This window comes from Lycorma delicatula, chromosome 5 (genome assembly GCF_047948215.1).
Source record: "Lycorma delicatula isolate Av1 chromosome 5, ASM4794821v1, whole genome shotgun sequence".
NCBI classification, from domain to species: domain Eukaryota; kingdom Metazoa; phylum Arthropoda; class Insecta; order Hemiptera; family Fulgoridae; genus Lycorma; species Lycorma delicatula.
In genome coordinates this window covers 17,328,420-17,601,851 of record NC_134459.1, presented here as the reverse complement: position 1 = coordinate 17,601,851, position 273,432 = coordinate 17,328,420, and the positions used below count along the sequence as shown (strand labels likewise).

Sequence of the window (273,432 nt, the reverse complement as noted above, 5' to 3'; positions counted from 1 at the left end):
CTTGTACTTGTTATTCTCCTCCAAATCCACATTTCCATTTGTAAAACTTACAAAGTTGCCGAATATATAGCACTTCACTGCCTACTGCATGTTTTCGTCTTCTTTTGACGATTCTGATGAGCTCTCACTACCCAAATTTATAGCACATTCAATTTATTGTTCTAGAGGTCCTTGCAGCTTGCGATACTCATCTTCGTTTTTTAAAAATATGTTCGCAACATTTTATCCAGTCCTTGACTGAGAGTTCTGGGAACTTTTTATGACAAATTTCCATCGTTGCAGTTGTAAATTGTACATTTTCGGCTGCAATCCGGTTCTTCATCCGCGCCCATATCATCTCAGGATGATATGGGGGTAGGCGTAAAACAGGGAACCTGCCTTCCGCCAATATCTCATATGTTTTCAGATGATCTTTATTTTTTTTAATTGTCTCATACAACTGAACTTTCGTCAAATTTTTATGGAATAATAAGCTTCAGTCCGCAGCCAGTCAATCATTGATATTTTTGTTGATGCTGAATTCGGTGGTCTGCTTTCTTCAGCATTGTAATAAGAAGCATTATCTATATTAACGATTCTGTTTACTGGCAAGTTAGGCATTAATTTTTCTCTTATTCACTTTAAAAACATGTTCCAGTTTATCTGAATTTGATAATCACCTGAGGAAGATTTGGCTTTCCATACTGTCAAGCAGTTGGGAACGAATTTTCTTGAGAGCCTATGCTTTGCAGTCGACGAGTTGATTTCTAAATCTTTGCTTAACATAATCTTTAAATCTTAAATCTTTGCTTAATATAATCTATCTGATACCTAGCAATATCGCCCATCTTTTTTTCATGTGTATATTCTTCTATTATGTTTTCTAAACTGGGTGCTGGCAACTACTTAATTGTTAGTTAATTAATAGTTCATGCAAAATTTAATAAGTCAATCCCCTCTTTCTTTTGCTCAGCCCATATTCACCCACAATATTTTCTTCCTTGCCTTTTCCGATGCTTGCATTCCATTCTCCAACTACGAGAGTTATTTTTTTTCAAGGTCCGATCGGTCGCGAAATAAAAACCCGCGCAAAAATCGGATGAACCTTTTCGCATATCTGTTGCGCAGCGTCTTTAGTATGGCCTTCAATCACGCCGTGTCACTTCGTTTAGTTCTGAACACGCAGCTAGCACGTAAACATGTCTACAACAATAGCATCTCCCGCCAAGTGTGAAGTGGGTGCGGTAATTCGATTTCTTCTGGCTGAGGGGTGTAATGCAGCTGAAATTCATCGACGAATAAGTAATGTGTACGGTGAAACCTTAATTAGTGACAGCAAAGTGCCACAATGGTGCAGGAACTTTAAAGCAGGACGTACAGATGTTCATGATACAGACGGTCAGGGAAGGAAGCGAGTGGTAAACGATGATCTCGTTGAGAGAGTGGATGAGGCGATTCGAGAAAATCGTCGGTTCACAATTTCTGTATTCTGTGACTCGTTTCCTGAAATTTCAAGGACAGCTCTCTACACCATCGTTTCAGTACCGCAAACTGTGTGCGAGATGGGTTCCCAAAATGCTGTCCGACCATCACAAAACAATGAGAATGGACGCCTCCCTAACGTTTCTCCAGCGCTACCACAATGAAGGAGAAGATTTTTTGAACAAAATTGTCACAGGGGACGAGAAATGGGTCCATTTTGAAACTGAAGAAACAAAAGAACAATCCAAACAGTGGATGCATTCTCATTTTCCCAGTAAACCAAAGGAGTTCAAGCGAGTCTTCTCCAACAGAAAGTTTATGGCTACTGTGTTCTGGGACCGGAATGGAATTCTCTTGGTGGAATTCATGGAACGTGGCACGACCATCACTGCAGCCTCATACTGAGTGACTCTTCAACGTCTACGAAGGACAATTCAGAATAAGCGGAGAGGAATGTTGTCAGGCATTGTATTTCTTCATAATAGTGCTCGGCCGCACACTGCAGCTGTAACAAAAAAGCTCCCGCAGAGTTTTCGTTGGGAAGTGTTTGATCACCCACCACTCAGCCTGGACTTTGCTCCATCCGATTTTAACCTCTTTGCTCACATGAAACGCTGGCTAGAGGGACAACATTTTGGGACAAACATCGAGCTGCAGACCAGCGTAGAAACATGACTGAAAACACACAGGCGGCTCCGTTCTATGACGAGGGTATTGGAAAGTTGGTACCACGCTACGACAAATGTCTAAATTGGAGTGGCGATTATGTAGAGAAATAGTGTAACTATGTAAGTACTTGTTACAAATAAAAATTATTTCATTTTCACTGTGGTTTTAATTTCGTGACCGATCGGACCTTGAAAAAAATAACCCTCGTATTATTAAATTTTAATCCCCTTTTATGCATTTAATTTCTTCGTCAATCTCTTTGTATACACATTCTACCTTTTAATCATCATTGTAAGCATATAGATTTAACAATCATCAGCTTTGGTTTTGATTTTATTCTGTTTACAATGATTCTATCGCTAAGCTTTTTGAAATACTCTACTCTCTTCCCTATCTTCTTGTTCATTACGAAACCTACTTCTGCCTGTCCTTTATTTGACGCCGAGTTAATTATTCTAAAATTACCTGACCAAACGTCATTTTCCTCTTCCCACCTAACCTTGCTAATTCCTACTACATCTACATTTCCCTTTTTAAGTTTCACTATCCAGTTTCCTATTTAAATTTTCTAACTCAGCTCCATCGCAGAGTCCCGCGTGACATTCACCACAATAAACTATCGTCGAGTTGCCGCTACACCTCACGGCTGCATGGTGTCCCATGCCATTCGGCAGTGCAGCCGCATCCTACTGACAGTGTCGTTTGCTCGTTCTAAAATGCCCTCGTCAAAAACGCCGCTACACCTCACGGCTGCATGGCATCCCATGCCCATGGGCAGTGCAGTCGCCATTCCGCCGACAGCTTAACAATTGACACCTCTTATCTGACTAACCGTGATTCGCTGCCAAAGCGCCTACCTTCGGCCAATCAACTGCCCAGGCGGACCCTAGCCACCCAGATTCCTACTCTACTATCTATTAGATCCCTTCGGCCGTCCTGCGCAGGGCGAGGAAGCGAACGAAGCCAGCAACAATTACCCAGTCTCTACGAGTCCGGTTGACCCACAGATCAAAGGAGTTAACTCTCTCAAGTTCCCTTACAACTCTGGTACGCTCAGCTTCGTACCGGGGACAGAAATACAGGACATGGTCCACCGTATCATCGACCCTACAGTCCGGACACAAGCCAGAGTCAACCAACCTAAACCTAGCCAAACTATCCCTAAAAGCACCATGTCCCGAAAGAAATTGAGTAATGTGCTGATTGGGGGAAACCCAGCTAATCGCTCGAAACTGTCTAACATTAGGAAAAATACCATATGTGTATTGACCAGTAGAAGAATCATTCCACCTTGCTTGCCAAAAATCAAAACCTTGGTCCTCAATTTCCCACAAACGCTCTGACGTAAGAAGGCCTTCCTTCTTAGAAATATACCGCTGGCTACGTTCGTAGCCGAAATGTCCAGGGTTTTATGCCAACGATCACAGTTACTGCCTCTCGCGAGATAGTTCTGTAGCCACCGACAACAGCTAGCAATAGAAGACGTTGGACTCGCAAAAGAATGTCCATTTTACATTGGAATTGTAAACGATGAGCCCAGATGGGTGCAGTGTACAGCATTATGGCCTCACAGACACCTTTGTAAAGAATACGTATGGTACGATAGTTCAACCCTAAATCGGGATGAATGATTCTCTACGGATACCGAAGAAGGCATCGATGGACTTCTTCGCTACAAACTGGAGATGCTCCTTGAAGAGAAGTCTCTCATCAAGGATAACAACCAGATACTTCTGAACAGTCGAATCGAAGGCCATCCATCACAGCCCGCGAATGATGGGTTGCAGCTAGACGACCCTTCAAGAACATCATAGTGGTTTTCTCCGTACTGAAAACCATCTTATGCTGAAGACTCCACAACCTTAGTACCTACATGCCTGAATGCAAATAACTCAACAGATAACCTGACATGACAAAAAGACATGATTTATTCCCAAAAAACACTGAGCCAATCTTAAGAAAAACTCAACATCATGAGTAAGACTGAGAAAAATATGTATTTTAATTATTTTTCTGTTGCCTTTCCCACAAAACTTATTGCATACCGGCACGTGAAGCTGACAAAAGTATAGCCGATATACTTCGCACCTCCACTTATATCTCGCTTGACTTATATACCACAGATCAGGAATTTATAATCTAATCAGATGTTTGACTACTTCTTCATTCTGTTTACTGCTGGTAAAGAAGCACCTGATGAATGGCATGATGTTATCGCTGTTTTCTCAACTTTGAGATGTGTTTTGTAATTCATTTTGTGTGAGTACACATACAGAGAAACTAAAATCTTTAGATGATAATCTCATGTTTATATTAGTATTATGAGTGACATAGTCATGATGCTAGAAAATCAGAGAGAAGCGACAAGATATGAGATACAAGTCTCGCAAAACGGCATTGACATTCTCAAGAAAAAAGCATTTCACACCAGGGTTAGTAAGGAAACTGAGGTCTGAAGTGATTACAAATTGTCTTCTACACAGAGTAGGCCAAGCCCACGAAAAATCCAGGAAATCTTTCAGCTCTACAACACCTTCACTCTGTTCACCACTGAGACTGGTCCCGTATGAAAATCATTACTCTTAATGAAAAGAAAGTAACTGTACCGCTTACCTCTGTTGTGCTTTATATACATCACAGCAATAATGAAAATTGTGACAGATTATGTAATTCAACAACTTAAGATACAACTTCTGCTAGGTCACAGAAAATGAATCGCAAAACATATCTCACAGTTGGGAACAGTAACATCATATGTTTCATCGATTACTCTTTTACCAGCATTAAATCGAATGAAATGAATGAACATGTGATTACATTATAGATAGCCGATTGGTAACAGTGCATTAAATACTTTGCTTCTAATTACTGAAAATGTTGTTAAAATGTAATTAATTCTTCTAATCTAATATCATTGCAGATGTAAAATAGTTAATTAAAATTATTTGTTTTAAATAAACATACAAATAATCAAATGTTTTATTAAATGTAAATAAAACATTGTTTGTTTAAATTTAAACATATTGTCAAATGTTGAAATAACATTGTCAAGAAAAAATTTGTATCTAACATGTTACACAACTTTCCTCGCTGTAATTTGGGTTCTGATCTCAAATATGCTATTAAAATTGTGTTACTATGTAAAGGTTTTACATACATCGTAAAACTGCAATTTTTTTTTTTTTTATAATAAACTCATTTTGATCGCTTACTAGTTTCAATTAAGAATAGTTCTGTATTTTTACTTTTAAACAATACAAACATGCTTAATAAAGAAAAAATAAATAAATCATATATACACTGTATCATGAGAAGTAGACACATATGATATACAGACATCTGTTGTTGCCTACAACACAGCTTAAAATCTTATTCAGTTTACTTTCAATTGTCTACACTGCGTGTTGTGTTAACACAGCAGCTTAATAGCTGTGTGAACACAAAACTCATTTTCATAAATTCTTTGTATACAGAAGAGATTTTTATTTGCTATATGGCCTCTGCAAAATTTTGTGGATGCTCACGAAATCTGGCTTTATATTTGGATTAACAGAAAAATTATATCTGGATAACAGAAAGCTGAACATCTAGGATCTAGACTGCAACAGTGGAATGTTTTAGCGGAAAAAAACAAAAGTTACTATGTTTAGAACACAAAAAAACTATTTCAACTTATTTTACTATGAAAAATTTGTTGTGCATTTGTATTGATGTTGATGGCCTGATGAAAGAGGTTGGAATTCAGCATATTACTGAAGAATGGCATCTTTTTATTGACTCTTTTAAAATTAATATGAAAGTTTTATTGGATAATAGTAAACAGCCATCCATTCGCATGCAGTCTACATGAAAGAAATATATGAAACTGTGTCATCTATATTAAAGCAATAAAATACAAAGAACATGTGTGGCAATTTTGCAGCGATTTAAAAGTTTTGTTACTTCTTGGTTTACAAGGTCACAGATCAGGAATTTATAATGTAATCACTTGTTCAAACACTTTTTCATTCTGTTTAGTGCTGGTAAAGGAGCAATTGATGAAAGACATGATATCGCTGTTTCCAACTTGTAATTCATTTTTTGTGAGCAAGCATACAGTGAAACTAAAATCTGTAGATGATAATATCATGTTTATACTGATATTATGAGCGACATAGTCATGAGAAAATTAGATAGAAGCAAACCATCCAGATTCAGATGATATTATTGAACTGAAAATTGATTGTCACAACATTTTGGGAACAAAAGAATCTACTAGCAGAATTGATGGAGCTTGGGACTGCAGCCGTATCAGAGTCTTATTATGAATTGAAGGATGTTAGACAAATCAAACTGTGCAGGCTGCTCTCGATGGCTGTTATTTTTCTGAATGAAAATGCATAACCTTAAGCTATAAGCCACTCAAAGGCTTTAGTTGTCGGTTGAAGTTGAAGATTTTTATTGTTTGGATACTGCTTGAATACCTTCTCTTTATTAAGATAAAGATTTGTCTGTTAATCGGTATAATGAAACTAACAAGGGGCTCAGAAATGGATTGGTGGTGGATTTTTAAAATCATTTCTACAAAAGTCGGTGTTGTGGTGTAACAAGTGCCCAAGAGTGGAAATCGACTAGAGGAAACTCTAGTGCAGATATGTTTATAAGATATAGTGATCCAAATAACAAAATATTTAGACACTGTTTTTTTCTTACCAGATTTCATGTAAATGCCATATTTGTCTATACATTGTGGAGAATGGACTTTTCACGATAGCTTTAGATTTTTACTAAAGTAAAACTTGCCAGTTTTTATCCATTTGTCCTAACATTGCATAAGATCTAAACAATTTTTTGTAATTAAGAATTACATTAAACCTGATTGAAGTTTAGATATTTATTTTAAAACATGATAGAGGCACCACAGCCGTTATGGTAATTTTTTTTAAATTTATTTCTACTTACTTAGGAAGAAATTGTAGTTTAAAAAAAGTCAATAAAATAATTACAGACATTTATATATGTCATTTGCCATAAACAAAGTATTGAATGTGATAAGATATGAGATACAAGTCTCACAAAACGGCATTGCCATTGTCAAGAAAAAAGCATTTCACGCCAGGCTTAATAAGGAAAGCGATCTTCTACCCAGAGTAGGCCAAGCCCACTAAAAGACAAGAAATCTTTCACCTGTACAAGCGACACCTTCACTCTGTTCAACACTGGGACTGATCGCGTATGTAAATCGATATTCTTAATGAAAGTGACAGATCGACAGATCTCTTGCATCTGTTGTGCTTTATATGCATCACCGCATTGTGATTGTGATAGATTATGTAACAATTATTTAACAATAAGTTTTCCTAAATCGAGTGATGAATAAATATTTTTGAGGATAAACTTAGCAAATGTGAGCTGCATGGAAGTTCTTCAAAGACATTGTTGGTGATTTCTTAGGCAACAGAAAATATGAAAACTATGTTTTTTTGTTAATAAGCTATTAAAAAACTACAAACATTTAGCATGTAGGATGTCATTAAAAATTCATTTTCTACATTTCCACTTAGACTTTTATCCTGAAAATTTGGGCTCTGTCACTGATGAGCAGGGAGAGTGTTTCTGTCAGGATATTCTGACCATGAAGCATCAGTACCAAGGAAGATGGGATCTAGAATGATTGACGACTATTGTTGGTTTTTATTTAGAGATACTGATCAAACATCGCACGAGTGAAAAAATTTGTCAACATATTTTAAAAATTCAATTCCAATGATTTAAATGTTTAAAAACTGTATTGAATATTTGTATTTGAATAAACAAATATTTAGGCGATTTAAATAAATTATAAATGAATACACATAAAATAACTTTTTTGGAATATTGTTATCCTACTGATTATGCATTTATTGATAAATAAAACGTATGTATCTAAAAATGCAATGTATTACACAAAATTTTATAAGTTTTGAATTCAGCACCCAAAATTTGTTAAAATCACCATGTACAATTCTAGATATACATATTTTTTTCATGTTTTACTGCGTTTTAAAAATTCTATTAGACATTTACAGTACTTACTTTTTATTCAATCCAGATTTGAAACTACGGTTGATAGTCACTTTAATTAAAATTTTCCTTATCTTCCATAATTATTCTCCACTTTCAATATTACATTTGAGAATCCGTAACCATTTTTTTGTCGCAGCTTCCATGAATTTAAAAGTACTCCTGGTACAGCACCTACAACTCAAAATCACTTGGCAAAAAGATTAGTAATGCACTTAATATGAACTGTTAATTTTTTTTTTTTTTTTTTTTTTTTTGCGTAGGAGGAGGAAAAAGCTCTTCCAGCCACCGTCTGCGCCCGCAACAGACGGTAGTGTCGGGCTCTCACCGACTAAAAAACCTCCCCCTTAGGGAGGAGGACCCTATTAGGGATTGGGATCGCGGACACTACTTAACTAACTAATAATAAAATAATATCTACGTTGTACCTGAAAAAAAATACACAGCATATACAAAATTTAAATATATTTTCATAAAACTTAATTTACACTGCTTATCTAAGTAATTTTAATGTAAAATTTATGTCAAACCTGAAATAGAAACATACACAAAAATACACATAAAAAATTCCTACAGATAAGTTCCTATCAGGGAACCCTACTGGGACTTGGGACCTACCGCGATTTTATCAGAATATTATACTATCAACTTAAAACTACACAACTTATTTTTAACATGCAAATTTATAATATTAAACAATAATAACAAAAATAAAATTTATGTTGAACCTGAAATAGAAACATACACAAAAATACAGATAAAAAATTCCTACAGATAAGTTCCTATCAGGGAACCCTACTGGGACTTGGGACCTACCGCGATTTTATCAGAATATTATACTATCAACTTAAAAACTACACAACTTATTTTTAACATGCAAATTTATAATATTAAACAATAATAACAAAAGTAAGTACCTTTAGTAGAAAATTATCCTACAGTAAAAGGAAGTACCGCAATGTAAGGAGGGCCACTTACGTTGCAGCTCTCCCTTAGAATATTAAATGAACCGTTGAGTTACCTGAAACAAAAGAAAATAAGACAAATTCAATTAGCGGTTGTGAAATTAGTTTTGTTTTAGTTATTAAATTCATTACATTTATGATAGCATTGACCCTTTTCAAACAAAAATATTTATTAGGAATGATTAGGTGGTCCATTTTTACTCCTTAAATATTTAGCCTGAGGTAGAACTATTTATATAGACTTTTTTTTACAGAAATAGAATCGCTAGCTAGTTAGGTACATAAGAAAAGCTATACCCTCCTCCAGACTAGATAGATACAAAGAAAACTGAATTTTTACATCCCACATCGTTAGATATCCAGTGAGAAATCATTGAAAAACACCATTTTAATATCAAGGTGGAAGAAAATAAAGGAAAAAAGTGGAGGTTAGAAAGGAGTAATCCACAGAAGGATTGCTAAACAAGACAACTCGCTCAAAGAAATTCTAAGCCCCCTTTAAGGCAGCAGGGATTCCTCTCGTACAAGATCAGAGCACTTTTACAAAGAATAGAAGCAAAAAAATTATTCTGAATTTAGGTTCACTGATATAGATGGTAACAGATCTATCCAGGAATGTGTGTTATATAAACCTATTTGACCAAGCTAAAATTTTCAGCTAAGAATAATGTTGAATGGTAACAAAAATCGATACAGGACACCACCTGATCCTTTTACTAATTTTTATATTATTATTTTTTTAAATCATGCTTAATATTTTTATAGAATGAAATGCATCATTTATTTTCTTATTATTTCTACAATTATATATAGGTTTCCACTTGCTTTGATTGCTCTGGTATTTAAAATTCATGAAATATTTATGTACCATCTACTTTTATTCTACAACAAGTTTTGACAAAGAGGTGCGAGCATGGTTTCATTAAATTTTCAAACCGCTGTCAGGCAAGAGATTCATCGCCAAAGCAAGCAAAACAATAAAGGACTAAACAGAATTTCCATGTCAAAAAAGAAAAAAACTTGTGAAACTACTTCTAAATTTTCACACAGTATATCTTCTATTAAAATAATACGTTAAATGAAGATATCGCTTTGTTTCATCAATCAAAACCCGTTCTCTATCTGTAAACGTAGATAAAATTCATTTTTATTATAATTAAATGTTTGGGGGTATCTAAGGAAAAGTTGACTGTCACGACAATAATTTTATTCTTATTTCATTTATTTTACACAATGAAATGTCTCAAAATCAATTGCTTTTCATGGCTATTCTTTACATTATAAACAAATAATTGCTGTGTACAATAAGAATAATTTAGTTAAATTATATATTGCATTTCAATTTTATAACAATGATGAAAAAAATCAAGTGATGTACTGTTAACGGACAAATACTCAAAATATTATTAGAAAGGTTTAAAATATGAATAACAGTCTTCTTGAAATATATGCCAACCAATGTATTAGATAATCTTATGAAGTTTCATTGCAGTAACTAACAAAACTCATAAAAATTTGTATATATATATATATATAATTTAACATTATATGAAATTATAACTTATATTCTTCTTAATTGATTTGTATTTTTTTTTGTTTATAAATATTTTCACAACTACATTTATGTTCATAATATCATTTAAAATTTCACAATGATAACATTATAATTTATGTTAAAAAAGAGAAATCATTAAAAAGAATAAGTTTTAATGTAATAAAAATAGAATTTAATACAGACTGAAGATAAAATATATAGCAGAAACAGATAAGGCACTGACCAGATACTGGCATATCTTGATATGTAATGTTACTAAGTTTCTTCTCTTTATTATACTGATGTTTCATTTGTTGCATTTATATTGTAATTTGCCACACAAAATATCTGTGTTTCGCATGACATTTAATGCCAGATCTACATAAAATTATTAAAAAAGTTAGAAATAAAAGTAACTGCAGTATCAAAAGAGAAAGTTACCTATCGATGATGTAACCTGGGGCTAAAACATTGCCCTGACCCTCTCTTTTTCTGTTTAGCCTCTGGAACCACCATAAGGTATTACTTCAGAAGATGATATGTGTGAATGCAAATTACGTGTAGTTTTGTTCAGTCTCGCATCGACTATTCCTGAAATGTGTGGTTAATTGAAACCCTACCATGAAGAACACTGATATCTACAATCTAGTATTCAAATCCATTTAAAAGTCTTTACTAGGATTTGAACCTTAACTCTCGACTTTGAAATCATTTAACTTGCAATGATGAGTTATCCACTAGACTAGACCGGGTGAGGTAAAGCCCTGACCCTAGCCCCTGGTACAAGGTAAGTGATAGTGGCTGGTTGAAGCCACAGAATGAGTAGCTCCATTACTTGGTTGCTCTAGCTGAAGCTAAACATTACATAAATGGATGGAGTCTTTTAATAAATACTAGTATTATTGTGAAATATATATGATGTAGTAAAGAATTAGCAGTACCTTAATATTTTACCATTTGGCTGCACAGCTTTACATTCATCACCACAGCTAATCCAAGGATCAAATCCATCAAGCAGCTGAAAGAGTCGATTGATCTGGTACTCTGAAGATATAGGATGCAGGAGGAAGTGAAAAGTTGATGAGATGTTGAATATAACCTGGTAATTTGCATTATTTCAAGTCTCATTTTTATTTATAGTTTGTAAATTTTTGTAGTGAGGAAGATAACGTTAATTTCACACTTTGATTTTGATTGCACTTCAAATTCACACTTTATTTACACCAATCACTTATTTCCCCAACAATTTCAAAATATGTAAAATAAAATGATTATACACTAAAAACCAGAATCAGTTCATGCCTTTTAATATGCAAGGCAAATATATTACATATAAAAATGACTAAATTTTGAAGTAATTTGGATTACTGTGTTATGCGAGATGGATTTTTTTTCAAATAATCATTCTATGTAGGATTTACCAAAAAAAATTGGTAAATTTTCCAAGTTAATTTTTTTAATAAAAAAATTAGCGAATAAAATGAAATAATTTATTACGGCACCTCTAAAATCAACTGACCCTGGTTTGAAAAAATTAAACTAACATGCAAGCATGCATCTTCTTTGAAGCAGATGGCTGACGCTGATTGGGGAAAGCAAAGGGGTATTAAAATTTAAAATATTTAAAATAAAAGAGAAAAAAATTTTAAAACTGTAATTAGATATAAATATGCTCTAACCTTCAACTTGATTTAACCAAAAAAATTTTAAGAAAAATCTTATGTAATATAATAAATATAAAAAAAATATATATTTATATATATAAAAATAAATATGAATTATATCCTATGTGAACCAGATTTTAAAGCTACAGTTAATTAAGAAATTGCCTCTATATCTTTACTTATTTTTTAAATTTCTTTTACTTATTTAAATGATTAATTTTGTGAATGAAATGAATAAAATTTAAATAATTTGTAAAAAAGGTAATTTTAAAAACCTACTCATTAATATTTCAAATAAAATTTTATAAAGCAATTTAAACTACAAAAGGAATTTTTACATGATGTAATACTAAAAAAAAAAAATGTAAATTGATTTATAAGGAGGACTTCAGCCACTGGTAGTGAAGTGATGAGCTGAAAAGGCAAAGAAACATAGAATAACTATAAATATTATGAATAAACTATTTCTAACATAACATATTTATATATCACCACCCCCCAATATATAGACACATTTATATACACAGCACCCCCCAACCGAAACCCGATGAACGATATCGGGATGATGAAATACGGTCGCGACGCGGTTCGAATGCTTTATGAACCCGTTCACTCGCGAGAACTATTCAATGCATACAACATAGATATTTACAATGTCAATATATAATCAAGAGTATTAATTAAAAGTAATTGTGTATCATATTACGTAACTGATAAGCTAAGATGCGAATAATACACCTGCAACTGTGCAAGAGCATATCAGACTTGCTAAGTTGATAAAAAATTTATAACAATACACTCTGAAATGTGTTAGAGCATATCAGACGTGCTACGTTGATAAAACATTTATAACAATACACCCTGAAGTGTTTCAGAGCATATCAGACTTGCTAAGTTTATAAAACATTTATAACAATACATCCTGAACTGTTTCAGAGCATATCAGACTTGCTAAGTTGATAAAAAAATTATAACAATACACCCTGAAGTGTTTCAGAGCATATCAGACTTGCTAAGTTTATAAAACATTTATAACAATACACCCTGAAGTGTTTCAGAGCATATCAGACTTGCTAAGTTTATAAAACATTTATAACAATACACCCTGAACTGTTTCAGAGCATATCAGACTTGCTAAGTTGATAAAAAGTTTATAACAATACACCCTGAACTGTTTCAGAGCATATCAGACTTGCTAAGTTGATAAAAAAATTATAACAATACACCCTGAAGTGTTTCAGAGCATATCAGACTTGCTAAGTTTATAAAACATTTATAACAATACACCCTGAAGTGTTTCAGAGCATATCAGACTTGCTAAGTTTATAAAACATTTATAACAATACACCCTGAACTGTTTCAGAGCATATCAGACTTGCTAAGATGATAAAAAGTTTATAACAATACACCCTGAACTGTTTCAGAGCATATCAGACTTGCTAAGTTGATAAAAAGTTTATAACAATACACCCTGAACTGTTTCAGAGCATATCAGACTTGCTAAGTTGATAAAAAAATTATAACAATACACCCTGAACTGTTTCAGAGCATATCAGACTTGCTAAGTTGATAAAAAGTTTCTAACAATACACCCTGAACTGTTTCAGAGCATATCAGACTTGCTAAGTTGATAAAAAAATTATAACAATACACCCTGAACTGTTTCAGAGCACATCAGACTTGCTAAGTTTATAAAACATTTATAACAATACACCCTGAACTGTTTCAGAGCATATCAGACTTGCTAGGTTGATAAAAAGTTTATAACAATACACCCTGAACTGTTTCAGAGCATATCAGACTTGCTTAGTTGATAAAAAGTTTATAACAATACACCCTGAAGTGTTTCAGAGCATATCAGACTTGCTAAGTTTATAAAACATTTATAACAATACACCCTGAAGTGTTTCAGAGCATATCAGACTTGCTAAGTTTATAAAACATTTATAACAATACACCCTGAACTGTTTCAGAGCATATCAGACTTGCTAAGTTGATAAAAAGTTTATAACAATACACCCTGAACTGTTTCAGAGCATATCAGATTTACTAAGTTGATCAAAAATTTAAAACAATACACCCTGAACTATATGAGAGCATATAAAATTTTACTGTCTGTATATACACTCTAATCTGTGTGTTGTTACAGTTACATAATTTGAAACTGTATTTCTAAAAATGAAACCGAATTAAAATACTGAACTAGGGAAATATTAACCAGAAGATTTTTGTTTTATAATCTCAACAGAAATATGTTATCGATTTGAAGAAATATAACTTAAGGGATTTTTCTAATATTTTCAATATTAAAAATAGAAGATTTTTCAAAGAAATCAATTACTCAGAGAGTCTTTAATCATAATGAATTTACTTGTATTTTCCATATTTCTTTTTTTCCCTTTTGCACTTGTGCAGATCTATGCATTACCATCCAGACCTCTTAATTACCCCGTTTAAGATTCTCTTAAGAATGCATTTTCACAGCATAATATGGCCAATCCCAATTGGAATTAAAAACAACAAAGTCTAATTTGTTTTTTTTTCTATAATTTAAATTATAGAAAAAAAAAAGTAAAGTTACTAATGAATAGCAAATGGAATCAATTTGTGATTGATGACAATCCAAGTGAAAAAAAGGGGTATTAAAAAATGCAAATACTAAATGTAATATTGAGGTTACCTTTATCTATGGGATTATAGAAAAAAATTAAATCTTATTATTCAGTAATCCATAAGGAGGGTCTTTTTTCATCAACAATGTGAAATATAATTACAGTTTAATTCTATATGTGAACACTGGGAGGTGCAAAATGATTAACAGCAGGTTACAGGTACGAATTAAATCACAAATTCTGATCTCGTATAAGAAAAGAGAATGTGCTACATTTCAGTTTTACATGGTTTTGGAGAATGGTTTATAAAAAACATACATTTATAGAAAAATAAACTAATAATTTCAGTGGATAACCACCAGGCAAGATATGGCATATACTCTAGAAGACTAAAACCAGGGGGTTTATATATTTAGTTTGCTCATACAAAAGGTTTAATGTAGTGTATTTTTAGGTTTAATATTCCTGTAAAAGTTATCAAAGGTGTAATAGTTATGGGCCTTTTAAATAGAACTAAAATGATTCCTGACCGACATACTGTAATAGTTCCTTGATGTTTCTGGGCAGAAGACCAGTATATGTTCAAATACTGCATGACTGTGTCAAAAATAGATTTATGTAATGTTAGATGCTTTTATAATACTTAGGACAAGGATGAAGATGTTTTTAAATGAAAGCTAAAAAAATCTGATGATGTGTTGTATTCTTAAATTTGTTTATATATAGATAATAAAAGGGACATTTTCGATTTAATTTTGTTGTTAAATATGATTATTTATTTAAGAAATTATTTCAAATAATTCCTCCTCTACGAATCAGCAAGGTCTCATCCTTGCCGTTGGTGAGGGGGCTTGAGTGCTCAGGGATACAGAGTAGCTGGACCGAAGGTGCAACCATATCGGAGAGGTATCTGTTGAGAGCCAGACTAAGGAATGATTCCTGAAAGAGGGCAGCAGCTCTTTCAGTAGTTGTTAGGGGCGTGAGTCACAATGACTTAAACGGCCATATCAACATCACTCAGTCCTCTGAGTACTGCGCAGCTGAAAGCAATGGAAAACTACAGCTGTTTTTTTTTTCCAAGAAAATGTGGCTCTGCATTTTCACATAATAATAATGGAGGCGCCTTCCTTGGTAAAATATTCCGGAGGTATGTAAAACAAATTGTTAGGGATGTAGGATGTAGAGGGTATACTGAAATGAAACAACTGGCACTAGATAGGGAATCTTGGAGAGCTGCATCAAACCAGTCAAATGACTGAAGACAAAAAAAAAATTTCATATAATTATAAAAATAAAGGCGAATTAGACTGTTTTACATAAACAGATCTAATACGATTGAGAAAAGCCAATACTATGAATTAACAAATCACAAATTTCTATTTATTTTAAAAAAATGGTAAAGTTGTATAAACAGTCTTAAGTGGTTTATCTTCCTTAAAATCAATTATATTATAATTTAACCTCTTTGAAGACACAGTTCTAATTTAATACTTGAAAATCAAATTATATTACATTTAAATTTAAATATTCGACTCAAATACAGCAGTATGAATGATATACATAAAATACCCATCAACTAAACTTAAATTAGTGTAATTAATGTTAGTCGATGTTAGTAAAACAATTTTTTATGATAAAACAGTTATATTTCTAAGCTACATAAAAAGAACATGCAATTACAAACAACATGAAATTACTAGCTACATAACAAGTACATGCAATTACAAGCTACCTAATTATTTTATGTATATTATTCAAATTACTGTATATGAGCCAACAAATCCGTGTAAACATAATTTGTATATGAAATATACATAGTAAAAAGATTTATCTCTCTCCAAAGAGGTTAAATTTAAATATTTAATTAAAAGGTTAGGAAACTAATGCTTATTAATATTTTTGAGAAATTGTATTATTTGCATTACATTTAGCTGAAAGTAAAAAGGATTTAGAAGAAACAATGAACGGCATAGATGAAGTCCTACGCAAGAACTATCGCATGAAAATAAACAAGAACAAAACAAAAATAATGAAATGTAGTAGAAATAACAAAGATGGACCACTGAATGTGAAAATAGGAGGAGAAAAGATTACGGAGGTAGAAGAATTTTGTTATTTGGGAAGTAGAATTACTAAAGATTGACGAAGCAGGAGCGATATAAAATGCCGAATAGCATAAGCTAAACGAGCCTTCAGTAAGAAATATAATTTGTTTACATCAATTTAAATGTCAGGAAAAGATTTTTGAAAGTGTATGTTTGGAGTGTCGCTTTATATGGAAGTGAAACTTGGACGATCGGAGTATCTGAGAAGAAGAGGTTAGAAGCTTTTGAAATGTGGTGCTATAGGAGAATATTAAAAATCAGACGGGTGGATAAAGTGACAAATGAAGAGGTATTGCGACAAATAGATGAAGAAAGAAGCGTTTGGAAAAATATAGTTAAAAGAAGAGACAGACTTATAGGCCACATACTAAGGCATCCTGGAATAGTCGCTTTAGTATTGGAAGGACAGGTAGAAGGAAAAAATTGTGTGGGCAGGCCACGTTTGGAATATGTAAAACAAATTGTTAGGGATGTAGGAAGTAGAGGGTATACTGAAATGAAACGACTAGCACTAGATAGGGAATCTTGGAGAGCTGCATCAAACCAGTCAAATGACTGAAGACAAAAAAAAAAAAGCATTACATTAAAAAACAGAGAATTCACATAAAGAACAAAATTACAGTGTACTACTTGTTATTATGAAAATAAATGGAACCTTTACAGTATATGGTCATTTGACTATTTTCTTAAACGTAGGAATATAAACTGGGATTGTATTTTTCTTCCTGTATGAAGTTTTACAAATGGCTATACATAAATTCAGTAAAATAATTGTAACTGAAAGAAAAAGCAGAGTAAAAAATTGTAAATGATTTCAATGAAGAAATTAAGATTGTATTACAGTATTCAGAAATTTGAGTAATTCACTACAAATGGTAATGGATCAAATGAAAATGGATTAGAACAAGTATTAATTGGATTTGAACATTCTGTTTTTATTTATTAGTGAGCTGAAAAAAATTAAAATAAATTTAGGTAAAACAGGAATGGTTGATTACACAATAAAACAGCTTTACAAAAGATTTCTTTTTCAGGTTACAATCGAGAGACCCAGAAATGAATGCAGTTAACTACAACTGACGTCCAGAAAAAATTTAGAAATATGGGAAACAAAAATAAATTTTTAATTATCTTTAATTAAGATAAAAGATAATTTCTTATTATTATAACCTCTTGAGATATAAATGAAGAATACCTATGCGATAATAGAAAATATTTGTACAAGTGATTATTGGGGCTTTTATTTCTAGAATTTTCTAGAGAATTACAGAAAAAAGAAATTAAACAGAATAGATGTGAAAATGTGTGAATGTCCAATAAGGTTTGGTTCAATGATTTTGTTTGAAAGAAGATTCTGATTGTTCTAGTGGGGAGATAACACCATTATGATCTGAAAAAACTAAAAAGGAATAAGTATATTTTAAATATGATATAAAACTGCACATTGTTTTTTTCCTAATTCAAAATACAAACTACTCTCTTAATACAGTTTCTAAAAAATATTTCCTGTTTCAGCAATAATAACTAAAGCATTCAATACAGTTCCTGGGATATATTCATTGTACTAAGGTATTTGTACTTAAAGTAGACAAAGGTAGCAAAGCGCAAGATAAATCATGTCTATTCAGTACAGATAAATTACATTTACTATTTATACAAATAATGTATCCAGATGCAATATAAAAATTAGGCAATTCCTATAAAATTATTGAAAATATTAATACATTTTATAGCATTTTGTTGAATAAAATTCATTTTAATTCCTACATAAAATTTATCAGTAATTAATATTATACAAATTTTGCCATGTTGATGTATCTATTTCAAAAAAAGATTACATCGCCTGTTTTTTTTTTTGTTGAATAAAACAAATTTTGTAAAATGTAACATTATTATTTATCTATAATAGATATTAAATTTTAAAACATCATTAAACAAAATTACATGTAAAAACATTCAACAAATAAATTGTAACAACGTGCTTTAAAAAACCACGTTAAATTTTCATTTTCATTAAATTGTAAATTAAGAAAGAATTGTTTAATTTAAAACCGATATATTAAAAAATAAAAAATAAATATCTATGTTGCATACAATAAAATAAATGTCCCTCACTTAAAATAATGTCCTAAATTGTGTGGTTTTCTTTTCTAGTAGATTGTTCAGAGTTCCACACGCACACAGCAACGGATACGACGCAACTAAAAGGTACGACTGGCTTTTACTGCGTATGACGTTCAAAACAAGTTAATTACTGTTCTGTGCTTCTGATTGGTCAATCATATCGGAGTTGTGTAGTCTGTAGAGACTCGAGCGCTCCCTCATGACGTATCTAAATCCGTACACAGTTAAAACTATAGACAAACAACTATCTATACACAATAGAGAAAATAATTGAAAAACAAGTTAATTACTTTTCAGTGTTTCTGATTGGTCAATGCTATTACAGTTGTTTATCGTTCTAATGAATCCCTCCTGACATAACTTCTTAGTAGTTTTCTATTAATAATCACTTTAAATTATAAATCCAAATTTAAAATAAAAAGAAGGAATTAATTTAAAAACAATTTTTTTTTTGCCTTTACCTGTATTAAAATATTATTTTATAAAAACAAATTACGTCATCAGAATTGCCGATGTAGTCCAAAATTAACAGAAGTTTTTTTTTTAATAGTAATTTACAAAACTGAACTTTTGTTTTTTTCACCGATATTTATTTTTTTTCAGTTAACAAAAAATATTTGGTAATATTATGTTCTCTAAGACAGAATAAGGTATTAATTTGTTAATTAATATCAGTGAAAATGGCTAAATATAAAATGAATTTTGTTATAAATTAATTTCTAGACATAATAATTTTTTATTAAACGGGATATATTAGGTCCGGTTTTTGGTTTCAGACAAAAATTCTCCCTATATATAACTTCAATTAGACGATGTACTCAAATCATTTTTGATTGTGTCTTTAAACGCCGAAAATACTATCCTCGTGCTAACAAAACAAGTGTTGACTGCAACGACAGTTTTGTCCTACAATTCAATTTACTTAAAGTAGTCTTGATTTACTTAAAAATCAAGAAACACATTTACAAAGTTAGTAAGCCTCAATAAAAACAGGGTATGTTTTTAATTTTCTCAATCCCCCTCGACGCAACCCCATCCGCTCCCAGTGGTTCCCGACAGATGATAATATTTTCAAGCGCTCCCGGGGCGCCGTTCGTAAATTGGGGAGGGGGTGCGATGGGGTGCCACCGTAATATCTCGGCAACCGCTCGTCCGATTTTTACGATTCAAACGGCGTAAGTATCGGTAGGTCGAGCGCTAACTGTTTAACGAATCTGGTACACGCTTGGTCGACCGGATCTTGGTTATCCGGAAATTAATTCGTCTAGCCCTATGTTTTGATTGCGCTCACCCGACGTAAAACGTACCGATCCGATCTTTCGCTAAATACGCTCAAACCTGTGCGCTAGCGAAGCTGTAAACTATAAACTTATCGAGACTGAAAAGTGGAAAATAAAAAATATTTTAAAACACCACTGTTAAATTAAACGCTCTAACATATAAAAAATAATTTTAGGACGGCATCTCAGAATGGATTTGTCAAGCTTTGACGGTGATATGTAACATTATGTGAAAGTCATAGCTTCAAATTCAGAATGTGATGTTTTTGACAATTTTTTCTTATGCGTGATGAATCGCCTAAAGACGGGTTCAAACATGCATACGAAAAAACTGGCAAAAACATCAAATATTTAATTTGATGCTATGACTTTCACATAATGTTAAATATCACCGTCAAAGCTTGTCAAATCCATTCTGAGATACCGTCCTAAAATTATTTTTTTATTATTTTAGTGCGTTTAATTTAAGAGTGGTGTTTTATACATTTTTTTTTACATATTTTTTATTTATTTATGCGATTGTTTTTGTTCTATATCCAAAAAGTAGGCACCGGAATGTACCGATCACTGGCGGAAAATCCCGATTCGTTAGTATCAATTTCTAGAATTAAATTTCTTATTTAACTTTCATTATATAAATATTTATCATTAAAAAAAAATATATTTTTACACAAGAAGTAATCAATTTTGGACACCTAATAATCCAATTTCAAGACGCCACCCGCCAGGGCAAACCATTTGGAAGGTATAGATGCGGAGGTCGTGTCATAGCCATGCCTCTGCAGCTAGTATATTCGCTAAATTGGGGCGAAGGAAGCGAAGAAGAAATATAATCACAGAATTCTTCTTAAAAAAATGTGTAAATTTATTATACTTCGAAAAAAAGCGTGTGCGCGCGCACGCACACATTTTCAGATCAATATTACAGTTCCTGTACAAGATTGAAAAAGCATTTGAAATGCAGTTATAAGTGTTATATACAGAGTGATATTTAAGTACGGAAACAGTTTTATACTGCGTATCTGAGAGGTCTTTGGAGGGAGAAAGAAATGGGGTTCACCCCGGTTAAAAAAATCTGCATTATGATGGGTTTTTAATTTTTACAGCTTTTACCGATATTACAGCTTTGATATTGCCTGCATTATGAATGGAAAATGCAATAAAATTGATCATGCATTGCGTTTTATTATTAAAACGATTTTTCCATCGTTCCAAATTTGAATGCTTAAAACTCGATAACGAAGGCGTTAACAGAAAAACGGCGTTCACTACTTTTTTCTTGTAAAATTTTAAACCGAAATCATGTATCGTACGTCAACCTTCCTATTTAAAAAATTAAGTTTGATTCAATACGGCGTTAAAAATTAAAAACCCATCATAATGCAGATTTTTTTAACCGGGGTGAACCCCATTTCTTTCTCCCTCCAAAGACCTCTCAGATACGCAGTATAAAACTGTTTCCGTACTTAAATATCACTCTGTATATAACACTTATAACTGCATTTCAAATGCTTTTTCAATCTTGTACAGGAACTGTAATATTGATCTGAAAATGTGTGCGTGCGCGCGCACACGCTTTTTTTCGAAGTATAATAAATTTACACATTTTTTTAAGAAGAATTCTGTGATTATATTTCTTCTTCGCTTCCTTCGCCCCAATTTAGCGAATATATCGGTAATAATTAACAATGAAACGACAAATTATATCAACTGATATTATTTTCAAAATTAAAATTAACTTCCTCTGCTAATATCAGCTGATATTTGTAAAATGAAACAAATCAGTTGGAAATACTTAATTAAAAAATTTGATGTGGATACTACATCACTTCCTTATACGCCTATTAAATTACAAATATACATCACATTTTAATTTATTAATAATTTTATTGAATTATTATTTGTTGAATAGATTATTAATAAATCAATATATTTAAATTGAAAAAAAAAATAAAATGAAGTTTGATTCGAACCTAGGTGCCTTCCCCTTGTAAGATCCAAATATTTCATTAATTAAAATTTTATTTGGCTATAACTCTGGAACCAATAAAAATAAGTATTTGACTTTTTCTTAATTGCAGTAAGGCCTCACTGAGAGCTTTACTTTCATCGGTTCCAGAGTTACAGCTCAATAAAATTTTAATTAATGAAATATCTGAACTTACAAGGGGAAGGCACATCGGTTTGAATCAGACTTCATCTCCTTTTTTTTTAATTTAAATATATTGATTTATTAATAATAATTATCCTCGATAGTAAAAAAACTACAGTAAATAATAATTGAATAGTAACAAATAAAAAAACTATGAAAAAAAATGTTTTGTACTTTAAAAAAAAAAGTTATCTGGTAGGAATCGAACCGTGCCATGACGGGACGCGACTGACTGACGCTTAGATTGGCTATAACAACTCCTTGAGAAACCTGATACAAAATGTATATAAGTTACGCCAGAGAAAAATGAAATATATATTATTATATTTCGACCATCTTGTGACGTTTTACAAATATATGTATGTGATTGTGTGTGTGAATTAAATTTTTTTGTTGGGCGCCCTGAGAAGCTGTTGCTTGCCAGCGGGTGACTAGCGAAAGATAGAAGCCGCAATTCAGGTAAGATTATTCTTCGACCACAGCGTATCACCAATCCAACGCCGAACCACGGCTTTTTATCTTTCGCCGGCTACCCAGTGGCAACCAACAGCTTGTCAATAACTGGTAATATGCTAACTAATAGCAGCTTTAAATATAAATTGAACCTGAAACAGATAATTATTTACTTACTTATTAATCATCAATAAATGTGTATAAACAGTTACATTTATGAGTAATTTAAGTATCATAAAATATGTAACAGTTAATTATTGTTAGGAGTAACTAAAATCCAAATCAAACTAACTTGAGAAAGTAAAGGATGAAGTGATTTCCCAATGTTTCGTTGAATGGAATATGCTGTTTGCTATCAGTATCCCAAACCACTGAAATGTAGGTGATATTTAGTTTTACAAATGACACCTTGATTCTTTTCATTAGGACTGGTGCTTCTTGTACTCAGGTGATTTACAGCATCAGAACACTGGGACAGCTCATATAAAGCAAAAGGTTAATATACCCCATCCTTTATAAAAAAAAAAATATTGTATACATTGCTTTATCTGTATAGTTGTTACAGAGTGATCAACTCAAGATGGCCAAAGAAGGGATCTCAGAAACTGTAAGTTTTGTGAGAAACTTTAAATGGGAAACCTCCCCAGATTTTTCCCTTTATTAAAAATACAATATTACCATTTTTGAAATCATTGTCCTTTTTCCAGTATGGTGGTAAACTTCATTATTTCTAATGTAAACCCCATGTTTTTTTGCATTTTTGGATGAAAATATTATTTTAAAACATTTTTATTCTTTGGAATTTTTCTCTAAATGCAGCCGTTACAGAGCTATGGACTGACAATTATAAACTAAAAAATACAATTTTATTGGTAAATAATTATCAGGTTTTTTTGCACTGTTGAAAAGATTTCTCAAATTTAACAGTACAATCATTGATGGTTAATGTGTTGCCCTTATTCATTGGTTGTTTGAATTGCCAAGAAATTAATAAATACTTTATTGGTATAAAGTATTGTACATCATTATATGTCAAAAGAAAATGCATTAATTGTCAGAGAAGGACACAACAAAGTGAGACTTTCCATAAACTGCTAGTGCGCCATCATCAATAATCAAATTTTGGCCTTGGTTTTCTACGAAGGAGCTCGAGAGCATCAATTGTTGGAAAATGTTCTACTGCCACCTATTAATGACTTGTCTTTAGATTGTTGAATGTAAATGTATTTCCAACAAGATGAGGCTCCAGCACACAACTATGGTGAGGTTAAGAGATTTTAAAAGTTTATTTCCAAAATATTTGCTTGGCCAGCGATAAGTCCAGACCTTTCTTCATTAGATTACATTCTTTGGGTATATGTGAAAGACCAATTGTACACATCTCTGTATACTTCAGTGGAAGAAATAACAGCTTATTTATTACAACACTTTTTTAAAGCTGTTAATGACATTTTCAGGAGGGCAACTGCCTGCATTTTTACCGATGGTGGCAATTTTGAAAATTTGCTATAACTGACGCTACAATTCTGTTGTAATTCTTCCTTTATAATAGATAAAACTAAAACCACACTGGTTCAAGGTAAAATTCTTTTAATCTTATTTTACTTTATTTTCAACTTTACTTAATTTATGAACTTTGAGAATAATGTTTAATAACCAGGTACCAATGCATTTGGTTTTCAATTAAAATAATATAGGTAGATGGCCACCATATTTAATTTTACAATTGTCAGCCCATAGCTCCATAACAGCTGTGTTCAGAGAAAATATCCAAGAATTAAAATGTCTTGAAGTAATATTTTCTAGGCAGACATACAATAAAATACGGGGTAAAATTGATAAAATGAGATTGGCAGCCATATTGCAAATTAATTTAAAAAAATGATAATACTGTATTTTTAATTTAAGGAAAAATCTAGGGTAGATTCCCCTTTTAAAGTTTCTCATAAAAAATTTATACTTACTGAAACCCCAATGGTGGCCGTGTTGAGTTGATAATTCTGTAAATGATAGAAAGCATATGAACCTTTTTATAAAAATATAAGTATAAAAATAAATTTGAGCTAATTAAAAAGCAATGAGAATTTCAGAATTATATATTTAAACTGTGAGAACTGATTCAATACTATAGATAAAACTGAACATTCTTCATCCAGCCATGGTAAGCAAGAGTTTTCAAAATTTGCCTTTATTTTGCACAGCTAATATGAAACATTTTTGTATATTTTAAATTAATGATTTATGTGCACTAATAATGTAGATAAATTCCATGTAAATTTTATTTAGATAACAAAGTTTTATTTTTTTCTAACCATAGCACAATCAATAAGATACCATAATTTTCAAGTACAGTACGCATGTTTTTCTGTAATCAGAGAATTAAAAACAATAAAAATGTTAAAATTGATAATTTTAATTTGTATCATCAAACTGAAACTGATGGAAATTATTATTTTAGATAAATTATTATTAAATTAATTATCAACTTCTGTTTGTTAGTCAATTTTCCTTTATAATGAAAACATATGTTTACTGATATGAAAACATATTTTCATTTTCTGCAAGAATGTATTTATATACATATTATATTTACACCTATTTATTGGATTTCACCCCAGATTTCTCAAAAACTACATTCTACACACAGCAATGATGCACTAATCAAGTCCTGTTATCCTGAAAGTAAAAAAGCTAGTAGGATTAGAAATGCATTTGCAGAATTGATAATAAAAACTAATAACCTTGGATGGAAGATGAGAAAAACAATCTGTTTTGATGAGTAGTTCAGGGTAGTTTACTATCTTATCAGTATCTCAAAGAGCCAGCTTATGCTTGTTAGCAGTTTGTATTTATTGTTTTTCAACATCATTTTATTATTTTCATCAAAATGTAATTTTTCCTTTTTGTTATATTGAGAGTGGTTTTATTTTCTTATAGACAGCATGCTGATTTGAAGTCAGTCTGTTTCTGTTTATTAAGTTTATAACAATATTTAACATAAGAGAAATATTGAAAGTGAGAAATAAGTCGTTTTAAATCTTTATGATATCAACATGACAAGTTGAAATTAGTATTAAATAAATTTTGTTTGTTTTAATTCTCTTCTGTGTAGGGGATCTGCTTAGACTTATCAGTGTTTCTTAAACTGTGTTCCATGGAACCCTGGGGTCCCGTGAAACGTATGTCCTTTTTTTCTTAACATTCAAAACAAAACTATAAAAATTAACCCCCCCCCCCCGAAATTAAAAAATAAAATCCCAAATAACCATCGCTTCCACTACCTTACGCAGTATGATTTTATTTGTAACATCACACCAAAATCCTGTCTTCACATCAGGTGTTTAGGTGTGCATGGTTGCCTGCCTACATTATTGTGGACATTATTTAAATATGGTAATTTACACAGTAATCTTTAAAATCAATAGGTGTATCCATAAATATATTAACGTGTTCACGCAAGTATGTATACATTAACTTACCCATCTGTAATTTTAATATGCAATCATTAGCATGGTTGTGAAAATAAATGAATAAAACCATAAGCACTGCAAAAACAATCACAATATTGTCTTTGCGTTTGACACAATCAATGAAATGATTTCATTTTCTGTCAATAAATAGTTTTCACCCATGATAATTAAGAATTTAATTAATGCCATCTGTCATAAGTCCAGTCAAATTCAATTGCATTTATAACGAAATAAATGAAATAGTCACTTGTCGATGTGTCATATTTTTTTTATTTTAAATATTTACTTATTGATAAACTTTATTGGTTTTGTCTTTGAAGTTTTAAAACCCATAAATTGTATTAATAATGTGTTTGTGTTTTATATTCCGTAGTTAATCATATAATCAATGTTAGTAACCATATAAACTTTATTCTGATTTAAAAGCTACCTGCCACACAATTTTTTGCTTTAAAATCATTTTCAACATTTTGTTACAGGATGGAAAGGAGGTCACTAAAGCGTTTTACTGTAGAACTTGACTCTTCTACTTCGGACTCAACAACTAAGTCTTTTGTTAAAGATAACGTTGGTTATAATGAGAGTGCTATAAATAAAATGACCTCAAAAGAAGTTACGCCAGTTATTGCTTCTACAAGTAATCAATCCAGGCAGTTACTAAAAAGCTCAGGAAGTATGATGTAAGTTATGTCTTTAGGATTTGTGGCAATCCTCATTGTGTATATATGCAGCAAGTTCTCCCAAATAGTTCCAGCTAAAATGCGTCGGCATTTGAAATCTGTTCATAGCGAATTAAAAGAAAAAGATGTTGAATTCTTCATTAAAAAAAGTGAAGAACTTTTAAAATTAAAAAGTTTTATGGAATTACAAAAACGGTAAATGAAAAAGCAACTGAGGCTTCTTAGTCAGCTATCGGATAGCTCAACACGGTGAAGCTTTCTCAATTGCGGAAAATCTTATTAAGCCTTCTGGCTTAATAAGATTTGGAGATAGTAAAATGTATGTCAGATGTTAAATCAACAAAAGAAATTGCTAAGATCCCAATTTTGAATGACAGTAGCTCGGCACATCAGAGATTTAGCAGCTATTTTAAAGAATGAACTTACTTTTCATCTGAAATCTTGCAAATTTTCATTACAAATGGATGAATCTACCGACATAGCTGGATTTGCAGTTTTAATTGTAATCGTTAGATATGAGCACGAAAATGCATTATTGGGGGATCTTCTGTTCTGTAAATCTCTACCACACATACTACTGGAGTCAAAATATTTGATCTCCTCAAATTCTTTTCTTGAAGAGAATCAAATACCATGGGACAACTGTATTGATATCTGTACCTATGGAGTAAAAGGCATATAAACTAAATAAATAAATGGTTTGATTATAAACAGTGGCATCATTAATGGGACTGTACAGCTTATTAAAAATATCCCCAGAACTGTTCTAGTAGCCACTGCATGATTATATGTAAAAATATTCCACACTTGTTGCGAAAGAGCGCAATTGTAAAAAAATTGTCTCCCAGTCATAGAATTGCTTTTGATGAGGTCAAAATGATTAATTTCATAAAATCTTGGCTACTAAATAATGGTTTATTCAAAATACTATGCGAGGATATGGGAAGGGTACATTCATCTCTTCTTTTACAACTAAAAGATGGTTATCTCGAGAAAAGATACTAACCCGTATTTTTGAGCTAAAGGTGCTTGCCTTTTTTTAGACCACAATTTTGAATTGAAAAATGAATTATTTGATAGAAATTGGCTGTTTAAATTGCCTATTTAAGTGATATTTTTACAAAAATTGATGAACTTAATTTAATCGTTCAGGGAAAACAAGTAAATGAATTTACTACCCACGAAAAGATTCTTGCTTTTAAAAAAAGATTGAATTTTGGACAATTTATGTGAGCTCCAACAATTTTTATTGCTTCCCAACAATAAAAAGTTTTTCAGAAGAAGGTGTTCAAACAGAAGAAACATATATTGAAGAAATTATTCAGAACCTGAAAGGTTTGAGTGAAGCTTTAAAAAGTATTTTTCAAATAAACAACAGATTAAATATCAAAATTCATTGTGGTTTATTGTCAATGCAAAACCTCCAACAACTATGTCAGCAGAAGAGTACAAAACTTTTACTGAAATGACCTCTGAGTCAATATTGCAAGAAAAATTTAAATTAATGATATTAATAGAATTCTGGTGCAGTTGATACTCAAAGATAAATATCCTCATTTGTCAAAAAAGGCCATGTTGCCACTTTTACCATTTGCAATTATATATATGAGCAAAACGAGGTTCTCAGCTTGTGTCGACAAAAAATAAATATCGCCACAGAATGAATGCCAAACCTGACATGAGAATTCAACTTTCATTTATAAAACCTAATATTAAGTATATCTGCGATAATAAAATGCAGTACCACTCATTTCATTAAAATTCAAATTCTGTTTAAATAACTTATTTTTTAGATATTTTAAGAATTTTTGCATTAATGTTAAAATTATTATTTGAAGCAAATAAATATTGTTCAAAATAATTTTTTCATTGTTATTGCAAATAATCCATTTATAAAAAATTGCATTAAAACCATACTATTGAAGCAAACCAGGGGGTTCCACAAAAAAAGGTGGGCATTAAACAGGGTTCCACTTATAAAAAAGTTAAACAAACACTGATATATAGATAATAAAAATGAATTTCTGCAGAACACATGTTTACCAAAAATTATTTGTCTTCCAGTACAATTTGACTGAAGTTCTTTGTATTGCATATCTGGGGGCAGGTTGTTTACTGAATTTTCTTTGTGTAAGGGCAAAGAACTTGAAGACGTTCAACGTTGCTACAAGTGCTCCCAGTTTCGACACACAGTTGAACGGTGGAAAATCCGGTGGTAGTGTGCTTCCATTTTGATGATGAGAAACATAAACGAGAACAGTATTCAATGTAGTCGGTGGGCCCGACAAGTGTTTACTGCAGACGTCTTCGGAAGTACCGTAAGCACTCTGTAAATAGTAAGTATTGTGCGTGTTTTAAGGGGGCTATCGTAATGTATTACAATTGAATACCCTTAGATAGTTAAAATTCAGAAATTAAATGGGTAGGGTGCTTACATTGCTCAGGTTGAACTTGGTAAAATCGCCGTGAGTAGGGGGTTGGATGTTTTCTTGTTACAGCATCCTATGTTGTTTAAGGATCATCAACAAAAGAAGTCGTTTATCTCAGAGAAGACCATTCTGATGCTTCCCCAAGGATGTTTGGGGGCGAGTCGGCGTATCGATACTCGAACACGAAAAATATTCAGTCTTCACAAAGACAATTATAAGGGGACCACTTTTTCTAAATTTCCTGACTTCCTGTTTGTCCCAGACCAATACCGATCCGGGCCTTCGCTGTCTCCTGATACTAAATCCAAAAAACCCTCCCCCCAAAAAAAAATCTTCGTCAGGCCAAATTTTATTAATAACATAGTTCATGCTTTCATTAAGAGGCTTGATGTCTGGATTACTTGTCTTCAAAGTAACAATTTTGATTATACTGAGAATAATTATTATTCACCACAGTTTGAATAGCATGAAGATGCATTTGCCTGAGCTAAAAATTCAGTGGGCGAGTGTTTCCCGGAAGATAAAAATTTTTTCTGGAAGAGATTGATACTGAATTTATTTATTAGCTGCAACTGCTAAGTTACCATTTGGAGATTCACGACCAGTTCATGGAAATGTCTACCGATAAAACACTGGAACTCTTGACTTCCTAATCTGCTGATTTTGGAAGACGTTTTCACCACTAAACCAACCCGGTAGGTTATCCCAGAACACCTAGGTTCTTCAAACCTAGCACTGCAGTTGTCAATATATCTGACTGAAATTTTTTTTTTACAATTTTGAAATTTTAGGTAAATAAAAAAATCAGTATGTGTTCCTTTGTAATTCAATGGTGGTGTTGACGCTTCAAACCATCTGGGCTTGATCTTCAATTCCCTCCTTGATCACATGGACTGGACTCAAGAAGTGTAAATTCTGTACTACTATCCAGAACGATCTCTCGTCTTTTCTGGTAAAAGCATGTCCTATAAGATTGTGTTCTCTAAGGGATTGAATAATCCTTTTATAAGCATTATTCTCAGTTGTTTTTTATCAATCACTCGCATACTGTACTCGGATTTGGTCACGATTGTTTTTAACAATTCATAATGTTTTCATGCGTCAGTGACACCATACAATACAATTGGTGAAGGTTTAACCTTCTCCTACTGATTAGTTTGCTCACTGGCCTCTTCCACAGGAAGATGATTAAACTGATTACAAAGTGTTCTTAGATCATTATTAAAAACCAAAAACACCAAGGGTTTGCAAACTATTTTCTGGTGTGCACAAATTGGTAGAGTTTGCCATGGTATATTCTCCGTTAGGAAACGCACATTATCAGATTCACTTTCATTTCCTGAGATATCACTATTACTATCAACAATATCGTCTCTAATCAATCTGTGGACATGATGATTCTGGGGTCATTATCCCCCAGAATAATTATTATGGACATTAGTTTGTAATAATTATAATTACAGACTAATAATGCTTAAAGTCATTATTATTAGTCTTCATTCGTGTTGTCCAAACTTTTGGGTAGCACCTTGTAATACCACACAAATTCCTAAAGTTTTAGGCAATGCGAGCATGTCTGTTCAGCTGCTATTGTATGAATTTTTGCACGCAAGTACTGCGTATGAAGTGTGCGAACAAATAAATAATTACTGGATCGAATCCTCTATAATGTACCGACAGTAATGGTGGAAACTATGGGTATTTTGATGACACGGTACAACTTCATACTTATGGAGGTTTATGGGAGTTGACTATGTCCTTACCACTTTAGTTCTTTATTAATTCTTACAACAGAATATTTATTTAGTAGTAAATTAAATGGTTATTGAAATAAATCTGAATATAGAAAACGTTAAAAAAATAAGTCTTTTAAAGAAACATAAGATTTTTTAAATTCTACCGTAATTTAAAGATGGATATTTTAGTGGGTAAATTGGTCGATTTACCTTTGGCTTTAATAATACTTTAATCTTATCAAATTGTTTATAGCATCTGACTTTATTCTGGGAATGTTTTTTACTACAGATTTTATTGACAATCCATATTATTTGCAGTGGCGCAGATAATATGGATTTTGAACACTTCCCTGCAAACTACATTAGTGGTTTTACATTCAGGTGCAAAAATGACCACAGACATTTTTTCAAACATGCCTCCTAGAACTGTCCATGAGCGTTAAAATAGTTCACTAAAATAATATATAAGACACAATAATTTATTGTTAAGAAACTTTGCGTAAAGTTCATCTTAGGATAAACTTCAAAAATTAATGCAAAAATCTATCCAGACTACAGTTGGATAATAATAAAACAACAAATGGCATTAAAAATAAAACAATAATAAATAATAAAAGATTACTTAATTACTTAATAAAACAATAATTATAAGAATAATTAATAATATATTATTTATATATAAGTTATATACAAAAATAAAAGCTAGTTATTTATAAAGCTATTTAAGAAAATAATTTTTTATGATTTATTCCTTTAATTATATAATACTATAGAAAATTATATTTATAATTTTTATATTAAAGAAAATCACCTTAATCTATGAATCAATCTTTTAACTTTGTTTGAGTGATGTAACACTTAAATTAAACACTTAAACATAAAAAGATTTTTTATGTTTTATAGCATAACATTAAAGGTTTGTGGTATTCGAACTGGTGTGAAACAATCATTCATAAAAATAGCATAATTATACACAACAATAACTAGCATCTGATGATAGGTTTATTTCAAATAAGAAATGAATTAGCTTCCTGATGCCTTGATTAAAGTTAATTACACTTATACTTATGATGATGCCAAACCCAATGTAGGTAATTTTCAGTTCTAAAAGTGAAATCCACATTATATTCACCATTAAATATTGAATCCATTCAATTGTTTGTTTATAATAGGGAATGACAGTACAATATACATCATTCTTACAAAAAGTATTTTACGACTAGTGCACCATTTATATCAGATAATTTGTATGTATCACAGTCATAAGAAGAGAATTGAATAAACAGCAGAAAGGGACAAATTAATTAATTCCTTTCTGTGGGAATACATCTCTTCACTAAGCAGGGAAATCGATGTTTACAGGAGTTACAAACATCAATTTCCCTGCTTAGTGAAGAGATGGTGGAATACCAATTACAATCTTTCAGTCTTGTTAAGTTTATCATAAAATATAAATTACTATGATAATTTTACACATATCTCGCAATCATGTCGATGTTTTTGTACAGTGTATGTTGTTAAAAGTTGAATGATACTTTGAAATGATTTCTGTCTCAATATCCTGTCCTTCTTCACTTAACGACTGATGATTGTACGATACAATATATTTATCGAAAAGAGATTTTGTCTTGAACTTCTGAAGCTATGAATTTGAAATTCTTTTATTACAACCGTTTTTATCCACTTCTACATTAATGTATTTATAGTTCTTGGTGGAATCTGTGCAGTTATAAGTAAGAATTAATATTCCTATGGCACAAGCTTTCTAGTTATATGGTGAATTAATTATCAAAATAAAAAAAAACAAAAAGGTATTTAGTCGGGGCTTTTTAATCACCTGTATAAAAACTGATCGCAAACTTTTGATAAATGTATATAAAATCAGCTGTCTTATTTATTTATAAACAAGTATTTTTATAATTTACAAAAAATTTAATATAAGTGAACAACAATTTTAACCTGATAACAGGATTACACAACTCAGATTGCTTCATTATATCAATAAACAAAGTTGCAAGACTGATCCAAAAAAAAAGGTGTAAATTTATTCCATTAAAATTAAAATAAACAAAAAATCCAATCTGAAGAAAAAATCCACAAATTGAATAACTTGAATACAATAATACAAATACAATAATAATAATAATAATAATAATATAATAATAATAATAATAATACAATAATATAATTGAATAACTAATACAATACAAAATTTATGTATTAAATATTTTTAAATACAATAATAATCATTTTGTTTATATTTCATTTGTATATTTATAAAACTTCCATGTTCCAAATTAAATTGAACACAATGCAAAGATTAATTTGAAAAATTGTCGTTAATAGTAGATACTGGTAACAGCTATGCCTTACTGCAAAGTAATCACTCAACAAGAGATTCATACCAACTGCTCTGATGTCTGTTAGTAATTTTGTTAACTCCTAATTAAAATGTAGGATCTTCATACAAGAATAGTGGGGTTTTGAACATGGATTAAATGAAAACAAAAATACCTACAGTTGATGTTTATTTATCAAATTTCTCATCTCATATAGTTTTCTTACATAACTAAAAATTTGAATTGGGCACCATTAGTTGCTCGGCAAATCATAAAAGAAAGTTGGACTTTCTCTAATTCAGATGCTGATTTCTGTGGTGTGAATGGTAGCATCTCGACCTTTCATCCGGAGGTTCTGGGTTTGAATTCCTGTCAGGCAAAGCATTTTCACATGCTATAAAAATTTCATTCATTTCATCCTCTGAAGCAATACCTAACAGTAGTCCCAGAGGTTAAAAAAAGGATCAAAGCAGAAGGGAAATTTTGAAAAGTTATTTTGGTAGCCCTGATAGTCTCCAACCTAAACGTTTGTGTAACAGCAGTTCAAACCACCGCAGTAGATTTGTATTATTGCGGAAGTGTTCATTATTATTGAAGGTTCATTATTATGTTCACTGTTCAAAAAAAAGCTATGTGTGTTTTGTGGCGGGCAGAATTAAAGTCTGTAATTTTAGTTCAGCATGCCTTTTGACGTTAAAATGAAAAATAGCCACCACATAAAAATAACGTATGATTGGTTCAAATAATTCGAAGAAACTGGTTCTTTCTCAAGGAAACATCAACTGGCAGACCACGAGTATCAGATGAAACTGTTGAACAAATTATCAGTTTATAATTAACTGTTGAACAATTAACTGTTAACAGTTAACAATAAACTGTTGATTCAATTAACTGTTGAACAATCTGCAATCAGGAGTCTAACAAATCTATCTCTCGTCAAAGCCTTGACTTAGATATTTCGAAAATAACAATTCACAAAGTTTTATAAAAAAAATTGAAAAATACATGACATATGCCACTTAAAGGAAAGAATTAAAGAAGCAGTTGTAACCATAACAGAAGATATGTTAATTCAGGAATGGGCAGAAAACTGAGTATCAATTGGAGATTTACTGAGTGACTAATGGCACATATTGAAATTTATTAATTATGTAAGAAAAACTGTTTGAGATGACAAATTTGATAAGTAAACAACATCAACTGAAAGCATTTTTGTTTTCATTTAATACATGTTTAAAACCACCATTCTTTAATGAAGATTCTGAATATCAGTTTGATATCCAGGAAGATTTTGACTCAAACTAAACTTCCTTTCAAGGAAATTTCTTAAATTAAATAATAATGTATATTAAATACAAATACTAAACAAGATAAATTTTTTAACTTGTAAAAAATTTTGCTGTAAGAAGATTATATTATGTGAATCCAAAAATAATTTAATACAATGTACATTTTTTTATATAGTTATACAGTTTTATTAGGTAACATAACCATAATGATTGCAAGCAATTTGGCTTAAGTCACAATTTACTTAAGAAAAAGTTCTTCTCAAACATAAAAACATCCCTTGCAAGGTTTAACAAGGTAATGGCTCATCATTTCCCTACAGCAATAGGTAAATTACTTTGTGGTATTCAATTGCCTTCTTCAATGAGCCTGATATAGAAATGAACAATAGCATTTTAGGACCACCAAAATGCAATTGATATTCACCAAAATATATGAAAATTTGAACATGGAAGAATTCTATGCAATTATTCATACTATGTTTCTTTGTAAGCATTAACACACACAGATATATTTACATAAATATAATAAAAAATAAATAATAATTATTTAATAAATGTTGAATATATTGCTTGATAATAAAATATCTACAATACTTTATGTTAATTTGTAATCGTTGAATGTTTATAGCGTTTATTGATATTCATACTGATTCTAAACTTTTATTACAAAAGTAAAACTTTTTAAAATAGAATCAAACGTAAAATTGTTTTGCTAAAAATGAATTTGTATTTGGTAGAAAAAATTTATACAACTCAAAAAAGTTTTATTTTTACAACTACTTACAACCTTTGTTTTATATTTCTAAATATCTCCTTTGCAACTAAGGCATTTATTTTAATTAGGAGATGTGCTTTAAGATCTCCATATCACAGAACTCAAACACCAATCCATTTAAAATAATATATAAAAGTAATGAACAAAAGAGTTTCTAGTAATCTAAAATCAATCATATATTCCAGTGGACCATCCTAGGACACTGTTGTTAATTGAACCCTATGAAAAAAATATACCAGTAACTAAGTATTCTAGTACAATTTTAAGCTACTTTTCCTTTAATTAAATTTTAACCATAGTCCTGCAGCCTGAGAAAATTTTTTATATAAATAAAAATGGTGAATTATTTTTAAAATATCTAATTATATACAGTGGCACACAAAATGATCTAACTTTGTTTTGTCAATAATTGTTTATGTTAATTATTAATGTGTTTTATGTTGGCAGAAGTGACAGCAGTTCATGTATATTAGTCTCTTCTCTTTCCGAGTGTGCTGTTTGTGTATCGTTCCAAGATGGCTGACAAACGAAGACTAATTGTTGAATAGTGCATAAAGACTGTTGTTTTTTAATGAAGCGAAAAGTGTAGTACTTACACAGACGTTTCGTGCACAGTTTCAAACTCTGTGATCACCCTTATTTAAAACAATATGTAGACTTTATGAAAAAATTAATAATGATGGTTCAGTGTTTGAGAGTAAGTGCAAACGGTCTGCCAATGTTCATTCTCCACAGAATGTTGAAGATGTCAGAGCAGCGTTGCCAAGGGGCCCGGGCAAATCAAGAAGAAAAGCAGCAGCACAACTTGGGATTTCTAGGTGATCTGTACAGCGAATTTTAAAAACTGATTGCATTTGTATCCAAACAAAATATCAGTGTTGCCTAAATTAATGGTTGACAATATACATCAATGAATGGCATTCATTGAATGGGCTGTGAACCGAGATGTATTGTTGAACAATGTTTGGTTTTCAGATGAGACACATTTTTACCTACACAGGGTTGTTAACAAACAAAATGTGCATTTTTGGATTTCCAAAAATCCACATGTGTTTCATGAAAAGATGCATCATGCTTCAAGAATTACAGTATGGGCCGCTATCTCAAGTCATCTGGTAACAGGACCATTCTTTTTTGAACAGACAATAAACAGTGAACGTTATCTAAACATGCTGCATAAAAATTTTGTTACTCAGTTCTTGCAAAAGAGTTCAATTAGAAAATGAGTGGCGCACGCAGAAAGGAACCACAACACACACAGCTAATGTTGTTTTAAACTATATACATGAAACTTTTAGTGTAAATGTCATTTCAAACTGATTTTCTAATTGTTTTGGGTGTGGACAGAATAATCCTGATTTGAATTCGTGTGATTATTTTCTTTGGGGATTTCTAAAGGAAAAGATTTTCCCTAAATATCCTCATAAGTGATGGAACTGTGAGTGTTGATCATTGAGGTGTGCTATGGGATAACCAAAGATATGTGTCGTTGGGTTATTAACATAGGAGTTCATGTTGAAGAAGTAAAAGTAAGTGATGGTGGTTGTATTAAACATGTGATAAGCAGAACATAATCTCCAGGTATATAGTAAACACATGTATTTTGCTTTTCTGTATTGCGATTCAAATAAATATTTTTTAACAAAAAAATTGTTGGATCATTTTGTACGCCACCATGTAGTAAATGGAGAGATGACCTTTTAATTGTATCTTGAGTTGCTGGTGTCCTATAGACAATATGTCTTTGAAAAGTGTATCCATACATAAAAATTCTGCTACTTTTCCTTGTCCTTAGCCCTAAAAAATATTTAAGAAAGATTGGTATTACAAAAAAGAAATATTTTATATGCTTTTGTTTATGTTATTTCCAATGAATTAAATAAGATCTGTCCAAAAAGTAGAATTAGTTTTGCTTAGTACAATTCTTTACTATTAACACTAGGAAAAAGACGGGCCCGTTGTGAAAATGTTATTTAGTTTGTTTCATTACACATGAACATGATTTTGCCAATTGTAACTAAATAATGTTCATGAATTTAGCATACTAACAACAACAAAAATTTTTCAATGGAAAGCTACAAAATCCTAGACATTTTTAGTTATTTCTTGAGTTGTGATTTTTTAAACACAGCTCTAACCCCCAACGTTTCCTTTTTTATCCCCAACACAAATATAATTTTAGATAAATTATTTAAACAAATGAATTGTTTGTGCGCTGTGTGCAGCTGCCCGGTGCTGCTCTGGGTAGCTAAAGTAAAAATGTGAGCATACACAACAAATAAACCCACGCACTATTTTTTTTTTATAGGAAAGCATACAATAATTTATTAAATTAATTTACGTTTCCTAGTTAATAAAAATGAGCAGTTTGAATAATTTTTGGCAGGTAAAAAGAATTAAGAGAAAAACTAAGAAACTATATGTTTTATACAGTTTTTTCCAGAATAGAAGACTTTCAAAAAATGTCATAATATATTTTATGTAGAGAATGAATGAGCTATACAGAGTACTACATAATAATGTGGGATTACTATGACATATATAAAGAAAGTTCTTTAAATATAATAAAATGATAATGTTATTTTAATCGGAAAAGCGTGATGATTCAACAAGTTACCATTGGAGAAAATGATAGTACTTTAAGGTAGTTGATTTCTAATTCAATAGATAGCAGTTTGGATTACAAATACATCGTTTAAGGTTTATCTTAATGTATTTTTTTATAACTACTTTTATATACTGATTTTCATTAAGGGGAATTTTGTTCACATGTGTATGACCTTATTAACAACTAATATTACTTCCAACTTATTTACTGCACCCTTAATTTTTTTAAACACTTGTTCAGTGTTTATAACATCAATGGGGGAAAATGCTATGTATTTGATACTAGTAGGAGATAAAAAAAATACACTGATATAAAACAGTATTATATCTCAAGGCAAAAATAAGGAATAATAAAAATACATATTACATGTTTTAGATTGGATAATAATAAAGATGGCTGGCTGTATTTGTTAAAATTAAAGCCAAATAATTATAAACAAATTTGTTATGCAAATGAGTTGAGTTCATCATATAAAATTAATAATGATGTTTATTTTAAAAAATAACACATTTGAGGGAGATAATGAGAATAAAAGAGTTATGAAGAATATAAAAAATATAATATGAATGCTATACTTTGACAATGCACTCATTTATTTACAATATCTTACGCTTATTATAATTTTTAGAAGAATTAGAAGGTTTGGCTTCACCCAACTGGCACTTCAGCTATTATTAGACTTATTATGCAGTCACCAATGAAACAAGAGTCCTGGATTGTTGTATTCAAGATTGCTACTTGTCATCATATCATTAGGATGGACATAATAGGGTCACACATACACTCACAGTAACAAAATGGAGAAATTAAGGATAAGGAAAAGGAGCGGGCGCTCAAGAAGGAATGATCTACCTTTCTAGAAACTCCAGTACACAACAAAAAACTCCACACTTGATGTAACTTCAAGGTTCTTTCCAGAAGATCTAACCTGCAAACAATTTCTTGGGAGATTGAAATTTCTCCCTAAACAGAAGCATATATTTTTTGTCATGATTTTGTGTTGAATTCCTCTAATATAAGAAACAACCAACAGTGTTTTAACTCTAGAAATAAAAGAATCATTGGAGAATACGTACAAAATTCCTTAATTAAGAAAAACAATTATTTTTCTCTAAAATTGTGTAGAACGTAACTTAACTGTAAACTATATATAAACCAAACCCATTACTAGATTAGTCTCTTATGTCACTTTTGTATGAAAAAAAGAAAAATAAATGTTCAGAATAAATGATTGTTAGAACAATTTAGTTTTCAAAATTTTTTTTTATATGGATGAAATCTACCCTGATTGATCATTATTTTCAACTAATTAAAAAATAGTCAACTTTTTTTTAGATAGTCCGTTTTTATTACAGTGAATAAAATAAAGTGTATGTAATATCTGAAGGCTAGTCCGTAGTATGCTATGGCATCCCCTCCATTGCTCTTAACATCACAAAGCCATTTCTCCTCACATCAGCAACCAAAGTAGTGTACTCCAAAAGTCACATCAATTAATTTGCAATGACTTGCACCATATCTAATTATGACAATCACTATAATAGTAACAAAATATGTTCTGGTAATTTGTTATTATAAATAAAATTAATTATCCCTAACATTTTATTCAAGATATATATGAAGTAATTTATTTATTAATTTCTTGAACGTATATGTTTTTATTTCCAAGTATGTTAAACTGTTGTTGTTAAGCTCTCGAGATGACTGAATTTTCACTCGGTGAAATAGTACTTGTTTTTCTGTTTATGGTTTTTGTTTTCATTATTAAGTTTTATTTTTTTGCATTTTCTCCATCGTTCTGTTGTATTTTTGTTGTGTCTTTAGAGTTTATTTGAGTTTGTTTTGTTTCCTGTTTGTTGTTTTGCACATTTTTTGCACTTGTATGAGTGTTTTTACTCAGTTCCATGGTGTTAATTGCTGTATTCATTGTTAATTTGTTGTTTGTTATTTGTTTTAAATCGTTTTTGGTGTTTTATACTTATAAAAATGCTTCTTAGCCTATGGTTATCAGGGCTTGATGACTGGAAAGCAGCTGTGTTTATTTCATTTCCATCTCTGTTTACATTCGGCTTACAGAGTTTATTATGTCGACTTTTATAATCTTATTTAAATTATTTTTTATATTAGCGGTTCAGAGTACAAAAATTTTGAATAATTTTTTTCCCTCCATCAGGGTTGTTGTTTACATCTGCACTTAGAATAATTTTTGTACTGGATTTTTCGGGTGCTGTGTTTTGTAAGTTTAATAATTTATTTTTACGGTTATTATTTCTTGATTCAGTTATTTATTTTGTTTTTGTTTTATATAAACTTGTAACTGATATATGGCTGATTCAGGTGGACCTGAGGACAAGGTCCCGATCTGATATGAAACAAGAGTGTTTTGCACAAAACATGAGGCTTCTCTTTCATAGTCTGAGAGAGCTGAATTTACTGATTCAACAGCACTCGAATATTAAACTTGAAATTAAAGGGTGCTCTGAGGATATGGACAGAAGTGTTTGTATGTTGGAGTCTTTTGAAGAAATTCTGGGCCGACCAGAAGATGGATCTCAACGGCAAAAAACGATTTGAGCAAATACAGAACAAGGCTACTCAGATGTGCTATGTCATCTCTGTCACAGCATCTCAGACTCCAGATGGGGGATTGGGACGGATCACAACTTGGTCGCTGGAGGAGCTTTGACAGGTGGTCGAAGATGGAGTTGCTGATGTTGACCTTGAGCAGCTGGTCCTTAGGGACTCTCCAAAGACATCTTTCAATCCTCCACTCTTGTGGAGGACACTGACGGATTGGATGAAGTTGGATCCACCTGGGTTGCTGACATGGCAGCTGGAATTGAGCATTCCCAGCATATGACGGTACACTGGAAAGCTCCATGGCTTAAGGACTTGGTTGCTACTGGTAAATTAAACCTGGCCAGATTTTCCTTTTGCAGTCAACTACTCGGGACCTTTCCGAGGAGGGTAGCAGCAGCATGGTTGCACTCGGTCGGACCGATTATGCTCTGGTCTTTGTTTCATCAGCAGGGGATTGTGGGATGTCCTCTATCTGCAATCCATCCTGCGGGTGTTGGAGGATAACAGGATCGAAAAGTGTGCTTTTGTGATCTGCAAGGGCGGATCGGGCAAATTTTACTACGGTCTGTGGAGGATGTGGGCAGAAGAGCAAGGAAGCAACTTCTTGTCCATTTGATACGGGCGTCGCCACCATCGATGCCTACAGGCAAGAAGCGACCTGCGGGTCCACCGTTGTGGTTAAGGTGAAGGGGCGGACCTTCGCAGATCTTCTCAAATCGGTGAAGGGGGCGGTTCCACCGGTGCAAACTGAGGTTCCTTCCTTCCGGCAAAGCAAAGGGGAGAATCTTTACCATTCTGGCGGACAAACTATTATCTGATGGGCGCATCCGCATTGGATGGGTGGCCTGTCTAGGTCACCCTAGAAGTTTGTTCCGGGTGCCTCCGATGAAGTTTGTTTCAGATGTTGGAATTCATGCCACAGGGCCAAGTTTTGCTCTGGTGTAAATGGGAGTGGCCACATTTTACATGCAGTAAAAACGGCCATTTATGTAAGGATTGCAAGCAGGAACTTAGATGCTCGTTACACATCAAACTAAGATTAATGAAGAATTTTGTCAAGGACATGGACAATACTCGTGGTTTCATGTACTTAAAACAGAAGTTTCCTAAAATTAGTGATATAAAAATTAAAGGAGGAATATTTGTGGGTCCACAAATATGACCACTAATGCATGATGAAAAGTTTGAGGAAATATTGAATCCACCAGAGAAAACAGATTGGCAAACATTCAAAAATGTTACTCAAGAGTTTTTTGGGAAATCGAAAGGAGGAAAATTACCGTGATACTGTCAATGATCTTTTAAAAATTTGGGTTATAATATGTTCGTAAAGGCACACTTCCTGCACTTACACCTAGATTTCTTCCCAGAAAATCTTGGCACAGTGAGCAATGAGAATGAGGTACACTTTCATCAGATTTCAGCTATGGAAAATATGTATCAAGGAAAATGGAATCCTAATATGCTGGCCGATTATTGTTGGACCATCAAGAGGAATGCTGCACAATCAAAATATAGCAGAAAATCATCATTTCTTACTTTCTAGATGAGTCAAATATTTGAATATTGTGTAATTAAGAATGCAAAAAGTATTAAAATGTTTGAAATTATAGATGCCTGTCTCTCAGAAACCTTGTGTAATGGGAAAAAACCGATATCAGATTTAAATTCAATAGAAAAAATACTATTAGAAATACATATTTTTCTTCCTAGGGACAAAAAAAAATTACTTTTTATTCCCCAATGTTATTACTTAAATATGAAGAGTTAGGAAATCTAAAATTTTTGACATGAGTTGAGTAAAAAGAGTAACAAAGGAGGATAAGTGAGAATAACTAAAAAAAAAAGAGATTCTAACATAATTTTTCATACGAATTTAGATTATAAAAGAGCTCAGTCACCACAGATTTATTTTTATTAGATAATCCGTTGAAAGAACAACAAATTTTTCATTGTTTTTCTTGAAGGAGATAAATTTTAAACAGTTGATAACTTTAAATATGGTAGTTCCAAACAAAACAATTTTAATGGCAAACCAAGACAAATTTAAACTGAATGGACACTTTCATCATAACACTTTCAGAAACTCTTCTGACCTTCCAAGGACATCAAGAAGTTGACAAATATAATAAATTGATTTAGCACACATAACAAAATGAATTTATCAAATTATTGTAACAAATACACAGATCACTTCCTCATGTCCCTGTGCATGTGTAAATTGTATGGCCACAGCAAATAAAAATCACCTTGCACGCCTTATCTAACATAAGTAAAATATTCAAAAATAACAAACTTAAAACAACAGAAAATTTGACTTTTCTCTCCATGTAAAGAAAAGTGTTACTAAAACACAAAATTAATGGATGTTTTTTTCTCTTTAAAAACACAATTATGTTCCTCTACAATGAATGACAGAATAAATATGATTTTATAAAAATTAGCAATAAAAACACTTTAGAAAGAAACTTATTCAACAATCACACAAATAAATCTTTGCAAATAAAAATTGTCATGTATACAAAGTTACATATTTTTATGGTTTCTCTTGAACCCTTATGATGACAGTAGAAATTTCAGAAACAATTTTTTACTCATTTAATGGTGGTTTTGAAAAGTTGTAATGACAAATTTGAATCTTTTCTATTAACAGGCAGCATTTTTAAAATTATATAAATAATGTAAGCATACCTTTTTACACACCTATGCTTCAATCAGAAATGTTTATTATGTACATCAGAATATGCAGTTAATTAAATAATACTGTGAATATTAGTCTAATTAAACGCATTATGTAAACAATAAAACATTAAAACCAAAATGAGAAAGGTGATTGAAATAAATTTGTTATTTTGATTTTAAAAAATAAAAAAGAGATAATGAAATCAAAAGTAAAGTAAAAACAGTAAACAATATTTCATGCTAACAAATGCATTCCTGAACTTGTACTAATATATTCTAAGAAATCCAACAAAAAGGTAATCTAACACTTACATTTACAGAAAATACTGCCAATTAATGGAAACGGTTCTCAAGTTTTTTTTAAATACCTAATTTCATTAATTTACTCTTTTTTATATATTTCATTCTATTATTTAAATGTAGACAAACCTAACAATAGACTGGTTATATTATTCAGTTAACTTCACCCTTTTAGAAAATCTTGAACATTAACTAATTTTTATAACTGTTAAAAAATTCACTTAATATAGTAGAACCAATACCTTCTTCAAATGGTGTATAACAACCGATTCGGTATGTTCGTTCAGCAAGTGAAGTAATATGGTTTTCTGTGAGAGACCGAGATGGATTGGTTATAGTACATGTCACTTTACAATCTTCTACTTTTCCAATTGCACCAGAATCCACCAGACACCTGTAACAGAAGAACTTAATAATGTATTATACATAAAAAATTAACTATTTTATTTCATTTGATTATATTATTTTAGACTAGAACCTAAATGTACCTCCTACAGTAAAATAGAATTTTTTCTGTAACTGCAAATTCTGATAATAAAAATTATCAGAGATCATACTACCTTCAGGTGTTTTTCACTTCTTGGAATAATTATGACTTTCTCATAGTTTACCTCACCGATTATAATAATTAAATTTTATTACATTTATATATCCTCAGTTCAATTATTAAGTTATTAAACTTAATAAAGCGACACTCCAAACTTACACTTTCAAAAATCTTTTCCTGACATTTAAATTAATTTTTGATGTAAACAAATTATATTTCTTACTGAAGGCTCGTTTAGCTTGTGCTATTTGGCATTTTATGTCGCTCCTGCTTCGTCCATCTTTAGTAATTCTACTTCCCAAATAACAAAATTCTTCTACCTCCATAATATTTTTTCCTCCTATTTTCACATTCAGTGGTCCATCTTTGTTATTTCTACTACATTTCATTATTTTTGTTTTGCTCTTGTTTATTTTCGATCGTTCTTGCGTAGAACTTCATCCACGCTATTCATTGTTCCTTCTAAATCCTTTTTACTCTCAGCTAGAATTACTATATCATCAGCAAATTGTAGCATCTTTATCTTTTCACCTTGTACTGTTACTCCGAATCTAAATTGTTCTTTAACATCATTAACTGCTAGTTCCATGTAAAGATTAAAAAGTAACGGAGATAGGGAACATCCTTGTCGGACTCCCTTTCTTATTACGGCTTCTTTCTTATGTTCTTCAATTGTTACTGTTGCTGTTTGGTTCCTGTACATGTTAGGAATTGTTCTTCTATCTCTGTATTTGAGCCCTAATTTTTTTAAAATGCTAAACATTTTATTCCAGTCTATGTTATCAAATGCCTTTTCTAGGTCTATAAACACCAAGTATGTTGGTTTGTTTTTCTTTAATCTTCCTTCTACTATTAATCTGAGGCCTAAAATTGCTTCCCTTGTCCCTATACTTTTCCTGAAACCAAATTGGTCTTCTCCTAACACTTCTTCCACTCTCCTCTCAATTCTTCTGTATAAAATTCTAGTTAAGATTTTTTATGCATGACTAGTTAAACTAATTGTTCTGTATTCTTCACATTTGCCCCTGCTTTCTTTGGTATCATGACTATAACACTTTTTTTGAAGTCTGACGGAAATTCCCCTTTTCATAAATATTACACACCAGTTTGTATAATCTATCAATCGCTTCCTCACCTGCACTGCGCAGTAATTCTACAGGTATTCTGTCTATTCCAGGAGCTTTTCTGCCATTTAAATCTTTTAATGCTCTCTTAAATTCAGATCCCAGTATTGTTTCTCCCATTTCATCCTCAACTTCCTCTTCTTCCTCTATAACACCATTTTCTAATTCATTTCCTCCGTATAACTCTTCAATATATTCCACCCATCTATCGACTTTACCTTTCGTATTATATATTGGTGTACCATCTTTGTTTAACACATTATTAGATTTTAATTTATGTACCCCAAAATTTTCCTTAACTTTTCTGTATGCTCCATCTATTTTACCAATGTTCATTTCTCTTTCCACTTCTGAACACTTTTCTTTAATCCACTCTTCTTTCGCCAGTTTGCACTTCCTGTTTATAGCATTTCTTAATTGCCGATAATTCCTTTTCTTTCTTCATCATTAGCATTCTTATATTTTCTACGTTCATCCATCAGCTGCAATATATCGTCTGAAACCCAAGGTTTTCTACCGGTTCTCTTTATTCCGCCTAAGTTTGCTTCTGCTGATTTAAGAATTTCCTTTTTAACATTCTCCCATTCTTCTTCTACATTTTCTACCTTATCTTTTTTACTCAGACCTCTTGCGATGTCCTCCTCAAAAATCTTCTTTACCTCCTCTTCCTCAAGCTTCTCTAAATTCCACCGACTCAACTGACACCTTTTCTTCAGGTTTTTAAACCCCAATCTACATTTCATTATCACCAAATTATGGTCGCTATCAATGTCTGCTCCCGGGTAAGTTTTGCAGTCAACGAGTTGATTTCTAAATCTTTGCTTAACCATGATATAATCTATCTGATACCTTGCAGTATCGCCTGGCTTTTTCCAAGTGTATATTCTTCTATTATGATTTTTAAATTGGGTGTTGGCAATTACTAAATTATACTACGTGCAAAACTCTATAAGTTGGTCCCCTCTTTCATTCCTTTTGCCCAGCCCATATTCACCCACTATATTTCCTTCCTTGCCTTTTCCAATGCTTGCATTCCAATCTCCAACTATTATTAAATTCTCATCTCCTTTTACGTGTTTAATTGCTTCATCAATCTCTTCGTATACACACTCTACCTCATCATCATCATGGGCGCTTGTAGGCATATAGACGTTAACAATCGTTGTCGGTTTAGGTTTTGATTTTATCCTTATTACAATGATTCTATGCTATGCGTTTTGAAATACTCTACTCTCTTCCCTATCTTCTTGTTCATTATGAAACCTACTCCTGCCTGCCCATTATCTGAAGCTGAGTTAATTATTCTAAAATCACTTGACCAAAAGTCGCCTTCCTCTTCCCACCGAACCTCACTAATTCCTACTACATCCACATTTATCCTATCCATTTCCCTTTTTAAATTTTCTAGCTTACCAACCTTTTTTAAACTTCTAACATTCCACGCTCCAACTCGTAGAATGTTATTTTTTAATTTTCTGGTGACCCCTTCCTTAGTAGTCCCCACCCGGAGATCCGAACGGGGGACTAGTTTATCTCCGGAATATTTTACCAAGAAAGGCGCCTCCATCATTGCTATATCAAAATGCAGAGAGCCACATTTTCTTGGAAAAAAAAGCAGCTGTAGTTTTTCCATTGCTTTCAGCTGCGCAGTACTCAGAGGACTGAGTGATGATATGGCCGTTTAAATCATTCTGACTCACGCCCCTAACAACTACTGAAAGAGCTGCTGCCCTCTTTCAGGAATCATTCCTTAGTCTGGCTCTCAACAGATACCTCTTCGATATGGTTGCACCTTTGGTCCAGCTACTCTGTATCCCTGAGCACTCAAGCCTCCTCACCAACAGCAAGGTCTCATGATTCATAGAGGAGGCAGCCTTCCATCGACATCATCTGTCCTTCCAATCTGCTCTCACCCATTTCACATAAAATATTTATAATATTAAATCTAATGTTTATTTCTGAATCATACTGTTATCAGGTACCATTACTTTGTTCTAAGTACTGTATTAAATTCTTAAACTTATAAATTCATTTTTTATCATTTTACCTTCAAATATCTTTTGTATACCAAAAGAAAAAAATTTTTTTAAAGTGGGGCATATAAAGCGTGCTAAAAAAAATGAGAATTTTGAAATTTAGCAGGTTGTATTTAGTCCAATTCTCATGATTTTTTTGCTGTATTGGTAAACATGTCTGAAAAGTATTTGTACATTTTTAGCCATTTTGGATGTTTAGTCAGCTGTCAAAAGGATAACACATGTTTTGGTACAATCAGTGATTTTTTCTTGTATAAATAATGGATCAGAGAATTTGTATTAAATTTTGCTACAAGAATGGAATAAAGTTTAGCGATGTTTTAAAAATGTTAAATATTGCTTTTGGTGAGTCTGCTATGATTAAAGCAAGGGTTTACGAGTGGTATAAGCGTTTCTAAGGTCGTGAAGAAATTGAAGACGACGAGCACTCCAGCACATCAACTAACGATAACGTGGAAAAAATGAAAGAAATGAATTACGAGTGGTCACCGAATCAAAATCTGAGAAATCGCTGATGATGTTGAGATATCAATAGACTCATGCCATGAAACTTTTTCGGATGTTTTGAATATGAAACATGTGACACCAAAATTTGTTCCAAAAGTGTTGAATTTCGAACAAAAACAGCGGCGAATGGAAGTTGCTCAGGAGTCGCTAAATAAAGTCAACAACGATGCAGACCTACTGAAATGAGTCATAACAGGTGATGGAAACACGGGTTTACAGATATGATATTGAAACTAAGGAATTGTTTCAGTAGAGGCTTTCTAAATCACCAAGACCGAAAAAGGCTCAACAAGTACGGTCAAAGGTGAAGGTTATGGTCACCGTGTTCTTCGATTTTAACGCCATGTGCATCAGTTCTTACCACAGACAATCAGTAAGGAATATTACCTACAAGTCTAACATTGTTTGCGTGAAGCAATCCGAAAAAAACACCCGGATTTGTGGCAAAACAATTCATGGCTTTTGCACCATAATAATGTGCCTGCTCACACTTCATTGCTTATTCATCTATGTTTAGTCAAAAACAACACTAATGATTTTTTTTTGGGGTTAAAAACACCTACGTGTAATCATCGCAGATTTTTTTTTATAAAAAAATAAAACAAACTAGGTTGTCTAAAAGATAAATAAAACTTACAACTAATATCACACATAAAAACTAAAATAAAACCAAAAGTAAATAGACTTTAATGAAGTCCAATATGGTTGTAAAGGGCCCACTCTCAGATAACAGAAAGACTAAAAAGAAACCTAAAAATATAAAAACTCTAACATAAAACTTAAAACTAGAATAAAAACTAAAATAACAAAAATGAAATAAAACTTAAAACTAATATCATTAAAGGCTTGCATCTAATATCACTAAAACATTACAACTAATTTCACAGACAGTCTTAAAAATACAATACATTAAAAAAAAACATAAAAGTATAAATAATAAAAAAACTACATAAAATTTAACAAAGTTTGATAGGGAATGTAAAAGGCTCCCTACTCGGATAACAGAATCAAAGACACAAAACCACAAAGACTAAAATAAAAAACAAAACATATACGTAACAATATTAAATTTTTTGTATTAACCCAGTGCTATGCGTAAAATAAAAACATCCGGTTTAAAATTTCATTATCATTGCTCAAGACACCATCGATGTTTCTGAGTAGTTTAAATTTATGATGCAACGCAGCATAACATATGCAATCTATGAGTATGTGGCGCACAGTCATGTGGCAGTTGCATCGTGCATATAGGGGTGCATGTCCTGCTGACATCAGGTACTCGTGTGTGACTCTCGTACTTCCTATTCGCAATCAACAGAGGACCATTTCCTCACGACAAGTTTTTCTGCATGATGAGTCCCATGGCAATACAGAATCTTTAATGTGACAGAGTTTATTATCAACAGTAGCCGTACAGTCACCTTGCCACTTTGCTCATACGGATTGTTTTACGTGATTAATAAAATCAGAAGTAGCAACATAAGTGGTGAAAGGAGATTGATTACATGCGTCTTTGGCAGCGGAATCTGCATGTTCATTACCAGGAATCCCTATGTGGCTAGGGACCCAGCAGAAACTTACTTGTGTGTCATGATTATTCAATTCTGCGATTATGTGGTAGAGTTCAATGACGATAGGATGTCTGGAATAAAAGTTTTCCAAGGCTTGGAAATCACTACACGAGTCACTACAAATAAGGACGTTTCTGTACTAATAACATTTAGAGCCTTATTTAATAGATATTAGAGGATGTTAATGATATTTAGAGCCTTATTTATAGCATATAGTTCAGCAGTAAACACACTCGTAATACCGGGTAAACCAAACATATAAGTTCTATCATTGACAAAAAACGCACAACCAACGGTATCGTTCTGTTTCAATCTATCAGTGTATACCACCGCGTCTGGGTTCATCTTGGAGAGAACATACTGAAACATTTGCTGCAAAAATTTGTAGGTAGTGTTGATTGCTTATTGTACATCGTAAGGTCAAACGTAAAATTTATAAGATTTATTCCTCACAGAGGATATGAGCATGGATACATTGGAAAGAATGACGGTGTCAACATTTATATGCTGCAGTAGACGTCTGGTACGGATACCTACAGGTGCAGTACAACGTGGATGGTCCTCATACCTTCCTCCTCCTACCTAAATTAGGATTTCTAAGGACCGAGTCAAAAGCCGGGTGATTTGGCTGTCCTTTGAGGCGATCAAAATAAGTTAATAAAAGCTGGTTTCGTCTATCCTAAAGTGATGGCTCACCACAGTCTACAAGTAAGCTTGCAACAGGGCTTGATCTAAATGCACCTGTGGCAAGCCAAAGGAAAGCATGATGTACAGCATCCAGCATTTTAAGCACGGTATGACGAGCTGAAGAGTAGGAGACAAAACCATAATTTAAACAGGAACAAACAAAGAAATAGTATAAACATATCATAGATGATCAATCGGCTCCCCAATTGGTGTTACTAAGGACTCGCATCATATCTAAAAGTTTGGAACATTTTGTTTTTAATTCTTTGATATGTTTGACCCAAGTAAGACGGCTATCAAAAATTAATCCTAAAAACTTGATGTAAGGAGAGATGGCAATAAGCTCTCCGTTGAGAAAAACATGCAGAATAGAAGGGTTTCGTACCAGAGAAAAGACTACACATTTTGTTTTTTCGGATGAAAAGTTGAAGCCGGTAACCCTCGACCAAGCTTCAAGGTGAGATATAGTGTAACACGTAATGATACCCAAGCCCCATAGTCACCAGACACGGCCCAATGTGACTTTCTTTTTCTATTCCCAAAAATAAACAGAACCTTAAAGGGCCATCGTTTCACAAGCACAGACGAGATTAAAAGTGAATCGCTGTAAGAACTAAACACTATTCCAAACATCGAGTTCCAGAAATGTTTCGGATATTGCAAAAATCACTGGCACGTGTATATTTAATGGGGACTATTTTAAAGGGGATAACATAAATATATATGAATAAATAAAATTCTTTCCAAAAAATAAAAATTCTTGTTACTTTTTGAACACACCTCATATTATAATTTCTCTATATTCCTTACAATACTGTTTACTATAAATTTTATATGTAAATACTATCACAAACCATAATTCCATTTTACACTTTATTTTAATTTTCATTTTACTCTATCTCTTTTTAGAGCTTAATTTATTGTTAATTTAGTACAAAATGAATGTGTATTTGTCACAGATCATACAACAGTTCAAGGTATTAAACGGATTTTGGTAAATGTCTGCTCATATTCTTAATTTATAAAATTATGTTGAAGTTTTGGGTCGTGGATTTTCTTAAAATTCCTTTTTTTATTTTTTCTAAGTAGGTCTTCTCCATTATATAATACTTGTGGTAAAACTACGGTTTTATAGTATCTTAATTTTGTGTTTTTGGATAAGGATTTTTTCATTGTGAATGTTCCTTGTAAACTGATAAGCCACTTCCTTCTTTTTCTAACTAGCAGGGCAGGGCTCATTTTGCTCACCCAACTGTTGCTCCCTGGACCCTTGACGCGTTCATTTGCTCATGTTTGTGAGAATATTAAGTATCTTACAGAAATTAAAAAAAAGAAATATTAGTCTGTAGAGAATATTTTTCTTAACATTATAGTGTTTTTATATTTAAAATAGGCTTAAGGAGCGAGTAGATACAGAATTTAATATTTTTTCAGAGAAATATAATAGCCATATTGATAACAAGGAGTTGAGTTAGGGATGCTACCTTGTTCAAAGCCTTGTGTGTGTTCGTGTTAGTTGCCAGTCCAGCTGGTGACCATAGAGCAGACCACGTGGTGTGCTGGTTGGATGCACGACAACCATTCTCTCCTGTTAAATAAAGAATCCTTTTCTTTTTTGCTGCTAAGTATTAACTAATACCCTTTCTTTTATAAGTAAATAAAAACACAAATATAAAAAATAATAATCTATGCGAAGAAATTAAATTAAATAATCTCTAAATTAACTGACAATGGACTGCCAGGAGAGTCAGCTGACCCACCACCATTGGTTTTCTCGGCGCCAATAGCAGCTAAAATAAAAATATGAGCACATACGACAAACATATCCACCAACCATCCTTTTTCATTGAGAGTGATATACATTAATGATAATCATTTCACCTAAATATGTAATTTTTTGATATTTAAATATTAAAATTTTTGATTTTTTATCTATTCTCCTCAAATTTTCATTATTGGGATTTTGTTTATATTATTAGCAAACTATGTTGTTTAATTGTATGAAATATGTACCAATTTTGTTTAAACAATTTTCTAAATCTTGAATTTTGATTTTCATCTCTATGCCAAAATTATTATGTTGTCAGAAATGTTAAAATATTTATACCGTAAATTAATTTTCACAAAAAATAATTTTTCACTTATCAAATAAAAATCTAATTCTTCACGATTTTTAATTTACTCATAGCTGAAAATATTAATCTACATATCACAGTAAGACACAAGTGAGAAATTTAAATTATTTCAAAACAGTTGAAAGATAACATTATTTTAAAATGGTTGAAAGAAAAAGACTTTCAGGCTGTACGAGATAATTCATAAATGTTTTACCTCCACTAGACAAATGCATCTCTATGAGTCATTTTACAATATTACGACGAATATTACTACTCTTGTTCTGATAAAGATAACCCAAAATTTTGTGGAAATTCTTTTAATCTTTCCACTAGTCCCTTCTAATTCATTCATACACTCGGATACATGTCAGTACCACTAACATATTATTTTTTAGTTCTAGGTAATGAAAAATAATAATGCACTGAAATTTTTTTGGTATAAACTATGAGGCAAAATTAATTGTTTTACACATGACAAGTGTAAATTATTTGTTAAATCACTGATAAAAAAAATTAGGAAACACAGTTATCACAAATTTAATTCTGAGAAATTATAAGGCAACTTAAAACAAATATAGGGGTTGTTGTTCAGAAAAATTATAGCTTGACAAAGAAAACCGAAAATTTTGCAATAAGTTCTTTAAACTTTAAACTTAGTTCATTTACAATTCGATACATTTACTCAGATTTTTCAACTTTTGAATACTTTCATTATCATGTGATTTTTCTACCTCTGTGATGCAAGCTGTTCTCTCACCTTAGAGCATCATTGAAATTAATATTTGTCAAGCAAGCCATTTCATCAGGTTTGGGAAGGGAAGTAATCATTAGGAGCCAAATCAGATGAATAAAGCACATGCTTCCACAAGTCATTGTCAAAGTGTAAATTTTAATGAAGTTTTACAGCTACAATCCAAGACATGTGTATAGGCGCATTATTGTAGTAAAATAGCATTATCTTTTTGGCCAATGTGGCAGTCCCAATCGATCAATCTGGTAAAGCATCGAAGTGTAATGCTTCCCGTAATTGCAAGTTCAACATTTGAAATTCAATTATTATTAAAGAAATAATCAAAACACGGTAAAAAATGTAATGAAGTCAAATTAAAGAATCAACAGTAAATGCATATATAAAGTTTCATTCATATAAGTACCCTGATGAATACACTTTGAGAGAGCGAGTATAAACTTTACACATCACTTTCATTATAAAATAATTGCATGATAAAACTTACCGCTTCATTTTTAATTTCATGATCTTCATATTTAATAAACTCGGTCCCTTCAATCGCAACAGGCTCTGTCACTTCATTATAAGTATCATAATCGTTACAGAGTGGCTTCTCTCTCCCTTGCAACGATTCACTTTCCTAAAACATAAAATCAACAATTTAATGTTACAGTTAACGACATGGTGACACTTCCCATATGACATTACAAAAAATCCCAAATGTAAATCAAATTATACTAACACAATCAGGTGTAATATTAACTTCAATCGGTTGATGTGGTAAAAGCAAGCATAAAGTTTCCTCCGTGGTACCCCTTTCATTTTCTAGTTTGATATTGTTAGAAGACAGAATTTCATATTTGTAGATATTCTTTACAGGTATATACATTATCTTCAAAACTAAAACATTCTAAGTTAAAATTTAAGTATTTATAATGAAACAATAAAGTCAATCACATCGAATTAACACGGCAAAATTCAAAAGAAATGCATAAGCAACCGTTTTGGTACCCACAGAGAACTTTTGCAGTCATATGTGGCGTAAAATGTATCCTTATAACGATTTTTTATTTTTGTAAACACGTTTCAGAGGAATAGCCTTACAATTAAAGTTTTGTTTGACGTTTGTAATTTTCAAATAAAATTTGGTTAATCAGGTCTTTCAGTTTCAATTTAATGCGCGTTAAGCATTTTTCATTGTTTGCACATTTTTTGCATCGTCATAACAATTAAACTTTTGTTTGGGGTGGACCAAACCGCATAAGTACCTACAACAGGCAAACAAAAATAATAACACTTATTTTAAGCTGTACTAAAATAATATAAGAAAAACTTACCGCGATCAATAATGAGGATCATTATCTAAAATGTACAAGAAGTAACAATAACTGTTAAACAAGAGAGGACACAGAAACGATAACCTAATTTGTAACCTAACTGTGTAAACAACCCAAGACTGACCGCTGTATTTCATAAGCTTCATGGTCACCACGTGATTTCCCTGTCGGTCCCCACCCCTGTAACAAGCCCGCCCTTTAAAATGCACTTCCTCTCTCATAACAACCGACCGACCGACACCAACAGTTTAATATTCATGTTTACAGATTTCATGACATTATACATAATAATAACTGAACCAAATTTTCGCTTAAACCGATGTGCACATTAACAAATGAACGTAACCAAGGTACCCAAACTATAACGATAAGGTTTTCAATTATTTCTTTTTACCAAATATTCAATTTGGATATAATTTACATTCACCATACTTTAAACGGCCCTTGGATATAAAAAAAAAAAAAACACTCGTTCGCGCCCGTTAACATATTATTAAATATTTACTTCTTTTAAAATAAAAAAGCAATTTAAAAACGTAGACCCTATCCATCTTTAGTAACTAATCAGAAAAAAACAACAGGATCATTTTGTTTTAATAAAGATTATAAGAAATATTAATGAATACATAAGGGGGTTATATAAAAGGATTATTTCTAAATTTATCTCATCAAGCCGACTACCGTATTTCACAGTACAGCCCAGCCCGCCTAAAATACAAATACACACACGAACACACATTTAGTATGGATTTAATTCAAAAATTATATTTAGTGATCACAAAGTAACATAAAATTATAATTTTTCGTGTCTCATTTCATTTCTGTAATCAATTTTGTCCCCTCGGTAACGCAGTAGAGAAACCGACTGATATAGTGAAAGATACGGATTTGATTCTCGACTTGACACCGGATCACAATTTTAGCCGGTTTAGTCGGGTTTCACTACTGAAAATAAGAGTAAACTGAAGATCTCAGATTCAGTTCTCGGTTTAGAATTAGTATTTTTCTCAATAATTATATTTACGTATAACGCTTAAGAGAAAACAAAAAAAAAAACTAAATAAATAAATAAAATAAGCCGTTGAAAGCAAATTTAAAGTTACATATTATTTTTAAGTTAATTATTTTGTTAGAACGTCACTAAAAATCACATCCTATAAAATTTCAGACTTTTTATCTTCTATCGCATATACTTTCTATTACGATTCTTTTAAGTTTACGTAAGTAAATGTAATGTAATACTTGAGAGCATATAAACTAGTCACCTCGCCGGTCGCCGAGGTGGAGTAATAATATCTTTCCTCTTATCCGAAAGGTCCCGGGTTCGTATCCCGGTCAGGCTTGAAATTTTAATTCGCTTCAAAATTTCAATACCGTACTTCCACACAACCTCCAACCTAATACGGTGAATATTTAATAATAATAAATTATCGAATTAAAATAGTATTATCGTTTCCGCGAGCAGAAAAAGTCAGGTTTTGTACTCGTCTAGAGTTAAAGCGTCGTATAATTTCCAGTTCTTTTCGTTATAATTTCTTAACCGTCCTATGTTCAAAAAAAAATTGGAATTTTTTTTAAAGAAGATCAAATTTTTGTATTAAATTTATATTTGATTTTTAGGGTTCGGTTACAGCTCGGGTATCACTCCATATCTGTAATACTTGTATGAGTTTTACGCGTTAAAAAAAAAATTATCGTAAATTGAAGATTCGATTATAGAGATATTTAATGCACGGATAATCGTTTAAAAAAAAAATAAATAAATTTAGACTCGATTTGATTCCCACAGAGTTAAATTTTTCTAATGTAAATTTCATCTATATATAAGTTCATTAAAAAATATAGATGTAATGAAAGTCTGCGAGTTTGATTTTCGCTTTTAAAAATTTTATTTAGGTATCACCTATTAAAAAAGACTGAAAAATTTAAAGTCGCGATTTTGATTCTCGGTTTCAGCACAAAATCACATACTTGTTATAATAAATATTAAATAAGTTAAAAAATAGACTTAATCTTCCCTCAGAACACAGTTTTATTTTATTTAACAGTTTCATTCAAAAATATTATGCATTATAATAAAAAAAAAATCGAGATATGCTGAAATGGTCTCGGGTTCGATTCCCGGCTTGGATCATAAGTACCTCAATTCGTAATGTATATCCGAGTATCGGTAATAAAAAAAAAAGCTTAAGTTGAAGATCCTGGGTTCGATCTCATAACATAATCGGATTTCAAAACATGATTTTATTTGTAATATTTATAAAATAATCAGTTTAGAATCAATTTGGGTAATTTTTAGTAAAATGCCTGCCATCAAAAATAATTATTAAGCAGAAGAAATATGGTAATATGATAAAGGTCAAGGTTAATGAGGCATTTGTCTGTTGATAATTATGTTTGTAATAAAATTATAAATTTGTAATAATTATAAATGTAATTTAACCAAACTTAACCTACACTCGCTAACTTGACTAGCGAGCGAAGCGAGCGTAGATTAAGTTTGTTAATTATATTTATAATTTTTTAAATTTAATCTCTTATTTCAATATATTGAAATAAATTATATCGCATAAAAAAGTATCTTTTACGTATTTATCTTGTAAGTACGCGTATTTATTCGTTAATTATTATTTTTGTTAAAATGTACTTTACACAAACGGGTGTTCCGCACAGCGCTAGTAGTTTAACCTTGATCAAGGACTGGTCTGGCGGCGATTGGAGAGGGTGACTCACATAGCAAAGTAAATTGTAGACAGCGCGTCGGCAAGCAGTTCCGTCGATGTACGATGATTTATAAAGTTATCCGACATGAATTAAACGAACATTTATAATCGGTTTTTTAAAAATTTATTTTACTCGCAATGACAACATCCAGAATATCCGCATTTTTTTTTCTTTTCCTCCGGGCCAACCGTTATGTATCGCTTCACAGAATGAGATGAAATAGCAATTTTATAGCGTGTGAAAATATCACGCCTGACCGGGATTCGAACTCGCGACCTCTGGATGAAAGGCCGAGACGCTATCACTCGCACCACGCGAGTTAACCGCTCACTATCACGCGCATTTTTTTTAAATTGTTTTTTTTTCACGTTATGAATTTTGATAATAATGTAAGATAATGTCAAGCGCAACCCGAAATCGAACCCAGAACGTTTTATCCGACAGTACTATCTTCTCGCAATTATTATTTTCATACTGTTTACTATAATAAAATTAATATTAACCCGTAATTTAACAATCTGTTTTATTTTATTCGTTTATTACAATAAATTAAGCTAAATGTATTATAAAAATGACATTAGAGGTTACATATTAATGAAACGTGTAAATAGATTAGATTTTTTTTTACCTCCGGGTCCACAGTTAAGTTATCGCTTCAGAGGATGAGATGAACAATTTGTAGCGCGTGTGAAAATGCCATGCCTGACCGGGTTCGAACCTGGGACCTCCGGATGAAAGGCCGAGACGCTACCACTCGCGCCACGGAGGCCGGAAAATAGATTAGGTTGCATAATATTAAACTAAAATACAGAAACATCTTATATTACAGATCTAAATTACAAAATAACTACAAATAAATAGAAAAAAAGTAATAATTTAAATTTTTACTGAGGGCGGTAACATATATAATGAAGGGTCGGAAAGAAAAATGATGTATTAATTTAGTAATTAATATTTCTGAAAATCAAACAAATTCATGATGATCTTTTACTCTTTTTTCTATTTTCTTTTAAAAGAACACATTTTTTGTTATATAAGAGAATAAGTGTTTTTGATAAAAAAAACCTTTTTTATCAGATACATTTTTTATATAAAAGAAAACTGAAAAAAATCGGTTAAGATGACACAATGTAACGATATTTTTTTAATATAATCGATTAAAAAAAATCGTCGATTTCGGAACAGTTACAATGAAAGAAGTTTCTAAAATTCTGTCATATTGGAAACCACATACTGTATTCATTCCATGAAAGTGGATTAATTTTTACCCCCCTATAAATCTCTGATTCAGTAATTTTTTGGTTGTGTGTATCAACCGCACGATAAAATTAATTTTTCAGCAGTTTTTTTAATATTGTCACGAGTAGTTACACACAACTGAAGAAAAAAATAATATAACCTCACTACATTAAAACTAAAAAGATTATTTGTAATTTAATTAATTTTTGATATACTTAAGCTTAACTAATTAATTTAAAATAACACAATAAGAATTTAATACCTTTATGAACCTAGTTTTTCATATAAGTAAGTTTACCTATCTTGTGTAGGTTATGTAGACAAAACGCTTTAAGTAAATTAGAAATCGCGAAACATATGATTTGGTTATCACGAAACATATGAGGTTATCAGACTAAACTGATTACGGGATTTCTTCTAAAGATGTATATTTTAAAAATATTTTTATTTAATGTTGTTTGTTATTTATATTTGTAACTTTATTTATTAAATTTTCTATTGTAAAAAAAAATCATGTTACAAATAATTATACACGTTAAGTAAAACCGATAAAAAAACAACAGTCTCTCATTTTGCCAACTTAAATTTAAATAAAGAGATCGGTATTTAAAATAGTACCTAATTGTATAAATAAGTAAATAAGTAAAACTATTAACTAATTGTAATTAAGACATTAATTAATATATATTATTTGATTTATTTACAAATATTATTTATTTAAAAGTTATAAACGTATTTTTTTAAAAATAATCTAATAAACAAAAGTAGATGACCGCGGATGATTGTTACCCGACTCAAATCTTTGTAGAACCCACAAACCTGTTAAAACATGTCATTTTACGTCGATAATTGAACGGAACACGTCGTGTATCATATTAGCTTAAAAAGTTATTTTCCTGGATTTAAGGTAAAATTAGGGTAAACTTATTGAAAAGCAGCATATTTATGTGAGGAATAATAGTTTTTAAGTATTTAAATTAATTATACAAATTAATATTCAATTTTGGCTGGTTACTGATTTATTATAAAGCCACGTGCTTTAGACTATCTAATGTTAAAAAATTAGAAAATTCATTTTTATGAAATAGATAAATCATTTAAATTGTATTTAATATAATATTTATTGCTATGACATCTATGTTAATATGATTTTCTCATTTTTTAAATTTGATATATTTTTTTTAATAAATACTTGTTTCAAGGCTGTAGTCTTTTGTCCATGCTTTCATGGCAATATTTTGGATTTTATAAATTGCAAATTCTAATAATTTGTGTAGTTTGTTCAATATACTGCTGTTTGCTATGACTGATGTTTTTAAAAATATAATGAATTCCTACAATTTAAAAAAAAGATGATGCAATCAGTTGAAATTTGCTACAGCCTAAATTAGGTGAAGATTATGCAATGTAGTTTATTGAAAAATAGTTCTACAATCTATTAATTTATTGGTAAAATGTTTATCAATTAATTTATTAAATTATTTATAATAAAAAAAGGCGCCAAAGATTGTTGCATATACTACAAAAAAGGTGCATGCAGAAAAATTAATTATTGTTTAAATAATTAATAGAAAAGTGCATGCATTAGTGATTATGGCATATACTGAAAAAAAGGTATATGCAGAAAGATTAATTATTGTTTAAATAATTAATAGAAAAGTGCATGCATTAGGGATTATGGCATATACTGAAAAAAAGGTATATGCAGAAAGATTAATTATTGTTTAAATAATTAATAGAAAAGTGCATGCATAGTGATTATGGCATATACTGAAAAAAAGGTATATGCAGAAAGATTAATTATTGTTTAAATAATTAATAGAAAAGTGCATGCATTAGGGATTATGGCATATACTGAAAAAAAGGTATATGCAGAAAGATTAATTATTGTTTAAATAATTAATAGAAAAGTGCATGCATAGTGATTATGGCATATACTGAAAAAAAGGTATATGCAGAAAGATTAATTATTGTTTAAATAATTAATAGAAAAGTGCATGCATTAGTGATTATGGCATATACTGAAAAAAAGGTATATGCAGAAAGATTAATTATTGTTTAAATAATTAATAGAAAAGTGCATGCATTAGGGATTATGGCATATACTGAAAAAAAGATATATGCAGAAAGATTAATTATTGTTTAAATAATTAATAGAAAAGTGCATGCATTAGTGATTATGGCATATACTGAAAAAAAGGTATATGCAGAAAGATTAATTATTGTTTAAATAATTAATAGAAAAGTGCATGCATTAGGGATTATGGCATATACTGAAAAAAAGGTATATGCAGAAAGATTAATTATTGTTTAAATAATTAATAGAAAAGTGCATGCATAGTGATTATGGCATATACTGAAAAAAAGGTATATGCAGAAAGATTAATTATTGTTTAAATAATTAATAGAAAAGTGCATGCATTAGTGATTATGGCATATACTGAAAAAAAGGTATATGCAGAAAGATTAATTATTGTTTAAATAATTAATAGAAAAGTGCATGCATTAGGGATTATGGCATATACTGAAAAAAAGGTATATGCAGAAAGATTAATTATTGTTTAAATAATTAATAGAAAAGTGCATGCATTAGGGATTATGGCATATACTGAAAAAAAGGTATATGCAGAAAGATTAATTATTGTTTAAATAATTAATAGAAAAGTGCATGCATAGTGATTATGGCATATACTGAAAAAAAGGTATATGCAGAAAGATTAATTATTGTTTAAATAATTAATAGAAAAGTGCATGCATTAGGGATTATGGCATATACTGAAAAAAAGGTATATGCAGAAAGATTAATTATTGTTTAAATAATTAATAGAAAAGTGCATGCATAGTGATTATGGCATATACTGAAAAAAAGGTATATGCAGAAAGATTAATTATTGTTTAAATAATTAATAGAAAAGTGCATGCATTAGTGATTATGGCATATACTGAAAAAAAGGTATATGCAGAAAGATTAATTATTGTTTAAATAATTAATAGAAAAGTGCATGCATTAGGGATTATGGCATATACTGAAAAAAAGATATATGCAGAAAGATTAATTATTGTTTAAATAATTAATAGAAAAGTGCATGCATTAGTGATTATGGCATATACTGAAAAAAAAGGTATATGCAGAAAGATTAATTATTGTTTAAATAATTAATAGAAAAGTGCATGCATTAGGGATTATGGCATATACTGAAAAAAAGATATATGCAGAAAGATTAATTATTGTTTAAATAATTAATAGAAAAGTGCATGCATTAGGGATTATGGCATATACTAAAAAAAGGTATATGCAGAAAGATTAATTATTGTTTAAATAATTAATAGAAAAGTGCATGCATTAGGGATTATGGCATATACTGAAAAAAAGGTATATGCAGAAAGATTAATTATTGTTTAAATAATTAATAGAAAAGTGCATGCATAGTGATTATGGCATATACTGAAAAAAAGGTATATGCAGAAAGATTAATTATTGTTTAAATAATTAATAGAAAAGTGCATGCATTAGTGATTATGGCATATACTGAAAAAAAGGTATATGCAGAAAGATTAATTATTGTTTAAATAATTAATAGAAAAGTGCATGCATTAGGGATTATGGCATATACTGAAAAAAAGGTATATGCAGAAAGATTAATTATTGTTTAAATAATTAATAGAAAAGTGCATGCATTAGGGATTATGGCATATACTGAAAAAAAGGTATATGCAGAAAGATTAATTATTGTTTAAATAATTAATAGAAAAGTGCATGCATAGTGATTATGGCATATACTGAAAAAAAGGTATATGCAGAAAGATTAATTATTGTTTAAATAATTAATAGAAAAGTGCATGCATTAGGGATTATGGCATATACTAAAAAAAGGTATATGCAGAAAGATTAATTATTGTTTAAATAATTAATAGAAAAGTGCATGCATTAGGGATTATGGCATATACTGAAAAAAAGGTATATGCAGAAAGATTAATTATTGTTTAAATAATTAATAGAAAAGTGCATGCATTAGGGATTATGGCATATACTGAAAAAAAGATATATGCAGAAAGATTAATTATTGTTTAAATAATTAATAGAAAAGTGCATGCATTAGTGATTATGGCATATACTGAAAAAAAAGGTATATGCAGAAAGATTAATTATTGTTTAAATAATTAATAGAAAAGTGCATGCATAGTGATTATGGCATATACTGAAAAAAAGGTATATGCAGAAAGATTAATTATTGTTTAAATAATTAATAGAAAAGTGCATGCATTAGGGATTATGGCATATACTAAAAAAAGGTTATATGCAGGAAGATTAATTATTGTTTAAATAATTAATAAGAGAAAAATACATGATTATTGCATATGCTGAAAAAAGGTGTATGCAAAAAAATTAATTATTGTTGAAATAATTAATAAAAAAAAAAATGCACCAAGGATTATTGCATATACTGACTATTTCAGTATATTGAGGTAATATTAAGTATATGTTGAGGTAATGCACCAGTTTACATAGACAGCTTTCATATCAAGGCTGTTGTGAACAAACTGCTGCTTGAAATTTTAATTTGCATCTATAGCTTAACAAATTTTTTGGGGTAATGACTAGTTCATTTCCTCAAAAAAAAAATAATAATGTAATTATTCAATGTATTTAATAAAAAATGCATCTGTTTAAAATTAAAACCAGTTATTACTGGAATTTTTTAAGTAACTGTTTAATTAAAATTTTTAAATTAGATAATGTTTATTAAAATATGATGGAGCGAGACGAGTAGAATATTATGCTATAAGTTGGCAGTAATATTATGCTTTCATTAGTTCTAAGATCACTTGTAGATCCTAGATAACAAAATGAATTCAGTTGTTATTAGCAGTAATATTACATTTATTTACAATCTGTAGTGTTTTACACATATGCTTTGTACATATTTACAGATTATTTTTTCATCTAATATTATTTTAGTAATATGGAATTCAAGTAGGACATAAATAAGTTGTTAGGCTTTTTACATACACAAAAGTGACCTTATTATTTAGTCTATACTTCTATAATTTTTTCATGATTTTTAAAAGTAATTTTCAGTTAATTAAAATCTGATTGTGATCTCTAGCATTCTTAACAAAAAAATCATACTTACACATACATAACATTTCAAAAGATAAACCTCTGTAATTAGAATGAATTCTCGCACAGTTTTGACAAACTTTTCATTTATGAGACCTTCGCTATTTCGCAGTCTGAAATGCACTGATTTTCACAGTACAATGCACTACACAAGTTCAATAACTCAACCGGTCTTCATCAAATTTTCACATGGACAACTTCAGTTACACTACAACAGCATATCTAAGTTTTAATGAAAATGATCTAGTAATTTTGGAGATTTTCAAGTTGCAATTTTATACGTACACTTATGTATATAAGGAACTTAAATTTTAAGTGAATGATATTTTTGTACTTCTCGTACCTCAAAACGTAAAGAAAATTCAATTTCAACCCCTCAAACCCACCATTTGACTGAAAATAATTTTTTTTTTTTCAAAAAACCGTTAAAAAATTTTACACAGCTTTATTGTTACATATGTTAATTATTAACAGTTATATTCATCCATTTATCACAAGAGATCTTAATCATTATGAAATGAATTATTTCTCATTTTAATTAATTAATTAATTATTTACAATGAAAGATAATTTAAGATTTATGTTTAATTTTCATGCAGTTCCATATTTCTAGAAAGTTGAAACAGAAACCGATTGCATATTAAGTCACATGATACAAATCAACTTTAACCATCACCTCTTATAAAATCTTTAAACAGTTTTTTTAACACTGGTCACTGTAGAATCACAAAAATTAGTTAACTGGCTAGTGTTTTAGCCCTCCAATACTCCTTCATTCTTTCACTGTCCAACTTCCCTTTTCTTTTGACCACTTTCAATTGCTGTATTCTTTCTTCTCCTTCTGGATCCCTTTCAATTCTAAGATTTTTTTTTGTAAGCAACCTTCTGCCTTTTAAATCCGTCACATTTACGTTTGCTATCCTTCGGTCCTCTTTAATTTGCTTGAACCACTTAATACTCATTTTTTCACCGTTACACGTCAAAAATTCTCTTCGTAAGCCTGTTTAAATTCATTCTTGACAGATGTCTGTAAAATGCCAGTCTTAACTTAATGTGGTGCTTATGCATTTCTAACTCCCAGTAAAGTTTCTCATTCTTCCTTAATTTCCAACCGTCGTTAGTTTTTCTGGGCCCTAGGATTTTCCTTGTATCAGTCTTTCAGCAGGTTCCCATTTACCTATTCCCCTTTGTTCAGAGCTATGCGTTTGGCTCCATATAAAATTCCTGTTTGGATTACCGTTGTATAGTAACTGATCTTGCCCGTCCTTGAGATATGTTTCATATTGTATATGTTCTTCGATAGGCCATAGGATGTTAGCATTTACTGGTACTGACAATGTTTTAAATTGACAAATTGACAAATTAATTTTGAAAGTGTATGTTTGGAGTGTCGCTTTATATGGAAGTGAAACTTGGACAATCGGAGTATCTGAGAAGAAAAGATTAGAAGCTTTTGAAATGCGGTGCTATAGGAGAATGTTAAAAATCAGATGGGTGGATAAAGTGACAAATGAAGAGGTATTGCGGCAAATAGATGAAGAAAGAAGCATTTGGAAAAATATAGTTAAAAGAAGAGACAGACTTATAGGCTACATACTAAGGCATCCTGGAATAGTCGCTTTAATATTGGAAGGACAGGTAGAAGGGAAAAATTGTGTAGGAAGGCCACGTTTGGAGTATGTAAAACAAATTGTTGGGGATGTAGGATGTAGTGGGTATACTGAAATGAAACGACTAGCACTAGATAGGGAATCTTGGAGAGCTGCATCAAACCAGTCCAAACCAATGACTGAAGACAAAAAAAAAAAAAAACTTTATTTGGCCATACAATAATAATAATAAAAAACAAAGGGATAAGTTGAAATTATAGTTTATATATATATACACATAAAAGTAATATTAATTATAATTTTAACCCCTCAATCAGATTAAATTTTTAATTTCTTTGGAGAAAAGTTGCCGATTGATATTTTCTCTGTTAATGTTAAAAAAAAAAATTGCTTTGCTTAATTATGGTGACATTAATATATACATAAAAAAAAATCTGTCTTAACTATCTCCTGTCTTAACTAGTAATCATATACTAACTATTAACCATTAATTTGGGTAGTTTATAAGAAGAATCTGGGTCTTAAATACTAATCGTATACTAACTATTAACTACTAACAATTAATTTGGGTAGTTTATAAGCAAACTAACTGGTGGTGGATTTTTATGTATATTATATGTTGCTATAATATAGCTATAATATATACTACTATATATATAGTATAAACTTATGTTGCCATAATATATTTAAGCTTAGATCATTAAGTTTAAGCGTAACTGCTGGTTAATTTATTTGTCGATCGACAAAGTATTCAAAGAATTAACTAAAATCTGATTGTTGAGGTTAATTATTTATTAATTATATGCGAAACAATTTGAGGGGCGTTTTCTTTTTTCCCTTATTTGTATCATATTTTTTTTCTTTTTTTAAGTTGCTCACAGTAGAATCCTTTAATAAAAATAAAAAGTAAGAACAACATAATCTTGTTCTTAATCGACTGACTTCTTTATCTAAACCGTTAACTTGGATTATTTCTCAGAGATATTTAAATTTATTAACTTTGTTCATTTTTCCATATTTTGAATTGAATATTTGTTATCGGTCATAAATTCTGCTTTATCGATGGAAATTTTGAACCCTACTTTATCTGCGATTTCTTTTATACGGTTTACTTGTTCTACTGTGTGATTTTTTTAGAAAATTGCAGTGTCATTAGGAAAGGTTTGGCAATTAATTCAAATAACTTTCAACTTCCGACCCGGTTTTATTTCACGGTGTGTTCCAATTTTTTTCGTCTTTTTCTCCAGTTCTCTTAATTTTTCTAAGTCACAGTTAAAAATAATTACCCGTAAATAACCCAGTAACCTTGTATTATTCCCGCCTTTGCAGGGAATAATACATATCAGCAAAAACAAATGCGCTCTGATTACCGAATACAAATGTATATATCTGTAGGAGATATTACACAATTATGGTCTTACAGATATTTCTATACGTGTTCTGCATGGGTGTTTTATGTTTTTTCTAGATATTTAAATAATAACATCGAGTTACAACCGTCCTAACCCAGTAAACTAACCGTCTGTGAAACATTATATTGCCCTTTATCTTTGTTCGCCTAGTAATTTTCAGAAGAGAATATTCTTCCATTCTTATAGTATTTGTTTTCTTATTCTAGATTATATAGATAAATTATATTCCGATAAAAATTAATTTGTTCTTACAACATATTGTAGAGATTGTTATTTGAGGACAAGGTTGAAACGGTTTGGGTGGCAAAGCATGAAGCAGTATGTGAAAGCTTCTAGAATGACTGGAAATGTTGAAACATAAAATCATAAATTTATTTTTGATTAGGAACTCTCTGTGTAATATACTATGAAAATATGGCACTCATAAGAATATAACTTGTGACAATTATAATATCTACTACTCTTTATTGTAATGAATTTTATAAATACATCGGCATTAAATTTAATTAACTTCATTATAACTCGGCATTTTTCAGTGTGAAAGCCACTTAAATGATAATATTGTTCTTGTCTTATGTTCCAGTTACGGTGAATAGTAATAAGATTACAATTCAATGTTGAATTAACAGTAACCGGCATAAATGTTTGGTACTTGAGTACGTAACATATATCAGGTACCATTATCTGTGCTCTGCTTTGCAGTGTACAGAGTACAATGTCAATGGATAACTGAATGTTTCCTGCCTTTGCAGGGAATAGTACATATCAGCAAAAACAAGTGTGCTCTGATTACAGAATACAAATGTATATATCTGTAGGAAATATTACACAATTATGGTCTTACAGATATTGCTATACATGATCTGCATATAATTAATTTCTTCAGCTGATATGTAAGAAGCATAAATATGTTGTAATATTTCAATAAGTGAGTGCGCGACGCGTACGCGTTCAACCGCGTCGGACACCGGCCGTTTTCTTCGATACGGGGTTACGCATAAACCGTAAATGTGGATCGCGAATAGTATAAGATGGGTGTTACTAATGTTAATACCCATATATATTTTTGTGCTGTTTCTTTACAGGTCCGACTACAGCAGTTCCATCAGCAGCAGTCCTCCCTAATATCCACCCAAAAGAAACACCCCATTTTTTTCAAAACTGTACTTTTTATATTAAAATAATTTTTCTTTAAATTTTATTTATTTTCTAGTTTTAATAGTATTTTTAATTTAGATTTTTAATGAAAATACATAACTGCTTTAATAGTTTTTTTTTTTTTTTAAGTTAAAAATATTTTTAAATGCACAATTTTAAATTTTTTTTTATTTAAATTTTTTTAAAGAAATAACCTAATTTTATTATGTAAGGAATTTATTTCCATTAAGGGGATGTAATTTATTATTTGTTTTAATAATGATTTTTAAACATAGATTAATAATTATTTTTTTTTAACAATAATTACATTTATTTAAATAATTAAACTTATTATTATTCAATAAAGGGGGGATACTCCACCTTGGCCCTTTACCCCATCCAGCGAGCTACAGTCTACATTTTCTTCAGTTCATCGCTTCAGCTTCAGTCCTCCCGAGTATCCGCCCAAGGGGAATACTCTTTTTTTCAAAATTATAATTTTTTTAATATTTAGACTGTTCATTTAATTTTTCTTTTCACTAGAAGTTAATTTACATTTAACATTTTTATTTTAAATTTAATAAAAGCTCATTTTTAGTTATATTACTCTGATTTTATTAAGCGAATTAAAATTTAACAATAAAATTAATTATAAAGTTTGCTTTTTTAATGCTTTTTTTTTAATTTAGATTTTTCAGATTAGTTTATTTAATTGGTAGCTAGAAAATAATTTTAGAATTAGTGTAATTAATGAAAATCATTTAATTTCTTTTTAACTTTTACTATATACTTTTTCATTAAGGGGGGGTATAGTCCACCCTGGCCCTTATCCTCTCAGCGATCTTCAGTCATCATCTACATACTTCTGCAATATTATTTTGTTTTTATTATGTGTTTTGTTTGAATCAGGGCAAGCTCAAAATCGGTGAATTAAATCTGTAAATCAGATATTTATTTAAAGCATATAATAAAATCTTTTATAATTTTTTCTTATTTTTAAATACGATTATTACGAGTATGAAATAATTTCAACTTGAATTATTTTAATATGTTCGGAATAAATCTATGTTTTTATACCTCTAATTATTTTCATGTTGTTTCATGAAAATGGATTATCGCCTACGATCGTAAAAAAACAGCAAACCCTGATTTGAACTTTTAGTTTTAAGAAGGCATCATTATCCAGTTCGGCGGTACAGTGGCCTTCTTTGCAGTTCTTCAGCTTCGTATCCACCGGTGCCAAGTCTATACCGGCGGATACCTACAAGTCTGTACCTTGATATCCGGATGATTCATAAAAGCGCTGGTCGATCGTGTCTGAGGAATCAGAAGAAAGAAGACGAATCAACCTGGTTGTTATCGTGGGCTGCAATTGAAGGCCTCTACCACCACAGGGCAATAAAATTAAGGTAAGTTACACTGCTATTATAATTTGGGGGGAGGGGACAGACTGAGAAATATTATAGTATGTCAGTTAACCGTAATTTTTTTTTTTTGTAAGAGAAGTTTTATCATTTTTAAAATAATTATATTTTATATCTTTGTATCTTATTCATCAAATTATTATAACAAATGTATAAATAAATTAAGTAAAAGAATAAAAATATTTCAATTTCTACAGAGATTTAATTCAATAAAACTGACTTACTCTTTATGTATCTACCCTTTAAATATTTTATACGTAATATGAACTTGATTAGTACTGAAAGTCATGATTATCATCATATCGATCAATATTTGCCACATCAGGTAAATTTTTATGATTTTTCTTTTTCTTATAAAATTGAACTATAATATTTAAATAAGTTTTATAAATTTTTGTAACATTATGTAAATATTTTTAATATGGAATTAAAAAAAACCTTATGTTAACTATTTAACAATCATTCTAAATATTTAAGCATTATAATGTACAGTTTAGATAACAGGTGTGGTGTTGTTACTGTTCGTATAATCGATAGATTTTTTCATTCTTATGTAATCCAACGTATACTAATGAATGTGATATTGTGTACAAGTTTTTAAAGCGTTTAATTTACGTATTGAAAATACTTTTTTAAGCAAAACAAAAAAGTTAATATTATAATATACATCAGTGGCTGCTTGCGTATAGGCACTGTGGAACCACAGCATCCCCTATTTTCACTTTATATTATTAATAACATTTAATATAATGTCCCTTTTTCTTTAATTCCTTCTTTATACTTGTACAATATATAATCCTAACCTTAATGTCAGTAGCCATCTCCCACCCACAGTTAATGAAAAAAATACAAAAATCTTTGTACGGAACTGTGCGCTTCACAGTTCCAGCAGCATAGTTTTGGCTGTTGTGCGCATGCACAGATAGGAAGCTGCACACAAGGCTGTGAGAAAGAGAGAGCATTGTTGACGCCACAGCATTGTTGACCCTGGCGTCTGGTGGAAGGTAGTTTTTTTTTTTACTCCACGTGTGTATGGAACATTGCATGTTCCCTTTTCTTGTTTATTCAGAGGAAGGAATATGAAAGCGGTTTAGCTGTTTTTTCTGTAGCGATCAGAAGATGGCGGAAAGCAAGGGCTCTTTGATCGCCAAATCTGTCCAAAAACACACTGGAAAGGTGAAAAAGAAGGTAGTTAGTAAAACCTAATTATGTATTTGTTTCTGTGAACCTAGAAATTAAAATTAAGCACCGTTGGACCATAATCTTTTTAAGCGGATACTTTATTAAATTATTATCTAATGATGCTAAAAAATATTATCTGTATTCACGTTCCATTATTTATTCGGTTCAACAGAATACGGTTTTTAAGCGCACAAATCATATTCTTGAATGCGATAAAATGTAGAATTAGGTTATTATCCTGCTTTCAGCTATTCTATGATTCATTTTTTTTTTTATTTTACAGAAAACTTTAACCCTACCTTGAAAAGGCCCAGAAAAAAATTTTCTGGAGCAGCACCCCCACCTAATTTTAGTTACAAGCTGCCACTGATAATTGTAAATGTATTATTAAATTAATAATTTTCATCAATATAAATAAATAATTAAATATTTTTACTTTTTAATAAATTTTTTAACATTTATTAATTTGCTACATTTTTTTAATTATAAAAATACTCTACGTTAATCGCTATTATTAAAAGTATTTATAAAAAAAAGTTCTCCGAATATAAAGAACCAAATTAATTAATTAATCTTTTAGTAATCAAAAATTTTCTTTTAATTTATTATTAATCAAAAAATGAATAAAAAGTTATTAATAAACATAATTAAATATTAAAACAGAAAAATTCTATTCTGTTCGATTCAAAATAATAAAGATAAAATGACGTGATAAAGAATACTAGTTTATTTCTTTTTATTAAAATTACTTTCTTGAACCGTTAAGTGACAGTTTAACTATTCATTCTATTATAACGATTAACAATGTTCCTTTTAATTAAGTATTTTGGATAAACGGTCTTGTTTTCTTAGATCAATAAATAAATAGATACACAAGCTCTTTTCCACTCTTTTAAATAATAAAATTGAATTATAACATCGCTATAGAATAGCTATCGATTAGATAGTATGTATTTTCTTAATGCTACTGAATAAATAAATTTTTGTTACTAACGGTACATATATAATACTAACATCGTTTATTTTATCTTTTGTTGCAGGTACGACAACGATTACTTACATAGGTTAAGAGTGAACAGCGTTAATGTGGCTTAACTATTTAGTTTTATAATAACGATTAAAGGGAGGACTACTTACTTCGTAACTGGTGCTCCTTTTCCAGTAGAATTAAGTTTCTTTTTCAGGTAATTATATGTTCTTGTTTTGTTTTACAAACATGTGCATGTTAGACTAAATTTGCATGTTAGAATTAAGGAAAAATCGCGTTTCCCCAGTAGGCCCCTCAGTAGGTTGTAATTGTTTTTTAATTATGTTATGTGTTGTGTTTTTTTACAGGTTCATTATATATTTTAAGTTAGAATTAATTATGTTAAGTCGCGTTCGCGTTCCATACCCCGTCCACAGTAGGCGCGATTATAAAGCGGGGTATTATTTTAATATTGTTTTTTTATTTATTTAAGATTAGATTAAGTACATGTTGTTAAGCCATGTTAACCTGATCGGAATTTTCTGAAGTACTGTTTTATTTATTATGTATGTATATTTCAAGTACACCAAACTGTATTTTTATCAACCGCCTTGATATTTTTACTAATTTTGTTTCAGAATATTTGTTTCAGGTATAGATTATGTCATATTTTAACTAATCGATGTTGAAAAAAATTGTGTGATGAAGAATAAAAAATGAAAAATTGATTCCAAAAGAATTAAAATATTAATAACTTGTTAATCTATTTTATTATTTTTATACTAATATTTCTCCAGATTGTTTCAAGTTTGTTTCAGCTACAGAAAATTGCGATATTTCAACTACTTAATGCTGGAACAACATACTAAAGTAACGCTTAGAAAATTGTACATGTGATGAATGTATAACAAAAAATAAGATGAAAAAACTAATTTCAAAAGTCAAAATGATGATCAGATTAAGATTAACACGATCAACATCTAGATGACATGAGTGAGTATAATTTTAAATTTAATTAGATTATAGAAAAACAATATAAAACCTCATGATCAGATGTATTTTACAAAATAACTGAAGGGGTTTCTTTTTGTAAGACAATTTTAATTTTTGACATCGTAAATGGTAAAACATTTCACAGACTGCTGCATTTGAGTTTAAACAGTTTTAGTAAAAATAAACAAGTATAATTAATTAGTCTTATTTATTATAAATAACACAAACTTGTGAAGATTTTTACTATATGGAACATTTTATATGTCTGAAGATGAATCGATGGCGCTAGTTTCAAATTGAATTTTTTCAATAATTATTTGTAAAGATTTTCCACAATACTATATTTTAGATGTATTTGTTGTTACCCTACTTTTAGTAGTAAAAGAGTTGCTGTATTCACTATAGAACATTATATTAATTATGTAAGCATCTTAAATCTGCATTTGCCATAGTCTAGTACAAGTTTTATTTTATGTCATACTAAAGATGGGCTCTCTCTTTTTTTGTTTAGCTTTCGGAATCACCGTAAGGTATTACTTCAGGGGATGAATGAGGATGATATGTATGAGTGTGAATGAAGTGTAGTCTTGTACAGCATCAGGTCGACCGTTCCTGAGATGTGTGGTTAATTGAGACCCGACCGCTAAAGAACACCGGTATCCACAATCTAGTATTCAAATCTGTATAAAAGTCTAGGTTCAAATCCTTTACTAGGATTTTACTAGGAACTCTTAACTTCAAAATCAGCTGATTTGCGATGATGAGTTAACCACTAGACCACCTCGGTGGGCTATTAAAGATGGGGCTGCGTTCCACCAACAGCACTTCTAACCTGTTAAGTTAACTGTTATTTTGCAAACTCGCTGGATCCCCTCTTATAAGTAATCTGTCTTGGTTTGGATTCTGTTACACGAGTTTTGTTTGCATGACATTAAAAATTGCTGATCTGAACAGAAGGCTGAGCAATTACTTTGAACAGTGTAACAAACTTATACCAGACAGTATAAGTGGTTGTTAATGAGGTGTAGCAAAATTTGATTGGCATATTTTAAAATGAACTTCTGAAATAAAATTAAAAAAACCACGGGCTTTGCATCTCTACTGTATATCTTGTGCAGAAAATTTAATACAAAGTACAATAATACAAAGGGATTTATTCATCTATGCCGATCGGTATTCGAACGGTATAGTGTGAAAGACAAAATAATTTCAATTTTTTGTTTCCAAAATATCTGTAGTTAAAAAAAAAGATGCTATTCAGTTCATTAATCTACCATTGACATTATTAAGACCTGTGCTTCACGACGCGCAGGATACTCCTATTTCAAGACATCAATCTGTGTTACTAGACGATAAAATTTCATCCACCTAGCATATAGAAAAAGTTAATACAATTTCTTCACCGGTCTTTGAAGATTAGAATCTATACCCGCCCAAAGATGAAGGATTTTGTTCACAATTTGGATCTTACCAAATAAATTAACATATAACATATATATACAGTTAAATAAACAATTTGTTTGGAGTTTTAATGGTAGTACTTTCACACTGAGGCAGTACTTGAAAAACGTTGAATTCATTTTAGACTGTAATTTTCGAAACATTTTAAAGACTTCACTAAACATCTGATTGTTTTATAAGGTGTCGTGTCATAGGAGAGGCGATGACATTTTGTTGAGTTTTGGTGGAAAATTTTAATTACTTTATAAAAATGCAAAATACGTCGTGTAAATTATCATTTATGTATAACATTTATATTTTAATAAAATAGAGTGCGAGGCATAATATAAACAGGTTTCTCAAAAACAGTCAACTAGCCTAATTACCATAGCCTTATTTGTTAATAATAGACTTGTGAAGATTTTTACTATGTGGAACATTTTATGTGTCGCAAGGTGAATCGAGTGTACTAGTTTTAAATTTAATTTTTTTTAATAGTCGTAAAGATTTTGCACAAGGGATTTTTATGCAGAAAAAACAGAATCACAACAGTTTTTCTGTCTGGCCATTTTAGGCGCAACAGGGAAGAATACGAGTTGTACAAGTAGAAAGTTCTTCTCTTTTTTAGGACAATCTCTAGTTAAAAAAATAACCACCTGTTTACTAAGTTTGAAATTTCTCATAGGGTTTACTTGATTATTTTTACAGACATAAATTGCGCTAAGAGAGACAAAACATTAAAATCAAAAACTCCAGCTATAGAATATCAGAACAGCATACAGGAAAAACTAACAAGATAAAGAATAAAAAATTATAAATTATGAGGAAATGTTTTGGTACCATAGAATGATGGATAGAATTTGTAATGAAAAACTAAAGCGGTTGTGACATCTTAAAAAAATGTAATGTGGGAAGTTAGCTAATAAATAATTCAAGCAAAACGGAAAAGAAAAGCAACAGACGTAAAGGTATAATTGGAGAAATGCGGCAATGCAAAAAATTATTTCAAATATAAACAGATGAAGTAAGTACTGTGTTCCAAAATTGTTACTTTAAAGAGAATTAAAGTTAAATAATCCAGTTTTGCTTGTGTTTTTACCATCTAGTTTATTGGAAAAATAATACTGTTAAATTAAATTTTATTATACTATATCTCAAGATGATCTAAATCCAGCTATATTTTAGCCATTTAATATTTGTTTTTTATTAGACTCAGACTGAGTTTCCCTAGAGAATACCCGCCGTTAAGTGAATCCTAACAAAAACAGTATATTATTAACATTGAAAAAATTTTAATTTATTTAAAATTGCCTAACCCTTCACTAGATCTGAAGCTTTATACCATCCAATGGATGAATTCTGTCTTTATAGCTGCTGAAAAATACAGTTGAAAATAGGTTAGAATAAGTGTGCAATATCTGTAATAGTAAATGTTAAAAATATTTAATATCGATATTTTAATATTTATTAAAACTAATCGAGTTGATCTGGTTTTATTTGAAACAATTTCACAATTAAAATAACAAAATACCAGCTTTTACTATTTACAATAATTTTTAAACTTTTTACATTTTCATTTTACTTTTTTTTCTTTTTTTGTCTTCAGTCATTTGACTGGTTTGATGCAGCTCTCCAAGATTCCCTATCTAGTGCTAGTCGTTTCATTTCAGTATACCCTCTACATCCTACATCCCTAACAATTTGTTTTACATATTCCAAATGTGGCCTGCCTACACAATTTTTCCCTTCTACCTGTCCTTCCAAAATTAAAGCGACTATTCCAGAATGCCTTAGTATGTGGCCTATAAGTCTGTCTCTTCTTTTAACTATATTTTTCCAAACGCTTCTTTCTTCATCTATTTGCCGCAATACCTCTTCATTTGTCACTTGTCATTTTTCATTTGTCAAAAGAGACAGTAATATTATTTTTCACTCAAGATGCAATGTAGTACAATTAGTTATCGTATCTAACTTCGCACGGGCGCTGCTCATTGTTCAAACCTGAAGAACATTTACGCCTAATCATATCTCGGATAAATATAACGATAAAAAATAATACAACTTAAGTACAATTTATTATTAATATTTAATTTCTAAGAAATGAAAATAATAAAAAAAATTACAAAGATTCCAAAAAAAATTTTATGCATAAGATACTACTAGTTGAGGCAATCATTAAATTTGCAAGTTTAATTCATTTTTAGTAAAATGCCTATAATATTTTTACGACTTCCAAATTACTTTCCTATGATCTATATTTTTATAAACAGCAGCCCGAGAGTGTAAATGCAGAAATTTATTTATTTTTTTTTTTTAATAGTAAAATTATAATATATTGATTCGTTATTAAATTAAAAAAAAAAATAGATAATAAAAATTTTACCAAAATATTAAAAATTATTATTTTTATTCATCTTCTATGTAAACGTATTGAATACGAAAAAACGCACGCGGCGATTTGTCTGATGCCAAGCTCGGCGGCTACGGGACCACAACGGAAGAAGTGGCAACATAACAGTTTAAATGTTACAATAGTAAATCAGTTTAAATGGCAACATAGCGTCTGTCCATCACATCATATACAAGCTTCCTATTACGAATGGTATTGTCATACGTTTCATGTTTTTTATTTACCTCACTCATAGCCTCTCCCCTTCCCACACTACGGCAATGACCTTGATAGACATATTCAATAATTACTATTTTTAAACAAAAAAATTATAATGAAAAATTATTCCATCTAAAATTTCATTCACCATCAGTAATTTTTTAACAATAGACAGTAGAGTATTATATATGTTATCTAATATTAAATTATTTTTGTTATTTTTAAAACTTATTATCAATCTTACGGAAATTATAAGTACATAAAATATTACACAGAAAAACTTTTCACTTAAAATGAGATTTTCACTTATTTAATTACGTCTAATAATCAGTCTTCCTAAGAAAACTATTGAAATTAATTTAAGATAATGCAATTCTAATTGAAAATAAAAATTAAAAGCAAAATTAAAGGATTTTTTGTGAAAAAAAATTATTAATAACATTTAAAAAATACATTTATAATAAATTATATTGAAAGTAACACCGTATTGAATGTGACTGATAAAAGCACATGTTTAGCATACGACAAGCCCCATCTAAATTTTGGAAACGTGATCTTTAGTGAAGAGAAGGTAAAGAAAAAATCCCGTATTATTTACTTCGAAACCCATCCCATACCCGTTCAGAGATTTAATTAATTTTTTATTTTAACTTGAAAATAGTTTTTTTGTATTCCTCTAAAGTTATGGTACTCTTTCGATTAAAAACTTCAGATTTTCTCTATGAAGCCTCCCTGATGTACTTGTGTCATACAGGAAATATCTGATCTGGACACCACATGACTTCTTTGTACGCCTATTATATTACATATAGATATTTTTTTAAAATGAAAATTACATAAAATCTTACTTCATTAATAACTTCTGATTTTTTTCATATATATTTTTTTGTTATTATTGAATTATTATTATTTATTGTTTTTTTTTTGTCTTCAGTCATTTGACTGGTTTGATGCAGCTCTCCAAGATTCCCTATCTAGTGCTAGTCGTTTCATTTCAGTATACCCTCTACATCCTACATCCCTAACAATTTGTTTTACATATTCCAAATGTGGCCTGCCTACACAATTTTTCCCTTCTACCTGTCCTTCCAATATTAAAGCGACTATTCCAGGATGTGGCCTATAAGTCTGTCTCTTCTTTTAACTATATTTTTCCAAATGCTTCTTTCTTCATCTATTTGCCGCAATACCTCTTCATTTGTCGCTTTATCCACCCATCTGATTTTTAACATTCTCCTATAGCACCGCATTTCAAAAGCTTCTAATCTTTTCTTCTCAGATACTCCGATCGTCCAAGTTTCCCTTCCATATAAAGCGACACTCCAAACATACACTTTCAAAAATCTTTTCCTGACATTTAAATTAATTTTTGATGTAAACAAATTATATTTCTTACTGAAGGCTCGTTTAGCTTGTGCTATTCGGCATTTTATATCGCTCCTGGTTCGTCCATCTTTAGTAATTTTACTTCCCAAATAACAAAATTCTTCTACCTCCATAATCTTTTCTCCTCCTATTTTCACATTCAGCGGTCCATCTTTGTTATTTCTACTACATTTCATTACTTTTGTTTTCTTCTTGTTTATTTTCATGCGATAGTTCTTGCGTAGGACTTCATCTATGCCGTTCATTGTTTCTTCTAAATCCTTTTTACTCTCGGCTAGAATTATTATAATCAGCAAATCGTAGCATCTTTATCTTTTCACCTTGTACTGTTACTCCGAATCTAAATTGTTCTTTAACATCATTAACTGCTAGTTCCATGTAAAGATTAAAAAGTAACGGAGATAGGGAACATCCTTGTCGGACTCCCTTTCTTATGTTCTTCAATTGTTATTGTTGCTGTTTGGTTCCTGTACATGTTAGCGATTGTTCTTCTATCTCTGTATTTGAACCCTAATTTTTTTAAAATGCTGAACATTTTATTCCAGTCTACGTTATCGAAAGCCTTTTCTAGGTCTATAAACGCCAAGTATGTCGGTTTGTTTTTCTTTAATCTTCCTTCTACTATTAATCTGAGGCCTAAAATTGCTTCCCTTGTCCCTATACTTTTCCTGAAACCAAATTTGTCTTCTCCTAACACTTCTTCCACTCTCCTCTCAATTCTTCTGTATAAAATTCTAGTTAAGATTTTTGATGCATGACTAGTTAAACTAATTGTTCTTTATTTACTGTAATACATAATTTGTGCTAGATTTAAAAAAAATTAAATTATGATAAAAGCGAAGTGTTTAATAAAAAAATTAAATTAAATAAAAGTAATAAGTAAATTCTTTATAGTAATAAATGCTTTAAAAAAACAGGTCGATAGCCAATGATAAAATATAACGATAATTTATAAAATTGTAACGGTCATAGGCTGACAGAAGACTTTTAGAGGTAATTCTTTTTTCGTTTAATTTTTTTAGGATGACGTAGTAAAAACATCTGTCTGGCTGTGACTATACGATGATGGGGGTCGGTGGGAGGGGGAATGAAGAAACCACAGGTGGCTTTCTTCGCTCTGATTGGCTACCGTCGGACAGTACAGTATCACGCGATGTAAACTTGCTTACATGTGTGCGTGCGTACGTGTGTGTATTGTTGTCGTCGAGTAACAAAATTAATATCCATATTTCTTATATAGACGTTTAATATAATTAAATTAAATCAAGATTTGTCGATTATTTTATGTTTATTAAATTTTATTTAAAATAATAATTAATCTCTCTTAATTTTAATAAACTTATTAAAAATATTACGATAAGGTTTATCCGTTTTGTAAAGTAATTTACAAAAAAAAAAAAAATTCTAATAATACATAACAGATAAAATTTCTCCAGTTTTATTTACAATTCGACCTCGTAATATCCTACACGTGTATTTTAACGAGCGAAGAATTTGCGGTAAATGAAATTAATGAGATATTAAAAAAAAAAAAAATTTTTGCCCAGAATCAAACCCGACACCGGCAGATTTAGAAGCCAACATGTTTTTTAATACGATAAAATGTTATAAACTTATTTCTAAAATGAAATACAACATTAAGGGGTAAAAAAATTAATATGTAAAACTTGTAATTAACTCGATTATATTTAAGGTTGTAATAATAAAAATAAGACGTCCAGATACATTCAACAATGTTGCGTTAGAATCTATAAGCGACTTACATTAATACATTTATGTAATCCTTTTATGTTTATAAGAACATAAAATATAATGTTATTTAATACTTCAACAAGCATCAACTAAACCGTTTGTCGACCGATCCCCTAGATGGAATCTTGCGTCGTCCGGATGGTCCCGGCTTCGAATCTCAGTCGCTAATGTTTTAATAAACATTAATCTCAGATTATATTTAATTTGAATAACAATTTTGTAACAAGAAAATCTCTCTCTGAAAATTCGAGTACTTAAAACAAGCAATATTTTATGTAAATTTTACTAACTGTATTTACAACTTAAAATAAACAAAAAAGTTATAAAGTATGATTTTTAAGTTTTTAACACTAATACATAAACGATCAACAAAAAAAAAAATCATAGTTCATTGACCTTATAAGTTCATTGACCTTATTGTCAAACACAAAGAATTTTTTGTTTGTTTGTCTTCAGTCATTTGACTGGTTTGATGCAGCTCTCCAAGATTCCCTATCTAGTGCTAGTCGTTTCATTTCAGTATACTCTCTACATCCTACATCCCTAACAATTTGTTTTACATATTCCAAACGTGGCCTGCCTACACAATTTTTCCCTTCTACCTGTCCTTCCAATATTAAAGCGACTATTCCAGGATGCCTTAATATGTGGCCTATAAGTCTGTCTCTTTCTTTATATTTTTCCTTTCTTCATCTATTTGCCACAATACCTCTTCATTTGTTAAAGTAATTGTTCTGTATTCTTCACATTTATCTGCCCCTGCTTTCTTTGGTATCATAACTATAACACTTTTTTTGAAGTCTGACGGAAATTCCCCTTTTTCATAAATATTACACACCAGTTTGTATAATCTATCAATCGCTTCCTCACCTGCACTGCGCAGTCATTCTACAGGTATTCCGTCTATTCCAGGAGCCTTTATTTGTTTAGATTGAGCCTTTAGATTGTTTATTACTGTAATTTATTTTTTTTTTAATTCATAATATACTAAGACATTTTTTTTTTTTTTGCAGAATTTTAATTAACTGGATTATAATATTTTATACAATCGATTCAGTATTTCTTTATGAAGTTTATTTATACTAATCAAAGAATTCTTTTGTGATTTGGTAAAATATGCTACTGATTGTGAAGTGTACTGCAGAACAATGATCCCATGAGAAAAAAAAGGATGGACAAAGAAAACTTAAGAAGAAACACCCAAACATTAATATTTTTTGTTATTGACATCACAGTTTGTATAAATATTATAAATAAAAGTAAGAAATATAATGTATTATAATAAAGAATCTTTCAGTACGTAGAGACAAACATCTTTAGTTAAAAGTATATCTAAATAGATGTCTTCTTAGTTGAGGTCAGGTGGAATATATTGGCCGGTTCTTCAACATGATCACGATTGTTCGCATGTGACCAATGGATATTTTGCTGTGAAATGTTACAGGACAACGGCTTTAGGCCACGTATAAGCCTGTCTAGGTCTTCCATTTGTAGGCAGGCTGCAGAGGCACTTGCTAAGGAGGATGGTCCAATCGAATTCGGGAGTCAGCACCTGGGGAAGAAGATGGTGGATCTTATGGGGTATGGATCTGACACTGAGGTGTTGAAGGCAGTCAGGAAACTGACCCTGCTAGTAAAAGAGAACACCAAAACTAAGAAGGAAATTAAAGACATTGTCCTAAAGCTCCAGCAGAGTGTTGCTCATCGAGAGAGTCAACGAGGAGGAAGTAGTTGTCCTGTGCAAGAGATTCTGGCGGGAGGAGCGGTTTACTTTCATGAGTGAACCCAACGCCACCAGTGTTCTGGGGAGTGATGCGGTCCATGTGTTGGATCTTAATGGAAATAGTAGCGGGTACTCTAAGGTGGTGTTTGGTACCTGCAAGGTACTTAGACAGTAGAGTCTGAAGGTAAGCTGAGAGCAAGTCTGGTTCTAAGCAGAGAATACCAGGCCTGAGTTATTGCTTGGTGATGGGATGGAAATGAATGAACAGCGTAGTTTTATCGTGGTAGTAGATTTCACCAAGAGGGATGACTCCGCAAAGCTTGAGTGTTATTGAGCATTGCTTAAGATTAACGCGGTGACAAAGCTTGACTTGACAATGGTAATGCGACGGGTAAGTGACTTCGGAAGGTTATCGAGTATGTCGCAAGGAGAGCCAATCGGAGGTACTCTTTCCGGCTGATGGCGGATAGTGTTGCTAAGCAAACAGCCAGGGGTGGAGACAAGGGTAGTGTTCAATGAGTAGATATGGTGCCAACCCTAAGTAGGACTCTAGTGGTTAGAGCCGAGGGTCGTTCTTATGCAGTGGCCGTTGCGGGGCTTTGCTGGACAATAACAGAGTTAAAATCTGCTGGATCTGCCGTATCTAGGGTTTCCCGTAGATCATCGGAGGAGCGCTGTTTCGTTGTGGTCAGACCATAAGCAGTGTTATAACTGTGCATGGGAGGGGCACCTGAGTAGGGATTGCAGTGAAGTTCAAGTAGCTTCACTGCAATCCCAAGTAGCTCTGGAAGGTACAGTGCCTCTGTTTAACTGGGATGAAGTGGGAAGAGGGCTTCTCCCCTATGCCAGTATTGTGGGGTCGTTCACTCCTCAGAACATGTTATGCTAGGGTGTCACACAGAGATGAGTTTGGGGAGTTACGGGTCGGGAATGTAGTCCCTAAGATGCTTGTCTTGGAGGTAGCGAGGCGGGGTAAAACTGCCATTGTTGAGGCTATTGTGTGTGGAAGAGAGGCACAGGACAGCGAGTAGGAGTACCTTACATGGGTTGTAGTTGATGTAGTGCTCTTTTTTGGTTGGGGCTTGTGTTTTATTGTTGTGTATTTCATTATTATTTATAGTATTGTATATATGTAGTCGGGCAAGATTAGTTTCTGTATGTATTAAGTGTATTGATTTTTATGTATATGCATGATGTTGCATCTTTGGTATTTATGTATGTATTTTGTGTATTTTATTAATCATGTTTTCATTCATGTAGTATGTAGGTGAGTACTCAGGTCGGGGCTTATGTTGTATTGTTGTGAATTTTATTGTTTTATTTTTGCATGTTATGTGTTTGTCATAGTAGTTTTTAGTATATTATGTACAATTCTCTAAAAAAGTATATGTAAGAAATTACGAGTGTGTTAACTAGTCTACACGCGCACACACACACACACACACACACATATATATATATTATATATTGTGGCGCGTAAGATTATTTCAGTGTATGAAATTGCACTGAGCAACTAATTGCAATTATGTGGCCGATAATGTCAGTATGGCCATTTTGCGTAGGTGGCGACCTCTCACTGGGTGGGGACTGACTAATGCTTCAAAAGTGGGTACAGTCCATAGTCAGTACAATTACAAAAAGAAAATAGATCTGTGTTAATTTCAAAATCATAAAATCATTAGTTTGGAGCATCTGTGTAAACGGTTAAAACTGTGAATAATAAATACTCTTGTTTATATAGCTATCATATAAGTCTTCTTGAAAAAAACATTTTTGAATAAAAAATTTGGTGATAAGATTAATGTTTTAAAGGGTTGAAAAACACCTGAAATTTATTACCACCTTATTAAGTAATACAGTAATTAATCGTGCAAATTTTTACAAGGGAATTTAACAGTTCTCAAAAGTGGCCAAAATTTTAATAAAAATATTTAAAGTTAAAATTGGCTAAAAGTTTCAAAATAAATTGATTTGATAATTAACATGGGGAGAATGGATGATCGATCAAAGTTTCAGTTATAATTGCGAAATCATAGATCAATGAAATTATTCAAGAAGACAGACAAATTATAGAAAAATGTTTTGATGGAATTAGTAAGATAAAATTAGTAAAGATAAACCGCATAAGAATGTCCCTCTGCTCTAACCACTAGAGTCCTGTTTTGGGTTGGCACCATATCCGTTTGTTGAACACTACCCTTGTCTCCACCCGTAGCTGTTTGCTTAGCAGCTCTATCTGCCACCAGCCGGAAAGAGTACCTCTGATCAGCTCTCCTTGCGACATACTTGGCAACCTTCTGAGAAGGCATTTACCCACCGCATTACAGACTTGGCATTGATTGCTAAGTCAAGCTTTGTCACCGCATTAATCTTAAGCAATGCTCGATAACACTCGAGCTTTGCAGTCTTCTCCCTTTGCGAAATCTATAACCACGACAAAATTACACTGCTCATTCATCTCTATCCCAACACGAAGCAATACCTCAGACCTGGTATTCTCTGCTAGAACCAGATTTGCTCTCAGCTTACCTTCAGACTATCTAACTGTCTAATTACCCTGCAGGCATCAAACACCACCTTGGAGTTGATGTTTAGACAAAAATGGATCAAAGAATAATTTTCATTTGATTGTACAATAAAATGCAAAAATTCATTCAAATGTACGTTGAACTACCACTGTAAAACATGAGTGAGATTTGATTACAGCTTACCAATAGAATTAAATAAACCAGATTTCACATACGGAGGGAAATTAAGCATTATCCAATTGACAGAGGTTTATTACAAGGAAAAATAGTCAAGATAGTATGAGCTAGATTAAAAACTTAAAGAACTACACCTTCAGAATTTTTAACTAAGTATAAACTGGTGATAGCAAGAGATCCTGGTGCTTCGCTGCTGTTGGTAGGCTTGATGAAGATAATCTGCTGAAGACGACGTTGACCGGCGAAATATCATGGTGAGAAGTGGCTGCCTTGGTAGAGGGTATCCTCAAAACCAAGATGGCACAGGAATTATTGCAAGAGGGCCAGCCTTCATATGACGGATGGTGAGGGGACAGCCTGTACCAAGGAGGTGGTTGGGGGCTCCCTTGGGGTCGTCACTACTGTCAAGGTGTGCAGGACTCTCCAACCCATCGGCTTGGGGCCGACAATGACCTGATATATATAGTGTTGCTGACATTGGATGTAGACAGCGACCTCCTCCTCTTATTGTGGTGTTGTAGATCAAACCCCGGACCCCTACTAGACCGGTTGCTCCACAAGTGAATAGATGTAGAGAGGAAGGAGTTCCACTGTGAATGGAGGCTACATTATCGTGGATAATGTGTTCTGCCGAAGCATGCATGATGGGCAGGATAGGGATAGCCTGCGCATGGAGGTGGTTAGGGGCCATTGGGTCGTTGCCACTGGTGATATGTGTAAGACTCCCAACACCGCCCTGTGTGTATAAACTGGCAGTCAAGAGGATTTCTTTTTGAAATTTATAAAAGAGTTTTATATATATTTGTGAAATCCATCTCGTAGACTATTATAATTATTAGGAGAGATTTCTGAATTAAATTATGGAATGTAAATTACATCCAGGAATAGACACTGATTCTTACCACAATATAGTTAGTTGTGTCTAAATGTAAGGTGAGGTACAGAAAACAAAGAAAAAATGGGATAATAAAGACCAAAAAAAAGAATGATATGAAATAAAAATTGGGACAAACATAAGGACAACTATTACAAAAAACAAGATTTTACAAAAAATGAAGAAATAAAATTAACAGAGGAAATAATTTTAATCAAGAAAGCGACTTCAAATAGAAATATGTCTAAAGAAAATTACATATCTTACATTGACGTTTGAAATTTTTTCCACTTAACTTTAGCAACTGATAAGCACAATGAACACTTTTCTTAGGATGTGTCAGAGATGGAAACGTGCTTCCAGGGAAAATGGTCTAAAGATGCTTGCCGATTATTGTTGTGGAATGAAAAGAGTTGTTCCTGAGGATGATTCAGAAGAAAACTAAAGAAAAACAGATATTAGGTAAGATACTTTAGGCTTTATAATTCATTAATCAGGTTTTCTTTAAATTTGCGTTACTAAATAACCTGACCTTCGATTTAATTTTGGTTAAAAAGTTTAAAAAGTTAAAATTTTTGTTTAAATTGAACATTATTGGGTTTTTTTAATTTTTTGATTGTTTATTTTATATAACCGCTTAGAAGAGGGGGGGGTGTATCTATTAAAATGATTTATAGAAGTAAATTTGATGTAAAATCAAGTCTGTAACACTTTTATTGAATGCTAGGAGAGAAATTATTTGAATTGCACAAAAAAACAATGGTATTAAAACCATTTTTTTGAAGTGTAATTAATGGTAATATTTTTTAACATTACGGTGAAGAGAGCAATTTGTTTTTTTTTTATGAGGAAGAGTAAATATAATTTTCTGTTTATTTAAACCAAATGTACAACTTTTTTTTGTAATGTTTAAATAATCATCACAAAATAAAATAAAATAATAAATAAATAAACAATCTTCCTGACGAAGTCAGGAAGAATGAATTAAGGTGATCGATATCTATTATTAAATTTCACAATATTAAGATATAATTTAGTCTGATAAAAAATGATTAACTTTTGTCGCTCTTATGCTAAGGGGTTTAATATACTTTTTTTTTCTTTTTTTTATTTACAGCTGTGTTTGCCATGATTTCAGCTTTTGTTGTTCATTAACTTTACAGAGGAATTTGAAACGATGAGAATGAAATTTTCACCAGATTACAGTTAAATTCTTTAATATTTTATATGTTCTCGTACGAGATAAGTGCACCGTTCTACGATCATAAGTAAGTACAATATTACTTACATTTAGTAGGAAAAAAAATGTTTTATTTTTCAGTAAAATCTGTTAATAGTATTGCAAAAGAGAAAGCTTTCTTTGAAACCCTTCTCGATCTTGGTGATCTGTTAAAAATAAGTAAGTAGTCTCTTCATGTTTTATGTAAAATAGTTGTACACTAAAAACATTATTCTTATTAGTGCAAATATTTTTTTCTGCCCGGCATTACGAAGAGATGTCCAAGATTGCCATCAGTTTTAGTGGAAATTCTTGTTAGATTTAGAGTTCTTTTTCATCTTTATCTTAATTGAAATCGTGCATCTATGTACGACTCTAAATGTTCATATAATAATTATGAATTTGTAGTTTTCAAAATTCCTAAATAATCTCTTCAAACTTCAAATAAATTGAAACGATACACATGCACAAAAGAACAAGTGTAATGTATTGTATCTCAAATTAACTAATATTTATTTCTGGTTTGTAAAATATAACTTTTCAAATAGAAGATTTTTTGTTATGACATACCATAATTTATTTTCACCTGTCTGATGGCGTGGCTTAGACCCGGTCTAAATTAACCCTCCCATTGCCAAACTTTTCGACACCTTTATTTTACCAAGCAGAGTATTTTGACTACCCCAGTACTACTTTGTGATTTAGTGTAATATTTGTTTTTAGATTGTTATTTTCAACGAATAGCTTTATTTAGTTTTGAAATACAGATTTTCAAATAATTAAAAGTATTAAAAACTGAACGTAGAAGCAAAGTACAATAAATTTTATATCATTCACAAGAGAAATTCAATAATAGACACCTGTAAAATTAAAACTGTATACGTTTGCAGTAAACTTTGCCTCAAAATAACAAATAACATTTTTGAACTGTTCATTCAGGTACATTTTTGCATAACATGCGGTTCACAATAACAGTTACTTCTTTGTGTATATTACAAACAAGTTTCTTGCACATTACACAATAGAATCGTGTTTTACTATCTTCATTTCTTTGCAATCTTGACAGTACTGTGATGGTAACTTGGAACTTTCAGGTTGGATTACTGCTGTCGGAATTTCAGTACCACATGCTTTCAGTGCGTCTTTTACTTCCTTATTACAGACTGTTGATATTTCTAGCTCTTTCCTCCATGTTGCCTTTGCCAAGAACAAATGCCAGCTCAGTCATGAAAAGTTTCCATCAGCTCTGATTATTCTCCTGCCACTCAGGAAATGTTTGTGTGTACAGAATTGTTAGCAATTGTTCTTCTATCTCTGTAATTGAAACCTAAATTTTTTAAAATGCAGAACATTTTATTCCAGTCTACGTTATCAAATGCCTTTTCCAAGACTATAAATGCCACGTATGCAGGTTTGTTTTTCTTTAATCTTCCTTCTACTGTTAATCTGAGCCCTAAAATTGCTTCCCTTGTCCCTATACTTTTCCTGAAACCAAACTGGCCTTCTCCTAACACTTCTTCCACTCTCCTTTCAATTCTTATGCAAGAATTCTATTTAAGATTTTTGATTTGTGACTAGTTAAGCTAATTTTTCTGTATTCCTCACATTTATCTGCTCCTGCTTTCTTTGGTATCATAACTATAACACTCTTTTTGGAATCTAGCGGAACAGATATACGATGTATATAACGTATAAAATATATTATTATTAACTGATCAGAATACAAGATTTAATTAACTCATTTAAATAAACTTTCTTGGATGCTAAAGTAACATCTTGAAACTTCAAAGCCAAGAGGAAAATGATATGTCATTAACGGTGAGCCTTTATGGCGTAAGCCATACTGCTGGATTGAAAGCACGGGAATCATCTGTCGATTCATTCAACTACAGCCAACAAAGTCTATTTTTTGTGAATGTAGATCCTTTCGATGGCTAAATTCTTGCTTGTGACCATAACTGTGGATAGACATCGACCGCAATGGTAATTGCGCAGCTAAAAGAAGAGTTGTTACACTAAATTAGTCTAGTCATAAAAGGGGAGTCCCTGACTTCTTTTAACTTTATTTTATTTTACCAATTATAAGGCCAAATTTGGTATTTTAAATCGATGCGAGAGTAGTGTAAGTACATTTGACTAGGGACTAATAGCTCTATCTACGCTATTATCTATTTTATACCTGAATATAAGTTTTAAATATTTAACTTTAACAGTAAAATGACTGCTAAGATGCAATTAGCAACAGTTCCAAAGACTGGACTGCAGGTCTATATGCCATCATTAGGTAGCCTAACGAGGTAGCACAAGAAAAATTAGTTAAAAAATAAAAATTGACTCATTAAATTTTAATTTCCCTCATCTAGAGTTGAAAACGATTTGTTTGTTTACGTCACTTGTATGAAATGGACAATTCTGTTCATACATTTTGTAAGTTAATCATAGTAAACGATATTTTCTCATTAAAGCACAATAATTTTTTTGATTTATTTATAACTGGAAAATAACTGATGTTTTTTTTTTTGACAAATATATGACAAAAAATCAGTACGCAGGAACCGATCAGAATAGATTACGTAATTGTAAATTTCTATGTTTGAGTTTATTGTTCAAAGAACTTTTATTCTGTTAATCCATATATCGATTGCATTCATTGTAATTTTCCTTATATTATATAAGCCTTTTTTAATATTGTATAAAAAATGTATTCATAATCGATCGTTAGAATTGAAGTAATATACTCGTGCTTGTAATGAACCACCGTGACACATAATGTGTTTTTTCATTCCATTCTTTTTATATTCTTCTGAAGACGGGTGTAACAGGTGAAAACCTTTCGATATATTTTATCGATAAGAGATTGTAGATTGTTGTTATTATTATATAATTTTTATTTCTTTTTGCAGGGAAAAAGGATGGATATCATCAGATATGGAAGAAATTTATAAATCATAAAGATTTATTATAATTAAAATTGTAATATTATCGTAATGTATAAGTTGTTTTTACTATGTTTATAAGCCTGTAATGTGAAATGTATCACAGATATAAATATTGTTAGGCTGTTCTTATCAAGGTTTTGCCACGGTTTCCCTTGATACAATAGGGCAAATGCCGGAACAGTTCGTTTGGTTTTCCGTGGAATTTAATCTTTGATATCCTTATTCTCACCTAAAAATAATAAAAATAAATATTTATTTATAATTTTATTTTTTGTAGTTTTTTTTTCATTACCTGTTTAATGCCGAATTAATGTGACCCCATTAACCACTAAAAATTGAAATTTAGCTCAAATACTTTTTACTTCCTTTACTTCCTACAAGGAAGTAAAAGGATTAATTTTCTATCGGCTAGATGGCGTTCCGCCGTATTACAGCAACCGTGTCCGTGCTGCATTATACATCGGTTTCAAAACAAATGGAATGGAAGAGGAGGGCTGATCGCACGGCCACCAAGGAACCTAAACCCCCATTAGATTTCTTTTTGGGAGGGCATGCAAAAATCATTATACGGAGAAAATCCGCGACATCAACCAACTACAGGAGACAGTGCGACAGTAGCATACATTACAATCGACATTTTGACGAGTACGTGGGAAAAGCCGGATTACCGTCTGGACATTTGCAGGGCAACGAATGGACATACGAAGTACACCAACAAAAACTTCAAAATCTACCCGTTAAGGATAGACACTAATGTACAGTAATTAAGTTAATATACCTTAAATATAATGCCGTTTAAATCATACTTGAAATCAAACAGTTCTGATATAAACCCTCTGTATGTATATTTATTTGCGAGTAAAATCATATTTCTATGGTTTGCATAATTTTTCCATATGCAACAGACATCCACATGTGGATCTAACTTACGAGGGATATCTCTAAAGTAAATTTAAAGTAAAATTTTAAGCGATTCAACGGAACATTTTGCCGATAGGTTATATATAGTAAATACAATTCGATGCTGTGTTAATAAATTGTACTAAATCGCCTGGGGTTATGTTTTTTTAGTATTAATACAATTTTTAACTGATTTTAATTTTTTTGTTTTTCATTTAATTAAATATTTTGTGACACTCATTGTCATGAATTTATCACGGTTATGCATTTATCATGATTTTCCTTGATCTATCCAGGAAAATCTTGAGCGGTTCTTTTACTTTCCCGTCTAAATAACGCTATAGTAGAGCTGTAGCTCTAGAAGGAAAAGTATCGTAATTTGTCCATTTGGACATATGCAGTTTTCGCCGGATCTTGACGTTTTCGCATCTACGGAACCCAAAAACCGAATGGAAATTTTCCTAATGTTAATTAGGAAAATTAGAATGTTAAAATAAAAAGTTAGAATCATTGAATTAAGTAAACGAATAAATATTATATTTAAATAAAATGATAAATATTTTTAATTAAGTTGTGTGTGTAAGCCGTGCATCAGAATTAGAAATAATGACTAATTGAAGACTACAGAATAAGAAATTCACAGTCCACTTATTTTATTCTATTCCTGTAAAAAATTATATTTGATCTATATATTTTTATAATTTTTTTTTTTTTTGTTGAAAAGCCAAGGCGCTACCACTAAGCTACGGAAATCGAGTAATTAATTTTATTTTTCACTTTTAGGTAGGTTCAGCTATTAATTACGTTTTGATTGTTTTGTTATACATTTACCATAACTAGGCGGCAATTCAACCCACGACTTACAGTGTGACAGGGGGAGCAGTTCTTTTCCCGTTGTTGCAATCTTCATTCGTTTTACTTATTTAATTTTAAATATTTAGTGATATGCGATATCAAATTTCTATGCGCGCGCGTGCGATTGTATTAATGTGCACTTTTGTATTAATAATAAAGTCGCCTCCATCAAGTCGATAGCACATTTCAATTTGTTTCACCGATGACAAATTTTCAAGCAAAAAAATACATCGTTTAAAAATTTAAGATAATTTCTCCCCGCGACACGTTCTAGTAAGAAAGGGCCTAATTTGTTGTCGATCGTGCCGCATCAAACGTTCACCGAAAATTACGGCTAGAAATTTGAACCGACTGGAGCGTGTGGTTTTCTTCACACCACCGATGTGAATTTCACGTGTTGTTTACGCCGTTACGGATACAAGTAGCTTCGTCCGAAAATAGTACGAACGAGATTTAAAAGTAATTATGTTAACCCGCTGAAAAAACTCGTCCGGCACGGTCACCAAGCTGGAGGTGTTTTATTTTCTGGACGTGACAAGGATTCAGTCCTTGACCGTGTAATGTCCTCCGTACTGTACTTTGTAGAATGTTGAGTAGCGTAAAAATTCTTCGCGTGCTCATTTTAGAACTAAACTGTACTACTTGAAGAATTTTTTTTCATCGGCTTGTACCGGTCGGGGTTCAGATGAAACACGAGTGCTGCGAAGTGTACTCTTCTCACAAAGATTAAATTACTCACGAATTAAATTCTATAAAACAATTTGTTGTTTGCGATCTAAATTTATTACGCTTAAAAGTTGTTTTTAATTTTCATAAATTCATTCGCTGTTTTCTATTAAATTTTGTTCTGTTTTGTTTTTAATAATAAAAGTTAATATTTTTTTTGTTTTTCGTACTTTATTTCATCAATTTTCTCAAAATTAAGTTCTCTACACGTTTTCTTAATAAAATTTACGCATTTTTCAGTCGTTTAACAAAGTTATTGTACTTCAAACCTAAAAAAATGTGTTTTTCGTTACTGAATTTTTCTGTTTTACGGTGGTTAATCTATGGGAGATACAATATTGGAACCTCCTTTATTCGATTTTTCAGGTGAAAATCATAAGAACCCGTCAAGTTTATTCCTTTTATGACCCCCTTAAAAATTTCAGTACGACCTCATTTCACCGGGGAACTGAAATCCGCGCGAAATTTACGCTAACCGTAACTCGACAAACAAACGTTTTCGGACATATGTTTGTTTCTTTATTTCAAGATCTAGAATCGGTTCCCAAATTGTCTCCTTTTACTGAATCGCTCTGTATATAAATTAATGCTGTTCTAAACAGTTTTAAAATTTAAAAAAGTTAAAGCGATCTTTCTAAAAGAATAAAACAAAATTAACTTAAATCGATTATACCGTATATAAAAATCTAGTAGTTTCTGAGAGTCTCTTACTCTTTTACGCAAAAAAATTACTAAACCGACTTTTCTGAAATGTTGCATCAACATTGTTTTTGTACCTCGAAAGAACATATGATTACTGCCATCACGAATTGTTTCACCGTTTCAAGATTGTGGCGGATTAACTAACTTACGGTAACAACCGGAACAGGTCCTTTTTGTTTTCTCCCTTTTCCCTCCAAATGTTTGCAAGTTTCTCGCATGGAAATATTTCAAATAGTAGGAAATATTTTTTTACTCGTACGAAGGTCAGTAACCGACTATAACTACTATTTTTAAGATGGAAATCGACTATTTTGAAACCCGTATACTTCAGATCATTCAAAGTTTCGAATCCTGTACTAACCAAACTGTTGCACTGCAGAGATTACACAATACAGTGATCGTTTTTAAAAATTGAAGAGAGTTTGATTGTTATTTGTCACAAGAAGGATAATGAACACGGTGGGGCCCGGCTAGTATTATAGATAAAAAAGCAAATAGCTTAATGCTCGTTGAAATAACTGCATAATAATTAAAATCGATCGTATAAAAAGAAAATAGAGAAAACATTTTAGAGGTAATTATTATTTATTTAAATTTTTTGTGGTGCTTTGAGACGAATCACTGGAGAACATTTGTCGGTAGTGATATATTATGAATTTTTGTAATATATGTTTTATATTTGTAAAAAATCTTCCAAGCGGATACTGAGCGTCACCTGAATTAGCGTCAGGCATCGCAGAAACGTTGACAACAGCGTTTTGCACATTGTTGTCAACGGCATTGATTTCTGTCGAACGTTCGTTTTCAGTTCATCGATATTGCGGGGGATCGATTCGGAAACCCTACTCTTCAAATACCTGCTAAGGAAAAAATCGCAGTCTCTGCTGACGGTTCGTTCTTCTGTAAAAACAGCACAAACGACTACAACTGAACAGTTTGATATGTAACAAGTTGCTCCGTCTTGTTGAATAAAAACGTACTATTTTTCACGATCTGTTAACCGAATATACAATTATTTTAAAATTGTACGGGACAACAGCGTTTTGCACATTGTTGTCAACGGCATTGATTTCTGTCGAACGTTCGTTTTCAGTTCATCGATATTGCGGGGGATCGATTCGGAAACCCTACTCTTCAAATACCTGCTAAGGAAAAAATCGCAGTCTCTGCTGACGGTTCGTTCTTCTGTAAAAACAGCACAAACGACTACAACTGAACAGTTTGATATGTAACAAGTTGCTCCGTCTTGTTGAATAAAAACGTACTATTTTTCACGATCTGTTAACCGAATATACAATTATTTTAAAATTGTACGGTACACTTCTGTACTGACGGTCCGGTTAAAAAAAATATCGGCCTCGATATACGATTATCAGAAACAGCACATAATCTACCGATTTTCTAAGCGAAGTGGACGCACAAACATTCAGTGAGGAATTTTAGCCACCCGCTACCTTGTATTTTGCGAATTGAAGTGTCACGATAAACGAATCCGTGTCTCGTCTGACGTGAAATACAACTTCGGGTCTATCTGTTCATCGACTATGGTTTTGTGAAGTAGGTCGCAATAATTAAGACGTTTCGGTGTGTCTGTTTTGCTTAGTTTTTACGCGATAAGGTTTCCGATTTAAGTCGTGAAGAATCTTACGACAAGATGTGTATTTTACACGATCTTGGTGCGATAATTTACCCTTTGTTTGGAGGGCAGATTTAGAAGGTGCCGAGATTACAATTTTATAAAATATATCAGAAAATACAGCCTGTTATTTTGAACGTTATTTTATTAAGAAAAAATATTTCGTTTATATTTGTTTAAAATTTACAAACATACACACAGCCTTTTATTTGAATATACGATTTTCAAGTTATATATAATCGATAAAACGTTTTTTTAAATAATAAAATAAAGTAAGCAACAGTTAAAATGTGGATTTTGATTTTTACCCTTTTCAAATGTCTAGTCAATTTATCCATTATTTCAATAAATAAGAAATAAAAAAAATGGTGTCACTTTCCCATCGAAATTATTTTCTCACAATAAAAAAAAAAACGTTTTAACAAATAATGTTAAAACAATTCACGAGGTAACACTTACATGAAACAAACAATATTTTTTGACTATGATGAATTAATTCATAGATTCAACACAGAAGCTGTTTGAACATACACGTGGGAATATGGAAATGGAATTTTGCAGCGTATGAATCCCATCTCTAACCAGGATTCGTACCCGGGTCCCCCGGATGAAACTCGCAACGGAGATCGAAAGTATACTTTAATATTCTTTTTTAGGTAGGATAGATTTCATAAGAAATCCTGTTGTAATGGGTATAGTGATTCGACTTAGGAAAATTTCAACATATCTTCGCGTTTCATATCCCCCAGACACCAAAACCACCTAGTCCAAAAGTTTATATATATATATATATATATATTTCACTTTTTGTGGACACGATAATTGCCGTAATTTTGCGCCAATCAATTTCAAATTGATACATAAAATATAACGACTCAAAATATCGGTCAAGTTCGTTAATGAACAAAATCTGATCACGGGAGTGTAAATGGAGGGGCTTTTTCGAAAAAAAAAATATCGCTATGACTTTCTTATTAAGTAAAACATCGAATTCATTTAAAGTTTCTACTGTTCTTTGGATAAGAACCTAAAACTTATCTAAGTAAACTTTTTTGATATCTCCAACCATTGACCCAGGGGATGGAAAAAATGGGGTTCTGAAGACAAAAAAAATCATACCTCCCTTAATAGGCACAGTATCGAATCGGTTTAAAGTGGTCGTTAGTTCTCTAAACATTACCTAAAACCTTTGTCTGAAACAATTTTTGATATGACCAACCCTTACGGCAAGGGATGGCTAAACCTTTCCTGGAATATTAAGAAGATGGGTTTGTCGTATGGGGTTTGTCGTATGCTAAACATGTGAAACTTTTGTTCACATGCAACCGTTGTTGTATTGAGTAAATTTAAAGTTTTTCTTAACTTTAAGGTGGAAATCTTTTTTACCTGTTCACCGGTGAAATATACCTCAGCCTTCCGGCGTGCTGGAAAGCGGATTTTTTTTTTTAATTTCTAAGATTAAATTATGTCCCGGTTAAAAAAAATTACACAATTTAATAGGATAAATAATATATATGGCTATATGATAAAATTATTATAAAAATCGACTAGAAAATATTATAAGTAAACGTAATATTTTTGTTAATGAATACAAAATCGTTTATTTATCATAAAAATTATACCTTTTCTAGATTATAATCTGTATAAAATAAGTTTCAGAATAAATAAAACAGATAAATGCACATCTCCGTGGCGGAGTGGTAGGTAGCGTCTCAGCCTTTCATCTGGAGGTCCTGGATTCGAACCCCTCTCAGACATGGCGTTACTCATACTCTTCAAATTTCCATTCTCACAGAGAAAAATGACCAAAGAGGTTGATGCCCGTCATCTCAAAAAATCGTATCAAAAATTATAAAAAAACGTTGAAAAAGTTATTAAATTCATAAATCGGAGCCCCTAAGGTTACATTTTTAAAAAGTATCCGTTCTGCCCGCATTAATACTAGACACAATTGGACTTTCAATTTTCAAAAATGAAAGTATAAAAAAAATTATATTTTAGCTATCTCAGTTTTACTCAGCGCCCCCATGTTACGGGGTTTTAATAAGTTTATTATTGGAATATTATTTTTTTTCAATCGGTTGGTTCAATCTGATGCAATATTAATAAATAATTCGAAAAAATGGATTGTTTGATTCTCCCTTGTCCAATGGAGACGAAAAATCAACCGATTTATAGTCAACCGACTATTTGTAGCAACTTTCAATTGTTTTTTGGTAAACTGGTTTTCGTTTACTAGGTAGGAGGCAAAATCCGATTAGAAATTATGTTGAATATTCCTACCGTTAAACCGATCGATTTAAAACTTATTTAATACGTACTTTCATTCTACTAAATCTCAATTTTCTACAATCGCTATATAAAAATTCAAAATAACGAAAACTAGCCCTCCCTCGACTTTGTTTTTCAAAAATTTAATCCTATCAATACCTCATAAAGAACATTTTGAGTCGTTTTCCAAGTGTTTATGTCGAGTCTGTCTGAAGTAATTAATAAAAATACAGGTATGCTACGAGCATACAATTCCAGAAATTTCTATTTTGAGTTTTTTTATCTAATAGCGCTTACAAACTTCAGCATCTACAAAAGCCCCAAAACCCAAATCGTTATACTATTTGTTTATAGCTATGCTGTTTCAGCATCGACAGAATTTTAGTCGGGAAGTTAAAATACAGATGAGTTCAACGGTATTACTAAAATAGTCATTAATACGTGAACGTAGAAAGGGAATCGTCCAAATTTTTTTTCTACAAACAATCTTCATTTTAAAAAGATTGTAAGGACAGAATAATAATCAAAAAACAACTGCTTACACTTTTCGTAAAACAAAAGAATACAGACACTGAAAAAAATAAATAAATAAACGTAATTTTAGCGTTAACGAGATCGCGTTAAGCAAACTAATCTCTAAGATTGGAAATATTAAACGTAAAATTAATTTTGTCAAGACGGTGCGAAATTATTCTTTAAAGAAAATAAAACCGATTACAGATTCCTACGGAAAATTTATATTGAAATTAGAATAAAAACCAATTTGGCTCGTTATAAGAAAAGAGAAATACGCCTTTGCGCTAGGCGACTGAAAATAAAATTAATTTAAGTTAGAAAACCATTATTGGAAACTTATTGCAACAGCAATGCAGAAAACTATCGTTAAATAAAAGTACGGAAACACCGTTTAAAAAACTTTAAAATTAAATTTTTTTCTTTTAATTTTTCTTTCTCGCAAAAGTTTCTAGAACGCTAAACGTTACTCTTAACGGTTGTCGAGATTGAATCTTCATGTCATCGAGTCTTGAGTTAAAATCTTTTTTTATAATACCAAACTTAAAATAAGAAAAGTGAAGTAGCGGCCGGTTACAGGGTATCATTTTATAAATTCATTTTTTTTTATTTAAATTTCTATCTTTGCATTTACAATGCTTATTACTGATGTATATAAATATATTTTTATTTAATTACGATTATTTTATTCAGCATAATCTAATTTTTATTAATGATCACAAAGATTAGACGGGTAATAAATTGTTGCCGGTATCGCGTTTGAATAATAACTGTAAATTCTATTACGCTGGAATGAATCTTCGTTAACATTGGGAAACATTGTTTCCCTTTGTAAAGCTATAAGGAAAAAAGAAATTGTGGAATAAACAAATAGATTTTGAATATTTTTTTACAAACTAATTTCTATTTTTTGTTATATCCGAACACTTATTTAAATAAAATAAATATTAAAAAAGAAAATATAATTTTATAACCAAGAAAAATCCTTTCCGATCGTGGATTTATTGCATTTCATTACTTTTAGTTGTAAATGCAGTAAATTACAGAATATTTTAAATTTTAAATATTTTTATAATCTACATAAGTATATTTTTTTGGCATTGAACATATTTAAAACATACGAGGTACAAGAACCATCATTCAGATAATACTTTTTCTGATAGTAATGATGTTCATTACATCCGCGATCATAGCGATCATTCGGAGAGATGTCATTTGTAGAGCTGATAATCACCTGCATTTTAGTTTAACGCAGGTATATAGCAGAAGCTGTTCGTTCAGCTTTAACGAAGAAGGAAACAGGAAACCGCTTCACTCCTCAGGTTTCCTACGTAAACTTGGTATGTTTTGATTGTTGTTCTTAAGAATGTATTTGAAGTTGCGGCTTTCGGCCGGTGTCAGGCTGTTTTAATATTTTCCTGACACCGGTTAATTATTTCTATATAGTGAAAAAATAATGATTCAAGAAAAAAGTTTAAAAAATTCAAAAAAATCGTTATTTTATTACTTTTTCTGCTTTCCTACCCCCAAAATCACATCCCAAGAAAATGTTTAGGTTTATTTTCATTTACTATATTAGATGGAAGAAATAAGAAAATTTCACTGAAAAATGTACAACAAAAAGTTATCTAAAATTTCTTTTTTATGGGTGGGGGTGAATCATGATGATTTTTTATTGTAATATTATTAATAAAGATTTAAATAAACTAGAAACTTTTTTAAAAATTCCAGAATTTGATATTTTTAAACTTTGATCGATTCTCCCATCACCAATATTGTCTCCAAAGTTACGAAGACAAAAAGAAAAAAAAATACTGTGGACACCGCATGACTTAATTGTACGCCTATTAAATTACATATACACATTTTTTTAGAATGAAAGGTAAATAAAATTTTATTTCATTAATAAATTCGGATATTTTTTCATATTCTTTATTTTATTTAATTATTATTTATTGTAAAAATTGTTTTACAATCAGAGGTTAATAATTGTTAATAAATCAATGTATTTAAATTTAAAAAAAGAGATGAAGTCGAATTGGAACCGATCCGATTAAATAAACAATTATTATTAATTAAATTCTGAATAAGTGCTCTGTTTCTGTCCAACCTATGGGCCCAAACGGACGCAGCATAAAAGACCATACTTTCGACGACAGCTCAGTACACCGTGTACAAATGACGGCCCGATAGCCCGTAATCCTTCCCAGCAATCCTCCTATGCTTGTGCATCAGAGAAACTTACGTACTTATGAACTCTAACTCGGCTGATCACACAGCCTTTATACTTAATGTGAGGGTCGCCTGGGCCGTGACCCTTTCTGTGAATGTCAGTCTCAGAAATCCGTCAAATACCAGGTTGCACTGCAGGTGACCGAGAACAGAACCCTGCGGGCTTCCCCTGGTGACGGACGTTTCCACAGCCAGGTACGTATCTCTAAACAGAGCCGTACGCTTATACAAATAATCACGCACTACGGCCTGCAGGGCTACTGCAACATTGCGGAGTTCCAACTCATAGAGGACAGAACTCCAACACATGCCGGTGTTCTTTGGCGGTTGGGTTTCAATTAACCACACATCTCGGGTATGGTCGAACTGAGAATGTACAAGACTACACTTCATTTACACTCATACATATCATTCTCATTCATCCTCTGAAGTATTATCTAAAAACGGTAGTTACCCCTCCGGTAACTACCGTAACCGTAACTCCAACATAAGGATGGAAATGCTCCCTCTATGTCAATAAAAATTGCCAAAACATATTTACTATCGGCGCTTTCCACTTCGGCAAGAGCATTTAAGATGCAATCCTTGGTTCCAACCCTTTTAACGAAGCCGTACTGGCCTCGATTAAGAAGCGAGTTCATATCGATGCTTTCCAGAGCCGTACTTATCTTGTGTTTTGTTATCTTTACATGCATTACATTTGTAAAAAGAGACGGGGACAAACAGTGCAACGTTACATGTTAATTTTTACCTTTCTATTTTGAAACAATTGATTATACACACTGCTTTAACTCGGTAGGAAATATTCATGCGCTCACATATTGAATAATATTAGCGTTTTCACTTTCCCATCTACGTAGTGCTATAGCAGAGCTGTAGCTCTGCAAGGGAAAGTATTGTAATCGGTCCGATTCGGGCATATGTGGTTTTCAGCCGATCTTCAGGTTTTGACATCTAAGGAATCCAAAAAACCAAAATCCAAAACAAATTTGATTTTGGACTTTTTTTAACTGCAGTAATAAGCGTTCATTGAGAGCTTTTCAATGATATATCACGAGTGAGACTTTTTCCATAGGTTCTAGAGAGTTGAACCTAAATGAAAATTTAATTTATGAAATATCTGGATCTATAAGGGGAAGGCATATCGGTTCGAATCAGACATCTCCTTTTCCAGTTTAACATTTTTTTTTATTTTATTTAATTAAATATATTGATTTATTAATAATTATTAACCCGTGATTGTAAAAAGAATTTTACAATAAATAATTATTTTCAATAATAATAAAAAAATATGAAAAAAATAAAAAGTTATTAGTGAAATAAAATTTTATGTACTTATAAAAATGAGTAGACTATATGTAATTTCACAGGCATTATTACATGTGTGTGTACGCAATAGAGATGGTGAAACATCTGATTATTTAATAATAATTGAAAATTATAATTTAGAATCATATTATTTTTGGAAAGAAAGGAATGAAAAAGAAAGTGTAACTAAACTAAACTGGTACAAGGGATTTATTTAATAAATTCAAATATAAAAAATATTCAAATTAAAAAAATATTTTTAAGAAAAAAAGAAATGATTGTTGATTTTTAATAATTCAAATAAGTGAAGATATCTTTGAAGAAATGTTATTGTATTTATAGAAAGAATAGCTGATCTAAGTACATTAGAAAAGAAAGATATGAAGCAACTGCAGACTACAGTAGTATAATACATTACCGTTAAAAAACAAAGTGACACCGCAAGAACCAAAAGACATAAATCATTATTAATAGACAAATAACGACAGCTGTCCAGTATATTAAAAAACAGTTTTGTAACTCATGTTGTATGACAAATGTATGTGTTTAGAAAGAGAGAGATGATAATGAGTGAGCTAGTAAGTGCGCAGCTGTGCAATATGAACGAATTATTATGAACAACTAACAAATCCATTAGTTTCTTTTATTCTCTTGGTCTCTGTCTATGCGTTCTACTCGTGCGTACATATATCACAATACATACACACGCACGCGCATAAGAAAGCAAATAAAATGTTTAGACTGCACAATTAAAGGAAAGAACTATTTAAAACTACATTATCTATACGAATATAATTTTGTGTCTTTGATTAAATGTTTTTAAAATTTTTACATTTCCAAGCATATAACTTAGAAGGGATACGAGGGCTTTTAAAATATTAAAAGTTGATAATTTTTATTAATTTACTATCATTAATTTTTATTACATTTAAAGGAGGAAAATAGAAACAATAATTTGTTTCTATTTTCCTAGAAGAAAATAATAATTATCAGCTTCCATTACGGTCCAAAAGCGTACTGCCCCGGGTTGTCTGCTACAACTTGATTGTTTGTCAACGAAATTTTAAAAGTGAGGTGTCATTTTGTTCAAAATAAAATGCTTAATAAATTTTGTAATTAGTAAAAATGTTATCAAACAATTACAAAGATATTGACGAATTAAAATTATGATGACCGCCATTTTGAAGGTGAAGTTTTCAAAATTTTTATTTTGTAAAATAAAAAATTAGATTTTCTAAATTTAATTAATGTAGGTTTACCCGCTCCTGAGAAATGAGAAATATTTTTTTTTGTTGAATATCACAAACTGGCGTCCGAATGAAAACAAAGCTGAGCAGGACTTATGTTGATATGATTATTAAAAATTTGAATCTGAGAATTTGGAATTTGAATTTTATCTTAACATTTTACTTTTAACAGGTAATTGTGAATAGCGATAAATCTTGAGATCAACAGTCCATACGTAATTACTAAAAATCTATTCCAAATTTTTGAAGTTCTCTACGCATATAGTACGGGCGAACCCGCGACGAGGAATGCTAGTAATCAAATAAAATTTGAACATGATGAATTTTTTAAGGAAAAAGTATTATTTATAAAATATTCAGACGAACCAGAAACTTTCGTGAAAATACCATTATTAAAGAATAAAAAGTAAATTTAGTACTTTTAACTCAAACTTTAGAGTCGAGAAACAGGAGAAAAAAATACGGGATGGTGTCATTTTTTACTGATAGATACACACACACACGCGCGCGCTCAAAACACACCAATACGCGCACGCGCATACACACACAGCATTACATATGCGTGCGCGCGCACTAACACATGCATATATACACATACACATTTACTCACTCTCACACATACACACACAAATGCACTCACATACATACGTACACATGCGCGCGCGCACACACACTCACAGACACACGCCTTAATATACACACACACACATACGTCACGCCGAAACTAGTCAAAATGGGTTTACGGATGGTCAAAATGGATATTTCCGTTGAAATCTATAAACCGAAATTTTCGTGACAGTAATATATTTTTATTTTTACACTTATATCCCTTTTTTAAAAGATAATATTAATTTACAACATATTTAAGGAAGTATATGACCGCGAAAAATGTCGGTTTTCAGATTTCAACGGAAATATCCGTTTTGACCATCCCTGAATCCATTTTGACTAGTTTCGACGTGACGTCTGTACGTACGTACGCATGTATGTATCTCTCATAATCTAGAGCATATATGTATGTATGTATCTCAAGAACGACTAGCCGTAGCATGATTAAATGTTGGATTTAGGGCTCTTGTACACCTCCCTTTTTGATTTGTTTGATTGCAATCGGGTTGGTTGGGTTTTAAACCCGACCACCAAAGAACACCGGTATCCACGATCTAGTATTCAAATCCGTGTAAAAATAACTGGCTTTACTAGGACTTGAACGCTGTAACTCTCAACTTCCAAATCAGCTGATTTAGGAAGACGCGTTAACCACTAGACCAACCCGATGGGTTGCGGCAGAAACGCTGAAACTACATAAAGTACAGGACGGAGAGAGAATAGAGAAAAGAATCTTACGGAAAATATTAGGCCCAAAAAACAACACAGGACTAGATTATAAACAAAGATTAAACCAAGAGCTATATTCCAAAATAGAAAAAATAACAGATGTAATCACTAACAAAACATCTTCACCCTACTAAGCACTCACAAGAACAAGATAACCCGGCTTAAAGAAATAGACAATGACCTAGTAAACGATTCAATAGACTCAGACATTTTAAAAGACAGAGTGACATTCAGAAAAACAATACAGGAATTTTCAGCAGAGTAAAAACCTCACTAGTAGAAGAGGGTGAACTTTGTTCAAGACGACAAAGAACACCATTCTAGAAAAATGAAAGAAGCACGGGCTAAAAAATTGATTAAGCGTGCCCTCTAAATGGGCTATTCAAAAAGAAAAAAATTGAAAAATTAAGTTAAACACATAGAACCAGAATGTAAAATTATTTAAGTTTACATTGAATTCATATAAAATAAAATACATTTTGGAGAAATAAAACAAATATATATTTTAAGATAACGTATGACACGACCACAAGAAATATTCATAAGATAAGACAACTTAATACTATTATGAAATATACTGCCTTAGCATTCACGGTTTGAAATATGTAGAGTTTTTAGTGTTAAGTAGTATATTAACGTATTTTGTTGTATGTTATTCGTTACAATTGTATGTTAAATTTATTGTTATTATTGTGGATTATTTGCGTCTTTCAATTTGATAATTAAAAATATATATTGTGTTTCACCCGTTCATCTATTTCTTTGATTAGATTACTATTTATTATTTGGACGTTAAAATGATTGCGGACTTTATTAGAAAATATACTTGCGTAATACGAAAATTGACGTTTGCAAACTGTTAATTTTGAAAAGAATGCGATATAAGTATATTTTCCTGATGAACGAGTATTGTACGGTGCATTTTTAAATTTGAATTCATTTATATATTTGTTTACGTGTAATATTACTTTCTTGACATATATTTGTCTCAAAGTAGGTACTTTAAAAAATTCAAATAAGCGAGCATCTCTGTAAGGAATTATGTCAAATGTCTTAGTTAAATCGAGGAATGTTGCTATAAAATTACGGTTAATTATTCCAGTTAAATGTAAAACCGCATCTTTTGTTGATTTTCCAGTTTGAAAACCGTACTGATTTTTACGAATAAAATTACTTTTATCAAGAAACTTTATTATTCGTTTTTTTAATAGTTTTTCAATTATTTTGGAGAAGTTACGTAACAAACTTATAGGTCTGTAATTTGCCGGCTTGTTTTTATCTCCCGATTTATATATTGCTTTTAGTTTGGCTTTTTTTTAAATTTAGTAGGGAAATATTCTTCAATAAAATATCCATTTATTTGTTCAAGTGGTTTTGCTATGTAGTTACTTATTTTTTTTAAGCAAGAAGCATTAAAGCTATCGATTCCAGGTGACGAGTTTTTCTTATTAAATTTTTTATTACGTTTAATATTTCAGTAATATTAGTCGGGTTAAGAAACAGGCTACTAATAGAGGGTAGGATTAACGAAAGAGAGAGATTTTAAGTTATTTGTATTTTTTAGTATCGCATTTGCATAATTTTCTTCTACATTTGTAAAGTATTTAATTTTTGGGTTCAATTTTCGGTCGTGTAATTTCTTTTTTCATATCTAATATTTCATTAATAGATTCCAATTTTTTTCTTAATATTGTTTTTATTTGATTTTAAAATAATTTTTGCTTTCTTTATTATATTGTTTAATGTGTTCCTATATTTCTCATAATAATCTTTTAGTTTTGTATTAAAAGGTTGTTTTAATAATTTACGGCGCATTATATCTCTTCCATAGCAGCTACCGTGCTCGGAATGACCCGTTGTTTTAGTGGTTTATTTTTATGTGATATTTTAATAATCAGTTTATGTTTATTTAAGTAGTCGGTAAGTTTATTAATAAAATACGTTACTACCGGTGTTATTTTTGCATATCTCGTTCCAGTTTTCTTTATCCAAGCTAGATTAAGTTCATCAAACCCACCGGGTTGGTCTAGTGGTGAACTCGTCTTCCTAAATCAGCTGATTTAGAAATCGAGAGTTACAGCGTTCAAGTCCTAGTAAAAGCCAGTTATTTTTCCACGGATTTGAATACTAGATCGTGGATACCGGTGTTCTTTGGTGGTTGGGTTTCAATTAACCACACATCTCAGGAACGATCGAACTGAGAATGTACAAGACTACACTTCATTTACACTCATACACATCATCCTCATTCATCCTCTGAAGAATTATCTAAACGGTAGTTACCGGAGGCTAAACAGGAAAAAAGAGAGAGTCTTCACGAACGCCCCGATCACGTCACTCTTCCAACGGAACCGCTCTTAAAGCAAATATGGTCTTTGCAGCTGGTCGACTGCATTACGTCATCGAAACTGTTTTGTAATCGTATAGATTTGTTTACACATGATTTAAATCCATATAGTTGCATAATACTAAGAAATTCATTTATCAGCTTATTAATATCAAGAATATTCAAATTCGTATCCCCCTATTAAAACTACGTTATCATCCGTCTTTATATTTTGTAGATAAACATCTAAGCTAGTCAGGCAAGAACGTATGTTCTGGAAAGGCGATCGATAAACGGCAATCAGTTTATGGTTCCCGTTATTAATTCTAAAATTAATACCAACTGAATTCGCATTTTCTAACTCTTTTCTTTCTTTCTTTTTCCTGTTTATCCTCCGGGAATTACCGTTCAGGGATTCAGAGGATGATATGTACGAGTGTAAATGAAGTGTAGTCTTGTACAGTCTCGGTTCGACCGTTCCTGAGATGTGCGGTTAATTGAAACCCGACCGCCAAAGAACACCGGTATCCACGATCTCGAATTCAAATCTGTATGAAAATAAGTCACTTTACTAGGACTTGAACCTGGAATTCTCAGCTTCCAAATCAGGTGATTTGGGAAGACGCTTTCACTACTAGACCAACCCGATGTGTTGCATTTTCTAACTCTATTTAACTATTTCGTGTTTAATATTTTTATCTACAAATAAACATATACCAGTCACTCTTTGTGAGTTTATTATTTTGAATAATATACGTTATAACCTAAACTGAAATTAAATTCAATGTCATCACCGATCCAAGTTCGATCAATATAATAATCTGAAACTTAACTTTACTATTACTTAAGTAAAAAAACAAATTCATCAAAATTTTTTCTTATGCTTCCTATGTTCGTATGAATTATATTTAGTTCATATTTAAGGTTAAAATCTAATCAAGGATTAAAATTAAAAAAATAGTTTACTTCTATTGTATCATAGCAGTCATAAAGAATACACCAACTAACAACGATCAAATTTTACCAGACATATTTTGGAACATAATCGTAATAATAACCCAAACAATTTTATTAATATTCTCGATTATACTGTAAGCCGTCGCACCCCTTAAAAATTTGCGATATATATATATATATATATATATATGGAGTATTTGCAAGCCCCAATCTTGTGATTAGGTATTTCATTTAATATAGTCGGAAATGGGGAAAATTTGCAAGGATTGATCAAAATTTTTTTTTTATTTTTCTTATAACTTTCAAGGCTGACTTTCAAAAAAATTTAAATATTTAAATGAAATTTACATACATCAAAAATCAAGTTGATATCTTCATTTGTTACCGACATTGCTGGACGTTGATGAATCAGTCAGTCATTCAGGACATGTTCTTTTATACACACCGGGTAATATTTAAGTACGGGAACAGCTTTTTGCCGCGTATCTGAGAAGTAATTGGAAACGGGATGAAATGGAGTTCCACATTTTAAAAAAATCAGCATTATTGCTGGTTTTTAAATTTTATCCGCTATGTTGAATCAAACTTAATTTTTTTAAATAAGAAGGTGGACGCGTATGACGGATGATTTCGATTTAAAATTTTACAACAAAAACAATGGTGAAACCCGTTTTCTGTTAATTCCTTCGTTGTCGAGTTATAAGCAATCAAATTTGCGATGAAGGAAAAATCGTGTTAACAATAAAACGAGGTAAATCGCGCTTCATGAATAATCTTATTGTATTTTACATTGATAATGCATACAATAACGAATTTTAAACAGTGCTATAATATATATAACAAAAAAACAGATATTCAGTAGAAATTTCTCGGCTTGCAAATACCCTTCTGATAAATATCTAACAACTGTTATCGGCATTTTTTAATTCTGATCTTGTAAGGAATGCGACGTTGTACAACATGGCGGCTGAACCAACACAGCCCTTGTTATTATTATTGTATGTTCGATGCAAATATTAGTACACCCCTTCCGATAAACTGATTAAAAAACATACATAAAATTAGAAAAATTGACTGCGTCGGGAAACGCAAGTAACCATATAGTGGGAACGAAGCCGTATGGGGATACTAGATATATATATATATAAATATGTTGTACTTTTATATTAAAACAAGAAGCCGAAATAATAAATTAATAATTCGTAATGTAATGGCAGAAAGGCTCCTGGAATAGACGGAATACCCGTAGAATTACTGCGCAGTGCAGGTGAGGAAGCGATTGATAGATTATACAAACTGGTCTGTAATATTTATGAAAAAGGGGAATTTCCGTCAGACTTCAAAAAAAGTGTTATAGTCATGATACCAAAGAAAGCAGGGGCAGATAAATGTGAAGAATACAGAACAATTAGTTTAACTAGTCACGCATCAAAAATCTTAACTAGAATACTATACAGAAGAATTGAGAGGAGAGTGGAGGAAGTGTTAGGAGAAGACCAATTTGGTTTCAGGAAACGTATAGGGACAAGGGAAGCAATTTTAGGCCTCAGATTAATAGTAGAAGGAAGATTAAAGAAAAACAAACCAACATACCTGGCGTTTATAGACCTAGAAAAGGCATTCTGTATCTGAGTATCTGAGAAGGAGTATCTGAGAAGAAAAGATTAGAAGCTTTTGAAATGCGGTGCTATAGGAGAATGTTAAAAATCAGACGGGTGGATAAAGTGACAAATGAAGAGGTATTGCGGCAAATAGATGAAGAAAGAAGCATTTGGAAAAATATAGTTAAAAGAAGAGACAGACTTATAGGCCACATACTAAGGCATCCTGGAATAGTCGCTTTAATATTAGAAGAACAGGTAGAAGGGAAAAATTGTGTAGGCAGGCCACGTTTGGAATATGTAAAACAAATTGTTAGGGATGTAGGATGTAGAGGGTATACTGAAATGAAACGACTAGCACTAGATAGGGAATCTTGGAGAGCTGCATCAAACCAGTCAAATGAACTGAAGACAAAAAAAAACATCTAATCATCACTAGCCATGTACTAACGAATCAGGAGTTTCAGCTAGTGAACAGTACATTCCCGTGCTAAGCTAAGGGGACACAAACATACACACATACAAATGCTGTATAGTGGAATAGAATTACCTGCGGCAATGGAGCTTTTATGCGGTCCTCTGTGGCGCGAGTGGTAGCGTCTCGACCTTTCATCTGGAGGACCCGGGTTCGAATTCCGGTCAGACATGGTATTTTCCACACGCTATACATAAATTGTCATTCATCTCATTCTCTGAAGCAATACCTAAAGGTGGTCCCGGAGAATAAAAAAAAAATGTAGCTTTTTTATCGCTTTAGGTATTCCAGAGAATGGAACTTCGTGTATATATTTGTAAAAGTATTATTGGAATAAATTTGAATTTGAAATTGAATATACAAATTATACATGTTATTTTCCAACACTGGAGGAATTTGACTCACCGCCTTCAGAGTATACTGATAGTGACTGGACCTTTCAATTTATAAAATTCTGAAAATTTGATTAGATTGTTTATAAATGCGGTGAATTTGATTAATAGCTTAATAGCTAAAAAATATAATTAAACTTTTTTGATACAGTATTCCAAAATTTGTGTGCAGGTGGATAATTCACTAAAGATGGCAATGGATCAAACCAAAATATCAAAAATGGATTAGAACAAGTTTGATTTAAATTTCAATATAATTGTGTATTATATTCTGGTGATATTTATTAGTGAACTGAAAAAAATAAAATAAATTTAGGCAAAATATTTAACACAGGATCATTTACATATATATATATATATATATTAATTACGCAATAAAACTCCTTTACAAAAGATTTCATATCAGATTACAATTGAGAGACCCAGAAATGAATACGGTTAACTGACATACAGGAAAAACTAGTAACATAAGGTACAAAAATAAATTTGAAATTATCTTTAATTAATAAATTTATTAAAATTAATTAAAATAAAAGATAATAAGGCCTCCTGGGTTAAGTAGAAATATAATCTAACTTAACTTAACCTACACTTTTTTTTTTCACTTGCTAGTCAAGGTTAGCGAGCAAAACAAGTGTAGGCTAAGTTTGGTGGATCTTATAATAAATATATATGTATATTTATTTGGTTATTTCATAACCGAACATGGACATATATTTAAAGCGGTGGTCATATAACCCATGACAACCAAGATAATTTCTTAAGAGTTATAAAATCTTGGAAAATAAATGAATATATCTACAATAATGAAAAATATTAGTACAAGTGACAATCGGCTTTTATTTCTAGAATTTTCTAGAGAATCACAGGAGAAAGAAATTGAATGATGTAGATCTGACAATGTGTGGTTCATCAGTAAGATTTGGTTTAACAATTTTGTTTAAAAAAAGATTCTGATTTTTCTAGCGGGGAAACACAATTATTATAATCTGAAAAGAAAGATAAAATAACAAATTATGTGATATTAAAACTTCAACTGTGATTAATTTTATGTAGCAATAATTCCAAATAATTCATTAACCAAATGAATCAAGACACCCACGTTCTCAAGGGCTACATTAGGCAACATTCCACTGGATCTGATGTTCATGATCAGTTACTAGCATTTCTAAACTTATTTACCTTTTTTTACTGTGCAAAATAAAATGTAAATAAAGTATACTAACTAAAAAAGAATGAGTGTACTTTAAATACGATATAGAACTGCACATTACTGTTGTTTTCCTAATTCAAAACGAATTAAAATACATTTTCCTCTTTTAATACAGTTTTTAAAAAAATATTTCCTATTTCAGGAATAATAAAAGTATTCAATCCATAAAACAGTAAAATTAAGATAGTTCCTGTAAGATATTCATTATATAAAGATATTTGTACTTATTTTCAGTAGGCCATTAATGGTAGCCAAAAGAAAAAACAGATCAATATACATAAATTATATTTACTATTTATACAACTAATGTATCTTAGATGTAATATAAAAATTAGGCAATTTCTATAAAATTATAGAAAACATGAAAGACATTTTATATTCCTTTCCTTTATAAAATTAATTTTAGTTCATACATAAAATTGATCAATTATTTTTATACAAAAATTTCTCCATATTGATGTATCACATCAAAAAAAAAATCAAATCACCCTTTTTTTTTGAATAGAACAAATTTTGTAAATTGGAAGTTTATTATTTAAATAGAATAGATTTTAAATTTAAAAACGAGATTTCATTTAAAAAAGTGGATCGTATAAATTCTAGCAATGAGCTATTAAAAACCATGTTGAAATTTTAATTTAGTTTTCATCAAGCAATAAATGAAAAAATAAATATTTAACTTTAAACCGATATATTAAAAAAAAACTATGTTGTATACAATAAAATAAATCAAATGTTCCTCACTTTAAAATAATGTCCTAGACTGTGTGGTTTTTCCTTTCTAGAAAATTCTTCAGTTATACAAACGACACGCATAAAGGTAAGCGATTTGACGAGACTTTGAGATGTCTCTTAATCGGCACGACGTTATAAGATTTACAAACAACTTTCTTACTTTTCTGTGTTTCTGATCGGTCGGTGATATTAGAGGAGTTTACTCGCTCAGACTCGAGCGACTCGTTTGAGGGATTTGGTACGAGTTTAAAAGAATTCAAAAAGAACTTAATTACTTTTCGGTGTTTCTGAATGAGTGTTACAATTGTTTACTCGCACTAACAACCCCCTCGTGACTGAAACCCCCCTGTTTAAAATAAAAATTTGAATTTTACATATATACTTTAAAATAAAAATTAGAATCTAATTTCAATATGATTTTATTTATTTTTTACCTGCATTAAAATATTATTTAATAAAAACATTCGTTATCAGAATTGCTAATCTAGTTGAAAATTAACAAATTTGTTTTTTGAATAGTAATTTACAGAACTGAACTTTCGTTTTATACACCGTTAATTATATTTTCAATTAGGAAAAGTAAGAAAGAAAATTTAATAAAGAGAATATTTTATGTTCTCTAAGACTGAAAACGGTATTATTTGATCAATTAAAATTGGTAAATATAAAATGTATTTGGTTATAAATTATTTTCTAGACATATATATTTTTTTTTTATTTTAATTGAATACCTGAGAATATATTATTCATAAAATACATTTTATTAAAACATTTGTGTTGAAGAAATTCGAAAATTTCAAATTCGCTTAGTATGGTTTTAGCAGTCGGTTGTTGAAAGATAAGTTAAATCCGTGCGTAAATATTTATTTGATTTACTGATAACCTTTTTTTTATTGTAATGGTACAGTTTTTAATTTATTTAATAATGCATGTACTCGTGTACTATAACTTTTAAAATAATATAAAACGAGATTGATTTATTTCTTCCTTACAAAGCTGAACATTTGCTACTGTAAAACAGTTAAAAAGATAAAACGCTTGTCTGTCTATTGAGTCACGTCTGTCTATCTCCCACTTATTCGTTTCTCATTTTACCCTCTCCACTCTTTCTATATGTTTTTTATTGTAAGCTATAGTGGTATGTATTTTATTTGTTATAGCACGTACTCATTTTTGTCCTTGAACATTAACTAAACGGCATTTTTTGTTTTAAATATTACCATCAAAACAACACAGATTTTATTCTATACTCTTGACAATAGGATAAGATGGTTTTTTTCTGTACTTATAAAAGTAAAATTAACAACTATACTTCAGCTGCCTTTCTTTTTTTGTTTTTATCCCTCTCAGATACAATACACACACACACACAGAGAGAGAGAGAGAGAGAGAGAGAATGCTACCGTATTTTTATAAAAAAACTGTTCGCCTGGAAACAAATTGTAGCGTGTATACGTATCCTTGCATATATTATTAATTTAATACGTGCATTTATTAATCTACACATATCAAAAAAGTATCTTGGAATTAATTATTTTTTTTTAATTACAATTTAATGTTTTCGGTTATGTGTTTTTATACTAATTAGTACAATTATTAATTTTTGCTTTACCACTAACGATTGTATAATAATGGAAAAACGCATCCCGCATCTACTATTACAAACCCTAATATGGAGAACTTGAAAGTAGCGGATTTACCAAGAATTTATAGAAATCGCTATTGCTACTGGTCAGATTTTCTAAGAGCATGTCGCTGAGAGAAGGAGGGAAACAAACTTTTCTGTACGATTTGGTGTCTCCTGAAAACGATTCTGCAACGTTTATATACATATATATATATACATTTAAAAGATTTTTTTCACCCGCTCTACCGGACGCAAATTTTAACCGATTTTGAAGAAAATTGATGGGGGAGATGTAAACCTGTTGAAAATACATCCCTAATGAATTTCAAATGAATCGGTTATCAGAAACCGGAGTTAGAGGAAACAAAATTGGTTTTTGGATACGTTTTCAAAGATTTTCAAGGTTTTCACGTAGTAATTTGAAAGGTAACTTGTTATATAGAAAGCCAGAATTAGATTTCTATGAGCAATACGTAGCGCGAAATAATTTTGTACGATTCATATTCAAAATATATATTTGAACCAAAAACTGTTTGTTTAAAGAAAAACAAACCGACATACTTGGCGTTTATAGACCTAGAAAAAGCATTCGATTACGTAGACTGGAATAAAATGTTCAGCATTTTAAAAAAATTAGGGTTCAAATACAGTGATAGAAGAACAATTGCTAACATGTACAGGAACCAAACACCAACAGTAACAATTGAAGAACATAAGAAAGAAGCCGTAATAAGAAAGGGAGTCCGACAAGGATGTTCCCTATCTCCGTTACTTTTTAATCTTTACATGGAACTAGCAGTTAATGATGTTAAAGAACAATTTAGATTCGGAGTAACAGTACAAGGTGAAAAGATAAAGATGCTACGATTTGCTGATGATATAGTAATTCTAGCCGAGAGTAAAAAGGATTTAGAAGAAACAATGAACAGCATAGATGAAGTCCTACGCAAGAACTATCGCATGAAATTAAACAAGAACAAAACAAAAGTAATGAAATGTATTAGAAATAACAAAGATGGACCACTGAATGTGAAAATAGGAGGAAAAAATATTATGGAGGTAGAAGAATTTTGTTATTTGGGAAGTAGAATTACTAAAGATAGACGAAGCAAGAGCGATATAAAATGCCGAATAGCACAAGCTAAACGAGCCTTCAGTAAGAAATATAATTTGTTTACATCAAAAATTAATTTAAATGTCAGGAAAAGATTTTTGAAAGTGTATGTTTGGAGTGTCGCTTTATATGGAAGTGAAACTTGGACGATCGGAGTATCTCAGAAGAAAAGATTAGAAGCTTTTGAAATGTTGTGCTATAGGAGAATGTTAAAAATCAGACGGGTGGATAAAGTGACAAATGAAGAGGTATTGCGGCAAATAGATGAAGAAAGAAGCATTTGGAAAAATATAGTTAAAAGAAGAGACAGACTTATAGGCCACATACTAAGGCATCCTGGAATAGTCGCTTTAATATTGGAAGGACAGGTAGAAGGGAAAAATTGTGTAGGCAGGCCACGTTTGGAATATGTAAAACAAATTGTTAGGGATGTAGGATGTAGGGTATACTGAAATGAAACGACTAGCACTAGATAGGGAATCTTGGAGAGCTGCATCAAACAACTGAAGACAAAAACAAACATCTAATCACCACTAGCCATGTACTAACGAATCAGGAGTTTCAGCTAGTGAACAGTACATACCCGTGCTAAGCTAAGAGGATATAAACATACACACATCACACATATAAATGCCGTTTAGTAGGATAGAATTACCTGCGGCAATGGAGCTTTTAAGCGGTCCTCTGTGGCGCGAGTGGTAGCGTCTCGACCTTTCATCTGGAGGACCCGGGTTCGAATCCCGGTCAGACATGGTATTTTCCACACGCTATACATAAATTGTCATTCATCTCATTCTCTGAAGCAATACCTAAAGGTGGTCCCGGAGAATAAAAAAAAAATGTAGCTTTTTTATCGCTTTAGGTATTCCAGAGAATGGAACTTCGTGTATATATTTGTAAAAGTATTATTGGAATAAATTTGAATTTGAAATTGAATATACAAATTATACATGTTATTTTCCAACACTGGAGGAATTTGACTCACCGTCTTCAGGGTACACTGATAGTGACTGGACCTTTCAATTTATAAAAATCTGAAAATTTGATTAGATTGTTTATAAATGCGGTGAATTTGATTAATAGCTTCCAGTGTGGGAGAATAACATATTTAATTTGTAAATTTAATTTTAATTAGACGAGATTAGCAAACAGTGTATAGTAGCATAGTAGGTTACATATGTCCTTTTTTACGACCATTTCTTGTAATCTATTTACCGTAAACATTGGTATTGAGTGATTTTTTTTTTAATTTTTAGTTATCGTTATGACCCTCTACCCCAGAACTTATCTGTGTTGTCACATATTCTGGGGAAGGTCTGAATAAGTAAATATTTTGATATTTCACCGATGTATTTGGTGTGTGCCGATATATACCGGAGAAAATCCATATTTGTCAGATATCGAGCTTTCACGGTAACATAAATTAATTGTAAACTAAAATTTTGTTTCATATAAATTTAGTTAAGAATAAGGTTAGATTTGCTTAAAGTTGAGTCGAACAGAAATCTTGAAGTGTGAATTAATCAGATAAATTACGGAAAATTTCAATCGACTTACTTGTAAACCTAACATTAACCTTGTTCTAAACCTAACTATACTCGATTAAATTTCATTTAAACCAAGCGTTTTACTCCGCAAATAATGTATATTGTACATTTACCAAAACCCACATCGTAAACTAAACCTAAATTAATTTAACCTTAAGTGAATTTAATTTCATTGAAACCAATTTATTCAGTCCCAAAATAAAGTTTATTTACGCTTGTAATATTTCGAAATTTCGGTAAGGATGCTGCGTAACTTGCAAGGGACGTAACGTAACTCGATGGAAGGCGTTTCCCACGAATAATTTTAATAGTAACGAATAACTTTCTTTTACATAAGTTATATTTCAAATTTCATCAAAATCAGAGGCGAGACCGTAACTTATATAATTGCCAAATTTATTATTAAATGTGGACATAAAATATACAGGAACCAGAGACAGTTAAATTTAAATTTTGCATCTTTTTCATAAATAGAGCAATTTTCCTATAAATAATTTTATAAGCGCACCTTTTTAATTAGAATAGTTGATTTATTATACGTCACACAATGTCTAACAGTACAAACGCAAAGAAGAGTTACTAAATTACCTTTAACTTTCCCCTCTAGATAGCGCTACAGCTCTAGAAAGAATTGAAATCGGTCCGATTTCGGCATATGCGGTTTTCACCGGATCTTGACGTTTTGACGCCTAAGGAACCCAAAAAACCGAATGGAAATTGTCCTGTTAATGTTCGTATAAACATGTGTTCGGTGTTGGCATATAAATCACCTTATATCTCCAGAACTACTGGGCCGATTTAGACCAAACTTGGTCTGATTACTTCTTATGAGGCACATGCCATTAAATTTTCAACTTAAAAGTTCAAAGGGATGAGGCTGTGAAGCAAGGTCAAACTCAGTCTCGAGATTTCGCCTAATTAAGGACATATTTTACTTAGGCGCATTTGTTAACGATTAAAAAATAATAATATTTGCAAAAAAACATTTTTTTAAATCGCATGCCCGCCACAAAAATTGCTCTAATTTACTGCTAAATTGTGACGTCACAGGTGAGCGGTAGAATCAAATAAATGAATAATATTTAAAGTGTAAAAAGTAACTCGGTCTAACGGGGAAATTTTTTCTATGTAAGTTGTGAAATTACATTAGTTATATTATATATCATTTGGTAATTCTGAGCAATTATTCCCCCAACCTCAATTTTTCCCAGATTGCAATACGTTATATTGGAGGTCAACACGAAGACGAAAGAAGAGACACGATTTGCCCGAACGTTCGTAGATAACGTGAATGAGCAGTTGAAGATAACAAAAAGGGCAATATTCGTGTTCGGTATGAGATAAACAAATAATATATATATATATATATATATATATATATATATATATATATATATATATATATATATATATAATAAATAAATTTAAAAGTATAACCAAACTTAACCTTCGCTCGCTAGTCAAAGTTAGCGAGCGAAGCGAGCGTAGGTTAAGTTTGGTTAAATTATATTCATAGTTATATTGGTAATGTTCAGGAAAACTTTTTAATTTTTATTTTATTATTTAATTATGGTAAATCATTTATTTACGTACGTCTACGTTATATAGAAAAACCTAAATTTTAAACAATGAAGTTTTTTTAAGTCGGTTCAGTACCTCCAAAGTGAGATAAGAAAAAAATCATTTTTATGTTTTATAATTCACAACCGGTAGACTGAAAAATATATCATACTAGTGTGTTAAGATAGGCTTGATTTATGACAAAAAAAGTCAAAATCCATTCTTTTAACAATCAGTTAGAAGAATAAATTAAATACATACACATACATAGATGTGCGCGCGCGCACCCAAACTCGCACAAAAATGCAAACAATCAAACAAAAATCAATAATAATTTGATGATTATGAAGAATTAATATAAAAGCAATAAAGGATTAGGACACACACACACACACACACACACACACACACACACACACACACACACACACACACACACACACATACACATACACACACACACACACACATACATACTACAAGCAGGGTTGAAACAGGTTATTCAATACTATTTTTTTAAATATAATACAAATGGTAATACACTACATTCTATATTAAGTATATGTACATTATTGAGTCTATATTAAAAAGCACATACCATGATGGTAAAATAAAGACGTTAATTTTGTTTAAATAAAACAACACACATTAATGAAACGTAAATTTGAATTTCGTTTATCGCCCGTAACACTAAGCGACTGGATCGAGTGAGTTAGGCTGTATACATGTTCGTCTACATACATCTCCGCGTACAATCGGTGATCTTCGGTGTATACACGTCTTCTTAACTTGTACAATAATAGATTAATGTTACTGTTGTTTACAGTTTATATTATCAATTACGTAACACGTACGCGCACCCTCACATATACATTAAACATCTATTTAAAACAACTAAAATAATAAAATAAATGTTAAAATAACCGGTTAAAATGTAATTTTATACATAAATATTTTTATTTATTATCAAAAGTTAAGAAACTAAATAAAGGTTTATTTAAAAAAGAAAATAGATTAATATAAAAAAAATTTAATTAAAAAACTGTTTAGAAATCGAACTCAGTTTTAAAAAAATATACTGATTTAATAAATTATATTAAGCATACCACTCTTCCGATTACCGTGGCAGTGTGGTAGCGTCTCGGCGTTTCATCTGGAGGTCCCGGATTCGAATACCGGTGAGGTGTAACATTTTGCTTATGCTAAAAATTTCCATTTTTACATTCCTTTGTAAACTTGTACGGTGAATCATTCATCAGTTGTAGAAAAAAGAACTGATTCAATTGAATCTCATTGAATTTCAATTAAAATTTTATCTTCCCGGTAATGTATTATCTATTACATATACAATTATTTATTATATATACAGAGTGTACCACGAATTTCTTCCGGGACTTTCACAACCTATTCTACTCGCGAAGATAATGGAAAATGTTCATAATAAAAATTTGTCCTAAAATGCTTCGTTTGCGAGTTACGTCGGATTTCAGCTATCCCGGTGAAATAATGTCACTGAAATTTTTAAAACGTTAATTAAGGGACAAAATTAGTGAATCGTTTTGTTTTTTACCGGAAAAATCGAATAAAATATATCCCAGAACCGTATCTGCAGTAGTAGTAGAAATCTAGTGTGAAATTCAATAAATCGCGGTAAAACCCCTGTTTTTAATGTTAGATGTACAATAACTTTGTTAAATAACTTTTAAACAAAACTTGTAGAGGATTTAATTCTAAACAAAATGATATAGAGCAAGTTCAATCAAACAAAGAAAACTTTTTCACGTCTCTTTCATTAGCCGTAAATCGCAAACGAAGTATTTTAGGACGAATGTTTAAATGAAATTTAAACGAGTAGATTATTTTCACGAGTAGAAAGAGTTATGAAAGGGCCCGGGAGAACTTTGTGATACAATCTGTGTAAATATATAGTAATTTTTATGAGGCTGTTATTCTTTCACGCAAAATCTACTCGTCCGATCGAGGTGAAATTTTGTACTAAAATAGGTTTTATAACCGAAAAGAATTTACGACTATTACCGTAACGAAATATTCCACCGTTTCATGACGGTAGTCGTTTAAATTGCTTGCGGTAACCACCGGATTATGTTCTTTTCCTATATTTAAATTTACCACGGCCAAACCGTTGATCAATCGAATTCTGACAGCATTTACAGTTTTTGAAATTAAATTTTCTACAAAAAAAGGTCTCTCTCTATCTTTTGCGATACTATTTGGATTATCGGTAAATATACCTTAAAGGAGCGATGGTGTTCGTGTTCGATGTACATTTTTTTAGACTTGCCCTGACCGGGATTCGTCCCGGTCAGGCATGGCATTTTCACACACGCTACAAATCATTCATCTCATCCTCTGAAGAATGCCTAACGGTGGATCCGGAGGTCTTTACATTCAAACACCTTCAGTTTTCAAATAAAGTCGCTTGCTTTATGCTCATGTAGAAACAACGTATATATGCATATTCCAGATAGAAGAGCTGTAATTCTGTATGCAATTTCAGCGTTTAGATTATGATGTTTCAACATAATGTATCGAAAACTTTTTCGCAAAGAAAAAGAAAGAAAATTGGTCATTTTCTTGTGGTGTTTGTCGGATAACGCTATGAATCGTGCAAAGTACATTTTTACCCGTACGAAAGAGCGTAAAAATAACGCTCAATTACAGTTATTTTTTTTAATAGCTTTCTTATTTTCGAAATCCTGTTTAGATGAAATTTAGTAACTGAAATCTGACAAACTTCCCGTTATCCAATCAAGCTGAAATTTTGCACACACGTTTGGCATGAATGATAATATAATATACCATATTTAATATCGTTCTAAAACAAACATGTCGGACGTTTGTAAAAACATTTATTTGTTTACTTACGGGTAACAAATCATATGTTTCGGTAACTAAGGGTGTGTTGTGGCAGCGAAACGATTTTGTTACGATTACAAAATGGATTTGTTACTATCAACTGCCGTTACTGATTTTTTATTGTAAGTTATCTGATTTTGTTACGACGACAAACCGATTTGTTGTAAGTAAATGAATTCTGTTACTATAACAAAATCATTTTTCTTCGTGTAGTGTAGATTCTCATGGGAACAAAAAGATGAAACTAGAGTACAAAACAAAAAAAAAAAACTGCAACACACCGTAAAATACGGTTGGAGAAATAGCATGAAAAGCGAGCGAATGAAAGCGAAAAGGTAAAACGGGCGAGATTTGACGAGTTGATTTTTAGCGGGCGAAAGTTGAGTTTTTATTTTATTTTTTTACGCGCCCGCTACTAGAGTAAGAAAGAATGAGAATAAATGATAAACCGATGTGAATGAATCGATAGCATTTGAACGAACAAGCGAAGGCGGGAGACCAAAAAGTAAAAATAAATAAATAAAAAAAATGGTATTCTTTTAAAAAAATTTCTCTAAATAGTAGGAAATAATTTTTCAGTAACTGTAATATAATCAAAGTAGTTCAAGTCCTAGTAAAGCCAGATATTTTTACATGGATTTGAATACTAGATCGTGGATACCGGTGTTCTTTGGTGGTTGGGTTTCAATTAACCACACATCTCAGGTACGGTCGAACTGAGAATGTACAAGACTACACTTCATTTACACTCATACATATCTTCCTCATTCATCCTCTGAAGAATTATCTAAACGGTAGTTACCGGAGGCTAAACAGGAAAAAGAAAGAAAGAAAGAATATAATCAAAGTAATTTTCAATATTTGTAAAAAGAAATCCATTGTGGCTCATAAAATTTTACTGAAGAATTGGAATAGGTGTTCTGCGAGGATTAATAAAGGTAAAAAATGCGAACGAACGTAAATTAAAATTATAAAACTAAGTAATATTTTATGAGCGCAAAATTTTTACAAATGTACAAATATTTTCTAGTTTTTGGAGCAATTACGTTTTAAAAGAAACCCATTTTACAATTAAAACATTTTTTTTGCGTAAATATATAAAAAATAAGATATAAACCCTTTTGGGGCATAACTATCTATATTCCTGCAGAAGTAATTTTTAAAATGTTATTAATATCTTTTTATGAAAAATTTTACATACATGCGCGCACGCGCACACACACACGCATGTTAGGATTCAGGATGTAGCATATGTAAGCATTATTAGTGGTATGTATTCCTTTTTTTTCCTGTTTAGCCTCCGGTAACTACCGTTTAGATAATTGTTCAGAGGATGAATGAGGATGATATGTATGAGTGAAAATGAAGTGTAGAGTCTTGTACATTCTCAGTTCGACCGTTCCTGAGATGTGTGGTTAATTGAAACCCAACCACCAAAGAACACCGGTATCCACGATCTAGTATTCAAATTCGTGTAAAAATAACTGGCTTTACAAGGACTTGAACGCTGGAACTCTCGACTTCCAAATCAGCTTATTTGGGAAGACGCGTTCACCACTAGACCAACCCGGTGGGCTGGTATGTATTCCTGGTTGAAGTCTTTGTTACGTGTTATTTTATTCAGTTTTAATTAAAAAATCACTGTTAGCATTTACACTTAACATTGGCTAATATAATATAATTCTGAAAGAATATTTATATTGAAATAATTATTTTATACATATAATAAAATGTTTGTTTTTTAAAAGAATATTTATCCTTAAGAAATAACTGTGTGTGTGTGCGTGTGTCTATCTCTCTGCGCGCGCGCGTGTGTTACATGATAATTAGATGTACAGTTAAACCTGAGAAATATTCGACATAATATTGATATTGATATTTTTATTTGATGATGTATTTTAACTGTTTGTTAGTTATAAAGTTTAAGTTTGTGCAAATATCTTTTTAATAACATTTTTCATTATCCATCATAATCACTTTCTCCGTTACTTTTACTATAGTTTTATCGGTGCTTTCTGGATGAGTATTTAAAATCATAATCCGTACATAGTTATTCCTAAAACAATATTACCGTAAAATATGTAATTGGTTTTTATACTGCAAGATAAAAATTATTAAAAAAACCAGACTACTCCTGATTTACCTAGAATAAACAACAAAAAATAGTCGAGCGAGTTTTTCTTTATTTTATCGGCATTTTTTTCAGATACATTAGTATAGTCAGCGATATGAAATTTAATATTACTTTTATGCGTTATCTTGTACTCGGGAGTTACCACCTCATACAGCCTACACAGGCACCCGACTACATCAAATATAGAAATAATATTAAATTTCACATCGCTAACTTACTATATCATGAAAAAAAGCTTGTAAGAAAAGAAAGAAAAACAAATATTTTTTGTCGTTTTTCATAATTATTCTAGGTAGATTTTTGTACAATTAGCGTAGTCAGAATTATTTTATTTAGGACTTTTTTGTTGTTTACATAACATTATATCATAAGTATTTATTCTGTTACCAAATTAAAACGGTTTGAAAATTTTATGGACATAACCCAACTTCATTGTTATAAGCAGATATACAGCGGCAGATAATAAACGATTACGTCAAAAATCATAAAGAAAAGATGACGAAGTAAAGAGAAAAATAAAAATGATGAAGGAAAAGTCAGTTCAGTGAAAAACAGCACGACATATGCAAAAAGTAAAATACATTTAACGACCTTGAAAGGTTAAACAGATACAACAGAAAAATCCTCCAATACAGAAGAAACTAATCTGTATTTAAAATATCTTGCAGGTCCTAACTATTAATACGGAAACGGTCCCGATAGAATTAGATTTAGCTAAATTAGAAGCTTCTTACCATACATTTATTCATTATGATAAAGTAGTAAATCTTATATAAAATTTGAATAATATTTATGAATATTTATTAAATTGTTTTAATTATACCTTTTAATTATAAATTGTATAATGTAAGTAAAAACAGTCATAAGTCTAGAGATGGAAGTAATTATTTAAAATTTATTAATCGTTCGAAAATGAAAAAGTTAGAAATAGTCTTTGGTAAGTAACAAAGTGAGAAATAAAAGACGAATTGTTAATGGTCTCGGTTCGATTGTTTAATTCTTTACTACCAATTTACACGGTTATGATGGAGAAAAATATAAAAAAATTGTTAGAAGAAATAAAACAAACAAAATGATATTGTAAATCAGATTAATGACCAGTACTCTTAGTACAGATATTATGAGTTTCAAAAACAGTTAGTATAATTGAAGATAATTTTATGGAATTACGTAATATGTAAATCATTTTGTTGAATTAGAAAAATTAAGAAATTTCGTGTATCTATATGTAAAAGAATTAATTTGTAAAATAACGTTTTGTTTTTCAAAAATATTATTCTTTAAAAGAAATAACTTATATAAATAGAAAAGATAGATTGTCTTGTAAATTAATAAAATTAAAATTAGATTTTCAAACTTACCTTATTTTACATCCAATATCCAAAATATAAAATTTTGAAAAATGTAAATTAACTATACACCTTTATCCACTGTTACAAAATGTATTTGAGTTTATTTAAATATTTCTCCCGATTATGAATTCATGTCTGCTACTTTCAAGATGCTATAATGACTGTGAATGTTTATTTTCTAATAATAATTTTTAATGAACACTGTGATACAGAATTTATAAATATTTAATTATTTAATTTTTAACTGTTTATTTCATTTTTTTTTTTAAATTATTTTTACTTGCAATGTACAATTTTTTATTTCTGTTCAAATACAGTAGTTAAGAATGTGCCTTTGATAGTTGCAGCTTTGGTTAAAGATGTAGTCCAAATACTGAAAACTTTAACCTAGATCAGTAACCAAAGAAATTTTAATATAACCGTTTTAAAATTAACCCACCGTGTTGGTCTGGAGGTGAACTTGTCTTCGCAGATCAGCTGATTTCGAAGTCGAGAGTTCTAAGGTTCAAATCCTACTGAAGGCAGTTATTTTTATACGGATTTGAACAGTAAGATCGTGAATACCGGTGTTCTTTGGCGAATTGGGTTTCAATTAATCAACACACCTCAGGAACGGTCGAGCTGACACTGTATGTACAAGACTACAATCATTCATCCTCTGAAGTAATAATAATACATTATGTGGTTCCGGAGGCTAAACAGAAAAAAAAATTAAATGATTATTTTTTTATATAAAAAATTTTAAAATTAGGTTGTTTCAATTGCTACTGAGCATATTATTCGATAAGACTGCATACTACTCCTTCCTGTAATAATCCGACTGGATTTGGATTCACCTTTGATAAACATGTACATATTGCCAGTTAAAAAAGTAAAAATGTACTTTTTGCAAGGAGAGGTTTGCACACTCGGTCCTGAGTTCCATTCCCGGTTTGACTTCATGATTATTTTATACATATAAAATTTAGTTACTTTAATCTCCTTTACTTTATCTAGTGAAAGGTTACGCTGTTATCTTAAAATTTAAAAAAATAAATAAATATAAAATAAAATGATTGCAGTAGGATTAGAATCACTGAGGAGAAAATATTACAATATAGAAATATAATAAATTACAAAATACCTAAATTTGAAGCAAAAAAATGAATTATTTTCGTAAAATAACTGACGTAATATTTAAATTGACAGGTATATTACCTCCGATAAACGATCTATGAACGTTCGGATAATAGAAATTCCAGATATTAATTTTAAAAAAACATTTACTTCAATTTAGATATTTTAATGTTATTTCAGCTGCAGAAAGGGAAACAAAGAGATTTGTTTAATATTAACTTAAGAATACTGAAAACAACACGAACGTTCGGATAAATGAACGAGAGAAGTCGGTAAACCGAGAATCTTATAATTAAAATACCTATAATAATTCGATTTTAAATAACAAGATTAATCCACAAAATAAACTGGCTTTCCTCTTTTTATTGTATTGGTACTTAAAATAAGTTATTTTACTTTGTAATCTTAAAAGCAAATTTTTATCTAGCGGACCGGCATTAATTTGTACGAAATTAAATAAATTATTGTATTATATTTGACAAATTATATTATGAAAATAATAATATTAATTCGCTATTACTTTTCTTTCTTTCTTCTTATGACCCCCGGAATGTTTACTACAGTTTAACCCTCATCACTATCACTACTATATAAATAAAAATAAAAAACAAAAAACCTGTAAATAAATAACCTAACAAAACTTCTTTTACTAGATTTAATGTAGTTGTATATATCGAGAGATATCGTCTATATCGAATGTTTATGTCTAAATCGATCGGTTTACAAACCAATTTGGTCATTTGTAAAAAAAAATAAAAATATTTAGTTCATTTAATTTTCACCATTCCCGTTTATTCTCTCACCACATTATTTAGTACCGTACTATTTCTCTTAGTACAAAATACTAATATTTAAATTACTTACCGAGTTTGTGTAGAATTGTGTAGAAAATCCTTTTCTATTTTGTTTTTGTATTTATACAAAATATTCGTAAAACGCAAGATAAATTAACTACAAATAATGCATTTTTCATCGACGTAACACGTTGTTTTGTTGCATGTAGTAAATCAGATCTGACTGTTTCGGTACGAATCGGTACAGAAAGAGAGAAATAACGTATGAAAAAGACAACGAACGAGCCGAGTACAGCAGCTAGTCTGTAACTAATGCACACAGGAATTACGCAATATAAAATATGTCTCTTTTGTCTTTATACATCTCTCGTAATCACACTAAATAAAGTTACCCCCTCTTTTTCCTTATAGTTCATTTTGATTTAATGTCGTTTTTTGTTACTAATAGTTCTATATTAACGTAGAATTATTTGGTTTACATTTTCGAATAATCATTTCATTTTGTCTATACTTTTAAAATATTTACGATAATATATTTAAAATGGTATTTTTTATTTAATAAATAAGTTTTACAACAATATGAGGAATTTCTAACGCTTTAATCGATCAGAATCGCACTGTGAAATAATTTCAATGATTTCCAAGAAAATGAGGTTATGAATACAAAAAGCAAAAAATGTATTTAACTAACTAGATTTCCAAAATGTTAACGAATATTGAAATCGTTTAATACCCACAGGAACTCATTATACCGGTATTTATAAAACAACAAAATTTCACATCGTATTCAAATATCAACCGATGAACCGAGAGCTAAAACTTAAATTTTTCCGAACAAAACCTATTCGTATTCGATTTATTCAGTAATAAAAAGATTACTTATTTATAGACATTCTGGCGGTGTTTAAAATCTGTATACATAGTCATGTATCATAAATATACGTAATTCAAAGCGGTATTTATGATAAAATAAAAATACTTCGCCGACCGTGGGGCTTCTAACAGATAAATAAATACTTATCCAGACCTCTTTATGGAATATTCTTTTACCTTGAAATTATAATCACAACTCTTCTTCGTACAAGCTTATCTTCCTTTCTCTCTCTCTCTCTCTCTCTCTCTCTCTCTCTCTCTCTCTCTCTCTCTCTGTGTGTGTGTGTGTGTGTGTGTGTGTGTGTGTGCGCGCTAATGGTTGATAAATTCATTTATATACTGGTATCTGACATGACACGACTCACAAGTCGCTTCTGAAAACAACGCAGCCAACTTAAGAATAACAAGTTCTCATGCTAGGCTTATAAGGAAAAGTGAAGACTGGAAATAAATGGTTTCACTTCCCCTTATTTACCGAACCGACTATACGATTGCAAATCGACATAAGAAGCCCACCAATATGCAGATAATATTCATCCGTGTAAAAGCTTCATATAGTGAACATTATTACTTTCAGAGAAAACAGTTCTGACCGTTACATTTAGTATCTGAGGTATTTTAGATGTATTGCAACTAAAGTAAAATCTGGGGCAGATATAACAGCAAATTAATGTGGCCGTTGTAAAACAAGGCGATGTAATATTGCTGTTTTAAACCGATTTTACCTATTTATTTAAAAAATGCTCGCCAGACTGGGATATATTGTTAATGGAACTCGACAACAGAATAATGCCGGTCACTTTTGAGGAGTCATCGGACGATAAAATGTAACCGATTCAGCAAAATAACATCCGAGTGTTAATATTTTATATTCATAGAAATAACATTTTTGTAATTTTTTTCCGAGCGCAGTTAGTGAATAAATACTGAAGTAAAATAAATAAATAAACATCCATAGTTGTAATGCTGTTTAAATTTTTTCACTCCCCTTTCACTATTTTTTTTTTTTTCACTAGTATTGCATACTAATACACTCTCTCTCGCCCCTAGATTATTCTCTCTATCTCGCTTTCTTACATAGACAAGCACGATTTGTAGTATCAGATAATAAAAAAAACTATTAGATAATTTAAGTAAAAATTAAAAAAAAATAAAATTTATTTATAATCTGTACTTAATAATTTATATTCATACGAACAAAGACCACGCTTTACTCCTAAAAAAAATGAATATACGATATTTATAAAATAATATAAAATTATTTTTTGTGACACAAGCAGATAAATTTTTATTACAAACAAAAAAAACCATTATGTTAAAAAATATTATTTATGACAATCATTACATTTTAGAATGTAATAATTGTTAATCACAAACAGGCAGTTGACACTCAGTGCAGCTTTTGCACGTTCTTCGTCGTTTTTTTTATAGTTGATTTATAACATGTGGCAGGAACTAGTGAACCTTTTCCTCCCTGCTATGTCTCACACAACAGAGGGACCAGCAACTTTTGTAGATACTATTTGATGGTCTCAGTTGCAATTTTTGTAGTGTAGATACGTATCAGTTGAGCATTCAGCATGTGAGCTTCAGTCATTGATTTGGCTAGTTATTTACTCACTTGCCGCGTAAAATGACGTTTTTTGGCGGTATCATTTTATTATTTTTACATTAATGCCGCGAGTGAACTTATGTATCGCACGCATGTTGAAGAACACACCCATCGGCCATCTTCAACATCGATTTTTAATGGTATACCTTCTTAGCATTTAGTCCATAGTGTCTATTTATTGTAGTAACTGATGATATCGGGTTTCTTTTTCAAATCGTTACTCAGCCATATTCAAATACATTGTTGTTATAAAAATTACAGCTTTATTTTTCTTTGGGAAGTTAGTATGTCGTGAAAACCAAAAACAGTTTGGTATTGCTCTCTCGGAGCCATGATACTAGGTATATACTATTTATTTTTATTGGGCCATGAATGGTGAGATTCTACAATAGCAAGTGCTTGGCAAGGAGTAAAATTGTGAAAAATTCTCCATATAGATGTTTTTCCCACTTCCTCGGTACGCGGACGCAAGTTCATTTACCATTCTCTCCCTGATCTTTTGCTCTGTTGTTATTCGCTTTGCCAGTGTGCATTATGCCGTGCAAAGGATACGCGTTTTTCAGCATCTCAAATTCAACAAATTTTGATTCCATATACACTTGGCTTCGAAGGCATATATTTGGTAAATCCTGTGCGACCTCAAAAAGGCTATATGTGCTGTTCATCGGTCATTAAATTCTCTATAGGGTTATACATCTGAGATAAATTTGCATTGAGCTTTGTTCACAGATCACAAATTGGAGCTGCCTTATCTTCTTTTTTGCGGTGAATGCGAGTATTGCTGTCATCAAATGTTATTAATTAATCTTATCTGGTTTATGATTATCTTTTGTGTTTCTACAGCAATTTTATTTTCCTAGAATTATTCAGATACTCAATAACGATGTTGACATATCAAAATAAACAAAAAGGAAACGCTTTATATTAATGAAATATCCAAAACTGGAATTTAACAGTAAGTGGGTGCGAAACAACGTCAGTAAAGTTGGATATGAACATAAGGGATTAGGATGGGAGGCTAGAGAATTAATGGAGCAAGAAGGGATTTGAATCTCCCTCTACTAGATGATATTTTTATTTTTCTGAAAGTAAAATCCATTTTGAGAAATAAAATTGAATATTGGTGTATATCTGTATGTATTTTTACACTGTCCAAAAAGGAGTGTAATGTATGTCAGTTTGTTCCACTGTAGCAGCTCAACAGTTGAGCCGATTTAGACGTATGATCCAAAGTTGGAATCCTTGTACCTGACTATATATATATATATATATAATGTTTAAAAAAAAGAGCCAGTTTTTTTACAGTCATGTTATTTAATATTTTAGATACTGCAAGTTTATCTTTGAAATAGATTTACGACATTATAAGTATACCGCTTAGAAGTGAAGCAGTTTTACAACTACTGTATCCCATGATGAAAGTAACATGATGTTACTTTCATCATGTACGTACGTATCTTGCATAACTCAAAAACGATAAGGCGTAGGATGTTGATATTTTTTATTTGGACTGTTGTAACATCTAATTGTGCATCTCCCCTTTTGATAGCAATCAACTGGTCCAAAAGTGTCCAAAACAGCTTAAAATAAAAAAAAATTGTATTTTGAACTTTTTTTAACTGCAGTTATAAATCCTCATTGAGAGCTTTTCAACGATATATCATAAGTGGGACGTATTTTCATTGGTTCCAGAGTTATAGCCAAATAAAATTGTAATTAATGAAATATTTGGATCTTACAAGGTGGAAGGCACATCAATTCAAATAAGACTTCATCTCTTTTTTTTTTAATCTAAATGTATTGATTTATTAATAATTATTAACTTCTGATTATAAAAAAATTGTTTACGATAAATAATAATTCAATAATAACAATAAAAAAAGAAATATATAAAAAATATTACGACTTATTAATGAAATAAACTTTTATGTACTTTTCATTTAAAAAAAAAAATTTCATACGTAATTCAATAGGCAAGGAAGTCATGTGATGTCCACATCAGATTTTTAATTCAGTCATGACAAAGCATCAAATCTAGTAGCTAGTTATTTTTCATAGCAGTTAGTTCGTTGTTTCATGTTGAGTTATTATTTTTGATAATATATGTTGAGCAATCGATTTAAAAGTTTTCAGTGAGAGATTAACAGGTTTTTTTTATGAAAAAAAAAGAAGAAATTAAAAACTAATCTAACGGATAGATAGTAAAACTTAATATCACGGGTAAAAACGAAAATAAAAATAAAAGTAAATATAATTTAACAAGGTCCGGGATGGGTGTAAAAGGCCCATTCTCGGATAACAAAAAGACTAAAAAATGCAAAGACTAAAAGAAAAAAGCTAAAAAACATAAAAAAAACTTAAAACTAGGTTAAAAATTAAAATAGTAAAATTAAATAAAATTTAAAACTAATACCAATTATATAATAAAAAAGTAAAACTAAGTTAAAAACAAAAATTAAAAAAGTGAAATAAAACTTAAAACTATTGTATTTACAGACTTACAACATATCACTTTCTTTTCTTTCTTTTTTCCTGTTTAGCCTCCGGTAACTACCGTTTAGATAATTCTTCAGAGGATGAATGAGGGTGATATGTATGAGTGTAGATGAAATGTAGTCTTGTACATTCTCAGTTCGACCATTCCTGAGATGTGTGGTTAATTGAAACCCAACCACCAAAGAACACCGGTATCCACGATCTAGTATTCAAATCCATGTAAAAATAACTGGCTTTACTAGGACTTGAACGGTGTAACTCTCGACTTCCAAATCAGCTGATTTGGGATACAACATATCACTAAAATCTTACAACTAATATCACAGACAAAGTTTTTAAAACATACAAAAAAAAAAACTATATAAAATTTGACAAATTCCGATACTGTGTAAAAGGGCTCCCTATTCGGATAATAAAATCAGAATACAGAACCACAAAAATTAAATTTTTATATTAAGTGCTTTTTATATTAGTGCTGAGTTAACCCAGCACTACGCAAAAACAGAAATGTCTGATTTAAAATGTTATTATCGTTGCACAAGACACCACGGATGTTTCTGGGAAGTTTAAATTTACGACTCAACGCCGCATAACATATGCAATCCAAGAGTGTATGGCGTACAGTTATGCGGCAGTTGCATCGTGCGTGTCCTCTATCATCAGGTACTTGTGTGTAACCCTCGTGTGTCCTATCCGCAGTCGGAGATTAAAAGATACATACATTTATTTCCAGTAATTAGTTTTAGAATATTTTATAAATGAAAAATTACAAAATTAATTTTGACAGTTAATTTAAACAGTTAAAAAAACTGTCTAATTTCTTACTTAGTAATAAATTAAACAGTTTTTTAACATACTTTTAACTTCGGAAAGGTTTTTGAAAACTTGTCTGGGCTTGTCGGCCCATGATGTTTGTATTGAAAAGATCCTTGTCTTATCAGTAATTTATTTCAGAAAAAACTTTTCGCATACTACTACCATTTTGTAAAAATGGAAAATTGCTATATTTTCTAAAGGTGTAATTTAATTTTGTACGTTCATAGTGTAGTCAATGTATAGTAAAGTCAATCGAACTGTTACTGTAGAAATTAGTTCAATCTGAAAGTACTAATTTCAATCTCAGAATGTTCGTAAGCAAACTTTCATGTTAGTTTCTAAGTGGTGGTGTGATGGGTTTCAATGGATGCAATTCGAACAAAAATTTCAAGATAGTGGTGAGAGTGATGGTAATATTTTCAAAGTTCTTTTGTAACATTGCAACTTTCATGTAGCTCTCCAATCATTGTGTTATACTTAAAACAAAACATGTACTGATACCGACAGGAAATACTGATATAATATATATACTGATAAATACTGATAAAATACTGAAATACTGATATAGACAGGAAAGCCTGTAATGCAGCCACTGGCACGTCATGAACAATGTGGTGTTACATTTATGGGAAGACATCGAAAGATTTCAATAAATTGGATGCAGTTCAGGAAGAAAATCCTGATTATTTGAAATTTGGTTTGTCAATTTTTACACACAAGAATTCAATTTTTTGAATCGTTGCTGCATTCAGCTCATAAAATTCCTACCAAAAAATGGCATGCTAAAACTCAAGAAGAAAAGGAAATTATAAAAGATTCAAAAAAGAAAATACAAGATAGTTTCAAAGAGGAAATGGGTCTTCCAGTAGACACCCCAAAGTAGGGCTTTGGTATCACGAATGACGGTAATACATCAAGGCAGTTTTTTCTGGCCCAGAAACAGCTACTTGTTTAACAAGTAGCCATTTAAAATGCGCGTCTAATAAACGAGTTTCAAGGTTTTGCTTCAGTTACATCAAAATTATATGTTGAACTGTACAGGTGGCACCCCATGACCATGACTCTACATAAAATTTTAATTCAAAGATCAACTGTAATTATAAGTGCATACTAGTATTTGGTCAGCTACCGGAAGCAGCAGCTGAAGCGAGAAATAAACACGTTCGGCAATGCAGATTAAAGTTCTCAAGATATTTTTTGGGGGAAAAAGTGCAGTAGGGACACTTTAAGTAGGTTGTTTCTGAGTTCAGATCCCTTTTTGAGTTGCAAAAGAAAAATACCGAAGAAAAGAAGCAAGCCATTTGGCAAAGAAACAATAGAAATTCTACTGCCAGGGCACCAAACCTTGCTCATTCAGGAGAGATTACAGCACTAGATCATGATGATAATGATGAGAATGGAAAGGGGTTGAAATAAGATATTCAAAGGATGAAGAGGAGAGTGAGACTGACGCCAAGCATTCTGAATAGGGCATCGAACCTTTGAAGCAATGTGTACTACTTAGTTTATAATCTTGTTATTATTGTTTTGGATCACATACTTTTATTAAGTTAAGCCTTCATCTATAAGCAAATGTTTTGAAAACTATTTCATATTTTGATGTACTTGTTTTTGTATTGGTTTACTGTAGTTAATTTTATGTAGGCATATATAAATGTACTTATGATGTATGTTTAGTATTTAAGTAAAAAATTATAATTTGTTCATAGTAAATAAAATTATTTATATATAAATATAATTGCTTTTTTCATAAAATATTTTCTTGTCTACCTGTGCTGCTAATCAAACAAATAAGTTTACTGTGATAAGTAAGCAATAAGTCAAACAAAAACAATACTGGTATCTAAAAAGAAAACTAGTTACATAAAATTGTCAAAAATGTTTTTAAAATGTGAATCAACATATCAGGATAGTTTTAAAGTAGATAAAAAAAATTTAACACAATCTCTATTGAAAAAGATTAGATTATAATTAATAGTTAAGTAATTTTGGCCAGCTCTGGATGTAAATTACGCCATGGTGCATTGTATCTTTCACTCATACATATCCATTCAAGTACATAAGGATGTCCCCAAACACAGTATGATGCTTCACATGATTGTAGTTCTAGCTCTCTTTTTGGAAAGCAAATCAGAAGAGATTCAGAGAAGTATAGTCAAATATTAAAATAACAAGTAAAAGTCAAGGAAATTTACATTTAACATGCAATATTACTACCAGAGTGTAATGTAATGTTAACTGTAGATTAATTTTTGTTTGAACTAATGTGTATCTTCTAATATGTTGTATGTTTATAAACCATCAAATTCTTACTTGTTGGCACATTGAGGCTGAGGCATTGATTTCTCTTTGTTAACTATACTATAATTAGACTATAAAATTAGTATGAACTATAAAGTATGAAGTGCAATCACATACTATATCTTTATGACTATTATTATGGTCAATCATCGGGTCTATTGAATAAAAATAAACAACTACTGGCAAGAGACTAGTTATAAGAATAAGTGAACACTTTTAACCACAAGTTATCTCTTGATTGTAATTGAAAAAATGCAGTCTTTTATTTAAAAAGTAAACACTGGAAAATTTTTGCAGTGGATAAGTAGTCTCTTAAAAGTGATTACTTAATTTATAAGTACTCTCTTAATATTTCATAATAGAATAGATTTGTAATTGCTGTAACATAAATAAACATGTTGTGACATGTTCAGTTACAGCTGTAGCTATAATTCTTTTAAGACAAAGGATTTTATTTAGTCATTTGATGTTGTGAATAGAATTATCAAACATGTCATCAAGTGAGAAAGAACTGCCTGCAGGTACTAGTTATGGAAAACTTTTATTTGCAAAGCTTTTAAAAGATCATGCTGTCGTTTTCAATAAACCATGATCCCCAGCAATTGTACAGGCCAGAAAAAAGGCATGGATAGAAATAAAAGATTAATTTGCCAGAATTTTCAGGAAAAATTATACCGTTTGAAATTTAAAAACTTCTTAATGTGAAGACAGATTTAAAGTGGAAAACAGATCAAATACTACAGGAAACAAAAAATAAACTTCTTGAATGGGAAAAAGCATTTCAGGAATTATTAAATTATAAAGAAAGTCCAGTTTTCCAGAAAATTGTGATACTGCCACATGTGATCCACAAACTTCATTAAAAAAAAGAAGATTGGAATTTGGATTGTGAAAAGCAGAATGAAAGTGTACATTCTGAATTACTGCCTATACAGATTACAGTAATTAAATGGCAAAAGAAAAGGAAGTTCCGTTTAGAAACTGAAGAAACCGAAAATTTGTCTATATCAGAATTCCCAACATCTTCACAATCGCAGCTGGAAGACCGAGCGCAGGTGGCTTTGTTAACTGCACATAGCTGGATGGACATTCAAAATTTAAAGATTTCTGTGCCCAAGATGAAGTGTATGCTTCTCAAGAGTGCAAACAAATTATCATACAGTCATAACCCCCGTATTAAGTATAAAGGCTGTGCAACTAGCTGAATTCGAGTTCATAAGTACCTAGGTGTTTTGTTTGATGAGAAGTTATTGTTTAGCAACCACATTAGGCAAGTAGCGGTGGGCGCCGTCTCTGTGATGCACAAGCTTAGGAGGATTGCTCAAGAGGATTATGAGCTGTCGGGCCATCATTTATACACAGTGTACCAAGGTGTCTTTGAAAGTATGACCTCTCTTAAGCGGTGTCTGTTCGAACACATAGGTTGGAAAAAAATTGAGCACTTATTTAAAATTTAAGGAGTGCCCAGTGCAAAGCCTTAAATGTATGCACTGGTGTTTTTAAAACAACCTCCTACGAGGGTACCACCTTATTGGGAAAGGCTCTCCGAATCGATTTGGTGGTGAAAGTTCGGGTGGCCATGTGGAGATTGCAAAGATGCCAGGAGGCCGATGTATTTGGGATGCAGTTCTGAGCTTTATCAGTACTGGAGCGGAACAGTGATCACAATTCACCAGATCTAAATTTCGTTCAGTTGCCCATCTCGCCTGTGAAAGAGGCTGTAGAACCTTGCAATAGAAGCATGGCAGCTGGAATGGGACACCATGACTAAGGGAAGATCCTTGTATAAGTTTATACAGGATTTGGGGGGATGGTATGCCTCGAGCTCATTTTTAAGGGCAACAGGTGCTCAGGTGCTCACCAACCATGTTAACTTGAACCAATGTTTTGGTTCTGCCTGGCAGCTTATGAGCTGTACATCTGCGGGGAGGTCCAGTCGAATGAACACATGATGTTTGACTGTCAGCTCTTGGGGAGGCCAGAACTTAAGCCACCCTGGAACTTAGAGATCAAGGGAAAAATTGGCCATTCACAAGTGTCAAGTCAATGTGGTGAGAGCCGCATTGTCGGACTGTGTGGGAGTTCTTTGATGCAGTTACTTTGTTCAACCAACATCAATAGTTTACCTAAGGGAAAAGACTCCTACCACGCTGCTATAGAAAGCTAACCAAGAGACATGGCTGGCTACCAGCCAGATTAACACTCCAAGTGCTTTAATAGTCGACAGGTACTTGCTGGCATTCAGCGGCCTAGGCGTGGTAGCAAATTGTTGTCTTTGACAAGATAAATTTAATTATTGATGGTCATATATGTTTTAGTAGTTGATGGGGTGTGCCTATCCATGTTGTGATATGTTACAAGTGAGCGATGGGACATGCAAGAGAGTGTTGTATGGTACCATGCTTATTCCACTTACGCTTTTAGGTTAGCTCTAGGAGCTAGTTAGGACACTGGTCACTAAACTGTTTTGAGGCTCAGTAGCCATTTGTAGCACAGATATTCGGTCTTATGCTTTAGGACGACCCAATTCCCATTTCTCCTGCTACGACCCAATGGGGTGGTAGCAGGAGAAATGCCAAGCAAACTCCAAACATCTTGTTTTACATGAGCGACAATGCTGCCAGGTTGCAAGCAAAAAAAGAACAACTTGTCATCAATAGAATATCAGCTAGGACCATATCTGACACTACACACTCAAGTTCAAATGTTTTAAATTATAGTAGTGAAACTAACATTGAGGTGGAACAAGATTGTTTGCTCTCAGAATAATAAGAATCTGTACAATTGTAATAAAACTGACAAAAAGAAATATTAATTGAATAACTACTGTAGGTCTACGTAGCTAAAAAAAATTGATTTTCTATTTTGATTAGTCATAATTTTTTGTAATCTATTGATTGTAATGATTTTTCAAAAAAAATCCTGTTTCCTGAAAAATACAATAAAAAGCTAAAAAAAAGTTTAATAATAAAATTAAAAATATAAATTGACAAAAGATTATGAATGTTAGATTGAATCATTTGATTTCACAAATGCTGAGGTCCTAGGTTTGATTCAGCTAATTCAGTCTGACACCTTACCAACTGAGTTACACTAAGACGTCATTTCTTATACATTTATTGATTTTATATTAATTTATTTTTTTAATATTTATTGATTGTTTTTTATAAGTTTTCAATTCAATTTTTTAGTAATAAACAAAAATACAGATGTGAGAATAAGTGAATTAGATTACAATTAATTAAAAAATGAAAAAAATAAAACAATTGTTAGCGTTTGTTTCACACAATTGTGGCATAATCTGGTATACTGAACTCTAGAATACTGATCCGATACCAAATCCTGGAATCATGTACACTTTCAGGCTACTGACCCGTTTGCATTAGTAATCATTTCACTTGAATCACTGGTGATTGAGGCTCGCAAATCCTTTTCTGTTAATATAATCATCTCCAAATGCAGATGAATTTTAATCCTGACGTGTGCAATCGATTGCACCGATAACTGTATCTGTTAGACCACCCCTTCCTAGCTAATTACAATGCCTATAAGTCGGATGTAAATTTGATCCATAAATGTGTTTTCTTCTTTATGCTGTCTGCCACACTATTTGTAGTCTTACAGACTGTTGAGTGGTGAACACCAAAATCTTGCAAAACCCTGGTTTGAAATAAGTTCACTTACGAATCGCAAAAATATTTCCATTTTCTGGCGTGAGTTGAGAGCTCCTCTTCAAGTTTCATATGCTTCAACCAAAAAGTGATCTGAGAGGTAATTTATATTTTCACTTTCAAATTGCAATATAATCTTTGAATCGCTGTGGCTAATACCCTTTCTCTCCAAGTATCTTCCCTTTTTGAAATCTTATAAACCCTGTAATATGTCTCAAATTAAAGTGAAAGTCACCAATGCTGTAATCCAAGTATTCTCAACAACTACCTTAAAAATAAATAAGTATTAATTTATTCATTTAAGACAGTTCTTGTTTTTATTCAACTAGAAATAAGACATTCCTGGACAAATTCTAAGTAAGTTATTATTCGGTAAGTAAACATGATTAAATTTATAAATTTACTTGTTGCAGTAAGAGAACACTTCTTAGTAAAAGCAGTTACTTTTATACCGATTTCAATACTAGATCGTGTTTACCAGTGTTCTTTGGTGATTGGGTTTCAATTAACCACATATCTCAGAAATGCTCGACTTGAGATGAACAAGACTACACTTACACTCATATATATCAACCTCATTCATTCTCTGAAGTAATACCTGACGGTAATTCGCGGAGACTAAACAGAAAAAAAAGTAAGAAAACACTTAATTTTTAAGGAATCCTTTTGCTTTATTCAATTCATCCTAAATACTTAAAATGTTTAAGTAAGAAGTTAATTCTTTTTTATTCAATATACCATTATCCAATAAAAATTCATACTTTTATAGGGCATGCTATTAATTAATTTTTGGAAAAATCTTTTAGAATTATATTCATTTATTATACATTGTAAGTCATTCTGATCCACTCCGTAACACGACAAAATAATAGTCATGTAAGTATAAAATACGTATTTCTTTGAAAACAAATTTACTGATAGTTCTTGAAAATGAATAAGTGTATGAAGATTTTAATTTATAATTGAAGATTTTAAATTAAGTTTTTTCATTTATAATCAGAATACGAGAATGATGAGGGTATAATATTTAAGTGTTGGCTGCAATTTTTACAGCTGTTTCATGTCTATTATTGTACCAGAACGAATTGTACGAAAGAGTATGGCGTCTGTTTACGCTTGTGTGGAATTAATTTTTGTACTTAAAATATTTTTTTCGGTGAGGCATTATACATTTTTAAAATTAATTAACTTATATTCCGTCTTTTTTTTTGTATGTTACTAAGTTGTGTTATTATAATCAATACGAGTAAAGGGTGTTTATAATATTAACAAAACCGTTACAAACTTTGAATTTGACTATTGTACTTGTATGTATAACGATTTTTATTCTTATCTTTAATTTATATCAGCAAAAAATTTTACTAATCTTGATTTTGTACTTATTGTTCACCATTTGAAAGATTGCAACATATTAGGGAAAATTAATGTTGATATGCATGTTCATAATAGTGTTTACTTAGTCCACCGATGTGGTCTAGGGGTTAACTCGTCGCAAAGCAGTGTTTTAACAGCTGAATATCGAAGTCGAAGGTTCTGAGGTTAAAATATTAATAAAATTTAGTTGCTTTTATACACATTTGAACTATGCAGTTGCCAATATATGTACTAGGCCTAAGTAGGCAGTTGTAATGTATTTTGGTGGTCGAGTTCAATTAACCACACGTCCCAGGAGTGGTCGGCTGTTGCAACAAATTGCAACGTACACATTAGGAAAAAAGGTGTAAATATACTACAGAGCTGTATAGGTTTTGCTATTCACAATAATTAATGAAACATTGATAAATGTGAAATTGTTTGCTTTTTATGCAGTTTACCAGAATTATTAATCTTTAAAATTGTATGTTAATTTTTATATAAAAACTTCTACAAACTTGTGTTTGTGATGAATGAATAATTTTTTGAAGTTGAACATTTGAATTCATATTTCAATAATAGTTGTCTTTTTGTTTATTGACAAACATCCTGTACCGGGTTTTTAAAAATGGCTTTACAATATTTTGGTAGTTTGTTCATTAATAGTTAACTTTAAAGATTTACATGAGAATTCAAGCTGTTACTTTAACACATGTTAATGTATCAAAAAAATTTGAACGTATTTAAATTTTTTTTTTCTTCAGTCATTTAACTGGTTTGATGCAGCTCTCCAAGATTCCCTATCTAGTGCTAGTTGTTTCATTTCAGTATATCCTCTACATCCTCAGCTGATATTACCCGACTGCGACCCATTATCTGTCTTCCAGACTGATATGAAATTTGACCGTTTTTTTGTCATTACAGTAAATCCTTTCATTCATTATTTTTGTTTAGTTTTTATTCTCATATTCCTCATTCTTTTTTAATTATCTTATTTATTTTATTAATCTGTATTATTATTATTGTAACTTATTCTACAAATAGATTTTATTATCTGCTAAGTAAACAACCTAATTACAAAATCTTTCTCATACTTGCTTATAATGAATGTTAAAAAAAAAATGGATTACTACAATATGAATTCTAAATTAAAATTAGGAAACAAAAATAAGTGAAAAATATTATTTTATCTTGCATACTTATTGTCTACATCAATATAAAATATGTTGTATTTTCATGAAGTGTGTATTATAATAATTAGTAAAATTTTATTAAAAATTATTTGTTTTCTAAAATCGATTATATGTTTTATGGTGAATCACAGTTTATTTATACAGCTGTTACACATTTTTTTGAGCACTCAAGGCAGGTAGGTATATCGCATTTTACACATTTGTATGCTGTCATCTGATTCTAGGTATAAGGGCAGTAACAGCAATTTTTGCTTGTTTCCAATCTGTCGCTCCTCACCATTTCATGTCTTGTCTCTTTCAGGTTGTTCTCTTCTCTTTCACATACTGTTTTATGATGATTGTCTTTAGGTTGTTGAGATTTGAGATAAGCAATCTCCTTTTCATGTGTTTTTTTTTTTTTATTAGATTTTGTTCCATATTTTTCATAAAATCAAATCTGGTCATTTTTCCTTTGTGTAAAAATAATGCAAAAGCATTTACACAGCTAACTGAGATCAAGTGGTAAAACACCACTAAGTCACCTTCTTGTCCGGCGATTGACAGAATAGTTGCTGCATTTCATGTCTAAAATATCCACACTGGGTTTTGTTGAGTTATAAATAGAGAACACTTGTGATTTCTGATTTTGTTTGTTTGTAAATTCAAAACTATACATTGTAGATAGTAAAATAACTTTCTTGTTCTGTTTTGGGACATATGACCTTTTGCTTAATGAATTACTGTTACTGGTCAGTATTAACACGGTGTTGTATTTATTAAAATGTTCTATTGTCATTTAATTTTCCTAGCGGGTTTCTGTTGGTTTAAAGCTTATTTATTGCTCTTGATAGCATTAGTAGGTATGTAATACATATCTTATTTAACAGATTTTGATGTATCCTAACAGTGCATTAAATGAAATCCAATTCTTTGGCTGTATCTGTGCGTTTTGAATAAATGTCTTGTTTTTAATATATGTTTTTATAATTTAAAATTAACCTTGCCATCCTCGAGATTTGATAAAAGGCTTTCATTTGGTTTTTTTTTAAAATGGTTTTGTGTAAGTAAGCATTTAATTATGAAATAATGAAAAAAATAGACTAAGCCAGGAATTTCAATTGAGTATCTTCAAGGCATTAAGTTACCAAACTAGTACCAAAGAAGTTAGTGCAATGGTCTTCCTTATTAAATTATTTTTCATTGATAGTAACTTAATTAATGAACATATACATGCAATTTAGCTTGTTTTACTTAAGTTTTATTTCTGGAATGACATGAAATATTTCTGAATAGGTTACTAATAATGATTGTAGATTTTTCGTGGATGGAGGTTAATTGTGTATTGGTTTTCCTTTGTAAATTTAGCCTACACTGGACTACACATTAATGATATGAAAGCTGTTCTAGACATAGACAACATTGATTATTCCAGAGTATATAATAATAAAGCAGCTATCACAAAATGTATTATCTTAGAAATAAAGAATTTCATTTAAAAAATAATAATATATAAAAAACTGTAATTTTAGTAAAATTTATTACTGCTGTTTAAACCATTTTGAACTGTGATCTTTATTGTTTTCATCTAAAATATGGTTTCAGTTAATGGCTTATCCTTATTTTGTGACACATGAAAGTGATTTTAAAATGAAAATTAGTTTTTACATGTATGACCAACTTTATCATTCTACTAACTGGAGTACATCCGGTTCGGTTTTAGGATTATTATTCATTTTGAATAATAATAAATTAAAATGATAACTGAAAAATTAACAAAACTTCTAATGAAAAATATAATTGCTATTATGTAAGTATTATTACTATCTGTTTATTATATAATTAAAAAGAAGTATATTTATCCATCCTTATTTCAACAAGTAAATAAAAAATATCCAGAAGCTAAATCTGGAGATCCAAGAAACTATGGTTTATTTCTTTTTTCTGAACAATTTCAATTTATTTTTACTTCTGGAGTAACTTCTGGTGTCAAGAGTTCATTCTATACATGTAATATTACCTTGCTTTTGTCTTTCTTACTCATCTGCTTCTAATACTACAAGAAATTCTGTGACTATACATGTAAATAACAATTAAAATATTACATCACAGTTGGTGCCAAAATACTAGTGTATAAAATAAAAAATAGTATCTATAAATAGCTAATTAATAGTTATTTTTACGTAAATAGTTTCATTATCTTGTAGACTAATGGAATATGTATGTTTACTGGTTAAGTCTGTTAAGTGTTTAACAGACTGTTCTGTTTTGGTCAATATGACTCGACAAATGTCCCTGTCATTTCTTTTACGCTGAAAATTTTACTTTACATTTTTAGAACTTTATTAGTTTTATTTTGAAAGATCTAGCCTCATAATTATTTTTTATTATTACCATATTTTTTAGTTTTGTACTAATGTTCTGTTTCAGGTCAGTATGACTATGTGTGTATTTGTATTACATAGTTTTTACCCACTGTTGATGAGGTGGGTTGGGGATATGTGGATTTACTGTCTGTGTACATTATAATGTCCCTGTTTGCTTGGAAGTTTGACATGACTGAATTTGCATTTATTACATCATCATCATCAGTTAATTATGAAATAAATTGATTCATAAAAAAAAAGAAAACCAGCATTATGCAACTGAATATGGGTTACAAATTTTACTTGACTGTTGTGATTATGCAAGTTTAACATAAATTTTTGTCACATCTGGACATGTCATTTGCACACTACTGGTTCCAGAATCATATATCCAGTAGCTTTCATAATATCCTTCGTAAAACAGAAAAATTTGATGTCTAAACACATGTTTTTTTACATTAGTAATAGAAAAACTTTGTTAAATGACTAATAAACAAATTTGTTAAATTTATTATCAAAATTTGTAGAGGATTTAATTCTGAGAAAATTGATGTAAAAATATAACAATAAAAAACAAACACAACTTCAAGAAATTAATTTTTTACTAAAACGTACCATATGATAACTTTTAAATATTATAAACTTTTCTTTTCTTTTTCCTGTTTAGCCTCCAGCAATTACCTTTCAGATAATATTTCAGAGGATGAATGAGGATGATATGTATGAGTGTAAATGAAGTGTAGTTTTGTACAGTCTCAGTTTGACTATTCCTGAGATGTGTGGTAAATTGAAACCCAACCACCAAAGAACACCGGTATCCACGATCTAGTACTCAAATCCGTGTACGAATAACTGACTTTACTAGGAATTGAACGCTGGAACTCTTGACTTCCAAATCACATGATCTGGGAAGACGCGTTTACCACTAGACCAACCCGGTGAGTTTAAATGTTATAAACTACAGAAAATGAAGTTAACATACCATTGATACAATGTTAAAAAATGAGAGTGTAATTGATACATTTAATAAAGTTTACAGTAAATTTTTTTTAAATTTGCCCTACTCAATACATTTGGCCTATACGCTTTCGGTTTGCTAGCATTGCTGTTCGTGATTCTGCACGACTGCTTAATTTTTGCAGCAGTGTCTGTAATGCGAGCAATGAACTCATCACACATATGAACTTTTTTCTTGTACACATTAGTTTTCATCCAACCTCACACGTAAAAATTTAAGTGTGTTAGAACAGATGATCTCCGTGGCCAGGAGTTTAGCGCCCACCATGGCCAATCCATCGCTCTGGAAATTGCTTATGCTGTCCTAAGTAAACTGAGTCTTGTCAGTAAATAAAATTAACTATGCAATTGTGGTTCATATTCTACCAGTTACAATATTGTAAATGAAGAGGATCTCTTGGTTGAAGATTTTTTTCTTGTACTCATTGATTTCTTTTTTTAGTCTTCGGGACCACTGTTAGATATGGGGCTTCAGAGTATGAGATGAAATGGCAGTTTTGTAGCATGTGAAAAATGCCATGCCTGACTGGGACTTGAACCCAGGATCTTTGGATGAAAGATTGAGATGCTACCACTTACACCTTGTTGATTATGTTAAGGATACAGCTTGTTATGAAGTATCTGCTACACATTGAATGGGAAACTTCGATTCGCCATGAAAGGTGTCTTGTACTTACACCTGCACTGCGTTGAGTAGCCTCGATAAAGGTTTTGTCATGACATGCAGAATGATCGTGATGAGGACTAATGCTGGGAAGTGTATCTGTTTTTCATAGCTTGTGAAATGTTCCACCAATTGTTTTAGGGTTTGGAACTCTGCAGCAGCAATTGCATTTCCATCAAAAAAACCCCAAGATAAATATCGTGTCAACAAATTCCTCAGTTGTAAATAAGGCATAGCTGCAATATGACATCAATTAAAACACGCATGCATGCACAGTTACTTAACTTACACTGCACTGTACTGGCAACAATTTACAGCAGTTAATGCAGTACGTGCAATGCACTGATGACATGACATCGAATACAAAGTTAAGGTCAGGATTTATTTTCAGCTAGTAAATTGTAAAAACCAGAATTCAGTTCAATTGACAAAGTACATTATAATGACCACTAATATTTACATATTTAACAACTGATATTGTATTACTACGAAGATGAGATTAGTCTAAAGTTCATTCAGTTCTATTCTTTGCACATACGTTTGCTGTTCACAAATAAAACTACCCTATAGTTTATGAATGAATTTAATACTTTACTCCTTTCACTAATTTTTATAGTAACTCACCAACACACTCTGCAGTACAACACATTGATGGGAACACCGCCTTACAATCACATTGAACACATGCTAATACTCGCTTCGTACACTACTTACTGAATATGCCTTGCAGAATTCTCTTGCTTAAAACTTTTTGCGTAAAATACTGATCTTAACTCGTCTTTCCTGGAGTATTTATACAACTATCCTCTTGACCTGCAGAACCAGACCTAAGTTTTAGCATGAGAATGATCTTCTTACATTTTCCCATGAATTCCTACTCTGGTCCGGTAATTCTTCTCATGGAGCATCTGTTAGGTGTGTTGTTGTCAGTATTATAAACAACAATTGTTAAACAGACCTGTTATCCTTAGAAAAAGGATTCCATTTAGTTCCCTTCTGGATTCCGTTCATAATTATTTTTTTGTACTTTCTTCTTAATTGGCAGGAATCCATTACTCAGGTCCATTATACCAGTATTGTTACAATACTGTTCTTCGGATCAATATGACCTGTGAAATATTTTTTATGAAATTATTTTAATTGTGTGTAAAGATTCTGGTTAAAATACAGTTTAGTAAATAATAATACTTATGTATTTATGAAACATAATAAGAGTATAAATAAATTGGATAATGAGAAATCAATGATGACAATTACAAATACATTTACTTGAATAGCCTACTGTTCGATATTTTACAATTTCTAAGCACAATGTTGTATAGAGTTAAAAAATAAATTTAAAACTAAATGTAATAGATGAAAACAGTAAGTGGAAAATATGTTAGAATATGAAAATTTCACTTGAAATTACAGCAGTACATAAATATAATGAAACTTACAAAAATATTTTTATTTACAGTTAAGACAGTAGTAAGTCACATGTTGTTTGCATAAATGTTTGGCTTCATTTAGAACAAATAATGTTGGTTTTATTGTCAATTTTTGAAGAACAAAACTTGCACCATGCATGTAACTTCATTGTAACACATCCTTGTAACTTCATCGTCAGAAGTTCTTAGGGAGGAAAATTTTATCTTGACCTTGCATACTGTCACAATGTTTATTGAGTTTAATGTTCTAAAGATGTATTTTCTTGATTTTATATACGACTGATTTTATATTCCAGTTTGGTTTAAGTGATGAATTGTAGGCAGATATGTCAAATATGTTGTAAAAAATTATCAATGGCCAACAGTTAGTTTTGTGTTTACAAGGGTATGGCTATAAGGCAGTCAAGTGTATCTAAACTTGACTAAAGGCATTAGTGAATTATAATATAAAGATGGTATTATAATTATAAAGGTTTTGTCATGATGGGCAGAATGATCGTGATGAAGACTAATGTTGGGAAGTGTATCTGTTTTTCGTAGCTTGTGAAATGTTTTACGATTTGGAACTCTGCGGATAAAAAAATGTCTTGATATTCTGCAGTAGCAGCAGCAATTGCATTTCCATCACACAACCCCCAAGATAAATACCATGTTGAAAATAAGGCATTGCTGCAGTATAACACCAATTAAAACACGCATGCATGCAGAGTTACTTAACTTACACTACACTGTACTGGCAACAATTTACAGCAGTTATGCAGTACTTGCAATCCACTGAATTGCATTATACTTTAGTGGCATTATACTTTAGTGGCATTATAATTTATGATTTGTGAATTTTTTTGTCAGTTCTTGCACTTATCTTTACTCCAGTATGTAAAGTACTCATAAATACAACACTTTTGCTTTTTTTGAACATAGTTTACTACTGTTGTATTAACAAAAAAGAACAGTGAACTGTTAAAAGTCCTTATTTGTCATTTGCATCAGCAATTCTTTTCTATTTTTTCTTACAGTACCAAGCATAGTTATTTTACATCTTGGAAGAAGCTGCCTTAAATTATAAGTTGTAAAAAAGTTACCTACTGTAACATTGTGATCTCTGAGATCACCAGTGAAATCCCACACACTTCTTGCTCCCTGATTCTTCTTTAGCAGGCCACCTGATTCTTTTATGGTATAAACTTGCAAATTCAGCGTGTAAGAAGTATTACTATCACTTAATGTCCATATCTTTATACCATACTTATACTAGGTTTGTGGGATTATATTGTTTGAAAGGGCAACGGCCGCAAAAGTCAACTAATTGTTCATAGATTATTACATTTTCATTTAGGATAATAAATTTCTGGTCAAACTTCTACCTTAAATTAAATTAAATTTTTGTCTAAATTCTTCAATTTTTCTCCATAAACAAGCGCCTTCTCAATGTAATCACTTTTTTATTACTTTATTTTTAATAGAACTGAAAATAAAATGGAAACAATCTCACTAAGTATGTTGTTCTAAAAGATGCATATCTTGTGACACCAGGTGCATTTTTGATAATGTTTTGGGCAGCTAGTCATCTGTGTAGTTTTGGAGGCTCCACCTTCCAGTAAATCTCTACATCCTTAGAAGGTACACCCCTGAGCTTGCTGCAGAATTTCTTTGCCTTGCTCCACTATCTTCAACAGTCATAAATGTCATTATCACTATCAGGACTTGTATGATTTTTCAATCTCTGACTTTCTTCACTGTCAGAAACTGCTATGTTTTCTTGAACTGAACTCTGTTCTATTTGATTTACCACTCTCGTATTGTACAATACACAGAATGTTACTGTGCTTTCTGAGCTCATTATACTAACAAAAATAATAAAAAAAATTCACATATCCTGGGTTCAGAAAAGTTTCAGAAAAGCTAGTGAAACATTTTGCCCTGATTACTGGGCAAAGAGTAAAATAAAACCACATTGAAATTCTAGAAACCTAGATTAAGGGATAAACTTTATTGTTTGACCTGAAAAAATGAATAAAACAAGTTCGAAAACCATATCTCCACCTAATTTTCATAATGTAAGATGTAAACCAGAAACATTTGTTGTCTAAAAGTACATTTTTTAAGTTTGTAATAAAAAAATATTGGGTCCGTTTAACCATCTGTAATTATAAATGATTCATCAGATTACTTGAAAATTGTTCTAGAGGACCATTCAAATCTGATTACTGCAATTTCCTTAGTGGAATCATTTTAAAGTAATTACATTTATCAAGTTCAGTGAAAAAATAAAAAGACATTTTAAGGATTGAATTGTATTGATATCTAAAACCACTGTTAAAAATTCTGGCCTTTATACTCTGTTTATATTAATTTTATTCATTATTCAATAAATAAATCTTTGTATTATTATCATTATTATATGTTTTTATTTAATACTATTTGTGTTTGCTTATAATGTTGGCAGTGATGGATAGAGTACTGCGAGTCCGTAAAAATGCGGTTGCTAATAGCTGTGTTGAACAGAAACATAAGATGGTACATTTTTCATCTCACATTACTCAAATCATACCTAGAAAAGTTAATTCTGATGAACAGCATAGACTAATGTCATTTGAAGTTGCGAACAAAAGTAAAATTTCATGTAGAACAAATAAATCAAATATATGCTTTAACGAAAATGGCGAGTTAAAATCTCCTTCATCAACTATCACATCTAAATGTAATGAAAATAGAATTCCTGTATATACTCAATCAGCTATCAGTAGAAGTAGTTTTCGTTTAACACCACCTAATGTTACAGATAAAAATGCAGTATATGAATTTGAAGTTGATGAAAATGAAGAACCACGAGTTAAAAAGAAACGGCGTATTAAAACTTATAAAGAAAAAAAAAGAGTTTTATTTAAAAATATGAATGTTAAATCGTACCACATGATGAATGATGTACCACAAAGAACAGTGATTTTAAGGACTGATAAAGAAGTTAATTGTAACACTGCTACAAAAATCACAGAATTGCATAAACCGGTTAAAACAGATTCAGTTAGCGTAAGAGAAACTTCAAAGAATAGTATTATTAGTATTGAACAAATCAAGGCTCATTCTTATGTTAAAAATACATTGAAAAAACCCATCACTGAACAAAGTAATACGACAACTCATAATTTAAATGAACAAAATTTATCACAGATAACAAAAAATTTAAATACCTCATATAAAACATGTAATGTTGATAATTGTTCTGCAAATAAAAATATTATAGAAATATCTAATGATATCACTCCACAAAATAATTTTAATGAATTTAGCCATGATGGTAATGATAATGGTAATGCTGTAGCAGTTACTTTTCATAGTAATCATATTGTTAATTCATCCATTCTTTCACCTGATAGTAGGCCACCAGATGATGCTTCAGTTTGTACATCTAATTTACAAAGTCCATTACCTGAACATTCTAGGTTGGATGAAGGTATTCAAGTTGGTCCTTTGTGTACAAGTTCAATAAATAGCAGTGATGTAGATTATAATAATCATTTTGTTAAAAGGCTAACTGCATCTACACCGGTTAGGTCAACGTTTTGTCTTGCTAGAATTCATAATTCTCAAGTACATTTAAGTGAGGGAGATTTAAAAAATAAGTATATCTCGCATTTTGATTATGATTCTAATAATGATGATGATGATGATGAACAAGCTGAGTTTAATGGATTTGATTTTGACACGTGTAATAGTGATTCAGTTGGAAGTATTAATTTAAATAATCAAATATCTGTCACAAATAACAGAGAACAATTGGTTGAAAATTTGCCTATTCAACAAACTTCTATTCGTGAAATTATTAGTTTATTAAAAAAAGAGGTTGAAAATGAATCAACTGTATCAAAAAAAAGAGGTAGAAAATTACCTAAAGCAATTTATGAATATAATACAGTTAATCGTAGACCAGCTTTTTGTAATTCTTCATTAGACTGTTACGATCACTCCAATAAAAGCAGGTGCGAGTCAAGTAGTGTGACTGATATAGATGTTACTGGACAAGAAAGACAAAAGGGAGCTAATCATGAAGATGACAAAGAAAATCACATTGAAGCTGATAGACATTTCACCAAGGTAGGCAAAGTAATATAATGTAATTATTTTAAATAGTACAGTTAGTTTATATATATATTTTACTTAATAAAAAATAATTTAAATCTAATAAAATTTTACGTTATTCACGTATGTTTAATTTGTAAACTTATGAAAATTTTGGTGTACAAATAAACTTTTGGATGCGTAAGGATAAGTTATTACTTTTAAATATAAAATGTTATTATTGAACAAATTTTAAAGATAGACACCAACCTACAAGATATGAAATAATTTAAAATGAAATTAAAAAAATTGGGTATTATTTATTCATTCTGTATTTTACTTTTGTTGTTTTAAAATGTTGGTCTGTTTACACAGATGTTTTATTTCAGTAAGATTTATATATAAAAAAGAGGACACTTTCTACAAGAAAGTAGGCCTTGTTTGAGTAATCTTGTTGTTTTTGCCTATTATATTTCATCCATTCATTGTAATTTTGTGTATAATCAAATCTCCTACACATAGTATATTATGTTTCCATTCCAAAATATTTAATTCAATACTATTCTCCTTTTGGTTACATGTTTTTATGATTACCTTTGCTTCAGCGTGCCATATTTTTTACTAAATTATTTCATTTTGTATTACAGCCACCTCGTAGATCATATTCAATTACTCCACGTAGGAAGAAACAGTTAGAGTGTAAGGAACTTTATGAAAATGAACAAAAAGAAGAGGAACACCAGAATACAAAAGTTAAAACACGATATAAAAGATGTCATAGAACATCTAAAAAAAAGGTTTGTTCTAATTTGCTAGAATTTTTGTTCTACAAGATAATTTTTCATTTATTACTTTGGTTATGTGTTTGGAAGAAATATTTGAATTTGTTTTTATATAGTACTATAACTGGACTGAGTGTAGTTATATCTTGTTCTTAAATATGATTACTGTCAAGGCTACTCATAACTTTGGGACAATTACAAGTCACTCATGATTCATTGTTTAAAACAAACAAGTGAATTTCATCTGAGTCCAATAAAGATGGTGGCTTGCAGTTCCATTTACGCTCCTACCTGTTAAACATCATTTCATCTTCAATTCTTACATTGCTCAGGGTTGTATTGTAATTCATTACTGTACTCATACCCTATATCCTTCAGTTTCATACAGTTTATTATACATTTTCACTGATTTTGAGAATGTTTTTAAATACCATGTCTATATTAATATATAAAATAGTGATTAATAATTTTACTACAGTTATCACATAGATTTACTTTCCTTGCAAAAATATTTTAAAAAGTATAAAAAAAATCTACAGTTTATTGCTGCAGCAGCAGCAGCAGCGTAGCTATATAGGGAAAGTATAGTGGGCTGAAATTCAGGGATCAGTATTTTGAAAATGTTGGATATTTTAAGAGCTTCCCTTAGTCTAAAAAAAGAAGAGTTATAGAAATTTTTGGAATATGCATTTATTTATGCACATACATTGGCCTGTATCGTCATTAATAGACTGGCAGACTGCCTCAAAATAAATTGTTCAAAAATGGCTTAAAATATTTCTATATAGGGGCATTGATGACTAGTTATTTAAAATTCCAAAGTTTAAGCCAATGAGATTTAAGGGTAGAGGATATTCAGTATTATTTCTAAATAGTTTTTGCCTCAAATCTCAAAAACCTATTGGTCAAAAAAGTTGAAGTTTGGTACAAACATTTTAAAAACTTTTTAAAAATACGGCTTTTAATTACCATACTCCTCTGTACCAATTATTCTGTACTTGGGTTGATCAATTAAATATATATATCTGATTTTTTTTCCCAATGTACAAGAGTATCCATATTTTTGTTTAGGTAATATTTTTTTTTAGTCTTATTACACTTCACCAAATTGTGTTGACTTATTAAATTGAATTTCATTTTGACAATAAATAAATTTATAAGTCTCAAAAAATAAGCTGGATAAGATCTGTACTTAAAATATCAGTTATTTTAACTTTAAATTTCTATATTTAAAATATAACTACAGAGTGTCCCATATAAAACGCAACCCATCAATCACTCATCCATGAAATTTCAAAAGTCAAGCTTACTCCCTTACTCGTTACTGAAATGGACTCGTCCAACATCTGAACATCGCGGCGACGCAGTAGAACACTACCGATAGTAACAACAATGCAATCATAACGTCCAGTGTATTGCTAGAGACAAGATTGTGTTTTCGCTAGATGAACGTGTTTTCATTGTTGAGTCGTACTTCAGTACGAAATCAGTGGTTGCAGTGCAAGATTTGTTTCGCCATAAGTACCCAGATAAACCAGCTCCTAACAAAACATCAGTATTAAGGTTAGTTGCAAAATTAAGGAAGACAAAAGATCTGCGTCAGTGTTGAATACAGATACAGTCACTGAATCAAAGACCGATTACTCGCCTCGCCAAATAAATCGATCAGACGTTTGTCTGCAGAAATTAATTTGTCTAAATTGACTGTTCATCAGGCGACCAAACAATTATAATTACGACCTTATCGCATTCAAACGGTTCATCAACTTCTTGAGCCCGACAAAGAAAAATTGCTACAATATTGTCAATTGTTCCGTCGATTTCTGCATGAGGGAATTAACGTTATGGATTCATTTTTTTTCACAGATGAAGCACAGTTTCATTTGGATAGCTATGTAAACCAGCCAAAACAGTAGAATTTGGAGTGCTAAAAATCCCCACGTTTATCACGAAAAACAATTACACCCGCAGAAGTTGGGCGTGTGGTGCATGGTATCATGGAAGAAAATAATCGGTCCTATTTTTTCGAGTACACCATTAATGCAGAACGATATCAGGATATTTTATTTCAGTTCATTGCACTCTTGGAAGAGGAAGACAGACACTGCTGGCTACAACATGACGGTGCGACATTGCACTACGCGGGTTCAACTTCTGATTTCGTTAAGGAATTCTTTGGTAATCGTGTTATCGGTTGAGGCTTGTGGCCACCAAGATCTCCAGATTTGACTGCGGTGGATTTTTTTCTACGGGGTTACCTCAAAGAAAAAGCCTACAGCAACAAACCACGAACACTTGAACAATTGAAAGTCAATATTGAACAAGCTGTATTAAATATCCAGCCACAAACTTTGAAAAAAGTTGCAAGAAATGCTGTAAAAAGAATTGAAGCTTGTATTCAAGAAGATGGCGGCCACTTCCAACATTTACTCTAAATGTAAGGTAATGGATGGTAATAATAAAAATTACATGTACATTTACACATGCCTTTTTATTATTTCAATACCTACCAATATAAGGTTGGGTTGCGTTTTATATGGGACACCCTGTATATTTGGTGTTAATGACTGTGATTCTTTTTGACTATATATTATTATTATATACTATTACTTCAATGACATATCTATTTTTCAGATTGTGCCTATTATTAAAAATGTTAAAAGATAAGTAGCTGTCAAACACCATCAAATGGGATCCAAATTTTTTTTACTGAACATTTTGACCTTTTTTTGCAGTTGTACTCAAACATTGAATAATTAAGTCATTAATATTTATTTTGTTTTGGTATTACTATTTTATAGCTTTTTTTTTATTGCAGTTAAGTGAAATATAATTTATTTACTATATTAAAGCTTATTTGCATACATAAATTGTTGTAATCTTATAAAATTGTTACCATTGTTTAAGTTAGATTTGTAAAATCTAACTTAGAAAAATTTAACTTAGTTTTATTATGTAAAATATCCCTGTGTAAAAATTATGATAAATTATAGTGAAAAACTGCTGTTTCAGTTTAAATAACATATCTTCTTTAGAAGTAAAACCAAATTTAGAAAAAAAATCTATATAAATACATTATGATGCTTAAATTTTTTTTTCAATTGTGTTTTTTAGCTCTTCATAAATTCCTCTATTTCATTTTCTTATTGTACAGGTAAAAGAAATGGAAAAGATGGTAGAAGCAATGAATTCACAGTTTAAAGAAGTTGAGCAGTTCCAATTGTGTGTAGAGTAGTTATAATATTTAGAGTAGCATTGTCTATATATTGCTCAGCTAATATAATACTGGCACATCTCAAAATAGTACATTTCAAGAAAATTAAAAAATAAAAATTGTTGTTTACTATTAAAAAATAAAAATTGTTCTTTACTAAATTCTTTCTTCTGCTCACAAAGCAGAGTTTTTGTAGAACATTTTGAAAAAGAGTTAAGTATTTTTTTGGTTTCAATATTTATAAGAAAATATTATTGGTTACCCAAGATTACACAATTGTTTGGTGCTGAATGTGCAGGTAAAAAACAAATTTTAAAGATATTTTTAGAAAACTACTCATGACAGTTAACTGGAAAATTGAAACATTTTATTTTTATTAAAATAAAAGTAAAAGCAATACACAAAAAATAAAGTAAAACCTGCTTTAGGTACATTTAGTTAACAGTGTAATTATATGATTTCTTAAACTTCAAAATTTTTTATGATAATTTAGTTTTTTATTAATCGTTATTTTACCTATCTTAATTGTATTATTCTTACGATAGTGGAAACATTTAACAAAAATACACTAGTTTAAAATAACACATTAGTCATGTTAAAGAGCATTATAATGACACTTAGGTATTAGGTTATCATTCAACGAACTTTGGATGTCATTGCATTTCTTCTAAGCTGTGGGAAAATTAGTGTACCACAGTTGCAATTCGACCCTCTCAAAGGAAATTTTGTATTTCTTGTTCTCCTTTCTTTAACATCAATTAACGTCTTTGCTGTGTGGTCTCATAATTGGCTATTATTCTAGTGCTGATTTAAATTTTGTTTATAATTTATTTATTTAGAAAATACTGTAATGGAAATGTGAAAAATGTCTTAAAATTTTTAAATCCTTCCTATAATGAACATGTAACGCACTTGTACATGATTAGCATATTTCATCTGTATTTTTGATATGCAGACGATACTCATGCACATAAACATTTTTATTATCCATACTAAATTTAGGTTGTAAGATTGTAGAAAATGGTAATTACCTATATTTTACAGCAAACATTTCTTCTTTATTCATTGAATCACTGAACTATTAAAACACTGCATAATTTTTTAAAATATTTACATGACATTTCTTATTTACACACTTTCTTTTGTTATTATTAGTAACATAATTTAAAATACTCGTTAAGACATGATGCTGGTTTATCTAGAAACAAAAAAAGCCGCACATTTATAAATAGTGTGTCTGCACTTTCCATGTTGATAACATATGAGAGATCGTTTCCTAAGCGTTTTATTGTTACAACCAGTCTTTAACTTTTTTGGAAATGGTCACATTGTGGATGTTTTGAATGCCCCCTCCTTTGATCCGGTGGTACCAAAAGACTTTTTTATGATTGAGTTTGAGGTGAAAAAAAAGTAATTCTCTCATTAACTTGATATTTGTTATAAAGGAGAAATGAATTCAGGACACACATCTGAAGGATATGTATGAAAGTGTTTTTATAGCACCTTAATGTTTTTCTTTAACAAGGATAATAACTTAGCAGTAGATCTTGTTTATCAATGCCCGACATATATTCATTATATTTTAGTATTGGCAAGGGTTTTTCCGTTTCTTTGCTCCTCTTGTTTATAGTAGTTTTTTTTTTTATGAGGTGGAGGAACCCCATTTATGGGCGCCTAAGCAGTGTCAGGCTCACTGACATGTTCCGCAAGATGCTAATAAGTGTGTATGTATTCCTGTGTACTACCGACTAAACCTCCACTCCCTGTCTATCAACCCCCCCCCTGGCACAGCTTAAAAAAGCATTACTTCAGAAGGGGAGATCACCCACACTTAATTTTGTACACAAATGTGCATAATAGGTCTCAGTCATTCTGAATGTTGTTAGTTCACAAATATTTTGCTGAGGAGTAAATAATGCAAAATAACAACACTTATTGAAAATATTTTTTTATAATTCAATACAAATGAAAATATTAAAAACAATTAGACATGGAAAATTGTACAAATGACATGAAACTCAAAGAGAAAGATTTCAGTATTACAATTTCAGTAACCTAAAACAATTTTTTCATGAAAACACTAATTGAAACAAACATTTTATTTTTCAATGCCATGCTCTTTAAAAAAATACTAATTTATATGAAACTGAAAATCTTAATAAAAATTGAACATGGACAAATTTTATAAAATAACTGAAACAATATAATAATTTACATCTAATAATTAAGTATTTAATGACTAACTTTTATGAAAATAAAAAAAAACAATTTCTTTCCTTTAGTACACATAAGTACACTTTACACTTGGTGCAGCGAATTCTACTCCTTCCTCTGCAACCAGGTCTCTGGCATCGCTGGGCTGTCGTCAAATCCATCGCTTCAGGAAGGTGTAGGATAGATTTTATCCTTTTTTCTGGGCGAGGCAGAGAAACATTACCTGGTCTTCCAGCTTGTCTTTTTTGAGGTGGTAGTTCATCATTACTTGAGTCATTTTCTGAGTCATCATGGTATTTCTTGTCACCATCAATAATTAATAGTTCTGCAATTTGCATTTTAAAATAATGAAGATCTATTATGTTTGATTTTTTAATACCAAATCTTTTAGAGTCGTTTCTGTAGGTCAGCCAGATGTTGACGCATGCCATGTTCTTGAAATGTTCAAAAAATCTTACTGGCCATTTAACGGTTTGGTGATAAGACCTGTAGTGAGCAATAACGGTTCGGTGATAAGACCTGTAGTGAGCAATAAGATGGTTATGTAGGTCAACTCCTCCCATATTTGAATTGCACTGTCTTACTATGTCAGGCATTGGCACATTAACATACGCTTTTTCAGCCTTTGAATATCAGAAAAGGGTTCCACCCTGAACTGTAGAAGCCGAAGTAATAACTGTATTATCTACCCATTTAAGACAAAGGACTTCTTCATCATTTCTAATTTTAATGTCATGTGTTCCTTTTCCTGTCTTTGCTAACCCAGCATCAGACATAAAATCAATGTTGGGGAACCTATTTTTTATTATCACGTTGGCTGCCATGAGATCCCGTTTGGAGTCTCACCTAATGTTGCTACGTGGCCATGTAAAAGCAATGTTTCCAGCCACTGTACTTATTGGTCAGATATTAACTCAATATTGCAGATTGTTTTTACCATATTATGAATGTAATTTTATTGGTATTATGGTAGATCCCATATGGGATCTCGTGGCCTCCTAGTAACGCTTATTTTTGTTACTGTATTAATTTCACATATTATTAGGATTTCAAAGGTAAAAGATGTTCTGTTAGGCAAGTTATTATAGTATATTTTTATCAATTTTACAAAAAAAGTGTACATATACTTTTAAAAGATAATAAATAAAATAGTAATAAACAATAATAAAATAAAGATAATAAATGAAAAGATATATAATTTCAAATATATGAAATTTTAAAAAAGAATGTCTATTTCCTTATTTTATGTTCAAAACAGAAACAGTCTTGGCAGTAGTATACTAAACAGACTGAGCATTTAGTACGTGTTTTCTTGGAGTGTGATTGTGCTTGTGCATATGATCTTGCAGAACTATGTTTTTAACATGTAGCAATAACGACTCTTAGCCGAAACAAGTTGGTGCTCTTTGTTATCAGCTACTGAATTATCAAGTTGTGTATCATCACTTTTAATTAATATTAATTCTTGTACAAGCAAGGTCCAAGGTCCAGAAATTCAGTTATTGAGAGATTTCTTTTAGTTACAGCTGTAAATAAATAATGAATTCACAACAGCTGTGTTACAAATAACATCTATAGCTGTTTTTCTATACCACTTTGATTTCCTGAGCGGTTTTCAAGCAATTTCCTGAGTGGTGAATTATAGGACGAAAGTTGATCTGCGAGATCAATAGCAGATTTCCCGTTATTGTAATGTAAAACAACTTTTGGCTTTGAAATAACTTTATTTCGCTTAACAACTGCTACCATTAATGGAGGGTCAGTTGTTCTTAACATTAGAAGGTCTCTCTTATGTTCTCCCTTCCATTTACAAATCGTAAGATTGGTTGAGCTTTTAAGTGACATACATAAACTCTCCTTTTTTTAATTTTTTGCTAACCAATACCTTAGGATTCTTTCTATCTATTAGACCTGAGAGTACCAACTAAATGCGTAGACTGTTTATTCAATTCATGTGCAAGATCTATATTCGTGTAAAAATTATCGGTATAAAGTGTCCTGAAATTTAAATATGGTTTCATTAAATCCATGACAACATTTTTTGTCAGATTTTTACCGTTGCCCACTTGTTTACCAGAATAAATTCTCATTCCTGTAGTATAGCAAGAAGGGGAGCATGTCTTAAATATCTTAATCCCATACCGATGATGTTTATTTTTAATGAATTGTTTAAATGCCAATCGCCCCGTGAATGGAACAATGGATTCCATCTATTACAACATCTCTCTCTGGTTGATAGTAAAAATTAAATTTCTCAACCAATGAATCAACAACACCCTTTATTTTACCTAACCTATCAGGGCTTTCAGTTTCATCACAAAAGTGTGTTGAGTAATAACTCAAACCTATTCCTTGACATATACTTATGTGTTTTATTGTGAACTACTTCTAACATACTCCAATAACTTGCTATTGAAGGTAATTTAAGTAAGCCCATCCAAATTATGAGCCCAAAAACTTTTTTTATTTCCCCATTCGTAGTTGGGATCCACTTTTTTATTTTTGAACAACTAAGAAGCTCGAGCTGGAGCTGCTTATCTGCATATTTATTCGTCTCGTTTACTATAACATTTATAGTTTCTGAATCAAAAAATAAATAATAAAAATCAATAGGAGTTCCATCAATTAACGTTTCAATAAAATCAGGATTTATTCCAACACTTATGTTTTCTGGATTGTATACAAAATTGTTGCCGTGGGGCTCCTCTTGCAGGAACTCTCGTCGTGAGGAAGTGGTCCTCTGCCGGTTATGGTTGGGGCATACGAGGATCACACACGAATATCTAATGTCAGGAGAAGACCCACCCCTGTGCACACGATGTAACTGCCGCATGACTGTATACCACATTCTCGTGGACTGCATATGTTATGCGGCGTTGCGTCGTAAGTTTAATATACCCAGCAGCATTCGTGATATCTTGTGCAATGATGGCGGGATTTTGGAACGGATGTTTCTCTTTTTGCATAGTACTGGGTTACTGCAAAGGATTTAATATACCCATATATGTTTTTCTGTAAGCAGAGTTTTTTTAATAATTTTAACCTTTATTTTCGATTTGATTTTTTGGTTCTATGTGTTTAATTTTACTATCCGGAGAGGGGATTTTTGCACAACCCATCGGAGTTAGGTAAGTTTTTCTACTTTCTTTATTCTATTATCTTAACTTTTATATTTTATCAACTTTGTCTGTGGTATTAGTTTTGGGTTTTATTTTGTCTTCTTGGCTTGTTTTAGTAAATTTTTATTATATGATTAATATTATGTTTACACCTTGTATGGTTTATTATTTTAGAATTATTTTACCCTTTTAATAATAACTACTGGGCGATTATAATGCCCAGGTGTTTTTCGCCCACGAACAAAAAAAAAAAACAAAATTGTTACGGGACCCATCATCATCATTCCATGTTAATAAGTCGTCAATGTCATTATCATTATTTGTACTTACATTATTATTGCTAGCATTACCAGAAATATCAATTTCACTTTCTTCAGAAGTATTACTGCTAGGTGCATATTCTGGGTCCAAATCTGAATCAAAAACTGTGTTGAATCTTCTTCATCACTATTCATTAAATACTCAAAAATTTCATTTACTTCCATTTCTATTCAAATTAGAAACAACGTAACTATGTAAAACATGCGAATGTAAATATATATACGATTACCAAAAATTAGACACTTTCTGAACAAGTTATGAAACTTAGGTTATGTTATTATGTATGAGATTATTAATATTTGTAAAAACAAATGGTACATATAATAATATACAGGGTTGGCCAACCTTGTTATTTATTGGTTGTTTGAAACTTTAAAATGTTATAATTACTCAAATCTAAGTGTTATTTCCGAATATATAGTGCCTAAACTTGATGAAATTTTAAATTCCTATAACATTTGTATGATTTAGGTATTAGAGCACTAAATAGATCAGTTTAAAGGTTAGAATTTAGTGAACATTTCTACTTAAAAAAACATGCACAGTGAGATTCCATATGGAGACACAGTAGGTTACAAACTAATTCGACTTGAGATTCCAAATGGGATCTCATGGCCTGGTCATACAATTTGGTGAGATCCCTTATGGGATCTCACGGCCAGCCATACATAACTTGTTAAATAAGTGTGGCAGTCAACATGTTATAGTACCAGTACCTGATATGCCTTTCGCCTTTAAACCCTCAAGTAGTACAACACCAGTAAAATATCTATCAAAATATAAATTTGTACCTGGCAGGCAAGTTTTACTGGGTCGTAATACTGTTTGGCCACCGCTACCTAATTTCATTCAACCTTCTTCTTCAGGTGGAAATCTGGTTGTTGTACCCTGATACACTTCAAACTCTAGTATTAATCACATTTTAGTTGACAGAATATAATTCTTTGAACCAGTGGGATTAGGCTTCCTTGGTGTAAATTGATGAACAGCAACGTGACCTGTAAAAGGAATTATTTGTTCATCAATGCTGACATCTGGTTCTGTGGGGATTTTTAATACTGTAGCACGGAATTTATCGATTATTGGTCTGACTTTCCACAGCTTATCCAAAGCTCTCATTTCTGCACTAACATTATTGTTGTCCACAACATGTAGAAATGATCGAATTGTAAAATATCGATCACGAGCCATAGCCTTGGAAATACAATCTATTTTAAAAAATATCAGTATTTTTTAAATCCCAGTACAAACATATTTGAGGATGCCCCAGAGTGCTCATAATTAATGTTATTCCAACAAATGTTTTCATTTCTTTGAGAGAAGTTTTAAGAACTCTCCCAGTGGTCAAATGGTAATGATGATTATTAGTTTGTTCTTCAAGTAATTGAAAAAATTTGTTGTCAAAATACTCGTAAAAGTATTGGACTGGGTTCCAGCCTTCTCTGTACTGATAATTCTCAGTTTGGTCTGTAAACTGAGGAAACTTTTTTCAGTTTTTTCCTTGCCACTTATTGATAGTTCTTTCCCGTTTAAAAGACCTATCAGGGGAGGTGTGTTGTCAATCTACCCCTACCGTGTTCTATACTTTGCCTTCTCACATTAACACTTCTTTGTTGGTTAATATTTACTCTACTTATTCTATTACCTTCTTTATTAACAGTGTGATTAGGTTGGTGGCAAACTTCAACAGTGGCAGAGTCTGTTGAAGTTCTGAAATCTGAATCTGTGTCATTCTTCTCTATCAAGTGAAGAAGGAACATAATTAACATCTAAATCTTCATCGTCAACCTCCCAATCACTATTGTTCAGTGCTTTAAAGAGTTGTTCATCTGTTAGAGGTACATTTCCAAATGAAGTTTCTGAAACATAAATTGAAGTTATGTTTTAGGTAATGCAAGCTAAAAATTGCAAATTAAATTTTCAAAAATATAATTCATTACTTTATTTCCAATTTTATACAATTAAAATGCCTCAAGATTATAGTACCTCAACTAAACAATTAACAATCAATAACAATATTTGGCTTAAAGTTGCTACACAGACCCAAAGTACACAACTGTGCACAAATATTTAAAAGCTAATTAGTAGGCAGAGATCCAATGTACATACACATGTACAAATTACTTTGTTAGACTTTCTAACATCTACCTTTGTAAAATTTCTATGTTTTACTACAAATATACTTTAAATAATATCTTTTGAAAAAGATAATAACTTACATTTAAAAAATAAAAGAAAATGCATTTAGTTAAATAACATACCCGAAGCTCATGAAGAAGATGGGGTTGGTGTATTCCTTATAGAAGCCATTTTTCTGATGTGATTCTTTCTTGACTTGAACTATTTGAATTCATTCTATTACCAAGTATACACTGTAGAGAGTGCTCTGAACACTTTAAAACCAGCAACAACATAATATTTAAGAAATTATACCATTAAATGTATTTGTACACAAGTGTGTACGTGGGGACTGAAGAGGATATCAATAGGAAAATAACAACAATCTTTATAATACAAAACATCAAAAACACCATAGTTCATACCACAAATACATATTTACAACATGAAGCAGCGAAGACCTGCAGCATAATACACACTATACAAACAAACATCAACAATATAATACAGTACATCATAATATACACCGTAGTTCATATAATTAAATACATACTTGCAGCAGGAAGCAGCAAAGACCTGCAGCATCAATACACAGATAATCAAACAGTTATGATCTGGCACCCTCGTGTGCAGTCTACATCTAATGAATGAACATAATAATGATACAATCAGATGCAGTGGCAAAACTTAATACAAATTAATTCAGTACTACAGTACAGTGAAAAAAAACAGTAATAACAAAATACAAATAAATCATAAAGTAAACAAAAATCAATGATACTGTACATCCACAAAAAAAAAGAAAAAAAAAGGCATCAGACAAGAAGCAAAGTGTCCATGATTTCATCATGTCCAGCAACCCCCTCACGCATGGAGGATTGTTAGATTGGCCACTAATCATTTGCTAATGGACAACCAGCATGGTTTCCAACCGGGCAAGAGCACTGAGGATGCCTTACTAAAGGTGATGGATATAACTTCCTCTAGTCCATGTAAATGCGTATTAGGGATTTTTCTGGACATATCCGGGACATTTAACAACTTATGGTGGCCCTCTGCTCTGTTTCAGATGCAGAAGCGTAAGTGTACACGAAATGAACAAGAAACTACCTTTACTTATGAACGTTATCCAGTTGAACGTTAGAGGTCTTCGGTCCCGTATTGAGGATATTAGGGTATGGACGCGCGCGTGTGAACCACACTAATCATGTGCTTCCAAGAAACGCATCTTCTACAATACGATGCAATTACGCTCAGAAGCTATTTCTCTGAGAGATATGACTCTCTAATGGACAGTAAAGAGAGTGGTGGTGTTGCTGTTTTCATGCGGAATGAGGTGTCTGCTAGAAGGAATCACTAGCTACCCTTATTCCTGCTGTTACTGTAAAGGTCTCTATTCCCTTCAAATTGCACTTCTACAATTTTTTATCTCTTACCGAACTCAGGGCTCAGTGCTCTAGAAATGAAAAATCTGCTCACGCAAATCCCACTGCCGTTATTAATCCTAGGAGACTTCAATGCCCACCATGTTTCCTGGGGCTCAACGTTTTGCTCCTCTCGAGGAAATATGGTAAACAGAGTGAGAAGATTTTAGACCTTTGTCTACTGAATGATGGGTCACACATGTTCATGTCTTTATCATATGGTACATTTTCCAACATCAACCTCTCCGTATGCTCGCCGAGTTTACTCCCTCGTCTTAATCGGTCTGTTTGTGATGACTTTCACGGCAGTGATCACAGGCCAATTATTATTACCTTTGATGTCGAATACGAGGTGAGAACAAGGCCACGTAAATGGATTGTTGAAAAGACGGATTGGAACAGTTAACATAAAGCCAACCCACGCAGTCTTTCAGTGGCGCAGGCGTCCTTGATCAACTTTCCTCTTTTACGTCCATGATACTTGAGAATGATAATAGATATATCCCATAGACATCGGGAAGCCCCACACGTCATTCCACTTATTGGTGGAATGACGATTGCCGGAACGCTTTTAGCAAACAACGGCAGACACTGGGTAAATTTAACTGCAGGCCTACAGATGAACATCTAAATTTGTACCATAAGGCTAGAGCGGTATATCATTGGGTATTTTTGGACGCTGGGAAGAAGTCGGAGGAAATACGTTGACACCATCTCACGCACTACTCCTACGTCTACTGTGTGGAAAAAGATCCGTGCGATTTGTGGGTCACCAAAACAGTTTATTTTTGGGCTTCTTCGTGATAGAAAACTCCTTTCATCATATTCTGCGGTGACAACTATATTAGCAAATATTTTCCGCTCGGTGTCTTATTTCATGTTTCCTGAATGACCGAACTTTCTGTATTCGTGTTGGAGATTCTCTCTCGGGTAGCGCCGATTTGGAGAATGGAGTATCTCAAGAAGTGTATTAAGTGCTACCTTATTTTTTATAGCCATCAACGGTATAGCTATGTGTTCAGACGCCTGTTTCATATTCTTTATTTGTTGATGATTTTGCTGTACATATTTGGGTCCCGTTCAACAACCGCAGCGGAGAGGCTAGTACAGAACAGTATTTCTCGCCTGCGAGACCCCTTTGTTCCGTACGTCTTTCTCAATGGAGAGCTAATTGATCTCCTTCTGTCAGATTTTTAGGTTTATTTTTTGACAGCCGCCTTCCGTGGGTCAAGCACATCAAATAATTGAAAAAGCAATACCAATTGGGGTGCTTATCTGTCGTGTATGTTGCGTTTTTACTACTCCTTGGTCCGTTTCCGTATGGATTACGGTCGTGTCGCCTACTCTTCAGCGCGTAATACCGTGCTTAAAATGCTAGATGCTGTACATCGAACTTTCCTTCGGCTTGCTATAGGTGCTTTTAGATCAAGCCCAGTCGTAAGCATCCTTGTAGACTGCGGTGAGCTATCACTTTCGGATAGACGGAACCGTTAGCATCTTATTTTACCCGCCTTAAGGAATAGCCAAATCACCCGGCTTTTGATGCAGTTCTTGGAAATCTTTACCTTTGAAGATATGAGGACCATCCACGTTATACTGCACCTGTAGGTATTCATACCCGGCGTTTACTACACCTTATAAATGTTGACGCCCTTCCATTTTTCCGTGTTCGTATCCTCCGTTTAGAATCAATCTTATTAATTTTATGTTTGACCTAACAGTATACAATAAAGAATCAAAGCCATCTTTTTTCTTTCAGCAAATGTTTCACCATATTCTCTCCAAGGGAAACCCAGATGCAGTAGTATACACGGATGGGTCGAAACAGAACGATACCGTTGGATGTGCATTTGTTAATGATCGAACAAACATATTTGGTCTACCCAGTCTTACGAGTGTGTTTACGGTTGACCTATACGCTATAAATAAGGCTTTGAATATGATTAACCCTAAGTATCGTCATATCCTTATTTTTAGCGACTCGTGTAGTGCTCTCAAGCCTTAGAAAATTTTTATTCCAGACATCCTATCGTCACCGAAATCTACAATGCAATTGCCGAGTTGAACCATCGCAAAATATAAGTGAGTTTCTACTGAATCCCTAGCCATGTTCAGATTCTGGGTAATGAACGTGCGCTAAAGACGCATGTTGTCAACCACCTGTGTTACTGTGTTACTATATCCGACTTTATTAACCATGTCAAACACGCACTTTGTGTGAGATGGCAAGATGACTGGATTGCCACGGTAGATAACAAACTTTGACATGTCAAAGATATTGTGTTGCCATGGGATGACACAGGAAATATCGCCAAAAGGAAGTGGTCCTCTGCCAATTGCAGATAGGATATACGAGAGCTACTCACAGGTACCACCTGATGTCAGCAGAAAATGCAGATATGCGTACGATGCAAATGCTGCTTGACTGTATGCCACATTTTTGTGGATTGCATTCGTTATGCAGTCTTACGTTGTAAATTAAATTGCTTGGGAATAATAAAGAAGTTCTGGACTGGGTATTTTTATTTCAACTTTTTTTTACGGTAGTTGTATATTTTTGGTTTAACATTTTAATTTAAGTATTAGCATTTTACATAATTTTTAATGATGCTCTTAAAGTTTTCTTTTTTGTATGGTGTGTATATTTTTGTATTTAACATTTTAGTTTAAATTTTTTATTTTGTCTTTGTTTTTAATATTGTAGTTTGAGTTTTAATTTTGTTTTTAAAATTCTACCTTCAGTTTCTATTTTGTTTTAAATTTGTTGTCTTATTGGATTTTATATTTAATTTTAATATTTCATATTTTTGTTTTCCGGGCGATTCTGTTTTTCGCCCACAAAAAAAATTATACTAGCTGCAGGCCCTCCCGACGGGTTGACCTAGCGGGCGGCGTCTCGTAATGGGATTATTAGGGAGTCCAAAAAAAAAATATATTGTGTAAAAATATATTTTTTTTTTTAATGATGAAAATTGATATAACGAAAGTTAAATTAGAAATTTAAACTAAGGAATCGGTATTTTCTGCTAGTGATCGGTTCAATCCAGTACCCAGTTTTTGGTTATAGTTCATTATTTTATGAAGAAAAACAATCACATAACAAAATAAAAAATATGTAAAAAAAGAACACCACTCTTAAATTAAACGTACTAAAAGGTAAAAAAAAATTTAAGACTGTATCTCAGAATGGATTTGACAACAAGCTTTGATGGTGATGTGTAAGATTATGTGAAAGCCATACCTTTAACTTAAAAATGTTATGTTTTTGCCAATTTTTCTTATGCGTGTTTGCACCCCACTCTTTAGGCCATTCATCACGCATAAGAATAAATTGGCAAAAATATCAAATTTTTAATTTGAAGCTATGACTTTTACATAATCTTGCATATCACCATCAAAGCTTGTCAAATCCATTCTGCCGAAGCAGTATTTTAATAGTGGTGTCAAATGAAACTATTGCAACATTTTTCAAAAATGTGTGTTTAGGGCCTGTAATAACCAGCAAAACAGTAAACAATAAATTAAAAGCTTTTAATAAATGCTGATTTTTGTGGTTGTTTTGATGTACATGGTATGATTTACTTAAAAATAGATCTGTTAATGAATTTTAATCTTTGAATTAAAAATGTGCTTAATAATGTTAATGCTATCAAAGGGGACATCTATTTCAGGATTCAGATTTCTAGCTTTTATTTTTTTGCATCCATTTATTTTAATCCTTTATGTCCTTGTATGTGTTTGCTTACTTTTTTTAAAGACCTTCATAAGAATAATCTTGTCAAATTTAAGTTGGCTAGCTCTTTGGGAAATGGGAAAAATTGCAAGTCTGTGAGATCATTTTTTTTTAAAAAGATGTATCAAGCTACATAAAATTAAAATTTTTTTATGAAAACTTTCTAGTGTAGCGACATTAAAAAAAAACAAATTAATTTTACTAGAAAGTAAATTTTTTCACATTATAAATATCCAGAAATATTCCAATATTATAGGACATTGCCTTTCAGTGTTATTTTCTTTTGTAATCTTGCATTTTCTTTTAATAATGATCATTTGAATTTTTTTGTAATGTTACTATATTTATCTCTTATAAAAGTGTTGGTTTATTTCAGTGCTGTAACATATGTGAAATATTTAGAAAATTTTGTTCTGTGATATCCAGCTTACAAAATTTCTGGTCGGTTTATGAATCGTTGAGAGAAAAAGCTTGGGTAATTGATCCTGAATATCCTAAAAAGAGAGATACTTATTCCAGAATAGTTATAGGTAAGTGCTGTATTACAAAGCCGTAGTTTTTTAAGTTTATCATCTTAATTTTCAAGTTTTTTTCAAACATCAAAAGAAGCTTGGTGAAGATAAATTTTAGTAATTTGTAAATAATAGATTTCATTAATTTATACAATCCCATAAACTTTTTTATTTACTCCTCTAAATTTTTTTTTCTCAATATATTTTGAGCAGTATATTCTGCCTCAAAATATACTATAATAATGCCAATTACTTTTTAAAATGTTATGATTACTACATATTAACAAAAAACAAATGAAATATAGAATGCCATTTTACTGAAGAAAAGGAGTTTTTAAGATTAAATAACAGCTTCTCCCTAAATCTTTCCCAGATTAAAAAACTGTATTACAAACATATTACTGTATAGAAGGTTGCAATTTGTTGTAATTCACTGCTTCACTTGACCAAATTACAGTTCAATCCTTCCAACATTGAACAGATAGAATGTGAAAGAAAAGTGCTTCATTCATCAACCAAAATATTCTTGAATCCAGAAAAGGTTTTTTGCATTTTTTCAAAAATGCATAAAAGTCTGGAAATTCTAAGAAATTTTCAAACTACAAAAAACTGCCCAATGAAAGGAACATTACATACCAAGAGTGGTACATTAGAAGAGAGGGAACAGGAACTGTTGTGATCATTTGGCAGGTGACCAATGATTGATGAAAATGTTGAGGTGATGAGAATCACATTTATTCAGAATCCAGAACAGTTTATTCCATTCTGGTGTGAATTAAAAATACCTCGCTATATATTCTATACAGTTTTACATGAATAGTTGAAATTGTATGCATAGCATACAAGGTGCAAGTTTGCAAGTTACGCATTTGTAATTCCATAATGTACACCAATTGACCTTCACCAGCAGTATGACTTTGCAGTAAGCATTCTGTCTTGTAATTGATACTACTTAAAATTGATAAATTAATTGATAGCTACTTAAAAGCAAATTTATTCTTCGGACATAACATAATCTTAATAGGTGGCACAATCAACAGTCTGTGAATAGGATGAAAATAAGTTTGTAATAGAATGGAAAGAAGAAAAGTAAAAATTACTTTTGCCGATTGCTGATTGAAAAGACTTGCCAATTTATATGTAAGGTAATTATGTTGTTTACTACTATAGAAAAAACATCCTTTTTAAGAAAGAGGAATTTTTTAGCAAGTAATGAAAAAGGGGGGTATTAAAAATACATGCATAGATTATTAAATAAATGTACCGAGTTATAGATAGTGGATGAATGAAGTTCCCTTTTAACAGTACCGATTGCTTTAGTGTAGGAAGTGAGTTAAAACAAGGAGGTATCACTGCTCCTTAATATTGCAATGGAGGAAATGTTACAGTCAAGTTGAAGCATGGAATGAGAAATAAATAATAATACAATTTCTGTAGATGAACCTGATGTGGAGAAAATGTGGAAGATATATACAGACAAATTTAATGCTTGGATTAAGGTAAAAGATCTATAGACTAAAATTGTGTGGCGAAAAGAGTAAAATAATCGATTAAAATTACAAGATGCACGCGTAAAAAGTTAAATTATACTAAGCTATTAAACATTTGGTATGAATGCAGGAAAAACTATGAAATTCCAATGAATAACAGAAGGAAAAGAAAAAACAGAATGAGAAATGCAGGCATTAAAGTTTAAGAGATTACTGAAGTTGGTATAGAAATTTGAGATGAATATTAGAAGACTCGGAGAGTGCTTGAGAACAAAATGAAAAAAGTGAAAATGTCAGTGATGTGAAGAAAGTATGATTGGCAACAGATGACTCTATTACATGAGAAATAGTGGGAAGATATAGAAGCTTAGTTTTGTACCCTAGCATTATCTGATTGGAATTTTAGTTGATGTATTAGTTACTGATAATGATTTTTTTATATCTAAAATACCCAAAGGTAAAATTTTCATAAGTCTTTACCCTCTTTGACCATGCCGTCTCTCATCTAATTTTTAAAAATATTTTCTAGAATGAGGTCTAACAGACAATTCTATTTGAAAAAACTAAATTTAATAATTATAAATTAAACTGTTTGCCAAATTTAAAGCAAAATTAATGCCAACAAACATAAATTATTCTATAACACAGAAATTTGTTTTTTTTTTAACCTGGAAGACTTACTCATTAATAAATTACATTTGAATTAATCAATAGGTAGCAGCGCTTTCTCTTTCTAACAACTGAACTAGAAATAGTGAAATTAGAATAATGTGCTGTGCTGTACAATAATTGTGTGTGATTTCTTAAAGCAACATTTCTGTATATGTAAAGCCTTTGAAGGTTATTTTATTGTTATTACTGGCTTTAATTGTCATGGTGAAAGTTTTACCTAAGGAGGAAATGATTTTTCAGATATTTCAGCACAAAATAGAAATAAATATTCATCAATTATTTTTTATTTTAAAAGTATCACTACATCTATTAAAATATTTTCAATAATATAAACAATTTCATTTTATTTTAATGTATGTTAATAATCATAAAAAGGTTTCTTTTACAGTCATATGATGTTAACGTATTTTTCTTCAGTTTTGGCCTTATATAATTACTGCCTTACTAGTTAGTATCCAGATCTTTCGGAATAGTTTTAATCAATTAGCTGATTCACTAGGGTTTAGATTTTCAACAAACTGATTTTGATATGATTTTAGATTTGTTGTAATTGAAATTCCTAGTGTTCTAAGATGGTGGTAATGTCAGAAGGGACAAAAGAAAATGTTGTAACTGATGATAAATGAAAAGAGTTCACGATGTAGACTGAAAAGGTTGTGGTATGATAAACTGGTGAAATATGTTGAAAAACTGGATTAATATATATTGTTGCAAGAAGAGGAAAATGGAAGACTGTTCAATGCATTAATTTTGTTAAAGAAGTGATTGTTAAATTTTTGTAAAAGAAGTACCTATAAAATTTCATCAAAAAACCGTAGTTATTAATATTGTTTTAATCGTATTTAATATCCTATACAATGAGAGAAAACTACTAGTTTACCATGTGATGTTTGGGAATATTAAGTAATTGAACGTTAATACAGGATACCTTAAATGTGCATGTTCAAATACATAAATTATTATGATTATTTCTTAGTCACTGGCACCCAAGCAGTTTATAAAGAAATGAGAACTTCTAATGTTGCACTCAATTTCAAAATGTACAAGCATACCATTTCTCCTTTGCTAGTCCAACCCATAATTATGATTTTCAAAAATCTGTTATTGAAGTGAACATTACTCAGCCTAAAAAGGGGCAAAAATAAAATGATTATTCATCTAATAGTAGCATTATATTGACAAATGTTCATTTATTTCTAAAGTCAAAAGTAGTAGCTAAAGTCATGGATGTGAAGTTAAAGAACAGAAATGATACTTCAAACACACCAGATAAAAAAAAATTACACTCTTTATTTTCAAACTTTTAACAGGTGAAAATGCCTCAGTTTTGGTCTCTATAAACCCTGCAGAGGTTTCATCATTTCCAGAAATAAAATTTCTTGGTGCTGATAAAGCTGTAGCACCATTTAGAAAAACTTTAGAAGATAATTTACAGGTAATATATATTATTTGTTGTTTGAGATTAGACATTCAAAAACTGCTGTTATAAGTTACGAATCATTTATTTTTTTCACTCTAGAATAGCTGAACCGATCTGACTGTAATACATATAATTAAGATTCTTATTAAGTTATGAGATATACATGCAATGTATATGATTCACTTCAACAGGAAGTTGCTAGCAGCTCATCATAAGCTTTGTACTATTGTTTCCACAGAGTAGAATTTTTAATTATAATATAATTAGAATTAAAATTCTGTAAACTTATTTTATAAAACTGCTTAAAATTAAATGTGCCGTAATTTTGTTCCTTATTTATTAAGAAATATTTATAGCTTGTCCAGTTATGGATTTATCTACATAAACTATTCCTATAGCTAATATTAGAGTTGAAGAAATACATTGAAAAGTACTTAGATCAAATTAATAGATCCTCAAATTTAACTCTCTAATTAAAGTTATATAAAAACCTGACTTCTCGCATTTCAGTTTTGTAATTAAATTATAAATTAAATGACTTTAATTGATTAATTTTTGTGGTACAAAGATGTATTAGACGTCTAAGCTTTATATTGCATTTTTAAAAAATATCTTAAATGTTTAATATTAAATCATTCAATAGAAAAGAAAACAAAAACCTAAAATATTTTGGTTTTAAAATTACATGAATAGTTAACAGCAGAATGTTATCAAATTTAATTTAGAGGATGTACACATACATTAATGTATTTAGATTATAGTGATAGTACAAGTATATTGTTAAACATGTATTTATGCTTTTATACCAGTGATTCCCAAACTGTGCGCCACGTCCTCTTCACAGGCGCTGTGAAATATTATAAAAGCTTCGTAATTAATTGAACCAAGACATTTATAATTATTAATTTAATATGTTAATAAAGTAAACAAATAATGAAAATACACTAATTTTACTTATTTTTATCTCTTACGAGTAGTCATACTTTTACTTAGGGTAGGGCGCCATGGAAAATTTTTAATTGAAAAAGGGTTCTGTGACTCGGAAAAGTTTGGAGACCACTGTTTTATACAAAATAATATTATTATAAAAACACAAAAAGTGAAAGATATAAATACGAATATAAGCACAGTGTTTTTCATACATGATTTATATCAATCTTTCATCTTACACCACATTTAGTACAAGTATCTCATATATTCTTCAAAATTCAGTAACCTTTTGATATTTCTCTAAACCACCATACTAGATTCACTGCTTTGTAATCATCCTTCATTTACTTTTTCTGTGAATAAACTTATTGAATGATATTTCTATATATATAACTTTCTCTATTTCAGCTGCTATGATTTTTTAGTAAGTCTCTTCTCTCAGTTCCCTCTGGCAATTACTCACGTTCTAAAATCCATTAGGCCAACTTTCAAGTCTCCTTGATAGTAAGTAACTTGAATTGTTTTCTACCATCAAGGGAATATCCTGCCTTACCATACTATTTCTCCTTAATTCTGTATTCTTAATGCCACCTCTTTAAAACTATCCTAAAATGCAAGCCAAAGTTCCCAACCTAAGAAAATAAAACTATATATTTTATTTTATTTATTAACATATTGACCACTGTGTTAAAATTAAATTAAATTAAATTAAAATTAAGTTAAAATTACCATACTAATTTTCAATAACTAGTTTTAGCAGTATCCCGCACCTTAAGTTGATATAAATTCTACATCTACTACATTAAAACATATCCTTTTAATTGTTTTTTATTCAAAAATATATTTTATATTTTGAAATTTTCAATAATGTTATGAGGTACGTGTAAATTTTGCTTCCAGTACTGGAATTTTGTAGTACAGTTTACTGAAAAAGTAATTTATTCCAATACTGGACAGCAAAATTTTACATATATGTTCATAATTAAAAATTCAAAATACAAAACAATTTAGAATAAAATTACAAATTATTAAAAGAATATATTTTAATGTAGTTTTAGAATTAATATCAGCTGAAGATTCAGGATAAGTATTTAGGATAAGATAAATAAAGATACCATGAAAATTGATTATTGGAAATTAATATAAATTTAACTTATCCAATTACTATTTTGATGTTTTATATTTCATAATATTAAATTTTATTAACACAGTGGTCAATATTTTAGTGTGTTATATATTTATTTATACAGAAAAAACTCAATTTTCAAAATGCAGAAATATCCAGAATGGATTTTGTCACAAAAATTGGACCAGATGAGAATTTTGTGTCAATTTTTATTTCTTGCACTACAAAAAAAAAGATTAATAAACAAGCAAGGATAATATCTTTGTTGTAAATAATGGATTTTTACTTTGTTTGTAATAATGATGCAATACATGACAGCAATAGATGTTTACAGCTTGTTTATTAATCTTTTTTTTTGTAAACATCTATTGCTGTCATGTATTGCATCATTATTACAAACAAAGTAAAAATCCATTATTTACAACAAAGATATTATCCTTAATTCTCAGGATTGTCCATGAAAAATAAGTGCAAGATAATAGAATTACATCATAAATTACACATTACTGCAGGATTTTCAAAAAAATTTATTGGAGTCGAAGTCCTTCACTGAGATTTTGGTAAAAATATATTTAAGGATAGAAAATTCTTCAGAAAAAAATTCACTGTTTAACTTCTATCTATCCTTAATTAAATTTGTTATATTCTATGAGCAGAAAATAATTTTATCCTCATTAAATATATTTTATCCCTGCACCTATAATAATTTTATTTTACAACCATTTATTAATAAACAATATTTTCTTTTTCACAGTGGAACATATGAAAACTGGTTAAAATTCAGAGAAACTTTTTCCCAGTTTTAGAATATGAATATCTTCTAAAATTACCTATAGTAATTTGAGCTGGCCAAAGTTACGTTGGTCCTATTGAACAAGATTGCTCATAGTGATGATTATTACCTAAAAAGAATTAAGTTTACTTGGAAACTTGACTAAAAAAAAGTGAGTGGGACTGTATTGAATTACCATAGTGTGGATAATAAATTAATTTGTATCTGTTAATCTTCTACATTTAAACTAGATCTACAGAATATGTTGAATATTTGGTAGAAATACATGTGTTTAATTTTGCTGTAATAATTCCAGGAGATTTTAATGCTTCTTATCTTAGTTGGAGCAATCATCAGATTTTTTGAGATGTGTGTTCAGAATTCTTTTTTGACAGGAATGACACCTAAATTATTAGTCCTTAGTTTGATTGTAAAATTAAATCTTATTTCTGATAATGAAAGTATTGTACCTGCTGATAACTACCTAACTACAAGGTTTTTTTCGATCGGCAAGGTGTTTTGCACATTGATTTCTTGCATGAGTGTGTGTGAGCTTTTGAATGAGGTAAAGGTTGCTTATCGTTCTAAAAGACACGACCAACTGATTCAGCATGTTTGACTGCAGCACCAACTTGTAAAAAATTAGAGGAAATGAGATGGACTATATTTGACCATCCTCCCTATAGCCCTGCGATCTCTTTGGACTTCTTAAATAAGTACTAGTAGAACAATTCCAAGATGATCAGGTAATGGAGTCCTTCGTGCATAATTGGCTTCTCTGACACAACCCTCTTCATTTTACGATGTCGGGGTCAAAAATCTCTCAATCTGCTGGGAAAAATGCATTCCCAAAGCAAGAGATTTTGAAAAATGATTTATGCATGGCTATTTGATTATACCAAATAAAACTATTTAAAAAATAAAGTTTCGTTTATATTTGTTTGATATGCCCTCATAGTTAAGTTATATATCAGATTACTCCTAGATCATCAATGGATCCTGATCATACTCAAAGTTTTAGCATTTCCCCCTTGATGTCTGGAAACTAGCATCGGTAATTCTATTCTGAAGAAAGTCTGATGATGTACATTAACAGTATTACATCAGTATTGGAATATATCATCAAATGTATACCTATATAGTGGTAGCTAGAGCTGAGGTACATAAAATGCCGGTTAGAAAAAATCATAAAAATACAAATATTTTAGAAAATAATTTTAAAATACTCATGATCATCAGTAGAAAATAACAAATTAAAGGGCTTGGCATTATTGTTGACTGTGTAATCAAACACCACAGGATTATAGTAATCAAACTAAAAAAAAAAAAACACTTTAGAAGGTGCAGATTATTTTCTACAAAGCATTAGTGTGTTCATGTTGAATAACCAAGTGTTGTCTGGAACAAAGAAAAAGAACTATACAGTTGACATGATAAACAAAGGTATTCAGAATACATTGATAATTTTACAGGATATAAAATTTTTTATAGATAGGTACTGGCAGTAAAATGGAAATTGGAATTTAGTACTGCTACTCTTATCCCCCTGATTTATCAGTGACCTCTGCTTGATTAATAATAATGTTTTATGAAGTAATATCAGATTTTGGATTTCATGTAGAACACTTGGAATTATTCAGTGTTATAAAACTTCATATGGTAACATTTCAATAACATTTAAAAGCCACAATGATTAATCTCAATATAAATTAATTGATTATTATATAAATAATGCTAAAGAATTTTAAGTTGTCAAAGAGTTAGCCAACTGATATTGAATCTCCCTTTAAAGTAGATCACATAAAATGAATTTGTTAACAATCAGAATATTTTATCTATCTTTACATTTCATAATTTTTGTTTACACAAAAATTGTTTAGAACATTCTCTGTCTGACACACAGATGGCAGAAGTATGACCAAATGACCATTATATTTGTCAAGTATGATGATTTAGATAGCATGCTCCAAACTTTCAGATGTGAGTGATTAGTTGCTTGTTTGTGCCCATTGAGTAAAGCTAAACTGTTACACTTTGTTTTAAAAGATTCAATCTCAACAAACATACAAAATGAGTTAGATTTCACTTTAAAGGATCTTTCCCTTTGTTTTTGGCAGAAAAGTGGGCAGCTGTTTTTGAACATGGTTGTATATCCAAAATTATAAATCTTCCATATGACAAAAAACTGTTACTACTGATGAAATTGGGACAAAAGTCGCAATACCATATTAAATAATTGTTGACTGAAGGTACACATTCTTGCTTGCTGAAATTCTTAACATCTCGACAGACCATATCCCCAACATATTAATAGACTATCAAAAATGCATTGACTGAACACTTCTTCTCAAGGAAGTTCATACTTAATTCTGCTAAGTGTTTTGTTTGTGATAGTAGATGAAACATGGATTTGCCATTACATGCAAGGGACCAAATAGTTGGTGGGATCATATGAAAATTTGCCAAAAAATAAGGGGAAAACGTGCCTACAGTATTTTGGGATTCTTGTGATTTAGTACTCTGACTACCTGGAAAAAGGCAGGACTATCACAAGGTAGTATTACACTTCACTACTGAACCAATTGAAGGGTGATGTTCAATCTAAATCTCCACATTTAGCCAAAAAGAAAGTGCTCTTTCACTGCAACAATATGCCTGCAAACACATCTCAGATAGTTTCAAAACTCCATGACCTACTTCATAGTACTTCCATATGCACCATATTTGGCTCCTAGCAATTACTTCCTCTTTCCAAACCTGAAGAAATAAAGAATATGTTGGATAAAGATTTAGTTCAAATGATGAGGTCACTGAGACTATCACTTATTTTGCAGAGTTGGACAAATTACATTATAGTGAGGGTGTTACAAAGTTGTTGGTCTAAATTTATAGAACTCCAAAGTTTGAGAAAATAAAAAAAAAGTTTTTTTTAAATCTAGTATTTTCTTTGTCAGGCCAAGAAATTCCTAAACAACCCTCGTCTGTTACTTATATAAAAGTTACGTTGCTTTCTCCTCCCTTCTGCTAGGTGACTTTCCTGCCCTAATATACTTGTGCAGTAAGGCATTGCTTTAGCACAGTAGTGGTGATGACAATTTTTTATAAATTAAAAAAATATGTTTATGTAATATGTATATATTTATATATTTCTTAATATTTTTTTTTACATTTTTATATCAACTTTTTCCTGATTGCAGTTATTTGGATGGGATATCAATAGGAGTTTAGTAGATAATTTGTTAACTATTCTTGGATTTGATGAATTTCCTCTACCAGTTTCTCCATCCAGCAGCCAAAAGAAAAATACTAGAAGTAGCCAAGATGATCTATTAGTTGATGATCAGGAATGTAGCATCTGTTTTATGTTACGTGCACAGGATAATATGTTACCTACTAAGATATGTAATAATGATAAATGTACTTCAGTTTTTCATCTGTTATGCTTAGCTCAGGTAATTCACTTATGTATTTAACTTTTATTTGAAAAGGTTATTACACCTGTAAAACTAGTTAACACTGTAGTACAGTTCAGTATATGCATATTACCTACCTACTACTTATATACTAATATACTACTACTAATATATATTTATAAAATAATTTAATGGTTAATTTATAGTTTTCATTTTACTGGATTCAATGCTAAAATTGTAATTAACAGGAATTAAATTTTGGCTCTTTGTTGTTTTCTATACACTTTTGATTAAATGAAAAGGTATAGTGGAATATTGAACATTGTGTATTTGTTGTCTCTACACTTTTGATTAAATGAAAAGGCATAGTGGAATATTGAACACTGTATTTGTAATGAAACACTTTAGAAATTATAATAGTGGATAATCATTTCAACAACCAAGTAAGACCAGTTCACACAAAAATTTATTTTGGATTTGTACATTGACCAATAACAAATTCAAATACCAACATCCATGGAAGTAAACATCATTTGACATCAGTAACTCCTCTGATATCAATATATTTTCTGCACAACTTAACATATGCATTTGCAGATAAAAATTTATTTTGTAATTTGTAATCAATTATTGAACAGCCTGAATTTTATATAGGTGAAAACCAAAATCTAAAAAAGATGTTGATTTAAATTTAAGTTCATAAATTTAAGGTTTATGTCTTGCTGAATGGGTTACACTAGGCACTTATAACATTATATCAGAAGTGCACACTAAAAATGTCTGAATGTCTGTGTCCTCTTTATATTATCTTTTTCTAGACACTTAATAAACCCCCCAATGATTTTTTTTTAAAGATACAGGGTTTATTATCTTCTACCTTGTTCACCTAATTGTAAAGATAATTACTAAACTTGCATTAAAGTTTAAAGTATCAACTCTATAAAACCATTCTGCAAACTCTGTTAAAAAATACATCCAGCAATTTTATTTAATAGTTTGAAATACATGTAAACATATCAATAAGACTCCAGATCAAAATCATGTTTTGTAACCAACCTCAAGTTAATTTTCGTTGCCCCAATTTGTATAGTCATAAATAAAAAAATATTGTAATGAATGGAAAAGCTTCCAGAAGAAGAAAGAGAAAAAATAAAAAATCTAAAAGAAATAAAGGAGTTCTTTCTAGAAAGAATTTATAGAAAATGTAGAAGGTGCGGATAATAGAAATCATTACGCTAGAACAAACAAAAAGGCAGGTTGAGTACTGGTACTAAGGTTATATCCTAGGCTCAAAGATATAAATAGTGCCAATGTCTAGTGGAATTCAGTTTCATTTCAGTGTGTAAGCATTGAAAGTGTGCGACTACAAATAAGTGAAGAGTGCATCACAAATATTCCATTTTGAAAGTGGTTAGTGACATTATTCATTTATAAAGTGTAAGCTAGTTTATTTTTATGAGCATTAAAAGTGAATAATCTTTTTGAGTTTTTGATTTTGTGATTCTTATAATCTTTTGTAATTTTGTCAGTTTCTGTTATTGTAAACTTTATATTACAAGTAAGAATTGTATGAGTGGAATGAAAGTTTCAAGGCTAGTTCTGTGACATGCCAATAAATGGCAATACAAGGTTGCATGCACAGTCACAGGGAACATCGACCTTCATAAGTCAGTGGGCCAAGATACTGTTGCAACAGTAGCAGTGCAGCTCATACTATTGTGACCCATGTGCATTACCACTTTTATGAGTTAGTATGAACAGCAAGCTTATATAAAGAGCAAATGAGGAATTTTGTGTGAAACTTTTTAAATCTGCCATTGAGACGTTATATGTGATACAGCAAGTTACGGCAATGTTGCCATGAGTTGTGCAAAGTGCTTTGAATGGCACATTTGCTTTAAGAGCGGAAGAACATCATTGTTAGACAATGGAAGATCAGGAAGACCTTCACCGAGCTCCTGGAAATTGTCAAACCGTTAGGCAACTTTTACATGAGGATCGTTGGAGAACAATCCACAACATTGTTCCATATGACAATGTCAATGAAACAATCCTGATGTGCGATTTCAACATGTGTCGCTTGGCTGCCAAATTCGTCCCCAGGCTGCTGACCCAGTAGCAGAAGGAACATCATGTTAAATTCTGCCAAGAAAAAACTCAGTCAGTGTGCCATGGATGACTTATCTTTTCATGTCAAGTATCAATACCAGTGACAAAACATGGGTGTTTGGGTATGATCCTAGAATGAAGCAAGTCTTTTCAATGGAAGAGCCCATCATCTACACGAATAAAAAAGGTTAGGCCATTCATCCTCAGTGGTTAGACCAACAATAGAGAGTTCTACTGCCAGGTTTTAAGGCGGCTTAGGGAGGAAATTCGATGAAAGTGACCAGAGCTGTGGTACACAAAAAATTGGATGCTACTTGATGACAAAGCATCTTGTCACCATTCTCTCTTCACATGTGAGCTTACTTACACACGAACAAGTTGCTGTGAATGAAACCTAGTGGTACCTCCATCCATTAATGCTATCACACTTCAAGGAAAATTAAAAATATTGCCATACATTACGTAGGCTGATGCAGGTTTAATTAACTCCGTTGAAACAACCCGTACAATAGAAAAGTGTATTAAATTTGTTGATTTATGTTTTCTGTCCCAGTCCTTTTCATGTTTTTTATGCATGTAAAGCAGCTGAAGTACAAAAAACACTAGACAAGAGTATTTTTCTCTGAAAATAATGAAATTCATCATACAACCAGTATCAATGGTAAACGATGGTGAATGTACGAATGGTAAATGATGTAGGTATTTTCAGCCTTATCATTGATGAGGCTGAAAATCACCTACATCTCACTAGGCTTGGCATGTTTTATGCTCCAGTTGCAGAAAATCACTTCACTCCTCACTTTCAAAAATATGCATGACATGGGGCTTGTTGTTTTTGGAATTGTTTTGGTTTTTGGGAACAACATGATTTTTTCATTAACATATTAGATTTTTTTTTTACTTTCAGTGGTTCCAAAGTGTGCCTACTAATGAGCCTACATTCAATGTAATATCTGGAGACTGCCCTCATTGTGGAAAGGTAAATTATTATTATCACATGTACTTTAAAAAGCTCAATTTCCAGTAAACAATATAAATAGAAACAAACTTAACAGGAAAGATTTTTTAGTATACCGTAATGCTTTTCTATCCATTACATTCATATAATATGCTTAAATCCTTTAAAATGTTAGTTATGCAGGTAACTGTGATCCCCCCTATCTGCATGTTAGTTGAATTTACTTTATTTTAACTTCTGCTTAAAATATGTAATACTCGGTCACTCATAACTTGCAAATGAAAAGAGATAGTCAAAAGAAATAAATATAGCATAAAAATAAATTATAAAATAGTAATAAAATTCAAATTTTTCTAATCTCTTTGTTTATTACCTATTTAAAAAAGTTATTGTATGTCAAACCCCAGATTTCTCAATAACTACTGCAGGTACAGTTCTGGACCTATTTTATTAGATTTTTCAGATCAAAAAACCATAAGAAACTACCAATTATGCCCCTTAATTAATGTCCTAAAAATTTCACTATACCACATTTCACTGGGATAGCTGAAATCTGAGTGAAATCTTTCATTAGCCATAACTTGTAAATGAATCACTAGGAGATATGATTATATTAACTTTTTCTATTATATTCACAAATAGAATATGTTATGAAAGTCTTGGGATAACTTAGTGATGCCCTGCATGTGTGTGTGTATGTATATTACTGAAATTAATCTTTTTAAGACTCATATTGCTCTTCTGTTGTTAAATTATATTTCAATTTTATTAAATATAAACCACCTAGTACAGAATATTGAGATAAAGCATATCTTACCTTAATTTTTCATTAAAGTATTTTCCTGATCTTACATCCTCCAACATGATTGAAATAATCCTGTTATTGCATAATGTAATGGATTTAAAGGTAAAGGTATATAGTTGAGTGTGTGGTTGAACATTTTCTGTTGCAAAATTATCAGCGCTGTGAATTGTTGAATATGACACACACATCAACTAAGATGTTTTAACATCTCTATGTATTGCACAGAATTTACAGTTTACCCAGCTTCCAGACAGTCAATCACACATGTGCTTGAAATCCCAGAACACAGTCATGAGAATTGTTTTTTTTTTCAGAGGGTTGTTTTAGTATTTTTTATTGTGGAAAATCATAGTACTGGTATTCCTTACTCTGCAATGGAATGCAGAAGAAATACATCACTAGTGTTCACTTATTCCACTGTTTAAAATTCAACCGTTGTTTTAGAAGCATTGGCATAGCTGGCGTACTTGACTCCATAACCATGATGACTGATACGAGGTCACGGGTAAATGAGTGAGTAGTAGAGGAATGAAACTACAAGATAGTAGCACCTGTTGCTTCATGTGACATTTTGTTCCTCCATTATGTTCCAGTATGCATTACATTTCTCCCCTCATACATATATGCATTTGTCAGCAATTATGAAAAAATAAAGTAGATGTAGATTTACAATGGACAATGTTTTTTTTTTGTTTAATACTTCAATGCTCTAACAGTTTAAAAACAATAAGTTGTTACTGTTAATTTATTATATCTATTATTAATAAATAAACAGGTAATAACATTTGATGCTCGCATATGAAAAAAGGAAGAATTATATATTTTTATAAATAAAAATATTAATACATTTTTTTATAATAAAATTATTATAATCAATTTATTTCTATCTTTCATTACCAATGTATATTTTTATAAATAAAAATATTAATACATTTTTTTATAATAAAATTATTATAATCAATTTATTTCTATCTTTCATTACCAATGTATATTTTACAACAAAAATTTAAGTAAAAATAATATTTATATAAATGCTAAATCCTGCAAGCGTGTAAAAACGCTTGATCAGTATCAACATTCATCAATTAAGTGGTATTTCTAATTTGTACATACCTTGGAGTTCACAAGATTAATTCTTTATACATACAGATTATGGTTTTCCTTCACATTTAGTATTCTCGTAGAAATTTCAGCAAAAGTAGTAAGGTGAAGGAAAATACCAATAACGATAAAAAAATTAATTTTATAAATAATTATATTTGCTTCTCGGGTGCGGTTTGCAATTTTATAAAAGTATGTACAAGGGTTATTCCAAAACAGACTTCAATTGGCTGCTGAATATAGTTGCCATAGTAATGTTATGAATCTGTAGTATCTATAATCTTGTTACCTTGCACACAAACTGGTTATATTTTTGGTCAGTGCTGGTAAAGCAGCATTAAATGAATGTGGAACCTCACTGTTACTCCTGCTAAATATTTTATATATATAATTACAGAAGCCAAAAATATGTTAACAGATTCTTATGAACAATAAAAAGATAGCTATTGTCTTTTGAAACTAGGGAACATGATAACATCAGATCCCAGTTTAGATACTATGCTGAAGATACTTGAAGACTAATCCAAATCAACAGCATGGGACGCATATAAATGTGTGGCCTTTGACTGGTTTTTAAGAAATTCAACCTTGCCCAGATTTTGCAGTAACCGACAGTTCCTTTATGAAGATGGAAACCAGTTACAAATTTTTTTTGACAAATTAGCAAAAGTTGGTATATGTATAAGTATGATAAGAAACTGAAATTGGGTAGTGACTAGAAGCTGTGCAGTTTTTTTATAATCCAATCGGAAATTAATTTTGGAATAGCTGTGTTATTTTTTCTGCTTCCTTAGATAAAAAAAAATAAGCTGTCTTAAATATATAAGCTATATATTTTTCCATAAGATGTATTAATAAGACTTTCATTTTCAGAGAATTCTCTGCCCCATAAGTTTGCTTCAATAAAATAACTGAAGGCAAGTTCAACATTAAAAAGCAAGTAACATCTGCCCCATAAATTTAAATTTAAATTTAATTAAGTACTTATTCCAAACTGAAGTAATCTGCTAATTTTAATTCTGTTCTTTGCAATAACAAATACTTAAAACTATAAGTAATTAATGAAATCTGTGCAGTTATACCATACCAATATTCTCAACAAAAATAATAATTATAGAAGAATGACTGATTTCATCAACAGTTACAATCTTGATCCTAATTATAGGACTTATACATGAATGAAAAATAGGAATACTAAAATGAAGAAATTAAGGAGAATAGTTAAATATAACATTTACTTTGCAAATAAAAATTATTGAATAATCAATTTCTCTTAAATAGAGTAAAGAAGTAAAATTACAATTAATTTCGACTTAATTTTAAGGATAATCCTCATACTCAATTTAATTGAAGCTAAATAGAAGCTATTCACTGTTAATGAAAAAATTGATTATATCCAGTTAAAAGAATAAAAAGTAAAGGAGCCGCTAACTACCTTTCAAGTGAAATCACTTTATTCTTATTTATATAGTTTTAAAAAAACAATACACTTCCAATGTATAAATAAATAAATTTTATAAATGTCCAGAGAAAAAATTCATAACAATTTCAATGTTAGGCTTTTAGTTAAGCTATCCGAACAATAAAACTTAAGAATATTTAAAGTAAACCTATCAAAAAAACCTAACCATTGCAAAAATCCAACTAAACCACCCGAAACAAAATAATTCTAACCAACCCACATCAACTAATCTATAACTAAAATAACAAAAACTAAAAAACCGATAGTTTATATATATATATATATATATATAAAAAAGAGAATTTATCAATGATTACTTAAAAAGTTACTAATTTATTTACCGCCTTTTATTGATATTTTTTTTCAAGTTGAATTTTGTTAATAATTTTGAGGCTATATTAACAAAGCATGTTGATAAAAACATATTATAAAATTAACAAACAAAGTATAAAACAAATATACTGTTTGATCACTTACTATTCCATTATTCAGCTTCTATTAAGAATACATCTTATTTAATATTTAAAATATTAAAACCATTTTAAATACTTATAATTCACACCAACTCTACAATATTTATAAATATTATTATAAAAAAAAAGTGAACAAGTATCTATTTGTTGATGAGTTACTCTACACTGATAATTTAAAGTAGTGAATATACAGTCAACTCCTGGTAACAAACCTTGATAATGCGATTTTGTTTTTTGTTTCCCTCAAAAAAACCTGCCTTACTTAAACAAAAAAATCCATGGGTAACGTGAAAAAATTATTGTGGGAAATTGTACATCTACAAGTTAAGGTGATCAAATGATTGATTACCTCTATAACACAAAAAACTATGTTTAAATTTAAACGTTACACAGCTTTACTTTTTTATACAAACCTTACCTCTCTATCTCAAAGTTCTTGCTATGAAGCTTGCTATCTGCAATCCTGTTCCGGTAAACAAACATATTGTAACTTGTTGATTGCTGCTGACAACTGTCAATGTAGCATATTCTCAGTTGTGGTGTTGTGTGAGTGTACAGTTTATTGGAGTTAAGTATAGTGCATTAAGTGCTAAAAGAAAGGTCAACATTTAACTATCAAAGATAAATTTAAATTAATTCAAGCAGTGAACACAGGGGAAAGAGGAAAAAAGGACTGGACATTGTTGTTTAGTTTAACATCCAGTCTAGTATTTTATTCACAATTTCAAAGAATGAGGCAGAGAGGTTTTTAAACAAGTCAATACAAGCAAAGAGAGAAGCTGATTTTCCTGATGAAAAGTGTTTGGTTGGTGGTTCAAACAGAGCCAGACAAAAACATAACTTTGGTGATCCACTTTTAAAATAAAAGGCAGGAAATGTTGCTAAAAGTTTACAAATGGGTCAAATTACAATTTTTATCGGCAAATACGACATCAAAACTTCAGCCCCTGGATCAGGGTTTAATTAAAAACTTCAAAATATTGTATCGGACTGAAGTTGTACAAAATTTTATCAGATGCATTGAAGAGGGTAAGAATGTAGTATTAACTAAAGAGTTATATGTTACTGTTAGTGTACTGTGTTCACTGATATTTACAAAAACATTAAAATATCAAATTCAATAATATCATCAAACTATGTCACTAATATTCCCTTTATATAATATTTTGCTATATATGTATAATTTTTTTGAAGGAATAAAATCTATTTAAAAATTTGTAAAAAAATAGAATTCTTTTCCTACTGTGACAAATAAATAAAACATCAACCATTTATTTGCATCTATGTAACAAGTACTTATCCAACATAAGTAATTAATTATTATTTAAGTAATTTATCCAACATTTAAGTAAAAAAGTAGTTAGATTTTTTTTTTTTGAAAATAGTATGTGTATAATAAATTCATCTTTTTTTTCAGTAGAAATGGTTATTGTCATAGATCTTTCTCAAATTTTGTATATAGATAGGGTGGATAAATAGTAAAGTTATTCTTTCTATATCTCTGTAGCAATATTCCTTTTATTATACAGAACTATATCAATTATTCTTCAATTTTTACCATCAGACTTTTATAGAATGTAATAAAACACCATAATTTATTTTTTTAAGGATATCGTTTAATTATTAAGCTGAACCTTGAATTAAATCAAACTTTCATCAAAAGGTTGAAATCAATAATGAAACAGTTTGTAATAAATCCATATTTGAACGACTTGTTTTATTATTATAAAGTGTGATAAATAAACCTGTAATAGAAATTATAACCTGAAGGATCTGATTTAATGTCTTCTCTGGAAATATCAATGGTTAACATTGGCTAGGGTGGTGTGATCTCACCACCATCAACCTGTAACTAATTGTAAAAATAAAAACTATACCTATTACCTAAGCTTACAGTGAAGAATATGGGTATGCCAAAAAATGAGGGATATTTTGTTGTATTTGTTTTTATTAGGCTTGATAATTGTTTTTCAGATATGGTTTTTGGTTATTCAGTAAAGTAGAAGTTGAAAGAATGTTTATAAATGTGATACCCGACTCAGATATTTTCATACATATAAAATAAATTTTTGCTACAATCGTGTTTGACCCCTGGTGATTCCAATTTCTTGGAATTTTCCTGGCAGGTTTTATTGATGGTTTGCTATTGTATTGAATCTAATGATTCGGTTTTTTATTTAAATACATTGATTTAATACATACATTTTCTTTGCATGTGGTAAGTTAATTTTCAGATTACTTCCAACATTTTGATGAAAAATGTTTTCTTGTCTGCCGTACACAAGGCTGAAATGTAATGTACAGTCGCTCATAACTCACAACTGTTTAGAGATAGTTAAATGAAACAATATGATATAGAATTACATTTTACTTCCTGCTAAATCTTATGTTTTACAAAAATATACATTTATTTTCTACTTAGTCACCATTTACACGTACACATTTCTTCCAATTGTGAACCAGTTTTCTCATTCTGTCAATGAAGAATGCTGGCAATCTTTCCTTGATCTACAACCTCACTGCATTTTTCAGTTACATAGTAAAATGAATTTTCTTAATACCCCTCTAATTAACAAGTTTCAAAATTACTTTCAAGTTTCAGTCTAATGAATGTTCAGCAATCCATGTGGATTGTTAAATGAACACCTCTTTAAGAGTTTTAACGCCTCTATGTACTGCACAGAATTTATAAGCAATCAGCTATCCAGGTAGTCTCATTCATGTGTTTAGAATCCCAGAACTCTGTCAAGAAAATTGTTTTTGCTGAGAGGTTTTGTTTTGAATTTTTTTAGTTTTTAAGAGTGCAGTGTGACAAAGTGCATGTCATGATGCAGCATCCAGTTGTATTTGATGGCTGGTTTCATGTGGGCAACTCTTTTCTGCAATCTTTCAAGAATTTCTCAGTAAACATATTGATTTACAGTCTGTTCTGTAGGCAAAAACTCTTTATAGACAATGCCATTACTACTGAAGAAACAAATTAGCATGGTTTTGATTTCTGAGTTGCTCATTTTTACTTTTTTGAGACGTGATAAGTTTGAAGTGTGCCACTCCTTGCTCTGGCAATTTTTTTCTGGTTCATACTCAAATATCCAAGATTCATCATCAATAATAACATTTTGTTATTATTTATCCATAGAAAATCCGGACCAGTTTCAGTTCGCTCTAGAAGATCGCAACACACTTCCATCCTTTTGTTTTTCTGTTCAACAGTGAGGTTTTTTGGGACCAATTTTGCACAAAAGTTTTTCATGTCCAATTTGTTTGTCAAAATTTGATGGATTTGGTATTGTTCAAATTCAATTGTTCTGCAACCATTTTCATAGTTAATTGCAGGTTGTACTGTATCAAGTCTGATTCACTCAGCATTGTTATCACTTTTTGACGTTAACGGTCTTCCAGAGTGTGGATTGTCCTTACTCCTGGCCATTTGAAAATGCTTTAAACCATCAAAAAACTTGGGCTCGTGACAGTGTGTCATCTCCATAGGCCCTTTTCAATTTTGAAAAAGTTTCAGTAGCATTCTCACCAAGTTTAACACAAAACTTGATTGCACATCGTTGCTCATAATTAGTATCGCTCATTTTTATAATGCACAACAAAAACTCGTTTCATGAAAAGTTTGTTTACATCTCATGTGGCAACAGTAGACTAAAAATATTAATACCTAATATAAATCCAGCTGTTCATATAACCATATGTTTACTAGTAACTTTACAGTGTTGCCACTGAGGCTGCCAATAAAAACTAGTTCATTACTTTATTTACAGACCTCGTATATAAAGCATAGTGTTGTTGCACAGTTTTGTTGTTAACATGCTTCATACACATACACATACACACACATACACACACACACTTACACACAGCATGTTTTGTTTAAGTAAGGGCCGTTTTGATATAAAAATTGAAATAAGCAAAAAGGAGATATTTATTATAACAATATAAATATATATATATATTGTTATGAACGATCTCGCCTGAAGACCGTTAACATGTTGTGGTAGATTTTAGAACGGGGTTGGACTGTATGTTCATAGGTGATCAATGAAGACAGTGCCTTGTTGCTTGCTGAATAATGGTTTAATGAATTGTTGTCTTGACAGTTAATGAAATGAATTGTAACATAACATATAACTTGACATATAAAATTAAATACAACATTAAAGCTAACGTTCATCCGAACAAAGAATGAAGTTCATCCGGACTAAGAGTATGACGTGACTGCCTTGGATCAGATTCGAGCTTGAATGAAATAAATTAGTCGCTACCTCATAATGACCACTCCCTGCGGCATTATGACATAGGACATGGCGTGATCAGATCGCCTGACCAAGCTTGCCGTGGGGACTCTAGCCCTCGCTAGGTAGCAGCACCCATTGGCAAAGTAGAACATAACATATATATATTCCCCCATGCCTTTTGTTTTGAATTGAATGTGTAAGTTTTGTAAGCGTTTTACAGTACATATCGGTATTAACTTTTCTTCCACGTTCAAGAAATTCAATCAGCAATTTCTCTTCGGCATCTCAAAAAACCATAGCCTTAAGCTTTTTCATTGAACTTCAAGGGATAATGAATGCCGCCATTGCATTGATTGCTGCTTTGTCTTAACATTTGAATAAGATATCCACGTTTTAAAATTTAAATTACATTTTTTAAATTAAAAATGTAATATACAATTAGGAAGTATAATTTAATATTGCTTTATGTGTATAAAAGATTAATTTTTTTATGAAAAATGTTTCATAAATATAAATTAATTTGATATTTTGATTTATTTACAGTGCTGTGCCCAACATAAAGCTCGGATGTAATAAAAGTTTCTTCCAATAATATGAAAACGGCGTTAAATGGGTAATTACATATATATTTACAACATACAGTTAACATGACAAATACAATGCATGTATAATAATAAATAATAATAATAATAATAATTATAGGCTAATAATTGTATTGTACTGTACTGTACTGTACTGTATATGTAAAGAAAATTGTCTAATTTAAATCAATATTAAATTAAGTATAATAAATGCTCGTATCTTTGTAATGATATTATTATGCATAATATTTTCTATGTTTTTACTATACTCTTTGTGACAGTGGCAGCTAATTTAGAGTGATTCATGAATATTTATCAATGCTCACAACTATAGGCTTGGGCCCAGAGTTAACAGTTGCTACATGAGATGGTGATGAATTCATAGTATGAAAAATTAACTTATCATAGTTAGTTAATTAAAGTTATAAATTAATTAATTAAAACTATAATTGAATTGTATTAATTTGTCAGTATAATATTTAATTTAATAAGTTAGTTGTTTACAATTTTATGAGTGCATAGTTGTGATTAGTGTATGCTTTATTTGTAAAGTAAAATATTCAAGTGATAAATAAATTGAAATGAATCCGGTTTACATCTTTAAATTACGATGGTAATCAAAGATTGAATTTATTTATCATATAAATGTATATATGTGCCTGCAACAGATAAAAATTGTTTTTAAGTAATTAAAAATTCAATTATGTAAAGGAAAGAGGGATGATCTCATGATGGAAAATCAGTTCTGAAACCAATAATAAAAAAAAAAAGTTAGCAGTGTTTGGTAGAACTACTCTGCATGAAGAAGTTGCTGATTAAGTTAAAGGGTAAAAGGGTTAAATCTAAGTAATTTTTTAACTTATAGGTGCTATCTTTATCTCCCATTATCTTATAAAATAGAATTATTAAAATTGTTTGGGCATTTCATCAATTATTATTTTTTAAACATTGTGGATAAGAATATCAAAAATATGGTAATCATTAAACTTTTAATTTTGAAAGTGATCACTTTTTGATTTTTCAATTTCTAAATCTAATATCGTTATTATTTATTTGAAGAAGGTATACCACCTTCTTAAGTAGTATCTTAAGTAGAAATCAACCCAAGAAACAGGATGTCAAAATATAGGCTGAAGATATTTGACATGTAAATAATAATTAAAATAAAAAAACGTAAAAACTGTGTAAGAAAATTGCATTATAGCGATGTATAATGGTTTTTTCCTAAAATGCAGAGAAAATTTTATTGAATCTATTTCATAAAAATTTGTTAGTTACTTTTAAAACAAATGCTTTGAATTTATTACATTACTCTTAACACCGTTATTTAATATAATAATTTGAAGCTGCCACTGACATCAGTGTTTTTAATTATCTATTTATTAAAATATACATACATTTACATGTTGTAGGAAATATAATAATGTACATATTTTTGGTCTACTTATTTGTATTTATTTATACAAATAAGTAGACCAAAAATATGTACATTATTATAAAGGTAAAATTGTATTCCATTTCAAGCATAATATTTTTTGCTTTTTTCATTAAACAATTGTTTATAATTTATGAATTTATGTACAGTAATGTTTCTTAGAAAATTTTTAATTTATTCATTTTTGTTTATTTATTTATTATTTATTGTTGTTATGTTACCAGTCTGTTTACTTTTTTCATCATATATACTTTAATTATGTATTTGTAATTAGTATATTTGATGATAAGAAAGTAGGCTTAACAAGAAATAATATCTATAATAACATATTGTAATTTTTTAATGGTAATGTAAATGTGATATTTCAAGGCTAGATTAATGAAGCTAATGTATTGATGATAATGCTATTAAATGTGAATATATTTCTCTAATTATGTTAGTGTTTAAAACAAACAAAAATTTCATGTGTAATTTGTATCATTAATGATAAATTAGTGATGTTTTTAATTAGATATAAGTAATCAAATTGTGCAGTGTTTATTAATAATAAATTACTTTAATGCATTAAAGTTGGCTCTCATTAATCAGAACTAAAGCAGTCGAATAAAATAAATAGTTGGTTTATGTGTTAGGTATGATGATGTAACAAAAATCTATTTCTGTTCATTTTATTGAGAAAAACTATAACTAAAGATAATATATAAATATAAACATATTTAAAAATCACAATAGTTTATTTATTTTCAAACAGAAATATGTTTGTTTATTGAACTAAAATGAAAAGAAAGTACAGTTGCTATCTTGAAGTAGTAAAACTTATTAATACTTAGAAAGAAAAATTGATTTTATTTCATTAAAAAGTAACTTTTACTTTTTAATGTAAAAAAAAAAATTTATGATTGAAGTGAAAACTTCTTTGGGCGTGTTGTGTCAGAATTTTTTGTACATACGAATTACCCATGTAATTCGAATGTACAAAAAATGAACATGGGAAAAAAAATTGCCGACTCAAAATCTGTAACATAGCGCAAGACGCTAAGCATATATAAGTGGGTTAGTTCTCACAAAATACAACAGATGGTGCTGATGTGAGACCGCATACTTCAAAATAGTTTAATATAAAAAATTGTTCGTTTCAGCTAATTAAACCAACTTGAAATAATTTTTAACAATTAGAAATTAGTTTGAATCAATAAAATATTTATTTTTAGCAGTAATAATTTATTTTAATTAAATAAATACCTACTTAATAATTTTTAATTCAATTCAAATAATCTCACATCAATCAATGCCATCGCTTGCATTTTAAGAGAGCTAACCAAGACCAGCACTATGTATATTGTACATTTTAAAATTCAGCAGATTCAAACAATTTCTTTTACACTCCACGCAATTTTAAATTTAATAAATTAATACATAACAAAAATTTCCTTTGTAAACATTTAATTCATGTAGAATCGCGCATGTAATTATAATAGGTTGTAGTATCTATATTCTGACCGAGCTTTATAATAATTTAAAAACATATTTTATCAGTTATGATGGAAAATGAAGATATATGCTATAGTTCAATAAATAGCCGCAAATGTACTGACGATGAAAATTTGACTTATAAAATATTCAAAAAAGAAAATCATGAAGAGAATGACAGTAATAATGAAGAAAATTATGAAAAAATAGTGACAAAGTAATGGTTAAAAATAAAGCCATGACAGAACATTTTCTCCAAAAAAATAAACATTCTAACACAAGATTGCGTGTTCAGCGATATAGAGAAAGGCAAAAGAGCAATTCTTCACAATCAGAAATGTCTGATGAAAAAAAAAACACGAAAAACAAAATTACTTGTATGAAAACATAGAGATAAAAAAATTCTGACAAAATGTGCCTAAAGAAGTTTTCACTTCAAAAATAAATTCAGTTAATTCTGAAATGAATTAACTGAAAATAATTTTTTGATTTAATCTGGTTTGGTAGACTTACTTAACGTTATTTGTTTTGAATACGTATGTTTATTTGTATATCAGTACCACAGGAAAACTACTTAAGTGCAATTTAGCATTATTTTTTTTAATATTATAATAAATGCTAAGTATTAAAGGTCAAATGTTTTGCAATAATAGTAAATCTGAAATAATAACTTTTAATGTGGTCCTTAGTTGTTTTCTAGTTTGATATTAAGCTGCTGCTAGGTTGCATTTTACGACTAAAATAGATCGCACTATAGATGGAAAAAACCATCTACTTCCAATCAGTCATCAAATTCAGCTCAAGTATTTTGTAAAATGGCATATACAATTAAAGGTATTAAAAGTATTAGTAATTATAATAATTTAATTATTATTATAACCTTTAACCCTTTGAACCCCGGTCCAAAAGTTTGATGATTAAAATTTTTTACCTAAACTTTGTGCTTTAATCATCAAAATTAATTTCTCATCTTCTGTTCTGTTAGAAGATGAGACAAGTGCTATTGTTATAGTAGAGGTGTCAAAATGTTAAAAGAAGTTGTTTTATTGATAAAAATACATTAAATTATGTTTAAAAGATTAAAAATAAATAAATAATATAAAATGTATAAATAAAACATTATTTTGAAAATTTTTACCTACAAAACAAGAAAGATTTATTGGTGGGAAACTATTTTATTTCATTCCAAACATAGTCTATAATATACAAAAAAAAAAAATTATAACTAAGTAAAAAATTAAGTTCACTATAAATGTTGAAGTAGAAGGCTGGTCAATCATAAGATCTGTATCGGTAAACAAAATGTCTCTAATATTAGACTCCGAATCATTTTCAGGAATATATGTGGGGTCCACGTCGGTATCATCAAAAAAAATTTGAAATTTCTGAGGCCATTGATCTATCATGTCTGTAGTGAAGCATCAAGCTCTCTGTCAATTTCACTCAATCTGTCAGCTAAATTTCCAGCCATAGTTCAGTTAAATTATATACATAAAACACTAACAGACAGATGAAAATCACTATACACATCAAAATAACACAGGAACACTGGTATTAAAATAATAACACATGTACTTGCAATGTTATAATAAACAAATACAGCAACACACGGACGGACTACTAGCAAATGATGTAGTAAACAAAACAACAGCTGTTACCGGATGTCAGCTCCATACAGTGTATATATTTATTTTGTTGTAGCATTTTTCTTAAAAAGTGCTATAACAAACTTAAGTAACAAAATATTTCGTAACAATTATTAATATATTAAGAATAATATGGAATACAAAGAACATGTATTGTTTTCACAAAAATATAAAAATAATCAGTTTTAAAGCAGAAATATCTTGGCAACAATATCATCGCCTGATATTTTTGATGCAGTTAATGATGACTGATGTATCGCCACCGTGGGGTTTATAGCTACTTCAGTCACAACATATTGGCATCGATGGTTTAAAGTTATTTTAATTGTATTATTTTAATAATAAAACAAAGCTACTACAATAAATAATAATACAATAAAGCTACTAATAAACTTTATCTATTACACTGAATAGGTAATCAGAAAATCTCATTTTTATGAAAATTATGATTTTTTTTATATCAATTAGAGTATATGATATTTCATTTCCTCTACACCCTCCAGTGGTTTCATCATAATCGTGCAAAATAAATTTGTTGTTTTTGGATCATCATTTAATGTCCATAGCTTTCCGAGATAAATTGATTGTTTGTCATAAAGGAACGGGATAGGCAAGAGTTTCTGTAAATCCACCATTAAAAGGGCGTTTTCCATCAATTCCTGTCTAGCTTTCAGTTTATAGCATTTATCAGCCTCGTCCAAATGAGTGTTTTTTTTTTTGTAACAAAGAAGCTCTTTTTTCCAGTTGTCTCTTTAATTGACAAATTATACTCTTTGTTGAAAACTTTAAGGGAAAGCCATTCTTTTGCCACCTCATTACTTGATTTCCATTTTGATCACACGCATATGTATAAGAAAAACCACTATATGTATATTTAATCTACACCCACGATATATTTTTTATATTCTATCTTGAATATAATGGCTCTCGTAAGCTGGGTATTTGTCTTATGAGCTTTTATTGCTGAAAGGCTCCTGGAATAGACGGAATACCTGTAGAATTACTGCGCAGTGCAGGTGAGGAAGCGATTGATAGATTATACAAACTGGTGTGTAATATTTATGAAAGTCATGATATCAAAGAAAGCAGGGGCAGATAAATGTGAAGAATACAGAACAATTAGTTTAACTAGTCGTGCATCAAAAATCTTAACTAGAATTCTATACAGAAGAATTGAGAGGAGAATGGAAGAAGTGTTAGGAGAAGACCAATTTGGTTTCAGGAAAAGTATAGGGACAAGGGAAGCAATTTTAGGCATCAGATTAAGAGTAGAAGGAAGATTAAAGAAAAACAAACCGACATACTTGGCGTTTATAAACCTAGAAAAGTCATTCGATAACGTAGACTGGAATAAAATCTTCAACATTTTAAAAGAATTAGGGTTCAAATACAGAGATAGAAGAACAATTGCTAACATGTACAGGAACCAAACACCAACAGTAACAATTGAAGAACATAAGAAAGAAACCGTAATAAGAAAGGGAGTCCGACAAGGATGTTACCTATCTCCGTTACTTTTTAATCTTTACATGGAACTAGCGGTTAATGATGTTAAAGAACAATTTAGATTCGGAGTAACAGTACAAGGTGAAAAGATAAAGATGCTACGATTTGCTGATGATATAGTAATTCTAGCCGAGAGTAAAAAGGATTTAGAAAAAACAATGAACGGCGTAGATGAAATCCTACGCAAGAACTATCGCATGAAAATAAACAAGAAGAAAACAAAAGTAATGAAATGTAGTAGAAATAACAAAGATGGACCACTGAATGTGAAAATAGGAGGAGAAAAGATTATGGAGGTAGAAGAATTTTGTTATTTGGGAAGTAGAATTACTAAAGATGGACGAAGCAGGAGCGATATAAAATGCCAAATAGCACAAGCTAAACGAGCCTTCAGTAAGAAATATAATTTGTTTACATCAAAAATTAATTTAAATGTCAGGAAAAGATTTTTGAAAGTATATGTTTGGAGTGTCGCTTTATATGGAAGTGAAGCCTGGACAATCGGAGTATCTGAGAAGAAAAGATTAGAAGCTTTTGAAATGTGGTGCTATAGGAGAATGTTAAAAATCAGATGGGTGGATAAAGTGACAAATGAAGAGGTATTGCGGCAAATAGATGAAGAAAGAAACATTTGGAAAAATATAGTTAAAAGAAGAGACAGACTTATAGCCCACATACTAAGGCATCCTGGAATAGTCGCTTTAATATTGGAAGGACAGGTAGAAGGGAAAAATTGTGTAGGCAGGCCACGTTTGGAATATGTAAAACAAATTGTTAGGGATATAGGATGTAAAGGGTATATTGGAATGAAACGACTAGCACTAGATAGGGAATCTTGGAGAGCTGCATCAAACCAGTCAAATGACTGAAGACAAAAAAAAAAAAATCAATATGACAAATACGAATTATATTAAATTTTTAATTAAGTAAGACAACAGATAAGCAGAAAATAAGGAATATAATGAAGTTGTATAAATACACACGATAATATAAAAGTAATTTTTTTTTGGATAATAGCTGCCTCCTAAACAATAGAACAATAATCATATAAAGGTAATAAAGGTAAATGATTTAGCTTGCTGCAGAAGGGTATTTACCAAAAGGTAGAAGGAAAAAATTGTGCAGGCAGGCAACGATTGGAATATGTAAAACAAATTGTTAGGAATGTAGGATGTAGGGGGTATACTGAAATGAATCAACTAGCACTAGATAGGGAATCTTGGAGAGCTGCATCAAACCAAATGACTGAAGACAAAAAAAAACAAGCAAGTCCCTAAAAAAATTATAAATTCTGGTAAAAATATTATAAATTAATGATTAGGAACTTATAAAGGTTGTAAGTAAATATTACTACACTATTATCATAACATATTAAATATTTTACTTACAAATTTGTGACAATTGCTTCAGACATTCCAAATAATAAATTATGTAAGTTATAATGATATCCTTTAAAATGTTTTGCGTCATACACATTGAATGTGCTCTTAATTTAAAACCAACAACAGCTGGAACATAAGGTGGACTTTCCAGTGTATGATTTGGACAACCGGTAAGACTTCCATCAACCAAATTAGATGGTTCATTCATGTCCTTAACAGTAAACATAGGATTGGTTGGTCGATTAGACATATTGTATTGAGAACGCATTTAAAAAAATTGAAATGACTTGTTTTAAAAATAAATATAATTATGCTTCCAAAATATCTCATCAGACCAATTATACATCTTCATCGATCAAGTTCTAGGTAGTCCAAGCAATTCCAGATAAAGGAACCATACCTTCAAAACCGCCTTCTGTACAGATTTTGAAACTACATTGTCTAATTTTTTGTCACATTTTTAATGCTCATTAATAAACTATAAGTACAGAATTTTCCAACAAAATAGTAAAACTTAATATCAAATAATAATATCAAGAGGATGGGGGCATGAACCTCCTTGAAAAGAATAAAAAATTATGTTCATTATTAATTATTATTAATAATTACCATGACTGGAAACCATCTATTTAATATACTGTTTAACATGCTTGTGAGTTGGTAAACCAGCAATTTTTTTCAGTAACTTATTAAATAGCTTAATATTTCTTACACATATATATGTATGTATATTGAGTGGTCAATTTAAATTGTGACACATCTATATCTCAAAACTACACATTTTAAGAAAAAATGTTTCTTAATGGAAAAATTTTTCATTTCAAGGAGGAAATACGTTTACAACTTATGTTGCTCTTGATAAGGTCAAATAAAGGTAATTTCAATGTTAACTTAATTTTTTTAAATAGGAACCTATATTTTTTATTGCAGAATTGAATTCTTTGCAAAAACAAATTAAAATTTTGTTTCAGACTTTTTTCTAAATTTGATAAGTTTTTTAGTTTATTCATCTTTAAAGATGCTGTAGGCCTATAAATTGGTGTTTTTAATTTCATTAGATCTAGTCCAGCTGATGAGTTACATCCAGCTGATTTTAAATTTTAAATAAAGAAAATTAAATTTTGAATAAATAACCAATTAAAGGATTAACCTATATAAAATCCATTTATGTTTTAATGAATTTTTTTAATCAAATAGTATAATTTTTTTTTACGCTCTTTATTTAAAATAACTACAAAAACTTACTCTACATAAATTACAGCAACATATGTCTGAAGTGTCCTCCTACTTCTGTGATCTTTCCATATGTTTTAAGAACGACCCATTAACATTTAATACAGTTTCTACCTTGATGTTTCTACAGACCTTTATTATATGCTCTTTCATGTTTTCAGGGGTAGTTGATACTTCTACGTAAACGTTATCTTTAAGGAAACCCTCTAAAAAAAAAGTCTACTGGAGTAATGTCAGGGGAACGATGCAGGCCAACGAACTGGACCAGTTCGACCGATCAAATCATTATATTCACGGTTCAAAGCTACTTTGGTGATAATTGAATAATACGCCAGACAGCAATCATGGTGAAACCACATCATTCTTCTCTTCTCCAAGGGTAGTTCATCAAGCAGTAAGGACAACTAATTTTCTAGGAAATCTGCATATTTCTCTCCGGTCCGATTAATTTATAGCCTATGATTCCATAACAAATGTAGACAGTCTACAGACATTGATATTCTACTTCCTTTAGCCACCGTAGATTTTTGACTATCTAGTATTGCATATTATGTCTGTTTACTGCTCCATGATTAGTAAAACCTGATTCGTCGGAAAAAAGAACATTAAGAAAAAATGTTTAATCTACCTGTACTTTTTCAGGCACCCATCAACAAAATGCTACTCTTAATTCAAAGTCACTGCCATGCAATTCCTGATGAACTGAAATGCGGTAGGGACAGAATTTTAGGCGTTTTAATAGTCATTGCTATTTCATTATTTTCTGCTCTCACAGTATTTTGACAGTTCCTATTTATGGCCCCCGTTCTTCCAGCAGCACTAAACTGTTTTACAATTCTGTACACAGAAGCATGACTTGGAATATTTCTACCGGGGAATCGTAGAGCATATAAAGCTACTGTCTGATTAACATTTCAGTGGCATTTTCCATACAGCAAAATTAGCTCAGTTTTTACTCTTAATTGTAAATCGTTACATAATTTCTAATAAATAATAACTAATTAATTTAATATTTAATAGTTGGTGAGTTACAAAGTAATAAAAAAATGAATTGAAGACACTGATCACTTAGACAAATATCATATGTAACTTGAACTACAAATTTAGGCTAATTTAAAAATAAAAAGTTCAATGGTGTTTACATGCTCAACTTCTTCTTCTTCATTATTGATTGTTTTTTATTTAAAATTTAATATCAGCTGGGCTAGACCTAATGAAACTAAAAACACCAATTTATAGACCTACAACATTTTTGAAGATAACTAAAAACTATCAATTTTAGAAAAAAAAGTTTGAAATGAAATGTTAAATGTTTTTGCAAAGAATTCAATTCTCAATAAAAAATATAGGTTACTATTAAAAAAAACTAAGTTGACCCTGAAATGACCTTTATTTGACCTTATCAAGACAACTTGGAAGAACTTTAATAGGAAACATTTTTTCCTAAGATAGTGTAGTTTTTGAGATATATATAGATGTATCTCAATTTAAATGGACCACCCAATATATATATATATATATCAGAGTTATTGACACTATATAAAGGGAATTTGTTTTGCTTTCTTTTATGGAACATTTTTCACAGGTTATTGTGGTTTGTTTCCTAATGAATGAAAGCATTTCTATTTTTTCTTTTTTTTTAATAAAAAAACATGGGATTCTATCTGTATAAATAGTTCTGAAATTATTTTTATTAACAAAATATTGAAACTGAAAAAAAAAGTTATTATTAATATTCAACATGTAAACAAAATAAACAATGACAATAATAGAGACTAAACTTCATAGAATACTCAAGATATATAGATAAAAACAGACACTTGTTTATAGTTTCTATAAATTCTTGCAGAACCTGTAAAAATATAGCCCAGCAGCCATTTAGAATTTCTCTATGAATGCCTAGGCTATGAAAAGGCTTGCTGAGTAAGGCTATTTCTCCATGCTCATCACAGCTGGCATGGAAAATATGAGGGATTTGTAAAAACTTTATATTCGCATAAAAATTAAAAAAAAAAATTTGTTTACAGACTATAATAATGGACATAACAAAAGTCCAATATACTAGTACTAGTAGTCAAATAGTAATAGCATTTATAGTATACTAATATTACAGATATATCTCAATGTTACAGATATAATACTCTCTTACATAAAAACCAATAATAAATCACCAGTATGAAAGGAATAATTAGGTAATCTGTCAAGCAAAATCACTGACCCTAAAAGAAAAATGTTTTTCAGGAACCATTTCTTCAGTTTCATTTTAGACCGCTTGTTTCTATTAAAACAATACAGTTTATTTAACACTGAGGATACCATCCATTTTGCTGTTATTTTAACATTCTATAATTCATTAACTAAAACTAACTTTATACTAGATTGTCTTCTTATTTAAAAAAAAAAAAAGACAAAATGTTTAAACAATACATCACAAGGTTTATCATTAAAGTTTAAGTTATCTAGTTTTAATTTCAGCCAAAACTATATTACTTTAGTAATATAATAAAAAACATTTTGGCTGAAATTAAAACTAGATAACTTAAACTTTAATGATAAACCTTGTGATGTATCATTAAAGTTTAAGTTATCTAGTTTTAATTTCAGCCAAAATGTTTTTTATTATATTACTAAAGTAATATAATAAAAAATATATAATATAATCGCCGAGCTATTAGATCTTTTTTCTCGTCAATCTATTGATGACATACATCGAGCAATAGTTGGTAACACTGACTAGGTTATGCTAGATGGTGTATATGCATATATGCATATGCAATTTTTATTTTGAAATTTTAACATAAGCTGCATTAAGTACTGCATCAGTACATTAACACAATAAAAATTCTTGTCAGGAATGTATGTTTGTGTGTTATGAGACATGTAAGTTTGGTAATGTAGGAGCTATGGAGATACTGTTGCCCAACTACAGAAGCAGACATGTAAAGCACATACCAAATAGCTAATATAGTATATATTATACATGAAAAATTAATTGATTTTTAATTTTATAATCTCTCAAAATATAAAACAGTAGAATCATTAATTTTAACTACTTTATCATTGTTTCAGATGTGCCCATTGTGTCACTAGAGCTTGGTACGAATCTTAATGCTATAAATATCAGGGAAGGAATGGATGTTTATTTTGAGTGTAAAATTAAAGCCAATCCTTGGGTCCGCAGAGTCACTTGGCTACATGATGTCAGTTGTTTTTTTTTTTTTAATTTACTTGCAATTAGTTAATTAATGTACTAAAATATTTTTTCATTATTTTGACTATTTCCTTCGGTAAATATCCTTTGCCGATTTCTTTGGTAGCAACTCAGCCTTTCATCTCCCAGTTCAAATCACAGTTAGGCGTAGCATTTTTCATATGCTACAAAATTTCTACTTCATATTCCTATAGGCCAAGCTTTAAGCTTATGTGATGAAGCATTAAAAAAAAAAATAATAAAAAAATAAGTGATTATTAATGACAGTCTGATGTACGTATAATAGAGTAAACAATCTGTTTTTATATTACAATTATAGTAGTTTGTACTAGCACTAGATAGGGAATCTTGGAGAGCTGCATCAAACCAGTCAAATGACTGAAGACAAAAAAAAAAACAGTAGTTTATATCTGAAAACGAATATGCAAAGTTGTATATATTATTAGTAGCTCTCTGTCAAGTTCTCTGATTCACATGATATTCAGGATGACTTTAAATATATTGTGCAGCTTTTTTGATTCAGAGTCCCACTGGTAGCTGCATATCTTGTTTCTGCAGTGAGTATCTTGTTGCTTACATCTCTACAATGATAGATAATATATCAATAGAATGATAGCTAGGAGATATTGATGAGCTGTTTGTAATATATTATATTTTGTCCACCTAAATTCCAAACTATCTACCTCCCACAATCAGTAACCCTCTGCACCTCACCAACACCCACATTGATTATTATAAATCTTGGTTGGGTATGTATTATAAGATGAATTCTGTATATATGAGATATTCTACTACAGAAACAGGTGATTACAGATGATTGAAAGAGGAGATTCACAGTTTTATTGTTTAATTAGGGATAATGAAATAAATGGCTATTGCACCTTCACTAATTAAATCCTACTACTTTTGAGATGTAAAGATGAAATGTCAATAATCAAAAGCCACATTTAGTAAACTAGTTCTCATAGGTTACTAAAATTAAACAATGCTAGGTACTCTCTTAGTTACATATTATTAATATTTCACTAATGGCTAAAGATCAGTTACTTAAAATAGCGTATCATTATTGTTAGGATATTTTTTTATAAACTTATTAACTAGATACAAAATAGGTTATTAAGATAATATTTAATACTGTGTAATTTATCATTAATTTAGTAAACTAACAAAAAAAAATTGAAATACATAATAATAGCTTAAAAATATATAATATACCAACAGTAATGTTTTACTTATTCTCAAATCAGAGTACTACTGTGATTTTTTTATGACCTTGGATAATTTTTTTATACTTAAACTACAAAAGGTCATGTAATTGAAATAGTAATACTAAATCACGTTCTATTTGAAATAATAATCATGACAGCAATTAAAAAAATTAAAACTTTTTCAGCTAAAAACCTCATAGAAACTTTTCAAACTTAAATTTAAAAAATAAACTGATAAAAGTTTACAAGTCAAGCATTTCTATAAGGGTCTTGGTATTGATGAAAGTGTTTGTGATGGATGAAATTTCCATGATAAATGATGAATATACTGAGTACAATCAAAGACTGAAGGACACATAGAAAGTAGAGTTGAAAGTTTAATCTCAGTGCAATTTTTCTTAGAGTCTATTTTATGAATAGTTTTCAGGAACTAACAAGCGTATTCCAGGAATACTTTGAAGCTACTTACCCTTTAAAACTTAATAATTGAGTTTTGACTTTATTTCATTTAACATCTAATGCAATAAAGAGAAAATGTGTCTGATAAAAAAGTGAAAATTCCAATATTTTTATTTTTTTTTATTTTACTTTTATTAAAGCTATTATTTATCACAATGGTTACTGGTTCATTATATTAGTACAATTAGTATTAACTGGGATTTTTTGTGCTTTTATCTTTTAGGGATGTGAAGTAGAAAATAACTCTTCTGCTGGAGTGATTGTTAGTAATCAGACTTTAGTATTGCAATCAGTTAGTAGGCAAGGAACTGGGCTATATTCATGTCTTGCGTCTAGCTCAGCTGGAGATACTGAAAGTAAACCATTTAACTTGGACGTCAAATGTAAGTATCATACTTTATTTAATTTAAGATAAAGATTTTTTTAATGAATGACACATTATGCAATTAATTTGATGAGTGATATAATAATACTATTGAATTTTAGTATTAGCCTACTGAAAGTAAAACACAAAGCTAAAACTTTTTCCAATAGTATTATTATGTAGCTTTCACATCTTTCCTACACCCATCTTTAAATAAAAAGCTCTGGGAAGTAGGAACAGGTATATAGTTATTAAGTAGTATGACAAACCTTGATTTGTTACACTGAAAATAAAATAAACATTAAATATAATAGCATTTATAAATTGAGGCATTAAAATGAAATCATAGAATAGCCAGAAATATTAACATCCTGAGGAAACAGAAGTTTATGGACCCAAGTTTGAAGCCTTATAAAAAATTAACTATCCACTCGAGTTTAAAACAAATACCCAAAAAATTACATACCATTACTCCATATTTGGAGATATTATACTATTATATTTTACTAATTCTTTAGAGTATGTTTTTCTGTAAGAATAGAAAAAGACACCATGTTACTTTTATTCAACAACATATTTGGATATATGGTTTCAGAAACATTTAATACAGGAATCATTTAGTATTATTATGTTCTGAAAAAAATAAATGATTCCTGTATAAATAAATCATGAGGCAGATGATAAGGGTGCTCATAAGCCTTTAAAAAGCAGAGTGCAGTGTTATAAATGTTACCATGCTGGATGGGATATTTGGGGAGAGATCAGACTAAGGAGTAGTTCCTGAAAAAGGATGTAGCCCATATTAAGGCAACCAGACCTCAAGTTGACTATGGAACATTAATTATCGATTACAGAAGTTGATTATGGAACATTATTATTTGATATGATTTTAACAGCTAAAATTTAAACTATTTATGATTATTTGATTATTGCATACCTAAAAGTAAATTTTATATTAGTTTAAAAACAAATTTACTTACTTAGATATAAATTTAATTTATGAATTAGGAATTAGAGGTTATATTTTTAAAATTTGTGTGGAGTAATTCACATTATGGGAATGAAACGTAGCCAATTGGAAAGGCAAAAAATAATTAACATTTGAAATATAACATTGTGAGAGAATTTTAAAATTATAGTTTTGTAGGACATTAAATGCAAAGGTTTTAAGAAAAACTGAAGAAGAAATAAGTTTGTGTTAAGAATCTTAATTGCAGTAGAAGTAATGTTTTCGATATTATATTAAGACTTTCATAGTTGGCTAATTAGGTTTTAGAAAGAGATTTTAAAGGTAGTAATTGTGAATGGAGACAATGATTAAAGCATAATTCTTTAAAGCAAATATCTATACTATTTGGGCATATATGTTGAGGTTAAAAGATTAGGTAATGTTAGTAGAAGATTAAGTAATGTTAATAGAGGTAAGTCATAGAATAGGAAGGACTGGAAAATTGTATCAAACCACTTATCAAATTAGTGATAAAAAAAATATTTTAGTTTATTTTTATTTTTTTCAATAGATGAACCACACTGTCGTTTAAGTCAGCAAAGAGTATATGGAGTAGCTCGTTTAGAAGAAGTAACCGTCAGTTGTGGAGTAGATGCTAATCCTCCAGCTCTTTGGTTCGGATGGAGTTTCAACAACTCAGCAATTCAAGCACGTTCAGTGGAGAGTTTTGAAGCTGGTGGAGGAAGAAGTATTGACAATTACAAACCTGTTTCAGAAGCTGATTATGGAACATTGCTTTGTTGGGGACGGAACTCTCTTGGATCACAAACAGTACCTTGTGTTTTTCATATTGTACCGGCTGGTAAGTTATTTGTACTTCAGAATAATTATGACTGATTTTATAATTTCTCACTAGATTACAATGGTTTTTTGTAGTGTACTTTACAAATTTATCAGTACAATCTTTATAGTAAATACATCAGTCACAGCTTTTCATACTGGTTATTTAGCAGATAGATACGTACAAAGTACAATGAAAATGTTCCTGTTGCATTTGTAAATCTATTATTTTTTCTGTTTTCAATGTTAATAATTTTTTTCCTCAAGTTAATTATAGCATGCCTTTTTTTCCATCGTTTGTAGTTTCGCCAATTATAGTCATTAGTGACATAAATTAATTACAACATCATAAATAATGAAGCAATAAACACCAAACACAATAAACACAAAATAAAATAAAAATAATAAATGGCTAATAAATATTGGAACATCACCACTCGTCTATTTTCACTGCCCATACTGTAGTCCATAAGGGATCTCACGTTCACTGATGGGAGATATAAGGCCATAGGGAGGACTTAACAGCCATTACTTATTCCTCTGAGAATGTAGTTTAACACAGACTATTTTCATGAAATTGCTCTCACATGTTAATCCTATCAAAGACAATTTGTTGCCACTCTCTTGACACACTCATCAGCCCGATCGTTCCTCAGGATGCCACAATGGTCTGGGACCCATTCGAATACATGCCTTGTTTATTCTGGAAAGGATATCGTAGATTATTTGGATGATGGGTTCAGATCGTCTGCAGGTCAAGATTTCAAGTACACTCATAGTGTCAGTTATTACTAGGAAGCTGTCGGCACTACAGGTACCAATAACTCTCAAGACGAAGTAAACCGCATTGGCCTCACAAAAGAACATAGAGGAGTAGGCACTAAGCTTACATATTAACTCATTGTCAGGGAATGTAATTGAACAGCCACATTCATTGGGAAAGACAGAGTCGTTTGTATAAATGTGTGTGTACCCATTGTACTTATTGGTCATATTGTTAATTGGTTTCTAGCAGATTGGTAACATGGGTCCCATCTACGACTTCCACATGGTAAATTTTTGATCTTTAGAGATGCTTGCAACCAAGAAGCACCACAACCTACATTTCCTTTCCAAGAATATTTGGAACAGGCAGGTCTAGTTCCTGGAAATAGCGAAGCAGTCTGAGGTTGAAAGGCTGTGGTGCTCGATTTGTAGAATGTGAGCAACCCTGGTCATTTGCCTTGAGCAGTTGGAAAAACGGGACCTGCTGATTGCATACTTGATAGCCTGGTATTTCCTCCTGTAATGTAATGAAAGTTTATAGGATTTTGTTCGTAAACTTGGTATAGGGGTAGTGGCAAATGCCCCTGTGGATATGTGAATGCAGGTATTGTGCAAGGAGTCTAGTAAGCCCTTAACTTTTTTTTTCAGTCATACAGGCTAGACCCATATTCCAGCTTCAACAAAACAGTGCTTCTATATGTGTTCAGAATGATGTGTTTATCAGCACCCCAATTGCGAGATTATATGAATTTAAGAACATTAATTCTCCTAAGACATTCAACCTTACTGTACTTAACATGGCTCGAGAAAGTCAGTTTGTCATCAAAAGTCACACCTAGAAGTTTAATCTCAATTGTTCTCTTTATCTCACCTTCACCTAAGTTTAATATGACCATGTTCTTGTATCTGTCTAGCTGTCAAAGCGAAAACAATAAATCTTGATTTATTTGCCAACAATTTAAAATACTACATTGTGTGTATCATTGCAATGAGTTCAGCAAATTCGGCATTATTTTCCTACTAGTTTCAATCTTCTTGTCTTTGCAGGTGATAGTGATATTGTCAGCGAAGGTGACAGTGGTTTTTGCACTGGCAGAGTGATTACATCATTACACAATTTATAGCCATCAAGAAGAGCATCACACTTAGGACAGATCCCTGAGGGACTCCATTTATAATTTCAAAGATTTCTGAAAGTACTCCATTATCCCTGACAGAGATTGTTCGTTTAATCAGAAAATTAGCCACAAAGTTCAACACATTCCTGTTAACACCATTCTGTAGTAAGACAGGGATTATCCTCTCTCTCCAAACCATCTTGTAGGCCTCTTCAATGTTTAAGATCACTGCAAGGAGGTGCTTCTTAGAGTCAAATGCCTCACACACATCCATCTGTATAGACAGATGGATGTGTGTGTATAGACAGATCCATGGTAGATCTCTTTTCTCTGAACCCATATTGGTATTGGGAGAAGAATTTCATTCTTTTCAGAAGCCATTTCACTCTTATTTATTACCTTCTCCATCACCTTGCAAAGGCTGCATGTTAAAGCAATCTGATGGTAGTTCTCTGCCAAAATCAAGTCACAGCTGGGGTTAGCCGCAGGGATGACTACATCCTCCCTCCAGATATCTGGAAGCACTCCATCCTAAAAAATAGTGTTGAACAGATGAAAGATGTAGTGAAGACCTTAATCTGGAACCTCCCGTATGAAGACATAATATTCCTTCAGCTCCAGAGCTAGAAGAATTTAAATTTGCTACATCCCGTAATTCACTCAAGGTTAGAGGGGCGTTCAGCTCCTGGTTGATGTTAGTATCCCACCAAAGCATGTCCTCTAAGCTGAATTCAGGGCTATTCTTAATCCTCAGAAAACTGTCATCAAGGTTTGAGTTGCAAGAATTCAGTGAAAACCTGTTGCCCAGAATATTTGCTACGTCGTAAGGGTCATGTATTACGCAGCCACTCTCAACCAGATTTTGTATATGGTTGGACTTTCCAACCACGTTTCCTCTGATTTTGTTGATCTTGTTCCATACCTTGCTCATGGGAGTGTGGCTGGGCAGACATTAGATAGGACTACTCATTTGAATTTAGTCAACAAGGAGTGAATCTCCAGGAGGTGGTTGCCAGCATTAACTTGATTGTTTTTGCTAATGATCAATTTAACAAGATCACTGTTCATCAGAATATAGGTTCTTGGAGTCTTGGATGCGTATAAGGTATTTTTGGAAGTGACTAATTTACTAATGGCTACAATATAGGTACTGATTGGAATATCCTCTACAGCATCTAGTACTATGTCTTGATTTTTATTGGGAAGTTAGTTTTTGGGGTGATGTAACTCCCTGATTTCTTCATCTGTTTAGTAAGACGGGCATTATTTCCTGAATGACTGGCTTCACTTGATGGTTCATCATGATTATTCCAGATTATTTATAATCTGTTATTACTTCAGGTGTCTTCTTAGATACATTTTCACATATTGTTACTTGGTAATTCATACTCATTACTATTCCCTTGTACTCAGAGGAAGTGGTAGGATTGGAATGTTTGTTTACGACAATCTGCTGGGCCGAGCATTGAATTAGCAGAACTTAGAAGGTTGTGTTGGAGTTAGCTAGCTGTGTTACTTTCAACTGTTCATTATTTATGCCCTAGCAGGCTATTTTAAATATTATTTAATACTCACCAGCTCCAAGACAGGATCAGTCACAAATAATGTCCCTCACCAAATTCACAATACAATTAATACAAAGAAAATAGGTCACTCAAAGATACACAATAAAAACGTCATGCAAAAGCTGTGTTTTCCCCTATAGTGTACCTGATCACACTATAATTAACTTTAAGAAAAGTTGTTATCATAGTTTGTGATGAAACAGTTCAAAAACATCTACTCAATCTAAAAACATTAATTAATGTTCTGTTCAATTAATAGAAGAATAACAATCCCACCTAGTCATAGACTATTAAGCCTTCCAAATTTAATCATTTTAAAAACTTGATTTTAATTACCAAAAACATTAGATTTCAAAACTACAAATCTAAAAAACCCTTGACTATTTATACTGTTTTGCATTAAATATAACTACTGTTTTTTAATTTACTAAGAGTTAAAGTTTTAAATAATCAGCTACTCATTTTTTTTTTCCTTTTTCACCTAAGGTTTCCTCCAATCATCTTTATTCATTGTATTGAATTTATTCTCAGTTAATTTCTGAACATCTGATGTAAAATACTGTTATGAACTACATGTCTTTTCGTAGCTGACCATACCATCTCAATTGGATTAAAATCTGGATAGTAAAGCTGAATTTTAAGAACTCAATGTCCATGTTTGTCTAAAAGTTCATCTAAGTGATTTTGTCTCTTTGTAGTTTTATGTAAATTAATTAATTCATATAACTGTGGCTTTTAACAGTGACAAAGTAAATGGAATATGATTCTTTTCCAGTCAGTCAATCATGTCACTTTTTTTTGAGTTAATTTGGTCCTTATCAAGTAGTCTAATGTGTGATGGGGAAAATTATCTACCTGGTTGTAGTAGACTGTGGAGAAAGATTTGAGATTAATTTTCTAAATCCAATTTCAAAAAAATTGTTGACGTTCATGTGAGCATGATAGTCAATGCTACTTGAACTGACTTTTCAAATTAAAATTACATTGGGAACAAACTCCATTTCTTCTCTGGCATAGAATATTATTAAATGATCTTATTTATTAATTGGTATTTTAAATCCTTCACTGCTAATCATTGAACCATAACTTTGTCGTTAAATGTGAAGTTGAAATATATGATTCATCTCAATAAACAAATGGAGACTAGTTTTCTGTAATTACTAATTGCCTTTAAATATCTAATTCTTTTCTACTGAAAATACTCCACCAATCTCAATGGAGGAGTGGTAGTATCTCCGCCTTTCATCTGGAGGTGTCCTGGGTTCGAATCCCGGTCAGGCATGCCATTTTTCATACACTGCAAATTCCATTTCCACATCCCATACACAAACTTCAAGCTTGTGTTGTGATATCAAGCCCAAAAAATAAAAATTGATTTTCTCAATTAAAAGTTTCCTATTATTTTCAGTTTACACCACTTGAAACCTAGTTTTTGTTTTTGAAATAACTGATAAAAGTTTTTGACCCAGATTCTTTAAAGTAGGCAATTCCTTCTCTACTGTGTAACCCCATTAACTCATCTTTTTACAATGCCTTTATCAAAACTAGTCAATCCACTGGCAGGTTTGAATCTTTTTTAAACATCTTTAATAAGCTAACATAATAATAGCTAACATAATTGTGATGTAGATTGAAGAAGCACTTTTCTTTCCTTTTTAAGTTTGTACACTTTAGCATGAAAACAAAAATAATTTTAAAAAATTATGAAATTGACTGAGTTTACATAAATATTCATTAACTGACTAAGTAACATAAACTAAATATCATTACAGGACACTAAAAACAAAATTAAATTTATTTATTTATGTTGATTATGAGACTTGACTTTCAGACAATGAAGTGACTAAACATAAGTAATGATATAACTAAGTAATAAACTACCAATGTACACTACTCATTGATTTTATGTATTATTATTATTATTGATTTTAAGCTCGAGTCATATGCAAATTTATTTTATACTAATTGCATTAGTATATTAATTGCTTTTATACTTATAACTTTTAAAATAAATACTTTTTACAACTGATATTAAAATCAATATGCATTAATATAAAATAAGTAAAATATATTTATCAGTGAAATAAATATACAATAAATGTGATATAAAATTTCTTACTCACAATGATGGAATAAAAAACTGGGGAAAAAATATATATTTTCATTGTGTCTAACTTTTTTTAAATTTATTACTAAAACTAATTGTACAGAGTTGCTGATATAGTACATTGTCATGGAAAAGAGTAGTACACATATCACAGCATATGTCTGCCTCATATAGCCAAGCTTGCAAATTCGTCCACACATGATAAGATTTTCACATTAAAGAACTAATATTAATAGATATATCATCAAATATTAATGTATCAACATTTTATATTTTAATAACCCATAAGAAATTAGAAATCCTGGAGTGAATTGTTTTGTAGGATTTTTAAATAATATCTCATAATGTTTAATTGAAGGGAAAAAAAGGGCAGATTATTTCTTTCTGTTACATTTAAGAACAATTAATTGCACATGTACAAAATGTATATATATATATTTTTTCTTTTTCTATTCTCTTTTTCCTTTTTTTTTTTTAATTAACAACTAACAATTCATTCCATTCTTTTATATTTTTAAACATCATTTGCTGTGCACCAATCATATATATCAGCAGTCAGCAAATAATAATCAGTGCAAAAAGCATAAATGTGTTGTTTTTTTTTTACTATGTAACAGTAAACTCGTCTCCAAGATAGGCAGTATCTTACAGAAGGCTTATAAATGCCTCTTGTAAGACATTACCTATGCAGGGATATTGCTTTTAATAAGTATTATTTAATTTTTATTTTTTGTGAATTAGATGATACCATATTCTTATAAAGACAAACTTTTTGAATCTTTAAGCGACTATAAAATTCCCGCAAATGAAAGTATAATTATGAATTTTTATTGCTGTGTTAATGATAGATTATAAAAAACCTTCCCACATACCCAGAAATGAGTTTGCTTACACTAATAAAGAATAAAAACTGTAATGGGAGATAAGTATTAAAATGAACAAAGCAAGTAATGTTTTGTATTAAAATTTTATAAAAAAACTATTAAGTAAAATTTTAATTTAGATTAGTGCAAATATACTATGCATAACTGTTAACTGTTGTACTGTTACATTGTACTGTTGTACTGTTAATTGTTATACTATGTATAACTGTTATAACAGTGCTTCATGATAACTGTTCATGAAAATTGTACAAAGTTATAAACTTATTAAATGACAAACTGAAATTGAATAAATATTACAATTTTTCAAAACTTACTTCATGTTTTCAGTCACTCATGTAACCAACCACCTTCTATAACTAGTGTTACTACTGAAAATGTTATTAAATTTGGTTCAGTTTTTTACTCAAAAAGTCTGCAGTTTTAAATAACCCAAACATAAATTCTAAAAATATGAAACTCCCAAGATAATAATCAGAAGCGAATTATAATCTACAATTTATTCCAACAGTTTGTCAGATTTAAATATTTATAAATGCATAATATAAGTTATCTGCATTACCTACTGTACAAAGTGAAACCTATTTCAGTACTATTGCTATTTTCTTTTCTGTCACTATTTACAGGAAAACCAGATCCACCATATAACTGTTCATCAAATAACCACAGCCAGACATGGCTTCTTGTTCGTTGTGCTGCTGGCTTTGATGGAGGATTACCACAAGTGTTTGCTGCCGAAGTCTGGCAGGGTAAAGGCAAAGCTGGACATTTAGTAACAAATCTTACTAGTCATGGGGTACCAGATTTTCATTTGAAAGATCTAGAACCTGGTACATCTTATACGGTTTCAATATATTCTAGCAATGGGAAAGGAAGGAGTAGTGATTCTATTATGTTGTCAGTTTCTACATTAGGACACACCCATCACGAACACAGAAGAACTAGTGGTATGTTATAATCTCTTTCAACTTTATACTAATTTTATGTTTATAACAAAATATTGTAGTAAGGCAGAATGTAGCTTGTACCGGTTACTTTTCAACTTTTGTTTAGAAAAAATAATTTAGGAATTGAAACTCTCTAATTTAAAAGAAGGAACTATGATGAACTATCAAAAAAAAGGGGGAGTTCTTAAGATTCGTCAATGATATTGCTCTTTTAGCTGGAGCAAAAATTCAGTTAAAAAAAATTGTAAATGTTATGGATTTATCTCTAGGTAAGAAATTCAGTTTAAAAATGGATATGATTAAAACTAAATAAACGAAATGTGACTGAAAAAATATAACTGAAGAATTAAATATTAGGTAGGTGAATATAATATACAAGAAGTTGCAGAATTTTGCTATCAAGGGAAAGATATCTATAATTACTTTGTTATTGAAAGTATGAACATACAAGTAGTAAGATAGAAGTCAAAAGCAGATTGTAAAAGCAAGAAAAATTTTTATTCAGAAAACAAGTCTGTTTTTATTTAATGTAAATCTAATAAAAAAATTTTCTTAAAAATGTTTTTGTGAAGTACAACAATTAGACAGTATGAAAAGTAAAAAAAAAAAAAAAATAGTAGAGACCTTTAAAATGTAATGCTACAGGAGGATGTTGAAAATTAGTAGGGATAATAAAATGAAGAGGTCTTCAAGTAGAAGAAAAACGTAATTTGTGGCAGAATCTTGTAAAGAAAATATCTGCATTTTTAGGTATGAGTTATATTAAAACACCGAATCTCAACCTTCTTAGATCCACAATCCACAAAAAGTAAAAAAATATAATAAATATTTCACTACTGTCAACTCTAACCCAATGAAACCTAATTAAAACTATTTAGCTGCATTGATAGTGACAGGTATGAACATACATGTATGAAATGTACAAACATAGGCAATTTACAGGTTCCAACTTGATGTGTATATTCCTTGAGATTTGGTCTGCTTGCATAATATTTGCTGTGAGACCATCATGTTTAAACATGTATGTGATATGTTTGAACACGTCATGCTTCAGTATAAAAGAAGCGTAAGGGATTACAGAACATCAGTTTAGTTTCGAATGCAAATCGTACATGTGGTGCCTTTATTTAAGTTTCTTAAAGCATAGTTTCATTGAAAATAATAATTGAGGTTTTATTCTTTAGTGTGTGGTCAAATGGTATAGCTATTAGACAGATTTCATAAGAAAGCTACCTATTTTTTTAAAAATTAGTTTCTTATCTAAAATGGATAAAATTGTGAAAAAACAAAGTGAGCCATCTACATCCAGTGAATTGATTGGTAAAAATACAAGATCTTACAATGACTGTTATTTAAATTTTGGTTTTACCACATTGGATGGAAATCCATAATGTGTTGTTTTCTTTCAAGTCCTCTTTGATGAAAGCATGAAGTCATCAAAATTAATTTGATACTTGGAAATTAAACATCTGGATCATAAAAACAAACCCTCGGAATTTTTTAAAGAAAATTAAATACTTTGAGAATTTAACAAGCTTCTATCTATATATCAAGCCAACACTGATAAAAATACAATTGAAGCATCTTATTTTTATGGGTTTAACCCATACAAATCGCAGGAAAGTTCATATTGCCGCTGCAGTTGATATGATCAGTGTTTTTTAGAGGTATGGAAAAGCATCAAAATTTTAAAAAATTCTGCTCTCTTACAGCACAATATCAAGGCATGGCTGCTGATTTTCATGATCAGATATGTCAGCAAGTGAGTTCAAGTGAACTTTTTAGTATTCAGTTTGATAAATCAACAGATGTGGCAAAAATGTCTCAGTTCTTATGTTTTGTGAGATATGAATCTAATAGGGGCAGATCAATCAAAGAAAATACGTTGTTTTGTAAATCAATACCTGGTCATGCAACAAGACTATGTCTTTTTTTAATTTTTTATGAAGTTAATGAAATCTATAAAATAAATTTGATAAAATGTATTGCAGGAAGTAGTGATGGTGCAAAGGCAGTTACAGAAAAGAAAAATGGAATTCTGAAAAAATTAAAAGATCATTTTATACCAAGAGCGGGATGGACGCACTACTTCTGTCACAGACACTCTTGCCACAAAAAATATGCCTCAAAATCTTAAACAAATTCTTTGTAAAGCTGTAAAAATGGGTAAATTTAAAAGTCGACCATTACAGAATAGGCTGTTTGCTAAATTATGCAATAAAATGGGCAAAAAGGAAAAAATGTTTCCATAAGAGGCAGATTGTTATGAAGGGGAAAGTATTAGCCCAGTTATTAGAATTGCGAGATGAATTAATATTTTTCTAGGATAAACAAATGCTATTCTCAATATTTTTACAGAATAATGAGTATATGTTGCTATTGGCTTACTTATCTGATGAAATTACAAGGACATGATAAAACATTTTATTAATGACAGACAAAGTTTCAGACAAAGTTCAGACAAGTTCATTAAGAAGCTTGATATATGGATTATTCACCTTCAAAGCAAAAATTTTGATATGTTTCCACTCACTTCCGATTATATTGAAAAAGATTTGGATGAAGAAGACACTGTTATTCATCACAGTTTGGATAGTATGAAGGGCATTTGTGCGAGGTAATTATTCAGTCGGTGAAGTAAGATAAAAATGATGTCTTGATCAGTTGAGTATTGAATCCACTTAGTAAAAATGTTGTTGAAGCTGCTAAGTTACAATTTGAGATTCATGACCAGCTCATCAAAATATCTGACAATAAAACATTACAACAATACAGCATTGTGCACATCTGAAGATTTAGATACATTTTGCCTTTCTTGTCAAAGTGAATATGGAAATTTAGTCACAGAAGCATTGAAAATACTAATTCCCTTTCATCATGGCTTACCTCTGTGAAAAGGGTTTTTCGTTATGGTTGCATTAAAAATTTAATGTAGGAATCATCTTTTATCCCTTGAAAACAGTTTGCTTTTGTGTGTTTCTAACATAGATCCACATACGGAAAAGCTTTTAAATGTAAAACAAACGCAACCATCTCATTAATTTATTTTCTTTATATGTGTACTTAAAAATGTAAGTAAAGTGTTTATAATAAATGATTTTTTTTATCAAAATATGATTATTATTGTTTACATGTAAAGTTTTAGGCTAATTTCGTGATCCCCTATTGATATGAAAGGGGATCATCCCCAGGTTGTGAAAAAACTTGTATTAAGAGATACAAGATGTAATAATTATGTTGTACTTTCAAAAGATTAGCACAGAAATAAAAAGAATTCAAAAAAACATCAAACTATCCTCAAAAAAAATCTTTTTTAATATTTGAAAATTTCAGTTTATTGTTAAATTTTTTTTTAATTGCTTTATTTTTTTTGTAATTAGGAATTTTAACAGTTGTTTTTTTTTTAGTTTAATTGCTTCTTATCCCTGTTTTTTATTTAATCAATTCAAGAACTGCAAGCTGTTGCTCAATTAATAATAATTTTACCCTCTCTCTATTTTTAATGATGAGGAACAGATTTTTTTAATGATTGGAAAATACCAAGCATGTTGGGATTCAAGCCTAAGTTTTGTCAAATGAAAGGTGTAGATCAGTATCATGGATATCAGCAAAGTAGTACCTTTAAAAATAAATATTCATTTGCAATAATATATATTTAAATTGTTCTTTAAACCAGAGCAGTTTTTCTGATATTTTTTTAATAATATTTATAATTTTGTTTATTTATAATTTCTTCTTTAATAACAATAATGTTACTCATTTTGCTTTTTACATCTCTGATAATACAGAAAATACATAACTCGGAAAACACTCAATTCTGAATAGTTCAGTCACTATTATACTACTTATTGAGTATGCTACTCACAGTCTTTTCTAGACAAAATTAGTTGTAGAATTACTATAAAAATAGAATGACTCTTATTAGTACTCAAAAGCTCTTAGGAACTATATTTTAGATTTGACAGATCTCTTCTAGTTTAAGTTTAACTTTCTGCATTACATAAAAAACTTGATACGGCCATCATCTTGAAAATTGCAGCCAAGTTTCTTTGGAAGTTTTCCATTTAAGAATGTAGTGGATAGTTACACTAAAGAAGCAGAACTTTTTTTATTTTAAGGGCATATCCCTTTAATATTCATATATTATATGTTATATCACATCCAAGAGACTTGAAATGTGTCACTTTTTACAGAACTTTGTCTTGAATCTCAGTTTTTGTTCTTATTAGCCATCCTCTCTGAAAAGCGAGCATTTTGATTTTGATGAAGATATTTCCATGTTGTATGGTTTACTCAGATGACAGAGAATGAAATAAGTAAATATTTTATTCTGATCAGTACATAATATAGATCACACAATTAATATCTTACAATGATTAATCATTAAATCATGATAAATTCTATAACCACTCTATATAATGTAGATAATAATCACTGTATAGATCACATCATGTATACAGTTTTTTGAGGGTTTCATTCAGACTCATAAATTAGCAGTTGGTCATCTGCATATAATTCTGTTCAAGAACGTGTTCGATTTTAATACATGAAAGTACTTTTTCTTCCCAACATTTACAAGATCTCAATATAAATTAAATAATATGGAAGATAAATCAAAATGTTGTTCGACAGCTCGGTTTACATAACGCTTTCTGTCAATGTCTTTCCTATCTGTATAACAATTCTTTATCTTTACTTATGTTTTAAATATATATTTCTTTATCTTTATATATGTCAGAAGCAAATTGAAAAATCAGATTTATTGCAAAGAGCCTACAACATTTTGCAATGCACCAGACAAATTGAAAAATTATCTAGCAATTTCTAATTATTCTGATATTTTTCAGGCTTATTATAATGAGCCCATACAAGTTTAGGCTAATTCGAAAATGTGCAATTGTTTGCACAATTTTTCTTCCAAATCAGTGTGTATTTGCAAAGAAATTATAAATGTAATCTAACCTAATATAATCGTAACCTAAGCTCGCCAGTCAAGGTTAGCAAGCAAAGCGAGCGTAGGTTAAGTTTTGTTAGATTATATTTATAATTTTAAGCAACAATTCATTTACATCTATTTACCTCTATTTCTTTTTTTATTTTTTTTTTATTTACCTCTATTTAACATTTACCTCTATTTCTCTTTTATGAGCAATGCTCTTACAGAAATGTAAAGTAATATAGGTAAAATTTGGTAGATTGAAGCGAGCATTTACTAAGTGTGACATCAACTGCAGTTTGATATTAGATAAAATAAAGAACTCTAAAATATGTTATTATTTTATGATACGCTTAAAGCAAAAGTCTGCTGTTTCTTATTGATTAATTATGTTGCTTAATAATATTTTAATTTCAGATGATGTCTTTTCTGCCAATTCAAGATCAGTTATTTATGGTTCACTTATTGCTATTATATTAGTAATCTTGATTATACTTGGAGGGGTAGTGTTCTTTCTAGTCCGTAAAAGAAAACGAAGAATCTTGTCTAGACGCCAGTACAGTTCAACTGAGGAATTAGAAAAAGCAAGATCAGCTCAAATTACAGCTACTACAACAACTACATCTATAGAGGATGATAGAAACCCAGATGTAATCCCACAAACTACAGGTAAATAAATTTTATCAGTTTGGTAATATTATATTACAAAATACTTTATTTTATTAGCAGTTAGTTATAATTATTTATATGAATTTTTAGTCTTATAAAAACATAAATTCTTATTTATATTATTTTGTGCATGTGCACGCGCATGTGTGTGTATGTATATGCCAGTGTAAGAATTTTTTTAATTGTTTAATAATGACATTTTTTAATACCATTTTCATTGGGAAACATTCACTCTGTGTAAAATATATATGCTAAAATAGACATATTATTTTAATGCATACTGCAACTAGAATCAACTAAACTGTAGGAAACTACCCTAGAAAATGGAAAATGAAAAAAATATAAACCAAGTTCATAAATGCAAAACCTTTTTTTGCTATTACAACTTTGGACATGTTTTACACTCACTGGCTGGCTATTTGGATCTCTACTATTTTTAATTCATTAAGTGTTTTCATCTCAGAGACTTTAGCAGAGCATGAGATATGTCAGTGAACCTTTTTATATACAAACAAATAAAATTATAAATATTTAATATATATAATTTTTAATATATATATATGCATGTCTCTCTCTCTGTATACACACACACACACACACACACACATGTATGTGTGTGTGCTCCAATGGTAAGTTTAGTTACACCTGCAGGAAATGTAAGTGAATCAACTGTTTGGAATAATTTAAGTAGCACCAACAGTGGTAGTATTTTATTAGCATTGTGTGTGTGTGTGTGTGTGTGTGTGTGTGTGTGTGTGTGTGTGTGTGTAGTTGTTTTATTATGTATATTATTGTGAAAAAATTTTTACTTAATTTGATACTAATTTACAATACTAGAATTAACAATAAATAAAAACAATCTTATTTTATAATAAAATTAATGCATAAATCATCAATTTACCTTTCACAAAACACAGTTGTCACACCATTTCACATCTATCAAAAGGAACTTTTCAGTAGAATAAAATTAGTTCTATTAAAAATTATTTAAACTTTGTTTTTGAAACAAGCAGACAATATTTTTTTTGCTAATATTTGCATTTTGATAGTATTTATATTAATATAAATATATTATCAAAAATATGGGTACTTGCGTTATCAGAAATTACTACTCCATCAATTATCAGAAGTTTACTACTCCATTTATGTACAATTTCTGTCAAATACATTCAGCCTATATGACATTCAGAATACTCTTCTCCACCACATTATTTTTTAGGCAATTTAAGCCAGTTATTAGGGCTGTTGTTATTTTAATACTTTGTTTTTTATTATTAATTTTTTTAATATCTTCATTTTTCTTTTTAATTTCAGATATAGAGATAATGGCTCCAATGGTAAGTTTAGTTACACCTCCAGGAAATGTAAGTGAATCAACTGTTTGGGATAATTTAAGTAGCACCAACAACAGTGGTAGTATTTTATTAGCATTGCCCACTACATCTTTAAAAGATTACCAACACCAGTCAACTTTAGCAAGGATGCGGCAGTCATTACATCTGGTATTAGAATACATTTTTGGTGATATATATATATATATATATACACACACACACACACACACACACATGTGTGTGTGTGTGTATAGTTGTTTTATTATGTATATTATTGTGAAAAAATTTTTTACTTAATTTGATACTAATTTACAATACTAGAATTAACAATAAATAAAAACAATTAATATTTAATCGAACTGAATGTAAAGTGGTGGACATGAAAATAGACACAAAATTTCAACATTAATTTTCTGCCATAACTCGGCTATTTGTTAACCGATTTAAAAAAAATACAATGTCATTTTGTTCAAAATAAAAGGCTTAATATTACATAGATTCTGATAAAATTAATATTTACGGATATATAACGGATTGAAAAATAAACAGGACCTTCATTTTGTAATTTGAAAAGGTATTTAATTCCTGATTTTTTTCTAATTTTAAAATTTTATTACCAAGACACTTACCAAATATTAATGTGATTCGTCTATCCGAACTTGAGATATACATTTTTATATAAAAATAACATAATGGCAGACAGCGGGAAAACTGTAGGAAAACTGTTAGAGAAATCGCTATTTTTCCTAATGATATTTTTTGTTTAGTTTTACAAGAAGAATGCGAAAAAGTATAGCCAGCCCACCATTTTAGAAACACTCTGTATATATACCTCTCCTGATCACCTAGATTATATACGAGGTGCTACCCAAAAGTTCGCAGAATTTGAATTTGGAGCGCGAACCATTTCTGGTACAACCTGCTGCCGCTAGATGTGGCTTTGAACAGTTCTTTTTGTGAATCAGTATTCCAACAGCTGTGACGGTGAGAGGCTGCATTGTTGGCTTTCGTGCGGTTGTGTAACGTTGTGTTTTACTGCTTCGGCGAAGTTCTAAATGGCAGATTTTAAAGAGCAAAGAACCTGCATCAAATTTTGCTTCATGCTTAAAAAACTGGGACAGAAACCCACCGCATCCTTGTGGAAGCATTTGGTGACAATGCTATGAGTAAAAGTAAAACTTTTTTGTGGTACAAACGATTCGAAGATGGACGAACGACAGTTGATGACGATGAGCGTTCAGGAAGACCATCAACAAACGCAACACCGGAAATCATCGCGAAATTGCGAGAGGCTATTGTTGCAGATCGTAGACAAACAATCCATAATGTCTGTGCAACCGTACAAATGTCATATGGGACCGTGCAACGCATCTTGTCGGACAATTTGAACATGAGACGCATTGCTGAAAAATTCGTACTGAGACTGTTGAACAGCGACCAGAAACAAAATCGCGTAGCTGTCTGTAGTAAATTGAAAAATTCAGCAAGAGATGACCCTAACTTCATCTCCAACATCATAACCGGTGATGAGACATGGGTGTACGGGTATGACCCTGATACTAAGCAGCAGTCGTCGCAGTGGAAGTCGCCAAGTTCGCAGCAACGTAAAGTCCATGATGATTGTTTTTTTGACATCAAAGGCATTATCCACAGGGAATTTGTTCCACTTGGTCCAAACTGTCAATGGGATGTTCTATTGAGAAGTTTTGAAGCGGTTACATGAAAGCATTAGGTGCAAACCTTCAGATCTGTGGGGTAACAACAGCTGGGTTCTGCACCATGACAACGCGCCCGTGCACACATCGCTAGCCGTTGGGAAATTCTTGGCTTCCAAAAAGACGGTAGTGATTCCCCACCCACCCTATTCACCTGACCTTGCTCCGTGCGACTTTTTTCTCTTTCTGAAAATATAATTTCAATTGAAAGGCCGTCGTTTTAACACAATTGAGGAGATTCAGGTAGAAACGCAGAACGTGCTTCGAACACTTACACCTGCATACTTCCAGGGATGCATGGAATCATGGGAAAAACACTGGGATCACTGTATCAGTGCCCAAGGGGATTACTTTGAAGGAGACAGTGGAAATTGTAAGTTATGGTAAGCTATTTTATTTTTATGGTAAAATTCCCCGAACTTTTGGGTAGCACCTCATATATATATATATAATACAGTAATCCTTAGCTAGCAAAAAGCGACGTTCTCTTATGAAAATTTATTTATTTATTATTTTCAAATGCAATTACAAACAATTACATATTTTATTTTAATAGTAATAACAAAAAGAAAATTCAGTAAACAATTTCTTCAATATAAAATAACATGTGTAACTTGTATGAAAATTTAGGTACTTCCGTGGACAAATTTGTGTCGAGGGTTACCATTACAATAACACTTTATAAGGTGAAACAGGAATTCTGAAATACACTGCCAGTAACTTAAAATAACAAGAACAATCTATTGTGATTCTAAAATAGTAATTTATCTTAACAATTTCCTCAGTAATTAGATTAGAATAATAACTTTTCAATTTCATCGAATTCTACCAGCCGTAAAAATAACAGAGCATTCTCTAAAGTTTTTTGATTCCTTTACATCATTACGTAACAAAATGTATACCTTCTTACACAATAAATAAAACTATGAAATGAATAAGACTATCTATGCAGTTCCAATTTTGGCAAAGGTAACAAATTTATTATTTCTTCTTAAAATATTCTTGACATGTGTGTGCATTACTCAACAAGGGTATATTACTCAAAGGTATATTATACCTTTTATAAAGAATTTTTAGGACTAAAAACTTACAAATATCTTAAGGGCAATATGTTAAGTTTTTTAAAAAGTAGAAAATATATGCTAAATCTGTTTTTATTTGAAATCATTCTAATTACATGTTTTTATTTACCAATAATGGGTTATATTAGAATAATACATATTTCCCCAACAAGTTATATCATGCATTAATCTCGATTCTATGATATATATCAATATATACTGAAAAGAATAATCTATTTTATTTTGCTTTGTCTTGCTGCAGTAATTATTTTTTTTCTTTTCAGGAGGGCGATACACCACCAGCAACTGGAGTAAAAACCAGCAGCAGTTTCAGTGGTAATGAACTGCAGCAATGGGTTTTTTGGTCTAATCCACCACTATTGCCACATCAGCAGCAAGAAGTTATATTAACTGGACAGAATACACCAGTAGCTGCTTAATTACCACAAAAAAATGCAGAAACACAGACACCATTGGAAAGTTCAGTCTAGGTATTATTTTTGTCTATTATATTTCCTTTAATAATTCTTCTTGAATTCAGAATGTTGTTAAGTTTTTGAATGACTAAGCTGAATATATATTTCAATATTACTGTCTCCTTTTGATCTTAAAAAAACATATTATTATTAAAACGTAATAAAAGATTTATTTTTGGAATTTGAATTATAAACTTTCAAGAAACTCATTACCGTATGTGGGTGTGTGTGTGTGTGTCTTTAAATTTATTTGATACCTTGAAATAGATAAATGGATGTACTTTTTTCTTTTTTTTTTTTGTAATTTTGTAAAAATGTAATTTTGAAGAAACATTTGTTTATACAAAAAATTACAAAAAAATATATTATTTTATATAATAAAATAATTTTATAAAATTTATAAAAAATATATATATAAAACTATAAATTATAAAAAAATTATAAGTTTTTGAACAAAAACAGTTTGTTTATACATTTCCTTGCAATTCATAACTAAATGAGATATTATTTTTTACAAATCTGGTTAGAATTTTTTTACTTTTGATTTATTGTTTTAACTTAAAGTGTACAAGAAATTCAGAAAAATTATGACTTCTCAACAAAAAAGGGAATAATTATTTAATAAGATTATTTTTAAGTTTATTATCGATCAGTGAAAATACCAAGACAGAAAATAAATAGCTTAATTACAAAAAATTGTCTTACATATTTTTTCAGTGTTAAATAATCAGAAGAGAATTATGAAATACTAAAACGTTAAGATTACATGAAAATTTTTTAATAGTAAAAACATCTTATTCATAGGTAGTAGAACAAACTGTTCTAGTAATGAGTAATAAGGTTATTGAAATTAACTGTTCATCTAGTATGAAAAGTTCTTTTCAAACTAAGAAAATGGCTTTGCTGTGATAAAATGGCTTTGTTAAGTTTTTATTATCAACTGCTGTTATATAAAATTGTTTTTTTTTTTTTAATTTCGGTCTGTTGTATTTTTTAACAGCTCTCTAATGATTACATATTTCATTGAAAAAAGGTTCAATAAACCACACTTACCTTCCATCAAAATGGATTCCTTATTGTCAGTATTACATTACAAGAGAAAAGATGTTTTATAAAACGATATAAAAATGTATAATTTTATATTATAAAATGCTAAAAAAAGAATAATAGTCACTTATTCTTAAATAATATTAATTTCTGCCTCTATGAAATCAAACAACAGAATTGTTTTCATATAACTTCATATTCAAAGTATTGATTTTGACATACAAATGGGGCCTTATTTAATTACATTTATATAATGTTGCCATTTCTAATATATACTCAAAATATTTAAAAGATTTTCCCACCAATTTATTTAAAATGAAATTAAAAGGTTTTCTTTTACATCAACTCCATCAATGAATTTTTAAATAATACTAATTAAAAAATTAAAAAACCTGAATTTTCCGAATCCTGTTTAACATTTACATAAATATATACTCAAATAATTTTCATTAATGCTTTCCCAATTCTACTTATTTTTTAATTAATATATTCTGATATTTTCCTTAATATCCTGTTTTTATTTTATAATAATCCTTTTTCCTTCAGTAAACGAGCCTTCAGTAAGAAATATAATTTGTTTACATCAAAAATTAATTTAAATGTCAGGATAAGATTTTTGAAAGTATATGTTTGGAGTGTCGCTTTATATGGAAGTGAAGCCTGGACAATCAGAGTATCAGAGAAGAAAAGATTAGAAGCTTTTGAAATGTGGTGCTATAGGAGAATGTTAAAAATCAGATGGGTGGATAAAGTGACAAATGAAGAGGTATTGCGGCAAATAGATGAAGAAAGAAACCTTTGGAAAAATATAGTTAAAAGAAGAGACAGACTTATAGGCCACATACTAAGGCATCCTGGAATAGTCGCTTTAATATTGGAAGGACAGGTAGAAGGGAAAAATTGTGTAGGCAGGCCACGTTTGGAATATGTAAAACAAATTGTTAGGGATATAGGATGTAAAGGGTATATTGGAATGAAACGACTAGCACTAGATAGGGAATCTTGGAGAGCTGCATCAAACCAGTCAAATGACTGAAGACAAAAAAAAAAATTTGTATCTGTTGTGATGCTCTACTGATCAAGGTTTTACTACAGTTTCCTAGGCAAATATTTTTTTATCTGTGGAGTACTTATCTACCTATTCCTACATGATTAATATTATTTATGTAGTATTAATATTATGTACTTGTCAGAATATAAATTAAATTTAAAAAGATAATATTACATTAAAAACAAATAAATTAAAGTCAAAACAAACAACATTAAAAAAATTACTATAATGAAATTATAAAAAAAAAAATTAATTATAAAAATGAAATTATTATAATCTTCTCTTCAAAAATTCCTAAATTGAATGGGTTATAATTTATATATATATATATATATATATATACATCCTCAGTTTTATATCCTAAATCAACTGCGACATATCATTTTTAATGTAATTTGAAATAAATGACAAATAATACTTTCCCTTTACAATATTAAAAGGACACCTTTCCGACTCTGTGTCACATCTTCAGTTTCACTCACACTTTAGTTTCTGTGTCACTGTTTTAGGTTTCACTATTTAGTAATATATTTATTTTGTAAATAAATATATAAATATAATATTTATTCATATACATAAAATAAAATATAAATTATATATATTCGTGATAAAAAAAAATACTATCAAATAATTGACAGTCAAAAAAAAATGAAATAGAAAAATTGGGTTAAACAGAATTAATAACATCTTTTAATAATTAATAAGTAAAAATGCTCATAAAATTTGTGGTGGAAAATTAAGATTTTGGCTATCTCAGTGGTAGAGTTCTTGCTTCCTTATGCTTATATTATTATTTTCTTAGGTAAGGAAATAAAGAATATAGATTTTCCTATGTAAAGTTATGATAAGGACAAAAAGCTCTGGTTTTATGAATTTGTCCTTACTTTTGGTTCAATTTACTTCAGACAGGTTAAAATTTGTAATCGCTATATTTCAGTTGAAACTGATTACTTCATTTTCACAGATGTGAGCATTTTGGCAATTGGACATAGTGTTTGTGTCCTTCAGCCACAAAATGAGATTTACATAATTTTTCATTTTCTTTCTCTCTTTGAATACTATGTAATTTTCAATCTTTGTTTAGTGAAGATAAATTTTGTTTTCAAAAGAAATTATTATAAAAACGTTCTATCCAAGAATTTCTAATTCTTGCATTATATTTCATATATACTAAGTTTTAAATCATAAATCAACTGAGGTATTATTTTTAATTTAATTTGAAATAAATAACACTTACCCTTTATAATTAAAGGGACACCTTTCCCTTTCTGTATCACATCTCATCAGCTATCGTGTAAGTAATTTTTATTAAAATCATTTCTTAGATGAAACAAAAGCATCTACTAAAAGTAAAATATACTTACTCCTATAAATAGGTGAAAGAATTTATTATTTTTCAAACATATTCTCTTTGTAATAATCAGAAATTATTCCATTTTATCAAAAGATAAAAATAAAAATTGATTATAGAAAAACATTTTTAAGACCATCTAAAGTGTACTTTGTATTTAATTATTTTAAATTCTTTAATTATTTCATTTTCAGGTACTATAAAATGTAATAGAAACTATTTTTAAATACCTCAAAAATAAAAGACTTTTTCTCTCCTTGTACATGGACTGTTTTAAAGAATGATCACATAACATATAAAATTGTCAAAGTGAGAACACAAACAAAATCTAAATGGTAAGTAATTTTTTTTTTTTTATGAAGTTTTAATTTTGTTTCAAAAGAAGATGTACAGAAGAAGTATATGGAGTCATGTAACAGAGTATGTACATTAAAAATGTAAGTAATGTATAAAATCATGAAGAAATATTATAAATTTCTGTATGTTGAAAGTTATAAGGAATGACCATATTATGGATACATGGATAACTCATGTTTAAGAAACTGTAAAATAACACCTCCCTCTATGAATCATGAGACCTTGCCTTTGGTGAGGGGGCTTGAGTGCTCAGTGATACAGAATAGCTGGACCGAAGGTGCAACCATATTGGAGAGGTATCTGTTGAGTGATCAACATCACTCAATCCTCTGAGTACTACGCAGCTGAAAGCAATGGAAAACTACAGCTGCTTCTTTTCCAAGAAAATGTAGCTCTCTTCATTTTCATATAAAAATAATGCCTTCCTTGGTAAAATATTCCGGAGGTAAACTAGTCCCCCGTTTGCATCTCTGAATGGAGACTACTAAGGAAAAGGTCACCAGAAAATTAAAAAATAACATTCTACGAGTCTTAGCATGGAATCTTAGAAGTCTAAAAAAGGTTGGTAGGTTAGAAAATTTAAAGAGGGAAATGGATAGGATAAATGTAAATGTACTAGGAATTAGCAAGGTTCAGTGGGAAGAGAAAAATGACTTTTGGTCAGGTGATTATAGAATAATTAACTCAGCTTCAAATAGTGGGTAGGCAGGAGTAGGTTTCATAACGAACAAGAAGATAAGGAAGAGAGCAGAGTATTTCAAAATGCATAGCGATAGAATCATTGTAATAAGGATAAAATCAAAACCTAAACCGATGACTGTTAACTTCTATATGTGCTTACAAGCACCCATGACTATGATGAGGAAAAGTGTGTATACAAAGAAATTGACAAAGCAATTAAACACATAAAAGGAGATAAAAATTTAATAATAGTTTGAGATTGGAATGCAAGCATTGGAAAAGGCAAGGAAGGATATATAGTGGGTGAATACGGGCTGGTCAAAAGGAATGAAAGCGGGGACTGACTTATAGAGTTTTACACAAAGTATAATTTAGTAATTGCCAACACCTGGTTTAAAAATCATAATAGAAGAATATACACATAGAAAAAACAAGGTGATACTGCAAGGTATCAGATAGATTATATCATGGTTAAGCAAAGATTTAGAAACCAACTTGTCGACAGCAAAACTTACCCTGGAGCAGACATTGATAGTGACCATAATTTAGTGTTAATGAAATGCAGATTAGGGTTTAAAAACCTGAAGAAAAGGTATCAGATAAATCAGTGGAATTTAGAGAAGCTTGAGAAAGACAAGGTAAAGATGATTTTTGAGGAGGACATCATAAGAGGTCTAAGTAAAAAAGATAAGGTAAAAAATGTAGAAGAAGAATGGGAGAATGTTAAAAAGGAAATTCTTGAATCAGCAGAAGCGAACTTAGGTGGAATGAAGAGAACTGGTAGAAAACCTTGAATTTCAGATGATATATTGCAGCTGATGGATGAACGTAGAAAATATAAGAATGCTAGTGATGAAGAAAGTAAAAGGAACTATTGACAATTAAGAAATACTGTAAACAAGAAGTGAAAGAAGAGTGAATTAAAGAAAAGTGTTCAGAAGTGGAAAGAGAAATGAACATTGGTAAAACAGATGGAGTATGTAGGGAAGTAAAGGAAAATTTTGGGGTACATAAATTAAAATCTAATAATGTGTTAAATAATGATGGTACACCGATATATAATATGAAAGGCAAAGTCGATAGGTGGATGGAATATATTGAAGAGTTATATGGAGGAAATGAATTAGAAAATGGTGTTATTGAGGAAGAAGAAGAAGTCAAAGAGGATAAAAAAGGAGATCAATATTGAGATCTGAATTTAAGAGAGCATTAAAGGATTTGAATGGCAGAAAGGCTCCTGAAATAGACGGAACACCTGTAGAATTACTGTGCAGTGCAGGTGAGGAAGCGATTGATAGATTACACAAACTGGTGTGTAATACTTATAAAAAAGGGGAAGTTCCATCAGACTTCAAAAAGAGTGTTATAGTCATGATACCAAACAAAGCAGGAGCAGATAAATGTGAAGAATACAGAAGCTAACTGTAATGTTAAGCTAACTGCTTAACTAGCCATGCATCAAAAATCTTAACTAGAATTCTGTTCAGAAGAATTGAGAGGAGAGTGGAAGAAGTGTTAGGAGAAGACCAATTTGGTTTCAGGAAAAGTACAGGGACAAGGGAAGTAATTTTAGTGCTCAGATTAATATTAGAAGGAAGATTAAAGAAAAGCAAACCAACATACTTGGCATGTATAGACCTAGAAAAGGTATTCGATAATGTAGAATGGGAAAAAATGTTCAGCATTTTAAAAAAATACAGAGATAGAAAACGACTGCTAATATTTACAGGAACCAAACAGCAACAGTAATAATTGAAGAACAAGAAAAAAGCTGTAATAAGAAAGGGAGTCCGACAAGGATGTTCCCTATCCCCGTTACGTTTTAACTTTTACATAGAACTAGCAGTTAATGATGTTAAAGTACAATTTAGATCCGGAGCAACAGTACAAGGTAAAAAGATAAAGATATTACGATTTGCTGATGAAACAGTAATTCTAGCTGAGAGTAATAAGGAGTTAGATGGAACAATGAACGGCATGGATGAAGTCCTATGCAAGAACTACTGCATGAAAATAAACAAGAACAAAACGAAAGTAATGAAATGTAGTAAAAATAACGAAGATGAACTACAGAATGTAATACTAGGAAGAGAAAAAATTATGGAGGTAGAAGAATTTTGTTATTTGGGAAGTAGAATTACTAAAGATGGATGAAGCAGGAGCGATATAAATGCTGAATAACACAGGCAAAACGAGCCTTCAGTCAGAAATATAATTAGCTTACATCAAAAATTAATTTAAACATCAGGAAAAGATTTTTGAAAGTATATGTTTGGAGTGTAGCTTTATATGGAAGTGAAACTTGGACGATCGGAGTACCTGAGAAGAAAAGATTAGAAGCTTTTTAAATGTGGTGCTATAGGAGAATGTTAAAAATTCAGATGTATGTGGATAAAGTGACAAATGAAGAGGTGTTGCAGCAAATTGATGAAGAAAGATGCATTTGGAAAAATGTAGTTACAAGAATAGACAGATTTATAGGCTGCATATTAAGGCATCCTGGAATAGTCACTTTAATATTGGAGGGACAGGTAGAAGGAAACAACTCTGTAAGCAGGCAACATTTGATATATATAAAACAAATTGTTAGGGATGTAGGATGTAGGGGGTATACCAAAATGAAACGACTGGCACTGGATAGGGAATCTTGGAGAGCTGCATCAAACCAGTCAGATGACTGAAGACAAAAAAATATAATACAGAGTAAGTAGCAGCAAACATATTTAAAAATTACACACAACTTTTAAATTCTTCATAATGTTTATAATTCTCATTTATTTTTTATAAATTATTTTCTCCAGTATCAGATCTGTTGACCCTGTTTATAGGAACTACCATTAAAACTATATTAAAAAGTTCTGCATTAGCTGTCCAAAATGGATGGACACATCGATTGCAAATATCTTACTTTAAATATGGGAATAATCAGTGCAATTTACTTATGTACTGTTATGAATCTTGTAAATAATATTTCTGTTTTAAACAGCATAAAAGTTTTGGATTTCTTGTTAAATGAAAAATTCTAATGGAAAGAATGTCACATTACATTCAATGTCACATTGATCTTGACTTTTAATCTAATGTTAAGCTTGACATCATTGTTTTATATGTTTCTGAATGACCTTTGCTTAGAAAAATAATATCCACTTCTATAAAACCAGGTAACAAACTTTCTTCAAGAAAGAACTTCATATACTTTCATACCCACTTAATTAATAGTAGTAACAATCTAAGAACTGCCAACCAATTTTATTTAAAAATAGATTTTAATGTTGTTTTTTTTACAAGAATGAATAAAAACTCTTGGTGAGTTTTTAAAAAAAATAGATAAATTTCTACTTTATTTAATAAACTTTACATACTGTAGTAATATTTTTTTAATTTAAGCCTTCAAATTATTTTCTTCTGTCCTAAATTTATTAATTTCGCTTAATTTCTCTGTAAGCTTCTGTGGTGATTTATTTCGTCAAGCAAAAAAAAAAAAAATAAAGAAAAAAATTGCATTTTTTCTATTTCATAAAATTTATATTTACGTACAATAATCCCTTAGTTTGATTTTCACTATTTTGAATTTGCATGGTTGATTTCATAACACTGTCCCTGTTCCTTGACTTAATGCAGTAAGAATTACTGTATATAAAATAAAATAATATTCGTGAAAGAATTCTTAAAATACACATCGACTTATATACATGTATAATGCAATAAACAATGAAGCAGGTTTTTCCCTTTCAATAATAGCATACTGAAGTGTGTTAGGTTGGTAATACTGTAGTGTTTAGTTTACAAACATTTTAATAATCACAGTCAACCAGCCATTAGCTGTTCAGGGAATATATTGTGTTCTGATTTTTCTGTCTTACGTTATATTACTGTGCAGTATATAATTCTGATCGGTTTGTGTTCAAGACATGATACAAAGGCCACACACAGTACTTACAATATTTGTAATTTATTGTGTGAGATATCTTAGGACTTTATTGTGAATAATTTACGTATTACCTTTTTATTGTATATATTTTGTGTTTTTAACAATGAAAGAAAAGGAAAACTATTATTCTTGAGACAAAGTTGGAAGTGATGAAAAAACATGATGATGGTTTACGTAACCATTGATATTGAAAATCATCTTGGCCTTGTTGAATCAACAGTTCGTGCAATAATTAAAAAAAATATGTGATGTGGACAACACATGACTTCCATGTACATATTTTTTTTTTAAGATCAGAGTTTAACAATTATTAATAAATCAATAAATTTAAATTAAAAAAAAAAAAGTTAAAAAAATATATGTATATGAAGTTGGATTTGAACCAATGTGTGCATGAATCAGCATGTGATGTTGATCCAACACGTTTAGATGACACTACTTGAGCAATGTGAAACAAAATTACTATAAACTAATAAAAAATGATGATGCAGACATCACAAAAAATGTGATGCAATGTGGTTTCCACCACAATGAAATTGTGTAACTGTCCTCTTCATTAAAGAATTGAAGGATTGTATCTCACTTTCAGATTAAATAAGTTTAAATGAAGTGCAGCAAAAAATGGATATATATATATATAATTTAATAGGTGTACAAGGAAGTCATGTAGTGTCCACATCAGATTTTTTTAGGTTTTCAAGTACAATAACCTTGTTAAATGACTAATAAAACATATAGATTCTGTTATAAAAATTGTACAGTATTTAATCCTGAGAAAATTGATGTAAAAAAAGTGTATGAAAAAGAAAAAAAATCAACTTTATATCATTTCAAACAAAACAAAAGAAACTTAACAGAGAAATGTTATGAATTTGTTAAAACTAAAAGCAGCGGATTTTAGATAGCTGAATTTGCTCTATAAGCAAAATATTTAGCTCTAGACAGCTGATTTTACATTGCGCTTCTCAGGAAGACAACATTGCTAATCATGTGGATAGAATTTCCATAAAACAAAATTTCTGGGTTTTTTATTACATGACAATATTTTTTTTAGGTTGATCAAATTACTTTCATTAACAACAAAATCAAATCACTTGATTTCATTTTGAATCATATTAATATAACATCATTAATAAAGCTTTTCATCATTATTAAATATTTATTCTGATAATGTTTCTTAGAGTTTATGTATCTATTATTGAAGCTCCCTCAAAAAAAATATGTAAATATATATTTAATATACATATTATATGTTTTTAAATATATAATATAAATTGCAGAGTGCAGTTTATTCTCTTAGGAAGGCTATATTTTCATATTATGTATTATTCTCTGAAACTGTTGGCTGACTTCTAAAGTAAGTACTATAAGCTTTCAATATTGGATACTTAATGATTTGTTTTTTTGCAGGTTTGTTAAATGATACTCTACTTTACTGGCTGATCAGCATTATGAAATTTGTATTGCTATTTTTGCAGTGTAATCATCTTTAATCTAATGTAGGTTTATGTATCTAGTTTTTACATAATTCTAACTTATGAACTAATCACAAAAAATTACTTTTGTTGTAAATATAATAAGATAAATGTGAATAAAATTAGTTAGATATGCCAAATTTATCTTAGCATAGTTATGTAAAAGTTAACTTTATTGTTTGTGGAGCTTTGTTGTCATACTTGGATCACATTGGAGGAAATCACATACAGTCACTTCATTGAAATGACCTGCACAGCTATATTTTTATGCTGAGATAATTTTGATAAATTTTACTTTTTATTAATCAAAGTATCTGTGATAAATTAAAAAACTTGCTCAATGTATTGTATTTTTATATTGAAATAAATTTTTGGTTAAATTTCAATGTTTAGTTTATTTAATAATATTTGACATCCATAACTTTACTTTTACTTTAACTTTGAATCTTTTTAACTTCTAGGTAATTCCTTGTCTTCTTGAAAAAGTATTCCTAAACTCAGTATTAGAAACTACACTCTTACATTCACAAAACAAATATCAAAATCTACGTAATCAAAGGTTTTCTTTCAAAAATAATTTTATGAATGTAGTATTTATGAACTTATATTTTTACAGAAAAATTGTTGAATTTTAAAACTTGTTCATAAATGTGATTTCAAGCAAATTGTGCTTTTCTAATGAAGCTTTTCAAAACATTTTATATTTTTTGGTATAATTCTCAGATAAATTGCTCAATTAGATTATGTTTCTATTTTATTTTGCTTTTTCTTAGATTACAATTGAAACGTATCACAGTATGATTTCATGCTATTATAGCACATTATTCTGTTACCAAGCTAGTCAGTCGTAAATGGTGATTGCTTTGTATTTTATTTTTATTTATTTTATTTTTTAACTGGAATAAAAATCAATTGAAAGTAGACAATTAATGTAACATGATTATAATCACTCATTAACATGCTCACCCTTCTCGTCACTTCATTTGGGAAAGTTTTCCAGATCTATATGCATTTTACCCAAAATATTTTTAGAAAATGGAAAACACATTTGATTTTCTATTTTAAAAAACTGACAATAACATGAAAATTAGAATTTAATTTTAACTTATTATGTGTACTCACTGTACTTACCTAATTATCTAATTTTAAACATGCTCTAAAAATCGAAAATTTAGGTGGCAGTTATTCTTTTAGTTTAGTATTTTTTTGTGGATTTCTGAAAAATTATCTGAAACATGTTTCATTCAAGCATACTCATTTAGTTCTTCATATGTTTATATGAAATAATGTTGGGAAATTATTTCATTTATTTATAACTTAAATAACTGATATGGACTTGTATTTAAATAACTGATATGGATCACATCTATTTTTTTAGCTTATTAATTGTATATTCTGTATTCCTGCTAAAAGGATCCTGTATCCCTAGAATGCATCCCCAGCTAGTGGATAGGGGGTGCTAACCAGTTGTCATGTAAGAGGTGAATGGAGGGCTGGAGGGAAATAAAATACCTCCCACGGATCACACAGACCAGAGAAGGAACTCCATATCAAATCCTGTTTTGGGGCTTCTTCGACATATATGGAGTAGAGGCTGTAAGCATGCTGTGCGTTCAAGCTGGAATGGACAGAAGGATTGATGGCAGAAAAATCCCAAGAAGAACAACGATGGAAACCTAGCCTTTGTGTAAGATTACAGTCGCGGTGTCAGGTGGCAACCAGCCATAAAACATCAATGCTAAACAAATTCTCTTGATACAATAAAAGTGCACCGAAATAGTGAAGCGTTCCCAAACGAAACATGCGATATATACTTGGGCATCCCCTCTATGCAACATATCTAGACGCAATGCTATTAATATGCAAATAGCGACATGGAACATTGGTTCACTAACCAGACACAGACAAGAATTGGCTCATATCTTATATAGGTGCTGTTAAACAAGTGTTCCATCCAAGAAATAAAATGGACTGGCGTCAAAGCCTGGGATATCGGTTATGATTATCAACTCCTGTACAATGGCTCATCAACATCAAGAAATGGCATGGGTATAGTTCTAGACAAACACCTCAAACAGCGAGTAAAGATTGACCTTATATACAAAATATGAGAAATGTTTGTGAAAACAAATAATTCATCTGAAAAAACACCATAAATTATATACATCATCCAATTTTTGTGAAAAAAAAATCTAACCCTCCCTTTTTATGTATGTTCTTATATATTACATCATAAGTGATTAAAAAATGTTAATGAATAATTAATTTTTTATTTAACTGTGGGGTTGGAGCAGAAAATTGACTTTCTTACAAATCTTATAATATAATTTTATCAATTCAAAAAATAAATATATAGCAACATATTTTGTTTCTGTTTATGACTAAGCTTACTCTATGTGTAAACCAAATATGGGTATAAGAAATATCTGTGATTACAGACAAATTTTCAGATTTCAACGGATATATCGATTTTGACCATCACTAAATCCATATTGACTAGTATCAGCGTGATATCTGACCATCAATAAAATTTGGATTTTTGACTTTTTCTTAATTGCAGGATTAAGCCCTCATTGACAGCTATTCAACAATATATTATAGTGGTACTTATTTTCATTGGTTCCAGAGTTATAGCAAAATGAAATTTTATTTAATGATATATTCGGATCTTACAACGGGAAGGCACATCAGTTTGAATCCGACTGCCTTTCTTTTCTTTCTTCTTAATTTTTTTTTTTTTTTAATTTACAATTCCAAATGTTGCATGCCTGCAAAATTATTCCCTTCTACCACTCCCACCAATAGTAAAGCGACTATTCCAGGATGCGTTAGTATGTGGCCTATAAGTCTGTCTCTTCTTTTAACTATATTTTTCCAAACGCATATTTTTCTTCATCAATTTGCCACAACACCTCTTCATTTGTCACTTTACCCACACACATGTGAATTTTTAACATTCTCGTATAGCACCACATTTAAAAATTTTCTAATCTTTTCTTCTCAGGTCTCCAATCATCCAAGTTTCACTTCCATATAAAGCTACTCTTTATATTGTTTATGGGCATTGTTTTGGTTAGATCGATGTATCGAACACGAAATATATTCTAAGTCCTCACGGAGACAATTACAAGGGGGATCACTTTTTCTAATTTTTCTGAATTCTTGTTCATCGCAGACCAAAACCCCTCGGGATTAATTTTTTATGTTAAACTAAATTAAAATATATAGCTTTAAAGGAAAAAATAATTAGTTTGACGAGGATTTCAAAAAAAAACTCCAATTTGTCCGAATAATTGACGTAGTACGCAAATGTCGTGTTTTGAAAATATAAATGCGGATTAAAAAAATCCAGCTTTATATTAATCTATATTAAGCTTTACATTAAAGTCTCTAACAGGGACCACACCGACGGAACCAAGCCACGTCCCCGGTTGCACGGATTGGTTTTATCCCCGAGCATTTAATAACCATGGAATATTTCTAGTACAGTGGAACTTATTTACATCAAAGCTACAACTTTTTTTTTAATTTAGGTTCCATTAAAAATCAAAAACATAAAATCTGGACAAAAAGAACAAACAAAACAGTACAAATTTATTTATGATTTTAATTGAAATACATGATTTTAATTTTACCATACTTTGTTTCTGGCAATAGGTACGTTTCATTTAGAAGAAAAGAAATTTGAAAAATATCTGATAAATGTAGTGGATCCTTTACCACTGCACTGTAATTGCTGTTATTTTCTGCAAAATTTGGCAGCATTTTGACTATTACTGACTATCAAAAACATGCTTGATTAGTTCATAACAATATTACGATCAGAACAGTATGTATATATTACAAACTTATTTTAATATTTTTAGAGCACTTAGCAAAATAAATTAGAAAATTTGTATAAATAGATAGACTTATGGCTCAAACACCAGTAAATGTGAAAGATAAAACACAGTATAATCATTTTATCGTGCACATCAATGTACTATACACTGTAATTCCACTATGTACTATAATACAGATGACACATACTCTTGTGATTATCAGAAATTCATACTTTTATGTGAGTATCAGAGGATACTCACATTTGATTTGATTCATGGAATGCAGTTATGTAAAACTAGTCTTATACCTAATTGCCAGGCGTCCCAATTAATCGGGATTGTCACTGGTTTTAAGCCTCGTGTCCCGAACGAACTTTCAGGACGCCCAAAAGTCCCAGTGTCACAATTTTGCTATTAAGCATACTTTTTAAGTATTTTCGTCCATTGTATGGATACAGTGCGGATGTGAACAAATTCAAATAGGCTTGAGTGTATGCGTGAGATTGACAATAGCTGAAAGCGGTAGTGCAGCACTGGCAACACTTGTTTTGGCCTTCGCTCCACATACTTGTGGTGGTTGTCGGAGTCATCTGGGAGCTTTCTTTGACACAACTTATACGACTGAATGCTACAATTTACTACCCATGACAATGTAAGCAGTTTTATTTAATAATACGTTAGTGAATTTCCTAATACTGAATTGGCATTTTTAATATTATAATAGTTGTTAATGTTTAAAATGTATAAGATATTTTTTAGTTTTGTCGTAAAAATCTCAAAGAGAAAGTGCACATTTATTGAAAACTATAGAGACGTATCCGTTCATTAAAAAAGGCAAAACTGAATACGAAGCCTTTTACAAACACTGTAATACGTATTTAAGTATTAGCCACGGAGGAATTGCCGATATAAAAGATCAAGATCCCGGGAAGAAAAAAAACTAAGTGGTGTAATATTGTTAATTGTTTTGGGGAGGGGGGTTCCCGGTTTGAATTGGAAGAAATCTGGCAACCCCACTTACACCAAGTGTTTGAAATGTATACCACTTTATGCAGGTCTGTACCTTTTAAAATGTATTTTTGACTCCCTTTGTAGGACATCTGGGCTGACGGAATTCATCCCTGCTGTAATGGCTCACTCCTGGTCTTTAAAGCATGTGGGTTTGCCTTTTGAGTTCGTGCGATCACAAAACATTTCTTCCAAAAATAACCAACTTGTTTTTGGATGTTTCCCTATCTTTGTGAATGTAACAGTAGGGTTCATCAGCCTGGAAAAGAGCTACAAATTGAATAATTACATCCTGGTATGCCGGACTGTCAAGGGTTTGTGAAAAAAATCAGGCCCGCTATTAATCATAAAGAAATCACACACCAAACCCCTACCTTCTGAGAATGCAGTGGCAATTCATGTAAGATGTGTGGATTTTGTGTAGATCAATATCTGTTGTTCTGACTACTGATGTAACCACTAAGGTGAAAATACGCCTCGTCACTAAAAAACACATATCCAGTATTCCAACCCATAACTTTTTACCAGATTGATAAACCACTGGCAGTAAATAGCAAACAATAGAACATTTCTAATGCCACGTGTTGGGTGATTAATACTTATTTTATTCGGTAACTTAAACAATCATCGCTATTGAAATATATAACAATGACATTGAATGACCCATGTAGATGAACTTTAAAAAAAATAAAATGAACTTTTGCTCTAAAATAAATAACTAGGCTTGATGAGACTAGTTTATCACGAATTAATGTTAAATACTGTTTAGGAGATCATCACCTAATTAACATTTAATCTTTAACGCGTTTAGTCGTACTATTATGACAGTGAAAATTCAGTCCCACAGCGTTTTGTCGTAATAGTACGCTTCGTGTATTGCTATCAGCCGCTGCTGTGTAAAATGACTCAATTTATTTAGTATTGTAGGGAAATATTATCATTAGTCTATAAAATGTTATTCATAGGCCTAATTTCTATAACAATTGCCAAGAGAAACAACCGTTTTGAACAATACTTTACTGTAGCTTGCTAAGAGCAAGGAAGATAGATGTTCTAGTTGGCACAGAAATGTAATGAAGTAGAGAAAAGTATTATATGATTACTGGAAAGATATAAGAATAAAAAATAGATAAAGCATATAGAAAGATGAGAATAAACTTTAAAGAAATGAAGAAATATACACAGAGATGCACTTTGAAAACCATTGTTAGAAAAAGAAAAAACTAACAGTTGCAGCAATATAACCATAAAGTAAGAAAAATTATCGTACAAGGTTTTGGAGAAAAAGAAAATTGATGATATACAATAGATTTTTAAGGTATAAGTTTTTTAAAATAACAAAAAAAACTTTTATTTGTCACTCTAACCTTTGTAATTGACATGTTTCAGAATACTTCCATTTCAGAACTATTTTTAGAAATTTAAAATTCAAAATTTGAAGTAGATAATAATAGAATGTTAAATTATTTAGATGTTGTTATTGAAATAAACAAGTGCAAACAAACTGAAACATTAGTAAATAGAAAACCTACAGCGAATGTTATAACTCAGAAAAATCATATTACCCTTGGTCTCATAAAATTTACACTTACACAAAATTGATTAACAGAGCAATCAATATACACATAATAACAAAGCAGAGTTAAATAATGAAATAAACATCATAAACACATCAAAACACAATAATAAAATATTTAAAAAACAAAATTAATAAAATAATCTCTGTGAAATTTATAAAATAAATTTAATAATTTTAATGGTATTTGTATTATTATATAGGAAAAACAAATAGATTCTTTAAAACTAGATTTCTTTAACATCATAGAAATTACAAAAATAATAGATTAGTTTTATCTAATATCACAGACCCATCTACGTAATAACATTAAACATTCTATTTCTGATATTAACACAAATTTATAAATTAATAAATATGATATAAATTAAATAAATTACAAAATTATTATATATTTAAATACAAACAAAATTTCAATCTGATAAACCATCAGTGTTTGAGGGAGACAGTCTTATGAGAACTGTAATAGATTTTCATTATTTTAATATTTTTATTTTAAAATGTTTATTATACAATAACAAAATTATTTCAATTATGACCATGGATGCGGGATCCTGTAAAAGTAGTTTCATGAAAAATTAAGGTTAGATACGTCTTATCTCAGTATTCTGTATTTGGTGGTTTATTTAATAGAATCTAAATATAAACATGTATATTATTTAATATACACACACACACTCATACAGTTTATAGGGTCTACCTTAAATTAATATTACTATTATTATCGTTATTAATTCATTCAGATAATGTCAAAATTATCTTATATTTGTTATTCATATCAGAATATTTGATTCTCATAGAATTAATGATAATACAATGTGATTAACGTGTCATTATTTAACTCTAAACATGGTGTAAAAAATTGTTACATTATATATTTATTGCAGTAATTTATTACTATTTATTCATGGTGATTTTTATTCTGTACATGATAATAGTGCCTCCGTATTAAATACTGATGAAATTCAGTCACGGATCCCTAATCATACTGAAATATTTAATCATCACCTTATACCTTATGTTATTGATGAAATGCCATATCAGACTTGTGGGGTAAGTTTATTATTATATTACTGTAAATTAATTAGTATTATAAGCTATTTTTTGACACTGTATTTTTCTTTTTGGATATGATTGTTTTTAAGGTGCCATCATAACATTATAAAATGCACCATTACATATTATGTTTATATCACTGCAAACGTGCATTGGATATTTCAAGCACTCCTCAGACAGAAAAAGGTAGTAAAAATGGATTTATATATAGGTGATTATCTGACAGATAATTTATTATTTTTGGCAAGAAAATGAAATAAGGCATCTGTAAAAAAACATTGAAATAGGATAATTTTGGTTTTTGTTGTGTAAATTATGGCCAGAAATTGAAGCTGATCAACAAACACTCAGGACTAATCATACTGTAAACAGAAGGTGAAACTTGTTCAAATAGTAGTTCATGCTGTTATAGTTCATATTAAAATGGAAAATAAAAAGAATTAAGAAAGTCTGAAAAATTGTAATTATTTAATGCCATGCTATCACTGTATCAATACTGACAAAGTATATAATGTATTACATCTCAGTAGAGGTGTCATACCAAACATAAATGTGAAATCTATGTTGGAAACTACTTTCCACAGAACCATGTGTTTTGTATCGCTCTATAAATGACTATTTTTAGAATTGAAGACTCTGTTCCTCGTAAAAGTAAATAAAACTTATCAGTGTTGTCTAGAAACCAAAGACAAAAGTTTAAGCGCTGGGGGTAATCTGTTGGAGGCAAATTTTGAACCTTCTGCAGGCAGAAAGGATAAAGATTTTCTTTTTGTAGGAAATGCCGCACTTTGTTTTTTGACAAACCAGTGTGAAATGAAATTTGCCTTGTACTAATGCCTGAACTGTGCTGAATCATATGTTGTTCATCATTAACACAATGATTTACTTTGAATTCAACAGAAAACGAACATTTTGGAAATGACCCTTTTGTTTGTAATTGCTCATACACAGAAGAATGTTTATTAGGTACAGAAAGAATAATACTAATTTTTGTCTGTTTTACTTAAATAAACGACCGATTTTTAAAAGTTTTTATTTACTTTTTATTGGCTGTATTTACAATAATTTTCTCAGAATAAAATTCTAGATTTTATTACTAAACCTATTGCATTTATTAGTCATTTAACAAACCTATTGTACTACAAACCTAAAAAAACTTGTTTTTCACACCAAATTTTGTGTTTTACAACAAATATATTAAAAACTATTGGGAGTTATAGGACTTGTTTTATCCTATTCTCCAGCTCAAATTACAAAAGAAACTATCAACTTTACCCCTTAATTTGGGTCCAAAAAATTACAGTAGGGCTTCCTTTTATTAGAAGAGCTGAAATCTGGTTAAAATTTTTCACTGGCCAGATCTGCATGTAGATGAATCTTTTTCATTATTTTTACTAGTAGAACATAAGTTTCTCCATTTCTTTGTGGGACACTCTGTATATAGTTTTAAACTGACATAAGTTGAATATATAAACTTTATTTATATGTATGTATATATATATATATATATATATATATATATATATATATACATACATATACATGTACTTTAAAAAGCTCATTTTTACCCATGTTGGAACAGAGATGTCATATGCGTTTGGGGTAAGAGGTTGTATGTGTGTGTGTGTGTGTGTGTTCCTCAAAAACTGTTGAACTGATTTTGATGTGGTTTTTTGGATTACATAGTTATCACTTCAGAGCAGGTTCTTGGACACGTTTTACATATAGGTCACCGGTGTGTGGTGCAGTAGATGCAATTTTGATGCAGTTTTTTGCATTACATAGGTATCACCTCAGAGCAGGTTCTTAGATTATTTTTATGGTTATAAGCCGCCTGGGAGCACTGCAGTAGATATGTTTCTTCAGCTTTGTTGATTTTAAAAAATTTTTAATTTTATCATTTATTTTATTTCAATATAGCATTTTAGTGGTGCCATCTAAGAACTAACTAATTAACTAACTGCATTGGTAGATGTAGCCTACTACATAAATACCAGAATTAAAAAAATTTTTTTTTAATTTAAATTCTCTTGCAAGTTACCCATTGCATTTAAAATGTAAAAATCTTAATTTCTTTATAGCCCTTGCTCTTTAATAGTTAAAGATAAAAAAACTTAACCAAGGCTTTTCATCCCTTCTTAGAAAATTACAACTTAATTTATTCAGAATTATGTCTACATCTTTGTATTTTTTAAACAATTTTAAAAAGTTTTTTTTAATTTATCATCACTTAGGGATGGACTATTTTCTTAAAAGATTAACTTTACCTCCCTTGAGTATGGGAGACCACAAAATGAAAAAAAACTTTTTTTCGTTATTTCAAATTTGTAATGCTCAAAATGTATTTTTTTGAAAATTAATATTACTAAAATAACTTAATATCCTCCCCTGATAGGGGTGCTCCTAAATTAAAAAAAATTTAAATGGTTATTTTTAGATTTTAATTTATTTAAAATCAATTTTAGTGAATATTTTAATATTAAAAAGGTTCCCTGATGAATGAGAACCTAACTTCAAAAAAGAGTATATTTTTTTGAGATCAAGATGCTAATGTACTAAATAAAATTTTTGGTTATAGCTTCATTAGAGCTATATATTATATATCTCTCCATAAATCATGAGACCTTGCGGATAGTAAGGGGGCTTGAGTGCTCAGTGATACAGAGAGCTGGACCCAAGGTGCAACCATATCGGAGAGGTACTTTTAACCAGACTATGGAATGATTCCTAAAAGGGGGCAGCAGTTCTTTCAGTAGTTGTTAAGGGCATACATCAGGAGGATTATATCAACATCACTCAATCTTCTGAATACTGCGCAGCTGAAAGCAATGGAAAACTACAGCGGTTTTTTTCCATGGTAAAATATTCTGGAGGTAAACTAGGATCCCCGTTTGGAACTCCAAGTGGGGACTACTATGGAAGGGGTCATCAGAAAATTAAAAAATAGCATTCTACTAGTTGGAGCATGGCATGTTCGAAGTCTAAAAAAAGGTTGATAGGTTAGAAAAATTAAAGAGGGAAATGGATAGTTTAGATGTAGATGTAGTAGAAATTAGCGAGGTTCGGTGGGAAGAGGAAAACAACTTTTGGTCAGGTGATTTTAGAATAGTTAACTCAGAGTCAAATAAAGGGCAGGTAGGTTTCAATAACGAACAAGAAAATATAGAAAAGAGTAGAGTATTTAGTATTTAGAGTACAAAAAGCTTAGCAATAGAATCGTTGTAGTAAGGATAAAATCAAAACCTTAGCTGATAACAATTGTTAGCATTTATATGCGGACTACAAGTGCCCATAATGATGATGATGATGATGATGGGGTGTGTATATGAAGAAATTTATGAGGCAAATAAACACTTACAAGAAGTTGAAAATTTAATAATAGTTGGAGATTGGAATACAAGCATCGGAAAAAGCAAGAAAGGAAATATTGTGGGTGATCAAAAGGAATGAAAGAGGGGGCCGACTTGTTGAGTTTTGCACAAAGTATAATTTAGTAATTGCCAACACCCAGTTTATAAATCATAATAGAAGAATATACATATGAAAAAAGCCAGGTGATATTGCAAGGTATCAGGTATATTATATTATCATTAAGCAAAGATTTAGAAATCAGCACATTGACTGCAAAGCTTACCATAGACAGACATTGATAGCGACCATAATTTTAGTGATAATGAAATGTAGATTGGAGTTTAAAAACATGAAGAAAAGGTGTCAGATGAATCGGTGGAATTTAGAAAAGCTTGAGGAAGAGGAGGTAAAGAAGATTTTTAAGGAGGACATCGCAAGTGGTCTGAGGAAAAAAGATAAAGTAGAAAATGTAGAAGAGGAATGGGAAAATGTTAAAAAGGAAATTCTTAAATCAGCAGAAGTGATCTTAGACGGAACAAAGAGAACTGGTAGAAAACCTTGGATATCAGAGGATATATTGCAGTTGATGGGTGAACGTAGAAAATATAAGAATGATAATAATGAAGAAAGTGAAAGGAACTATTGATAATTAAGAAATACTACAAACAATAAGTGCAAACTAGTGAAAGAAGAATGTATTAAAGAAACATATTCAGAAGTGGAAAGAGAAATGATCGTATTAAAATAGGTGGAGCACACAAGAAAGTTAAGGAGAATTTTGTGGTACATAAATTAAAATCTAATAATGTGTTAAATAAAGATGGTACATCGATTTATAATACAAAAGAATGATCATAGGTGGGTGGAATATATTGAAGAGTTATACGGAGGAAATGAATTAGAAACTGGTGTTGAGGAAGAAGAGGATGAAAGGAGAGAAACAATACTGAGATCTGAATTTAAGAGAGCATTAAAAGATATAAATGGCAGAAAGGCTCCTGGAATAGATGGAATACCTGCAGAATTACTGTGCTGTGTAGGTGAGGAAGTGATTACACAAACTGTTGTGTAATATTTACAAGAAATGGGAAGTTCCATTAGATTTCAAAAAGAGTGTTATAGTCACGAAAAAAGAAAGCAGGAGCAGATAAATGTGAAGAATACAGAATAATTAGCTTAACTAGTCATGCATCAAAAATCTTAACCAGAATTCTGTACAGAAGAATTGAGAGGAGAGTGTTAGGAGAAGACCAATTTGGTTTCGGGAAAAGTTTAGGGACAAGGGAAGCAATTTTAGGCCTCAGATTAATAGTAGAAGATTAATAGTAGACTAAAGAAAAACAAACCAACATACTTAAATTTACCTAGAAAAAGGCATACCTAGAAAAGGCATTCGATATCGTAGACTGAAATAAATTGTTCAGCATTTTAAAAAAATTAGGGTTCAAGTACAGAGATAGAAGAACAATTGCTAACATTTACAGGAACCAAACAGCAACAGTAATAATTGAAGAACATAAGAAAGAAGCTGTAATAATAAAGGGAGTCTGACAAGCATGTTACCTATCCTCCGTTACTTTTTAATCTTTACATGGAACTATAAGTTAATCTTGTTAAAGAACAATTTAAATCTGGAGTAACAGACCAAAGTGAAAAGATAAAGATGCTATGATTTGCTGATGATATAGAAATTCTAGCTGAAAGTAAAAAAGATTTAGAAGAAACAATGAACAGCATGGATGAAGTCCTATGCAAGAACTACTGCATGAAAATAAACAAGAACAAAATGAAAGTAATGAAATATAGTAGAAATAATGTAGATGAACCACTGAATATAAAAATGGGAAGAGAAAAGATTACAGAGGTAGAAGAATTTTGTTATTTGGGAAGAAGAATTACTAAAAATGGACGAAGCAGGAGCAATACAAAATGCCAAATAGCACATCAAAAATTGATTTAAAAATCAGGAAAACATTTTTGAAAGTATATGTTAGGAGCATAGCTCTATATGGAAGTGAAACTTGGACGATCGGAGTACCCGAGAAGAAAAGATTAGAAGCTTTTGAAATGTGGTACTACAGGAGAATGTTAAAAATCAGATAGGTGGATAAAGTAACAAATGAAGGGGTGTTGTGGCAAACTGATGAAAAAAAAGTGTTTGGGAAAATATAATTAAAAAACAAGACAGACTTATAGGCCACATATTAAGGCATCCTGGAATAGTCACTTCAATATTGAAGGGACAGGCAGATGAGAAAAATTGTGCTGGCCGGGAACTTTTGGAATGTGTAAAACAAATTGCTAGGGATGTAGGATGTAGGGGGTATACCGAAATGAAACAGCTGGCACTAGAGGGAATCTTTGAGAGCTGCATCAAACCAGTCAAATGACTGAAGACAAAAAAATCTTCCTACCTCGCACAACTGCTGATGGTTCTTTTATATACATTTTACTGGAAGTCAATCTATGTTTTGGATAAGCTTCATGATAAAGCAAGCTGCTTCTCTGGCACGTCAATTTGGTTTTGAATTCATCAAATATATACATACAGGTTTGCCATATCTTATAGAAAAATAAAAGTGTCAACATTTTCAAAAATAATTAATACATATTACCCAACAATATGTAGTTTAATTTTCCAAATTTTCAAAGAAATTTATTGTTTGTTTTTGATTAATATTCCAATTAGTATTTTTGATAAAGTGGAGAATTTATCTCAGTAGTATTTGGGCATATGTGTTGTTAATAGATGTGTAACTAATATGTAGAGGAAATAAAATTAGCAGAAAATTATTTTATTTTCTCGTTTGAATATTGCTTACCTTTCTTAACTTATTATTTTATTATTATAAACAATTATTTTATTATTTGAGCATAGGATTCACAAAAACAATTAATGTACAAGTAACAACACTGTTTTAATTCATATTTAAAATAAAGTTTAGTTCACACTGAAATTCTTAAACATTTTAAGTTTATAAACAATTATTTGCTTACAGTAGTATTTCTGTAACTCTGTGGAATGAAAAATTAGGATGACCATAATTTTTATATTTACATATTTAAAATTTTGATGTTACTTTATTTCTTAGAGAATAATATTATTTTACAAAGAAATGCCAAATCTTATTAAAATAGTTCTGGAAATTATTTTAAAAATAAAATAGTGGAAAGACAAATACAAAAGTATTTCTTTACCTATTTTGTATGAATTTCTTTCTTTTACCAATGTTAAAAACACTACCAAAATACTGGACATAGTTATGTATAAACAGACAACATCTGTTTATACATAGTTCAGTTGCGCTGGTTGTAGGAAATCTTGTATATTATTCGTTAGTAGGAAATAAAATTAGCATAAAATAATTTTATTATTTGAGTATAGGATTTGCACCAACAATTAATGTAACAACAGTGTACTGTAAATGTATACTAAAAGCATAATTTTAAATAAAATAATAATTCAACAAGATAAAAATATGTTTTCTTGAAAATTTAATAAATTTCCAGATGCTCTTCATACACTACTCGTATTACGATTTTAAGTATCATAGGACTGCAGAATTTGATGCACACTTGGGTGTAACGTTAAAACCAAGTGACACAAGGAATCCTCCATTTTTTGAATGGTATGATGCTGATGAAACTGATTATTATACTGCAATGATATTTGGTAAGAATATTTAGGAAATAATACTTTATTATACTTCTGTATTTTTTAATTACAACTTATTTATTTATCCAACTACACATATATATGTGATATAATACATCGCATAACTTTCTGATGTAATACATGTACATGGATTACATCAGACAGTTCTGTTAATAAGGTTATTTTTCAAACATCTGTATTATGCAGTTTTCATAAAGTAGGTTATAATAGCAACATAAAATTGATTTGATTAAACTGCAAACAGGTTTTTAAGTTATTAATAAGAAATTTAAAGCAGTTCTTAAGGGTATACATCGATGCAATTCATAAGTTGCGGGTCGGCTTTCGGTATACACAGCGTATATCTTGAAGATTTCATTGGACCAGTTTGATAGATAGCCTTTGGTGAATGGTTTCTTGTACTTGCTTATGCGTACGCGGTCGTCCACTTTGAATTTAGGTCGTTTTATGTTTAACAGGTCTACTAGAGTTAATCCTTTACACTTCGTTGCCTTTATTAACATCTTTCGGCATCATCCCTATAGTCTGATGCATCGTGTTGTTATATTCATGTACTAGTTTGGCAACAAGTCTGGCCACTTATACGACCTTTGCTTTGTGAACTTTATCCACATTTTAGTCTTCAATGTCCGGTTGAACTGCTCCACTGTAGAGGCTTTTTTCTCAGAGTGAGTGGATTAGTGGTTGATATCGTATTCCTTTAGCAGTGCCTTGACCTTACCATTGTACCCCACCTTACAATCATCCATCTGTAAGTATTTCATTTTATACTTTTTCAGAATGGGAGTCAAAGCTGCTATCAGGTCAGCAGTCTTCCTTTTTATCGGAATGGTGAATGCGAATTTAGAAAAGCAATCTACGAGGGTCATTCAATAATTAAAGAAACAAATTGATGTAGAAAAAACTGCACATTTTTATAAAATGAGACTTTTACTCAACATAATACCCACCAATATTAATGCGTCCCAACAATAACTAGTTTTTTTATAACTGATGCAAAGAAGTCTTTGTCTTGTTGTTTGAGCCACTTTCCCACAAATTCTTTGACCTCCTCGTTATTGCTGAACCTTTTTCCATTTAATGCCTTCTTGAGTGGACCAAACAAATGAAATCAAAGGAAGCCAAATTTGGACTGTAGAAAGGATGTGATAGTATCTCCAAACCCATTTATCCAATGGTTTCTTGGGTCAGCTGGATGGTGTGAGGGCGAGCATTGTCGTGTAGCAATAACATGCATTTTCTTTGAGATCTTTTGTATCTTTTTGTATCATTAAATAAATATGTATTTTGATGTTATGAACAAATATTAATGTTGTTCATTTTTGAACTGTTTTATATCTTTATCATATCACACAGCCTACCTCATTTTTGTTTCAGGTAGTATAATATTACAATTTTTTTGTTGTAGATATAGATTCACCGAGTGTAAACAAACCTATTCATCGAGATTGGCTACATTTTTTGGCAGTAAATTCTAGAGGCTACATAGGAATGAAAAGAGCTGATGTATTAGTAGATTATATTGGTCCATGGCCACTAAAACATTCAGGTTTGCTTTAATAACACTGGAAAACAAAATTAAACTGTTTTTTTGGCACAAGGAATAAAATATAAATTAATAGAACATTTTATGCTAAATACAAATATATAAATAGCTTATTTATGCTGTTACCCACCATTTTTTGAGATATGCAAGTAAACTTTGAAAGAATTGTAAAAATTTATATGCATGCAGGGCATTACTCAATTTTCCAAAAATGTGGTACCAGTAATTTTTTTACTTTGTGTGTTTGGCATCTGGACCATCCCTCTTTTGTGTCTGATAATAACCTGTGTGTATTCTTGCACTCTACTGTTACTGGTGCCTATTTTCCTTGACCGAGATTTGGGATTTGGTGGTGGAAGTGTTCCCTGTGCTTGTCACTGACAGCGCCAAAATTGTCCAGAAAGATATCCTGATATGAATTCAAGAAATAAAATTTTATGGACATATTTTACCCCATATGTTTGTATGACTGAAATAATTCCGCCGCAGTATCACAATTGTCGGGGTATTTATGATTTCCTAAAATTTTTTGGACAACACTTTTAAATTACTTTCATGCTGACTTTTCGACTTGAGATTTTCAAATTGTCCGTCTCTAATCGAAGTTCTTATTTGGGGATCCACAAAGACTCCTTCCTTGATTTTAAGCTCAGTAACATGAGGAAAATTTTCTTTCAGATAATGAAATCAACACTATTATTATCTATTACCTTAACAACAATTCTAAATAGCTCTTAATTTTATATGAATTGGAGGAGCTAGAACAATCATTTCCGAATTAACTAGTTTGGGATGTACAACATTTTTCTGTCCATGTATAAGCGTTTCACACTTTGACTATTCCTTCCTGAAATAATTTGTTGTCTTGTCCTTGCTGTGCCATTTGTGAAAAAAGCAACAAAATTTAATGTAGCTGCACTGCAAACACATTAATAATGCAATAACTTTTAAACTGTAACATGTAGTCTGTCGATACTTGTTACACTGAATTTTTTCTAACGGGATTTTTATATTGTCATATGTTTTTTCATGTTAGTTACACAAGGTAATAGCGTAGAAATAAATTTGTTGCCATTGTGCAAAACTACAATCTTTAAATTAGTTTTCAAAGAATCACTAAACACTCTCCATTCTGTACTGTTATGTTCATGATGAAGTGCAATCATGACAACATAAGTTGTCATGATACTGTACACTGCAGTACACAACATAGTATACTGAACTATTTTCTACAGAATATAGATCTTAAAACTCTTCCTGATGATTATAAAAGGAACTCATTTTAGTGTTGGTATGAAGAAGATTCCAGTCTTTCAGCCTAGATCCCAAAATCTTGGCTTGTTCTTCAATGAGTTCAAAATCCCAAATAATTCACTTTGAGTCATTTAATTTACTTTGAGTTATCAGATGAGGTTCAAAAGAAGAGGATTCTGCTTCAAGTAGGATCATCCTGCGCCTCATGTCAAGTTTTAGTTTCTATCTCTCTTTAATTTCTATCTGAATTAAATGAGATAGACGAGATTCATCTTCAAGTAGGATCATCCTGCTCCTCATGTCAAGCTTTAGTTTCTATCTCTCTTTAATTTCTATCTGAATTAAATGAGATAGACGCTAAATAGAGATAGATAAATTAAATATGAAAAAGACACAACTTTAGTTGGATGTATTGGAGATTGCGGTATAGTAAGATCTCACCATGAGGCACTGGCTTTACAGCAAATTGTAAATTCGGATGCTGCACTGTGTGGGTGTGGGTGTTTACTTATTTCTTTTATCTTTGTAATATACAAATAACACAATCTGACAAATGGTCTTGTAGTTCATGCCACATCATCAGTATGGCAAAACTCACCGCCAGTCAGTCAGATATTTTACATACAACAGATGTGAGAGGCCCAATTCTTATCTTGATTCCAACTTTACAGTCAAAATATAGTTCATAACATTTTTTAACCAGTGGAGTCAAACTTTGTTGTTTTTTTAAACATCAAATCCACACATATGTAACAGAAGTTATCCAAATTATGTATGCATTTCTTTGGCATATTTATTCACTAACACAGCACACTTGACCCAATTGTAGATCATAAAAGAGAATGAAATCACAGTATGTGCATATAGAGCAAACATTTAAACAACACTGATATGTTAATTGTATGACTCAGAAGACTGCTGTGTGCTGACATACCAGAACCTATAGCAAATGAATCGTCATGCATATATAGCTGTTGCCTTCATAATGTTATGTTTGTAAAAAATATATAGAATTCTGCAAAAAGCAATATTTAAAAAATGTTATCACATAAAAATGACGGATGATAGAAAAATTCTGATTACATTTTTGAATTCAGCATAAAATGTTACATTAGGAACACAATAAAATTTTCTTGTGCCTAAAACTACATTAATGTAATATAAGAAAATTCATTAATATTATTTGTGAATCTAATTCTTTAGCTTGTTTTTATTATTTCACTATTTTATAGTTTTGAAGTTCTGTATTTGATAATATGAATGAGAATAATTAAGTAAATTTACATTCACCTAACAAAAAATTTTATGTACATTACAGTATATTAAGATATTTTATAATAAAACTAAAATAAACAAAATTATAGGTAATTTATTCTGATACATATAACAGTTGTGCATATTTTAATCTCCCAAACAGGTCTAACTTGTAAGTTTAGATCTGTTTGGGACATTTAAACAACACCACCTCTATAAATGTATTTGATGAAGGGAAATTCCTGATATTCACCTTCCCGTGGTAGAGAAGGGTCAATGATTGTATTTACTAACAATAATATATAAAAGCAGAGAATAAAAATGAAATCCTTCAACCAAGAATGAAAGGACACCTGATACAAGAGGTAAAATGATGTAAGAGAGTATTGAAGATGTTATAAGATTAGAAAAGGACTGCTGTAATATACTGGTGGGAACACTTTGTTCCCCTGGAAACAAAGCTCGCTATCAGATAGACCATATCTTAGTAGATGAAAGGTATAGGAATGCTGTTGAGAAAGCCAATAGATCACCAGTGAAAATATCAATACTGATTATGTGCTGCTTATGATGGAAATGAGAATAGCTTTAAAGAAAGTAGAGAAGGTGAAGGTGTTTGGGTATAGAACTTAGAAAAACTGAATGAGGGAAAACTAAGGTAAGTAAAGGAAAAAGGAAAATGAAAACAGTGTAAGTGTTGAACAGTGTCGGTGTGAATCATCTCATGTTGGACATCCTGCTCAACCTGGATCTGCTCAGGCAGTCATATTTTTATTTACTTTCATTGCTTTTTTGTCTCACACATAATTCTTTAATTAACCTTTCTTCTTTCCATTCTACTACTTGTATTTCTTTAAAGAATCTCTATCACTCTCTCCTATTTGACACTAAACAAATTATAAATAAATGATTTATGGTTTAAATGATAAATGGTTTTATTTTAGCCTTTTCTAAATATATTAAACACATATTCGTTCCTCTTCCTCTCTTTAAACATTTTTCTCCAACCATCCTTAGTAGCTTGATGACATCTTTGGTTTCTTTCCCTTTCCTGAAGCCAGGTTAGTCCTCTCCTGCATTCTCTTCCATTATTCTTACAACCTCCAGTTTACAACTCTTAACAATATTTTAGTTGTGTAGGCTATTAAATTTATTGTTCTTTGTTCTGCACATTTTCTGGTTCCAGTTTTCTGGAATTGATATCATTACTGCTTTCACAAAGTCTTAAGACCTTTCTCCCATAGAGTGTATCTTCAGTTATCCTCGTACAGTTTAACAATTTATTTATAGTGTCAAATAGGAGAGAGTGATAGAGATTTTTAAAAGAAATACAAGTAGCAGAATGGAAAGAAAAAAGGTTAATTAAATAATTATGTGTGAGACAAAAAAGCAACAAAAGTAAATAAAAATATGACTGCCTGAGCAGATCCTAACATGAGATGATTCTCACCGACACTGTTCAATACTTATACTGAAGATATGACAAGGAATATATTAGCAGAAAGAGAAGAAGGAATAGGCATAGGAAGACGAAAAATAACCTGTATGTTCTGTATAAGGTTTGCTGATGATCTGGTAATTCTAGCTTATTGCACATAAGCCTTTGATTGTTAGTTGCCTTGTAAAGATTATTAACAGCCTTGGAGGAAGAAAGGATTCTCCACATCTTAATTCATATGTCAAGAACAGATTGAGATTTATTTGATATTCGCATTTAAATGACAATTTTTACGAAAAAATTTAAAAATCTTTTTTGTTTTCAAGTTTGAAAATAATGGTCGTGTTAATTTCTAAATCATTTATATCTTCTATCATTTATTTATATCATATAATTATTATATCAGTTTTCAGTTATATAATTTATCATAGTTTTATATAGTCTATATCATTTTATATCTTGATAATCGTTTGCTTTTTTTAATTTTCTTTTATTAGCAAAAATTTTAAATATTTTTTATATGATAACTGCTAAGCAGTTCAAATGTAATTAAAGATTTAATCAAAATCTTTACGGCCTGAAATGGATGCGTAGTCTTAACACACGACATGTCATATGAGGGATTGCAAATTCTCAGTTGGCAAGTGCAATTCTTGACCAGTAGACAATTTTTGGGCTTCACTGAAAAGCTTCTTGAATTTGTTTTACATTTTCCTCTAAAGTTTGTAGTATAAAAGTCTGTAGTATATAGTCCTGGACTCTTTCCCTTATATAAACAACTCGATTCTTCAAATTATTTATAATATGTTTGTACAACAATGTTCTAAGCAATGATAGATCAATCCTGAAAAGTATGCAGTCAATCCTGAATTGTTATTACGCATTGTGTCCTGCTGAATTATAGAACACAAAACACTTTCTGCTGCATAAGTGCCTTTTTCTTTACAACTGAGTTTAGCATTCATTTGAGTGCTAGCATTGCAATCTGGGACAGTTCAAAACTATAGGATGCGTAATTTCAAATGGTACAAATTTCATTCACTGACTGTGTATAGTTGGACAGGTGTATGATTTTGAAATCGGGTTTCTTTTAAAAAAATAAAAACCATTTCTTCATTTCTGTTATCAATTTTTATTGAAACAGTACATTACAACACAACAATAAATATTGTCACCCAATCTGAAGCTGATTATATTTGAAAAAAAAAAACATTTACTTTTAGCTTTTCTGTTTATCCAAATATATATTTATAAGCATGTATATTTGATAAAATTCTTCCCTTTTTTTTTAGGTAAACATCGTTATGTGGGTGTGGTTTACATGCAACCAAAGAGAATGTTGTTCAAAGAGAGACATATATATAATTCGTGAGTATAATTATTATTAAGTAGTATGTATAGTTTCCTCTTCACTTATTCTGAATTGCCCTTCGTAGACGTTGAGAGTCACGCAGTATGAGGCTGCAGTGATGGTCGTGCCACGTTCCATGAATTCCACCAAGAGAACTCCATTCCGGTCCCAGAACACAGTAGCCATACACTTTCTGTTGGAGAAAGTTCGCTTGAACTTCTTTGGTTTACTGGGAGAATGAGAGTGCATTCACTGTTTGGATTGTTCTTTTGTTTCTTCAGTTTCTAAATGGACCCGTGTCTCGTCCCCCGTAACAATTTTGTTCAAAAAATTTTCTCCTTCATTGTGGTAGCGCTGGAGAAACGTAATTATTTCTCAGTGTTTTGTGATGGTCGGACAGCATCTTGGGAACCCATCTCGCACACAGTTTGCGGCACAATGGTGTAGAGAGCTGACCTTGAAATGTCAGGAAAGGAATCACTCAAAACAGAAATTGTGAACCGACGATTTTCTCGAATCGCCTCATCCACTCGCTCATCGGTTGACACTCGCTTCCTTCCCTGACCGCCTACATCATGAACATCTGCACGTCCTGCTTTAAAATTCCTGCACCATTGTCGCACTTTGCTGTCACTCATTGAAGTTTCACCGTACACATTACTTATTCGTCGATGAATTTCAGCTGCATTACACCCCTCAGCCTGAAGAAATCGAATTACCGCACGCACTTCACTCTTGGCGGGAGATGCTATTGTTGTAGACATGTTTACGTGATAGGTACGTGTTCAGAACTAAACGAAGTGAAGCGGCGTGATTGAAGGCCATACTAGAGACGCTGCGCAACACATATGCGAAAAGGTTCATCCGATTTTTGCACGGGTTTTTATTTCACAACCGATCGGTCCTTAAAAAAAAAATAACCCTTGTAAAATTGTTTAGGCAAACAAATTTTACTAAAAAAAAAAAACAGTCTTTTTAGACATTTGATCACAGATAGGTTCCATAAAACATATTAAAATTTCATATTCAAGAGATTTATAATTGATTTGTCTTTTTTAATAGTCTAATACTAATTGTACTATTGGAAATGGTCTAATTAATTATAAGTTATAGAAATGGTTTTTATATAATTGGAACTGGAATTACTTCTTTTTAAAAAAAAACCCTGGTAAAGTTTTTCATTATCTTTTGTTAAGATGACAAATATCATTCATGAAATTTGCTTGGATTCGGTTCAGTCAATTATCATCAGTTTGATAAGAAACATAAAATGTTCTTATAATTTAAGGAACGAATGCAGAAATGCATGTTTCACTAATGGTGTGTAAACTGATTTTGGATTTAACACGTAGCTGTAAATTAGAAGAGACATACACTGTCACACAGACATTCTTATAAAAGTAATGCTACTCGATAATAAAATTACTCAAAACTGTTTTTACTTTTTGATAGCTTTTTCAAACTTAGGTTCAGAATCTTTGAAATGGTTGCATATAGCATAGAATATAATAGATTATAACTTAGCAAATCTTATTATAACACAGATTATATACTTTATAACATAGCAAATCTATTGCTTGTGTAATTAAAAATATTGTTTATTTTGTTACTATAAATTAATAACAGTATTACTGGAAATACCACCATTTAATGAGGTAAATCTTATTATTGTATAAATTCATAATCTTCTTTTGTTTCAGTGATTTTATTTCTCGGAGAAATTTTTCTCACAGGGAATTTGCAAAAAAGTATAATCTTGGAAAACCAATATGCGTTAATTTTTTTACGGCAGAATGGGAGACTTATGTAGATACAACATTTAAGAAATATTTGCACAGAATGTGATGAAAAGAAATGTTATTTTCAGTTACAGAATTCATTTTATGGAAATTGAATATTTGTTGTTATGCGACCTTCATCATTAGAAAAGCGTAAAGTACTTTCAAATAGTGTAACATCTTGTGTATTTTATGAAGTCATATCATGTTCTGTGTTTCCAGTGTTGTATAAATTTAATTAATAAAATTATGATTAAGTTTTCTTTTGTTTGTTGTATACGATTAATTCAAATAAGCTTGAAAATATTAAAATTTTTAAATGCAAGAAAAATGTTTGAAATTTGGAACTAGTTTTTTGAATCCAGAGCAGATAGGTCTGATTCTTCCAATACTTGGTTATGCACATAAATTGTGGTTGCTTGATATCTGGTCGTTATGGTCTACATCATGACTCTTTCCTACGAGACAGTCATCAAGCCTATCAGGAGGTATTCATAATACTTGATTAGTTCACAGTGGCATCTTTGTCTCCTTGAACAAGATTTTTTCTGCATATTGTCATGCCTGTTTGTAGGGAAATTAGAGCTTTCCAAGTGGCATACAGTAATTGTGAGCTTGATCTGAGATTTTCTTGAGATGACATTAGTCATCAAGTTATGGAAATAGATTTTGTCACATTTCTAATTTCCATGCCTCTGGAGAAAAAACAAGTGGTTCTGACTAACAAAGAAAGCTTTTTCTTGACTTTAGGTGAGTGTATTGCCCTTTATAACCAAAGGCAGGATGTAAAGGTCTGAAATATGCCTCTTTCACACTTTCTGTCACTACATCACATATTTATATATAGGTAAAATGAAATAAAACACTACATGTACATACAATTGATTTTCATTTTGTTAATTCTTAATATGCCTATTCTTCTTTCTACCCTGCTGGCTTTTCAAGTAATCATTTATTTTTTCATTGAGAGACATCAGTATTGAACAAATTAAAGTCTAAAGAATAGAAAGTATGTATGTACAGCTTTGGAATACTCATCACAAAGCAGAATGTGACTTAGATTTAAATGTAACTTGCCCACCTTTTTATAGCTATAATGTATCACAATAGTGCATTTTTTTTTGTTGTAAATTTACAGTAGAATGTTCTTTTACTGAAATATAGCATCAGCTGATCATAAATACATATCTTGCCCAAACAAACTTGTTTAATTTTCATAATATTCAAAACTTGCATTTTTCTGAAAAATGCTTGAGTGACTCTTAGATTAAAAATGTGTGTTCAAAAAAGGACTTATTGAACACAGCACAAGTTCAAACTGGCTACTATTAGATCTATTCTACTACATTCAGGCTATATCTACATGTCTGGTGTACAAATCAACAAGTTAAGATATTCTGAAAAACTAAAATATCTAACAAAGCTTTTTTTTATTAAATAATAATTAATACTCACCACAGATGTCTACTGTGTTCTCCCAGCAAATTTGCAACAGTTGGTGAAATATTTCACTTTGGTCAAAGTGGCAAATATCTGTTATTTTGTTAACAAATATTTCAGGTAACTCAATGTTTATAATTGTAAATTATGAAAAAAATGAAATGATTCATATCGTTTGATACGTCATCATGTAATTCTTTGCAGAATTTAAAATCCTAGTCCCTGTTTAAACTGCGTATTCTTTTTAAAATTGTCAACTAACAACACATATTTTGGGGTGTGGAGGGGGGGGGGGTTGCACATCTGATTAGAAGGTTCAGTTTGTTAGAATTATGATCCTCATATTTTTATACTGTTATGTTTATGCTATTTTTTTGGTTAGTGAGACTGACTTATTATTATTATTATTACATTTTTCTGAACAGAATTACGGGACATTTCAAGTTTGGAGATTTTGATTTTTTCGTAGTTATATTTCTTCTGGTAGTAATATTTCAACTCAGAAGAAATCTTGTAAACAGATATATGCATTGCGCCTATACTTTATTATGGCAATATTAATATAATTTCTTTAGAGATAGCTAAATTTGATGGACATAATAAAAAACTATTATCTTATCTAAAGATAAATTATTTTATCTAATCACAGTGACATTTTTGAATTTAAATAATTTAATTCATTATACTCTTATTCTGAATTACCCTTAAATTTAGAATCCTTTCCATAAATTCACTATCTACTTTATAAAATAAAACATACAATAAATATGGAAAAAAATTTCATGTAAACAAGATCTAAAACAATTCATTTTTGAGTTATAGTTTGTAAAAGATTTTTTCTGATCTCATCCAAATGTGATAGTACCAAAAATTCTTAATACAAAAATTATACAGGAAAGTATTTTTTTGAGTTAAAAAATGAATAAAGTTTTTCTGACAATTATTGGATTTGTAACAATTGTTGTAAACCCAAAAGACTGGTTGTCAAAAAAAACCGTATTTTTTAAGATTTGGCATACATCTGTTTAATTAATCTGTCAACTTTGAAACAAAATGTATAGAGAATTTTATTCTGAGAAAATTTGTATAAACAGAGTAAACTGCAAAACAAATAAAATTTAAGAAACTTGATAAGTCAAGTTAATAAAAGAGAAAACAGTTCAAAAATTGGTATATAAAAATACATTTAAAACAAGCCTTTCTTAGATTGAAAAAATATTTAACACAATTAACTATTCAATATAAATTATAATAAAGAAAAAGAAAACAATATTTTAAGTCCAAAATCAACATATTCTTTTTAATGTAATATTCAAATATCAGCAGTTATACGCTCTATTTGATCTGAAATTTTTTCTGATGTATCTGTATTGTAAATGGTCATCATAATTAGTTCTTTTGAATTAACTTTTTGTTTGTTTTTTGTTTGTTAACTGGTTTTTTTAAAACCAAAGGTACAAGTTCGAGTGACATTAGGTCATATGACCTTGTAGACCAACAATTTAATTGATCAACCATTTTTGGTTGTTTTAATGCAATTATATTTAATTTACTATCAAACTGATTAAATATTCAAAGTAATTTTAGATCATTTGTTATGTTGTTGGTAGAAAAACAACTTCATCAAAAAAAAGACACGGTAAGTTATTTCCCATGAAGCATTCATCAAAATTAAATAGTCCAGTAATTTTGTCACCAATAACACCAGCTAACAAAACTCATAAAACCACCAAACTCATCTTCACCTTACTGGACCAAAGGGTTGCTTATTGTTCACAAGCTGAACAGATTGTTGATTTCGAAACTCATTTTTTTCTTAATTACTGGTTATTTTTGTTAGTGCAATTTTTTTTTCAATAAAAAAACGATTTTCATGTTTGGTTAAAAATTATATTTATTTTATAACATTTTTGTTCCACTTGGCACAAAAATGTTATAAAGTTGGTAGGTTCATTCTTAATTGTTATTAAAAACAACCCAACTTTCTTTACTTTTTCCTTAACTTGACTCTTGTCAGGTTTCTTAAACTTTTATTTGTGTTTATTTGGACTTATGTCAGTTTTCTCAGAATAAATAAAGAACAAACAAACTAGTGCTAGATATGAGCCATCTAAATATAAATTGTAATTTGTTTACATAGCTTTACTGATATTAGATAAAATTACAAATAAATTACCTTATTTTTCTTCACAGTTTCCTTTATCAGAAATACTTTTTTTCTACCAGACAGGTAACTTCCTGTTCCCCTCATAAAAAAAAACAAGACGGCTGCCCCAACAACCAATTGTGTACATTATGCTCAACTGCAGCATAATCTTCAAATATTTCCCCTGCTAAAGCTTCTTTCACAAGTGGAAATCACATGGTAATAAGTCTGGACTGTGTGATGGGTGTTCAAGAGATGTCCAATGTTTTTTAGGTAGTTTATCACACTGTTTTTATGGACTTGCATTGCCATTGAAGGAGAATGTTGAAGGTGTTGTTTGTTGCGATAAGCATCTTGATGTCATCGAACACCTGGCAATGTTTTTTTTAAACTGCATTTACGGTCCTTCTTTCAAGCAGGAAATCAATCAGCAGTACACCTTTTGGACCTCTGTATACTGGGTGACATAAAGACTCCCTTCTTTGGAGGGGTCACTGTTGGGGCTGAAATGGGAGTAGAGAGGTGGGGTAGGTTTCATGTTCACATGTTGGTAGAGGCTAATAGTAGTTGGTTCTCAGTATCCACCATGAGTTGGACAGGTGAATATCAGGGCTTTGTTGTTGAAGCATATTGTGAGAACAAACGTTCTATGATAGCAATGCAAAGAGCATTCTGTACACACTTTGTGTTCAGTCGAAATGCATCTGTATCAGATTGAAAAACAATTATTCTATGGATTTCTAACCTTTGAGCAACTGGATCCTCACTGAAAAAAAAATATCAACTGGCAAACCTAGGACCAGTAGAACACCAGAAGATGTGGAAACAGTAGAGTATCCATTCAGCAATCAATGACCAAAGCATTCCACGGCACTGGGGATATCAAGTTGAAGTTTAAGGAGGATTCTGCATGTCGATTTAAAACTGCAATCCTTACAAGATTATGCTGGCTCAAGAATTAAGTGAGAGAGATCATGCTAACCGTAAAGCCGTAAGTCCAGAAATTCTTGAACCGGTTCCTGCTGTAGCTGTTATTTTGAATAATGATGAGGCTCACTTCCACCTGAGTAGAGGTGTAAACACGCAGAAGTTTTGCTACAGGGTGAACATAACCCCTCGTGAACTCCAAGAACAACCGCTCCACTCTTCTTGTATAACTGTTTGGTGTACAGTTGCCGACTTTGGTGTAATCGGCTTGTGCTTTTTTGAGGAAGGTGGTGCAATGTAACGGTGACTGCTCATCGGTACATGTTGAAGACCTTTCTGCACCCCAACCTGGTTGATGTGGATACAGAACATGTTTGGTTTCAACAAAGCAGGGCCACAACTTGTACAGCATAATGTTTGCTCGGAGTATTTAAGGAAATGTTCCCTGAGCATTTAACCTCTTTAAGGGGAGATATGGGATGGTCAGTACAGTCATTAAATTTAAGCCCTTGTGACTATCTAAAGGAAAAGGTTTTCAAACATCATCCTGAATCTCTTGAGGATTTGAAGGAATGGATCCAACAGAAAATTGACACCATTCTGACTGAGCTAACCCAGAGAGTGATGAAGAACTTCCGAAAATATCTTCAACAATGTGTTAACGACAACAGCCACCATCTGTCTGATACAATCTTTAAAATACATTAAATAAAACTGTTTTTTTATGTACTTTTCAAAAATGTATTCAGTTTTTCTAGACAGATTTTCTCATTATTTATACTTCTTTAAAATGAGGGAGATCTTTATGCCCCACCCTGTAAGTTGACAGAACTTTTCCAGCTGAGAAGCGTTTCTTGGTCTTGTAGGTACTCTTTCCCACTTTTCCACCACACCATATTTGTTTTCTGGGGTATAGTGGCGAATGACCCATGCATATTTCATCACTGGTCACAATATGATTCATGCCTCTCCTTCTTCCTCAAAGTGATTTAGAAGCCACTGACAAATGTCTTTCTGGACATTTCTCTGTGAGAAGAAGTGAAACCCAGTTCGCCTAAACTTTACTATATCAAAGACAAAATTGTATGCACACTTCCAACATTTATGCCTACCTCCGATGCAATTTCAACAACGATCACCTTTCAGAAGTTCATGAATAGCCTAAATGTTGTCATCATTGACACTGGCCCTGTGGACAATGTTTACAACTTTCATTCTCCACACTGCATCATGGCCACTTTGAAATTTTGAAGGATTTGATACCTCTATTGGTAAGAAATTGGATTATAATTCATTGTGCAACAGATGGGTACCTTCTGACATGGGAACATGACCTACAGGTGTGGCTGGCCAATTGCTCCCGTCCACACACAATTAACTAAATACCACCAGCACCTCACCACAATCACTCTTCCTCAGTCCGTGCAGCAATTTCCGGTTCCTATTTGAATGACCTTCATATGTTTATATGAATTTTCCGTTTTATTTTCACTAGCAGAACATACACTGAAAATATTTATGTTTCTTTGTATTTATTTAGCAAATTCTCAACATCTGAAATGTATGTAAAATATTTCACTCTAATTTCTAAAATCAGCAGTTTCTAATGTTTAAAAGGCTGATCTAGAAATAAAATTGGTATAAATTACTACGTAATCCATCCACTTACCTCCTTGCTAAAATTCCAGGTGAATCAAGTCGACACTATACAACTTGAAAACAACTTATGAACATAGACGTTGCACATTTTGCTGGAAAATTAAACTAAACCCCTTTCGATTAATATTCCTTCAGGGTAGCTTAGTGAATATAAATAAGCATCTTGTTTTGTCAAATTTACAATAGTTAATGAAATATCCAATCTTCATAATAATATTTATTTAAAACTACAATTAGTAATGATTAATTACAGAATGAACAATTACCATCAAAAATAATTCTCTCTTAATAATACAGATAATAATAATCTAAAGTGGTTGATAAAAGGGAAAAATTAGCAAATATTACTAAACAGTCCAGACAGTCACAATTATTTTCTTGAAATTAATACAAAAATGCATTTTACTGAAAAATAAAAAAAATCTGTTAATATTCTTTTATGATAGCTCTACTGATCACAAATGTGTAACATGTTCAAGCAAATCTGCAATAGGGGCAGCATCAGCATATGTGGAATCTAGGAACTTTGGTAGAACATATGAAGAATAGCATATTGTTGTTCAATGAATATAAATACTGTAATCTTTAAATTTTCTATAATTTTAAAATTATAGAAAATTAGTATAAAATTTATAAATTCATTAACTGATATAAAATGAAGATTAAAATTTATTATTTTAAATGTTCTATTAATCATGTATTTTCATTTAAATAAATAAAAAAAAGACTTCATAATCTAAATACAAGTTACTTCAATCATTGCATTAAACAGAGGGGAGATAAATACATCACATTTTACTACAAAAAAAGGTTGTTTTTGTTTTAAAGTTACTTTTTTAAACAAAATTTCTTTAAATGTATCTGAGTTTTAGAGCATAGATAAATAAAAATGGAGTGACATTTACAGACTGTTTTCACTGATCATAAATAACGGTATTGTGTTGCACAATGATATTTAAATGGGATGACTTCCTTTCTGATTAATCTGAACTATTTGATAAATCAGGCTGAAAATAATTATTTTCAAAATACTAATAATGGAACTACTAATGAATAATAGAGAAATGTAATTATTAATACAATAAAATGTATTTCTTCTTTCATTTGTGTATTATAATAATATTTATCAATTAATAATCAAATACTTTTTATACATTATACAATACATTACACAATCAAATACAAGAGCAATCACTCCCACACCAATCATTTATACAATATATTATTTATTTATTTATTTATTAACTTTAACCTCATTTATAACATTTCATTTACTGAAAAAATGTAATAAAATAAAATTAAATATAACCACTGACAAGAAAATTATTGATGCATTTTACAATAAAAAAGTAATAAAACAGCAATAAGTGACATTTGTTGTACATGTTAAGAGCATATATGTAACATCTTATAAACACAATAAAGTAGAGTGTAATCTGTAACCACAACAGTTATTTATAAGCAATAATATTTATGTATACACATATATATATTTAATAAAACTATAATATCTGACTGGAACATGCATTTTTTAATATTCTATCTTCAGCAAAAGCATTTAATACATAAATATAAATTTGACTAAAAAAAGTGTAGTTTATAAAAAAATAAATAAAATGAAAAACAAAGCAAAACACCATAAATTTTTAATAAAAAAGAAAATTTATAAAAAATTTAAGTTTACTTATTTAAAGAGGATTATATTTTTTTACACAAAGTCGATTTTTCATATCAAACACATGATATAAACGTTATATCTTCACTAACATTTATTTAATAAATAGATAATTATTTTTATTCCCGTGACCTCGGAGGATCTGCCGCACACTTATTTAAACAAAAACAATGAGATGAATGAAGTAACAGGTTTAATAAATACCAAATATTCTTGCCAGGAATAAAATTTAGCAAAGAGTTTAAAACACTTCAGAAAAGAAATTGAATACAAAAAAAAGTAAAGTATAACAACATTTAACCTCACACATTTAAAGTTGTTCTTACAGACTCCAACAGGTCAATCAACCCATTAAGAGCTGATTCTGATTTCTATGCACAAATGCCACGTGTAAACCATTTCTAATTATTATTGATGGGTTTACAGATCTTTCAAAATTACAAATGTAAAAAATAAAGTAATAAAAAATAGTAAAACAAATAATTAATTTACAATAAAATAAACTATCTTCTGGTTGCATTAATTAAGAAATAGAATTGAATTTCATATAAAAGATCCCTTAACTGTACAAATCGATGAATGATTTTTAAATTCATAAAAGGTTTTATAACTCACATTAATTATGCAATTAAAATAAACTTATTCATAACCATGTATTATCCATTAATAAAGTATACCATCATATAAATTTAATGTTTTATAATCAATTACATATGCTTATGAGACAACCATATGTTCGTATGTTAGAATACTATTTATTTTTGTCATTATTAGACATAAATAAAATTTAAAACTATTTTTACAATACCTATGTTCTGCCTTTATTCTTTCAAAATTGTGTAGAATTAGAAAAAACAACTTTAACAAAGCTTGGAGTAAATTTAAACGTTCAACTTGAATGAATTATCCAAACTAGACATCTCCAAAATTATTCTTTAAAATTTATTTTTCATCAGGTGTATGATAGTTTTTTCACTAAGGACGTAATTTAATAAATTTAAGGGAGAAAAAAATAAGGCATAAAAAATTCCTGACAATTTTACACAAAAAAAAATGAAATTCACAACTTTTTTTAAGTGAATACAACTGACAATTTCTCACCAAATAAATTTTTTTTTGCTACAAAAAAGATCAATTTACAATTAAAGTATGTAAACAGATACATGCCATTTTATACTTAAAAATCTGTTACAAATGTCCCTGATAAAAGTTACTCAAAATTGTAAGTATGAATACATCAGCTTGATGTATTTTCCTTAAAAACCTTTCTAAAAAAAAGAAGAAAGAAACATGTCTCTAAAACAGCCTTCATTATTAAAAACAAATGTATTAGTAAAGGTCTTTAATAATGCATTTGTAAACAGAAAAAAGGAAAGTATATTTATGATCATGATATAGCATTTACTACATGACAAGAAAAATCTCCTTTGGAACGTTGCAAATAAAACAAAAATTATCTCTTTTAATTATGATCATTTGAGTGGATTTATCTAATACAATACAGTGCATAGAATTAATTGTAGCTGGTTGGTCTTTGTGCACGGGTGGTATGAAATGTCCAAGAGTTGACACTCAATCAATGTCTATTGAGGGAATTTTCATTTAGTAACACCTTTTGGAAGAAGGCACATATAATTATTATTTAATTTCTCTGCATTCGATATCCATTTAAATCAAGAAAGTTGAGCTATTTCTAAAAGAAAGGATTAAACAGTTTCGCATGTTGAACTTTCAATTAAAACAGTTTATATGTGGTTTTAAAATTTTTTAAGTGGTCATAACACTTAATAAAATAAACTATCTTCTGGTTGCATTAAGGAACAGAGAGAATTGAACTTCATAAAAACGGTCCCTTAACTGTACTTAGATGTTCCCTTAACCTAAGAAGGTTATATAACGAAATGTTAGATTAATTATGCAATTAAAATAAGAGGGTGGTCTGAAAGGTTCTCGGTCTTGTCCATAGGTTGCATGATTTTTTTCCTGTGTGTTGTCATAACATCTAGTAGTTGGCTGTAGGCAGTCGTCTGAATCAGTTGCAGTGTATGTGTTGTTGGAAATGGAAAAGATCAAATATTGTGCAGTGATAAAAGTTTTTGAAAAAGGTTTGATGCGAGTGAAATTCAATCGATGTTTGTAAATGTATATGGCGACTTCTTCAACTTCCACCCTCATGAAATGAGGAGCCGAGTTTAAACGTGTTTCTGAAAGCATTCAAGATAAATCCACATGAAGGACATCTGAAAAGTGCATATGATTTTCAAAGATGCAAAAATTGCTAAGTCTATAGGGATTTCAAAAGGACACATCAATTACGTTCCGCATGAAGAATTCCATGTAAAATAGCTTTGTGCAAGATGGGTGCCGCATATGCTCAAGGCAGACCAAAAGTGCATTTGTACACTTCCTGAATAGTGTGCTTGGTGCATTTTACAAAAATTAAGAGTCATTTTCTAAGTTGATATTTGACAACTAATGAAACATTGTTTCACTATTCCACACCACAATCAAGACATTCCATAAAAAGGACAGAGGCTGGTTCTTCAGCTTTGAAGAAGGCGAAGATGGTGCTATCAACAGGAAAGGTCATGGCATCGGTTTTTTTGTTAATCGACTATCTTGAAAAAAGTAAAACAATAACTGGATTGTAACCTTCTAACAAAATTGGATGCAAAAATTCGTGTAGACCTGCTTTGCATTAGAAAAAAATCATCTCTATCAGAACAATGCACCTGACCGCAAAAGTGTCTTGGCAATAGGAAAATTGAGGGATTTGCATTATTTGCTAGAACATCTACCTTATTTTTCAGATTTGACTCTCTTGAATTTCCATCTCTTCCCAAAACTCAAATGTCTTCCTCACTGGTCAGCACTTCTGGAAGAACATAGGATCAGGATAATGGCACTGGAAAACTGCTGGATCAGATTATTAATATTTAATTAGATTATGTTGAAAATAACAAATTTTTGAAAATCAAAATTCTCATTTTCCCCATCGGGCTGAGAACTTTTCAGACAAACTTTGCATGAGCACAAGTGATACTGAATGTTTTGGACACTGTTGAGATCACTATTCCAGATGTGAATGATACAATTCATGATATGGTGATGGGTGACAGAAGAGTGACAGTGGGTGAAATTGCTAGTTATATGAGCGTCTTGATTGAACAGGTGCATAATATTTTGCATCAATACTTTTAACATCAAAAAGCTATCTGCAAGATGGATGTCATGATTGCTGACAGATGATCAAAGAAATCATGTGAGGTATTCCACGAGCTGTTTCAGCAAAATCCACAGGATTTTAAGTGTTGTTCATCACTATAAATAAAACATAGATACACCACTTGAGACCAAGGAACAATCCAAATAATGATTATGTCAGCAGGGAGTTTGCACAAAAGAAGGTGAAGGCCATTCCTTCGAGAAGGAGGATTATGGCAACTGTCTTTTGGGATTCACAAAGGCTAATCCTCATTGACTATTTAGAAAAAGATTCAGTGATTATAGGCAAATATTATCTACGGTTATCGGACAATTTAAAAATCAAGCTGCAAGAAAAACACCATTCAATTCCAATGAATGTGACAGGAGATTAAAAATCAGGGAAAAAGTATCATCAATGCCTACCACCAAGTAACAAAAATTCCTTACTTGCTAAATTTTTATGTCAGCTTGGGAGTTTTCCCTTTTTCTACTGATATGAAGATCAACTACAATTCCACGATGCATATTTATCTGCTGTGGTTTAGTTCAGTTCTCAAACATTTTATAATTTTAAAATTGTTGTTTACTGCTAGTATATTATTTATTGCATTCTCCAGTTATTGATGTATTTTCCAGTTAATTCATAGTATCTTACTTAGTTTTACTTGTTTGAACAAACATTATAATTACTGTACTTGTTGAGATTATCATTGAAAGCTGCTCTTTCATGTGATAGTCTAACATATGATTTACTTATTGTTTCATTAGGGAAACTGTAAATAAATAACTATAGCAAAAAAAAATGTGATTCAACTTGTGTGACTAAAATAATATAAGATGCCCAGCTGTAACTGTTACAAACAACAGTACATAAAATGACATGATATCATCATATTTCATTCATTCTACGTTACCTTTAGAATAATTTATCGGTAAATCTTTTAGTATGAAATTTATATCTGTATTTTCATGTGTCTTTTAAAAATACAGATTTAATTTCTGTTTTATAACATTCAAAAGCCATTATAATTATTTTTATTGTACTAAAAAAAAAAAAATAATAAGAAATGGTAATTTCATTAAATCAACATAGTATTTAAAAAATAAAAAAAGAATATGGATCACACCAACGTAAAAAAAACAAAGTAAGTAACAAACATTTCTTATAGACTTCAGCAACAATAAAAAAAAGGTTTAAATTAAGATTCCCAGTGCAGAATCACAAAATTAAATAAATAATAAATAGCTTTGATATGATGAATAAGAAATGCATTCAAAGATAAAAATTTCAAACAAATAAAATGATCATTAATCACAGATATGACAAACATTATTTGCTAATCTTTAATCATAAGAGGCATATTTAAAAATAAATCTATTTATCTTATAATTAATCAGCAGTAAATTAAATAAGAAATCCTTGATTATTATTTTATAAGTTAGATAAACCAAATTGATAAATATAAATGTAATTAATTAATAAAAAGAAATTACAAGCAATCGGTATTTGTGGTGTTATAAGGATTACTGGTAATGAATAATATTAATAAAAGTAATAAAATGTAACAATACAATATAAAAAATACAGGTATTTTTAAAATAACTTTATTAAAACTAAATTATTATAATAAATTTACTATAATTATTTTTAATATTTACAAAACTAAATCAACATACAGTTTCTGTTTCGGATGTGGATACTAATATACAAACAATAAAGTGCAATATATATTTAAAAAGAACAAACTGCAACAGCAGCACTTCATATTCTTCTATCATATTACAATATAAATAAATTTATAAGTGAAAGATCTTTTATTCTTATACACAAGAAAAATTTACATATTAACAGTATTTATTACTTCTCATCCTTTGAATGTTTAATTTTTTAAACTTTTTTTACTTACTACAAAAAATATATAAATTTCTTTTTGTGATAAATTAACCAAAGTGGCAACTTGTCTATATATAGAGGGTTTTTTTAAATAAAAGTAAAAGCTGAAATAGGATTTCGTGATCAACTTCTTTTCTGTGTAAAACAAGAAAAAAGTAAATAAAAAATGTATTTTGTATACTCTTCTGCAAATGGTATGCTTCTTTTTCTGTTTAGCCTCCAAAACCACAATAAGGTATTAATTACTTCAGAGGATGATATTTATGAATGTAAATGAAGTGTGGTCTTGTATTGTCTCAGATTGACCATTCCTGAGATATGTGGTTAATTAAAACCTTACTACCAAAGAACACCGGTATCCCACGGTCTAGTATTCAAATCTGTATAAAAGTACATAAACCTTTACTAGGATTTGAACATTAGAACTCTTGACTTTGAAATTAACTGATTTGCAATGACAAGAATTCACACTAGACCAACCTGGTCGGTAGCAGCAAATGATATGCTACAATTAATTATAATATACCAATTTAATTTCCTGTTATTTTTGTTTATCAATTTAATTAAAAACAACCCCAATCAGCATTTTCTGACTTCTGTTTTGAGAGGGATGACTCGAGGTAAGGTAATAATAAAAAAAAAAATCATTTGTATTAATGTTTAATGCAACAATCTGTTTTTTATTCTGATACAAATGTACAAGAATTTTTTTGTAACTGATAAAACATCATAAATAAATGTTCCTTTAAAAACAAGAATATGTCAAGGTACTTTTCATAATAGAAAAATTGTAAGTGTTATTTTTAATTTTTACAATTATTTAAAATAAAAATAAAAGCTAATGTTACAAGGATTTTGATTAATATAGGTCTATTATTGATATTAATATATTATTCATGTTCATAAGCATACAGTTTATCGACTGATGTATTATAGGATTTTAACTGCATAATATAATTAACAAAAGTAATAAACTCCATTTACTATATTAAATTAAAACAGAAAAACATTGTTGCATTGTAGATCAGTAAGACATATTATAAAAAAAACGAAATTATTATTGCACAAAAATAAAATTAAAACAACTCTAGTAAATAATAACTAAATGTCTGAGGCTGTGTGGTATTACGGCATTATAATTATTATGTTACTTATATTTTAATTAAAATTTGATTACAAAGACTTTAAAGGGTAAATTATCTGTTAAGTATTTAAACTATTTTTTTTAAAGTAAATTCATTCAGTGTATTAAATAGTTTTAACAATGAAAATAATTAATTTTAATTAATAGATGACCTTGTACAGGATATAAGCAGTTTTAAGCCAAGAATTAATTTATAAAATATAATACGTACATATTACTGGACTAAAATTTAGGGAAAGAATACAATCATATATATACAGGGACTACCAATAAAGGAGGATAAAAAGTGATATAATTTCCAAATTTCATCCAGATCAAAGTTAAAAATCAAGCCTGTACATACGCAGCATTTTTCACGATTACAAATATTTTAACTTTCCATATTACCTAAGCTTCAAATATATGAATGTAATTAAATCTAAAAAAACACACTTTGATTTTAGTATAATTTCATATTTAATCGAGCCAGATAGAAAAGAATATTGAAAATCTTTCTTGGAATACACAGAAATGATCATTCAAGAAATCGGTTTCTTAGACTTTCATAAACTAAAGGTTTTACCCTACATAAAATCAAATTGTACAAATCGAGAACGTATTTTAGACATTACAGGACAATGGGGGTTTCGAATATATTCAAGTATTGGTCTATAAAAATACAGTAATGTTAAATATAAACCTTAACCGATAATATTTTTCAATCAGGTGGATGAATCGATGGAGTTTATATTATTATCCCAATATTAGTTTATATTATTCCAGTATTATTATTTTAGTAGAATTTTTTAATTTCCACACCAAGAAATGTCACATTTGAGTTGCAAACCTGATAGTATTTTAAGATATGATAGACTAGGTGAACAGATTTTTATTAATTTACTAAAGAGGTTTTTAGTAATCCATTTACTAAAAATGGATTAGATAGAGATGAATTCTATATTTTTGTTCTAAATGGAGATGAAATTATTCTATTTTACCAAGATTCAAAATATTACATTTCTGAAAATAATTTACTGGATGCTAATTTAATAGAAAAAAAGTAAATAGTTAACAAATTTGGTTTATATAACAATAAAAGTAACCTAAGGAATAATTGGATTCCTAGCTTATTCATTTCAGAGTACAACTTTTCTAAAATAATTATTAGCTTCTATAAATATTTTGCCAAAAAATAAATCACTCCAAAATCAACTGATTATATTTTTTAATTGCGATACAGTTTACAGTAGATTTTTACCTACATAGATTTGATCAGGGAATGGAAATAACAGTTTCATACATAACAAATTTTTTCCACTTAATTTTTAATTTATGGATTACTTTAAAAGAAAAGAATTATTAAACTGTAATCCGTTACAAATTTTTCTTCCCGAATCTGAATCAGTTGCAATAAACCTTCAAAATTTCAAATAAATATTCAATTTGGAGAGAAACTTAAAGAGTAAACATAGTTCTTAAATTTAAATTGCATCTAATAAATAATCTTCTAGAAGAAATAATAGATTATTTTCCCTTACAGTCAACAGTTGCACTAACATACCTAGAATATCAAAGTTAACAACCTGGAATGTAACATTAATATACAGTACTAACAGTAGGAATTAAATTAAAAGCAGTTCCTTTATAGTTTTTTCAAGTTAAATAATGCAAGAGTTCAGTTTCCTGCTGGATGGGTGACTGCATTTTGTTGGGATAAACAGTAAACAGTAACAGTAGTTAAAGGTGTGGAATAAAATAAATTCAAAGCATTGTAATTAACATGGCTCAGTAACATCTCAGCTGACAATTATAATCAATACATTAAACTATTAAATTGACTTAAGAAATAAAGAGGACTTTTGAACGTAATAACTTTAAAATCACAAATGTTGAGTTGAATTTTTGTTAAAAAGAAAAATTAAACACTAATATTATTTTTTTTTTAAATTATTATTATATAATAACTGATGAAACGAAAAGAGTAATTTTTTTTTAAATTTAAAATAATAATAATAATAATAAAGGTAAAAAATACAACCACAAAAGCAAATATAATATAACAAACCTTGAGTGTGTATGTAGCGTGCAAACATGTGCATGTGCATGTGCACCGAAGCATATCTACAGATGATAAAAAATATAAATGTAATATTAACAACTTAATACTAAAAAATAATTTTGTATATATATTTTTTTATTATATTTAAAATTAGTAATAATAATAATAAAATAACTTATTAAAAATAATCAAGGATGTATGTATGCTATCAAAAACTCATATGTAAAAACACTCAGATATAGTGCAAATTTCTCATCCAGATATGGGTACGCTAAATCCAGTATGAACAACTGAATATCAAAAATAAAATCTGGAACTCTTCAAACTGCATTTATATTTCTTCTAAAAATATTTTATTTTCTTTTAATGATCATACAACTTCATAACCAACAAAATAATTTCACTAAACATTCAACTATATAAATAAATAAAAAACTAGTTATATCATTTTATAACATTATCATATAATAAAACTATGTCATTGTGTAAACTACACTAAATAGTGTAGTAAACTATACTATTACATCTTACAATGTGATGGTTCTACTTCATTTGGAATCCTTCAGTATTAAAAATGCATCTCATATCAGGGTTAAATATAAATCTACTTTTCCAGATATCCTGGAAACTTAATATTATAAGGATAAAATTTCAATTCCCTATTCCACATTTAATAAAACTGGTTCCCATAGATCCCTGAAAATGTGCCTGTGGTTTCACTGGATGTTGTTAGTCAGCACCTGGAATATTTATTAGTAACCGGTTGATGCCATTTAAAAAATATATATAAAATTTGTCATAATAGTTTTCCGTAGTGGTATTAAGGTTTTTTAAATTATCAATTTCAAACTTAATAAATAAATAGTGTTGACTATCTATTACATATATGTTTTAGATAATGACTGATAAAGGATAAAAAAAGTTTGGCAAATGATTTAATTATATTTGTATTTTAAGAACACATTTAAACATTAACACGTTTGTAATACTGCTATACAAACTATACTTTAAACTTTTACTATATGTAGCCTCCTCATACTGCTCATATATAAACTGTACTTTTAAAAATGTGTTATATAGTGTGCCCCCAAGACATAACAGTAATTTATTACAAAACATTGTGCAAAATATGTATTCAAGTGAATATAAATTCAATGTGTGTGAAGTGTTTTGAAGAATTTAAATAAACATTATTTAAGGATATAAAAAATATCAATAAATATATATTGAGTTGCAAAGAGCTGTGAAAATTCACAACAATATTACAAAAATCGAATCAAGTCATTTTAAAAGGGCAAAAGGAAATTCTTTATGGGACTAACAGTATAAATCACAACAAAAAGATTTCCTTAAAAATACATTGTTAATTTTGAAGCACTAACCACAAGTGCCATAACTAAGGGGTACAACTATCAAATATAAAAGATGCATTTTATAAAAAAATTCTATTAATTTATTAAATAACATATAATAATAATAAAAAAACAAAACATGTTTTCGTTTATAATACGATTTTTCTTAAAAACAATGTAAATGACAAATTATTAGATGGTTTAAGATTTTCTAATGGTTGTTTAATAAATAATTAGAGGTACCCATGATAATGATCAAGATGGCTGATATAATGACTGAAAATACCACAAATAAAAATTTTTTTAATAAAAGAACATAGAGTAAATCAGTCATAAAAATCCCAGTCAGATATAAGAACGTATGAAAAATAAATTAAAATAACAATATGGCAATATTGAAACATCAATTATTACACATAATAAACATGTTTTATGAAACCATAGTAAATACTTAAAATTATTATGTAAGAAAAATTCACAGTAATAGTACAATTTCAGTGATCGTTATGCAATTAATCCGATACACATAATAAAAATTATTATTTTTTATTTAATTAAAAACATTTCTTAAATAAAATTGTGTTACACTATGCTAAATAACAAATCAAATTATGCAAGAATTGATGTTTATTTAGTAATAAAAATATTATTACTAAATAAAAACTGATAGTTTTAATATAAATTACATAATATTATCAATTAAATAATAATTTAATTGATTTTTATACTGTAAGAAAGAAAGAAAAATTAAACTTTATATAACAATGATTCAGAACAGTTAGAAAAATTATACAGCATATACGTAAATGAGTAACAATTATAACATTTACAACAATTTTAAGAATGGTATAATTCAATACTGTTATAATAATTCAATTGCACTGAATTATTTTATATAATTATACAAATGCCCTTCATCATCAATGTACCTCATTATGGAGAGGGGGAGAAAAAATTTACTTTCATTAACAGTACAAATAATCTAATTTTACTGAAACAGGTCAAGAAATTAGCAAGACTAAAATGTGAAATTGTCATAAAATTCTGATTCATAATGGGGTACAAACATTAATACCGTAATTTAGTCAATTTGTATGATGATTATGATAAGAATAATAATGAGGAATAATGAATGATGTAATTCTCTAAATAGATAAGAGTATAATCAATTACAAAAAAAATTCTGACACCAACTGATAAAATTGAATATTTACCTAGAAGTTATATATATTAAATGTTGAATACATCTATGTTTTGCTGATCGGTTACAACCAAATGGTTTTAGGACCTGATACAAGTTATTCTAGAAAATGGCATATCCATAACAGTTCCAATTTCTTGGCATGTGAGAAGTGGAGTGGTATCTTCTTTAGCCTATCAAGCTCACCAAAACACAAGTAGATGATATTGAGTCTAACAATGACACTTTTACTATGTTTACTACAGAGATTGGTCGCATAGTAAACATTACCTCAAGTAAATAATACTACGTAGTGTTACTTCTATCATATGTATTCTTTATTAAATATAAAATAAACAACTTTTACTATGTAAAAAAGGAATTTAAAATAAGATAAGTTACATACATAATTACTTTGTTTCAGTATTTACACATCCTTAATTTATCAGTAAATATGAGTCAGCCATTTGTGATTACTTGGTCACAATCATCAAGCATTATTATTTTTGTATAACATATGACGGAAAAAAATTATGTTAAATTGTAAGTACTATAGTTTTTTTTTTTACTTTTTTATATAACAGATTCACCAAGAAGTTTGAAGTTGTTTTTGATTATAATTTATGCAATCTTACTTTTTGTAATTTATTAATTATTATTATTATTAATTATTTATTAATTTTTTGTACTTTTTGAAATTTAGTTACTTTATTCAAACTTTCATGTCTGAATTTATCACTTGATTCTGCCAAACAAGGAACTCTCTTTCAGTTTCAGCCAGCCTTCTTGGCTTTAGAAGTAATTTGAGCCATTGGCGAAGTAATTTGAATACATAATACTGCATGATAAAGGTTTTTTATACTTGTGCTATTCTGCAATTTAGAATAGACGTAGTTTATGCTGAAAATGGGAAAATACACTTCCAAAATAAAATACTAATATAACTCTTGCTTTGTAGACCTATAACAAGCACTTATAGATGAAGAAGGAGATAGCATTGCTAGTAAATGATCAAACACCATTAGAACCCCTGGAAATATTTTTCAAGTTCTGAATCATCTC

General features: G+C 30.5%; 3 protein-coding genes and 2 long non-coding RNA genes across 22 annotated transcripts in view; 4 read left to right on the top strand and 1 right to left on the bottom strand.

The window, feature by feature from the left end:
- Window positions 1-31,997: 31,997 nt before the first annotated feature.
- Window positions 31,998-124,915, bottom strand: LOC142324766 (uncharacterized). Of its 4 annotated transcripts, none has more exons than XM_075365734.1 (5): window positions 124,680-124,915; window positions 122,709-123,393; window positions 53,774-53,908; window positions 44,192-44,343; window positions 31,998-37,576 (listed from the first exon to the last, which is right to left on the bottom strand). In XM_075365734.1, exons 3-5 carry the CDS (start codon window positions 53,800-53,802, stop codon window positions 37,290-37,292), a joined length of 468 nt encoding a protein of 155 aa, XP_075221849.1. In that variant the 5' UTR covers window positions 53,803-53,908; window positions 122,709-123,393; window positions 124,680-124,915; the 3' UTR covers window positions 31,998-37,289. The 4 variants fall into 4 exon arrangements, with proteins under 4 accessions (XP_075221849.1, XP_075221850.1, XP_075221852.1 ...); XM_075365735.1 differs by having other exon boundaries at window positions 123,139-123,393; XM_075365737.1 differs by lacking the exon at window positions 122,709-123,393.
- On the top strand, window positions 84,791-89,328 carry LOC142324767 (uncharacterized). Its single transcript, XR_012756391.1, has 3 exons — window positions 84,791-85,365; window positions 86,021-86,171; window positions 89,026-89,328. It is a non-coding gene; the product is annotated as an uncharacterized LOC142324767 (long non-coding RNA).
- A 12,527-nt stretch (window positions 124,916-137,442) lies between the features above and the next one.
- On the top strand, window positions 137,443-238,452 carry LOC142324763 (uncharacterized). Of its 15 annotated transcripts, XR_012756387.1 has the most exons (13): window positions 187,392-187,461; window positions 191,024-191,168; window positions 199,171-199,301; window positions 201,203-201,362; window positions 202,864-203,154; window positions 210,195-210,515; window positions 215,869-216,120; window positions 217,435-217,622; window positions 220,515-220,721; window positions 224,350-224,490; window positions 230,535-230,623; window positions 234,257-234,428; window positions 238,150-238,452. XR_012756387.1 is itself a non-coding variant. In XM_075365728.1 (9 exons), exons 2-8 carry the CDS (start codon window positions 146,826-146,828, stop codon window positions 187,419-187,421), a joined length of 2,433 nt encoding a protein of 810 aa, XP_075221843.1. In that variant the 5' UTR covers window positions 137,443-137,534; window positions 146,824-146,825; the 3' UTR covers window positions 187,422-187,461; window positions 199,171-199,294. The 15 variants fall into 15 exon arrangements, 6 of the variants coding, with proteins under 6 accessions (XP_075221843.1, XP_075221844.1, XP_075221839.1 ...); XR_012756388.1 differs by lacking the exons at window positions 191,024-191,168; window positions 234,257-234,428; window positions 238,150-238,452 and adding an exon at window positions 178,718-178,784 and having other exon boundaries at window positions 230,535-230,979; XR_012756386.1 differs by lacking the exons at window positions 234,257-234,428; window positions 238,150-238,452 and having other exon boundaries at window positions 230,535-230,979.
- Window positions 237,827-253,971, top strand: LOC142324764 (protein D2-like). Its single transcript, XM_075365731.1, has 5 exons — window positions 237,827-238,057; window positions 244,922-245,084; window positions 246,496-246,636; window positions 251,872-251,947; window positions 253,631-253,971. The coding sequence occupies exons 1-5, from the start codon at window positions 238,037-238,039 to the stop codon at window positions 253,773-253,775; spliced, it is 546 nt and encodes a 181-aa protein (XP_075221846.1). The 5' UTR covers window positions 237,827-238,036; the 3' UTR covers window positions 253,776-253,971.
- Window positions 253,972-266,253: 12,282 nt separating this feature from the next.
- Window positions 266,254-273,432, top strand: part of LOC142325839 (uncharacterized) — a 9,235-nt gene continuing 2,056 nt past the window's right edge. The window contains exons 1-2 of the long non-coding RNA XR_012756601.1: window positions 266,254-266,350; window positions 272,795-272,913. This is a non-coding gene — a long non-coding RNA (uncharacterized LOC142325839). The remainder of the gene's footprint in view (window positions 266,351-272,794; window positions 272,914-273,432) is intronic.

Coding starts and splice junctions, on each gene's coding strand:
- LOC142324766 (XM_075365734.1), bottom strand. CDS start 53,802: ATGAAGATCATGAAATTAAAAATGAAGCG. Junction 44,344..53,773: donor ATGAAATTAAAAATGAAGCG/GTAAGTTTTATC, acceptor CTTCTGTTACAG/GTGTCTGGTGGATTCTGGTG. Junction 37,577..44,191: donor TTATACACCATTTGAAGAAG/GTATTGGTTCTA, acceptor AATATTTTTTAG/GGCTAAGGACAAGGAAAAGT.
- LOC142324763 (XM_075365724.1), top strand. CDS start 146,826: ATGGATAGAGTACTGCGAGTCCGTAAAAATGCGGTTGCTAATAGCTGT. Junction 149,234..165,737: donor ATAGAACATCTAAAAAAAAG/GTTTGTTCTAAT, acceptor GGTTTATTTCAG/TGCTGTAACATATGTGAAAT. Junction 175,736..178,712: donor ATCTGTTATGCTTAGCTCAG/GTAATTCACTTA, acceptor TTTTACTTTCAG/TGGTTCCAAAGTGTGCCTAC.
- LOC142324764 (XM_075365731.1), top strand. CDS start 238,037: ATGCCATATCAGACTTGTGGG. Junction 238,058..244,921: donor TGCCATATCAGACTTGTGGG/GTAAGTTTATTA, acceptor ATAAATTTCCAG/ATGCTCTTCATACACTACTC. Junction 245,085..246,495: donor TTATACTGCAATGATATTTG/GTAAGAATATTT, acceptor TTTTTGTTGTAG/ATATAGATTCACCGAGTGTA.